Source organism: Eublepharis macularius, chromosome 3, assembly GCF_028583425.1.
Source record: "Eublepharis macularius isolate TG4126 chromosome 3, MPM_Emac_v1.0, whole genome shotgun sequence".
NCBI classification, from domain to species: domain Eukaryota; kingdom Metazoa; phylum Chordata; class Lepidosauria; order Squamata; family Eublepharidae; genus Eublepharis; species Eublepharis macularius.
The window spans coordinates 178,546,633-178,787,327 of record NC_072792.1 but is presented as its reverse complement, the minus strand read 5'-3'; the positions used below and the strand labels follow the sequence as shown (position 1 = coordinate 178,787,327).

General features: G+C 45.9%; 5 protein-coding genes across 9 annotated transcripts; 2 read left to right on the top strand and 3 right to left on the bottom strand.

Annotated features, from left to right (window-relative positions):
* The first annotated feature begins 45,220 nt into the window (after positions 1-45,220).
* AQP11 (aquaporin 11) lies at positions 45,221-54,730 on the top strand. The gene is made up of 3 exons (XM_054973129.1): positions 45,221-46,768; positions 52,454-52,570; positions 53,193-54,730. Exons 1-3 carry the CDS (start codon positions 46,174-46,176, stop codon positions 53,276-53,278), a joined length of 798 nt encoding a protein of 265 aa, XP_054829104.1. The 5' UTR covers positions 45,221-46,173; the 3' UTR covers positions 53,279-54,730.
* A 4,103-nt stretch (positions 54,731-58,833) lies between these two features.
* CLNS1A (chloride nucleotide-sensitive channel 1A) lies at positions 58,834-73,233 on the bottom strand. Of its 2 annotated transcripts, none has more exons than XM_054974316.1 (7): positions 73,053-73,233; positions 68,558-68,694; positions 65,025-65,138; positions 63,184-63,294; positions 61,703-61,876; positions 60,621-60,710; positions 58,834-59,397 (listed from the first exon to the last, which is right to left on the bottom strand). In XM_054974316.1, the coding sequence occupies exons 1-6, from the start codon at positions 73,169-73,171 to the stop codon at positions 60,643-60,645; spliced, it is 723 nt and encodes a 240-aa protein (XP_054830291.1). In that variant the 5' UTR covers positions 73,172-73,233; the 3' UTR covers positions 58,834-59,397; positions 60,621-60,642. The 2 variants fall into 2 exon arrangements, with proteins under 2 accessions (XP_054830291.1, XP_054830292.1); XM_054974317.1 differs by having other exon boundaries at positions 65,025-65,135.
* Positions 73,234-83,255: 10,022 nt separating this feature from the next.
* On the bottom strand, positions 83,256-151,143 carry RSF1 (remodeling and spacing factor 1). Of its 3 annotated transcripts, none has more exons than XM_054974838.1 (16): positions 150,954-151,143; positions 123,718-123,809; positions 123,240-123,332; positions 120,466-120,671; positions 115,911-116,062; positions 112,561-114,203; positions 111,727-111,939; positions 109,820-109,924; positions 102,862-102,941; positions 98,304-98,358; positions 97,592-97,701; positions 94,204-94,271; positions 92,868-93,075; positions 88,602-88,825; positions 86,934-87,128; positions 83,256-84,216 (listed from the first exon to the last, which is right to left on the bottom strand). In XM_054974838.1, exons 1-16 carry the CDS (start codon positions 151,141-151,143, stop codon positions 83,666-83,668), a joined length of 4,185 nt encoding a protein of 1,394 aa, XP_054830813.1. In that variant the 3' UTR covers positions 83,256-83,665. The 3 variants fall into 3 exon arrangements, with proteins under 3 accessions (XP_054830813.1, XP_054830814.1, XP_054830815.1); XM_054974839.1 differs by having other exon boundaries at positions 86,934-87,125; XM_054974840.1 differs by lacking the exon at positions 111,727-111,939.
* A 430-nt stretch (positions 151,144-151,573) lies between these two features.
* AAMDC (adipogenesis associated Mth938 domain containing) lies at positions 151,574-170,825 on the top strand. 2 transcript variants are annotated; one of them, XM_054974618.1, is made up of 4 exons: positions 151,574-151,648; positions 162,954-163,107; positions 169,591-169,686; positions 170,604-170,825. In XM_054974618.1, exons 2-4 carry the CDS (start codon positions 162,976-162,978, stop codon positions 170,742-170,744), a joined length of 369 nt encoding a protein of 122 aa, XP_054830593.1. In that variant the 5' UTR covers positions 151,574-151,648; positions 162,954-162,975; the 3' UTR covers positions 170,745-170,825. The 2 variants fall into 2 exon arrangements, with proteins under 2 accessions (XP_054830593.1, XP_054830592.1); XM_054974617.1 differs by lacking the exon at positions 151,574-151,648 and adding an exon at positions 155,082-155,170.
* Positions 170,826-180,459: 9,634 nt separating this feature from the next.
* Positions 180,460-240,473, bottom strand: INTS4 (integrator complex subunit 4). The gene is made up of 23 exons (XM_054974628.1): positions 240,386-240,473; positions 233,849-234,046; positions 231,797-231,914; positions 230,292-230,398; positions 227,259-227,444; positions 226,592-226,642; positions 225,527-225,615; positions 225,132-225,252; positions 221,775-221,846; positions 220,318-220,492; positions 218,910-219,115; positions 217,667-217,809; positions 215,682-215,797; positions 214,233-214,366; positions 204,991-205,148; positions 203,822-203,915; positions 195,144-195,224; positions 193,008-193,138; positions 190,930-190,989; positions 189,208-189,367; positions 184,652-184,795; positions 183,272-183,392; positions 180,460-180,705 (listed from the first exon to the last, which is right to left on the bottom strand). The coding sequence occupies exons 1-23, from the start codon at positions 240,440-240,442 to the stop codon at positions 180,512-180,514; spliced, it is 2,916 nt and encodes a 971-aa protein (XP_054830603.1). The 5' UTR covers positions 240,443-240,473; the 3' UTR covers positions 180,460-180,511.
* Positions 240,474-240,695: the final 222 nt, after the last annotated feature.

Sequence of the window (240,695 nt, the reverse complement as noted above, 5' to 3'; positions counted from 1 at the left end):
GTCCTAGAGTGCTTACCTCATACACCACTAGTAATCCTTTTCTTTAAAACATTTCTGATTTATTTAGTTCATGTATACTCTAATTTTTCTCCCTGAACCTCTGCCCAAGACCCTTGAGAGTCAGTCTGAGTAGGCAATGCCGACCTTGACAGTCTGCTTTAGAGCTAAACTACAAGAGACGAATTACACAAACACACACGTGAAGGGAGTCACAGTGTTCGCGGGGAATCTGAGTTTTAAAAGACAGATTGGAAAGCTTTGTCAATTTCCCCTCTCTACAGAGCCAACAAAGATGGCTCCTCAGGGGGTTTGTTAATTTCCTCTTTGCCTTCCAGAAGGGGAGGTGAAACTGATAGAGCCTTTGGGAGGCAAAGAGGAAATTAGCAAACCCTCTGAGGAGCCATCTTAGCTGGCTCTGTAGAGAGGAGAAATCGATAGAGCCTTCCAATCTGTCTTTTAAAACTCGGCTTCCCGGCTAACATTGCAACTCCCTTCACGTGCGGGTCCTCGTGCAATTCGTCTTTTGTAGTTTAGCTCTCAGTATAAGGCTGGTTCATGGGGAACCAAAGTGGCTTATGTGATTTTCTTGTCCTCCATTTTATCCCCACAACAGCCCTGTGAGGTAGGTTAGGCTGAGTGTGTATGACTGGCTAAAGGTCCCTCAGCAAGATTCCGTGGCAGGGTGAGGATTCGAACCTGGGTCTCTGTGTTCTGATACGCTATCCACTATACCACACTGGTTTTCTTTTTGTTCATGAAAGAACTTTTTTTTAAATTCACTTAATTTATAGATCTGCCTCCCCCCCCCCCCCACCAACAGCTTACATTATTTTCCTGTCCTCCATTTTATCAGAGTAGCCCCATTTGGTAGTTTAGGCTGAGAGTGTGTGACTGGCCCAAGGTCACCCAGAAAGATTCTATGGCAGAGTGAGGATTCGAACTGGGGTGTCCCAGATTCTAGTCCAACATTAACCACTACACCACACTGTCTGTGAAGAACTTCTGCTTAACAAACAGCGTATGTCCGCAATAGACAGCAGAGGCCTGATGAAATCCATCATTCAGACTATCAGTAGAAATTTATGTTTTGGTGGGCAAAGTGTAGCCTAAACTTCCACCATCAAGAACTTTTATCAGATTGATGAACTGGGAACGTGGGTGGAAAATAAACCAAGTTGCCAATGTGAGAATTTTTAGAAGCTGGAACTGGAATGCTGAATAAAATAATAACAACCATAATTATCCACCAAGTGCTGTTATGCAAATTATACACCAGCTTGCAAAGGGTGGAATCTTGTTGACTTCAATTGACTAAGTCGGGGTGTTATTTCTGTTCATAATATTTTTCCTTTTTAATCTCATCTTGCATAACACTTTCTCCCACACCCTATTGTGTACAGCAATCCACAGACTGAATGCTAGAGAAAGCAACGAGTGCACTTCAAGTCACTGATTAATTAAAGCCTCACATACAGAAGAGGATGCTCGCGGTGTGCCTGCATGATTTACAGCTCTGGGCCTCCATCTTTCCAGTTATCCCACATTTCTGCATTTGGGAATAGATCATCCAATTAGGCCCACTTCAGAGACGTAGCAAAATTACCCTCTCACAAATGAGGCTGCCTGTTATATCTCTGCACGAGTCACTATTCTGGGCTCTCCACTTTGCAGTCAGAAAGCACACGTGAACTCACAAAGCTGCCTTACACTCAATCAGACCATTGGCCCATCAAAGTCAATATTGTCTACTCTGACTGGCAGTGTCTCTCCAGGGCCTCAGACAGAGGTCTTTCACCTACTGCCAGGCCCTTTTTATCTGGAGATACTGGGGCTTGAACCTGGAACCTTCTGCATGGCAAGTGCACAAGCAAAGCGAAGAGGCTCCTTTGAGATCGGGTCATTCTTATCTCTTTCCCGTTATAAGGGTCAAACCAGGGGATATACTGGCACCTGTGTGTTTGTGTTAGGGTTGCCAGCCTCCAGGTAGTGGCTGGAGATCTCTCCCGGAATTACAACTGGTCTCCAGGCCACAGAGATCACTTCACCAGGAGAAAATGGCTACTTTGGGGGGTGGACTCTATGGAATTATGCCATGCCAAGGTCTTTTCCCTCCCCAAACCTCACTTTCTCCAGGTTTCTCCAGGTTTCACCCCCTAGATCTCCAGGAATTTCCCAACTTGGAGCTGGCAACTTTAGTTTGTGTGACTGTACCTTTTCTCTGGAAAAGTCAATAATACTGGGAAAACTGGAAGGCAGTAGGAAAAAAGGAAGACCTAAAACGAGATGGCTTGGCTCAGTAAAAGAAGCCACATCCTCCAGTTTGCAGGATCTGAGCAAGTCTGTTAATGATAGGACGTTTCAGAGATTTTTCAGTCATAGAGTCGCCATAGACTGAAAGCGACTTGATGGCACATAAACACACACACCTTTACCTGGTGAAAGCAGGAGTCTAATTTCCATTGAAAAGAATATGCAAGCAAGAAAAGAGCTAGTGGTCCCCAGCCCTAAGGAAGCCCGCCTCGCTTCAACCAGGGCCAGGGCCTTTTCAGTCCTGGCCCCAGCCTGGTGGAACGCTCTGTCAATGGAAACCCGAGCCCAGCGGGACATATTATCGTTCCGCTGGGCCTGTAAGACAGAGCTGTTCCGCCAGGCGTTTGGTGATTGAAGGGGGCGGTGCCATGTCGGCCTCCCACCTTTGGGGTGGGGAAGGTTCTCCCCACCACTGCACCTTGTTAATTTGTTTTATTATTTGTATATTGATTTTAGTTTTTGTTTTTATCGATTTTAACTGTTCACCACCCAGAGCCCCTGGGGATGGGTGGTATATAAATTGAAAAAAATAAATAAAAAAAAATAAAAATAAAATAAAATAAAAGCTGACCCCCTCCGCTTCCTACCTCACTGTGGTTCACACCAAGCACAGTTTTCCCTAGCCTAGCTCACTTCCCTCTCCAAAGAACCTGCTTTCTCCTTCCACCCCTCTAAGAAGGCTCACATGTACCAGATAGGGTTGCCAAGCTCCAGGTAGAGCCTGGAATTCTGGAATTACAACTGATCTCCAGATTACAGGGATCCGTTCCCTTGGAGAAAATGGCAAGTTCGGAGGGCAAACTCTATCATATTCCATATATTCTGGGTGAAATTCCTTCTCAAATTTCCCTCCTCCACAGGAACTGCCTTCATATCTCCAGAAATTTTCCTGGATGGAGGCAGCCCTAACACTAGACATGCTGAAGATTTGCAAAGAAACAACCGGAGGTATACACTAGAGTAATCACAGTCATTCTCCTTCTATAAACAAGAATAATTTTATTGTGTTTTAAATGTAAAGTGCACAGTGCTCAAGTGCATAATATTAATCAATACATGTTCAATAAATATAATATACCATAAATACTACATCACAATGTACAAAAATATCCCATCTATATACAATATCATTGGTTTATATAGAAGTCCAACCGGTATAGAGCTTCCAAGGAAAACCACAAGGTAAGTAGTAATTCACATTGAATATATCAGAGTTCTGTTGTTTGAAGTTTTCCATGTTGGTCTTTTGGAATGGAATAAGGACCTCCCGAGATGACCCGGTCCAAAATGTACACGTAGATCAACTGTATTCCATAGCAGAGCCTGACGGGCTTTGCTAGCATATTTTCCTCCCGTTTCACTCAAGGCTTTTTCAAAGGCTCATATTACATAGGCCAAATGCTATAAAAATAAATTATAGTAAAGCATATCATTAGCTAAACAAATAGATTCTCTATTTCCATTATACTTCACAATGGCCAGTAAAACAGAACAATCAATTAAGTTCCCTACTTACACTAGACATGGTAACTACCATCACATCTTCTTGGGTTTAAGAGCGGAGTGTGCCTCTAACACAATTCACAGGGGGAAAGGTACCACGGCCGGCCATCCAAAATTTGAGAAACACTGGTACAGTATATAACGTTCAGCGTTGTCCACGCATCTGACAAAGTAGACTCTTGCCTTCAGCTGCTCCTGTGTATATAAATCTGTCAGCCTTTAAGTTGCCTAAGGACGCTGGGCTCTTTTTTTCTTGCTACAGACCGAAGGAGTTCTTCTTCTGGAATTTAAACAACTGCAGTAGCACTAGCTCTAAACACAATATATTATAAAACTGGGGAGACCAGAGACGCTGCCTGTGATTTATCACCTGCTGTTCCTCTACTTCCCATAAAAATATGGTGTATTTCAGAGATACACTGACTAACGAGGGCTTAAATTGGCTGTGTAATTGATGGGTAGAGAGGCCACAAATTCTGGACGACAGTGATGATATCTGGAGTAAGGGTGGGCATACCCCAGTTCTCTGGAGGAGTACGGGGGATGGAGAGTGGACCGTCTGGCAGAGCCAACATCAGGATTTCGTGTGTGCCAAATGCCATCAAGTTGCAGCCGACTCATGGTAATCCCATAGGGTTTTCAAAGCAAGAGTGGTTTGCCTCTCTGTGCGTAGTAGTGACCCTGGACTTCATCTGTAGTCTCTCTTCCAAGTTCTAACCAGGGCTGACCCTGCATAGCTTCTGAGATCGGATGAGATCAGACTAGCCTGGGCTATCCAGGTCAGCGTTTCAAGATTTTAGGGGGACACTTAATGTGCAACAGGCAGGAGGGCATAGAAAGCAAGAGAACTTCCCAGATGCTTCCCAGATGCTCCAGGCAAGGAAGCCAAGCAACCTAGTAACTGTTTTTTAAAAACTGGGCCATTCTCTTCCCATTTTTATCCCACCATTCTTTCAAAGAGCTCAGGGTAACAAGATGGTTTCCTCTCTTACTTCGTAGTCACAATGATCTTGCAAAGTAGGATAAGCTGACAGGGAGAGACTGGCCGAAGGTCACCCAATGAGCTTCATGGCAGAATGGGAAATTGAACCCAGGTCTTTAAAGGCCTAGACTGACACTTGAACCACTATACAACACTTCCTCTAACTTTCCCATGGCAAGGCTGGGAGCTGTGTCAGGTCTTGTCTGGCTGTGCCCCGTGTTCTCTGACATTATTGATGGGCCCCCATTAGACCCCAAGATTTCTACCACAACTGTTCTTGCCCCACCAGCTTCTGGGGTCAGCTTGTGTGTGCATGTAGAGTGCCCTCAAGGCAGAGTTGACTTATGGCGACCCCTGGTGGGGTTTTCACGGCAAAAGATTAACAGATGCTCTCATTGCCCTCTTGAAGGGCTGCCACCCTAAGTTTGTCTGCCTTTCCTATAATTCTTGATATTTCAAGAATGGGGTAAATAAAAGGGTTCCTTACAGCTTGCCCTCATTATATATAGGTTTGTATGATGCTAGGAGATCGTAGTTTTACTCAGGGCTTTTGTTCTGAGAAAAGAGGTGGTGGAACTCAGTGGTGGAACTCAGGACTGCACAATGATGTCACTTTGGGTCAGCTGGAACAAGGGGGGGAGTTTTTTAAATCGCCCTTGGCGAAAATGGTCATATGGCCGGTGTCCCTGCCCCCCGATCTCCAGACAAAGGGGAGTTTAGATTGCCCTCCAGCCATGTGACCATTTTCAAGAGGTGCCGGAACTCCGTTCCACCACGTTCCAGCTGAAAAAAAGCCCTGGTTTTACTTAGCAGTTCTCCCGTCAGGGTTTTTGTGTTCTTTCCCCATTTTTCTCCTTTGTTTCTTTTTAAGAAATCCCACCTGCCCAACTTGCACAAACACTTATTTCACCGTAACCGCTTTTCTGATGCTGAACAAAATGTGTCCAGCTGCACATTAGAATGAACTGTGTTGCACCCCCTCCAGGTGTCACATCCTCAAAGCATCTCTCAGGTAAGTGACATGCTTTCTTTAACAGAATGTTTCCCTGGCTTCTATGGACCATTTAGTTCTCTCTTTTCTGTGCCCCAGTTTTGATACTTTCTCCTGCCTTGGCCATGGTTCTGTTGCAATTTCTTATATATGAACAGGGCTTTTTTTCAGCGGGAATGTGGTGGAATGGAATTCCTGCACCTCTTGAAAATGGTCACATGTCTGGTGGCCCCACCCCCGATCTCCAGACAGAGGAGAGTTTAGATTGCCCTCCACACCACTAAGTGTCCCACTTTGAGTGGTGAACAAAGTCAGTGTTATAATTATTCCCACAATACAGCTGGGGACCTGGGGCTGAGAGAAGTCGCCAACCCAAGGTCACTTGCTGAGCTCTCGGCAGTAGTAGGATTCGAACCAGCAGAGTGCTGATTTGCATCCCAGCCACTTAACCACTGTGCTACAGCAGCTCCTACAATAATAAATGTGCTCATATATGACTCTTCTAAACAGATCAGTACCCCACTCAGAGTGGTGAACAAAGTCAGTGTTATTAATATCCCCACAATATAATCCAGCTGGGGAGCTGGGGCTGAGAGGAGGGGCTTGCCTAGGGCCACCTGCAGAGCTCATGGCAGTAGCGGAATTCAAACCAGCAGAGAGCTGATTTGCAGCCCAACCACTTAACCACTATGCTACAGCAACTTGATCCATCATGGTCAGTATTATCAATATCTGCTCAGACTGGTAATGGCTCTCCAAGGTCTCAGGTAGAAGTCCTTTGCATCACCTGTGACCTGATCCTTTTTTTAACTGGAGACACCGGGGACTGAACCTGGGACCTTCTGCATGCCAAGCAGATGCTGTGCCACTGAGCCACAGCCCCTCCATTCACATACCCTATTGTGTGTGTTTAATATATACTTGGTCTCTTGAGCGAAGGGACCTCCTACTAACCCCTACCTATATGTGCAACCATATGAGTTCATAATCTTACAGTGCAACCCTAGACAGCTGCAGCTTTCTAAGTCCATAGACCTAGAAAAGCATAGCTCTGCTTAGGATTGTTCTGTTACTCAAGATTTTTGGTGGTCCCAAGATGGATGCAAATCCTGACCGCCCCCCTTTATTAGCTTCTAGGGAGGTTTCCAGGGTCTACCTGGAGGTTGGCAACCCTGGCCTGTAAGTGGAGGGGTGATACCTCAAAGGTCAAGGGGTACAGCTTAGTGGTACAGAGCCATGTTGATGAATGAACAGGTAGAATATGATGAACAGGGTTCAAAGCTAATAGCAAAAGCTGTCCAAGCTAGTTGAAAATATCCTGCCCTTTTTAATATATTTCAAGCTGGAGAGTTAATCACAAACCTGTTTAGCACAGGGTAGTCATGTTTTCAAAGTCTCGTGAGATCCTGAATGTGCGCTCTGGTTTCGAAAATCAGATTTGTTGGAGGGCCACCGGTATTCTAGTGAAAATAAAAATTGACCACACAAGGCTGAAGTTGGTGTGCCCTTGTGCACATCACATCAGTTCTTTAAATTCCACCCAGTCCAACAAAGACAGAGTTGCGTGACTTGGTGTAAAATCATTCTCTGTGTACGTTTGGCATTTTCTTTTAATGTCCACACCCACAAAGGAGACCAACTAGCAACTGTAGGAAGACGTATGTCTACTCGAGACAAGGATTAAGGAGAGTACATCAGTGGGAACTTGAAAGGGCAGGAAGGAAAACATTAAGCGCTACTGCAAGGCGCAAGAATGCCAATATACCTTCAAAAGAGGAGTCAGGTCTTAGCTAATTGGAAAACAGATGAGATGGGGTTATAGATGCTTCAGGTCCTATAATGTCACAAATGCCACTCTTCTGCCAGCAATGGCCTTTTTGCATATTATAGTTGCCAATCAAGATCCTCCCCCTTTACATAAAAGGACACAGAGATGTAAAGCAGATTTTGAAAAAAGACCTGCTTTAAAAAAATATAAAACCTGCCTTTATCATGTGTCATTGGGGCCAAAGACACGGCTACCTCTCTGAACGATTCTGTTGCTTGTCAGGTTTTAAGGATTCTTGCTTAAGTATCAACCATTCATCTGCTTTTCAGTCGAAACTGCCTCTTACAACAGGTTACAAGGAGAAAAAATATCCAGTAAAAATGACATCGAGAATCTCAGCTGGGTTGGATTCAGAAAAGGTAGAGGGAATAGATACCTGGTTCTTCTTCCAGACTGGGGGTTAAAGTTGGAGGAGAGGGGAGGATTTCCAGCCACGATGGAAATGCTGACCTGATGAAGAGTTCTGAGGAACGTGAAAGCTTGCAAGCTTCTTTTGTCATATTTGGGGCAGTCCAAATAAAAGATAAGTTACATAACATTTTGTTTTGATCGATCGATCGATTTTTGTGCACCAGTGTGGTTTATCTACTTTCTCTGTTCATTTTGAGAAATTACAAATTTAGCCATCTAAGATGATCTGAGATGTGTCTGTGCTTATAACAATTTCTTGCCGTCCAGCTTCTAGAGAATATTGCCCAGTTTGGCTTCCACTGATATGCATATAGTGGACTGCCTGTATTAATCTGTAGCTTTGTTACTATCAGGACTGCCAGGTTTCCCCTCTGCCCTTGGCTTTTTAAGGTCTTTTATATTCTCAGACAGGCAGTGTTTGGGTTAGTGGTGTTAAAGAGAAGAACAAACGTTCAGTACATCAAATCTAAGGACTTTTTCTCAATCACTGAGAGATTCTCTTGGAAGGATACGGTCTTTGCTTAACATCTTTATATTTATCTCTGAAGTTGACAGAAACGTATATGAATTGATAATTTTGTATCTTGAGTAATTAATAATATTTATTGCACTGAGCACTTTGAAATATAAGAAGATTTTTGTGATCTAATGTTTACTGATTAGTTTCAATAGTCCCAAGTGTTGTTTTTGTTAGTGGTTCCATTGTCTCTTGGGAACGCCTCTCTGTTTAGTACACAATGTTCAGGTGAAGGCCGGAGTTCTCTTGGAATTAAAGCTGATCTCCAGACTCCAAAGATCGGTTCCCCTGGAGAAAATAATAATACCTGCGCTCACATACCACTCTTCTAGATGGATTAGTGCCCCGCTCAGAGTGATGAGCAAAGTCAGTGTTATTATTATCCACACAATACAGCTGGGGAGCTGGGGCGGAGAGGGGTGGCTTACCCAAGGCCACCTACTGAGCTCGTGGCAGTCATGAGAGTCAAACCAGCAGACTGCTGGTTTGCAATCCGTACACTGAACCACCATGCTACAGCATGGCCGCTTTAGAAGGCGGAATCTATGACATCACATCTCTGCTGTACTTCCTCTTCTCCCCAGGCTCCACCCTTGCCAGGCTCCGCCCAATATCTCCAGAAATCTCCCAACCCTGAGCTGGCAGCCCTAACAAATGCAGTTTTACTTGCAACACCATGTAAACTATTTAGATGCGTGAGACACATTGGTACAAGCTGAAGACCAAATGGCTGTCATGTCCTGAAACCTTGGTGGTGGAGAATGCCCTGAAGTCACAGTTGACTTACGGCGACCCCTGGTGGGGTTTTCATGGCAAGAGACTAACAGAGGTGGTTTGCCATTGCCTGCCTCTGCAGCCCTGGTCTTCATTGGAGGTCTCCCATCCAATTACTAGCCAAGGCCGACCCTGCTTAGCTTCTGAAATCTGACAAGATCAGGCTCACCTGGGCTACCCAGGAGAGGATCCTGAAACCTTACCCCTCTTTTAAAAATATATATTCAGCCAGATTAATGCAAGGTATCGTTTCTATTTTTTTTTTGGAATAGTTTATTGGAAAAGCCTGAGTTGTGGTTTTCGGTAGTACAGAACCTATGAAAACAAATCCAAACACAGATTCTACACAGGATACAGAGAAGGAGCCTTAACAGTTTGGCCTGAAGCATCACTCCCTCCTTTTGCGTCCATCCTGATGAAGAGTTCTGCATAACTCAGAAACTGGCTCGCTTGTTCTGTGTTATTTTGCTTGAATTGATACTGGTTTTAGTTTAAACTTGTTGCGATTTTAATGCTTGTTATAAAATTGTAAGGTATATTATGATTGTTGTATTATAATCAGGGCTCATTTCGAGGGGGAACACACTGGAACGCAGTTCCGGCAGTTCGCCAAAGAGGTCACATGTCAGATGGCCCCGCCCACCTGACAGCCATTTTGGGCCCATTTTGGCCTGGATTGGGGCTGAAACGGCCTGGATCGGGTCTCTGACTGGTGGTGGATCACTCTCCCACTCATAAGCGGCCTGATCTTGACCATTTTGGGCCCCTTTTCAGCCATTTTCAGCTCCTTTGCCATTTTGGGCCCAATTTCGGCCCTGAATGGCCAGAATAGGCGATGTCAGGGGGTGTGGCATATGCAAATCAGTTATACTAATAACACACTTCTGGTAATGGTAAGAGGCGTGGCATATGCTAATGAGTTATGCTAATGAGTTCCTCCTGCTCTTTTGCAACGAAATGACCCCTGATTATAATCCTAATGCTGTCAATGTCAATTGCTAAGGCTGCAACAAGCTATCGCGATAAAGTTGATGATGATTTTGGTTAGTCTTAATCAAAAGTTAAGTCTGCCCTGCCTGCTATCTTACCTCTGCAGGAAATCATTTGCAGCCTGTCAAGAGGTGTTCTCTTCCAGACAAAAGCCATTCAGGAGACACCAGGGGCCTCTTTGGGAATTCGGTGATGCCTCCTGCACCCTAGGAACGCTCTGGCTTTCTTGCATAACTCCGGTCAGGGAGAAAACCGCAATCGAGGAAACAATGGACTGACCCCTTGTGGCATATCGGCAAGGGAAGCTGGGAATAGCTGTGCTTAAGTGATACATCAACCTTTCTCAGCAGGGAGAAATCTCTGGGCCCAGCTTCTATCGGCCCGGGGGCTATGTAGGGGTTGTCATAAAAGATTTCCTCCTGGGTAGCACTGGAGGAAGGGAATCAAAAAGAGTCCAGTAGCACCTTTAAGACTAACCAATTTTATTGTAGCATAAGCTTTCGAGAATCACAGTTCTCTTTGTCAGATGCATGGAGGGCCAAAAGAAACTGGTCAGATATAGAGGAGGAGAGGGGAGGGTGGGGTAGATGCAAACATCTCCTTCTGATATGCAGATGCAAACAGCTCCTTCTGATATGGAGATCAGTTTGCTTCTGTAAAGGTTCAGAGGAGTTAGCCATGTTAGTCTCTAGTAGCAAAATCAAAAAGAGTCCAGCAGCACCTCCAAGACCAACCAATTCCACTGCGGCACAAGCCTTCGAGAACCTTTACAGAAGCAAACTGATCTCCATATCAGAAGGAGCTGTTTGCATCTACCCCGCCCTCCCCTCTCCTCCTCTATATCTGACCAGTTTCTTTTGGCCCTCCATGCATCTGACGAAGAGAACTGTGATTCTCGAAAGCTTATGCTACAATAAAATTGGTTAGTCTTAAAGGTGCTACTGGACTCTTTTTGATTTTGCTACTACAGACTAACATGGCTAACTCCTCTGGATCGAGGAGGGGAATGGCATGGATATTTGGAGGCAGCGGGTACGAGCTGGGAACTCCAGTGGGTGCCCAAGGAACGGCTGGAAATAGCAATGTCTGGTGCACAAGAAGCAAAGAAGAGAAGAAGACCCTTCCCTATGGGGGTAGCAAGAATCAGTTGGATAGGATAGTAAAGGCAGCGCCTTTCTTGTCTCCTAAAGTGTCTCCTATTGAGCTAAACAGGGCGCTATCTTCCCTCTTCTCTCTCCTCTCTCTGCTACACTCTCTCTACTATGTACTTAGATAGACAGCATCTGTCTCTGACTCTCCCTTTTACTATCATATATGTGGTTCCTAAATGAAGTATTTTAACCTTTAATCTGTCAACAGGAACAACGTCTCTTCCTCTGCCAACCTCTGGACATGAGACGAGTAAGCTGAGGATGTTTAATCTCTCCTTCAACACTGCAGTCTTTGGAGAGTACCTGTGAGGCCAAACCCCAATATTCTTGTACAAAGAAATCTGAAATCTGGGCTGCATCAGTGGACAGTTCGCTCTTTTCGTGCTGTAGTGTGGAAGCAGCACAAGGAAACTTCATTTGTAACTTTTGCTTTCATCAAGAGGAAGCTATTATGGGGGTCTGAAGTTGTACGGTATAACCTCTTTCTATCGGGTAAGACCAATCAAAGATTTTGAAAAGAAATGGGAAATGTACACTTCTTATTATAAATAAAGATGGGATATAAGTGATACAGTTTAATTCTGATATGTTTTGATTTGTGGAATTATGGAAATTATGGAAATAGGACCAGAGGAGTTAGCCATGTTAGTCTGTAGTAGCAAAATCAAAAAGAGTCCAGTAGCACCTTTAAGACTAACCAATTTTATTGTAGCATAAGCTTTCGAGAATCACAGTTCTCATGCATCTGACGAAGAGAACTGAGAATCATGCATCTGACGAAGAGAACTGTGTTTCTCGAAAGCTTATGCTACAATAAAATTGGTTAGTCTTAAAGGTGCTACTGGACTCTTTTTGATTATGGAAATAGTAATTGTCTTAAATTCATGATCTAGAGTCAATTAAACAGATATATATGTCATATAATCAATTCGTTTAGTGAAATTGGCACTAATAAACTTAATATGATAAGATAATTTATATACAATTAGTTTTAAGTGTAAGACAACATTATTATATCTTTTGAAAATATTTTAATAATAAATAATAATAACATTCAATTTATATACCACCTTTCAGGATGACTTAACACCCACTCAGCATGGTTTACAAAGTACGTCATTATTTTGAAATGTTTGTTCTTTTTCGAATCAGTAATTATGAAGTAACTCGTAATAGTGATGATAAATAATTTTTTATTTTAATTTAATGTGATTATATAATTTAATATTCTTTGTGTGTGTGGTGCCCTTAAGTCATAACTGACTTATGGCGACCCCTGGTGGGGTTTTCACGGCAAGGGACTATCAGAGGTGGTTTGCCATTGCCTGCCTCTGCAACCCTGGTCTTCATTGGAGGTCTCCCATCTAATTACTAACCAAGGCTGACCCTGCTTAGCTTCTAAGATCTGACAAGATCAGGCTCACCTGGGCTATCCAGGTCAGGGCAGTTCAATATTCTACATACCTGAAAAATGTTATATAATTGCTCCACTTTAATAGTCCTTGTAATAATCCTTGTAATGTGTATCTATGTTTTCCCCCTTTTTTGCAAACTTAAACCTTTTGTTCCCTTTCTCTTTTTATCTGTGCCCCTTATTGTTTAAAAAATAAAAATATTTACCAAAAAAATGGATATTATGGTGTTTGATGTTAGAATCATAGAATCATAGGTCTGGAAGGGATCTCTAGGGTCATCTAGTCCAACCCTCTGCACAATGCAGGAAATTCACAAATACACCCCCCCCCCACACACACACACCCAGTGACCCTTACTCCATGCCCAGATGAGTTGTGCAGTATAACCTCTTCCTATTGGGTAATTTGGTGAGGTGATCCTAAAAAGAGTTACACCTTTCTATGCCCATGGATAGGGTAACTCTGTTAGGATTATATTATAAAATCCCTTGCATTCCCTCATCAGGGAAAAAAAATCTTGCATATTAAGCACAAATTGAATACTTTTACCCTGCAAGACCATTTCTTTATAAATAAATTGGCCTATCTAGCCCAGCCATGCAAGCGATAGCAGCTCTTTGACAAAGATCTATCTCGGTCCGGCTGACCAGAAGCCTTTTCATTGCCTCTGCTAGGGTCTGCATGTCAATAAAACACAATGGTCTGTCCCCTTTAGTGGATTCTGGATTGTAGTTGCAACATTCTTTTGTCCGGAGGTAGGAAGGAGATGCTGCGGGTTACGGAAAGGAAGAGGGAAGGAATGCCGGAGCTTCCCACCCCCCCCCCCATGTTCCATCTGGAACGTCTCTGAATTCTGAGTTGTTAGCATTTTTGCTAACACATAATTAGCATATGGCACTCATTGCCACAAGCTGGAGTAACAGTGACCGCGAGTATAAATAGTATTTAAAGGAATGACATAACTATAGAGAGGAGTAGTCTGCTGGAGACAGCCAGAGAACAGCCTCTTATTTTCTGAGACAGTATTCCTTGCCACATATTTGGGATTCACAGGAGGTTGATATTACCCCCTTGCTTTGGTTAGAACCATTCTGAGATATCTTGGCTAAGTGACCCCTGCTGACGGAGAGAATGCTGAGATAAGGAGTTCACTGTCCTGACTTAACATGGATTTCTCTCTCTCTCTCTCTCTCTCTCTCTCTCTCTCTCTCTCTCTCCCCCTCCCTCCCTTCCTTCCTGTTCTGATTCAGCATGAACATCTCCTTCCCTTCCTTCCTTCCATCTATCCATCTATTTTTAGCTACTTTAGTGATACTGCTCCTTGACTTCCTTCCTTCCTTCCTTCCATCCATCCATCCTTCCTTCCATCTTTAGCTACTTTAATAATACTGCTCCTTGACTTCCTTCCTTCCTTCCTTCCATCCATCCATCCATCCATCCATCCATCCATCCATCCATCCATCCATCCATCCATCCATCCATCCATCCATCCATCCATCCATCCATCCATCTATCTTTAGCTACTTTAATAATACTGCTCCTTGACTTCCTTCCTTCCTTCCTTCCATCCATCCATCCATCCATCCATCCATCCATCCATCCATCCATCCATCCATCCATCCATCTATCTTTAGCTACTTTAATAATACTGCTCCTTGACTTACTTACTTACTTACTTCCATCCATCCATCCATCCATCCATCTATCTTTAGCTACTTTAATAATACTGCTCCTTGACTTCCTTCCTTCCTTCCTTTTGTATTTGAGATTTGCTACAACCTCAAAGATACAGATTTCCAGTTTCCCAGTACACAAAACAGGAACACCTGTGGCAGGTTGGGCAAAGTATTTTGAATATTTATTGCCTGGGAATGCCCTCCTCTACTGAAAGTTTGCAGTGCAGCGTTTTTCTAACAGGAGAGTTCCTTTTAGAGATTCCTACTTTCCCCATCAAAAAGACTCCTTTTGATCGCAAAATGGCTTTGCAACGGGATACCCCTGAGAACAGAGAACTGAACCGAGGAGGAGACCAAGCTCAGTCTACTATAAAAATTGGAATGCTTCACTGGGTGTTCTGTTTCCTTGAAGGGGACGGACAGGCGCTTTGCACTCTTCCGAAGCAAAATGCTCACTTCCCACTTATCTCTGGATTTTATTTCATGGAGTCTCCTCTGCCATGGCATGCCATGAGTATCGAATAGATATGAGTGCAACCGAATATTATGCAATGAAAAACGACACCTCTCCGGAGGTTAGGAAAGGTAAATTGCCCCAGGCGAGAGATGGACAAGCGCTAAAGATAATAGAAGCATTGCTTCCCGTGACTTATAACCACACGTGTGTGTGTGTGTGTGTGTTCAGCTGTTGTTTCTAAAATAAACAAGTTCTGAAACATTACGGGCGCTTGGGATTGGAGATGAGCCCTAACTGACAGGGCAAAGTAGAAGAAAGAATGTGCGTCATTTCTAACTCCCTGTTCCATAGTTGTTTGGAGGGATAGATCTTCCCGTGGTTCAGAGAACCAAATGAAGAAAGAATGCATAGGTATATTTTTGAAAGCAATGCAAGAAGTAAACCTATAAAAGAACGTAGGAGGTGCCCAGTTACATCACACCAGCGGTCCACCAATTTCAGCATCCTATTTTGTATTGACCAACTAGTCGCCACAGGACATATAGGCCTTTTTTCGTTTCTCCCTGCTAATTCATGATGAGATGAATTAGAGGTTCAGTCAGATGGGGGGCACACCAAAGTAACAAATACCGGATCCGCTTAGCTTCCCTTAATAACCTCTTAACGCTTATCACACCTGGTTGTAGGGTTGCCAGCTAACAATCCCCAGGAAAGTTTGGGGGGCAGAGGCTCACCATAACAGCATCCCCTGACATCAGGGCTTTTTTTCAGCAGGAACACGGGGGAACGGAGTTCCGGAACCTCTTGAAAATGGTCACATGGCTGGAGGCCCCGCCTCCTGATCTCCAGATGGAGGGGAGTTGAGATTGCCCTTCGTGCCACTTGGCGGCACGGAGGGCAATCTAAACTCCCCTCTGTCTGGAGATCAGGGGGCAGGGCCACCAGCCATGTGACCATTTTCTCCGAGGGCAACCTACTGAGTTCCCCCACCTCTTTTCCCAGAAAAAAAGCCCTGCCTGACATTATGACATTATTTCCAGCCACATAACTGGAAGTGGCATCACAGAATTCTACTTTTCAGTGAATGCTAGAGCATCGTGATGCTACTTCCAGTTAGGTGGCCGGAAGTGATGTCATAACATCACAGGATGCAGCTCCAGCCCCCACAATAATCATAAAACAACAAGGCAGAGCAGTCTGCAATTGGAGGTAAATGATCCAAGAATCATACAACAAAGCGAAATATAATGAAAGTCAGTAAATATGCAATTGCATATATTAAACACAGTAGTCATACAATAAGATCAAGCTAGTAGGCTAGAAAGCGGTGACGATGAAACGTAAAGGTGCAGGCACGCCGCTCCTGAAAAATGAAAAGAGTCCAAACAGTGAAAAGTCCACTCAGATAATTCCACGAAGTAATCAGTCAAGTGGGTTCATCTATCGAAATAGGCTTGGAAATTCACAGTATGTGAAATGTCTCTCTCCTTCTTCAGCATACATATGCAATGTGAGGAGAAATGTGGGCGTGTGTACTCCCCCGCCCAACAACCGGGGCCGGCAGTTGCCAGTTGTTTCATGCGCACGCACCTCCTCAGGGGAGGAATCCAACGTCACCAATGCAGTTAAACAGCCAATAAACCTCCCGGTAATTAACACAAGAAAGAATCAGAGCGGTTTACAAAGTGTGTTATTATTATCCCCAGAACAAACACCCTGTGAGGTGGGTAGGGCTGAGAGAGCTCTGAGAAGCTGCGACTGACCGAGGGTTGCCAGCTCCAAGTTGGGAAATTCCTGGAGATCTAGAGTGTGAAACCTGGAGAAAGTGGGGGTTTGGGGAGGGAAAGGACCTTGGCATGGCATAATTCCATAGAGTCCACTCCCCCCCAAAGTAGTCATTTTCTCCAGGTGAACTGATCTCTGTGGCCTGGAGACCAGTTGCAATTCCAAGAGATCTCCAGCCACTACCTGGAGGCTGGCAACCCTAGACTGACCCAAGGTCACCCATCTGGCTTCAAGCGGAGGAGTGTGGAATCAAACCTGGCTTTCCAGATTAGAGTCCTGCCGCTCGTAACAACTACACCAAACTGGTTCCCCTCCACTACTCACTGGAGTGAGGGTGAACAATAGAGAGAGGGGCAGGAGCAGCCCTGCCCTGGCAAATGGCTACCATGTTCAGAGAGAGAGCACGTGCTTGGAACACAGAGGGCCCTAGGTGAAGTTGCTGAATCTCCAGTTAAAAGAGTGTACTTAGCTGGTGCTGAAGAGATCATTCTCTGCTTGAGATTGACTAACAGTCAATTTGGATGGCCCAGCTGTCCGAGAGCCAAACTACAAGTGACGTCTTACACAGGTTGGACACTAGTCGGCTTCCCTCAAGTTTTGATGGGAAATGTAGGCGCCCTGGTTTTACAGCTTGGCTCTCCATTACAGCTGCAAGACCAGGATGCCTACATTTCCCATCAAAACTTGAGGGAAGCCGACTAGTGTCCAACCTGTGTAAGACGTCACTTTTAGTTTGGCTCTGACTTGGGGTACAGCAGTTTCACGTGTTCATTTAAAGACCTATATGGCTTAGGATCTACGTATTTGAAGGACCTCCTACAACTTTATAGAACTACCGGCCACTGCTGTCTTCTTCAGAGGCTCTGCTTTGGATCCCCTTCTTTCTGAGATTAGGTGGGTAGCAACCCAGAAGAAGGCCTTCTCAGTACTGGCACCAAAATAGGGTTGCCAGCTCCAGGTGGGGAAATTCCTGGATATTTGGGGGGGGGTGGAGCCTGGAAAGGGCGAGTTTGGGGGAAGGAAGGGTCCTCAGCTGGTTATAATACCATAGAGTCCGCAATCCAAAGCAGCCATTTTCTCCAGAGGAATTGCTCTCTGTTGGCTGGAGATCAGTTGCAATTCTGGGTCTCCAGCCGCCCCCTGGAGACTGGCAACCCCCAAAACTCTGGACCTTTCCCCGTCTCCTTCTGTTGCTATCTTCTCCCAGTAGGTAAAGACTTTTTTGTTTCCTCAGTGAATCCTCCACCCTCCTCAATGTTTTTAACTGTTTTTATTTTTTGTGTTTGTAACTTGTTTTAATTATGCATATATCTATGAGACCGTCTCTTCCCATATATTCCCCAGAGGACACTCCAATCAGGGGACAAACAGCTGTTGGTGGTCCCTGGCTCCAAGGAGGCCTGCTTAGCCTCGACTAGAGCCAGGGCCTTTTCAGTGCTGGCTCCCACCTAGTAGAACGCTCTGTCTACTGAAATCAGGGCCTGGCAGGACCTACTATTCTTCCGCCAGGCCTGCAAGACAGAGTTGTTCCACCTGGCATATGGCTGAGGGTGGGCCTCCGCCAGCCTGAAAAAAAGGGTGTGTAAAATCTTAACCCTCCCTGTGAAGGCTGTCCACCATCCTGTTTTAAATGTGTATTAATAGAAATACACTGCTGTTTTAATGATGTTTTAATGTAGATGGATTTTTATTGTATTTTAATATGTTGTTATCCGCCCTGAGCCCACTCACAGGGAGGGCGGAATAGAAATTTTAAATAAATAAATAAATAAATAAATAAATCTGTTGTTTTTAATAGCTTTCGAGGTGAGATTTTAATTTGTATGATTTAAATTTGTTAGCCCCCTTGGTGGCCCTGTGGTTACAGAAAGACAGGGTAAAAATCTTGTTGATAAATGAATAAATATCTAAAAGTTACATGTCTCCAATGTCCTTCACGATTTCCCAAGGAAGATTCCATAGCCTCCTTTGTTGGAACTCTAAATCGTTGAATTGTTTTCAGATACATTCAGCCTTAGACCTATTTCCCTAAGGGAAATAGATTACTTTATATATCTTTGGGTGCCTTTTTTTTTTGCATTTTTCAGGGTGTAGGGCAAAGCATCTTTCAGATGTGTTGGTAAATGTTGTTCCTGCTGGGAGAATTAAAAATGCTTTGCTAAGACATTCTTGCAAGTATTTTATTGTTAGATCTCTCAGGTGCAATGGGGATGAAAAATTACTCTCTCCTAGAGCTATTCCCACATCTGCACCGGATTGCCAACTCTGGCTTTTTAAAAAACCTGATGCTTGGGCAGTAAGGTTTTCATCCTCCAGGTGGTAGCTGGAGATCTCTTGGGATACAACTATCTTCCAGAAATAAATTCCCTGGAGTAAATGGCAGCTTCAAAAGGCGGATTTTATGCCAACATTTCCCTGCTGAGCTCCATCCGCAAAGTTTGCCCTTCTTGTGCACGACCCTCAACACTCCCAACTCAGAGTTGGCAGGCCTAAAACCCATAATAGCAAATCAGAGCACTTTGGCGGGATGCATGCTGTAAAATGAGATGACGATCAGTTTCAAATGCATCCCTGCTTTCTGTAAGTAGAAAGCTAGCACAGCAGGGGAAAAGCTAAACTAGAACTTTCTCCTTATTGGTCTAGTTTTCTACTTGCAAGGAGGGTTTTTTTCCCCATAGTGGTGGGTGTGGAAATTGTTGGGATTGCAGCAAGTGTTTCCATTTCAGTCACGAAAGAGTTAAACTGTTTGTGTTACTTACTTAATTAGTAAACTTACTTTGCATGTAACCATTAGGGCTTTGAGTAAAGATTCCCGCTATAGAAAGGGGAGTCTCTATGAATAATGAAGTAGAATTAGGATTTCCTATTGGGTAACTTGTTAATGGGGGGGGGGCAATTAAGTGATGCTATATACTGACGTTTTATTGCTTTGTTCACTCTTTCACTCTATTGTGTACCATGTCTATCTAATCTTATCTAGCAAGATGTAGTCTATTAGCAATTTATTATTTTCTTCCAAAGTAACCTAATTTCTATCCTCTTAGTAAAGTATTTTTACAGAGCTACACTGGAGTCTGTGTCAACTCTCATTACTTCCAATGCGCAATTCTGCATAATCTCTGCTATTTTTCCTACAGAAATTACTTCAGAGTTGCCCAAGGCACTGTCTTGATTTGCTAACCCAAATTATCTAAGTCAGACTAAAGCGGGGGGGTGGGGGTCCTCAACTCCGGTCTGTATTGTACATTTTATATTTATTGATTATTGTTTATATATGATTATCTTTTATGTTTTTTATGTTGACTATTGTAGCCTGCTTGCATGGAGGATGGATTAAAAATCCAATAAATTTACTAAACTAAACAAATTTGGGCATATTGTATGGATCTACACAGGCAGAAGGGTGCAGCGGGAATGTGGTGGTAAAATGTGCTATGGCAGTCCAGCAGGTGGGGGGAGTCCCAGATTTAATTGATCCCCCTACATTTTTAAAAGGTGCTGCAGGTAGAAAACTAGCAACTCAGGACAAAGGCTGTGCTAGTCTTCTATTGGCAGGGACTTTTTGGCATGCTTAATCACATAATACAAGATAGGTGAGCTGAGACGTCCCTGTCCTCCCTGAATATGCCTGATCCCTTTTTAAAGCCACCGGTGCTAGTGGCCATGAGTTCCATAAGAGAATTATGCATGACTTGAAGAAGTACTTTTTTTTGTCTGTCTTGAATTTGCAACTCATTCAAAACCATGTCAATAAAACAATCAGCCATTACTCTCCCTGCATATTGAAAGGGACACTTTGTCTTGTCATTCTATCTTAAAAAAAAAAAAAAAAGCTCCAGTATTTCCATTTGCATGTCAAAAACGCCAGGCTGAAATTCCAATACAATATAATCCTTAGTGCCGCAAAACAGATTCCCAGGAAAGACTCAGACAATGGTAGGAACAGCTTTTCATGGGATCAGACAGCATGAATGGCCAAACTAGACAAGCAGAATATTAAAGGATGCAAGCGTCTGCTTCTTTCATCTATGCTAAGACGCCGTTTGATAAGGGCCAAGAGAAAGGTGAGAACTGGACAATATGCAACATCAGAGAGAGAAGTATGTCATTATTAATAGTTGAACTGCCACATAATTATGTTAAAATTTGCAGGTGAACAAAGAGGAAATGTATAGAGGCTGTGATCCCATGCAAACTCTGTGGAGTCTTTTTTTTTTTTACAGAAACGTATAAGGTTGCCAAACTCCAGATGGAGCCTGGCAATTTCCCAGAATTACAACTTAACTCCAGGCTACAGAGATTAGTTCCCCTGGAGGAAATGCCAGCTGTGGAGGGTGGAGACTATGGCATTATACCTTACTGATGTCCCTTCTCCAAACCCTGCATTCCCCACCCAGGGCTGGGCCGCCCATTGAGGCCGGGCTGGCAGCCACCTCGGGCACTAAGGCGCCAGGGGGGGCACCAGCCCAGGGGTGGGTGCGTGCCACGGAGCTCAATTGCCCCATGCTGCTGCGCCTGGCCAGGAACACGTGCTGGCGGCGGCAGCCTCCCACCCCTCCCTCCCAGTTGCTCTGCGCTGTCGCTGCCCCCACCGCTGGCACACAGCTGCGGGCCAGGCACAGCAGGTGGCTGGGGCGGCGTGCGGAACATCTGAGCCCGAGGGCTGGGAGGATGCATACTGCCGCACGCTGCCCTGGCCACCTGCTGCACCTGGCCTGCAGCTGCTGCGCCCAGCCAGGAGCACGTGCTGGCAGCGGCAGCGTGGGGCAGCTGAGCGGGCAGCCTCCCGTTCAGTTGCTCTGCAGGCCAGGTGCAGCCGGTGGCCAGGGCAGCCTGCTGCGCCTGGCGCGCAGAGCAACTGAATGGGAGGGCTGGAAGGCCTCCCTCGTGCACGCACCCAGCCCTGCGTGATGATGTCACACACAGTGACATCATCAGGCAATCCAGCGCGCACAGCAGCAGCCCTTAAGCTGCCTCAGGAGCCAGCAACGCTGGTGCCGGCCCTGTCCCCACCCCCTACCCCCAAATCTCCAGGAATTTGCCAACCTGGAGCTGGCAACCTTAATTGAGATCAGCAGTCTAATTGGTCTATATCAAGTCCAAAACAAATAGGCAGGATATTCATTTTTACTTTTCACCACATGGTGTGGATAACTTTAACTTTATTTTTAGAATGTCCTATTAAGCCAATCACCAAAATTGTAGTCAGGTTTAAGATCAGCAGTGTTCTCTTAGAAGGTTTTATGTGATATGTTACTTATATATTTAGGTGATTTCTATACTGCCTCTCCAGAATTCTGCTCCAGGTGGCTTACAATTAAAAGAATAAGTTACAAGTACAGAAATAGATGGATAGCCATGTTGGTCTGCAGTCGAAAAGTGAAATCTGGGTCCAATAGCACCTTAAAGACCAACTGGATTTCCAAGGAACGAGCTTTCGAGAGTCAAAGCTCCCTTCGTCTCGAAAGTTCGTATCTTGGAAATCTAACTGGTCTTGAAGGTGTTATTAGACCCACGTATAGAAACAAGCTGTGAAAACAAGTTCAGGGATGTAAAAATAGTATAAAACAGTCCAACAGATCCAAGACCAGCCGGGCCATATTAACCCATGGCCAGGCCCCTAGGCTTTCAGGTATTTTGGGCCCCCTCTGGCACGTCAATCTTTCACCCCACTACAGCTGACAGCCTGACCCTGGTATGGGAGGTATTAGACCACAGTACATAGCCCTATATCTATTGTGAGGGCCTCCTGAAGAATTCTATTAATATATACTTATGAGAATATAGGTAAAAGGTAAAGGTGCAAGCACCCTGTGCAATCACTGAGTCATTACTGACCCATGGGGGGACGTCACATCACGACGTTTTCTTGGCAGACTTTTTACGGGGTGGTTTGCCATTGCCTTCCCCAGTCATCTACACTTTACCCCCAGGAAACTGGGTACTCATTTTACCAATCTCGGAAGGATGGAAGGCTAAGTCAACCTTGAGCTGGCTACCTGAACCCAACTTCTGCCAGGATCGAACTCAGGTCGTGAGCAGAGCTTGGGCTGCAGCACTGCAGCTTACCACTCTGCGCCACGGGGCTCTATACTTATGAGAGTATATATACGGATAAATATGTACGTACACGTATTGCTACAGCAGAGCATAAAGTGCCTTTTACCGCTGGAGCCCTAGGGCGCAGGTAACAGTGCTTCAGCAAAAAAAAATAAATTGATGGGCCCCTAGTCCCTGCAGGGCCCGTAGGCTTCTGCCTAATCAGCCTTATGAATAATACGGCCCAGCAGACCAGAAGTAAAACACAGCGTTAGATCTGGGAAGACTGTGGGAGAGAGGCCCATATGGTTCCTTATTGTTCTTTTAGGGGTCTCAAGCCACCATAAAGAAGCCCCCCCCCCCATAGCAGAGGAAGAAGGGAGCTACCTCTCGGAGATGTCATGTCTGAAGAAGGGAGCTCTGATTCTTGAAAGCTTATACCCTGAAAATCGTGTTGGTCTCTAAGGAACTACTGGACTCCAGTCCTGCAGACCAACATGGCTACCCACCTAAAACTAACCTCTGGAAGGAGGTGATCCCTAAGATATTTAAAACTTTACCAGTAACTGCAGCTGGAGTTCAGGTCAGAAGCTTCAAAACACAGTTCAGCTAGGGTTGCCAATTCTGAACTGGGAAATACCAAAAGATTTGGGGTGGTAGAACCTAAGAGGGCAAGTTTTGGGGAGGGGACAGAGCTCTGCGGGTGCAATGTCATAGAGTCTGGCTTCTGAAGCTGCCATTTTCTCCAGGGGAACTGATCTCTGTAGGCCAGAGGGTTGCCAATCCCCTGCTCCCACCCTTCACCCCTGCTTACCTGGCCAGCAGGGGGGGGGACGCACCTCCTGGGTGTGCTCCTGGGCCCAAATCCAGGCCAAATCACCCTGCATAAGGCCCGAATCAGCCTGGATTGGGCCACTGCAGAGCGCAGCAGCGCTCCCATGCTCCACAGTGGTCCGATCTGAGCAGAATCAAACCCATTTTGGCCTGGATTGGGCCTGAATTGACCCAAATCAGGCCTGAATCGGGCCGATGCAGAGTGCGGGAGCACTCCCGCACTCTGCAGCAGCCGGATTCAGGCCCCTGTGGATTACAGAAGTGTTCCCAGGGTGGCCTGTGGCCTGCATGATGATGACACTTCCCAGAAGTAACGTCATCCCACAGGCCAGGAGTGCGCGCGCAAACAGTGGAGAAAAGGTGCTGGGCCTCCCACCTCCCGCCCAGTGGGTGGAAGTACCCGGCAACTCTACCAGAGAGCAATTGTAATTTGGGTAGATCTCCAAGCCCCACATGGAGGCTGGCAATCCTAGTTCAATGGTGCCAATGGATCTAGGATCTACCTATGGATCTACCCAGACGGATTCAGCTCTCATGAGTCACCTGTAAGCGAACACGTATAAGATGCCCTGTCTGGTTAGGCCCTGGTCGGCACTCGAGGAAACGAGGACAGAAAGCCAGATGCAAGAAGCACCTGCTTGTTTGGGCCCATCCCCGTTTGAGGGAACTAAGCAGGCAGCAATCTGTGTGTTGCTTTCCTCACCGCGCTTGACTCAGCGGTGAGTCACCCAAAGTGTGATTAACACTACGGCTGGGAAGGAACATTTTCTGTCAGCAAGGTCCGCTATTTTTACAAGAGGTGGAAGAATTTCTTATGGCCACCTTCCTGTCAAAATTGTCAGCCGCTCGCTGTGGGCCTTACATAACCAAGCTGTTATTTGAAGTGTTATTTGAAGTAGAGAACGACAGAGTGGGCCGACTTGGGAGCATATAAGTTTGTCTGAGAGTCAGAGGCAGTTTGATTTGTTCCTTTGTTTACCGGCAAAAGCCTCTTACGGAGAATTTAATAGGCCTCAAATGAATGACTGTTGTTTGACAGTTGTCAGATTGTTGTTGGTATACTGCCATTTTTTTTTTAAACGGCACCGTGGAATGTTTATGAACTCAGCTACCACAATCGTGGGCAACAATGGAGTACAACTCGTCTCCTATCAGTCGTCTTTGTCTCATTCTCTTGCTCTAGTCATTGTGGGTTTGGTCAACCAGTGTCTCGATAGAATTAATGTGAGGAGCAGACTGGTTAGTGGCTTGGCAGTTAGCCATTCTTCATTAAGCCAGGAGCTTAACTTGATCCAAAGAGCAGCATACATATAAACACCCATGAATTGGTTGAATTAGCCAAGCAGGCAAGAGCAAGAGAGAGTGCGTCAGTTTGTTTTGCTGGGAAGCAGGGTAAGATGTTCTGGGCTCTCATATCCCATATTTTAAGGGGTTTTTTTCGTTCAGGCCGCAAATTGCAATTTACCTACTCTGCTGTCCTGTCCATTGGAAGTTCTAGGGTTGCCAACCTCCAGGTAGTGGCTAGAGATCTGGAGAAAATGGTTGCCTTGGAATTTATTTATTTATTTATTTATTTATTTATTTATTTATTTATTTATTTATTTATTTATTTATTTATTTATTTATTTATTTATTTATTTATTAATTAGACTTTTATTCCGCCCTCCCCGCAAGCAGGCTCAGGGCAGATTACATCAGATGAAAAGCATCTATACATTTACATCACAAAAGCAATAAAACAGTTTAAAAATTCAAACATTCAAGCAACCAACACTACAATGCAATTAAAAGCTAATAAACAAGACAGCAGCTGGAGATCTCCCGGAATTACGACTGGTCTCCAGGTCACAGAGATCAGTTCACCTGGAGAAAATGGCTACTTTTGGGGGTGTGTGGACTCTATGGAATTATGCCAAGCCAAGGTCCTTTCCCTCTCCGAACCCCACTTTCTCCAGGTTTCTCCAGATTTCACCCCCTAGATCTCCAGGAATTTCCCAACTTGAAGCTGGCGACCCTACTGTCTGGGCTGGTGGAGGCCCAGCCAACTTCAACCATATGCCTAGTGGAACATCTTCATTTTACAGGCCCGGTGGAAAGATACTAAATCCTGCCAGGCCCTGGTCTCGTTAGACAGAGAGTTCCACCAGGTTGGAGCCAGGACTGAAAAGGCCCTGGCTCTGGTCGAGGTCAGGCAAGCCTCCCTGGGGCCAGGGACCCAGGGAATGTGTACCCCATGGCAATTTACCCAGCCGAGGTCTCTCCTCTCCCCAAACTCTGCCCTCTTCAGACTCCAGTCCCCAAATCTCCAGAAATTTCCCTAACTGTAACTAGCAACCCTAATTGGAACTGAATTCCTTCCATAAAAGGAGTGAACGGGAAGTATCCTGTACCTAATTTTATAACCCACTTTTTCTCCCTCGTGGGGACCCAGCGTGGCTTATTGCGTCATTTCTCCCTCCTTCACCTTGTCCTCACAATAAACACTGTGTGAGGTGGGCTAGGTTGAGAGACTGATGGGCCCAGGGTCACCTGGTGAGCTCTTGTGGCAGAATGGAGATTCAAACCTACTTGTCCCAGGTCCTAGTTCATCACTTGAACCATTATGCCCCACTGTTTCTCGGTATGAATGTCCCTTGCCACAAAGTTTGCAACTAAGAAATAGTCGTTTAATTGAACTAAGGACATGTTTCTGTTCATTGTTTAGAGAGATGAAACTCTGCTTAGTTGTTCTTCCTCGCGCATGGCCACCATTTTTGAATTGATTGCCTTATGGTGTTGTAAGAGTTTGCATTGTATATTTGTATATTTCCGGTGGATCCTGTAGCCGCCCCCAATGAGGTCTTCTGATGAAGCATCAGGTACCGTCGCCAGCCCTGCATGTCGGGCAGACGGGCAGCGTCTTTTGGGACATCCCAGCTTTGTCAGCACCGCCTGCAAGAAGAGAACAACAAAGAAATAAGATTATACTGTAAAAAGGACTTCATATTGACTTACCTTTCATCACTGAGATTGACCTGGTGGACTTCTTTTTGCATTGTACAGACCATACGGTTTGCTTAAGAGTAACGGTTATCAGACAGTGACTTGCATTGAGTAAATACATATTTCAGTTGGACTTTAGTATGTTAATGCCTATGGGATAGGGTTGCCAGGCCCCCTCAATCTCCCAGCGGGGGATTGGGGCCTGGCTCTTACGGTGCTCCCGCAAGCCAGAAACACTACATTGTCTCTGGCTCTTACATCTGCTCATCCTCCAATGTGATATATGCCCTCATGTGCCAACAATGTCCATCTGCTCTGTACATTGGACAAACCAGCCAACCTCTGCGCAAAAGAATAAATGGACACAAATCTGACATTAAAAATGGCAACATCCAGAAACCAGTGGGAGAACACTTCAATCTACCAGGACATTCCATCAAGGACTTAAAGGTCACTGTAGTTCAACAGAAACCTTTCAAAAACAGAATCCAACGGGAAGCTGCTGAATTGGAATTCATATGTAAATTTGACTCAGGCTGGAACTGAATAGGGACTATGAATGGTTATCTCATTATCAGCAGTAACTGACTTCCTTAACAGAAGCAAACTGATCTCCATATCAGAAGCTACTGTTTGCATCTACTCCGCCCTCCCCTCTCCACCTATATATCTGACCAGTTTCTTCTTGCCCTCCATGCATCTGACGAAGAGAACTGTGATTCTCGAAAGCTTATGCTACAATAAAGTTGGTTAGTCTTAAAGGTGCTACTGGACTCTTTTTGATTTTGCTACTACAGACTAACACGGCTAACTCCTCTGCATCTACAAGCAGCACCTGAAATGCTCTGCAGCACCTGAAACGGGCCTGTTTTGGTGTGGATCGGGCCTGTTTTGAGCCACTGTGGAGTGTGGGAGCACTCCTGCGCTCTGCAGTGGCCAAAAACGGGCCCAATCTGCGCAAAAATGGGCCCTATCCTCACCCGTTTTGGCACGTATTGGGCCCATTTTGGGCCACTGCGGAGCGTAGGAGAGCTCCTGCGCTCCGCAGCAGCCCCAATCCGGGCCAAAACAGATCGCAGGGGAGCATGCATGGAAGGTGTGCCCCCACTGGCCAGGTATGTGGGGGCAGGGGTCTGGGATATATGATTATTGGTTAATGATAGAGAGTAAATTGCACATTCATTCATTAATTTAGCATGATTTTTTCCTTCATGTGTGGTTTTCTACTTTTTTTGCTTTGTTAGTTGTTCTACACAACAGAGTTTTGTACTCAAGGAAGTCCACTTCAATTAATCTGTGAGTTTTATTCCTGACTTGGCCTTGTAGAATCCACACTAGCATAGGTTATATACCCAGGTCCTGTTTACAAAAGTGAAGTTCCATTCAGATATAACACAGAACTGAGATTTACTTTAACTATAGCTGGTGTATTATGTGAACACAGACTACTCTGCCAAAGATGTGGGATGGAAAATTTCCTAGTGCTTTTTTTCCTGTGGAAATGTTTCCATCTATATTCGTCATTTTATAAAACTAATAACAATGAATGGATTGTTAAAGTATTAGACAAGGTTGGCAGTTTCGAAATTGTAATTAATGATTTTCTCCCCGAGGTAATTATCTCTAGGAATTGCATGGCAGAGTACATGCATGTTTTATTGATTTGAAAACTGGGGGAGAACTACAAATATATATAAAATCCGTTTATAAAAATCAGGTTATGAATTCAGCTGACTGGTTGCTCAGGTCAAAAAAAAAAGAAGCTAAAATTGTCATCTGTCTTCTCTCACAAGGACGGAGCTTGTTTTCTGGCGATAGCTGCCAGCACACAGTACCAGTATCTCTTTCCACAGTACCAGAACCACTTTGGGCCAGTAGGCTTGCGCCCCCAAGGTGGCTAACATAATGAATACCAGCAAATTACACTACACAAGGATGTTGTAATCATCAAATGCGAGTGATGCTACAGAGAGGGGGCCATAAAGTCATCTTGGCCTCTATATGAACAAACTTGAGCCTGCCCCTCCATCCCTCTTCCCTCTCCCGCCCCCGTGTATTAGAGGCCGGGGGTTGCTGTTGGTGAAGACCGCCGCCTTGGTGACTGCACTCTGTAATTTTATGATTGTATGTTTTTAATCCGGAGGAGTTAGCCGTGTTAGTCTGCTGTAGCAAAATAGTAAAGAGTCCAGTAGCACCAGGGCTCATTTCAAGGGGGAATGCGCAGGGACACAGTTCCGGCAGTTCCCCAAAGAGGTCACATGTCAGGTGGCCCTGCCCACCTGACTCTCAGCCATCTTGGGCCTGTTTCAGCCTGGATTGGGGCCAAAACGGCCCGGATCGGGCCTCTGACAGGTGGTGAATCACTCTCCCACTCAGCAGCAGCCTGATCCTGACCATTTTGGGCCCCTTTTTGGCCATTTTCAGCCCCTTTTTGCCATTTTGGGCCCAATTTCGGCCCTGAATGGCCAGGATTGGGTCCAAAACAGCCAGGATAGGTGATGTCAGGAGTGTGGCACATGCAAACCAGTTATGCTAATGACACATTTCTGGTGATGTCAAGGGGCGTGGCATATGCTAATGAGTTGTGCTAATGAGTTCCTCTAGCTCTTTTTCTACAAAATGACCCGAGTAGCACCTTTAAGACTAACCAACTTTATTGTGGCATAAGCTTTCGAGAGCCACAGCTCTCTTCAGCAGATGCCTCTGACAAAGAGAGCTGTGGCTCTCAAAAACTTATGCTACTATAAAGTTGGTTAGTCTGAAAGGTGCAACTGGACTTTTTACTATGTTTTTAATGTTGATTTTAAATTGTAATTTATACTTGATGTTGTTGAGTTTAGTTAAGGATGGCTGGACCAGTCAGACACCCCTTCCTTTCTTTATTAACAGAGTGCTCCTCCTAAGCTTCAGCATGGCAGCGTGGCCTAAACTAATATTTACCACACTATCTTACAAATTGCACACAGAGGTCCTCTCCTTTGAGTTAAAGAACCAATAATGGTCTATTTATTTAGAGAAGTACATTAACGTAAGTATAGTGGAGAGAGAGAGTGACTAATTAATCTAGCTAACTAGGTTGGTTTCAGATTGATAACAGGCCATCTGCTTCATTTTGTCCCAGGAGATACCATGCTGCTCCTCCTGGTGCATGCAGAAAAAGGAAGAAGAGAGAAAAAGGAAGGAGAGAAAAAGGAAGGAAATTCCCTAGAACTACATTCTACCAATCAGAGAAAGTGGGTGATAATAGAGTAGGCAGGAAGGAGATTGATACTAGTCTTTCTGTCTGTCTGACTCTATGGTTCTTGTCCCCCTTGTTTTGTTTGTAATCTTGAACGTCTGAGCCAGAGACATCGCCAGTCCTTTTTTCTAACAGATGTAACATGCCCTGAGCCCATTCGTGGGAAAAGCGGGATATAAATCAAAACGCAAATATAAACAGAGTTGCCATGAAATTAAGGCGCCCCGCCGTGCCATAAAGTACACTGATTAAATAATACATAAATCAGGTTTCTTCCAACTTGGCACCTGTGGGACCATGGTGCCCAACAATACTTCCCCCCTGACGCCTGGTGAGCATGTTAGAAAGTGGGTGCAGTTGTCTCCATGGTTGCAAAAGCAACCATAGCCGCTGGAGGATCAAGAGAACTGGAAAGCACTCAGGCTTGCGGTTCCATTCTCCTTTCAGGCTCTCCTTTTTCTTTCTACTTTTCTCCTCCCAGGGCTTCCCTTCATTTCTTTTTTATTCCTGACCGTCAATTCTTTTGCAAAGCAAGGAGGGAGGCAATGTGTTTAGCTCCGCCTCCCGTGGAAACCATTTGGAGTTTGACGGCATGTCCTGCAGATGCCATTTTGAGATATAGTTCCCCACCCCCTCTCCAAATTCCAAAGGTGCCCATGGGATCAAAATAGCTGGGGACCCCTGACATAAGTAATAGAGCACTATCTACTGTTTGGGTTGGGGGGGGTGCTGTACCCAGTAACAAAGTTCTTCTGGGACTTCTCATTCCAATGCAATTATTCTTTGACTTATTCTAAATTATTATGGAATAGATGTAGTTCCACTTCACAGTTCAGCAGCTGCCAGAAGTTCTATCGCTGTTGCTTCGTATACAGAGTTGAAGGGAGATGTAATTTTTATTTCAGCTCCACATTCAATTTTTATGCTGTTCCGTTCCTACTGTACTTCTTTTTGCTTTGACGTGTTACTTGTCACTTCTTGAGAGCCAGAAACCCCACAGGCACACAAAAGAGCAATGAATATTATTTTCTAGTGAGTCTTGGGAATATTGCTGGCTTGAGGAGAATGGTGGGATTAAAGAGCTCTGGTAGTTAAACAGTTCGATATGATTGATATCTTGGAGTTTGGCACATTGAAACGTTCAGCATTTTGAAAGCATTTTCAGACATTTCATCCGTCTGGGTTTGTTTACCAGCTCTGATAAGTTTGCAACTCCTAATTATTAAAATGTATTTATTCTTACTTGAGGCATGAAAGACACACGGTCTGGTTCGTGCATTCCTCCTCCATCACATGCCAGCAGCAAAATGATTTATTTATGTATTTATTTATTTTTTCATTGGACTTATAGCCCGCTCTCCCCGCAAGTGGGCTCAGAGCAGGTAAGAACAAGTAATAAAAATCACATTTAATCATATTTAAAACATGGTGACTTGCACTTCTAGCTTTCAGTGGTGCACGTGGGAATTCACAACCTCCCACCCTAAACAGACAGTTGCGTACCTCCTCTTATGGTTTCAGACACAAACTGGAATCAGCTGGGGTGAGAAAGGAAGGCATGGCTCTGCATGTGCGAACCTGCTGGTAACTATCTGGTAAATTATAAATGGGCCATCCGCTTACCAAATTAATAGAGTTTAGGGTAGGGGTTGCCAACCTGCAGGTGGTGGCTGGAAATCTCCTGGAAATACAACTGATCTTCAAGTCATAGAGATCAGTCCCCCTGGAGAAAATGGCAGCTTTGGAAGGTGAACTCTATGGCATTATGCCCCACTGAGGTCCCTCCCCTCCCCAAACCCTGCCCTCTCCAGGCTCCACCCCACAAATCTCCGGGAATGTTCCAACTTGGAGCTGGCAACCCTAGTTTAGGATACTCTCATCAAGATGTCCTGGGGACACCCTGGAGAACACCCATATGATCCCCTACTTGGTGGATCCCCAGAGGATGTAATCGTTCAAGATTGTTTCAGGTGGGTAGCCGTGTTGGTCTGAAGTAGAAGAGCAAGATTTGGGTCCAGTAGCACCTTAAGGGACCAACAAGATGTCCAGGGTCTTTTGAGAATCAAAGCTCCCTTCGGATTAGGGTTGCCATCCTCCAGGCAGTAGCTGGAGATCTCCTGGAATTACAACTGATCTCCAGGCCATAGAGATCAGTCCCCATGGAGAAAATGGCTGCTTGGAGAGTGGACCCTGTGGCATTATAACCTACTGAGGTCCCTCCCCTCTCCAAAACCTCCTTCCCCAGGTATTACTCCCCAAATCTCCAGGAATTTCTCAACCTGGAGCTGGCAACCCTACTTCAGATACTTGGTTCAAGAAGATAATTCAAGAAAAGGAACAGGAAGGTGGACTACTCTGTATAGCATCTATAGTCTGTCTGCCTTCTGTATCATCTTGCTCTGATTACTTTGTAACCTGCCTGTGTCATTCTGCTTTGGGGCATCATTAATATACCATGTCTAAGACTTGTGCTTTGTTTTTCAGATTTGTGTTATCCTAGTCCTATTATTCTTATGACTTATGCCCTGTCATATGCATGGAGTATCAGTGAGAAAGGCAGGCTATAAATAATGTAAAGAAAGAAAATAAAGAAATGGGCGAGCAATGCATACACACACCATGCGCACAAGGACCAAGGGGCTGTCGCATGCACAAACATTCCAAAGAGCCCTGGGAAACGGAGGGAAGGAAACATGGCAGACAAGGAGTGACCGAGGACAGCAAGAGCTACTGTGCTGTCCTCTTTCGTTCACCCGTATGCCAATTTGAGGCCTCATACCTGCTCTCGGGGGGGGGGCATGGATTGGGTGGAAGGGGGATAATAAATAAATAGTATGTTGGCCCCAGAAACCTAATTAAAGGATTCCATGTTTGGGCAATTAGCAAAGTTTATCGTTTAGCAGTGGAACCGTGATTATAGGCAGTTGTGAGCTGGTTCTGCTAGCTGGTGTGTGTGTGTGTGTGTGTGTGTGCGCGCGCGTGCACGTGCGCGCGCGTGTGTGCAGGAGAGAAAATAACAAAGCAAACACTTGCTTATATTTAGAAAGGAAATAAGAGTTATTTATCGTAGGAACTCCATACTCTGATAGGAAAGGAGGAGAGACAGATCCTATCTACTTATCTAGTCTAAGGATGCACATGGATGCTAGGACAAGTCTTGCATCCATGGTTCCAAGATGGAGGGAGGAGGAATAGAGATGGTGCCTCGAACAAAGCCAAGAAGAGAGGAGAGGAGAGGAGAGGAGAGGAGAGGAGAGGAGAGGAGAGGAGAGGAGAGGAGGAGGATGTCACGTGGAGGAAGTCCTGGGAGTAGCAATCTACATACCAAAGGGATAGTCAAGAGCAGTAGACAGGATGCCCTGACCTCTCTGGGCATGCCCCTCTGAAACCTGATGAAAGGGACAGCGCCGAGTCCTCCTCTTCCAACAGGGGCACCAGGTGATGGAGGGCCATGTGACCCAGAAACCGTGGTAACTGCTCAATTGTCCCCACTCTTGACCCTGCACATGGGTTTATTGGTAAGCACAATCTATATGTGACCTTATTAAGCTGTCTACATGGAGTTCGGCATGTGGAAAATCCCAGGCTCTGTCCCCACCATCTCCAGTTAAAAGGACCAGGTAGCAGGTGATGCGAAAGACCTCCACCTGAGACCTTGGACAGCTGCAGCCAGTTGGAATAGACAGGACTGACGTTGATGGACCAATGATCTGATTCCGCTTCATATATTCATGTGGCCCACGCAACCTTCTTTTGACTGGCAGCAGCTCTGTCCCAGCTCCCCTTTCCTGAGATTCTTTAGATGGAGGATGCAGGAATTGAATTTGGGACTTCCTGCATAGCCAAGCATGTCCTCCATCATTTATGGCCCCCTCTCCTCATCAGGCTAGGATAGCAGCTAAGCACCACGTTTAAATTAATAAATCCAGAGTTGGAAAATAGGTCTCTGAAGCCTAACGGCCACTTTTTTGCCCGTAATTATCGTACATCGCATTTTCAGTTTTCAGAATGGATATGACAAAGAGCGCAATGCATTATGATACAACAACAGCAACAAAAACCCTTTGCCCTTCATTTGGTCCATTCTTTTCAAAGGTATGTTTTTGAAACAAAGTCAGGATTAGGTGGAAGCTGTTCGGACACCTTCGTCTTCCCTCCATTCTTAGAAGGAACGATTCAGAAGCAGAAAACAATGACACCAGTCCATCAGTAACATGGACACAGCTCCCTCTAATAGTATCCAATCTTAATTCCATCATGGAAATAAAAGTAAGGACAATAAAAAAGAAGGGGGGAAACACAACTGAAGAAGGGTAGCCAAAGAGACTGGAACCCCTTCTGCACGGGGTAAGTTTCTCCGGTTCAGTTCCCATACAGCAGCAGGGCTTTTTTGTGACCATCTGCACTTGATTTGCTGCCACAAGTTGTCACTCTGGCTCCGATGGGGCTTTTCTGCCGCTTTCCTGAGAGTGCTTATCCCCGACTTTTAAAAAAAATCCATTTTGCAGTCAGTTGTTCCCTCGTGCACACACTTTATTCCACTTTTTGGTGTTCCACCCTCTTCCGCCTCCCCCCGTCCCGCCCCCTACCAATCCATTTAATTGTGATTAGCTACTCTTATCTATCCAGCCACTCCCTCTCCCCTCCTTTCCATCCTTCCCCCCCTCCCCTCTTTCCTCTCCTGTTTATTTTTTTTTTTTAAATTAAGTCCAGCACAGGATCGACGAATCTCTGGTTTGAAAGCACACAGGCGGAAGTTCCCTTTTTATTTTATTTTTTGCTTTGGCACAGGTGGGAATATTGTATGGGGGCTAAATATCTGGGTATCAGCAATAAAGATTTTTAAATTGAGTTTTAGATTCTCTTTTTATGCCGTGGTGGAGAAAAAGATGCTTGGGGGCAACAGAGAAAGAGGCAGGAACACAGCTTTGCCAGCAATGCATCACTGCTCCCATGAGATGATCATTTCAAAATAAAATTTCTTTTATTTATTTATTTGTTTGTTTATTTGTTTGTTTGTTTCAATGTCTATTCCGCCCTCCCCACACCAGCAGGCTCAGGGCAGATTACACTTCATAAACGTTTCAATAAAAGTTACATTTCGAAAAGGTTAAAACCACAAATGGATACAATATAAATATGTAAAATTACAGAACATTTCCTTGTTTGCGCTAGTGAATCAAGCACATGCAGGACGGCCAATCACAAGTGGAGTTCCTTAAAAGGAAAAAGAGGAGTACAGCCAAATCAGCAAATCAGGATCAACAAAGGAAGAGGTTGAGGGATGGAGAGGCTGAAATCCAGGAAAAAGGTCGACCCAATGCTCAGGTGCATGGACAAAAAAGAAAAAGAAAGGGCTGGTGCTGTAACACAAATGACGGCACCAGTGACAACAACACAAGCATTCATGATCCCAACTCATCTTGGCATGGTGCGGGCTAAAAGAAAAACAGAGCCGTGCTGAACAAACATGAGAGGTGCGAACAGCCACATACAAGCCAATTCTATGCCTTTCGGCTTGACTTGAAGAGTTATGTCTTCGGTGCAGAAGGTGCTTGGGACAAAAAAAGTTAATTCAATATAACTCCAAATGTGACACAAATAAATAAAACACCATTATATAATTGAATTCAAGGGTTGAATTAAATTATATGATGATGTTTTATTCATTTGCATCACATTTGGAGTTATATTTAATCCCCCTTTTTTTGTTCCAACCCCAGATCTGATTAGCTTCAGAGAAGCTGGTGTGTCATTTATCCTATGTACCCTCTTTTAACCTTGAAAAGCACACCAGTGCGTAAGCCCCGTTCATATGCTTTTTAATTGAATACTTAGCGGTTTGTGTGTTTTTAACTTAGCCGGACAGACCAGGAATTCAACTAACTAATAGCTATCAACCAAGTCTTTGAACAGAACTCACTTAGTTGGTAGCAATCCATGGGGTGGCGGAGGCTAGGATAGCTAACAGGCTTTGAGAAAAATGTCCTGTCCCTTTAACGCTGGCTTAAAGGGATGATATTTACCAGATAATTTTATTCAACTGCTCTAACTACCCATTTCCATGTATTAAGCCTCTGTTAAAGAGACAGAACATTTTGCTTCAGGCCTGTGGGTTCCCCTATCAGAGCAAAGAAACTGCAACAATAGGAATCCGGTTGTTGGATCAGCTTGTCGGTGGCCAGATTGGCTTAGCACAGTACAGAAGCAGAAAGAGGTTATCTTTATGAAAGGAGCTGCTTTGAAAATGCTCTAAGAATGCTTTCAAGTTAAACAAAAGTCTCTTTTCACCTTTTGCATTCAGAGACAGAAATGGAAATAGACAGGCTGAATCTGCTGCTTTTAGAACAAAAAGAAACCAGAGGTTGGGACAGGCTTTGTGTTCGTACATGCAGAGAGGGATCAAATAAAACCACACGGGCAGTCCGGCAGCAAAGCACTGGACAAAGAAACATATATGTTGTTGGGAAGATTTTCCAGCTGTGCATACATTAAGCTGTAGGGAAGAAGGGGCTGTATGTGGGGTTGGTGTCGGACTGCAGAAAGCAACAGAACCGGTTCATTGCAAGGAGATAACAAATATCACCTGCTGAGCCCAAGCACCGTTTCTCTGAAGTCAGCACCAAATGATATCATTCCTAGTCCATAGATACAATCTTACGAGGCATGAAAAAAAAAACTATTTTGTGAAATGACATAAACAGACCATATCATGGTGATGGGCTTGCAGCTTGGGGTGGGTTGCCCTGGAATTTTTTATTTTATTATTTTCATTCTGGACATGTAAAATAGAACCCATCCTCCACCCTCTCCCAGATCTTGGGCGCTGGTTAAACTGTGGTTAATGGAATACCTAAAAATCCTGGCTTTAGAAGTGGCGATCCTAGCTCTCTAATTCCCCATTTTAAAACAAGACCTCTCCCCAGGGCTTTTTTTCAGCAGGAACACGGTGGAATGGAGTTCCGGCACCTCTTGAAAATGGTCACATGGCCGGTGGCCCCGCCCCCTAATCTCCAGACAGAGGGGAGTTTACATTGCCCTCTGTGCCGCTCCAGCGGTGAGGAGGGCAATCTAAACTCCCTTCTGTCTGGAGATCAGGGGGCAGGGCCACCAGCCATGTGACCATTTTCACCAAGGACGATTTAAACTTTAAAAAACTCCCTCCTTGTTCCAGCTGATTCAAAGTGATGTCATTGTGCAGTCCTGAGTTCCACCACTGAGTTCCACCACCTCTTTTCCCAGAAAAAAAGCCCTGCCTCTCCCTGTGCTTAAAAAATTGGAGTGCAAGAAGGAAATTCAGCCTAGTTTTCTCCTTGCATGCTATGCTTCTGTAGGGGCGGGGAGAGGTTAGCATTCAAACATGGAGCTCCACATTTGCAACCAGAATGATACAGTCCTGAAAGCCTTTCACCTTTTTTCTGCTGAACATATAAACTGGACTTAAGATAAAAGCAAAGCAATCGTCACGTTAAAGCCAGAGATTAGCATAACGTACTGATGGGAGCCAGCAATTTAAGGCTCCTCCTTTTATAACACATTCAGATCAGGCAACTTTCATGTAGTGACTGCATCCTTTGGTTCCAAAGACCTTTTTAAGGAGACAGGAAAGATGTTGCTCACACTGTGACCAACATTTAATCTTGGTACATTATTTAATCTTCGGTGCCCTCTAGTGGGAAAGGGTTTGCATAGCTTTGGAACCCTACAGGGTGAAGTAGGGTTGCCAGCTCCTAGGTCTGGAAATTCCTGGAGATTTGGGGGTGGAGCCTGGAAAGGGCAGGGTTTAGGGAGAGGAGGGACTTCAGCTGGCTATAATGCCATAGAGCCCACCTTCCAAAGCATACTTTCTCCAGGGGAACGGGTCACCTGGAGACCAGTTGCAATTCCGGGAGATCTCCAGCCACCACCTGGAAGCTGGCAACCCTATGACTAATTATTGTTGCTGGCTCTTTCATTGATTTTAATTTGCACAGCTACTAAGGGTTGTGTCAATGCTATTTGCATGTTTGTGCTGGCAATTTTGATACTTGTTGCTGCTGTTTTTATTAGCTGACTCAGCACCCTTGAGACCAAAGTGTTTTCAGTAAATAAATAAATACTGCATATCAGCCTGCTGCTAAAAGTATAGGAGCAGTCAAAAAGTTGGTAAGCCAATACTCTTCTGGGTCAAAAATGACTGACTGCATTCAAATGACTGCCTTGTGCGGATTCATCCCGCAGTACAATCTGCCTTGTTTTAGATATCTAAACACAATGCCTAGGACTGCCAGACTCCAGGTCTTCTGCCAATTTTTGAAAAAGAGCAGCCATGCTGGGCAAGAAGTTTTTTAAAAACCCTTTTTCCTCACACCTTTATGGGATGTGTATCCCCCAACGAAGCTGCTATTTACCCTACCAGTGAAAATATTCAAGCACAGTTAGATTCCCTTTTTATTCCTCATGGATCAAATAGCAGCTTGGAAGGAAGATTTAAACGTGGAAAACAGCACTGAGGGAAAGGATTCAGCCCTTCTCCCCGAGTGCTGAAGTCCTGATCTAAATTGGGCCTTCTATTGTTTTTTGTAAAAATCAAAATATCTGGTCACAGACAGTCTCATCAGATCTGGACCTTAGAAGAGCAAGAGTCCAGTAGCACTTTGGAGACCCTTGGAAGCTCATACCCTGGAAATCTAGTTGGTCTCTATGGTGCTCCTGGACTTGAATCTTGCTCTTCTACTAGAGACCAGCTACCCAGCTGAATCTATCTTCATGGAAGGCCCTTAGAAGGAATGTCTGCCCTCACCCTACAGTTGCCAGCCTCTGGGTGATGGCCGGAGATCTCCCAGAATTACAACTGATCTCCAGGCAGTGGAAAAGAGCAAGAGTCCAGTAGCACCTATAAGACTAACAAAATTTGAGGTAGGGAATGAGCTTTTGTGAGCCACAGCTCACTCCTTCAGATAGTGAGCTATGGCTCACAAAAGAAGGGAGCTGTGGCTGTGGCCATAGAGATCCTCTGTGGCATTATAGCCAGCTGAAGTCCTTCTCCTCTCAAACCCCACCCTCTCCAGGCTGCACCCCCCAAATCTCCAGGAATTTCCCAACCAGGAGCTGGCAACCCTAATTAGACACCATTAAAAGCTTGAAGGCTAGTGTCTAAAATTCTCATCGGCAAAATGGTTGCAGAGAAAGACTTCCCTAAATTGAGGCGCCAATACAGGAAAGGCCATGTTTCTGATAAGCTTGCTTCTGGGAACATACAGCGCAAGGCCTTTCATGAGCTTAAGAACTGGGCATGTTTACATGAGAGTAAGCACCCAAGACTTTCTACTTACTTGTTTTCAAGAGCGCATCCGGCTGCTGCGGAGTGCAGAAGCGCTGCCACGCCCCGCAGAAGCCCAATTCGGGGCAAATTGAGCCCTATGGGCCTCTGAGATGCACAGGAGCACACCATACTGCCCAGGGGCACACTCTGGGAGGTGCATTCGCCCCCCTGCTGGCCAGGTAAGCGGGGGGGGGGGGTGAAGGGTGGAAATGAGGGATCCTTTGCCCCCAGCGGGGGACTGGCATCCCTAAATGATTTACTGAGAGGATTGCCAACTAGGGTTACCAACTCCAGGCTGGGAAATCCCTGGAGAGTTTGGGGGTGGAGCCTGGAGAGGATGAAGGGGGGATGCCTCAGTAGGATATAATGCCAGAGTCCACCCTCCAATGTAGCTATTTTCTCCATGGGAACTGATCTCTGTAGTTTGGAATTAGTGATCAGTTATAATTGTGGGGGAATCTCCAGGGCCCACCTGGACGTTGGCAACCCTAGCTGCCATGCAGGGCATCTGTTATGGTTGCCAGCCTCCAGGTGGTGGCTGGAGATCTCCCGGAATTACAACAGAGATCAATCCCTCTGGAGAAAATGGCTGCTTTGGAGGGAAGACTCTATAGCATCATACCATTCTGAGGCCCCTCCTCTCCAGGAATTTCCCAGTCTGGACCTGGCAACCCTAGCATTTGTGTCCCTAATAACCTGTATAATGGGCAGAAATAAAATCGGTGAAGAGCTTTCCATTTGCATGCCTTGCTAAATGGCTGCCTGTGGGGTTAAGGGAGGAACTGACGTTGCATGGGGTTGCCAACAACCTGGAGGAAATATGTCCTGCCGCTTTCATGGGATGGGTTTTATGGGATTTTATTTCCCAAATTACGTTATTTAACTTGGTACCACGAAAAGATTCAACATCCCATTTCCTCACATAAGGCTTGGATAAAAAGACATTTCCCCCCCTGAAGGTTATTGCCAACCCTGAAGTCTCAGCGCCTTGTCAATCCTCTCTCCCCCACCCCCCTCTTTCTAATGGTGAGGTCTCCAGTATGCACGAATACATTAACGGACGCTCCCACGAGACCTTTCAGAGGGGAGTCTTGTTGAGACTCCCACTTGGCCGCCGAGCGAAGCCAATTTCGATTGGCCTCGTCCCACCCACCACGTGACCGGCTCTAACGCTTGCGGGCCCAGCGCGCGCTGGGGGGCAGAAAATTCAAAAGTCAACCGCCGCATTTCAGAACGCCGGCCGCGTGGACAGGGCTTTATTGCGCCTGCGCATTCTGACTCTGGGCGCCTATTTCTGTGATTGGGATCTGAGGGGAGGAAACCTCAGCGAGGGATGGGTGGCAGAATAGGATTGGGGGAGAAAACATGAAATTTCCCTTTCCAGCAACCTGGAGGGGCTTCTCCTCAAAAGGGGGCTTGTTTCCCTTCTGGCAACAGTAGTAAGGTTAACCCTGGAGGAAAGGAAGAGCTTTATTGCCCACTCCCATCCCGCTGAGGTCCTATGACAAGAAACAAAGACATTTTAAATTATATCTTCACCGCATAACTCCTTGGTCCCCCTTTATCTTTGATAAATGAGTGGACAATTAAAGATAGTAATAATAGTGGTTTGGAGCCCTTCACAAAAGAACTGAGCTGCCTAAAAGAGAGTTAGGGATACTTTGATTCCACCTGAGAAGAAATAGAAAAATACTAGGAATTATAATAATAGAAAGTTCTTGGGAAGGAGGATTGCAAGTTCTTGAGAAGGAGGGAGTTGGCTCCGCTTATAGAGAAAATAATTGACCTGTCTGATAAAGAAGAAAGGTTAGCCTTCTCAGGAGATATTTTGACCATCTATCTGAAAGTGGGGAGGGAATTAAAAAGTGGGGTAATTTGGTCATAGGAAAAAACAGGGAATCCTTCAATTCCCTTACTCCAACCCCTTGAGAAGACTGATATTTTGACCCTTTTATTAGTGTGGCCTCCATGACAAGAGGGAGTAGATTGATTATGAAACAATAGGGGATTCTTTTCATCCCCCCCCCCCAATAAAGTAGCCTTTGATTCTTTGGCAAAAGGGAGCAATTCTGCCTGTCCTACTGAGACTGGGATGTATATGGAAAAGCTATCATCCTCTGGAACAAACTAATGGTCCTTGAATTCCTTAATAACAGGATGAAATTTGACCTCTAACAATAGAGACATGGATGCAACGCAGAAGATTGGACCCAGCTTCTGCCGATAGGAGAGATCTTTTGGGTTCCCTTAAAAAGCAAGCAGTGGTGCAGAAGATAATTCGACTGCAAGAGAAGCCAAGCAACACAAGTGGATCTTCTTGGACTGGAGTCAAATACTTGATTATCGGGATGCAGTAGAACTGCAGCATGCAACATGGACTCCCCCTGGCTATTGCTTCAGCTAGAGGCTATTATTATCCTTTTGACTACTTGGGGCAGGAACCAGACCCGCATGTATGTGAATTATCTGGAAGCACGGCTCTTCCTGTTGGAGATGTTAGCCACTTTGCAGCTGTGTGCCTGCTCTGGTGTGCTGCGCATGATGACCGATGTGGAGCCCAAGCCTCATTTCTACCTTGCACACACATATTCGTTCTACATGCTCCATTTCTACTTGACTTTGGCAGAGAACACTTGTAATCCTGCCTGGACCCTGCTGTATATTTTGCGTAAGGGCATCTCGGTGAGACTGGGGGAGCTGAAGATCGCAGCTCAGTTCATCGGGGCTTTTCTAGCCACGATTCTCTTCTCTGGTGTCTGGTCAGCCGGGATCCATGGTTCTTCCTTTCAGTCTGAAGACTGTGACAACCACATACAAACAGATTTACGCAGGGCCTTCTTGATAGAGCTTGTGGTCTCTGCCGCAATCCAGTTGACTGTAATGCAGATACAATCACAAGAGCTACGTGTCAGAGTCAATGTGCTTGCTGTTACCATGACATCCTTGGCATATTCAGGTTTGTTATCTGTCTTCCCCTCATTGTTGGCAATGTTATATATGAAGCAATGACTGCTCAAACGCCCATCACTGGGCATGAAATGTGGCAACAGAAGGAGCTGTGCCTGAGTAGGTGAGCTACTCCAGCCCCAACTTTCCTTCCTGCCTCAGTTTGCCTTCACAAATGACTTTGGGCTACTTTACTTTCTCTTGCCTCGTCACATCCTGCATTGTCATTCATTCTTGACCTTTTGTTTCCAGGAGTGGGCTTGTCAGTCCCTGGCAGGTAGATCCCTCAGCCCTTCTGCAGTGAACACACATTTGGTTCCATTAGAAAAGCTTTATTCAGGACTCTTATGGTTCAGGTCTGATCTCCTTCATGGAGCATTGGTTAGAAGTGAGGAATCAAAACAGAGAGATAGTAATATACTTGAACATTCCCGCACTCCAGCAACGGTTTGTTTTTGGTGCGCATGGTTACACGGGTCCTGTGAGAACCCTTTATAGTTATGATTAAACAATCAGTACATTCTCAGCATCTAGCAAATTAGCAACACTGGCAACTAGACACTCAAGGTCATGTCTAACTGAGAGATGCATACTTCTCAGAGATAAGGTGGGAGGCTCCTGTCTGAGCCTGAAAAAGCAGTAATTGCAATATGGAGAGAACATGGTTAACATGGCTAAAGGAGAGAACATAACAGGTTAGCATGAAGGCATTATAACTGCAGTATAGTGTGGCATAAGTGGCATAATAAACAAACAAACATGGCATGGCTATACACAGACATGATAGGGCTTAACACAAGGTGGGTTGGAATAGATCTGTAATGAGAGTGCAGATTAGAGTCACACCTGCTGATGTCATAAAGATTCTGTTTCTAGGAGAAAGAGGAGCATTTGGGGGCTGTCTCCCAGGTGAACTCTGACTGCATAACCCAGGCTAGCCTCAATTTGGAATTTAAGCAGGGTTGGCCTTGTTTAGTAATTGGATGGAAGCCCACTCAGGAAGGCCAATGTTGCTATGTAGAGGCAGGCAATGGCAAACCATCTCTGTTAAGTCTCTTTCCTTGAAAACCCCAGCAGGGCTTACGATCAGTCAGCTAGGACTTGAAGGCATCTACCACCAGATGAAAGATCGTGGGCTTCTTGGAACACAATCAGTGATGTTCCTTCCCTTTTAGGTTTCAGATGGCACCTCTCACCTGTGTCAGTAAAGTTGGTTCAAGAAGAGAAGGCAAACAAGCTCTAAAACGGATACATTTTTAGAAGGTTATAATAAGCAAAACAGAACATAAAAACAAGTTATGTTACATGGAGGGCACGGTAACTTAGGGACAAAACATATGTTTTTCATGCCAGAGATCTAATGTTCAATCATCAGTTAAAGGATCTAAGACAGAAAGTATTACTGAAAACTTTCCTACGCCCAAGAACCCAGAGAACCACTTTCAGTAGACAATGCTTAATTTAATGGCATATCAGTTATTATTTATTGTTGTTGTTTATAGTCCACATTTCTTACTGAGATAAAGGACAGATTATATACTACAAGTGAGTACAATATAATCAATAACTAGAACATTCAATAACTAAGACATTCACAACAAAAATACAATATGATCAACAGTTGAGACATTCAATGAAAACCAGAATACAATAGAGTATGGTAGCCATAAATTTGAAAGCTAGCAGAAACCTGACCTCATAGATGAAACCTTTCTGAATTAAAGCATAAAATGACATCTTTAGCAAGGTTGAACTACACCAGCAGATGGTACCCAACAGCCTAGTGTACAGTCCCTGTCCGTGACCAAGATAACTTTTTGAGCTGTTTCCTTTGACACAGCCCTATAATCCGGGTAGAATGCCCTCCTGAATAATTCAGTTTTGCATAGTCTGCAGAAAGCCACGAAAGTGGGAGCTTTCCTGACCTCTTCAGGCAGGCCGGCCCAGGCTGGGACTACCACAGAGAAAGCGCGTGTAAAGGCAGTTGTTGATTTAGCCCAATGCAGATAAACCAATAGTCTGACTTTGTATAAAGCAGTGTCAGGTGTTCTATGAGTGTAACAAATGGTTACTCCGAGCCTGAATTGTAGATTTTTATGCCACAAATATAACAAGGACACTACCCAATGTCTGTCCAGAATGTAGGCATTTTAGGCCAAATCTGTGAACAAGAAACAATCGGATACCTAAGTCTGCAGGATACTTGAATCTTTTGTGGCGCACAGATTTCTTCAGACACACGCCCTTTTTAAATCTGGTATGGCCATTCCCAAGTTTATATTTGGGCCTTTTACTACGGCTGAATTTAGCCACTTGCAAGCGGTAACTGCTGTGGGGGGAAAGGACTGTTATAGCAAACCTTGTACTTAAAGGCACGTCATGCCAGCGATTTGCTGTGGCCCTAATACTGCAAGGTTCTCAGTGGTAGTTGGCCTTACATTGCTAGCAGGTGTCATTTTCTCCCCCAAGAGTTCTTGAAAATCAGAGGAAGGGGCATTTATTCCTGTCCTCTGGGACAGAAATAATTTGGCAGGCCGCCTTTTGCAAAGGCCAACCGGCTAGAATCTGTGTCCACGATTTCTGAAAGAATATTATTATAGTCCCCCTTTCTCACGGAGATCCAAGGCAGATTTACAACACAGTAAACGAATACAGTTAATCGCTTGGTCATTCATAGAGCAAAATACGAAACGATCAACAGGGGCTGTAACTGAAAAAGATGGATGCGTTGACAGTCTTGGGGGATGAGCCCGGTTCACGGCTCCCTCTTGCGTATCTCGCAGGCTCTGCTACGGTAGGCAAGCCTTTGCAGAATCGGTACCATCGCCTCACGCTCAAAGGCTAGGGCGCGATGAGGAACAGACCGGTTCCAGACCTGCCGGCCGAGCCTCGTCCTGGGGCCCGGGGCAAACCATTGCTCTTCTCCGGGAAGATCCAACCTCTCCCCAGCCCCGCAGAGGGTCCGATTCTTTCCCGCAGGCCCGACTCCCGGCGCCTGCGGAGTTATTCGCGCCGGTTTGTCCCGCCCCTCCCGGAGGAGCCGTCCAGCCTCCGAGGGAGCCGTCTTGCGCGCGCAGCACCGCCGCCAGCCCGCCCGGAGGCTGCATTTTCAGCCGGCTGCTCCCGGATCTCAGTTCGGCCGCGGCGATCGGGGCAGCCAGCTGAGCTCAGTCCTCTGTCGGCGGGCTGGGCTTGGCGTTGCAATCCGCCAGAGAAAACTGACTGGCGTGTTCGCAGCCTGGTCAGCCGCAGACAACGGAGAGGTGAAATCGTGCTTGCATTGAATAGGACCCGCTGGCCAGTAGAAGTTGAGCGGAATCGGAGGAAATCCAATAGCAAGTTTGAGACCCTTGGAAGTTGCGCTTGAGTCGGGGAAGGGGAGTGGGAAAGCAGGGATCATCAGGCAGGGAAGGAGCGGTTCACTTCCAATGGGAGTGAGTGCCAGCTCTCCTTCACCTTGGGCTCTGCACCTGTGAAATGTAGCATTCCAACCAGAGGAAAGGGATACAACTGTAACTGTTTGTGGGGTGGCTGTGCAGGGATCGGGAGCTCAGATCACTTGTAACTGTAAGAAGCAGGACACTCCGCAGGAGGAAAGGGGACCTGAAAAGTCCAAGTGGGGGAAGTTTAAGCAGGCACAAAAGAGGTGGTGCAAGTCTTGGGGGAGGACAAATCAGGTTGGCAGCAGGAAATCTGAAGAGGACACTATAATCTTAATAGAGCTAAGGGAGAGCTGACAGCCCCCCTCAGGTTAAAGGTCAAGGGACTTGCTGTCTCCCATATGATGTGTGCTGACATCATAGATGATACTGGGCAGGTGGAGGGGAGCTGAGATTCCCCTAAGAATATCAAGGGGGCAGGAGGAGCTGTCAGGCCCTCCGAATACTGTCAGGATCAAAAGAAGACTCCGCTAGCATGTGGAGAAAGCTAATAGGGTAGAGCGCCAAGGCCTTCTTAAGGGACCAGGAGAAAAACCTAACCAAGTAGAGAGAGAGAACACTTTGTCAATTCCTGCCGCAGGAATCCCAAATCTTTTGGCCATGGATGCTTATGAAGCCTGTATCTCACTGCTTGTGATGGCGGGTACTGTGATGCTCACAGCATGGTGCAGGCAACAGGCCCACCAATTTATACACCGTAACCCACAAATGTACTGCTTTTTCCTGGAGCTAAGTGGTGCTTTCCAGATCTGTGCCTGTACCCATGAGCTTCGCCTGCTCGCTGATTTGCCACCCAAGCCTCAGATGGCACTTGCCCTTACTTACATTTTCACTACTTTGCATGGCTTCTCATTGCCTGGCAGCATCAACAACCCTTCCAGCAGCTTTCAGCTTCTCTGCAGCAACAGGATCACGGTCAAGACCTGGTGGCTACAGACTTCAGCTCAGTTCATCGGCGCCATACTGGCTGACATTTACATCAGGTTGATCTGGATATTCGGGATCATACCAGGGCATTCAAGGGCACTAGGAGAGAACTGCAGCGATCCGATGCAAACTACCGTAGCCAGTGCTTTTATTCTGGAACTCCTCTTCTCCTTCTTGCTCCATCTGACCTTGCTGAAGTTTGAATCAATGAATCACAAGGCAAAAATCCATCTTGTTGCTTTGCTGATCACTACTTTGGTATATGAAGGTTTGTTTTCCTTTTTTCCTTCCTTGTCTTAGTCTACAAACCAGGTTTCAATGATTTTTAACTGTAATTTTGTTACTCAGTCGCTTGTCTACTGTTTTTCCAGTCTAGACTTTACTGTAGCTAAAAATGCATCCCCGGCAGAGGCCTTGACTAAATGTGTTTTGTGGGCAGGCGGCCCTACTATCAGCAGTGGTTGTTGAAAATAAATAGTACAACTTGATCAAAAGGGGATAACTTCCAGGCAAGAGGGTAGACAGTCGGACCCTAACCAGGCCTATTTCCGTCGATGACAGCCCCATTGTCATTATTTTTATTTTAGTTGCACATTAAGATTCAAGTACGAAAGGGGAAACAGCAGAAGACGTATCTTGGTTGAATCTGGTTAAAAGATGTCCAATTTGCAGGCTCATTTAGCTCTTCAGAAGTAGGGCATTTTAACATCTGAAATGTCCTGAGACAAAACCTTGGAAACATCAGGCTAAGCTGGTTTATAAACTTAAAACTAGCATACTTTCTCAACTTCTTTAGACTGGGCGTTGCCAAATGAAAGCTCCCTAGGACATGGTGGACGTTTCTTGTATCAGCACATTGAGGTTCAGTGAAAGATCCCTGAGCACTACAGAACAGCAGGATTTGAGTCCAGTGGCATCTTAGAGACCAAGAAGATTTGCAGGGCATAAGCTTTCAAGAGTCAAAGCTCCCTTCTTCAGATAGGAAGCTTTGACTCTCAAAAACTTATACTCTGCAAATAGGGTTGGTCTAAGGTGCCACTGGTCTCAAATCCTACTGTTCTACTGGAAATGACCTACCTGAAACTATCTTTGCAGAGCACTGCAGTATTTCCTACTGGTTTATTTTCAGTGTTAACCTTGTTCTCCTCCTGGAAAGTAAAAAGTGGAAATTTGGTGTTCAATTTTCATGCGTTTGAAGGCAAGAATTGTGAATCTTGGATAGACTACTCCATTCTTGCAAAAAATATTTACAGACGTGTCCTTGTGGGAACTTTCCACAAATCCAGCTCAGCATTTTAGTGTTCAACAGGAAGCATAAGCAATAATAGAAAAGGTGCCAAATTGCTCAACAGTTTAAGAAGATTACAGTTCAGACTATACAAGAGTGGGGGCTTTCTCTGTGATAGTATCGGTACTGGGGAGTAGCATGTTGGAGGACGTACCTAGATTTTGGAAAGTGTAAGGCCTCTCTTTCCGTGTGCCTTCTCAAATAAAAAGTTACATATGGTGAAAAGTTACATATAGTGAGCTGTGCTATTCTGAAAATTCTGTTGCAGATAGTTTACTGTTTATTTGGTGTGTAAGTTTGTCATTGTTCTATTGTCGGGGGGGGACGAATTGTGGCTGAGTTTGGTAGTGAACCATTATTTTCTTTTAGCTAGCTTTAAAAGTTTGCAATATTGTCTATGACAATATGATAATTCGTAGACTAATTGGACCTTATACTAAGGGTCTTAAAAAGTAATTATTTAGATTTATTTTAAAATAGGGGACACTGAGGCTCACAGAGATGTAAACTTGCTCATGGGCAAGGCAAATAAGTGTGCAGAGGACAGCAGCTTAGGTACTAGCACATTCTTACCATTCTACTTCAGCAAAAATCCAGATTCTGTGCATATTAATACTTAGAAATGAGTATCATTAATTTCAGTGGGACTCCCAAGAACCTGTGCACATGACTGCAGCCTTGAAAGTTACTCAAAACACAGTTATCATAAGGATTATTATCAAGGCAGCTATTGCTACCAATGCCACACGTAATTTTGTTGAGGATTACAAGGATGGTCCAGGAGCTCTGACACTCAGCAGCAAACATTTATTCATTGGACCATAACAAAGATTAATTGGAAGAACAGGCAAGCAAGAGGGCCTGCCCGAGCAATCACTTTCACATATGAATGGAAAAGAGAAAGTAAAACTTCAGCTCTGGAACCTTAAATACTATGGCACTGAAGTCACAGGTCAGCCCAGATTGTTTTTCACTAATTGCAAAACATTGCTGAGAAGCTAAGTGTCCTAAAATCACACATGAGGCAGATCGGCAGATGTTGTTGAGGAGAGCTGTGTAGAACTTCCACATTCAGCCAAGAAGGCTAGGTCAGTGACGGAGGCTGAGGTTCCAAGTCAATTATTGTGAAGTCAAAAGCATTGCCATTCAAATTCATCTCTACTGTAAGGACTCACACTTTAAATGAAAAAGCTCTGTTTTTCATACAAGTTTTGGATGATACCAAAGCTAGAGCTCTGGGGAGAGGACCCTCCAGGGATGAACTGGATTCACTGAGTGGTTAACAGCTGCTGTTGGTTTGAAGAGAAAAGCCAAATGTGTAAGTAATATTTGTAAAGGTTTATGCTTTCCCTGTGCAGACTCAGACTTTTTGAGACAGACGGAGAGCCATATAGAGGAGAGCAATGAGGCTTCTGCCGGTGAAGTAAAAGAAAAGGTCAACTGTTACTTTAAGGCAATAAGAAGAGCAACCATATAGGGAACATAGCTTAGAGCTCCCCCTTGTAGTTCTCCCTCAAGATCCAAATTGCCTGGAGTCAAGACTGCAGATTTTCTCCCTGAGATTATACCGTCTAGGCTGTTATTTTTGCAGGCAGAAACTGGAGCAAGTCACTGGAAATTCCTTATATCACACCAAGAGGACTGCAAATATGGAAAGACTGACACTGAAGTTTCTGAGAATTTGATGCTAATCCCTATTGTTTTAGCCTGTTTGATATGGCTGAGTAAACATTTAAGTAGTTTCTTCCCTATAACATGAATGAGTTAACATAAGGTGTATTTGAGTGCTTATTTGTTGCTGTGAGAGCGCATTAAAAACGCTATGGTGGTTTTTAAAAGGTGTTTAGATGTTTAAATCCATGGTTACTCTTGTAGGAATGAGCTCATGGTCCATGCCACTAAGCTGGTTTTTCCTCTCTAACTTGCATTTACAGATGAAAAATTTCCTAATTGTTTTCAATCATTAGCTGTGCAGGGTGGCCAGTTCAATTAAGGCAAGGAGAAACTGTCCCTTAATGACCACGGGTAATGGGGAATTGTAGTTCCATGTCTGTAGGCTTTTGGGAATCTCAGTACATTTCACTAATCATCCATTTAAATTTCATGCTGTATTTCAACTTTGACAGCCGTATTGAGATGCTTGAAAACAGTAACAGACTGCAGCAAAGTTACTGTTGTTCGGGTAAGTATGGAAAGTTGCCAAGCTAGCTGCAGTAACAAAGGATTGGAGGTTTTTTTACAGATGATAAACTTTTGTGACATCCCCCCCCCCCCGCTATGAAAATGGAACTAAAGTGTTCAAATGGTGATCCTCAGTTTCAAGGCAGGAATTCATAGACTGATATCCTTCCAAATGTCTTGAGAAAATATTAAATTTTTAAATATCCCTCGGCAGTCCCCCCCCCCCCGCCCCATTCTGAATTCTCTTACCTTTTGGAAGATTTTCCTAATGTTTACCTCCCTGTCATGTTAGAAAAAGTCAGTTGTTTAGACCGCCAAAACTGATGACCTGTACTTGAACATGGTTCCAGTAATATAAAATATATAAAGTTTCATTAAAGACAGCAGTTAGTTCAGAAGGGGTATTTGGGAACTTCAGTTATCCCACTGTTAGTGTCTATGGGCATGTGTTGAGCACTCATTTGTGCCTTTTCCTCATTCAGCTCAAAAGCTCCTGGAATGCTGAAAAAATATCAATACTAAGCAATTACCACCTCCTTACCATACACCAGCAATTGTGTTGTCTGAGCTTTCACTATAGTTGAAGCCCTTTAATTCCCTCCAGTATCTAGCTTTCCACCCACTCGTTATTAGCTTTCGTATTTTGGTGTTCATATAAAGTCTATTGGAGGATAATACCAATTTATTCTTGTCCTTGGTAGATAGAAAGAGGGTTCCATCTCCTTTCTGTACTTAAAGTACTTTGTAAACCTTCCCATGTATTCCGAAAACAGCCCCATGTGCTAAAACCTGCCCAGCGGTGTAACAACTGTCCCACCTACTATTTAAAGCTGGATCAATTAACAACATTTTATTTGCTAGGTTCTGTACATCTCTATTATGGTAAAAGTAGGGTACCAATGATTTAAACAGTATATTACTAAACCATTTGTATAGATAAAGTGATCGCAAGTGCCAAATGCATAGTTTGTTTTCTTTAGCATGAAGCCTGTTGAGACTAAATGAGATTTTAAAATTCATGATAATGTTTTTCTCATGATAGTGTTTGTGACAAAAGAAAGATGGCCACAACTTGTATATTACAAAACTGTCTTTAGGCTAAGCCAGTCTGAGACTGATTATCACAAGAAGGCAAAATTTCATTGTCTAAGTTCATTATAGGCTTTGATTTGTTTTGTTACTTAGAGCTGAATGTTACAACTCCCCCTGTGAGGAGTCTTGCTTTTCTAGTAGAGCAAAACTCCTGCAGCAATACACCTCACTTAGCACAAGGCAGTGGTAGGATCCAACCCGTAGTATTTATAATAGTGTTTCACATGTTTGATCTCAGCAATTTTTCTAGCAGTCTTATAAGGAAGACTACCTGGCTAAGCAGCCTGAATAGCCCTGTTTAGCCTGAGCTTGTCAGAGCTTGGAAGCTAAACAGGGTCAGCCATGGTTAGTATTTCGATGGAAGAGCACCAAGTCACGGGTTGGTACGCAGAAGGCAGCAACAGCAAACCATCTCCGCTCATCTAACCACTTTTGCTTATCTCTTGCCTTGAAAGCCCCATGAGGGCTCGCCATAGGTTGGTTGCAATGTGAAAGCTGCTGCTGCTGCTGATTACCTGGTTCATAGCTTACACTCTTAACCACTAACAGTATATTGAACGTACCATATGAATCAACGTGGGTCAGTCTGAAGCTTTTAACTTCGGCCTAGGAGTCTTGATGCCAAATCCCTGATACATTGGACTGCCTTGGGCAAGGCACTGCTGCTCAGACTCAGTTTCTCATTAGTAAAATGGGAAATAGCCACGCTGTACCTGAGAGGGGCACATGAGAGGATGTGTGGAGTATTTTCGCCTTATGTTCCTTCTGTTGTTATTAATCTCCGTGTAGAGTGCTGAATGTCACAAGAAGCAAACGCTGCAGTTCCGAGAGCGTCAGCAGCAATTCACCTTCACCTTTGGAATCTGTGCCCTTTGGGAATTTGTTCAGAGCAGCTTCTGCATACAAAATATATCGATCCAATACTGACGTGCTGGTTTAGTTTTCATGGCAGTAGCAGCAGTGAAACCCTGCCTGCTGAATGGCGTGTGCGTGCAGGGGCAGTGGAATCCAGCATAATTCAAAAAGCCAGTGAATTCTAGGAAGGAAGGAAAAAGCAGGATGGTAACATTTACTTTACAGAGCTGTCTTTGGAAGAGCCACAGCATCTACAGCTAACTAAGCCACATCTACTGCAGAAGCATGGCTTGCCACCTCCTGGTAGCGGTGGTGGTTTTTCCTTAGAAAATGAGCAGGCATATAGAACAAATGTGAATTTACCTGAATAACTATTCCACACTAGGTACAGCAAGAGAGCATAAGTGGCCCAATTGTAGCATGGCTGCCACATGGTACAGGCAGCAGCAGGCAAGCGTGGACATGAGCAGAGTGGGGGGTGGATAATCTGAGTTTCAAAAAGACAGAGGAGAAAAACGATGTGTTTGTTTTTTCCAGGAGGGCATCTCACAGGAGCCGTATTTAATCCAGCTCTGGCGTTCTCTTTGCACTTGAGATGTTTTCTTGACAAATTCTGGAACTACACACTGGTGTACTGGGTAGCACCCTGCTTAGGTAAGTTTGTGTTTATATTAGAGCAAAGTGCATCAACCCCTCTGAACTTGAGGAACATGGGGTAAATAGCTTTACCTTAGAAACTCCCATTTTTTATCAGTTACATTGGTAAGGGTTTCTTTTAAAGATCAAATGGCTGAACCGTCACCCTGTTTTCCTTTATAACTGAGTGTATTTGGTTGGCCTCCAGAACTTGTGAGCTTCAGCAAAGAAATCAACATTCCATGGCTAGATGAATAAAGGGGAATGATGTCTATAATTTATAGACATTTTGCAGATTATTAGGATTCCCCCCTCCAAGCTGATGAAGGACCTTTCGTTGCTTTCCATTCTTGGTATACAGCTGTAATACGCACAGGAGCAGGATGCAAACTACTGAGGCTTACAGTGCAATCCTATGGAGAGTTACTCCAGTCTAAGGCCATTGGCTTCAATGGGCTTAGACTGGTGTAACTCTGCATAGGATTGCAATGTTAGTCTAAAACATCTCTATATACCAAGAAGGAAGACTAATACCACCATCACAGCATGCTGCCACGCAGGCCGTTAGAGGCAGCTTTATCACCTTGCTCAGTCTTCAGATCCTGCCTTTAAAACCTGTTTTTTACTTATATCATTTCAGGGTCTGTACTGGTGGCTGTTTTATGGGATGAAGTAATTCCTTATCTACGCAACCATTTTAATGCTCAAGAGACTCAGCAAAACTGATGCAGCTATATTCTACACAGACAGAAGGCTGGACATTAATATCACTTCAGCGATATTCAGGCTGGTGTTTTGGGAATATAATTTTAGGATTTCACAGAATGGCATTGGTTTGTGCCCCAAAAGGACAGACTTGGTTTTCTGAGCTGAGTCATGTATTTCTAACCTCACAAGCAGAGCTTCAAGAAGCATTTGTTGACCTCAGACTAGATGTCCCATTTTTGGGCCCGTCTTTCAAATCAGTATAAAAAAAGAGAAGTCTTCTGATTGGCTGATATTGGCCAGCAGTTTTCAGCATAACACAGCTGTCTTGTGCTAGCAAAGAACTTGCCTCTCATCACTTGCCTGCACCTTCCTAGGGTCCATCCCTCAGATTCAGGTTTACATCTATAGCTACAGACATGCCCTTCAGAGGGGAATAGGATGACTGGCAAAGTGAGCTCTTGATAGATGTTTGCCATTGACAGACGGTTAGTGCCAGAAAGGGGAAACTGGGTGGAAGATATTTTACTAACAAACATAGTTATTTCTGGGTGTGTAACTGTGAAATTCTTATAAATGCCACCAAGACTTTAAAAGTCCCCCCCCTGACTTGTAAGCAACACATTTTCCTTTTGGTGCACTGTTAAGGTGCCTGCCATGGTGAGCAACCAGCGCTGGTCCTGGATAACACTCACTGACAGACGTTTGGAATACTCGGTATGCTTCATGAATGTTAGGTGGCACATTTAAAAATTATTGGTCATACAGCTCATTATGTGTCACCTCAGAATCAGCAGAAAAACACTAAAGACGCCATGCACAAAACAGGACAGGCTGAATAACAGATTTTGAGTAAGTTCATAGGTCAACTCCTAAGACTGTGTTAATGACCTTACACAAAAGAAGTATTTTTAAGTATAACAAAAATACATCTGAAGAAGTCTGTACTTCTCAAATGATATCCACTTATTTTACAGAAACTATTAAGTGGTTGCACAAACAGCTGGTATTTTTGTACTTCAGCAAGGACCTTTGAAAAAGGTTCTTGAACATGATGTAAGGCAGCAAGCACTAGGGTTTTTTATTATTATTAATACCATGGAGGTGTATGTGCCAATCCTTCATTAATATGCAAACATTTGCTTTCAGCAATCTTCTGTCCTTGCTCTCCATGAGTTATTTGACTATAGTCATGAGACATGCTTCTCCCCACGCAACTGAAGTCAATGCTAAGCTTTAGGAACCTGCAGGTGAGATTCATGTCCAGAACTGTTCAACAGCTGGCTTCTTTGCAGGCCACAAAAAGTACTTTAAAAACAGTAAGATTTCCCCCAAACTGGCTCGATAAGTCAGCTGCTATTTCAAAAAGAATGTTTTGTTGAATCACCAAGTCATTGTTAAATGCAACTTAAAATCTTTGGTGGGAGGAAGAGCAGGGTTTCTTTTTAAAAGTAAATAATGTGAAGAACTGAACTTTGCATCAAGCCGGTCTCCTTCAGCTCCAGTGAGCATCTTGTGCACGTGAGTCTCAGCAAGAGGGGCAGAGTCCACGAGGCAGTAGTGACGGTTCACCTATTCATTGCTTCTCCGTTTTTTAGGGAAAACTTTAAACCTGCTGCTTCAGGAACTCATTCAGCAAGCGTGCCATCCAAATTCTAATTCAGTGAGGCAGCCCGGAGCCTGTGCAGCCCTAAAAGAAGAGCCAAGTACATCCCTCATCCTCAGCACTAAAACTGGCAGGCTAGGAAATGCCCCAAGCCCCATTCCAGAGACCGTAGCACAGCCATTTTAATTATGTGCATAGGTGAAACACTGGATGAAAATGAACTGAGCCTTAGAATGCACCTGCTCCTGACTTACACAATTAGTGGATTTCCCCCCCTGAATGTAAGCAGTCTGTTGATATTTTTTCGAACCATTAGTATATGCTCACACAGACAAGTTTTTTCCTGTCAGATTGTCTTCCCATGCTTCAGTTTAGGGCAAAGTGGCATTCCTATAGTTTTACACGCAGCAGGAGACAGATCTGCTTGTGGTGGCAGTGCTGGTCATGTCAAGGAGACACTCACTGATTCAGGGAGTGATCTCTGACCAGTTTAAAAGAACAACTCCTACAAAGTGAACCTTATTTAATGAAAACGGGGGGGGGGGATTCTAGTTTTTAAAATGCAAATTATGACAAGCCAGCTGAAAAGGGCAAAAGGAAACTGCCATGCTATGCATAATGGGAAGATCAGAATTATCTTACCTTATCCCTGCTTGATTACACACGAAACAAGACTTTGCAAATGGACTACTTGCTCTAGGAGCAAGCTGGGCTGGATCCACATTACCTCAGCGCGTCCCGGTGTTGCACTAAATGTTCGCTAAACACCCGGAAGTATAGCGTCTTTCAAGTGCGATTTCTGAATCGCGCCAGAAAGACGCTATACTTCCGGGTGTTTAGCGAACATTTAGTGCAACACCGGGACGCGCCGAGGTAATGTGGATTCAGCCCTGGATGCCGCAGAATTTGAGATATACAATTTGCACAGCTAGGACTGACGTGCTGAGTTCCCTGAGAGAAAGCCTGCAAGGAAGTTCAGTGCACAAGGAAGAGGGGAGCGTTTGGTTCACAATCTTGATTCCCCACTGTTTATAACATTTCTACAAGGCTAAAATGAGGGGTGGGGGGGAACAGCGCAGAAGACAGTTCTGCAAAAAAAAATTGGAAGCAAGAACATGGAGGAAACATCCTTGCCTCCCACTTGTGGAGCTGGGGTGAGGGAAGAAGAGGAAGAGGAAAGACCATGTGAGGTCTTGATTACATAGCTTGCTAGCTGTTCCAGGTAGCCACATTGGTCCCATTCCCGAAAGGGAAAAAATGATGTTTCAGGCCCTGTCGTTGAGGCCTTTTGTCTGCCATTTAGAACGTACTGCAGAGACCCCTCTGCAACACGTATTGTCAACCAGAAAGAAATGCCGTCTTCCTTCCAAGTCTTGCCTCTTCCTACCTTGTGGTGAGAATTAGCTCACTTGAAAGGTAATCAGTTGCAGCCAGCTAGCAAATGCAGAGAGAGAGGATAAAAAAGCCTTCCTCCTTCAAGGAGACACGGTGAGCATCAGAGGTGGGGGAAGGGGTGGCATAAGACGTTTTTAAGTTACCATTAGTAAAAGGTGAACAAGCATCTTTTGTCTACAGGAATGTCTGCAATGCTGTATCTTTGGATCCAGTTTTTAAAAATCAAGTTTTTAAATCACGTTTTCTAAGGTAGGCCCAGTTGGAGAGCATGTAATATAGCAAACCTTGCTGAAATTAAGTGGGTTTGGGCCCGGTCACTGCCAGGATAAGAGAACAGAGAGCTTTAAGGAAAAGAAACAAATGTGTGTATGTCCCAGTATTTTTTATACACAAGCGGAGGACCTACTAGGACTTACAGAAGGTTTCTAAGAGCAGAACCACAAGTGACAAAAGGCACAGGTTGGACACTTGTCAGCTTCCCTCAAGTTTTGATGGGAAATGTAGGCATCCTGGTCTCGCAGCTTCGCTCTCTGACTGCTGTCCAATAGACTTTTCAACTGTCACTTGTCCAACATTCCGCCAAGCTGCCTACATTTCCCATCAAAACTTGAGGGAAGCTGACAAGTGTCCAACCTGTGCCTTTTGTCACTTGTAGTTCTGCTCTCATTTCCCTATGCTTCCCCGCCCCCTTCTCCGGCAGCCCCATAACCTCTCCTCTTTTCCTGCCTCCTTCTCCCCCACCCCCCTCCAGCCAGCCGACTTTTATCTTTCCCCCATCCAATTTTCCTTCCTTCCATACCCGGACAGCCACTCCCTGAGAAAAGTTTGGCTGAGTTGTACAGCACCAGCTTCGGGGCCAGACTGCTGCGTGGTGGGGAACCTGCAAGGAAATGCAAGGAGCGCCTCACTTGCCTCTTTATCTGCCTCCCCACACTGTTTCCTCTTGCAACCCCCATATCCTCTCCCCATCCCTGCTTCCTTTCTTCTTCCCACCCACCCACCCACCTTGTATCTGCCCCCCCATCATTATCTGCCCCCCAGTATTTATTTGCTTCATCGATATCCTGCCTTTCCCCATAATGGGGACCCAAAGCAGTTTACATCATTCTCCTTTCCTCCATTTACCCTCACAACCCTGTGAGGTAGGTTTGGCCGAGTGGCCCAAGGGCACCAAGGCAGACTGGGTATTTGAACCTGGGTATCCCAGATCCTAGTCTGAAACTCTAACCACTACACTTAAAAAAAAATTACCTACTTGTATTCTGGAATCTTACTGGTGGTCAACGAAAATGAACCCTCCATGCCCTTACTGTAACTAAAAGGTTTATATTACAGCACAGGAGAAACAGATACTCACCTCCTATAATGCAATGGATAGAAGGCCTTACAACTTTATCTGTACTTGAATGTATGGCATACAGACAACTGCAGATGGACTTATTTTTAGATAACTGGAAACTTTTTATGGATGCTTATGTGGTGGCTGCTGCTGAACAGTATGCAGCTAGGAATGGGGGAGTCATGGAATTTGCTGCCAGTCCAGGCCCCAGTGAGCCCTCCCCCTCAAAAGGCCAACACTGCCATGGAGAGGGCCCCTCCCCCTCCCAGACAGAAACTAAGACTTCGACTGGCAATACTATTGTGATTGTCTAGCAATGGCCACAGGCCTTTTTTTCATAACGCTATAGGTGCTGCATCCAGGGCTCATTTTGAGGGGGAACGTGCAGGAATTCGGTTCTGGCAGTTCCCCGAAGAGGTCACGTCAGGTGGCCCCACCCACCTGACTCTTGGCCATTTTGGCCTGGATTGGGCAGAAATGGTCTGGATTGGGCTTCTGATGGGTGGTAGATCACTCTCCTGCTCAGCAGTGGCCTGATCCTGACCATTTTGGGCCCCTTTTTGGGTCCAATTTCAGCCCTGAATGGCCAGGATTGAATCCAAAACAGCCAGGGATGGGGCATATGCAAATCAGTTATGCTAATGACACTTCTGGTGATGTCAAGGGTCGTTGCATATGCCAATATGTTATGCTAACAAGTTCCTCCAGCTCTTTTTCTATGAAATGACCCCTGGCTACTTCTATTATTTTGGGTTTTTAACCCCCCCCCCAGTGTATTTTTTAAAATTTCAGATTCTTCTGCAAGCTTGTGGCTTTTCTCAGGTTTGTAGATCTGTTTGGTATGTTCATGGCTCCAGTCTCTACATTTAAGTATCCACAGCTTTAGCCATGATAAGAATTAGACATATTGATCCATATATTCCAGTCTCTGTCCCCTAAAACTCAAGAGCACATGTTCTATCTAGCATTACCGGGGAAATCTTTTGAGGATACAGACAGAACATAAGCCTTGAAAAGGTTGCAGATGTTCCTCTGCACCATCAGTTTCCAAGCAGCCATCTATAGTGCCGGGGTGGACTTGCTTTCTGCTTGAGCACGGCGGAGGCAATTGCAAGAAAGCCCCCTTCTTCCACTGCTCTGGCAGGTCAGTGATATGCCAGAAAGAAGAATGAATCAAATCCTGTGGGGAAAAGGAACCCTCGCAGGTGAAGAATATTGCAACAACCAGACAAGTAGTAAGGTTTTTAAAAAAAGATTTATTGAACCGCATTGTTTTTTATTTGTAACAAAGACACGAGATTGTCATCCCTGGCACAGAATAGATGGAGACTCTAAGCCAAAGGGACCAATAAAGCCAGATCATTCAATGGGGAAAGCTAAGGCTTTGGAAAGGAATCACGAAGTATTTGGATCTGCAACCCCAACATACCGTATGGATCTAGCTAGATCACTGCAGTGTTTCTGTCCCCCTGAAAAAGCAGGCACAAAAATATGAGGGAAATTCTAGGACAATCTAGAACTCTGCTCTAAATACAACTTTATTCCTCAATCCCAAGCACTCTCATAAAGGCTGTGCGCTACCCAGCCGCAATTAACCTCCCGTTCAGACCCAAGGTCCTATAATCTTCTTGAAGTTAAGAAAAGCAAGCAACCCCACAATATTGAACGCCATTTTTTTTATAAGCACATCTCTAAAAGCATTTACAGTCCTAATTTCCACATTTAGGCCATTAATATAGAAGGGACTAGTCCTGTGGAAATGTCTTCAAGCTTGAAGTGCAGGAAAGCTGCAAGAAGGATCTGAAACGTACAAGAAAGGAAGAAGTTCAGGTGGATGGATCTGGTTTGCCTGATGCAAAAGCTTGCAAGAGCCTACCGGCAGCCACACAGCATGTGCCATGCACCAGGGACCTGTCGCCATGGATCTGAGACAGAACTTGCTCTCCAGCAGGCGCTAATCCCTCCCGAATTCTGCAGGAAGGAACCTCAAATACCAGGCTCAGCTACACAAATCTACGGTTTGTGATGTTTGGCCCGGCAGACTTTGGGATGCACCCATTTGAAATATATCATTGTTTATAGTATGACGTTAAAACCTATTTGGCAAGAAGCCACAAAATGTAGAAAAAAGGATCAGCACAGGAACACAGCCAGAGGCTGAGAGAGGAACCACACTGAATGCAGAACTAATTTAAATCCGTACCAAGTTTCCCGCAGCATCTTGCCATTCATAAAATACTGCAGGATGCCCCTTGTCAGTCAACAAGCACTGCTTTGAAAACATGGAAGCAGTGTGCTGCCATATATGCTTGGCACACACATTTACCTGAAGCAGAAGCATGGCAGCACATTGTGCCGATGGCTGCAGGAGGGGGTGTCTCCCTCCACTTGAAAGGAATGGGATGCAGGACAGCGGCCAGAATGTAAGTACAGCCACCATCAGCACCTTTTTACAAGAGAGTGCATAATACAAAACTGATGGAAGCAAATACATAATGCAGGGAGTTGTGGGAAAGACAGGCCCATTGACAGTGGGTTGGATCTTAAGTCTCTTGTTCATATGTGGGGCACTTCCACCAATTCCTACACACACACTGCAGGCTACATGTTGTCCCACACTTTACTCAAGAGTCTACCAGTCCTCGGGAACTGTATTTCAAGGAGTACAACAGGCTTCAGTGGGATAGGGAATGTTAGCAAGATTCATTCCACAGCATCCAACGCAATGTTTTAACAGGCGGGTGAGAACCTTGGTGTGTGCTTGTGAAATAGGGCAGTCTCTGGAATCTGAATGCAGTCACACTAGACCCCGTGTGCTGTACAGATATAAACCACCGGAAGATTGTCCCAGTTCCGATTATATGTATTTTTCAAAAGTATATTGTAGCCATTCGAGCAGAGGATGGATTTTAAAAAAATCCACAAATACTGGTTATTTTTCAGTTACAAAAAGTTAATGAACTGCAAGGCTCGGGGGAAGATAAACTACTTTAGACGAGGGACAGAAAATTAGGAATGTAAACCTTATAGCTGCACACATCCTCTTCAGTGATCAACATCCGCATCTTCAAACTGCCCAGCAACCGCTGGTGACGCATCCACCTCCATTCCATCTAGAAGCCAAAACAAAAAGAAGTGGGAAAACTTGCAGGCCACAGAGGAACTCGTGCCCCCTGCTGGCAAGAGTTTGTCAGTGTACAGGCCAAACTGTGGAGCAGGACCAGCCACACAGGAATGTCCACAGACCAAACCAAGCCGTTCAAAGCACACACAGAAGAAACTATGAAGTACCTGCACACCAAATAATGCCCTCCCCTCCCAATAAGATAATCCACTCTTCTAAAATTCCATGTGATCTCATCTTGGGGACTCCAAGCAAATACTCTTAAAACATTTTTAAAAAAAACCTTAAAAAGCCGCTGGCAAAAGAAGCTTGGATTCTGGAGACCAGGAAGAGGAAGCCAGCTCTTTAACCAGAGTTAAGCATCTTGTTCATCACAGCTATGGGTGCACACTATGCAGCCTATGAGAGTCGTGTTGCATGGCTCACAAGTGGACAACAGAGTTAGCGTTCTCCTTGGTGGGGTGTTTCCGGAGGTGGGAGATCAGAATGCTAAAGGATGGTGTTCACTTCCACTGCATTCCAGGAACATGGCAAAATCGGTGTGTGTGTGTGTGTGTGTACAGAACTCCACTTGCCATTGTCATTCTGAACTCCCTGCCCTGCAAATTTGCCTGTTGAATCCCAGGTGTTTGCAATACTTTGGGATGCAACAGAGAAATGTCTTGTTTGCAATGGCTTCCAAATGCAGAACAATTTTCTGTTGCATCCCAGGGCTGGCAAATGCAGGTCTCTGCTATCACAGGACAGCTATTTAGCTCCAGTTAAGAACCCATACTGCCCACGTGTTTGTTTTAAAGTTGTGTACCTTGGTCAAGAGGGTTTTCTTGGCAGGACAGTCTTTCATAAACATCCTGTACATTCTTAGCACCCAAAATTAGATTACTGGCTACAATACGTTCACCTCAACAGCAGGGTTCAGGAAAGAGAACGCATACTTAAATCCCAAAGTCAACACACAGCAACGCAAGACTTAATCCTCACCTTCAAAATCTCTGACGGAATCTTCCGTCCGTACACCGGCCATGTGGTACTGAGTGCTTATCGACTGTGCCAGCATGCCCTCCAATCTCTCCAGGGTAGCCTGACCTTCAGCAGTTAAACGAGACAGGCCTTCTTCATACGTGTAGAATGATGGGATGTCACCTTGACCCCTCTCTGCAGAAAAAGAAAGTCCTTAGCTGGCACCCCATGGCAGCAATGTCACACAGAACAGCTTAATTCAGATGGCTCTTGTCTGCACTTGCTGACTGGCAGAGTCTTGGGGACTTTGGACTTCTCTATCCAGCCTACCGCACAGTTAGAAAGCACACGGCTGAGCCGTTTAAGGCTGGAATGGTATGTGTTACTATTGAGATGTGATCCATCTCACTCAGAGCCAGAAAACATAAATACAGTTTAAGAACACAGCATTTAAGTGCAGCATTCTGCAATTCCACATCCTGTACCAAGAAAAACAGGATTCTAGCAACCTGCATACATCAGCTTCCTTGCATAACTGACCCGGTTCACCTGACTGCCCTCTCTGTAAATTCCTTCAACACTGAAATCATCAGCATAAAATTTGGAACGCGTGTTTAAGACAAGAATTCTAGGTTCCAAGTTCAAACACCAAATTGACACCAGATTGACCACACAAGGCATCACAATAACTAACTCGGTCGTTTCAAAAGCAGCTTATGACCAGGCACCAACTTCTGCTGTCCGAGTGGTCAGTGGTCGCCTCTGAGTATGCCCAAAATAGTTCTTTGGATCCTGGCCAGGAGAAAGGAGACGTGCCATTTCCTTACATAACTTTCTAGCTGCCAGGATTCAAAGGCACCGAGCAGGTATGAACTGAACACGAGACACAGATCAAAGCATGTTTCATCAATAAACTCTCTACGGGTGCAAACGTCTATACACTTCTGAGATATATCAGATGTGTGAAGTCTATATGGTTCAACCACTGGATTATTCACCCTGCCATCAAAGCTCGGTATAAGGATCCATCCAGGATCCACATAGTCCAGCATCTCATATCCAGCAAATGCTGCTGGAGCTCCATGGACACAGCATAATACAATACCTATGTGCTGTCCGCCCCCCACCCCAAATACACTGTCTCTAATCAGAGAGGATTCATATGGCTTGCTGTGGCTGATTATTTATCAAAAGATCCACCTATGAATTTATCTAATTCCAAAGCCCAGAAAACACCGTAAAAACATTCTCTCCCACAGAGCCTTCAAAGATGCATAATCAATAAGTAACAAGCATATATTTCTTTTGAAGATCTGGTTATGCTGGATTGTTTGCTATAAAGTTTGTAAACTGCTAAGAGCTGTAGGAAATCAAGCAGGTTAAAATTAACTGATAAAGGACTGCAGCAAAGATCATTTTGACTCTTGTTCCCCACTGGGAGGGGCACAACGCAGCCGGTTCCTCTAGCCCCCCGACAGGCCAAGGGTAAACGTTCCACTAACCGTGGGCCTCCACGTCGTATTCATCGCAGTCGTAGTTGTTGTCAGAGTCTTCATCTTCAGGATCAGGATGCAGGGCTTGGCATTCACACATTGCGGAGAACATGGCTTCCACTGGTTAAAACACAAGTGCAGAGGGTTGGTTGGTGCTCAGCAATGGACCAAAGTAGTAGTACATGGGGCTGCCTTCTATCAGCCAGTGCGCTCTTGCCAGCTCTTCCTCCCAAGCATTCAGTCAACACACAGAAGGGGTTGTGTGTAAAGGGCTACTGAGTCAGAGCACTGGTTCATTAAGCCCTCCAACTACTTGCTCAGACTGGCAGGAGTTGTCCGGGGTCTCAGCCTTTCCCAGCCAGTCTTTAGTAGGAGATACCAAGGACTGAACCCAGGGCCCTTCTGCACACAAAAGCATGTAGTATGGGGTCACCACAATGAGAAGATATTGTGCAGCCCCTAGGACACTGCCCAAGATGCACATTTCAATGAACATAGAAGATCTGCCCCAGAAAGAGTAACTTCAAGATTTGCTGAGATGGATTAAGATCTTATTGGAACAGTATTAATAGCATGCCTTCTTTAGGGATAAAGAACAGCGCCTGCCCCCACAGGCCACGTTCAAAGCCATCTCGGCCAAGAACTCGGCGGCAGCAGGCCTCACCCTCTGAAGGCACGGCAGCAAATGGCGAGAGACTATTTTGAGGGTGGCAAGAGATCATGACCCTAAGCTAAGCTCAGAAGCTGTACAGGGCATTCAGTGTCAATACCTCGATGCAGGACATGGGCAACACAGATTCTGAGAAGTCTCTCAGTTCCGCTACTCAGAGTCAATGGCCTTGCTAGTATCTGAGATTGAAGACATCCAATAACACCCTAAGGGAGTAGCAAAGGGAGTACTTGCTTCTCTGTCTTACTAGGGTTGCAGTGAGAAACAAAAAACACAGTTCTGAATAAAAAACTTAATTTTCCTCATTGACCAGATTAGTAGGGCAAAAAGACGCCAAAAAGATGCCACCTAGGTGCTGTCCAGTTCTCTTGACTACATAGTTATGCCCCATGACGTAGTCAAGGGTTAGACAGTGCAACTGGTACTCAACTCAACCAAGGCACACTTAATAACTTCTTACTTACAGGCACAGGTTGCATTTACAGTATATGGCCAAAGACTGTTAGAATCCATTACATAACTCATAAATAACATAATTAAACAACAGATCTTATGGTACTTACCAATAAAAAAAACTCATCCCACTTAAGCCCATATTTTCTTGGCTGCCAAGGCAAACCAGAACACCCTATGAAATGAGCAAGTCAGTATCCAAGAGAAGGAAACTGGCATCTTTGCTTTTGAGTAAAAATTTAAGCTTTTCAAGAGGACTGCAAGAAATTCTGTTTTAGGAGGCAAGACAGAATACAACGACAAATCCTCCAGAACTGCAGTTGCATGTGATACACAAACATGAGGAAAATGGTTTCTGGGAGTAGCGACCAGTAAGCAGAATTGTTGGCATGGTTTGGAACCAGACAGATGTAAACATTATTCTGATATTGTGATGGATAATAATATGATAGGGTGTTTTGGAGATCTTTCATTTATAGGGTCACCATTGGTCAGAGGCAACTTGACGGCACATCATACGCACACAAAATAATAGGATGCTCTGACGTTGTCCCTTTTAATCAATTTGGAGCTGAAGATTGATGGTCTATCTGTGACAGCACCACACTTGAAGACCTAGTCCAAAATACTGGTACTGGCCATGGGGACACCCTGGGTATCATCCAATATGGAGTAGCAGTGGAGAATACTGTTGTGGCAAGCAGCATCTTCACAAGTTCCTACTTACAGGCTGATTTGTCGCTGGGTACAAATCTGAACTCTGAAATCGGCTCTAGCTCGTCATCGCTGTCTTCTTCGTCCTGTTCCCCTTCACCCATGGGAGACTCTTTTGATTCTTCTACTAAGAAATATAGCGCTTGGTCACAAAAACTGGATTTTTTGGCTAACATCTAACGGGTTTACATGTACAATTGGGGGATGAAACACAGGAGACAGCTTGAACAAAACCCGCTTTTAATCAAGAAGTGATAGCTAAAATCTCATTGACGCTACTTCAGACAGAAGTTACAAACCAATGTTGTGTAATGGTTAAGGTGTAGAACCGTAAAGCTTGCTGGGTGATCTTGGGCCAGTCAATCCAGTATGATGTAGTGGCTAAAGTGAGCAATCCAGGTTTGATTCCCCGCTCTGCCATGGAAGCTTGCTGGGTGACCATGGGCCAGTCACATAATCTCAGACTAAGTGACCACACAGGGTTGTTGTGAGGAAAAATAGAGGAGTAGAGAACGGTGTAAGCCACTTTGGGTTCCCCATCGGGGAAAAAGACAGGATATGAACAAAGTTTTAAAAAATCCCCGCCTAACCTACCTTGCAGGTTTGTTGAGAGAATAAAATAGAGGTAGGAAAGACTGCGCGTACTGCCCTGAGCCCCTGGGTGGATGGGCAGGATAAAAATGTGATACACAGAATTGGAAAACTCTTAAAATCAAGTCGTATTTGAATTACACATGCTATTTTTCTACAGAAAACTGGAAATATTACTGAGCGGTTTGTGGGACCTTCTTGGCTCTTGTCCCTTCAGTTTCAAAGGAAATTTCACTGTTGTCTTTTTAAGAGCAAGTTTCTAGGCTTTATGGTTGTAAAGATATGCTTGAAAGTGGTTAAGTAACGTATTTGTGACCATGACCCTTTCCAGCAGTAAAACCTGGAAACTTGGCTCTTAAAAAGACATGAAACTAAAGGCACAATTAGACAGCAGGCAAGAAAACTGTTACTGGGTGTATTTCTTAAGGTTAAGAAGCAGCTGGGGGGGGGGGTGCGGGATTGATTTGAATAAAGTTACACCACAGGAAGGAGGAGACATTAACTATTCCCCTCCTGTTCTTGTTTCCCACAGACATCTCCTCCCCTCTGCTGTACTTAACACTGATAGGGGGGAAAAATGGATGACTACAATGGGGTGTGTGTGTCTTTTTTCCCTGCTGGGGCAAACATACACAGCAATGCGTGTGTGTGTGTGTGTGTGCGTGTGTGTGTGAGAGAGAGAGAAATATCTGCTCTCCCTATCGCTGCTTTATAATCATACAAAAACTATGACCAAAGATCTCCCAGCCTTGTCCAGTCTCCAGTTCTGGATACGGAAACTAATGTCCTGACTTCCTGTTCCTTCTGCACCTGTGCGCATACCTGCAGCAAATGAGCCATTCCCCAGCCACAGTTCTGGGCGACTCAGAGACTCCCAAGCGCTCTGGAAGCCCGCCTTATTCTCCACCGAAACGGAGGCCCGGAGAGTTCCTTCGCTGCATCCACACAGTTGTAAACTCCAGGCTTTGCCAGGATGGCAAGAGGTCAGCTAAGGAGGCTGTCCCTCTTTTTACCAGCAACGCCCATGCTTGCCAGCCAGGACACGATGATCTCACACAGCGGTTTATTCTAGAACCAGGTTGTCATGGTGCACAGCGGGAACCAAGTTCTTTCCAGAATCCCCTACAACAGCCACCTTCAGGTGTTCCCTGCAGTTCCCCTTCTGGATGTGGATGGCATGGATCTGTGGGGATAACCTATTGTGCCAGCTGTGATTTTACTTTATATTTAGGGTTTACCGTCTTTTTAACAAACAGAACATCAAATAGTGCCTCCCTCCCACAAACTCACTCTCTCCCCTGAACAGCGAACAGAGACAGACAGAAGAACATTTGAAAAGGAGAATGAAACATTTAAAACAAACAAAGCCAAAAAGGAGTTGTGAAGGTGGAACTTATCCAAGCAGTCACAAAAAAGTACAACATCAAGCTTCATTAAAGGTCTAAAAATTCAGCCCAAATGCCACTGAATTTCATGCCTGCATTCTATCTACGAGATGCTACTCCCCCCCCCACCCTTTACTGCTATAGCCCGTTATTCTTCTGTCCAGGTTTCCATCTGTGGCTTTCCAACACTGGAAGGAGGAGGTGTTTGCCACCACCAGCAGCCCTTAAAATTAATGTTCCTTGCCTGAGATTTTCAAAGTGGCAGACAGAGGGTCTCCTAGCAGGCCAGAGAGCTGAAAATTAAACAGCTGAGTCCGGGACAAAGTCAGTCTATGTACCTCTCACTAGAGCAGCGCAGTGACAGGGAATATCCAAAACATACATGACAGCATTCCTCCAGGGGTACTGGATGCCCAGCCGTCATTATGGGCTGTGAAACCCAGTCTATGTAACTTGCCTGGGGCCTAGGAAGTTCTCAGGATGACTTTATTATCCTTTTTAATAAGTTGCAGTGCCAGATCTGCTTTGTGGCTTTAGGAACAGAACTCTACTGTGCTGCTTGCATTTGCTTCTGCATTTCATCTGAGCAGAAGCTTGCTAAACACATGTTCCAGTTATGAGCAGAGGGAAGGAGCGGGCCTATGATTTGAATGGAACACTCAATAGGATGCAACCTAGAGCAGTGGATGGGACTCAGGGAAGGGCAGGTACCTCTTTCCTTGGAACGGCAGAGCAAAAGCCACACGCACACCATATGCTTGGACTAAAAGCTACACTAGGGATCTAAAGGACTCAAAAAGAGCATTCTAGTCCCACCAAAAAGACTGCCTAGACAAGCCATAAAGGGCCCGCAAGACCTGATAATGGCAGGAGAATTAATGTGAGGAATGAGAGGTGCTGTACCCTAGTGGTAAAGTGGTTGAAATGCAACTCAGCACTCTGCTAGTTCAAATCCCACTACTGCCACGAGCTCTGCAGGTGGCCTTGCATAATCCATTCCTCTCAGTGCCAGCTCCCCAGCTGTAATGTGGGGACTTCATACACTGCTCTGAGCAGGCACTAATCTGTTGAGAAGAGTGGTATATAAGCACACTGTTGTTATTATTCTGAATGTTGCAAAGAGCATCAACAGATGCCTTCAGCCTCCTCGGACCATTTCTTGAATTCCACCAACTATTTGCTCAACCTCTCTACTTTCAGTAATTGAGAGTTCTACAGGAAACTACAGCCCCAATGTAACTTACCTGCTTCTTTGTAAGGGCTTAATATTCTACACTTTAAAAGTGCTGGGGCATAATTCAGATGCTCGGAGGTAAAGGCACGTCTCCTTCCTCTTAGTTGAATTCATGTCCTCGATTAGGCCATACCAAGGACATCGGGGTAGTAATGCAGATGAGGTCACCTCACTTCCCCCTCCCTCCCCTGGGCTAACCTTGTGAGGTGGACTAGGCTGACATCCAGTGCCTTGTACAAAACCACCCAACAAACTTTGTGCTTAAGCAAGGATTTGAATCCAGACCTCCCCTCTAGCGGAATGATTCTCTCTGACAGGGCAAAAGCAACAGCTTACCTTCAAATTTTGCATTCACCATGACATACAAATGCTCCCATGGATAGGCATTCAGGTCCCTGGAGATGGCATGTAAGCTTATAGTGGGGTAGTCCAATGAGAAGCCAAGGCCAGAATTCTCGATCCATGACAGGCGACTGGGGAAAAAATGTATGAGTACGTTTTTGTTATGAGCACACATTGTGTCATAATATCCCCCGTCCCAATCAAGTCATGGAACTGGCTACCCATCTCCTATTAAGAGCAAGAGGAATGGAGAATTAAGGTGCTGAGTCATTCCAACCCTGCAGTCCTAAGAAATCTTTACTTACCTACTGTGTTGACCCTTCAGGTCTTCACGAAAGCCCCAGCTTGATTTATCTACGTAATTTCTAGCCGGGTTTTAGAACACTGGATGCAAGACACACGCTGAATACAATTAATTTAAATAAATAAAAGTACTTAAGATACTTTGGGACAGAGGCCATGGCTCAGAGCATCTGCTCGACATGCAAGTGGTCCCAGATTCAATTCCTGGCACCTCCAATTAAAGACCCCAGATTGCAGGTAATGAGAAAGTCCTCTAACATGAGACCTTGGAGACCAGCTGCCAGTCCGATTAGACAAGACCAGTCTTGATAGGCCAAGCGTCTGACTAGGGATAATGCAACGTCGTGTGTGTGTTTGATGCTGCACTCTTAAAAATTTATAACAACTTTAAGGTTTTGGCTCTGAAAAATCTTTCCAACTGCAGGGCCAGAATAACACGGTTATGAAGATCAGACTTACTGGGCCCAGAACTGTACTGATATATGCCTGGTCCTGGGATCAGAATGATCAATTAAGCATGCGCACACCCTGCATATCTTTGTATCGGTGCATCTCTGCATTTATATCCCTGGCCCTAAACACTAGCCAGTTTAAAACTAGTAACACAGCCCCATATAAGAGCCTAGACCTCAGTGAGCTACCTTGGCAATACCATTTCAAACTGCAAAGAAGGAATATCTTAGTATGGAGGAATGCTTCGTCGTGTGCCCGCAGAATAAAACTGCACAGTCCAGACACTGTGCCACATCCTTCGAGAGGCCAAGACCTAAACACATCTCATGCCTGATGCAGAAGATTCCTCCATAATCCTTACAATACTGCAGACCACTGGAAGAAACCCATTTGCACAAGGGAGAGCCGCCAGGGACCTTCCAGGTCATACAGTCAAGCCAACTGTTGCAAGGACAAAGGGCCAACACTTTCATATACTTTTAACATTTTTTAATTTGCTTAGAACAGGGGTCCTCAAACTACGGCCCGCGGGCCACACGCGGCCCACCAAGGCCATCTATCCGGCCCGCCGGGTGTTTTTGCCAGGTGCGCAGAGAAGCCTCCCAGACTACAAAACCCGCAATGCTTTTCAGCAAGGCGCCCACCGGCCGGGCCAAGGGAGCGCTGCGCGGCCTGTTGGGAGTCGTAGTCCGGCGTCGGGTTCCCTAACAGTTCGTCCAGCTGCTTCGCTGGCGGTGGGCTCGTTGGCGGCGGCTGCATGTTCCCGCTCTGCCTCAGCCGGGCTGCGCTTCCCTCTCCACCCGCCTGCCTGCCCTTCCCTCCACCAGTCCGCGAGAGCGCAGGCAGGAGCCCAGGTGGAGGGCCACGCAGGTGGGAGCCCTTTGGGGTGGGGGCCGCTGCGGACCCGCCGTGGGGAGGGGTGGATTGTTATAGTTTGAGGACCCCTGCTCTATAGTATCCATTGTACTGAATGTATATGTATTGGTACTTTGTATAATTCTTTATATTTTTATACCATTGACCATGTTTGCAAACACATGCCATCCATTGGTTATTTTCCTATTCTAAATCAATTTTTTCAGTAAATGTCTTCATACGCTTTTCCCTTCTAGATGCATTTGTTCATAGGTTTTTTTTTAAAACTATAGTCCGGCCCTCCAACGGTCTGAGGGACAGTGAACTGGCCCCCCGTTTAAAAAGTTTGAGGACCCCTGGCTTAGAACAACTATATCCTACCTTCTCTCTTTAGGCTTAAGGCATGATATCTGTGCCTTGTTTCACAACCCCCCTCCCCGCTTTCTGTAGAATGACAAACCTGCTTTGCTCCTGCTTTTAACAGCTGCCTGTCAGGCAGAAATAAGAGAGGGGGGGGGCTTTCTACAGCAGAAAAAGATTCACCAGCTGAAGCTGCTAGACAGCTGTTAAAAGCCCCTGCCAAAGAAAAGACGAAAGGTGGCAGCCCAACCCCCCCCATCCCACTCCTGCAGCTCCCAAGGGTTTTTTCCTTCAAAGGATGGGGAGGGCTCATATAAGATTCCTCTAAAACCAGGAATTCTTTTTTTGGATAATTGGGACAATCTAAATATCCCATCTGTTAGAAGGGATTTAATAACTATACTATTTCATGCAGCTAAATCCTCACTCGCTTCATTTTGGAAGTCACAATCAGTTCCTACAATTAACACCTGGTTCAACAAGATATGGGATTTTCTAATAATGGAAAAAATAACAGAAAAGCTATACCTACAGAAAAACCCCACTGGTACTTCGAATTTTTATGTTAAGTGGGAGCCTTTCCTCGAATTTCTTTCTAAAAATGATCTACTTTTGACAAAGCTACCTTACCAAGAAGTTATTGGTGGGGTTTGTGGTGACCTTTTGTACAGATTGTTATATTACTATTAATATCTCTACTGTTAAGATTGTTCTGTTTAGTCGAAGGCTTTCACGGCCGGAGAACGATGGTTGTTGAGGGTTTTCCGGGCTGTATAGCTGTGGTCTTGGCATTGTAGTTCCTGACGTTTCGCCAGCAGCTGTGGCTGGCATCTTCAGAGGTGTAGCACCAAAAGACAGAGATCTCTCAGTGTCACACCTCTGAAGATGCCAGCCACAGCTGCTGGCGAAACGTCAGGAACTACAATGCCAAGACCACGGCAATACAGCCCGGAAAACCCTCAACAACCATTGTTCTGTTTGTTACATATTTAAAATAAGTATTAATGGTTTCTTGTATTGATACTGACAAACTTGTATCCATCTTTGGTTTTAATTTGAGTATATTGTTGTTTAGTTTGATGATAGCTGTTAATGTTATTAAAATTATTAAAATTAAAAAGAAAAAGAAAAGGATGGGGAGGGAGAGTTCTGATCTCCAGCCTGTCCCATTCACACCTTCACAGCATCCTTTCATCACAAACTTCCACCTCTGCACCTTCCACACACACACTCTTCCTCCTTACTCAGCCTCAACCACCTCACACACACATCACAGGCCATGGGCGGGATGGGCACAGCACATTCCCAACCTTGCTCTCCAGCTCTCCACCACAGTCACCTCCAGCATCATGCCAAATGCCCCCCTCCCAAATTTTCAACGGGTCTATCAAGCTGCACCCCTCCTCTCCAGCACAGGCTTCAGCAAAGCTGGCCCTGCCTGAACCTCTGAAGATGCTTTCTTGTATCCGAACAGCAGGATTGGAGTCCAGCAGCAGCTTTTCCGGGAATGGGCTTTTGAGAGTCCAGACTCCCTTCTACAGATATCTTTTATTTGTGGAAGAGAACTCTGACTCACAACAGCTCATGCTGGAAAAATGCTGTTCAGCTTTCAAGTGCCAGGCGGCCTTCATCTTGCAAATATGGCCACCCCCCTGGCGTTACACCTTGGAAAGTCTGAGCTGCCCTCCTGCAGTGGGGGGGGGGGTCTTCTGGAATAACCAGCCCAAGTCTCACTTCTCTTCAGTGTCCGTCATCTTCTTTGGGGCGCCCACCCTCCTATAGTTGCCAATTTCCAGGTAGTGGCTGAAGACCTCTCAAAATTACAACTGATCTCCAGGCTACAGTTCCCCTGGAGAAAATGACTGCTTTAAGAAGGTGGACTCCAGTTTCGGAATGGAAAATTTCTCGAGATTTGGGGAAGGGGGTGGCGGAGCATGGAGGGCATGGCTTAGGGCGTAGCTTCTGGAGGGACCTCTTAGAGGCAGAATGCCATAGAGTTCACCATCCAAAGCTGCCATTTTCTGCAGGGGAACTAATCACTGTAGCCTAGAGACTAGTTGTAATTCAGGGAGATTTCTAGCCTCCACCTGGAGGATGGCATCCCTTACCCCAAGACATTATACCTTGCGGAGGCCCCTCCCCTCTTCAAACTCCGGCCTCCCCAGGCTCCACCCTTCAAATCTCCAGGAATTTCCCAACCCAGAGTTGGCAACCCTACGCCCTCCCCGCCTGGCCTCCATAGTGTAGAGTTGCCTCTGCACCAGGAGGCTCTCTCCGTCCCCCTCCCAAAAGAATGCAAGGAAACAGCCCCCAAAGGCCCCTCGAGTCCAGCCCTCGGAGGCTCTGAGCGGTACACTGCCTCTGTCCCTGGAGGCTCCACCAGAGCCCTGAAGAAGCCTCTCCACACACACACACACAGCGCGTTGAAATCTTCCCCCCCCCCGGGGATGGCCTCGCCGCGGCACCTGGTGGCAGCGAGTTCCACCGACAAAGCGCTTTCCCCACCCCTCCCAGTCACCTCTCGGCGATGTAGAGGCTCCCGGTGCCCAGGCCCTTCCCGCCCAGCACGGCCTCGGTGTCGGGCTGCCGCAGCCGGACCCCTTCGCCGGGCGGCGGGATCCGCTTCAGGAGGCTCATGGCGGGCGGAGAGCGCCAAAGATCCCCGCGGCTGCCTCTGGGCCGCCGCAACCGGAAGACGCGGCGGAAGAGCCCCCTTTTCCTGCCCCCCATTACCATAGAGATGCCGAGGCCTCCCCGCGGCTCTATTGTCACGACTGGTGACGCCATCACAACGCGACCACCCCGCCGCCATATTTAATCTAGACCCGCAATAGAGGAAGAGACGTGAAGTTGCCAACCTCCAGCTGGGGCCTGGAGAGCTCCTGGGATTACCGCTGACTTCCGGGCTACAACGATTAGTTCCTCTGGAGGGGTGCACTATGGCAGGATAACCTGCTGAGGCCCAAGCCTCCCATTAAGCCCGCTTTCCCCAGGCTCCACCCCTAAATCTCCTGGTTATTTCCCAACCGGGAGTTGGCAAGCTTACGTGCGCCATAGTCATTGGGAGGGGAAAGACCCCCCCCCCCGCTCCTTTCCAGCTCCCTCATCCTAGGCTTGGCAAGTCGAGAACCCTACAACATCCCATTAGCACGGGAGTCCAGTGACACCTCGTGACCCCACCCCACACCTATGGCGCTTGCATTTCCAGTTGTCAAGGATCTCAACTCCCAATATCTTACACTGAAATAAAAGTCTTTTAAGCATCTTGACTTCTTTGCCAAATGAAATGGACTCTTGGGAAGGGTCGCACCCAGCCTGGATTGTGCACTCCACCTCTTTCAGGACTTTTGCAACTAATTGCATCTACTCCCCCCTCCCCTCACCACCTATATATATCTAGCCAGTTTCTTCATGTTCTCCATGCATCTGATGAAGAGAACTGTGGTTCTCGGAAGCTTATGCTACAGTAAATTTGGTTAGTCTTAAAGGTGCTACCAGACTCTTTACTACTTTGCTACTACCGACTAACTCCTCTGGACATACAAAACCTGTGTCAAATATCTCAAATGACTCTTGTTTACCGTTTTTCTTTCAGTGGTGAGGGTCACACTTTTTAGATTAATTAAGCGGTTCAACTGGTGTATGTCTCTGTCCCGTGCCAGATAACTACGTGCATTTTAGCTCTTGGTGGACACGTATACTGTGAAACTTTGCATTTCCTCTTGCTGCACCACCACCTGCTGCCACCTGCTCCAAATACGGAACACATCTTAGCTCCTCCCAGTTCCTTACCACTTGCACATTTTGTTGAGTATGTCAGTTCTCACATCTTCCATGATAAAAACGACAAAGCAAAGGCGCTATCTAGCGCGTTTTTAGCCCATCCGCCAAGGAGTTTATGTCAGAGTAGATGGATACACCCCCGCTCCATTTTATCCTCACAACAACTCTGTGTGATAGTACAGAGAATGACTAACCTGAGGTCACCTAACAAGCTTCTGTGGCACCATGGGGATTCGAACCTGGACCTCCCCATTACTAATGCCACACTCTAACCACTACATCACATGGGCTTCTCCAACACGTGCCGTGTACTGCGACTTATTTAAATGGGTTTTTTATTATGACAATTTACATGTCATATTTATACGAAAGAAATGACAGTAGATATTATAAACAAACAAAAAAAACATTATGAAAGAAAAAGTTACACAATTAGGCCTCCAAGCTATAAAAAGGGCGCAGGCCTAGCTTATACACAAAGAGCTCTGACCAGACCGTAGTGAGACGACATTGAACATTTTCATTAACAAAAATATTGGCACCAGCCGTAACATTTTTTTTAAACTTCATTTACAAGGAATACAGTATTTAAACAGTCATGTACTGCAAAGCTAAAAACACCAGCCATTAGTCAACTGCAGTTAGCCCCTTGGGAGTGCCGAAGGGCACTAGGCCTCTCCATTCAAAGTTAAAATGCATCATGTTTTCCATGCAAGCAGAGTTTACTGGTGTGGGAGGGAGGGGGAACCAAAGAAGTGAAAAAAGTAACCCCAATTTTATGTACAACGATGAAGACACTTCCAGTTTCCCCCCCAAAAGCTCTGTGGACCACTTCATGGACAAACATCGTCTTTTCCATGGAAATCACCTTCGCTTATTTGTGTCCCATCACATCTAAAACACAAATTCTGGCACCACTGCACAGATTCCAAAATACATTATTAGGTTCCCAGCCTGGCTACTTGGAAACAAAAAGAGATGTGTTCTGTTTCTTATATGAAGGTGATCCCCTATGTAAAACAGCATTCGGTATGAAGCAAGCCCTAAATGAACACACACAGCACATAAAATCCATAAAGCCATTGCCTTCAAATTGTAGCCAACTCATGATTTCATCATCATCATCATCATCATCATCATTTAAGCAAGACTGCAAGTTTCAGGGCGCAAGTTTCACCAGGTTTGTTTCAACAGGGAGTAACTGCAGTTTTCCAGCTTACCAATGCTATCGTTTTTAAAAAGGAACTAACCATGGGAGAAGATAAACATGCAAAAATTTGGGGTGTGCCTCCAGTTTGGGTGATCTCACAAGTAGAATACAAGAGGTGCCCATGCTACCTCCCCATTTGCAAAAAGATGGATCATTGCTTGACCCCTCCAGGGCACTGTTACAGAGCAGAGTCTTCTGAGAAAAGTCTTGGTGAATTGTATGTCCAAGGAGAGATTTTTGCTTAAAAGAGGTGCATATTGGGGAGAGGGTTGGGGAAGACAGAAACTATCTGCTGGTGAAGGCGCGAGGCAGAGGGTTAAGGTTAACACACAAAAACCAATTCTGTCAGCCACTCTTTCAAAAAGGAAGTATCTCAGGCTCCTCAAAGTCGACCAAACACCTCCAAAGCAAACCAGCCTCTGACCTTTTAGGGTTTAGTTTTAAAAAACAGGGAGCACATCATAGGAACGCTCTTCTTAGTGTGGTTAAAACACTGTCAGACACATCACAAGGTGGATATCTGGGGGTGTGGAGGGGAAGCAGTCCCAAGGGAGTGGCATCATGTATGGCTACTTATGAAAACCCTATTGAAACCGAAGCAGAGCAGCAATGGGATGGATCTCATGCTCTCAATTTGGCACTCCCCTCCGGCACATCGAGCTTTCCCTCTCTCAAGCATCTTGCGCTGACAGCTGAAGGACAAGTGTCCAAGTTAAGGGAATGGATCTGTGAGCTCCAAACATCCCACTGCCTAATAATAATATATAGTAACCGTTACCCAGCAAGTTGATTTAACGATCTGTGTTTCTGAGGTGAGAATTCTGTACAAGAGTTTCTCAGCAGCACAGCTCTCAATGAGAGGGACCCCAAAGTCATGTTTGTTCAGAAACTGGCTATTCTCAGCCCAGGGCGACTTCTCGCCACAGGAGCACGGCATGCTGCAGAGGATCTGCTGTGAAACACACAGCGTGAAAGCCCGTAAGCTGATTTGTGTTTCCCATCCAACCCAACCACCCCAGCACAAAAGACCATTACAACGCAAGTTAGGGACAGAAGTACCACGGCAGTGTGCGCAGCAGAAAGACACTTAAAGGATGTGCGAAGTTTGAATTTAGTAGGAAACGGGAACACAGAAAAGGTAGCTCTTGCTCTTCCATCATGTCAGGCTTTGAGAGGTAAGTATTATTCAATAAGAAGCATTTTCTTCCGGCTGGTAAATGGCAGTTAACCCCACCCATTTCAGCACAATGACATTACTCATATCGGGCGGCTTGGTATGCTTTGGCAGACTAACCCAACAGGAGCGTAACAGACTCAGGGAGCCCCACCCATTCTTGTCTAAAACCCCTTTTATCCTGACCACAGAGCCAGTCTCTTTGCAAAACTGTATTCTCAGACATGCACATGGGTCCCTTTGCACGCCAGTATGGGAAGAGGGCAAAACATCAAGCTGCAAGGCCTCTCAGGAATGGCACCATTTGAGAGTTTCAAAATCGACTCGTAACCAAGCTCCCTCACCTGATCGTGGTAAAAGCTTCCCGTGAATTTGTCCTGGACCGGTCTGGAAGAACCAGCCCAATAGATACCGACTGGAATACAGGGAAGTAACAGCGACCATGACTATACATAAAGTGCGGGTCAAGTGCCTGCCACACAGAGAGAGCGTAAAATCTCACTCGTGGTCTTGATTTCAGCATGCTGGATTGTGGCCTGTGGCGCTCCGCTTTTATTGAGGCTCTCTTGCAAGAACCTCGTTCTCACCGTCTCTAGGATCTCTAGAGCAGAACCCTGGGCCCCTCTATCCGGTCGCCATGCACACACATCTCCAATAACTGACCGTAAAGGAAGTGCTTTCTAAAAGATTAGTTGGCAGGGAGCAAGACATCACAGCTTGGGTCCCCGGACTTATTCTGCTCACTCCCAGAGCTTTTCTCGAGCGCCAGGAGCCATCTGCCGAGAAGGCAGGTGTCAGCAGAAAGCATCTTACACAAGACTTAGCAGAACGGATCCACAGCATCCTGTAGCCTTGGATATGAGGAACTGGGTGGGAGGGAGAGGGGATGGCTGTGGACTGCAACAGACCCTGGCTGTGCAGGCAAGAAGTGATTGCCAAGCAGGAGGGCAGTTTCCGTCATCTGAGTAGAGAAGCTGAATACCTGGGGAGGAGGTTGGGGGGGAACTTCAGAGACACAAATCAGGAGAACGTTTAGACTAGCAACTGAGGTGGATTTCATTCTGCTTCTATGAAGAATGGAGAAAACCCCAGGTTTGCTTCTAAACGCTAAGCCAGGACGAGAAGAAAATGACACCTTATACTATCCAGTAGATCAAGACGGGGGAAAAAAGGAAACTCTGAAGCTGACCAAGAGACTTAAGAAGACAGCCTTATTCAGCAACTCCATCTCCCAGCAAACTCAAAACAACTAAAAAGCCAAATGCCCAGCACAGCCCAACTGTGTCATTTTATGCCACATCATCTCAAAGCCACGTGCTCTCTAGCGGAAATCCAATCTCTACATGTTCTAACCCAGCCAAAGCCCCTTTTCCACAAGTTAAATGCAATTGAAAGTGATGCTATGCTGTCAGCTTAAGTATGGGATAGATGTTTAAATCTCCCAGATTGTCTGAGAGCCAGACAGGAGGAGCAAAATATTGGCTGGCAATACTGGCCACGTACAAGTGGAAAGAAGCAAAGAAATGTTCTGCAAATTACACCGGATTTGGGCCTGGGCTACTTTCAGAGCGCACATGGTGGGTCACGGTTGTGAACATTTCCTCCACATCCAAAAAAACCCCTCCCCTCCATGTACGAATGAGCACACATGGGAGAAAAGTTTTAGCATCACCTCCTTTTTGTGCTCAGTCTACTGCACACAAAGGCACTTTTTTCTGTGGGGAAGCCTGAAAAAAAATACAACTTCCCACTTAAGTGCAGCAGTCCTGAATCCAGCCTCTATCAACTTGAAAAGTCACAATTCACGGTGTCCTCCAATGTACCTTAAAAGAAAAACACCCAAATACAACCAGCGAAACATCGCTTGATTCCCAGCCACCGAGTCGCATCCTGCTCGTCTTTCCAAGGAGATTTAAAGCAAAAAAAGTAGAGAAGTCAGTCGCTGTTTCTTTGGCTGATTCTCATTGCTAGAAAGTGAAATTGTCTCATTCTGCTCATTCCTTAGATTAGGTTTCTATTTCCAATTCTCCTGCATGAAGGAGTTAAGCTACGAATCCTACAAGGACACAAAAGCGAATACACCTGTAATTCAAGCTGCATGTTTTGTGAGCCTAGCTTCAAAGAAATACCTTGCATTATTGGCAGCTAGGAAGGGAGAAGAGTTTTGAACTGACAATGCAACAACAAAAAGTTGGGATGCAGCCCTGTGAGCATTAACTAGGGAGCAAGTCCCAAGTGAACTTGGTGGGCCTTACTTCTGAGTAAACATGAAAAGGATCGGGCTTAGATGCGCCTGCTCCTCTTAGCGGACTGAAGGCAAACTTTCTCGTGTTACATTTGGGGGGGAAATTAGCTAGGACTGCGCAGTCGGAACAGAACGATTTCCAAAAATGTAAATAAGGTACATGTCACTTTAGACCGTGGGGTTTTGTTCCTCTTTCAGTGGCTATTGCTGCATGAATCATCAGTCCCTCGTCTCGATGTTTACAAGTGGATCCGACTTTGGAAAAACGTTCTGAAAGCTGCGACGGATGTCATATTATGGACTCGCTTTTGGTTTTGTCTCCACGCAAAGGGCAGCTGAGCAAGTAGGGCTGAGGCAGACCTCAAGCTAAGAAGATACACAGGTGTGCAGAGAAGACCTTAAAATGCAGCATTATTTCATGCCCCACCTCCACCCCACTGAGCTTGGGCTGACACTGTGGCAGGTTAGTCCCCCTCCACAAACACCAAATGCAGGGAAAAGAGAAAAAAAAAACTTTTCCCTTACAGGAGCTCACAGCAGCCTGGTGAGGACAGTTTCTGTTGGGAAAATGTGGTAAGGGGGAGACCTAAACCCCCAGTAAAAAAACTGGGGGCCCTGCCATTGGCTTTTAAAACAAAGATACATATCGAGGGGAGGAATCATAAACCCCTGCTTGGCCCCTAGGAGTCTTTCGCCTACAAATGTCCACTAAAGCAGCAAAGCACTGCGCTATTTTTGTAACCGAACCCTGTGAAATTCCACCTTCCAGCTCATTCGGCTCCCAAATCAGAGCGATTGTGAGAGTGTCTAGCTTGCCTTCTTTTGTCGATCCAACGAGCGTAGCTGTCTCCCTCTTCTATCAGACCAGAAACACAATGGCTCTCTCCACGGAGCTATTACTAAACTCACAGCACAGGAGGCCAAAATCAGCCACAAGGAACTCCCTTTTTGCAGTTTAATTCCCCCCTGCAATCCAAGTCCCCTCCCTTTATCTTTTGTTCAAATGCAACTGTCGTTTCCTTAACTCAGTGCTCCAGCAGCTACCCAGCACTCATTCATTCATTCATCCATCCCTATTATTAAATGTACTGTTACTATTACTTTCTTTCATTCATTCATTCATTCATTCATTCATTCATTCATTCATTCATTCATTCATTCATTCATTCCCATTTCAGTGCTTGCCTTAGTAGACACCTAAAAGTCACACCAAAAAGGCAGCCACATCTTCTGCTCCGATTCAAGAGAAGATCTCGTCATCCGCAGCAGTTTTAAGCGGTTGCGTGATCAGATGCCATCTTGCTCACAGGAAACACTTAATGACGCAAAGGGCACAATCCCACTATAAGAACCAGTTGTCTAGAATTTGAAGGGAGCAAACTTTGGGAGAAAAGGAAGAGAGTAAGGCCCAACACACCCCTCAGCTTGAAATCAGAATCTCAAAAGCGAAGAGGAAAGGTGCAGAGGAGTCATGCGCTGTTTGGTGCAAAGAGGGCTTGATTCTAGGCGGTCCCAAGTTCTACTGAAGGAAGCGTCAAGCAAAATGGAACCACAGGCGAAGATCAGACCTATGCCTTAATGCTAGGATGGCCATATTCCATAAGGGCTTTTTTTTTAAAAAAAAAAGAGCAATACCTTTCAGAAGCCTTGGCACAAGAATTAACTGTACTTTGTGCAATGGCTAGACGAAGAAGCCAGCACTCTTCTGTGGCCCGAGTTATCATTGCCTCCGACACAACCTCAGCTACCGCTGGTGGGATGCCTGCAACCTTCCTGGCTGGCATCAGCAACTACCGCAAGCTTACGGAGGGCTTAGGGGGCTGAAAGGAGGTTACGGGCACAATCTGCCCTCGCTAACGATCTGAAATGATGTGGTGTTGCTGCACAAAGGGCACACCAAGAAGGTCTCCCAAAGAGGAGCTGCTTGAGAAACCTTTAGTTTTTAAGACGCTCCCAGCACGGAAATAAATTTTATACTGGTGAGGAGTAGTCGGGGGACACTTCGCATGGGCAGAGAAAACTCACTTTGGCCCCTGGCCGTTCACCAACTTACGGCTCATCAGTTGCTTCTTTTGTGTGAGAATGCCAATTGAAGTATTCTGTATCTTTCTCCTCCACCAGCAAGAAGAGCAATGGAGTCTTCTCCTTATGGGGCCCTCTCAGCCACCGAGGGAAAGGGCTCTCTACACGCCCACGCCCACCTACATGAACAGCAGTAGAGACTTTCAGAGCCTCCCCCTACACCTTACCTGATCAACAGCAAGGCAAGATGCAAGAACTGGGAGTGACTGGGTGGGCTGCAGTTCACACTGGGAAGCAAGGGGTTAAAGAGCCCTTTGTCAGGGCAATGGGTGGCGCTAACACTGCAGGGCCTCTCTTCCTGGCTCAGAATACAGCCCCTGTTCAAAAGCAGAGCAACCAGGTTTTGCTTCTTTTCAAAGTTGGGTCAGAAAACCTTTATCAGCTTTTCAGCTTCGCCTATGCTGTCAAGCATCCACGTCTTCTCGACAGTAATACATGAAGTCGCTCTTCAGGTGGGCTCATGGCTTGCAATGGAGGGCAGAGATAAACTTAGGACCTGCTCTTTGGCAAACTGAAAGGACATGAACACCACACATCACTTTAGCGGAAGGGGAAAAAAAGACAGCGTTTTAAAAGGTCTACCTACTTGTGGCTTTTCACGGTCCTATTATTTAAGATACCTGCAAACACAGACCCAGGAGTTAGCCGTGTTAGTCTGCAGTAGCAAAATAGTGAAGAGTCCAGTAGCATCTTTAAGTGCTACTGTTGGTTAGTCTTAAAAGTGCTACTGGACTCTCTACTCTGCTACTACTCTCTACAGGTATAGGATAGCCAGGGTGGGTGTGGGGTGGGCTTTGCTTCTTGTGCATATGCAAAATACTGCTTAAGGAAAACTAGTTCTCTTTAGGCCTGAGGGTACTGGAACTTTAAAACGGAGGATACGTAAGTCGATGAAACACAGAAGAATGCTATGAATTGAGAATTTCCTACTACGCTAACATGGGAGGTGTAGAGGGGTTAAGGGACGAGAGGAGCTAAGAACAGACTTGGGGAGGAACCCCAAGGTTTCCTAGAGAGGTATTTTGTACAGGCCTACGGCCAGACTAAATCACAATTAAAAACAGAAGTGCTTCACTACGGACAAACGTCTAAAAACAGAACGCATTAGGACTGGGGTGGGGGCGGGGGAATGAAAATTCTGATCTAAATGCCAGCAGCAAGTCTGATGCCACCGTTGCCAGCAACGGACCCTGCACCAGAATAAAGCCCAAAGGAAAATTAAGAGACGCAGATGTGGCCATTTCCGATTTCAAAGCTGTTTAGGCTATATACGTCAACACAATGTACAAAGAAAGGGGGGGGGGAAACCAGACCAGGCTCTGCAGGAGATCTGAAGTCCAAACCCCGTCCTCAATCACCTGCCCTTTACGGACCAGAGAGGACGGGACAGGAGCCCCCACCTGTCTACAAGAGCAGGGAAACCTTAAGCAAAGTGCTTTCTCCCAGAAACTGCCCCTCTTAAAAAGCAGGCGGTCACATGACAATTATTAAAATGCGTGCTATACCCATAGGAAGTGGCCCACCCGCTAACAAATATGCTCAAAACAGGGCACCCAGGCAGGTATTTGACGTCACTCACCCTCACAGAGAGACGCGCATGCGCAAAGGGGGAGAACTCCAAGAAGGAAAACTGCTTCATTGACAAACTTCAATTTGAAGTAGGTAACTACGGGCGTGCAGGCGGGGGGAACGGCATTCAGCTGCGTCTGGTCAAAGTATCTGCTGTGAATCTCGATTCCAAACATCGTGATATCCCCCTCCCGACGGACAGCATACAGGAAGCCCAGACACAGTCACAGAAAGAAGAGCCTGGTTTATAAACTCACCGCTAGCGTGGTGTCAAAAGCTCATTACAGTACACTTCTTACTGTACAAAAAAAAAAACCCTTTTAAAACATGTTTATTTGGGGAATTGCGAATTAAAAGAAATGAGAGCTTTTCTTCGGCGCTTCCTCCACTTCTCTCCAGCGTGGGTAAAATCCTCAGGATCGATCGAGGATGCTTTTCATAAAGGCGATTACTAAAATGAACTATGGCAAGTTAACCTACAAGTCACAAAATGCAACAAGTAAAGATATTAATTATCCCCCCCTTTAAAACTGCATGTTATATTGTAATCTAAGTTGTGAACATTTAAATATAATATATATCTCATATGAAAAAGATGTAGCACAAGTGCTTTTTTGCACCCCCACCCTCTCCCCCGCCCCCCAATTCAAATTTTGGGCCCTGACCAACTTGGAATGCTTTTTCCCAACCGCCCTAATTTTCTTCCCAGACATTTCTGTGCACTCATGAAATAGAAAGTCAAAAAAATATACAAATCTCTCGTTTACTACAAGGTCTCTGGTGTGGATGAAGTCGCTCAAGACCATGGATCTGGATGAAGAAGTGGGGAAGAAGCAAATCAGAGGAGGGAATTTACAGTAATTGTCTTCAAAAAAGTTGCAAAAAGACCGGTCACTTCACGGGGAAATGGGTGGCTGGGGTGGGGCCGAAACTGCAGGACTGGTGAAAGTCTGACTGCTAAAAAGTGATACTGTAGTGGAGAGTTTTCTAGGAAAAATAAAACACCTTTTAATCACTGGCCCGCTGGTATGAGCTACCGTGGAATAAATTAGCACAAAAATGGAAGTCTTATAACTGTTCACTGTTACAGACATAATCAACAAGGTCAGTCACTCGCAAAAGTTCATCCTCGTCCTCCTCCGGCCCTACCGCCTCCTGGCCCCCACTTGTCCCATTGGGTGCTAAGCTGGCATGGGCTGTGCTGTCTTTGGGGGCGGGATTCTTCTCGCCAGGCTTGCCAATCAAGTTCTCGATAGTTTTCCCAGGGCTCTGCCCATTGGTGGAAGGCAAATCCACCAGACTGTAGTCCAACGGGCTTTCGACTTTCCCAACGTTATCAAAGTCATCCTCCTCGTCGCTTTCTATCCGGTAGCAGGGCTTCTTGGTGGTGTCTGGGGGAGGGTGGGGTGTCAACGGCTGGCCAGGCATTGCCAGCTTGCCCGCATCAACGTCGCCGCCATTGTCTTCGTCATCCGTTTCGATCCGATTCAGCCGCTTCCGGATGGGCCGCCCGTCCTCTTCTTCGGAGTACTCGTCCGTACTGTGGCTGCGCTTCTGGACTGACCTCTTGGACGCCTTGGCTGGCTGGTCATCTTCGGAGTTCTTTGCCAGGTAGCTCTCTGGAACAAACAGTAGACTTAAAGCCATTAACATCATCTGCAGACAAGCGATGGCTATAACTGTGTTGCTTCCCCCCACCTTACACACAAGGACACACGTACTCCGGAACCAGCTGCTCAGAACCAGAAGAAAAATGGCAACGAATAGTCAGCAGTCAAAGCGGGCTGCTAAAACCACCCGCCGTACTTCTGTAGCAAACGACACGAGAGGAGAGCTCAGAATTATGACCAAAGCATAGATCCTGGCGGTCTGTTCCACTGACGGCTTAAGGAGCCTCCCCTGACACTGACATTCTTACATGGGAATCCCATTCCCCCAGTGGGGGCGGGGGATCCCCTGCTTTCACCCTTCGCCCCGAGCCAGAGGGTGAACGGTGCAGGAACGGGCCTCCTGGGCACGGTCCCGTTTGAGTCCCAAATAGGTTTGCTGTGAAGCACACGCACATTCTTGCACGTGTGCGATGACATCACTGGAAGTGATGTCACCAGAAATGACATCATTGAGTGGCTGTGGGAGGAAGAAGGAGGTAGAGCCAGGTCTTCCCCCATTCCTGCTAGGAAGGTAAGGGTACCTGGCAACCTTACGCTAACACCCCCACCTCCACCCCCACCCCCCACACCGTATGCAGAAACCCCACGTTTGCATTGGAGGGAGTGGGATTAAAAAAAATCAAGTTCACAAAATGCATGACATGGATTGCCTTGGAAATCTATTCAACCACCCTGCGAGGCTGGCCATGAGTTTAGCTCCCGTTTCACAGATCAAGCACTGAGGCTGAGAGCTTCTGGCTGGACCCAAGCCACCCCACTCACTTTGTGGCCACGGAGAAGTTTAAACCGTGGATTCACAACTTCTCAAAAGACATTTGGCTGAACGCATGATGAAGCTGCCCTCTACTGAATCAGAGCATCAGTCTGTAATGTGTGAAGATGCTTTAGGCTGATCCTGCACTGGGCAGGGGGTTGGACTAGATGGTCTGTATGGCCCCTTCAAACTCTATGATTCTAAGTATCGGAAGAAGGGAGCTTTGGCTCTCAGAAGTTTATACCCTGAAAATCTTGTTGGTCTCGAAAGTGCTGCTGGACCCAAATCCTACTGCTCTATGGCAGAACAACATGGCTATCTACTTGAAACTCTCTGTGTGTGTAAATTAAAAGAAACTACAGTAAGAAAAAACCCAGGACAGCAAGAATGGAGCATGCTTGCTGGTCTGCAAGGAGACGCCGAATACGAAAGCACTTAAGCCTCTAGATTTTTTTTTAATGGGAGGGGGACAAAAGAGGGGGAAATTGGCTTAATTGAGCCTCTAATACAGGATCCTGGATGGGGGAGGAATTAAAAGTCATGGGATGTGAATCCCAAAGCATTTAAGGGCTCTGTGCACTGTGAAACTAAAGGAATAGCAGGGTAGGGGAGAAAGAAAATAGATCAGTTAGGATTACAGGAAAAAGCACTTCCTCCGACTGTACTTAATCACACTGCCTCAAGGACCTTTTCAGTTGGGAAGGAAAGGGCATCCCCTAAGCTTGCGCCACCTTAACAGTGGGGGGTATCTGAGAATTACAGTCAAGGATGCATTCTATCCAGTGTGTATCCACCAACTACAACTTCTCACTTTCCTAAACTCTCACACACAGCATGGGATAGAAAGGTAAAAAAGATACCCCTCTCTGTTGCTACTATCAGCAGCTCCCTGCTCCTCTTGCCCCAACACAGTTAGTGCTACGAGGAAATGGTGTTCAGCTACTGAGACTGCCTAGGCATCCAGGGAGCTTCTCACTTAGTTCTGGAAATCAGCCATCTTTGCAAACAAATTTGTACTATCCATCTATCTGGTACACAAACCGCCGTGCACAATCCTCCTGTTTGCCTACTGCTATTTATTGAGAACATTTCCATGTCACATCTCCAGGATGCCTGCTCAAGGTGGCTTTCTTGATTTATTAACTTTTGCACAACAGCTTAAGCGAATCCCAACACAAGATGCCTTTAAGATACAAAGGTTCTTAGGAGCTCCGCAAGGGAGAAAAAAACTGCTCCGAGAAAGCTATAGAAAGCAAGAGCAAAGAAGAGACCAGTGGCACTTTGCATTTGCAGCTATTCACAACCCTTAGAAGATAAGCTATTATGCCTGCTGAGCATTCTCCAAAGTCAGCCCCCGCGGTCAAATCTTGAGGCAACAAAGCCAATTTGGCAAGCCTGCAGGGTCTGGTTAAGAGAAAAAGATTGTGGCTTTCCCACCAGACAGAGCTGGGCCTTCCAACTGCTGCTCAACTGTAAGATCAGCTGCAGCCCTAAGCTAGTTAAGCAGGTTTCCAATTTATTATTAGGGCACCGTAATAATTCTGTGCTGCTTGCTACATCACCTGAAAAGATCGGTTCAATTCCCTCAAGTTGGCTAACAGATGAGGTTTGAACTCTCTCTCACACCCATCCAAATATATTAAAAGGGCAGCAGTTTGTTAAACAGGCACTCAAAAAAACCCCTACTGTCAAACCTACTCCATCTAACTATAATTTCAGACAGCATGGCGTTCACTGGGAACCACAAGAAAGCATGGATTTAGGAAGAACTACGGAGTAAATGAAAGATCACCAACATACTCGACTGCACTTTATGTTCTCTGGGGGTTTTTTCAGTGAGCTCGTGCTCGTTCTCTCTCTCTCTCACTGGGTAAAGCTCTACTGTGTACATGCACAAGGCAACATATTTTACCTTCACTATCCGAACTGGAAAGTCTGCGCTTGTGAACTCTTCTCAGCTCCTTTCCGTAGCGGAAGCTTTTCTGAGAGCCGTCGCTTTCAGAATCCTCCTTATAGTTGACTTGTCTCTTCTGATTCCGCCGAGATCTTCTCCGTCTGGTTTCCAGGTAATCTTCATCGCTGTATTCTGAAGAAGCCTCACTCTCTGCTTGGTGGTGAAGGGGCAGGGAAAGGAGAAATGAAGAGAAAGAACCATGCAAGTTTAATCTATGTAATGGAAACTCCTGCTACATGGACAACACCTCTGTTCAGACAAAGTCTTCTCCCAAAAGAGAAACACAGCCCTCGTCTGTCGTGGGGTTACATTCAAGGGAAGTTTTGTCTTCTCAATTCTTTCCCATCGGAGAATAACTCTCTTCTGATACAGACTGCCTGCTGAGGAGGTGGGGGCCCTCAATCCAGCCCACAGGACCTGCCTGCCTGACTTTAGCACGGCATCAGGTTCCCAAAGAACTTTAGTTCCCACCATGAGAAAAAAAAAATGACTTGCCCAGAGTCAAATGGGCTTGTTGATGACAACTTCCTCCAATCGCCAGGTTGCAGTTCTGTGATTCTAAGAGGTTTGCTGGGAAGAGGGGTGAAATTCCCCAATCAAATGCACAATACATAAAAGACGCAGCCTCTGCTATCCGTGCTGTTATGCAGTGGTACGTACCTGACAGGCCATCCTGATGAAATTTCACATTGTGAGCCCGTGCCGAGCACAGTCTGGCTGGGCGTCTGCCAGGAAGGTTAGGCAGCTAAGACTGTGCGAGTGGGTTTACGTTCAACGAGGCAAGCCCCACAAGACACTGTGGGTATGAAGCCTGTGACTTAAAGGGGAGCCTAGACATTTTCATCTTCCAGGAGACGGGAAACCCAGCCCCACTAGAAACAATTCACAGCCAAGAAACTGCCAACCACGTGTGTTTATTTATCTTCCTTTATTCATAGTCTGCCTTTCTCGCCAAGACTCAAGGCAGATCACAACATTAGTAAAACAATGCAATGGTGAGAAACAGTATAAGGTAATAATAGCATGAACAATGCAGTAATTGGATTACAAATACTAAAATACAAGTAAGTGCAAACAAAAGCATACATACAGCAAGAGTGCAATAAACGACAATCTTGTTCCCTTTGTTGGGAGTGCCAACATGATCAATGCCTTCTACTGCAGCCCTATTCCCTTTCTGAAAATACTCTCCTGAACAATTCTGTTCCACACATTCTGCAGGGGGAAAGAGATGTGGGAGCCACATGCTAGCGAGCGAGTCTTTCACCGAATCAGATCTAACCAGTTGGCCTAGAAATAGCTACTTACAGACATTAGCTTCAATTTTCCTAACAGCAGCAACATAATAACAAAAAAAGAAGTCCAGGTATCAATAGCAGATCAGGTTTAGTTTTAATTCAGAGGATCAGCAAGGGAAGAATCCAGCCACCCAGCCCTGCAACTGGCCAGGAGGCAAAGAGGAAACTGTGGTATTAGCAGCGACAGGGCCGGTGAGCAGGCTGACTTTACTATCCCCTCACCGCAGACAGCTGGTTTTTCAGAAAAACGAGAGCTGCCGATCGGGAGACTTATTCTGAACGCTAAGCACTTTGGCTCAGCCACAAGTGGTCGGAAGGTTCAACTTACCAGAGTCCCCGCTTACATTATCCTCAGAGTCCTCCTCTTCGTCGTCTTCGGAATATCTTTTCTTGACCGTTTTCCTCCGCAGCCGCCGGCTTTGCCTCATGGGCCTGGAGTAGTGCCGCCTGGGCCTGGGCCTGCAAAAGTCTGCGTCGCTTTCGTCGTTGGAGGGCTGATCCTCTTCGCTTTCGTCGAGGTTGTCGTCCGACACGACGAACTCGTCCTGAGATCTGCAAGGGCAGAAGGTCAGTGGGGAAGAGCCTCAAAAACAGCATTTAAACAAAAAGTACCATTTGACGTGGTCAGAATAAGCAGATCACCTAGCCCCGCTCCCTTCTCAAACTACATCCATCATGGGCACTCTGTGAGAGAGGGTATGAGAGATGGCACAGCCCCTTCCACTGATCCTCTTCCATCAATTTGTATTAGCTGGAGTTTTTCTTTTGGAAATGGTAGAATCCTACTCTATAAAAGGCAAGCCATATTGACGACGACTCACTTTTTATCCTCCAGCAGACACATTACTGACAACTCTGGCCTCGAGGCCACTACAAAGTGCCCACTTGCCTCCAGGAGGGGGCCTGCTGAACCTACAGCCTAAGCCCTCCTTCCTGCGCCTCCCCTCAGCGCCCTCCCACTTTGGCCTCCAGGCCACTGCGGAGTGCCCACGTGACACCAGGAGGGGGCTCGTCAAATCAGTTTTCTAGAGCCCACTGTATTTTTTTCACACAACAGGCATTGTTGCTAGTATAAATAGAATAAACAAAGCCTTAGTTGCTTGGAGGGCAAGCTCCCTTTATAACTCGATAAGGGTAATGTATCTTTCTGGCCCTCTGCTAGTTTGTCTCCTCTGTCTGGCTGATACCGCCCAGAGCCCCTGGGGATGGGCGGTATATAAATTGAAAAAATAAAAATAAAAATAAAATACAGAGAGAGTTCCAAGTGAGATTCAATCTGGCAATCCCCCGGATCACAGCTCATTCTCTTAGTCACTAGCGGTATCCATTACAGAATTCCCGAGCCAAAGATATACACAGAACTAACTGGTTTGGGTTGTTACAGTGATTTCCCAGAGCAGGAATACAAATCGAGCATTCTTGGGAAACTGCGAACTCCCCTTCCCTAAATACTCTGTGCTTTTTTCGAAGTTCAGTTGTGTGGCGGATCAGCCCCACTGATCCATGGTCGCTGCTGTCCTGCCCTCTAAAGGGCCTGGGCACTCTCCCAGCTTTTCCAACTCTCCGGAGGGGATTTCCTCTCCCTCTTTCAGCACACCACTGCCACCACCTGGCTTTTGTCAGAATTACCCGGTGAGAGTCCCAGGAGGACTCCCAGCCCATCTCCTTTGGCTTGTCGTCTGGTCTCCGCAGGGGCTGCTTACTGCACTTGCACACCACTGGGGGAGTAGCAACCCCTTCCTTTCTCTCAGTTAGATTCTGCCTTTAAGTCTTTTCTTCTTGCCCCCTCTGGATAGATTGCTGCCACCAGGAATTACATTCCAAAATAATTTAAATTTCCCCCAAACGCCAGGCTCCTTCGTGGGACTATGTGGCCCTGAGGATAGGAATGGGATATATAGGAATAACAAATATTCTGGGATAAAAAAAAAATAAACTTTTATTTTTATAAGAAGCGTATGGGTTTCACTATAGTACTTAAGCTTGATGGTTTCAAAGAGTTGTTACTTGTTCTTAAAGTTACTTTACTTAGGCAGAGTCACTCAGATCTTCATAAACTCTCAGGTGCACGCACCGTTTGCCTGCTTTTGATAGAATGAATGGGTTCCTCTCAGACACACAGAGCTCAGGTTTCCACACAGGTTATATTTCAGAAATTCATAGATACTCTTAGGCTGCAACACAGCTTGTGTCTCTTGTCCCGACTCAATATTTCTCTCAGAAATGCTTGGACTTTCTCAGGCTGCACACGGCTTGCCTGCTTTCTCCAGACGGAATCTTTTTTCTTCTCTCAGTTACTGAAATAGCAGTTCACGCTGCCCATTCTCAAACATCAGCCAATCATCTCCTTCATTCATCCCTCTCTTTCACCCCCACTCTTCATCTGTACCACACCAAGCATTTAAAGACACACACACACACACACACACACACACACACACACTTACTTAAAATCATTACACCATCCCTCGTCTCCTGGCACCCATTTTAAATAACGTGTTCAAACAGTGGAGGCCTTGGTTGTACAGAGGACAGCTACCAGCATTTAAAAATTATAAAGAATGGATTAAAAAGAAAATGTATACATGCATACTTTCAGCACATAAGACTGAGCAAGGGATCCAAAAGAAGGCTGACCCTCGCTCTATGCATGCCCTAGCAGCTCTTATTCTAAGGCAGGCTCTTTCACTTAGAGGTTACACCATTCTAAAGGCTTCCCTTTACCTTGGGGTTTGTTCAGGCCTGCAGCCCTTTGTTCCCTCCACGTGGCAATGGCCACCCTCCCTAGGTGTGCAGGTGTGAGAGCTCTTTTTGCCCAGATGGAATCAGAAGAGACCTTCTCTTCCATGCCAAAGTTTGCCCACACCTTTACGAGTCAAAGGAGTCTTTCCTGAAGTTTCCAGGAACAGACTTTCTAGCATCTTAAGCCTCCCAAATATCTCTCCCCTGCTAGGTGTTTGTTTCTAGCAGGAGGTGTGAGCTGACCACCCCACTGTCTTCAGCCAAGGAAGCCATTACTATTTCCACGTCTGGCTGGGTAATAGCCAGAGAACCATTATCTGACCTTCCTCCCGCCTTTTCTCTGCTAAGACAGAAACTTTTAAAAACCTAAAGGCAAGGCTTTTGGTACAGTCCGAACTTCCAAGGTAAAACATATTTCTCCACAGGGTGTTTACCAGCAATACAGCATGGCATTTCTCCTTTCCAATCGGATCCTTGCAAGGGAAGCTCACAGAGTGCTTCCAGCTAATCACCTTTTGAGACAAGCTGCAGAGAGCTGCCGTTCTCCTTCACTCCCTCTTTTGTGGGAGTGGAACCTTTTTTCCCCTTCTGCAAGTAGTGGCTGAGGGCAACTTGTTAAACGACCTGTAGAATCAGAACCCTTGGTCCAATTTGCTTGAAATTTGAAGGTCTTTTAGCACACGGGCAGCCATAGCTCCACTGAAATTTTGGTGTCACTTGGTTGAAAAGCAGTCATTCTAGCACCCCCTACCCACCCCCAAAGAAGTTCTATATAGGGAATAACTGCAAAGCTGCCGTTCTCCTTCCTCACTTTGTGAAACAAATGACAAACTGGAAACAAATGAGTTTCCAGTGGAAAGGTTAAAAAATATTGTCAGTCACTGTGAGAGTAGTAAAATGAACGCAGTGTTGTTGTTGTTTTTAAATGCCAGTAGCCAGCACCATTCCCCCCTCCCCTCCCCGACAGGAATAAGAGGAAAGATCTGTGCCCGTGCTGAGAGGCATCTATTTTGGGGGTCTGTCAAATCAAACTCCTTGTTTCAATGCATTTGAAAATTGGGAGGTTTTTAGATTAGAAGACTTCAGTGAGAATTTGGTGCCCTTATCTTTCAAAACAGCTGTCCCAGACCCTTGAATACAATCCCCATTGAAAGTAATGGTCCCAAAGCAGTGGGACCTGAAAAACCACACATATTTTAATCCTGAACCATCAACACCCTATATGAACGTAAGAAATTATGGAAAAAATCCCCACCCCAGAACCTGCTATAGGAAAGTATAATGAATTTTTTCTTGGGATACCCCTCTATTAACCACTATGCCCTACCATCGCCCTATGCTCAAGGCTGCTATCATAACTGGGGAATTGCAGGCACAAAAGATTTTTTTCCAGACTTTTAGTGAGAGCAAAAACCTGCTTTCCCTTTTCCCAACTATCAACTTAGGCTGAATATTCAGTAATATGTTGATGTAGGGGGAGGGGTCCAATGCAACCCCGCATGACTACTGAGTGGGCCCTGCAAATTTTAAAAACACCTACAACAAACTGCACTGTGTGGAAAACTTAGGCTTTAGGGATCCATATTAAAAAAAAAAACTCGCATCTTGAAAACCAACATGTCAGGGAAGACTAGAACCTGTTTTGCTCATATATCAGACTTCTACAGGCAGGGGACCAGGGGAGGGGAGAGATACATTCAAATGTGATCTTCAATTGGAAATGTTACAATTCAGGAAGGATTGATGCATGAGCTTAAACTGCAGGTGGGGGACGCAGAGGTGGCCCAGCCAGAGCCGAGTACTTTTAAATTCCTATCGATTTCAATAGCAGAGCGCAACATAGACTCCTTACCCCTCGCTGATCCTGAACTCATCCTCGCTCTCTTCCTCATCCAGGTTGCTGTCGCTGTCTAGGTCGTTCAGTCGCCGTCGTTTCTTGCGGCGAGCGGCAGCAGCCCTCGGAGGTCGCTTGCTTTCCTTTCTTTCTTCCTCCAAGATGGTGGAAATGTCCTTGCCACGATGCCCCGTGATGTTGGACATGTCTTTACCTCGGCCACCGCCTTGATCAGAAGAGATGGCGACAAAGAATTTCAGATCCAGAGGAGTTAGCCGTGTTAGTCTGTAGTTGCAATATAGTAGAGTCCAGTAGCACCTTTAAGACTAACCACCTTATTTGTAGCATAAGCTTTCGAGAGCCACAGCTCCCTTCGTCAGATGCATCTCACCAACTTTATTGTAGCGTAAGCTTTCGAGAACCACAGCTCCCTTTGTCAGATGCATCTCACCAACTTTATTGTAGCGTAAGCTTTCGAGAACCACAACTCTCTTCGTCAGATGCATCTCACCAACTTTATTGTAGCGTAAGCTTTTGAGAACCACAACTCTCTTCGTCAGATGCATCTCACCAACTTTATTGTAGCGTAAGCTTTCGAGAACCACAACTCTCTTCGTCAGATGCATCTCATGATGCATCTGACGAAGAGAGCTGTGGTTTTCGAAAGCTTATGCTACAATTAAGTAGGTTAGTCTTAAAGGTGCTATTGGACTCTAAAGAATTACATCCCCATCTAACTTTGAACCCTGGGCTTCAGCCACTTCTGACCTCTCCCCGCTTCTAACCTCACCCCAAGGCAGCCTCTACATTACAAAGGGGAGAGGCCATGGCTCAGTAGAAGAACCTCTGCTCTGCATGCAGAAAGTTCCAGGTTCGATCCCCGGCATCTCCAGTTGACAGACAACAGGTGATGTGAAAGACCTCTACCTGAAACCCTGGAGAGCTGCTGCCAGTCTGAGTAGACGATACTGACCTTGATGGACTGAGGGTCTGATTCAGTATACAGCACCTTCATTAGTTCATGTGTTCGAAACTTTAAAATGAGCAGCCTTCCCTAAGCAAAGCCAGATGGGAGAATGGCCCCTAGGCCATTTTATTTTCTCGCTGATTCAGGCTGAGTGATGTGGACTGGCGCACACTCACAGAATCAAAGTAGGGTGCAAATCCACGTCTTCCCAGTCCACGTTCAGCTAGCTCTGATAGGCCAGATTCTGCGACAAGCAAATTCTATGCTTTTGTCTCCTGCACATGATGCAGAAAACGTAAAAGTCTGTTGAGTTGGAATGCTGGATGAGCCTCCACCTACTCAAGGCGACCCGTCCGTTTAGCTCCACAGCAACCCAATGAGACATACCTCCTCCGTCAGCCTCCTTGATGTCATCCTCGATCGCTTCATCAATCGCTTCATCAAATTCATCAAACCTACCCCCCGCAAAAAAGAGGGGAATTTTTAACCAGTTACAGTGGGCATTGCAATTCGAATATACTTCAAGGAACCATTCGGAGTTCTCAAGATGCAACCAGATCATTGACCAAATACTCTGCAAACTGCGATTTGCGTTTGGCTTTTATGTACAAGGGCAGGAGATGCTGCCCTCCCCCCCCCCCCCCACACGTCGACTCACTCTGCTTTCTACTTGAAGGTCTGTGAAGCGTTTTCAGCACTAAAAGCGCTATACAATGTCTAAGTATTATCAAACTATTATAAAAAGACCGAACAATGCATATCTTATTAGCTTTCCTATCAGTCCGGTCCAAAAGTACAGGGAACAATGTTTCATTCAAATGGTTTAAAACACTGATCTCTTGGCTCTCTTAATTTAACGGAAATATTTTGAACCTAAATTCCACATCCAGACTGAATTCTCCATTGGCAGTATGGAACTTTTTTTTTATTAAAGAGTTTTATGTAATAAAAAGGGGAAAAAACCATAAAGATACAATTACACACAAAAAAAACCCAGACAAACCAAAATCAGAGACCATATAAATAAAAAAGAAAATAAATATAAAGGATAAAGAAAAACTACATGAACGAAAAGGAAGCTTCCAGTTTTCTCTGCGACAAGTATTAGTATTTTCACATTTTCTCTTAACGCCGTGTTAAAAGCAAAGGCTCTCTTTTTTCTAATGTCCAACTTCCTTGGCCCATAAATCCACAAGCCATCCAATCACTATCGTCTGTTTCATGTCAAAGGTCTATAAGGGGAAATTTCCTGCCTCTTCCCTCCCACTGCTGCCCGCTGATCTCCATGAGGCGCTGCTCCTAAGGGATAAGAATGCAGACGGAATGGCCTGAAGCTATTTTATCTATTTGTCTTTCCAGCTCCTGGGACAACTGTCCACCATATAGGTCCCAGTTAATGTTCTCGGGCCTCCTTCCATTCAGACCACCTCACTGACGTGTTATTCTGCTCTATTGTCTCTCAACATTTTCATCAGGCTCCCAAGAACCTGTGAGCACACACAAGCAGGGCAAGCTGACCTTTGCAGATTTTCAGGTATGGAAATCCAGGCAGCGAACTACGCCCCTATGCTATTTCCTCCCCCCTTACCCTCTGCGAAGAGAACAGCCAGCTGCTCTCTGGATGCTTCCAGCAGCCGCCTGCCTTTTACACCGCCATGCAGAACAACAGGGAGGGGATTAAAACGTTGCTACAATTTGTCTGACTCATAGCTGAGGCAGAGAGAGGCTAAATGTCTTGTGTGTTTTTATCAGTTCAAGGTTTGCTTCCAAGCAGTTGAAACAGCATCCCCCATACACACACACACGCACACAGATGAACAATGGCAGATGCAACAAAAATACAGGCATTTCACAGTCCCACTGTTGAGCACAATACATTTCAAGCATCATTTTTTTACCGACAAGCTGTGACCCGTTCAAACTGCAACGCTTGCAGAACAGTTTAATCTCTCCTGGGAGGGCAGCCCGATACCTAGAGCGGGAAGGATTCTGCCGGGTCATCAAGTCTGCCTCATCTGTCAGGGACGTGACAACTCGCCTGTGAAACCCAGCCCGCTGCTTCTTGGTAACCATGACCGGTTTCTTGCACAAGGACGGGGCTATCAGCTCAATACGGTATCTGGAGTTAATGCCGGTTACGCCAGGCATCGCAGAAACAGCCTGGGGTTTGCCGCCGCACTGATTTTCAGATAGCTGTACTAGAAGGAGCTTTGACATGCACCGCCAACACAGACTTAGAAATGTAATTTTAAAGGAAACCCGGGAGATTAAGGGGTGAGCCACATTACGCGCATGTGTGTGTATCACAGCTCCGTGGGTTTATTCTTAATGAAAAGCCATCTCAGGAGGTTGGGATTTTAGCAGAGAGAGTGGCAGTGCGAAACAAATGCCTAACCCTTTCCCTGCCAGCTGTTTTCAGGCCAAAACTGCCCACCAAGCTGCTCCCCTCCAACCCGGGTTCCAGATGCCATGTTTATGCGGCTAAACATCGCTATTCCTCTATGCATCTCTCCAGGTTGCTTTTCATTATAAAGAAAACCAAAGCTGCTTTTCATTAAAAGATCCAGAGGAGTTAGCCGTGTTAGTCTGTAGTAGCAAAATCAAAAAGAGTCCGGTAGCACCTTTAAGACTAACCAACTTTATTGTAGCATAAGCTTTCGAGAATCAGTTCTCTTCATCAGATGCATCTGACGAAGAGAACTGTGATTCTCGAAAGCTTATGCTACAATAAAATTGGTTAGTCTTAAAGGTGCTACTGGACTCTTTTTGATTTCATTAAAAGGAATACTTCAGGGATTCGTTAAATGCTGGCTGGTAATGTGCAGTTTTGCTCCTGGAAAAAAAAGCCCAGCTCTCCAGTGCCATAATCCCATAATATTTAAAGTAAAAAAACCCACGTTTGTCACATGGCACGAAATCTCATTCAGCAAACTTGTGAGCAGATAGCAAAAGCACGGAGATTGCAGTTCTTCTACTGGGCCTCCAGTAATGGTAGATATCTCTAACCTTGCCAAAAAAATATGGGAGGTTGGAATGACCTCCTTCCTTCAGCCAAAGCAGGTACGGGCACACACAGGCTCTACCCTCATGCAGCCGGGGACTATCTCTAGTGATAGCATACAACACCAAGGACGAGGCCAAGGCTGGCTGGAGCCGATCCAGGCAAACCTCTTCCTCCCCTCTCCCTGTGATCGCTCCATTGGCGGATCAGCTGCCTCTGGTTCTCAAAAGCAATTGTGGGGGGAGACAGGGGGGAAAGGTGGGACAGGACTTCAATAAAGCCTGCCCTTTTGGAGCACAGCAAGCAATGTGGGAGGGTGGGTTGACAAAGCATCCTGTTTGGTATGCTGTGTGTTACCTCCCCATGAACACTTCTGTAGAAAGAAGCGGAGCCTCTCAGACTTCTTCTGTTGCCAAAGTGGGAATGGATTGTTCGATGGAAGCTCTTTGGAAATGCTGAAGCCCCATGAAAAGAGCTCCTCCTCCCCTTCCATTTTTAAATTGTTTTTCCCTCCTAGGTCTTCAACATTGGGTCAGAGGAAGATGGGGCTGAGACCACACACTTTGCTCAGTCAATTCCCCCCCCCCCCCCGCCCCACAGCACTTTGGAAACAAATGGCTGAATGGAATCAACCAATTTCCATTACCAAAGAAACTGGTCTTAGCTCTCTTGACTGAACTTTTTTTCCACCTTTAGTCTCAGCCAGGAAGGTGAGCTATTTTTTTTTATTGCAGGGGATGGGATTCCCCCCCCCCTCCACCGCCATTTGCTTACCTATAGCTTATGCACTTCCTCTGCCGAGTAGACCTCCTTTCAAGCAACTTTGCCTTTGTTTTTTTGGAATCTTTCTTCTTTTCGTCCAGGCCTTCGGGTATTTCTGGCTCCTGTTTCATTCAGACAAGCGTTAAGCACGGCACAGCTAACGTAAAAAGCTTCTCTCCGACATTAAGCGCAACCTTAACCCTTCCTCGCTTTAATTGAAAACAGCCAGTTGAGGAAAGACCTGCCCAGTCCAAGTCACCCAAGCATCTAGATGTTACAAAACCATTAAAAGAGAATTGAGCTAACACCAGAAACCACTGTCAAGACGTGGGTTTTAAGGACATTAAGGCTGGATTCCAAATATCCGTTTTGCTCAGACTCTGTGCTTTCCTTCAGCACAGCCATTATCGGCATCAAGAAATTTTTTTCCTGAAGCGGCTTACAAACTTTTTAAAAATTGGAAGTTATTAATTAAAATCCAGTGTTCAAAGCCAGCAACAGCATGAACGCGCAGCACGTAAACACGTAAACCACGGATCAGTGTAAAATAATGGTTTCCAGACCAAAAACTCACGTCTTGCATGCTCGAATCCAGTTAAGTTTCTAGCTCTTTCCGTTTCTGAGACCCTTGAGAGCATGATGAGATTTCATAAACTAGAGAGGCGGGAGAAGAGGAAACCCAAGCAGAAAGGAAAACGAGGCCACTAGGTCGAATTCAACTTACTTGTGGTGGAATGATGTTTTCGATACTAATCCCCACATACACAAGGCGTTCTTTCCTTTGGGCATGCAAAGGGAGAGAAAAAGATGGAGACAAGTTTACGAGGAAGTTCTTCCCAATACCCGTGGTTTCCTGGTAGCCATGCATTCCTCGACTCCCCTCCCCCTTTCTTTGTTATTTAGGATAAGCACCAGTTTACATTTATGTAGGTTTATGTACAATTTTTTTATTCCAGCCATCCTCTAGGGAGCTCAGAGCAGCATATGTAGCTCTCTCTTTGCTGCTTTATCCTCACAACAACCCTGCAAGGTAATCAGAGAGTAAGATAGCCACAAGATCACCCAGCAAGCTTCATAGCAGAGTAGGGTTCACTATGGCTACCCCCAAACCATAGCTCGCAATTGTGGTTACAACTGCTTTTGCAAAACATGGTTTGGGGCTAACCATGGTTAGTGAAAATCCCATTGCAGGTAGAATGCAAACCGTGGTTAGTTCATAAGAAAAATGAGAACGAGGAAAAAGCTTGTGGAAAGGAGAGACGAAAGGGGGAAGGAGCATGCAAGCTCAAGATAGGAGACTCCACTAGCCATACAGCCACTTCTGGTCACCTTATCATATTGAACAGATTGGGTGGGGCTCCTTTTGCATTCAGCCAAGCGATGCCATATTTGAAGTTAGGAAAGCTACTAAGAATATGGATGGCTATTAACTGCTGGATGTGTTTGCATGTAAAAACAGGGGTTTACAGGGCTTTTTTTCTGGGAAAAGAGGTGGTAGAACTCTGTGGGTTGCCAGCACAGGGGGCAACTCTTGGCAGGAGGTGGTGCCCCTGGTACCACATGTGCGCGCAAAGGGCACGCATGCTCCCAAGGCCAATGATGTCACTTTGGGTCAGCTGGAACAATGTGGGGTTTTTTTAAAGTTTAAATCACCCTTGGTGAAAATGGTCACATGGCTGGTGGCCCCGCCCCCTGATCTCCAGACAGAGGGGAGTTTAGATTACCCTCCGCACCGCTGGAGCGGCGCAGAGGACAATCTAATCTCCCCTCTGTCTGGAGATCAGGGGGCGGGGCCACCGGCCATGTGACCATTTTCAAGAGGTTCTGGAACTCCGTTCCACCGCGTTCCAGCTGAAAAAAAGCCCTGCGGGGTTTATACATATCACTATATCTAATTTTGAAGTCCCCCCCACAATAGATAAGAAAATGTGTACAACAGAGCCAGGCATGTCAGGCGAGCGTCCTGCCTGTTTGGAAATATCCCTAGGTATGCAGAAAAATCCCGCCTTCCACCTAAACTTCCAAACTGAAGCAAAACACACCCCGAAGAGGAGTTTCCTGGAGTCTGCACATGCGCCTGGAACACACTGCAAACCAATACGGCTGCAAACGCATTCAAAACGCCACCTGACTTTTCACAAGAGTTTTCGGTACTGTCAGCAGTTTCCCAACACATAAAGAGTTAGCTCAAACAAATCCGGCAGCACTAAAATCAGCAGTAAAAATTCTAAACCCAAACAGTAGTAGTAATGTAACAAAGCCTCCAAAGTGGTAAAAAACAAAACAGAACTAAAAAGAGTAAAAACAAAGCTACAGTTAAACTCCGTAACAGTATTGTATGTTTCCATACGCTCCAAATGTTTTTTCCACCAGAAGTTCAACATTCTCCATTTGTATGCCTAAGGCATCATTAATACCTTTGCACATGTGTAAAACCAGCATAAACAGCTTGGTCAAGCAACTGCGGTGCAAAAATTGAGGGGTAAAATTAAGAGGCTGAATTGTTGAGAAAACAGGGCTTAGACATAAATCTCGAAGGGTACAAGTTGTTGACATTTTTCAATGAAAATTAATTTCAGCAAAGGGGAGGCTCCTGACATCCAAACATGTAAAGGCGACCAATGAGGGGCCAATGCAACGCTGAAAAAGACAACCTCTGACACAGCAGTCAGCCCGTTCCTGCTCTTCTGCACTTTGGCTTCAAAATTTTCACTTTCTCACAAAAGAGCTTTCGAATGTGCTGTGATCCACCATCAGCCGGCCCTTTGATCTCCACTCTGCTACGGCCTTTCTGCACCAGGAAAACGGCCACCACGACTGGTTTTAAGAATGGCTACACAATGATCACGCTGCAGTGACTTCAGGACAACCTGTGCAAGATCTCTGTCCAGTATCCTTTTAGCCTGCCTTTTCTCCCAGGAACCAAGGGCCGTATACATGGTTATTTCCTCCTCCATTTTATCACAAGCACCCCACAAGATACGTGAGGTTGAAAGAGTGATTGGCCCCAGAATACCCAGCAAGCTTCATGTCAGAGCGAGGATTCGAACCCAATGTCACCCAGATTCTAGTTTGAAGCACTAACCAATACATCTTGCTAACTCACCAGAGCACCAAGCCAAGGAAGTTCCTTTTAAAAAAAATAAACAGCCTAGTATGATTTTAGCCGCACAAGAACGAAAAAGCATAAAGATGATCCTATTAATACACACATCCTACTAACTGCAATAAAAAATCCAGAAGTTATTTGCTTGCTGACCTGCAAGACCGAAATATAGAATGCAAAATACACACAGTGATATTTCCCAAACAATGAAATTGTACTCTCTTGTTTACAGCTTCCATTCTACATTTTGAGTCTTGCCGATTAGCGGGTGTGCCTGGGCACCCTCTCTGTACCGTTATCACTCCAGTCTTGGCCCATCTACACTGGTTTTCTATCCATTTCTAGGCACCATTTAAGGTGCTGGTGATGACCTTCAGAGCCCAACGTGGCTTCGGACCAGCATACCTGAAGGAATGCCTATTCCCTTACGAACCTACCAGATTTCTACAGTCATCTTCCGAGGCTCTGCTTCGGGTGCCTCTGCCTTCTGAGATGAGGCAGGTGGCACATCTCGAGGGAGGGGCGTCCTGGTTGTGGCACCAAAACTTTGGAACCCTGTCCCCAGAAAGACTCCCCTGTCCCGTTCTGTTGCCATCTTCCGCCAACAGTTGAAGACTTTTTTTGTCTTGTCTGGTGTTCTCTCAGTGACCTCTGCTTCCTGCTGTTTTTTATTGTTGTTTTTATGTGTGCTTATTTGATTGTATTGCATGTGTATTTTAACTTGGCTTTAGTTGTTGGAACCATGTGGTTTTCCCCCTTTATTTTAATGGCTTTTAAGATGTGTTTGTTTTTAATCAGTTAGCCCCCTTGGCGGCCTAGATGAGGGCAGAAAAGTGGGGCACAAATTCTGTAAATAAATAAATACATGAATCAAGAGGTGGCTAGATCGCTGGCTTCCACGCAACCAAGGTTTATCACTGGCCAGACACCCATCTAGTTCCTACAACTGCACCATTTCCCCCACAAAAATTCCCCCAAAGTTGCTGCTCCTCCATCAACCTTTAATGTATAGCTGGTCAACTATCGTATTCTTGGGGCCACTGTAGACCTCAAGTGCTCCTCTGAGACTGGAATAATCCAACCCCCACACCCTTGCCCAATGCTCAATGATGTCACAGACCATTTTTAAAAGAGTTCTTCAGCAACAGAGAATGTGCCCGTGGATGGTAAGCATGGTAAGCATTCTCTCCAGAGGCAGAATGTTAGCGAAATATAAAGGCGGATTTCATTGCTTATGACTATGATTTGGAAGGGCATCCAAGATGCTTTAATGGCTGCCCACCCGCCTGTCTTACAGCGGCACAATGCTAAGTCCCTGCTGAACAGGCCACGGGGCGGATCCCACTCCCATCCCACCAGCCTACTGAGCGACGTTTACGTATTGGTGGTGGTGGAAAGTACCGTCAAGCCATAGCTGACCGATGGCCACCCCTGCTGGGATTTTCAACCCAAGAGGCATTCAAAGGTTGTTTGCCACTGCCTGCCTCTGCTTAGCCATGCTGGTCTTCTTTGGAGGTCTACCATCGACTAAACAAGGCCGACCCTGCTTAGCTCCCTAGATCTGACAAGATCAGGCTTGCCTGGCCTATCCTGGTCGGGGTGTTTATATATTAAAACAGTGACACCCCACCTTTCCTTTGGGCTTCAGTTTGCAGCCTTGCTCCGGCTAAGAGTCACCTGGGAAAGCCGCTTAATTTGGCGGAAGGCTCCTCAGGCTGGAGGACAGCTACCTGCAGGACGGTTAGACTCACCTCAGCGCCAGCCACTGGACTTTGACCAACTCCCGGCTACGTTTTCATAACTAACCTCACCTTGACCGATACAAGGATCAAAACTTTCCTGCTTCAATATTCCTGCCGCCAGGCTTTCTGCCTTCAAGAGTTTACAGACATGGGTCAAAACTCGTGCTTATACCCTCCAAAGAGGCAAGATAGTCATTTGCTACTTTGCCGCGGAGGCCCTCTGGGTAACTTGAAATTTTATATAATGTGGCCTGTTAGTAACCGAAGCGTCTTGTCCAATTTCTTCCTCTCTATCCAGGGATCGGGAAATGTCTATAAAAGACGCGAGAACAGCTTAATCTAAATAAAGGCACAAGTCCACGTGCTCTGCCTCTCCTGTTTCGTGGGGCCACGGTGGCTACTAACACTCTGGCCAACGAAAGACGGGCGGGTACCTTCGCTCTGCACGTTCTTTCTTTTTCAAGACAACATCCAGGTCCTGCAGTTGTTCTTCTAGCTTTTCGCAGAGTAATTTCTAGGGGGGATAAATACACAGAACACAACGTTAGCGTAACCTTATGCAGCTGATTCCTTAATACGCACCCATTCCCCAAACCCCCGGACACAGGGGCCAGTGCTTCCAGAAGAGGCCTGCTCATCATCCGGGCGGCAAGCGATCAGACAAGAAAGGACGTCAGCGTCAAAATAAGGAAACACAAAACTCGAGTTTTGGAAAGCCGACATAGAATGTGGGAACAAGGCATTCCAGATATGCATTTCATTTCTACATCGTATGGCTGCATTCTTTCCAAAGTTATTCCTAAAGGTGGTCTTGCGGTTATAGTCCTTAGTTCTTAAGGTATAAGGTTGGGTCCTGCAGCTCTGCTCTGTTAATGGACACTCTTGCCTCTACGTGATGCAAGAGGCTCTTTGACGCCTCTCGGAGATGGTGTGCAAATAAAACAAAACAGGCAAGCCCCACCTGAACGATAATGGAACATGACTGCTGTCGCCTAGCAATTTAAAACGTTTCCATTCACACTACCTTCGCGCGCCCCGGTCCCCAATCCTTGTACGAATTTCTCCATTCTCCAATCTCAACTGTGTCTTAATCGTTACGTGAGCACCAACGTTAACTATGTTTAAGACTAACTAGAGGTCCTAATTAACCAGAATTTTAAAACAGATTAAAAGATCAGGAAACAAGCCAGATTTAGGCTGTAGTGGGGGTGGAATCTGAACCCCAGAAGGAAAGGAGCACGTGATCCCAAAGGCCACTCCGCATTTGCTTAAGCAATCGAGAACATTACACCTGCCTGGAAGCCTATACAGAACTGGGGAGACAGAGTTAGGTGTGCACACAGACACTAGAGGCTTTGGAACCCACAACAGCAGATCACGAGAGGGAGGACAGGAAGGGCTACATCCGTGCTTAGTTCTCGTGGCCCCTTCTAACATGTCCAGGGTAAGGCCGATTGCCCCAGGGCAGTTTGGCTGGGGATCCTGGCGGTGTTTTGCCATCTTCTGGGCATGGTGCTGGGGGGGTCACTGGAGTTGGGGGAGGGTAGTTGTGAATTCCCTGCATTGTGCAGGGGGTTGGACTAGATGACCCTGGAGGTCCTTCCAACCCTATGATCCTATGATTCTATAAATGGAAAAAATAACACTGTGAGCCGATAAGGAAGTTGGTAGAATGGTGAGGAGTCTAGACATGGTTATCCCTGGATACAAGATAGAAGAGATGGCAATGAAGGTCCATTTACAGTCTAAGTCAAAGGAGACGCTGAAATTTACAGAAGTAGTTAGGAATAGGAAGGCTAAGGAGGCAACAGAGCAATAGGGACACGATATCCACTCCAGACTGAAATTTTGACTAATGCTGGGATGAAACAAGAGGTCAAGGCGGCAGAGAGTAGTAATACTGAAAGACTTCATATACCTGCATCCTGAATGGATAGATATAAAGGCTGCCTATGAGAATCTTGGTACAAACTTGGTACAATCAATAATTGTGCTGAGGAACAGTCCGTCCCAGAATATACTAAGTGACTTTAAACCTAAAGACGTGCCATGGATGTGCTAGAAAACAAGCCACTTGGAAACGAAGACCGCAACAGGATTAAGTCCTGGTATGCTGAAAATTGCCCCCCAAATTTCAGCATATGCATGATTGCTATCAAAAGGAATATTTTGCAAGAGTGAAGAAGTTAGCTTCTTCAGTTCACAATCCATCTGGGAAATCCAGCAGTTCTCCCCAAAAACAAAAACTATCGCAAATACTCAAATACAAGTTATACCACAGATTAGAAAAGGTAAAGCAGCCAGTTCTCAACAAGGTAGTCAAGAAGGATAAGATAAACAGCTGCAAGGACAAATTCTGGTAAATAAAATGTGAAGTTTTCAACGAGGCAAACTGTGGAGAAATTTTAAAAGAGTAAACTACCAGCTACATCAGAAGTATTGAAAGCATCCGAGGAGATGGTATGACTGATATGAAAGACACAAAGAGGAATTCTGAACAAAAACAGGGAAGCAACAGAGAAACTGAACCATTCTCTACCACTTTCCATGGCAAATGCCGGTGGAATATTTGTCTGAATAACGGCAGAGGCCCCTTCCAAGTCCACGATTCTACCTGAAGAACAGAAAAAGGAGCATGGAATCACGGAATAGCAGTGATCATAATGAAAAACTCTCAGCTGCATATTTGTAATAACATGGAAAGGAGAGGATGTTAAGCAAACTTATAATTACTTTAGATCAGGACTGGGACAAAGAAGTCTCAGGTAACAGCAAAGCATGTTGGGGCAAAGGAGAAATGTCCGCCGTCTCCTTTTGAAAACATTAAGAGCCATCATTTATTCAGCGGATGACTCAGAACTGACAAAATAAATCGCCGGCCGTTCACTTAACTGCTCTAAGAACTCATATACGTAGTAATGTTTAAAGAAGCATTGGTCACCAGAGGACGGGAAGACAGCCAGAGTCCCCCCCTCTCCCCCCACCCCGAATCAAATGAGTGAATCTAGGGAAATCACAGTCCTGTTAGCCCCATTTTTGTCTAGGGCAACCTGGCGAAACACATTATTAAGATAAAAATGGCTAAGCGCACAGAAGAACAAGCCTTGCTGAGGAACCACCAACAAGGCTTCTGTTCAGGGAAGTCTCGCCTCACTAACCTTTTGCAATTCTTTGAGGGTCTCCGCACACATGCAGATGGGGATGATTCCCGTGGGCACTGTACACTGGGATTTTCAAAAAAAGCTTTTGACAAAGTCCCTCACCAAAGGAAACTTAGCAGTCATGGGATAAGAGGACAGGTCCTCTTACAGATCAGAAACTGGTTAAAAGGAAGGAAGAAGAAAGGAGGAATAAACACAGAGTTTTCATAATGGAAGGAAGTCTCTTGAAGAGCTGCCCTCTTCACAAACTGGAGAGACGACTAAGGTCGCCGAGCATGAAGATGATAGCATGGGTACTCTAGGATCGTAAAATCCCTAAACAATGTAGAGAGATAAAATACAGCTCTGCCTAGAACGGATAACCAAACGGTGGCGTGGCAGCTTACGATTCAACTTCAAAACATGCAAAGGGATCCTTCATTAGGTTTCCTTCTCTCCCAAATCCCCTAAATATTTATTTGTATATATTAAAGTAAAGAATCTGAGCTAGCTGTGACTTCAGGCTCAACATGTTATGAACTGTGTATGTCGAGCGAGCAAAGACTGTTCTCCGGTTCTCTGAACAGAAATTTAGGGGTGACCCCCAATGACTCCAAGGAGCAGAAGGCTTGGGTCAGCCAAAGCAAGTGCCGTGTCCTGCGATAAATAAATAAATGTTTAGAATTCATAGTACCAAGTTGGCAGGAAGGCTAACTGGTGTACATGGCTTTCTGCAAAGTGGCTGGAGAAGATATTAAAAGGTTAAGGGCATGTCCTAGTCTCTCCCCCACCAACTAAAGACCAGAATAAAAATTATGTAAATTTACTCTACTCTAGGTTACAGAATTTTTCCAGTGTTGGATTTGGATTACATAGGAGCAAAATTTCAAATGGTTTGACAGAAGCTGAGCTTTCATTTGAAAAAGATTCCAGCTCTGACATGCAGCAAAGATAGACGTTACATGTATGGGCAGAGCCCAGAAAAATCTCAGAAGCCAGTGACATGGGTAAATAAGAACCTGGGGCTGGGGGCTAAAATGCTCAGCGTAGGCTCCTCGTTCATCCTGTGACTAACAGATGTAGCATGAAAAATCCCCACCGAGTGAGAATAAGCAATTTTGTGTATTTCTGGATGCAGTTTAATTCATGAACAGTGGGAGATTTGCAAGCACCTTCACTGTTGCTGTACAGAGAAGCAGGTCTTGAGGCCTTCACCTGCAAGGCCTTGGCCATGCTCAAGGCTACAAACAATGTATGTTCTTGAATGGATAGTGAAGAACGAACAGATTGGACCAAAGAGAAGGAAAGGAAGGAGAATGCTGGGAGAGATGAACATAGAAGACATGCGCCATGTCACATCTCCCCCTCCTCTGGCTCCGCTTGTTTGCCTGCGGGGAGAGGCCAAATACTGCCAAGCAAAGAACTGCTTCCCCCTCCCGGTCCCTCTGGTGAGTCCGGCTTCCTCCAGTGTCCCCCGTCGCCTGACATGTCAAGACAGCAAGGGGTGGGACAGCGGCATCAGATCGAGCCTGTGCCCCTTTCGGACAGCAGCTATGCAGTACAGGAAGGAGTGCGGTGGGCCGGCAAGCAGGAGAACTGGCTCGTGGGACCAGGGCTTCCAGCCACACGCAGGACACCGAACTTGGATTTCTCTCCCACTTTTTATTTATTTATGTATATAAGAACATAAGAAGAGCCCTGCTGGATCAGACGGGTGGTCCATTCAGACGAGCATCCCTGTTTCACACACAATGGCCGACCAACTGCCCTGCAGGACAAAGGAGGAGGACACAGAGGCCAGGGCCTTCTCCTGATGTTGCCTCCTGGCACTGAGATACAGAGGAGTCTGGAGCACACACACACACACAGAGCGTGGTCAAGCGAAAGAACCACGGCTGCTTCCACACTGGGGTGGCTCCCCACAGCGCTCTTGTTATTCACAGCAGCGATGGAGGGTTTGCACTGGGGTATTCTTTGCGGTATCGCTTCATGCTCACCCCTCCTCCATCCTTGCCACCAGAGTGCTTTTTGCTGGCTTAAAAAATCAGTAGTAGGTATATTGCTACAGTAATACACTTACTGCTACAACAGCTGTTTAATGTTTGATACTCTGAATTGGGTTTTAGAGAGCCAGTTTGGTGTAGCGGTTAAGAGCGGCAGGACTCTAATCTGGAGAGCCGGGTTTGATTCCCCACTCCTCCGCTTGAAGCCAGCTGGGTGACCTTGGGTCAGTCACAGCTCTCTCAGAGCCCTCTCAGTCCCACCCACCTCACAGGGTGATTGTTGTTGTGGGGATAATAACGGCATACTTTGTAAACCGCTCTGAGTGGATGTTAAGTCACCCTGAAGGGCGGTATATAAATCAAATATTATTATTATGTATAGGCTGGTTTTATAATGAGATTTGATTGTATTTATGTATATTTAATATTGCTGTAACCTGTCCTTAGCCTGCTTGCGGGGAGGGAGGGCTATAAATTGAACATATAAACAAACAAACAAATAAGCCAGTAAAAAGCCTACTGGTGATGGGTAGAGGTAGCAGTGGACACAAGGGGTACAGGGAGAAAATGGTGGTGGATGGGGGGCGGGGGTCAGAACTCCACATTTCCCATCCATATAGTGATCAAACTAGCTTTGAGTATGATCGCCCTGTAATAATAATAATAATAATAACATTTGATTTATATACCGCCCTTCAGGACAACTTAATGCCCACTCAGAGCAGTTTACAAAGTGTTATTATTACCCCACAACAATCACCCTGTGAGGTGGGTGGGGCTAAGAGAGCTCAAGAGAACTGTGACTTGCCCAAGGTCACCCAGCTGGCTTTGTGGAGGAGTGGGGAATCAAACCCGGCTCTCCAGATTAGAGTCCCGTGCTCTTAACCACTACACCAAACTGGCTCTTTGGTTTGGTTTGGTAACCAATCATACCAAACTTGGAAGGTGAACAATGCACAACGATTCGCTACAAAACCATTTTTTTAAAAAGCTGCAGTTTGGGGGGGGGGGGGTTGGAGGAAGGGGATACACAGATAAGAATCCATGTGGAAGCAGCCAGAGCATGAAACCAATATGGAGGGCTGTCCATATACCACATATTTCACATGAGCCCAGATTTCTGTTTCCTGAGAATATGAGCTTTCAAGAGACACTTGAAGGTTGCGTGAGCGTTGCCTCTGAAATCTCAGAAAACATAGAAGTGGCTGAAGAAGATAGTCAAGTGCCTATGGGTGGGCCATCCATGCCCTTGCAGCCTTTCACACCACTTGTCACTTGCCCATATTCCTACATAAAGGAGAGACCTAATCGCCACCTTATTGGTAGCCACAAAGAGCGCGATAGCTACTCTTTGGAAATCGAAGGCAACCCCCTCAGTTGACAACTGGCGTACCAAAATTTGGGACCATTTTATATCAGAAAAATTATACGATAAAATGTATCAAGTAGAACACTTCCCTAGAACAACCAGTTTTATAGAGAAATGGTTTCCTTTTTTGAATACATTGAAAGTAACAGCTCTTTACTTGGCCTAAAAAATGTTCACATATATGTAAATGTATAAGTCATATGTAAGTTCCACAGTATGATGGACTTATTAAGTACTCTCTCCCAGTATTTGATCAGATATAATCCCTTATACTACAATAAGCTGTATTTTGTTTAATTGTTATTAGTATTAAACTTCTTGTATTTGTAAATTTTTGTGTTTGTTACTTGTTACTACTTCTTATATGTTTGTAAACTTTTGTGTTTACAGTTTTGTAGTTTACAGTTGCATTTTCCAGTTTTAGTTTTAATAACATTTATTTTTTTAAAAAGGAAGCACGTTGGCTTAACTTGTTTGAATGTGGAACGGAGCTTCTCTTGGTGCAGAGCCAAGGCTGCCCAGACGCAATTATCTTTTAATTCAAAAGTTGTAAGTATCCATCGGCCTTACGAGTTTGTTTATTTTTATTTCATTTCTACTCCACCATTCTCCCCAATGGCGACCCAAAGTGGCTTACATCGTTCTCCTCTCGTCTCTTTTATACTCACAACAACCCTGTAAGGTTGGTTAAGCTGACAGTGTGTGACTGACCCAGGAGCACCCATCAAGTGTCCTTGGCAGAATGGGGATTCGAATCCGGGTCTCCCAGATCCTAGTTTAACATTTTAACCACTGCACCACACCAGAGTTTGGATATCAGTGGGGAGTTGGAAAGGGGAAGACAGTAAAGGTTTTTTTCCCAAAATAAAACAAAGCCTACATGTTGACAAGGAGGGCAGAACCACTCTCCGTCAGGAATTATCATCAGTGGTGGTCGGAGACATGCAGTGTGGTAGCCGCTGTCACAAGAGTCGCACAAGAGAATCTGTGGAAACATGGCAAGATGTTAGCATCTTTGCACCCAACACCAGGTATCACAAAAGTTTTCAAACAGTTGCATCAATATCCAGAAAACTTAGTCATAGAATGCAGACGCACAAAGCGGAAGAACTGTTGGGTTTCACTGGCACACACTTGTGAAGCACCTTGACTATCTTGAATTTATTTATTTTGAATATTTATATACTGACCAGTATCCTGACACAGTCAAGACCCAAGGAAACAACAATCAAAGGAATACAACAAAGGCCTGTTAAACCCATTCAATCTGGATTTGCCGCCAGCAAGCACAGGTAGAAAAAAACCATTTTGACTCTTCTTCTCGGGCCATGCTTGGAAATAGGATGTTGGTGCTTGAGCCTGCTCCAACAAGATGCGCTGGATCCTACCGCAGTATGGCGGATCTTTCTAAGAGTGCAATTTCACCCCATTCCCCTTCTTTAACTGCAGCCTTGTGCCCAAAGGGTTTTCTGCCTTGCAAGGCCTTTTCAGGGGGTCACAAAGGTCCACGGTGGAAAAAGAAAATTAGGAAAAGAGCAGCCAACACCAGCCCCACTTGAGACATCCGTAGGGGAGAATGAAGGCAAACATGTCCACATGGAAGAAGAGTGGTGAGGAATGCTGGCTCAAGTCAGGGATGGTACCAAGCAAACCAAGCTCTGCATTAACCAGTTTAAGACTCAAATCACAGTTTGTTCCCAGGCAGACATACAATCAGGAAGCCAATGCTTCAGAGAGGCTTGCCTGCTTCCTCCCACCCACCCCCTTTCTCAGCAGCCATCGGTTCATGCTTGTCACCAGAGCAGAACACACGGCAGAAGAAGTTGTCACCACTGTTTATCAAATTCAGGCGTTGCACTGAACCACAGTTAGCAGAGATCACGGTTTGCTTCTGATTCTGGTTTGCCAGCCAACTGCAAGCCACAGCTGTCTAATTCAAACGGTATGCCAAATTGCAGTGGATTTTCCATTAACCGTGGTTTATGCCTGGATCAAACCATTACCTTTTTTTTTAAAAAAAAACTCCTTAAGCATACTTTAAATAGTGGATTTGAAGCAGTTCTCACAGAAGCAAGCTTTATTTATTTATTTATCTACTGGGAAAAGGTTCTGAGAGCCAGTTTGGTGTAGTGGTTAACAGTGGCAGGACTCTAATCTGGAGAACCGGGTTTGATTCCTCACTCCTCCGCTTGAAGCCAGCTGGGTGACCTTGGGTCAGTCACAGCTCTTTCAGAGCTCTCTCAGCCCCACCCACCTCACAGGGTGATTGCTGTGAGGACAATAATAACGCATTTTGTAAACTGCTCTGCGTGGGCCTTAAGTTGTCCTGAAGTGCAGTACTACTACTACTACTACTACTACTTCTTCTTCATTTATCTCCTGGCTTTCTCCCCAGTGAGAACCCAAAGCAGCTTACATTGTTCTCCTCTCTTCCATTTTATCCTCACAACAACCTTGTGAGGTAGGTGAGGCTGAGAGTGTGTGACTGGCCCCAAGTCACCCAGCCAGCTTCCATGGCAGAGTGGGTGATGTAAACCTGTGCCTCCCAGATCCTAGTCCCACATTCTAACCATTACACCATGCTGCCTCTCTCTTTTTGACGTCCACTCCCCTGCTTCAGCCCACTGTGGCTAGGAGAGGGTGGGGAAAGGGTCTGAGAGGCCCTGGGAACAACATGGGGATTAGCATGCACACATGCACACACACACACAAAATCGCACTTAACACAATTACGAATCAAGTGTCGGGTTCCCCCCCATTTCGCCAATCCCAAAGCCAAGAACCTACCAGCTCCGGGTGATTGGGGAGGCCACACTTCTTACATGGCTCATCGTCCTCAGCTGGCGCCGGCTCTTCCTCTTCCTCCTCCTCCTCCCCCTCCCTCTCCTCCTCCTCAGAGTTTTCTTCACTCTCCGACTCCTCACTTTCATCACCGCTTGAGTATTTCCACCTGCCCCGAGTTCTAGTACCGGCCCACCGAACTTTACTTCGTTGCACAGCCTAGAAGTCCAGTGACAAGAAATAATCCTAATTGGCTCATTAATTTAAAATAAAAAATTAAAACCAGAAATGATTTTTGTTTAAAAAATCCCAAGCTATGAATTTTGCTTCCCAGGTCAGAGAATTTAGGATGAGCAGTCAGCTATTACATATTTGCATACTGCTTTTTGTCCATGCGGTTCAAAGTAGCAGCGACATTATTTAAAACGGCTCCCTAACTGGATGGATTTGCATAATTGATGGAGGGGGAAAGAAAATGAAGGTTCATTGTCCATCTTCTGTGCAGTCCCACATGGGCAGGCCTGCCGAACGGTGAGGTTTTGTAGCTTTAAAACCTATTAGGGGGCGCCTGTCTCTCCAGGGAGCACGCACGACATTTCCCGCCGAAACCGAGTGTGCTTCTGGGAGATGGCGCCCCTCACCCTCAGTTTCTCCTGAGCCGCTGGCCCAACAGGTAAGTCCTGAAGAGTATCAGCAGGGCAGAAGGGAGGGTATGTGTGCCTACCACAGAAGATGTCAATGAACAACAGTTACCGGTAAGTGCAACTCAGTTTTCCTTGGCCGGTATCGCCTTCTAACAGCCATCCCCACAAGAGTAAAGGAAACCTGACGATGTTTTACCTTGCTAGTCTTAGAATTCAACGCCTTCTCTTGCTTTTTCGAGCTCTCTTTCTTGTCCTGCTTTTGCACCGGGGCTGGTTTCTCTTCTTCTTCCTCGCTCCGTTTTTTTTCAGGCTTCTGATCTCGGGTCTCCACTATCTTGGGAGTGGGCTTTGATATCCGGGGAGACCTCCTCAAAATGCGGCCAATGCTGACCTCCTCCTCCTTTTCGCCCTCGACGTTCGGAGTCTTTGAGGGAGGGGGGTCAGTCTTCTTCCGACTGGAGATTCTGATGGTTAGCTTGATCCCATCTTTCTGCCTCTCGGAGGTTATTTCCCTGTTGTCCGTCAGGGAGCTTTCTTCTTCAGAAACCAGCTTATATTTACACTTGCTCTTCACAGGCTCTTTTTTAGTCTCTGAAGGTTCCTCGACAGAACTTTGGGCGTTGTCTAATTTCGCCGCCGCTCTGCCAGCAGCCTCGGCCTCCTTCTGCTCCTTCTGTCCTCCTTTTGTGTCAGGAAGAGCGCTTTGAGGATCAGAGCCCCCTTTTTCAGTAAGGGCTGGAGCGGGCGGTGGAGTCGCATCTGCTCTTGTTAAGTTGGGCTTCTCCCCCGGTTGATCTTTAGTTTTTAAACCCTCCTCACCTGATGGGCTAACCAGCTCCTTTGGGGAAGATGTCTTTATGGATTTATCACGATGTTCCTCTGGAGGTGACGCTCCATCTTTTGCTTTGACGGATTCTTCCGTTTTCTTGAGAGACCCATCAGCATTTGAAGGTGCTTCTGAGACAGACTCTGGTGTCTTGCTGTCAAGCAAGGCTGCCTTCCCCAGAGGACCAGTTTCCTCCTTTGAAGGCACTTTCTGAGAAACTTCAGGTATCCTCCCATCTACCTCCTTCCCTTTATGCAATATACTTCTCTCCACGTCACTCGTTCTTACTATTGTGCTAACCGTTTCTAGGACTTTCTCCCCAGTCACACCATTCTTCTCCTTTGCCAAGCTAACAGTGTCTTCCTTGGTGCTGGGAGAATGATCTAACCTGTTATTTGGCATGATTTTCTCACTACTAACCTCCCCGTTCACGAGGAATTTCCCATCGGTAATCGTAGGAACTCTCTTAAAAGTCTCTTCTTCTTGCTTCCCTTCCTCCTTTAAAACATCCTTGGTTGGCGTGATACATTTCCGCAAGGGACCTTTTAGCGGACTGTCGTAATCGTCGGTCAGCTTAATCTCCCGTTTTTTGAGTGGGATCTTTGCCTGCTGGTCATTTTTCAGTTTCTCACTTTCTTCCGCAGTTCTCTCTACAACCTCCTGGGGAGTTTTGACATTGACACAGAACCCGAGTCTCTCAGGCTCGTGAGCGGGTTTCTCCGCATTGCTATTCACGTCTTTCAAGTCTTTTGGCTCAAGCTTACTCTCCTTCACCTCTGCTTTAACAGGCTTCACGTTTTCTTTAAAGGAGTCACTTTCTTCTTTGGTAATCTGCGTTTCTCCATTGTTCTCCACGGGCTTCTCAAGCTTCACTATAACGGGCAGCTTTATGATCTCTTTCTCCTCCACCTTCTCTAATTTTATTGTATTCTCCCCTTCAGAAACTGCAGGAGGCAGAATTTGCTCTGACTGCTTTGGCAGTGCTTCTTTTATCTCCTTCGTTTCTTTGCTTTCTATTTTCAAAACAAAAAAGAAAAACAGTAAGTTTATGACGAAAGCTTTTCCTACTTTCCCAAATTCACATAGTTTGTAATTACACCCAGCACTCGTCAGTCTAATGCTAAACACTGTGTGAAAGAAAGAGCGCAGACTATGCTTTTATCAAGAGAACTTTTTAGTAAAACAAAACTGTAGGATACGCATCTACATGATAAACATGTATCTTTGTTTTACACCATTTCAACTGTCATGATTTCACCCAAAAGATAATCGAGAATTACAGTTCGCTGCAGTGCTGGGATATCAATATTGTACATCTCTAACCAGCTCCTTTGGTGAAGATGTCTTTATGGATTTATCAAGGTGTTCCTCTGGAGGTGACACTCCATCTTTTGCTTTGACGGATTCTTCCATTTTCTTGAGAGACCCATCAGCATTTGAAGGTGCTTCTGAGACAGCCTCTGGTGTCTTGCTGTCAAGCAAGGCTTCCTTCCCCAAAGGACTAGTTTCCTCCTTTGAAGGCACTTTCTGAGAAACTTCAGGTGTCTTCCCATCTACCTCCTTCCCTTTTTTAGTAAAACAAAACTGTAGGATACGCATCTACATGGTAAACATATATTTGTTTTACACCATTTCAACTGTCATGATTTCACCCAAAAGAATACCGAGAATTACAGTTTGTTGCCGTGCTGGGATATCTATGTTGTTCATCTCTAACTTATTCCTTCCCACAAGAACTACATTTCCCATGGTTCTCTAGGAAGCATTAAACCACTTTAAATCTGGAACAAAGAAGTGAAAGAGCCCAAAGATTGGAACAGACAGCTTCTCCAAAAAAAAAAAAAAAAAGCGCAGGGCCAGCCATACACCATCCTCTTGCAGATCATTAGGCAACCCAATCTACAGTGTGCCCAAAATATACACTAAGTGTAAAAAATAAAGAGTTTTCAGGGCAAGCAAAGGAACACACAACAAACCAACACACAAAATGCTGATGATTCTCCTCCCCCACCCCACCCCCAAAAAAGTTACTACAAATCTGATTTCGGGAAAATTTTCCTTCTCCGGTTCAGACCCTGAGAATAACTAAAGATCCAAAGAGAAGAAGCTATGAAAAAGCAACCATTCAAGTGGCATGCTTTTCCAGGCCAAAGTCACCCAGAAGACTGAAAAACTTGCTTATCCTACTAATACGGATTTATTTAACAAATGTTACCATCTATATCGCTCTTGCTTTACCCCTTCTTTGGTCTTCCAACATTCTGCGGTTTTGTGCCTTCAGAACTTCCTCGACCTTGACCCAAGACTCATCCCAGCTCCCAAGAACCATCCTGCTCTCTTATCCCCTGTTCTGGGCCGCTTCGTCTGCTTGTTATCTCTGTTCATGCTCTTTTGGGAGGAACGGCACAAGAGTTGGCTGGTTTTGCCCATTCGAAATTCACCCTCCCTCCCCTCCTTCTCACCTGCCATCTGCCTGACTAGGCAAGCACAACGTTCATTCCCTGAAGCAGTTTCTGACTAGTTTTCTAAGCCGTTTGGAGTGCTGGGCTCTTAAGCAGACAGTAACAAAACCTTTTCAAGCTGAGGAATTACCTTTAGGGTGCTTTGCTCCGTTCATGTAGATGAAAACTGAGTACGTTTCCCCCCACTGCTCCAAAGGATGTTTATTTTAAGGCGCACCCAAAACCCATTATTTGAGTAGGCAAGAAAAGTAGCGAGACCTTGGGCTGATGTTTCTTCCTCCTTTTTGGCCTCTTCGCCTTCGATGCTAGGGCTCTCTCGTGAAGAGCTATCCTGTTGCTGGTTTTTCAGCAGTGCAGGATCAATTTGTGCTTTCAGGAGCTCAAGAGTTTCGGCCAGTTCATTTCGACTTCTGGATGAAAAAAATAAGATGTGTGTCACACCACATAACCTGCCAATGTCTCGCATCTCCACAAATCTGTCTGTTTGTGCTCTCCTTTACTAGTGCTGATGGAAAAGGAATCATTGCAAAACCAAGAGGAGGATAAAAGATCATGTTGATGTCTGGGAAAGCTGCAGACTTTCACTGGGATGGGAGTCCCCCAAATGCCCCCTTCCCCTTAAAGCTTCATAATGGACTGTCACAGCTTTAGGGAGCCATTAGTGCTTTGGTGAACTCAGCAGCCAGTTTGCATCCTCCTCTCAGACCTATCTGCATGCCTAGCAACCACCCAACTTCCATATGCAACAGGACTGGAAGCAAAGGAATGTAAGCAGGCAAAGGTGAGCCCCAGAAATGACACCTCATCACTCAACTCAGCTACAAACCATCTTACGACCACATTTCAAGGCACACTTTTAAAATTCAATCAAACTTTTGCTGCCACATCAGCAACAGCCCGGCAGGATTGGCCACAGGCGTCTTTAAAAAGTAGTCTATGGGCCCAAATTGAGGTTCATGTATATAGAGACTAATGGGGAAAAAATGTTGGAAGGATTATAAACGGCATCTGAAAAGATTCTTCAACCCACCGTGTCCCCATAGCTGGCAGCACTCTACAGCGCCATAAGCACAGGCACTCTCACAAACCCATATTAAAATACTGCCAGCTGAAGCCACCTAAATAGAGGGCAGACCTATTAGTGGCTACTAGCTGTGGGGACTAAAGGGAGGCAGTACACATCTCTGGCCACCTGGATCCATGCTATGGCAACATCAAGACATTGTTTTTATTCATTTATGTCATTTATAGCCCACCTTTCTCACTGAGACTCAAGGCGGATTACACAGTGGGAGATTAGTACAGTCGATAGCAAGGGCATTTCCATAGGGTAAACAAATAAACATTTACAAAGATGTGGCGTTAGCAAGAATCCAATACAAAGTAGAAGAAATGCTGAAACAGAGCAGAAGCAATTCTAGCACAGGGAGCTCATAGGAGCACATATTCAAAGCAACAGATAGTACATAAGGCAACATAGTGGAGAAGTCTACTGTTCCTAACTCATTAGTGAAACATCTGAGACCCCCTCCCTATAATACAGCCCTCCTGTCTAAGTAAAAAGCCCTTTTAACTATTGTAATGCACTATACAGATGTCTCCCATCTAAGTTAACTAGGAGACTCCAAGTTGTGCGAAATGTTGCGGCTTGACAACAGGAGCATGAACATCACTCCCACTCTGCAGTCATTCCACTGGCTACCTATCAGTTACCATATTCAGTTCAAGGTATTGGTTATCATTTACAAAGCTCTTCACGGCCTGGGTCCAGCATACCTATGGGACCGCCTCCCTCCCTATGTCCCTCCACGGCAGCTTCGCTCATCCGAACAGGGTCTCCTACAGGTGCCACCCTGCACATGGTCGAAATCAGCAGCAGCCTGCACACGGGCTCTCTGTGTGGTGGCCCCTACCCTGTGGAACGGCCTGCCTGAAAAGATCAGGAGAGCCCCCCCCCCTCCTGGCTTTCCACAAATGATGCAAAACTGAATTATTCAAATAAGGCTTTTTATTCAGATAGGAGGGCGGTATTGTAGGGACGGGATCTCAGATGCTTTGCTAATGAGGGACTACCTGTTGCCTTAAGCATCTGCTCCTATGCGCTGCCTGTGCTTCAAGTATGATCCTACTGGGTATTTATATGTTGTCTAATGTCAGTCTCAGAATTGCTTCTGTTCTGTTTCAGCATTTCTTCAACTCTGTCTTGGATTCTTGCTAATGCTATGTCTTTGTAAACGTCTATTTATTTATCCTATGGCATCAGTTATGGAAATGTCCTTGATACTGACCGTACTAATCCCGCACCGTGTAATCTGCCTTGAGTCTCAGTAAGAAAGATGGACCACAAATAATATAAATAAGTAAATAAATAAAATTTCAGTGCCAGGAAGTGACTTCAGGGGAAGGCCTTGGCCTCTGTTGCTGGCCCACCAGAGTAACTAGAAGGCCATTGTGTGAGACTGGATCGAAGACGGGCCTGATCCAGCAGGGCTCTTCTGATGTTCTTCATAGCAGCACAATATACTCCATTCAAAGTAGTAGGCTAGAAATGCTTGCACATTGGAAGTATGTTCCGGGGATCTTTGAGTGATTCCGCACACGTTGGATAATGCACTTCCAATCCTCTTTAGAGATCATTTGGAACGGATTTTTTTGTGTGCGGAACAAAAAATCCACCTCAAACGACTGATAATGTGCACTGAAAGTGCATTATCCAACGTGTGCGGAATCAGCCTTTAAAATGCTACCTAGACACTTTGGAAGCCCTTCTCCGTGAGCACCATGCACACAGCTGGAATATATTTTAAAGTTATCCAGCCGTGTGGGACTTTCTCATAGACCGCACCCTCTCTTTCCAGGCCGGGCGCTACTAATGTTATGTTTTTTGTGAACGTGTATCTATTTACCCTATGTATCTATTTACCCTATTTACGTGTATCTATTTTACCCCACCTATGGCATTGTTTATGGAAATGTTCCTGATATTGACTATACTAATGTCACACTGTGTAATCTGCCTTGAGTCTCAGTGAGAAAGGCGGACTATAAATGACACAATAAATAACTAAATAAATAATGCACGTCATGGTCAGGATCCATATACCTGGCCCCTGCCCACGTGGCTGAGTAATTTAAACATTTTATTAGTCACAACGGAGTTGTGCACAGACAAGCAGCTCTCATGCAGTTACCGGTGAAAGGGACCCGGGTGACCCTCAAGTCTAAGGAAAGTCACTTTCATTTACAGCATACGTTCCAAGGAAATTTGCTCCCAGTGTGGTGCTGGCTTGCCACATTTAATATGGAACCATCTTGCACCATCCCCACCAGGTGTTATCTTATACCTGGACAGACCCTCAGCATTTCTGTTTTAGGTTCCAGTTCCAGTCATCTTCCTAGACTGAGAATAGGGGCCAGAGATCAGTGGCAAGAGATGTACTATAAAAGGTCCCGGGTTCCATTCCTGACATTGTCCTTTAAAAGAATTCCAGGTAGTAGCACGAGTAAAAAGTTAGGGAGACAGTTCTCGGCCTAACTGCTGTTTGTTATTTATTTAAATATTTATATCCCTCATTTCCTCATGGCTCAAGGAGGCTTACAAATTACAATTTAAAACATACAGGAGAAAATAAAACCTCAAATGGTCCACGTCCTCCCTAAAAAAATGCCTGCAATTGATACCCCATTAAAAGCCCAGGCCAATGAAACAGCCTTGAAGCACCCTTCAGAAAATGTGTAGAGATGGTGCTGCGTCACCTCTACAGGGAGCTGTTCCGCAGAGAAAGAAGTACAGCAAAGAGACATGGGGGCTCTGGCTGACACCTGGTGGGTTACTTTGTGAACAGCCAGTAGGTGGCCCTCTGAGGTTCACAGCTGGCACACAGGGACACACAGGTCAAGATGGTCCTTTAGATACGCTGGTCCGAGGCAGGGAAAGGCTTTACGACAGCACCCGGAATTGCACTCCAGAAACAAACTGGCACACAAGCAGCTGTTTCAGGACAGGATAGATATGTTCCCACAAGATAGCCCTTGACAGTAATTGGGCTGCTGCATTCTGAACTGGATGTCTTTTCCAAGGCTTTCTTCAAGGACACGGACGGCCCAACAAAGAGCGCATTACTGCAATCCAACTAAAAGGTTACAAAAGCTAGCCAGGAAGGCTGAATCTAAGAGTCTCTCTACACGAGACCTCTCACACGAGGACGCTTAAGTGAAGGGAGATGCAATGTTAGCCGGGAAGCATAGTTTAAAACGACAGAGGCAAAGGCTGTGTCAATTTCCCAGAGAGGGCTGCTCAGAGGGTTTGTTAATTTCCTCTTCTCCTCCAAGACTGTCAGTTTCACCTTCCCTTTGGGGAGGCAAAGAGGAAATTAACAAACCCTCTGAGCAGCCATCTTTGCCTGCGCCGAAGAGAGGTCAAATTGACAGGGGAAAGGGCCTCTCCCCTTATCTCTCTAATTAACTTCTTCTAGTTAGAAGCGACCTTGGAGCTTCCGACTGCCAGCTCTAGCTGTTTTTCCTGGACTCTGAGAAGGTGTATGTGTGTACTAATCATGTAGCCATAACTATAAAGGGTTCTCACAGAACCCGTGTAATCTTGCGCCCCAAAAACCTAGCCGTTGCTGGCGCGGAGGGGTTTTCAAGTATATCATAGCCTCTATGTTTTGATTCCTCACTCCTACCAATGCTCTGTGATGGGAGTGCAGACCTGAACTGTGAAATCCTGAATAAAGCCTTTTCTATTGGTGTTCACTGGAGAGGGACTGAGGGATCTACCTGCCAGGAACTGACATAACTGTAAACGACATACCTGACAATGCACTTCCACGAAGACCCGTCTTGATCGTCCTGCTCTTCCACATACATCCTAACATTATGCTCTTGATCCAGCTGGTACCAGTAAGTCAAGCCGTCCTTGTCTCTGCCCAGGGGCTGAAGGCGCATTGCATCCGCATCTTCCTCGTTGATGACGTTCTTAAATTTCAGATTGTCGTCAAACTGGCACTCGCAAAGGTACTAAGGGGGAGCCGGAAAAGGACAACAAGGTAAGCAATACCAAATGGGAGCTCTTTGTCTTCCCCACCCCACACACCAGCATAGATGAACTCTGAGGATGCGGCCTTATACTGAACCAGACCATCGGTCCATCTAGGTCAGTACTGGCTACCTAGAGTGGCAGCAGCTCTCCAGGGTCTCAGGCGGAGGACTTTCACATCACCTCCTGCCTGGTCCTTTTCACTGGAGATGCCAGGGTTGAAACTGGGATCTTCTGCATGCCAAGCAGAAGCTCTGCTGCTGAGCCACAGCCCCTTTCCATGACGGGAGGGCAGACCAAACTGCACAAGGCAGTACGTCCTGGTTATCTTAGCTCTGTTTAAGAGATTAGCATATGGGTCTGACAGGGTTTTTTTTTAAACCACTGTGCAAGCTTTTAAATAAAAATCTAGAGCAGGTACAAAAGCAAGCAGCTTTCAGCTTTCCTTCCATTAAAACGGACACTTCAGTGCCGTATTCTGCATCAGGCAGGGTGCTGCTGAGGCAGTTTTTTTAGGAGACGGATTCCTCTCAACCGTGGCTTTCATGAAGGTAAGATCCAGCTACACAGAGCCGTTTCAGAGCAGCTCTGCTTCCTTAATGGGCCTGTCTGCACAACACATGACTGGGCGACCGACCTCTGGCAAGCTAAGCGCATGTCGCTATTTCGCACAGGTAGCTGCCCAATTTGAAACAAGATGCCGCGCGAGTGCGAAGTCCCAGAGGTAAGACCTTCTGCTCCTTCGGTGTTTCGTTGAAACCAGGCATGAGATAATGTAAACGGAACACTCTAAACACTAGAATGTTCATTAGTTTTCCAGTATGTCGGCAGACAGTGTAAGGTCGTATGTATGAATTCCATCACGCGAGGAACAGCCTCAGAAACTGTACCTTCTCGTGAGTTGAAATGCAAGGAGAAGGAAGGTGGGCTGAGAAAGAAAGTATAATAATTCTTTTAAAAGGGGTATGTCATACATAGTATGACACTCTTAATATTCACTGGGTGGAAGGTGTTTACTGATATTATTTATTTATGTCATTTATAGTCTGCCTTTCTCCCACTGAGACTCAAGGCAGATTACATAGTGTGAGATTAGTACAGTCAATTTCAAGGACAGTTTAATAAACCATACCACAGGTAAATAAATGCAAGTTTACAAAGACAAAACATGAGCAAAGATTCACTACAGGGTTGAAGAAATGCTGACACAGAGCATAAGCAATTCTAGGGCTGACATCAGACAACGTGTAACTACCCAGAGCCCAATGTCCTCAGATCATATTCTGTGAGGCAATTCAAACCGGCTTATACAGTTCCTCATCCTTTTATCCTCACAACAAGGTAGTGACGATGATTGGCCTGAAATCACCCAGGAAGTAAGGATTTGAACTCAGACCTGCCTGATCGACACGACAGTCATGTGGCTCTCTATATGGGAACTACAAGTTACAAAATAAGATGTTAAAAAATTCACATATGGGTCTGGACTTTTGTAAGTGTATCTGCTTTCAGAGATGCAAAGGCCAGGGCTCATTTCAAAGGGGGGCGCGCAGGAGCGCAGTTCCGGCAGTTCCCCAAAGAGGTCACAGGTCAGGTGGCCCCGCCCACCTGACTCTTGGCCATTTGGGGCCCGTTTCGTCCTGGATTGGGGCCAAAATGGCCCGGATTGGGCCTCTGACAGGTGGTAGATCACTCTCTTGTTCAGCAGCAGCCCAATCCTGACCATTTTGGGCCCCTTTTTGGCCATTTTCAGCCCCTTTTTGCCACTTTGGGCCCAATTTCGGCCCTGAATGGCCAGGATTGGGTCCAAAGCAGCCAGGATAGGTGATGTCAGGGGCGTGTGGCATATGCAAATCAGTTATGCGAATGACACATTTCTGGTGATGGCAAGGGGCGTGGCATATGCTAATGAGTTATGCTAATGAGTTCCTCCAGCTCTTTTCCTACGAAATGACCCCTGGCTAAGGCATTTGCATTATACCCATGTTAGCAACATACAATTTATATAATCCTCCAAATCATAGTGAACAGAAGGCAGACATGGATTGGAGCAGGCTGAGGTGCATTCACATTTCTGTAAACAGATTAATTAAATATGGCTATACTGGACCCAAATTTTTTATGCTGGAACAAGTGTTCACAATTCACTGGTCCCCCTCCTCATGGGGAAGTCAGTAAGGCCAAGATAACAGGGCAAGGATGGTTTCCACTCCATTGGAAGAGCTGCATGTGAGAAATCACAGTTTGGAGGATCAGGAAAAAGTTGCTAAAAAGCGCCAAGTCCCCCTCCCACTCCCAGTATGCGGTGAGGTCCAGACAATGGTTTGCAAACCGGTTCCGACCACGAGCTGGAGGTTAGCACTAGCCACAGTTTTCCCCATTCAGACGCTATGGTGAGCTATAGTAAAGCAACTCAGGGGTCAAGCCAGGAACTGGTGTGAGAAGGAAAGAGAAAGGAGTACACACCTTCACAGTATGGTTGCACTGTGAAATCATTGAAGCCTATCCCAAGAAAGAGAGCAAACAGTACTGAAGAGCAGGGCATTTACCTTTAAAATTCCCAGCTTGCATTCAATGCTCATGTCGAGGTATCCTTTCTTCTCCATCTCCCATGCCCAGGTGCTGTTGAATTCTTGACACATCTGTAAGACAAGATAATTATGTGTTGACTGTTGAGGGATCCAACAAGGGCATAGAAGGGACTTGTGTACACTGAACATACTTCTGGGTGTACAAAAAGGTGCATGTATGCCATGCCCTAGAGACCGGGATAAATATGTTAGAAGCAAAATAGGATTCCTGTTACGGGTCAAGAAAGTTTGAAAATTCCTGATGTAAAAACAATTCTTGGTGGCAGCAAAGTAATTCGTAAAACACACTGGTAAAATCAAATGTGTCAAGATTAGGGGTACTTAATCTTTGTGATTAAGAGGGCAGATGAACACACACTAAAACTGGTCTAGCCACGATAGCAGGCATTTCCTAGTTATTGTACATAATCTGATAACAGATGCCAGAACAGCATACCTTGATCAAGTATTTTTCCCATCGGTCTGCTGTCACAGACTTCCCGATCTTTCGCATCAGTTTCAGATGAAGTTCTACCAGTTCTCTGGGAACTACAAATAGCAAGGAAAGGAGAAACATTACACACACATACACACACCTGGATTAAGTTCTAATGCTGGACATGAGTACCAATATAACACAATGTGAAACTTCTAAAACTAACCAGAACTAAATCTTGGGATAAAAAGGCACTGCAAAGGGAAAACAGTTAAGACAGGCATCTTTCAAAATTAGGATTTGATGTTTCCTAAAACGGAAGGGCTGGGGGCTGACATCAGATCAGAGGAAGGGAAGAAGGTAGACCAAGGAACACTGGTGGATGACTGTATAAATTTCAGGTGAACCGCTTATCACTCGATGGACTTTGTAGAAAGAATGCTGGATGGACTAGATAGATCAGGGGTCCACAACCTTTTTGAGACTGTGGATACATCTGGAATTCTGGCACATGATGGTGGGTGCGACCACAAAATGGCTGCCACAGGAGGCACAGCCATGCACACAGGGGAAGCCCAAGTGCAGGGGAGAAGAGGGGTAATTAAAAATACACCGGAAAAGAGGAAAGAGACAGAATAAAACATGGTGGTGGCAGCTGCCTCTGAAACAATATTATTTTCATCTCTATAGCCAACCAGATGTTCAAGAGCACATCAGAAGCCCTGCTAGACAAGAGCTCTACCTGGCCCCACCCACTTTCTAAAAATTCATTTGGTGGGTCCCAAGAAAGGTGCAGGTGAGTGCCACGGCACCCACAAGTGAAATGTTGGGAACCCCTGAGATGGATCAGCAAGGCACTTCTACCGTTCTTAAACAACAGTATAGTCCGTGGACTTCATAACAATTAGTTATCCCTCAACTTACAAGATCCACAGCACGCACCATCACTCTGTACACTGGGCCACATTAAAAAAGCAGATCCCGCAAGACCGGTCAGCCCAACTCTAAACCGGATGTCCTGCCACCCGCCCTTCTTGCACCAAGATGACATGAGACACCTTCCCATGCCTTACCTCTTAAGTTACACTTAATTATCAAATTTGCCCAGAGCTCCATTAACCCACCTTTGTCAACAGGTTCATTCTCTGCTCCCACGTCAACCAGAAATAAACTACAGAGGCAAGTGGCAAAAAGCAAAGCACCACCTACACTAAACTAAACCTGGGCTCTTCAGAGGCACTGGATCCAAACACAATTTGAGGATGGCAGCCAGGAGCAGAGCTGGGAAATCTAGTTGGTCTTTAAAGTGCAAATGGACCCAAATCTTGCTGCTTTACTACAGACTAGTACAGCTATCTACCTGAAACTCTCTCATGTATTCTTTGAATTCAGATTCTCCCCCCCCCCCCTCAAACCCAAATATTTTTAATGTTGCTGTCATATAGAGGATGGCATGGAGTTGTTTTCCGCTGCCCCAGAAAGGCGGACCAGAACCAACGAGTTGAAATTAAATCAAGAGTCTTTGGCTAAACAAAGAACTTCCTGACAGTTAGAGTGGTCCCTCAGTGGAACAGGTTTCCTTCGGAGGTGGAGGGCTCTCCTTCTGTGGAGGTTTTTAAAGCAGAGACTATGTGGCCACCTGACAGCAATGCTCATTCTGTGAACCTGAGCAGATCATGCGAGGGAGGGCAGGAAGGGTTGCATCAGTGCTTTACATGCCCAGGGTAGGGCCAATTGCAACCTTGGGGTCAAGTAGCAATTTCCCCCAGGCCAGTTTGGCTGGGGATCCTGATGGTGTTTCGCCATCTTCTGGGCATGGAGCAGGAGTCACGAGGTGTGTGTGTGTGTGGGGGGGGGGAGGTAGTTGTGGATTTCCTGCACTGTGCAGAGGGTTGGACTAGATGACCCTGGAGATCCCTTCCAGCCCTATGATTTTATGATTTCCTAAATACATTAATTTTCCAAACATTCTCAAGAATTGAAATGCTCCAGTCCTCATCCACCCAACCCCCTCCATTTTGGACAACTTTTTACTTAAAGTTACACTTGTATACGTTTATTCAGAATATATGTATTTTTTAGAAAATTCATCTTGCAATGCAACACTCTCCGGTGCAGCCCGATTTTTAAGTCGAATGCTTTGTTGTTAACTCCCCCTCCCTTCCATTTTGGAAAGCCCTGCATCAACTCCACCCTCTACTGGGAGGTGCACAGGTACATACTTGTTTCATGACATTAGCTCTTCCGTTCTCCCAAACCTCTCGCTTGGAAGCGGGCTGGAATGCTCCATGCTAACCTAATACCTAGTGTTTCAGTAAGCCGGTGGCTCGGGTGATCTTGTATCTGCTTGTCTGCGGGGAGGGGAAGGGGAGGCACAGGGGAACTGCTAGCCAAAGAACCAGGAAGGGGGCAGAAAGAAAAGGAATTTGCAGCCAGAGTTTAAAACTGGGTCACAGAATAAAAAGAGGGAGATGTTAAAGAGGCTATGCTGTGTGGGCAGAAAGAGGTCTGGAGAGGCCTGGGGAAGGGACGGGCTCGCTGGGCTTCCAGGCCCCCTGCCTGAGAGGAGGAGTGGAATGAAACGAGAGAAAGCCAGGCGAAGAGGGGCGGGAAACAGTGCCTGGCAGAGATGCCACAGCAGGAGGAGGCGGAGGGAAGAAGAGAAATGAGGTAAGGGAAGCGGCAGCGGCAGCACAGACAACGTTAAACAATCTTGTTTCCCAACAGCTACAGAGATCATTGCTATGCAGAGATATTCACTATGACCCAAGGGGGGAAATAGCCCAAAGAGGACCTTGGAAGGCATGATAAAAAGTCACTGACTTTCCCCCTTTTGAGGGAGAACAGGCTTTCTTTTCTTCAACTTGCCAGCCACCTCTCTGCAAATGTGCCTTCCGTAGCGCAGTTGGGAAAAACTAGTTTGCCATTCCCAGCGTGGCACCCGTGACCGCACTTCCCAGTGCCTGCTTGCTTCATGAGGATCATGGGTAAATCCAAAGGGTTTAAAGTGGAACAGAAAAAAACTGGGACATTCAGGTGGCCTGCCAGCGGCTGACAGACTGCTGGACTCATCCCGGGCAGGGGTGTCCCAGCTGTGCACCTCTGGCTCGGCCACAGCCGCCGACTTCCTTACGTATCTGGGCCTGGAGGTGCGCTCCTTGCAGCTGTGGAAGCTGAAACCACACAGAGCCGAACCCGACTTTCCTCGACCTCCTTGATGCGTCCGCAAGGGGAGCTGCCTGAGACAGTTCCCGTGGCCACTACCCCTTGCTACCCTCCCCGCCGTACCACCTATTTAGGAGACGGAGCACCTCGCGCTCCTTCCCTCATTCTCTAAGCCCCATTAAACTCTGTGGGGCATTCTGTGCTGCATTTAAGGGTGCCAGGAGGACAAGGAGGTAAAGGTGCACGGACTCACTGGTGGTGGTGGTGGCAGCGGCATTCCAACACTCATGAAGCTGCCTTAAACTGGATCAGACCATTGGTCTACCAAGGTCAGTCCTGTCTACTCTAACTGGGCAATGGCTCTCCAGGGTCTCCAGCTGAGGTCTTTCACAGCACTTGTTACCCGGTCCTTTTAACCTGAGAAGTCAGGAATGAATCTCGGCCCCTCTGCATGCCAAACAGCTGCTCCGTCACTGAGCCACAGCCCCTCCTCAAAGGCAGTGGCAGAGGCCACCCCCCCCAAATCCCTCTGAATCCGCTGCCTCGCCTTCTTGTAGAGCTAGCCATGGCTGCCTCCACCACAGGAGGAGCCTCCCAACATTTTGTGATTGTCTTCTCTCCTGCAATAGCCATTTTGCAGTGGTACCACCAACCCTATCTGAAAATTCAGAAAGTGCCCATGGGCTAAACAAGATTCAGAAGTCCTGGTCCAAACACAGCACAATCCTAAACCACCTGTCAAAATCCATCGACTCCAATGGACTTGGAAGGCTGCAATCTCTGCTTAAGACTGCTCTCTTTTGGTGATACAGGCCTAAAATTCAGGCAGTTTTCCTTAAAAGAATTGAAGGAAGAAAATACTCTGGAATGGGAGCTGCAGAGCTCAAAAATTCTCACTTTAAGTTTTTTAAAAAATGACTTTCTATAGCACCTATGAATGTTACTCTTCTGTTTTAAGCACAGTTGAACAGTACGGTAAGTTCCATTTCTAATCCTTCAACATGACTATTACATACCCAGCTTATTTTCTTCTACAGTATTAATAATAATAACATTTGATTTATATACCACCCTTCAGGACAACTTAACGTCCACTCAAAGCAGTTTACAAAGTATGTTATTATTATCCCCACAACAAACACCCTGTGAGGTAGGCAGGGCTGAGAGAGCTTCAGAGAGCTGTGACCAGCCCAAGGTCACCCAGCTGGCTTCAAGTGGAGGAGTGGGGAATCAAACCCGGCTCTCCAGATTAGAGTCCAGCGCTCTTAACCACTACACCAAACTGGCTCTCAGCTTTGTTCCCAGCACAATTATTTCAACATTAGTTCACATATATCCACATTGTTTGGAGGTGTTTTGAGTCCCCATTCTGCCATGGAAGCCTCCAGGGTGCCCTTGGGCCATTCACACACTCTGAGGCTAACCTACCTCACAGGGTTGTAATAAGGATAAACATGGAGGAGAGGACAATATATAAGCCACTTTGGGTCCACGCTAGGGAGAAAGGTGGGGTATAAAATGGAGTAAATAAATCAGTTCTTCAGTGGACACCCAGAAATAGACTTGGGTGCAGAGATTAGTGGGTATATAATCTCTGCTAGTGGGAAAAGGCTACACCGAGATGAGTAGTTGTTTTAGGGAAGGTTTTGAACCTCTTCGCTTCTGTTACTTCAGAATTTTAGATCTTCCCTTGCTTTACATGCAATTAATGGAGATCAGAGTCCATACAGTTCAGCGCCGCCTGAAGAAGTGAGCTCTGACTCACAAAAACTTACACTAATAAACCTGACTAGTCTTCAAGACGCCACTTGATTTCTGTTCTACTTTGTAGCAACAGACTAAACAAAGCGACTCGTTCGAAATTATTGCCTGTTCCGATTGGCAACGGGTCTCAGGAATTGCTAGCAGAGAAAAAGGCCTTTCCCAATATCTGCTAATTGAAATCCCTTTAAATGGAAGTGCTGGGGGATTGAACCTGGGACCTTCTGCCTGGAAGGCAGACACGGCACCGCTGAGCACTGCCCCCTCTTCAGAACTTGCTAACAAAAAGGGTCCACTAAACCAAAGGATTTCTGTCATCACATCTAGTTCGGCCCTGATGCACGGCAAGATGGACGAAGACAGGAGGGAAATTAATCAAGAATTCAGACACAGGGCAACTTTACTGTCAAGCATTAAGTCAGGCTTCCTTCTCCAAAGGCTTCTGTGCCTTGCTAGAGGTGGGCTCGTACAACGTGAAGCTATGTCCTGGGGCACCCATGCCAACTCCTCAATGTGCAGATCAGGCGTCGAATTGCATCAACTGCACAACAGACTTGCAGCAAACTCAGAGTGAAAACCTACAGCCCCGAACCAGACACTTGTCAGTATTTGCAAGAAGTACAACTATGGGACACTTGCTTTAAATCAAGCCTACTGCAATAAGCATTCAGAGAGGCTTTATTTTCTACTTTAAAAAAATAGCCCATCCCGGTCATCAAGAAACGCAGCTCCTCTGCACTGGTGTGGACATGGTTCCCCAGACTCTAAACCACGGTTAAGTAATCCAAAGGCTCACAGGATCCCTCCCCCTTTCTATTGCCATCTAAATCCCACCCACCCCACCCTGGTCTTTTCACAGGTTTACCCATATTACAGCATCACAACTGCACCAAAGCTACCAACAACCATGGTTACATGGAACCAGGGTTTACGTCAGTTTCAGATCCTGACTTAAATTAAACCATGGTCTGGGGGTGATCGCTATGCAGACATAGCACTACACCACAGCTAATGCTGTTTTGTCCCCACTTGCCACGGATGACTGAGTGTAGCTGTATAAACCTCTCTGCCGCTTCGGCAAAAACAGCCCTTTAAAATTGGGCCACCCAGTAGCCTCTGCAACGCATGCAGTAGTCTCGAAAAGGAGGCTGCATCAGTTCACCAGCCAACAAGTAGCAAAACACAAGGAGGAAGAAGTCTTTCATATATACTGAGCTGTGGATGATTCATCCTGGCGCATCTAGAGATGCTTATCTCCTGAGGGAAAGCGCTTCTAACTTGAAAGAGGATTAATCTTCCAGAACTTTTGCACCTTTTCGCTTTTGCTTCCTGATGTGTAGAGCATAAAAAAACAATGACATCATTGTGGGCAAGAGATCTGAAGGTCCTCCCGACTTGCAAGCTGTCTAACTCTTAATGGGTTTATCGTGAGCACGGTAACAACCTGTCTGGAGGAAGGAGTCGAAGAACAAAGGGAAAAAACGACACTCGGGAGAGAAGCTTGGATCCTGTCCTCCTTTCTCCATTTGCTGAAGGCGTTTCCGGTGGAGGGAAGGGGAGGGAATATTTGACTGTCAACAATTCCCTCCTCCCACGGCAGCTTGCCCCACCACACAGCATCCAGAGGTCCCCTGTAGGAAACGTCCCCTTCACCTAGAGCAGCTATGCTCACGCACAACATTCAGCTTGCTGTTTTCGGCGGAGGGTACAGAGTGGCAACACACCGGCAGGTTCACAAGGTTTTCTCAAATGGAGCAGAATGCTGCAGGCATGAGGACGAGGCAGGTCTCCTAGGGCCTCAGAATGGAGGACAGAGCAGTTTGTGTGAGCTGTGCTTCAAATGTCAACCAAGCCGTGAAGGGGATGATGTAACCTTGAATAGTTTCCAGGGCCCAAATCATGCATGTATTTTAAAGCGCTTCAGTTATCACTAGAGCATCTTTCCCTGTTACAAAATAGAGTCCACGAACACCATTAAGACTAACCAACCTTATCTTATTATGTAATTGAGTAAGCATATTTCAGACACTTTATACCCTGGTGCACCACCAGAGGGCACAGTCATGGAGGGAAAACTAGGCAAGGCACCATGGTGCCATGGTGGGAAGCCCAGGCCAGGAGCAGGATGGGAGCAGGTGGCAATGCCCACTCCCACCTTCACCCAGCTGGAATTAGGAGTGGAGCGGATGGCAATGCCCACCCCCACCTTAGCCCAGCTGGTACTAGGAGCAGAGCAGATGGCAATGCCCATCCCCCACCTTAACCCAGCTGGTATAAGGAACGGAGCAGGTGGCAATGCCCACCCCCCGCATTAACGCAGCTGGTATTAATAGTGGAGTAGGTGGCAATGCCCTCCCCCTGTCTTAATCCAGATGGTATTAGGAGAAGAACAGATGGCAATGCACACCGCACACCTTAACCCAGCTGGAATTAGAAGTGGAGCAGATAGAATTTCTCCTCCCACCTTAACACAGCTGTTATTAGGAGTGGAGCAGGTGGCAATGCCACCCCCAACCTTAATCCAGCTGGTACTAGGAGCGGAGCAGGTGGTAATGCCCACCCCCCCTTCACCCAGTTGGGATCAGAAGCAGAGCAAGTGGCTTTGCCCACCCACTGCCTTAACACAGCAGGTATTAGGAGCGGAGCAGGTGGCAATGCCCACCCCCCCACACCTTAACCCAACTGGAATCAGGAGCACAGCAGGTGATAATACCCACCTTCCCTTCACCCAGCTGGTATTAGCATCAGAGCAGGAGGCAATGTCCTCACCCTGCCTTAACCCAGCTGGTATTAAGAGTGGAGCAGGTGGAATTTCCCCTCCCATATTAACACAGCTGCTATTAAGAGCAGAGCAGATGGCAATGCCCCCCCCCGCCTTAATGCAGCTGGCATTAGGAGCATCCCCCACCTTAACCCAGCTGGTATTAGTGGTGGAGCAGATGGCAATGCCCACCTCACATCTTCTTCTGACTGGGATCAGGCGCAGAACAGGAAGTATTTCCCTTCTTCCCTTCACCCAGCCGGAATAAGGAGCAGAGCAAGTGGCAATGCCCGCACCCCCTTCACCCAGCTGGGATCAGGAGCAGAACAGGTAGTAAAGCCCGCCACCCACCTTCACCTGTCAGGATCAGACGTGGAGGCAATGCCTGTTCCTCCCCTAACCAAGCGGGGAGAAGGTGGCAAACCCAACCCCCCCCTTCACCCAGCTATAATCAGTGGTGGAGGAGGAGCGAATTCCTGGCTGCCCGCCCTCCCCTTTCTACAGCCCGTAGTATTTTTTTCCTACAACGGGCTTTGTTGCTAGTAGTAGTATAAGCTTTCAAGAACCACAGCTCTCTTTGTCAGATGCAGAAGAGACGCATCTGATGAAGAGAGCTGTGGTTCTCGAAAGCTTATGCTACAATAAAGTTGGTTAGTCTTAAAGGTGCTACTGGACTCTTTACTATTTAGCAACTACTGACTAACACAGCTAACTCCTCTAGATCTATTTCCCGGGTACAGTTCACAAGCTATAATATCCCTACTTTCTACAAATTTTAGTTGTTTATTTACATCATTTATAGTCCACCTTTCACTGAGACTCAAGGCGAAATACACAGTGAAATCTGATACAATCAACAGCTAGAACATTCAGTAAACAATACAGTAGAGACCGCAGACATTCGAAAACAAGCAAAAATCCAACACAGCTGAAACAAAACACAAACAGTTTGACATTATTATAATAAAACAGCCAGTGCACAGCGGTATAGTCTACAGTTCCTATTCCTTTATCAAAGCATAACTTTGAACCATTTCCTTACAGCACAGCCCTACTTCTTGTGTATGAAAGCCCTCCTGAATAATTTGGTTTTGCATAGTTTGCGGCAAGCCAGGAGAACGGGAGCTTTCCTGACCCCTTCAGAGACGTCACTGCATAAGGTGAGGGCCACAACAGAGAATAGGCAACTGATTTTGCCCAAATGCCTGCTTGCCAACCCCATCGCTCACTGCACTCATGATATTCAATGGCAGTTTGAATACTGAATGAGCAGTCCTGTCTCCGGCCAAAACAGCTGGATGAAGAAATGTCGTAACTTGCCTTGCTCTCCAAGGGGGACCAAAAACGGTTTACATCGTTCTTCCTTTTTACCCTCACAACAACCTTGTGAGGTGGGTCTGGCTGAAAATGTGTGACTGGCCCAAGGCCATCCAGCAGGCTTCCATGGGGATTCGAACCTGGGTCTCCTTGATTCTGGCCCAACATTCTAACCACCACACAACATGGGTTCCAGTAACCCTATTTCTTTTGTAAAGGAGGGGTTATTGTTCACCCTCTGTCTCTGTTGTCTTCCTCCCAAAAGTGGACCCAAAGCATCTTTTCTACTCTATTTTATCCCCATAACAATCCTGTGAGGTAGGTCTGGTTGAGTGTTCACTGGACAAGGGTCACCCAGACAGCTTCTGTGGCACAGTGTGGATTGGAACCTGGGTTTCCCAGAGCCTAGTCCAATGCTCTAACCACTACACCACACAAGCTCTGATGGGTCCGGAAAGTTGTTAAACCTCCTTTGCTTTGTAACAGAGGGGATATTTTCCACCCTCCCTACTTATGCTGCCTGCACTTTCCTGGCTTCTCAAGAGTAAAGCGTTGCTTCCATTGCACATAGCAGAGGGATGCCCTGGAGCTAATCCAGTTCCCTTCATTTTGGGGCACAGCAAGTCCTATGATCATCCTGAAGTTGGTAGCCAATCTTGAGTCTCACAGCTTTATTTTCTTATGAGTTATGCAGACAGGAGAGAGGGGCTGTGGCTCAGTGGTAGAGCATCTGTTTGGCATGCAGAAGGTCCCAGGTTCAACCCTCGGCATCGTAGGTAAAAGTTCAGTGGGGGGCTTTCTTCACTATGTTTTGGTTTGCCCTTTATACTCGGAGCCCAGGAACAGATTTCTAGCTAAGACATTAGAGACTTTTAACTTCTTTTTTCAGATTCTGACAAATTCGTGTTTACGTTGCCTGATGTGGATCCTTATGTCTCGTACAGGACGGCACTTTTTGCTTCAGCCGCCAGGAAAATCAGAGCAAGGGTGGCTTTCAAGAAAGCAGTCAGATGAAATGATGTGTAACTTGAGAGTCTGAATGAGGATTTTTAGAGATGGTTGTTATATTTGAAATTTTTAAAATTTTAGGGCTTTAAATATGCTTTAATTTGTAAAGGCCTTTGGCCATAGACGATCGATCAATCAATCAATCAATCAATCTTTCTATCAGTGACATGCAGCAAGTGATGTCAAAGACTACTACCCAAGACACTAGAGACCTGCTGCTAGTCTGAATAGACAATACTGATTTTGATGGACCATGGGCAGCTTATTCATAGAACTGGAAGGGACCTCCGGGGTCATCTAGTCCAACCCCCTGCACAATGCGGGAAATTCACAACGACCTCCCCCCACCCCACCCCCAGAGACCCCTGGCTCTGTGCCCAAAAGATGGCAAAACACCTTCAGGATCCCCAGCCAAACTGGCCTGGGGGAATTTGCTTCCTGACCCCAAAGTGGCAATCGGCCTTACCCTGGGCATAAGGGGCCACAAGAACTAAGCACTGATGTAGCCCTTCCTGCCCTCCCTCTCATGATCTGCCTAGGTTATACTGATCTGATCACTATAAAGCAGCTTCAGGTATTCAGAGAACCTAAGATTCCACTGGAAGTAGCACCAGGGAGGGGAAAATGTTCTGGTGACAATCTGGCCCCGCAAGGTCCAATTACCTTAATTTGTGGTGCTGCAACAGCCACAATCATCCTGACGCTGGTGGCCAAGGCTGAGACCTGCAACTTTATTTTCTGACTAGAAACAAAGCCCGTTGTGGGGAAAAATACAACAGGCTCTAGAAAGGGGAGGGCGGGCAGGCAGGCATTGCCTCTTCCTCCGTGGCTGATCCCAGCCAGGTGAAGGGGGGGCAGGCGCTGCGCCTCCTGCTCCACTTCTGATCCTGGCTGGGTGAACGTGTGTGGGGGGGTGTCACTGCCACTTCTTCTGCTCCTGATCCTGGCCAGGTGAAGGCGTCAGGCAGGGACTGCCACCTGCTACACACCTGATCCTAGTAGGGTGAAGGGAGAAGGGCACTAACTCCTGCTCCACGCCTGATTCCAGCTGGGTGAAAGAGGGGGCAGTGCCTCATGTTCTGCTCATGATCCCCGACAGTGAAGGCAGGGGCGGGCACTGTCACCAGCTCCACTCCTGATCTCGACCGGGTGAAGAGGGTGGGCCGGCACTGCCAACTGCTCCACTCCTGATCACAGCTGGGAGAAGGGAGGAGTGGGCATTGCCTCTTGCTCCACACTTGATCCCAGCCGGGTGAAGGCGGGGTGGGCATTGCCATCTGCTCCGCACCTGATTCTGGCAGGGTGAAAGGGGGCAGGCATTGCTGCCTGCTCCGCACCTGATCCTGGCCGGGTGAAGTGGTCGGGCATTCCACCTGCTCCACACCTGATCCTGGCCAGGTGAAGGCGGGGGGGGGGGAGCGGGCATTGCCACCTGCTCCGCTCCTAATTCCAGCGGGACGAGGAGGGGGCAGGCATTGCCACCTGCTCTGTGCCTGATTCCAGTGGGTTGAAGGGGGGCAGGCATTGCCGCCCAATCCACACTTGGGTGAAGGGGGGGGCGGGCATTGCCACCTGCTCCCCTCCTGATCCCAGCCTGGGCTTCCCTCCACGGGAGTCAACTGGAACACACTCTTTTATGTAGTAGGATGAGTTATGCCTCCCACAGATGTAGGGACAGAGGCTTGTTGTTGTTGTTGTTGTTGTTATACATTAATTGAACTTTAAACGTCACCTCTCCAACTAGATTGAGAACTCGGTATTTTCTTTAGAAATCTCAATAGCCCAACAGTCACACAACATTTATTCCAAGAAAGTGCAAAGGTAAATATACACAGCAAATCCTGAATGTGCGCCCCAAAGTATAGCTATCATAAGGCTCAAAACTACCAATTAAATTCAATACATTTAAGTAGAAAACAAGAGAATTGGTGCTCAGAGGTCGTGCATGTATGACATCTACAGAAGATTCAGTTAATCCACGTGGATTTGGGCACCGCTGCTCACATGCCAACTGTACTATTCCTCCAAAGCAGCAGGACGTTCTGCCCTTTGGTTAGTTGTTTTGATTATTAGAAGATCAAAGCTGCACGGCTACCATTCCACTATAGCACTGGAGTGCGAAGAAAAGTCCGTGAGCCCGATTCACAGGAAAAATCCAAGGTGGAGAACACTTATTTGTTTCTGAAAAGCTTTAAGGGAGTCTGCCAAGCAAGCCTACCTATTTCATAGTCGTACGTAACATTAAGCTGATGGGCAAGCTTAAAAACTCCACTAATACTTTCATTCACGGCGCTTAATTAATGTTTACACTGACTCCAAAGCGATTGGCAAAGCAAAACAGAAGCAAGGGGCGGAAGGCTTTCTTCCAAAAAACCGATACTGCGTGCAGACCTTTCCTCTCCTGCAGAGCGGTTCCCCTCCCCGATGCACGCATGTCAGCATTTAAATACAGTGCTGCCCCCATACTGCACTCGGAGGATCTGCTGAGGAAAAGTATACGTTTTGTATGCTTTGTACACAATCCACTAGCTCCCAATTTGCGGTGTCGCTTCTAAAAGAAAACAAAGTCACTGAAAAAGACGGGTCGCTCACTTCAGAGCCAGAAGCATGTCTGTAGATCGTGAGCGTCAGCAAGCAGAAAAGATTAGCTTTATCGGGTACATTTTTATCTTGCCCTCCCACCAAGGAGCTCCCGGAAGCAAACTTTAGTCCCCTCTCCCATATTTTACCATCAAAAAACCCTGTGTGAGACAGGTTAGGTTGAGATAGAGTGACTGGTCCAAGGCCACCCAGCAAACTTCATGGCTGATTGGGGATTTGAACCTGCATCTCCAAATTTCCCAGGCCAACACTCTCACCACTACACCACAGGGGCTCTTCCCAACTTTAAGCTTCTTGGATGCAGAAATCTATCTATTCTTCGGGTCAAGCAGTTCAGGGAAGCATCGCGTACACCGATGTATAAGGGTTATTAACAAAAGCAACAAGAGAAGCAAGGGTATGGGCTCTATAATCCAGCTGGTCGGGAGCCAGATTTAAAGTCTCCAGGTTCCAGGTAACTGGGAACACGTGTACGAGTGGCTCAGCAACTTCCAAGGCTGTGTCCTAGAACTGCCTCCCCACCCCCTCCTCCAGCAACCCCACCCCACCCCACGAAGTTAATGCTGGGCTTTCTTGTGAACATAACCCTCTGCTTCCCCCTTGAGCCAAAAAAGCTTTCTTCATTGGCAGAAACTCTGCTGGCAGCAACATCTCCCGTTTCCCCCTCTGCCATTCTGTCCACGTGGCTCCTGCAGACCGACAGCATCAGCTTTTCAAGGGCCCTGGGGCTGCAAAAACAGGGGAAGGTCCACATCCACCCCTGCGCGCATGGTTCCTAGAACACAATTTCATGTTTGACCTGCAGTATAAAGTAGGTGTTACTTCGCACAGTGAAAATTAAGCTCACAATACGGAACCGCAGTAACTCCTGAGTGAAGAACACAAATGAAAAACAGAGGCCGATGCTGCCCCTCCTTTAACACACAAAGAGGCAGCAATAAGAGTCCTTTGACAGTAATATAGTTATCATTAAGGGACTGCAATAGAATGGATCACGTGCCTTCAGGCGGCATTAATGTTCGAGGTGCATTTTAACAGCTTCAAACTGTCTTGTCATCGAGACACTTTGAAATACATACTTTTTTTTGTTGTTGTTTTCTAAGTTACTCCTCCGCAGAGTCTTGGGCTCCAAGTGTGCCAGTACTGGCTTACACCATTTGGACCCCCCCCCCCTTCCTTTTCTGTTAGGCTTAACACTCCATCACTCCCAATTTATTCAGCTCAGCACTCGAGATTCTTTGCTCCCTTTCATGCTTGCAGGAAAAACGGCTTTTGCTACTCCGGTGGTTAGAAAAAGAGGCCCAGTTCTCACAGAGGTGGGCAGGTGAGTGCATCGGGGCTGTATCACGTTAGAATGCAGGTGGAAGCTCACAGGACAGAAGGTTCGTGTGTCCAAAAAAAGCCTCTACAAAGAAGCCTGCATCATGCAGAAGGTCCCAAGTTCAAGCCCCCGTATCTCCAGTTACAAGGATCAAGTAATAACAACAACAACAACAACATTTGATTTATATACCGGCCTTCAGGACAACTTAATGTCCACTCAGAGCAGTTTACAAAGTATGTCATTATTATCCCCACAACAAAACACCCTGTGAAGTGGGTGGGGCTGAGAGAGCTCCAGAGAGCTGTGACTAGCCCAAGGTCACCCAGCTGGCTTCAAGTGGAGGAGTGGGGAATCAAACCCGGCTCTCCAGATTAGAGTCCCACACTCTTAACCACTACACCAAACTGGCTCTCCACATAAGCAATGTGGAAGACCTCCACCTAAGACCCTCGACAGCCACTGCCTGTCTGAGTAGACAATATTGACCTTGCTGGACTGAGGGTCTGATTCAGTATAAGGAAGTTTCACGTGGATTCATGCGTGTGTTCAAGCGCTCTAGTCATGCTTTCACCCCTTGTGCTAATTTTCTGTGTGCGGGGAACTGCACCGGCAAGAGAAGCACTCGATGATTTGAGCCCCTACCTGACCTCTGAAGGGTGACAGCCCAGATACAGGTCTTCCCGTCCCCGAGAGAACAGGGAGCGAGAGACCTTGGCCGCGTGCCGACATCGCAGAGGGTTGCTTGCAGTGGGCACAAACATGGCTTGCTACCATGCTCACACGCCCGCTCCCTTCATGCAGAGTGCAAGTGAAGGCCTTTCCTGAGTCTGGACGCCTTAGAGAAAAACACTAATTTACTAGTGATTTCTTAAATTAAAAAAAAAAACCTTTGTTGATTTAATATGAGGCTGTTCTCTTCTCTCAAGAGCTGTAGCAAAGCATTAAACTGGGGGCAGGATCCAAAATGTGCTAGGAAAAGTGAGGGGGGAAAAGAGATAAATGGCTATTGATCCAAATTTATTTATTTATTTATTTATTTATTTATTTATTTATTTATTTATTTATTTATTTATTTATTTATTTATTTATTTATTTATTTATTTATTTATCATTTTAGATTTTTATTCCGCCCTCCCCGCAAGTGGGCTCAGGGCAGATCACATCATTTAAAAGCCACAATAAATACTACATTTCCATAAAAACAATTTAAAACATTTACATTCAAACAATTTAGACAATTTGAAACATTTAAATTCAACCGACGTGGAGGGACTCTGAACAAATCTCTTTACCTGTTTGTAGTCTTAGCATTCACAGCAACCTTTAGAAAATATTCATTTATAGTGCACCTTTCTCACTAAGACTCAAGGCAAATCAACACAATCAACAACTAGGCTATTCAATGAACAATATAAAGGGGCGTGGGTTGCAAAAATAAGCATAAATCTGAATACATAGATGAAACACTGCTGAAACAAGTAATTAATCATCACATAGTTTAACAACGCAGAAATTATAGCAGCATATCTACATCAACAGACAATACCCAGTAGTATAGTTTACAGTCCCTGATCCTTTACCAAAGGATCTCTCTGACCCATGTCTTACAGGACAGCCCTGTTATCTGAGTAAAAGGGGCATCCAGAATAATTCAGTTTTACATAGTTTCTGGAAAATCAAGAGAATGAAAGCATTCCTTACCTCCTCAGAAAGCCCATTCCATAAGTAGAGACCACCACAGCCGAAGGCACTGCTGAGATGAGCAAAGCTGCCGTGGCAGAGTATATAGAGACAGAGATATTCCCTGTAGATATGAGGGGGCCAAGGCCATAAAGGGCTTTGTATGTGATAGTCAAAACCTTGAATGGAGCCCAATAACTGATGGGTAGCCAATGGAACAACAATCTTGGCTTAAATTTATTTAAATTCTCCCAAATGTCTTTATTTCATTGAAATAAGAGATGGTGAAATTTAAAATTGTGTTGGTGTTTTGCCTCTTCAATTATCATTAGTGATATATTCCTTTTCCTGTTTTAAAAGGTTCTGGGTGTTTAAGTCAACCCGACCATTATGCCTCTCAAATGTGAGAGGAAGTCAAGGCACTGATGTGCAATCAATATTCTGCACGTGCTCAGAAGTCTGCATTCTTTCACACAGCCAAAATGCAGCAAGGAGACCTAAAATTAATTTTTAAAAAAATCAGACTGAGATTGGGCATGTTTTTCCTGCCCCCACCCCCCATCCCAGCAAACAGAGGAAGCAATTAGTCTTATAGGTGCTATGGGACTCTTGCTCATTTCTACTGCTACAAACAGACTAACATGGCTATCCATCTTGTGCTATTAAGATGAAAGAGAAAAAGCAAATAAGGAAAAGAGAAAAGCCATAAAGGAGGAAAGGGTACAGAATATATACAAATGGTTTCAGTCAGTAAAGGATTAACTGGCTCAGGACAAAAACTGTGTGTACATATTCCCTTATATCTCTGCAAAGAAAAGGGCTAGGGGCTTAAGTTTTCTTTTAATTAAAGCTGAAAATTCACAGAGTATTGCCACCCCATGTGCCTCCCTATAAACAGGATCCCTGGGGCCTCCAACTCTCACCATATTATTACTTCACTGAAGGTGAACTAGGCCTCGTTTGCAAAACTTGAATTAGGCTGGGTCCCCTTGCAAAGGAAGAGAAGGAGAAGCAGGAGGCAGAGCAGGTGAAAAAGTAGCCACACTGCAGCTCTACTAGCTCCTGGACAGGCACTCTATTCCTCTCCTCTGCCTTGCATTACCACTGTAGACAGGCACCAGAGACAGAGAGTTAGCTGCTTGGATGAGCGGACACCCAGAAATTGTCCAGCCCCCAACTGCCTATAAGCGGTACAAATGCTGTTAATTTTATTTTTGAAGGCTTTTCCTATTCTGCCATCAATTTAAACTTATAAATAGTTACAATTCCCCTAGTGACCTCAGGTGAACTAAAAATGTTAAAAGGTTGGACTTCTGCAATTTTAGAAACAGTTTTCCTAAAGCAGGAGTGGCAGACTATGAGCTACACAACAAGGGACGGCCTCTTAAACCAACTGAACCCACCCCCCCTCTCCACCTTATAACGCTGCCTCAGAACTGAGAATTCACAAGAATCTCTTGTATAATGTGGGAGGCAGAGTAAGGGGAAAACTTATTGCATGTCATCCACTTACAGCAACATTAAACTTCTCCAAACAATCAGAATGGGATTTACTAGTATTATCTAAAAAAATTTATACTCACTTCATAAGCAACGCTCTCAATAAGTATACCAGAAAAGAGATTTTTTTTTTAAAAAAAATCTTACTATTGGAATGTTTGACTAGCCCAGAGAGCCAGTGGGGGCTGGAGTGTTTAGACTGTCAGAGGAGGATCAAATTCTCGCTCTGCCAGGGATGTCTCGTGGGTAACTACTAGGGATCCCAGGTGCCCACTGGTGCCAGGCAATCTACCTGCATGCTCACCGGTCAGGAAGTTTGGGGCTGCGTCCAGAGATTGCCCACCACCAGCAGGCACCCTGAGAACATGCGCGGCGCACGGGCTCCCAGTGGATATGAAAACATCACTTCTGGATGTGACATCATTGCAACAGCCGCGGGAGTGCTCCTGTGCTTGTTCGGGGCCAATTCTCAAAGAATCGGCCCCATTTGGAGCACAGGAGCGCTTCAGCGGCCGACATGACGTCACGTCCAGAAGTGACATCATCATGTTAGCGCTGGGAGTGCACACACAAAAAACACACTCCCGGTGAGTGCCGCCCCCCCCCCCAGGCAGGCATAGGGACCTGGAAACTCTATGGCTAGCCCTGGGCCAGTCACACACACTCAGCCTCACAGGGCTGCTGTGAGGATAATATGAAAGAAGAACACTGTATAGCATTCTGGGTCCCCACTCTGAAGAAAAGGGGGGGAGTATAAATGAAGTAAATAAATAATAAATAAGATGTACACCAGGACCTAGATCCAAAGTTGCCTAGGCTAACACAAACGGTTTGTGTTCCCAGCCCAGTAGAAACTGGGACGTCTGTCCTTTGACGGGCTGACTTTATGTTGCCTGACAAATTGCTTCTGAAAGTCCCTTAGCTTCAAGAGCAATTTGCCATGTGGCATAGGTAAACACTGTTGGGAAAAAGCGAGTCTGAAATATCCCTTTAAAAAGGTAAAGGTATTTCCCTGTGCAAGCACCGAGTCACTACTGACCCATGGGGGGACGTCGCATCACAACGTTTTCTTGGCAGACTTTTTGTTACGGGGTGGTTTGCCATTGCCTTCCCCAGTCATCTACACTTTACCCCCAGGAAACTGGGTACTCATTTTACCAACCTCAGAAGGATGGAAGGCTGAGTCAACCTTGAGCCTGCTACCTGAACCCAGCTTCTGCCAGGATCGAACTCAGGTCGTGAGCAGAGCTTGGGCTGCAGTACTGCAGCTTACCACTCTGCGCCACAGGGCTCCTGAAATATCTCGTAGGCTCACAGAATTACTTCCACTTTTTTTGGACCCTGGCCTAGGAGCTTTATGGAGGAAAAAACAAAGACTGATCATTTCATGAATTTATTGGATGCTGTGCTTCAGTTGCCAAGACGACATCAGAAGCATTATTCATGATGACAGACAATACAGGAAGCGAAAGTACAGATTTCTGTCCTGCTTTTCCATAGGCCGGAAGAGTGCTCACCAAAATCAGCACAGCCTAAAATGACTACAAGAAATTAAGACAACTGTAGCAGCCAATGAAAGGACTGTGCACTGAAAATTGGATCTGGCCCTCCCTCCATTACAAAAGAGAGTGTTTCTATTACCAGTGCATGCAACACTGTAAACAAAAGACAGGCCCCTGACTTGAAGAGCTTGCAATCTAAATTTAGGCTGGATTTAGGAGCAAAAGGGAGGAAGCAGCAAGGTAACAAAGATACTTCCATGATCCAGCACAGACATAATGGAGTATTGATCTTTCTCCCTTACAGAACCCACACCATTCCCAGCGCTCTCTACGCGGAGCTCTTTAAAACTGGAAAAGCTGACAAAACACCACAGGACAAAGCTGCTGGGGGGGTGGGGGTAGGGGGAAACGAAAGAGGTGTTCTGCACATTTAGCATTCAGGCTCCACACAGTGAACACACTTTCCTGAATGCGGCCAGACCACATGAAAATGCTCGGGCCAGCAAGGGTAATCTGTGGGAACAGATTTCCTTCCAGTAGCATATCCCCCCTCCTTTTTTGCCACAGGCCATAACAAAGTTCAAAATACAGAATGCTCCAGTCAAGTTAAACGTGTAACAAACGCTGGAATGACAGAAGCCATAAATGTGCAATAGCAAAGCATCAAGAAGTTTACAATCTACAGTCGCGTGGCCTTCCGAAGCCTCTTGCGGCCTTCTGCAGATACCAATGCAAAACTGCGGCGCCCTTATTACTTCCTTCTAGGTGGGCTCCTATGACAGTTAAAGGATGTTGCATGGGCAAAAGACCCCTCCCCTCCAGCACCTCTGGGATGCAGGCCTAACTGTTCTGCATTGGGTACACCCACCAAACTGATGGTCTGCCTTACAAGAGTGATTGGTGCAATTTTACAGCACACAACACCCCAGTCATCTTTTGCATCGTGGTTCTAATGCTTAGAAAATGCTGAACGGTTAAATTGTCACCATCTCTTACAACAAACACAAGCAGAATAAAACCATCACCTACATTAAAGCGATGGCTTCGTTTTAAATATTTACCGCGCGCAGTTTGCAACCTGTACCACATAAGCAAGCGGCAGCGTTCGAGTTAGTAAACCAGCACGCTGTAAAAGGTCTAATTCAAAAGATGCTTACTTTTGCCTTTGGGGCTTCTGCCGGAATGATTTCTTGAAACAACACGAGCCTACAAGAACGGGTCTACTGGAGGGTGAAACTCGCACAATGCAGTAGTATTTGGGGCACGGGGAGTACCATAGGGAGCCTTACAGGTTATCTAGTAAGTCAATGCCCCTATGACTTAGTAGCATAGACTAACAGTTTACTTACAAACACAATTCAAAGTGTTGGCTCTTACCTTTAAAGCCCTCAATTGCCTACAAGTGAAGATCACGAAGGACTGCTTGCACACTAACTTTCTTTAGTTGATGCCTTGCCCCAATAACCCCACCAGAAGTGAGTGCCCAGATACCAGAAAAAAAGAGCATTTTCCATGGCATCACTCAGATTCTGGATGCATACTTTGTTTTTCTTTAAGCGATTAAGAACATTTTTAATTTGCCTAGGCCCCTGGCAACATCTGATTGTTTTTAAGGCCTGTTTCTACCATAATAGACTTGTGTGGAAATCGACTTGGAGGTCAAGATCAGCTAAAGAGGGTGTTTATAAATGTATGCAGTTTTCCCACCCCAAAATTAATCCATCACACAAAACTCTACGACTCTTCAAAGAAACTACCAAGACGACCGTCTGAACTGTGTCTAAGCCCCCCACTGTGCCCAAGATCGCACACTTCGTAATTTGGTGGGAGAGCAAAATCATGTGGGCCAGACTCTCAAGCACAGAACGCTGGATCAGTCATAATGGGGAAACAGTTACCAGGCTCAATTCAAAGTATTGGCTATCACATACAAAACTCTTCACGGCCTTGTTCAGGCACATCTTACGGGATCGCCTCTCTCCCTATGTTCCTCCAGGGCAGCTTTGCTCATCTGAACAGGGCCTTCTGCCACCCTACAAATGGGCAAAACCAACAGCTGCCCATACACGTGCATTCTCTGTGGTGGCCCCCACCGTATGGGATGGCCTACCTGAAGAGGTCAGGAAAGCTCCCCTTCTCCTGGCTCTCTGCAAACTATGCAAACTTTAATTACTCAAGAGGGCTTTTTTCCACAACTGTAGACTGTAGGAGGATGTACTGTAAGGAAGTGATCTCAGAGGGTTGCATTAGCAGAGGGATAGGGACCATAGACTTTACTTCTATGTGCTGCTGTTTGCTATCTGTTGCTTTTTGAATGATCCTACCAGCTAGTTCGAGGTTGTTTTATGTTTTTAATGTTTATATTTGCTTATGCTCTGTTTCAGCATTTCTCCAACTCTTGAGATTTCTGCTGGTTTTAAAGCCTTGTGCATTTATAGACCCCGTTACATTTTTACTGAAATGTCCTTGAGTGTACTGTACTATCTCACACTGTGTAATCAGCCTTGAGTCTCAGTGAAAAGGCGGACTATAAATAATGCAAATAAATGAATAACTATTGAAAGTGAAAAATAGAGGAACGGAAGGGAGCTGAGAAAGAAGCACAAAGAGGGAAACAACAACAGAGGACGGCAACAGGGACTGTGACGCAGATTTGTGGTACCCCACAAACAAAACAGACCACACCCTCTGAGCGGGAAAGTTAAGACAGACGATGCCATGGGGTGCTGGAAAAGGGGGTCCATAAAGAACATCCAAGTTAAAACTGTAAATAAAATCCTTTCCTGTGGTTCAATAATGCAGTTCTCCTGTGTCAGTGGAAAATGTAAGAGCAGATTTTACGTTGTGAACTCATGGCGGAATCTATTCTCAGCACTCAAATTTTCGTATTTTTTTACGTTTTGGGCTCCCACTTCAGGAGAATGTATCAGGAATCATTTCTTGTCCTAATGAAGAGCTCGGGCATTTATTCTATATAATAAATCCTGCCTCAGTACAAAAAATTGGCTTAATATAAGGGAATCTAGAATGCTGGATTTTCAACACTATGCACAACAGCTTTTGATGACAGAATAGTCAAGGAGTTGCCACATAAAGTACAGTAGGCAGCACACTTGCTTTAATGAATATACTTATTTTTTATTTTTATTTATTTTTTCAATTTATATACCGCCCATCCCCAGGGGCTCTGGGCGGTGAACAGTTAAAATCGATAAAAACAAAAACTAAAATCAATATACAAATAATAAAACAAATTAACAAGGTGCAGTGGTGGGGAGAACCTTCCCCACCCCAAAGGTGGGAGGCCGACATGGCACCGCCTCCTTCAATAACCAAACGCCTGGCGGAACAGCTCTGTCTTACAGGCCCGGCGGAACGATAATATGTCCCGCTGGGCCCGGGTTTCCATTGACAGAGCGTTCCACCAGGCTGGGGCCAGGACTGAAAAGGCCCTGGCCCTGGTTGAAGCGAGGCGGGCTTCCTTAGGGCCGGGGACCACAAGTAAATATTTATTCTCTGATCCAAAAACTGTGAGGGAGATGAAGCTACTTAGTGAGCTGGGACATATTCAGCTCTCATTCTTAACCACTGGACCCCCGAACACCCCAAAATGTAAAAAGTGAGTCAGGCAATACAAAACTGGAGAAACAGGAGTTTATTGTCATGTTGCGAGTGAGGGAATTGTGGCTCCGTGGTCATGTGTGTGCATCATCGGCAGAAGATCCTAAGCTCAACGTTTGGCATCTCCAGGAAACAAGCGTTGGGAAAGGCCTCTGCCAATCAGCATGGAGAATACTGACCTAGATGGCCCAACGGTCCGATGCAGTATTAAGTAGCTTCGTTGACTCATAAGAGGTGCGAACTTAATTCTCTCCGTCAAATGTCAGATAAAAGATAAAGATCCTAGAGTGCTTTTAGAAAGATGCCTCATTTCAGGCATATCTCCAGCAGGAATACCAGATTATTTATTAGCCAACTTTCTACTATATGGAACTCAAGGCATCTTACAACAATTGTTGTTGTTGTTGTTGTTGATTAATAGTCCGCCATTCTTGCTGAGATCCAAGGTGAATCTCATACTGCAAGTGGATACAATATAACTAATAGCTAGGACATTCAAAGAGCAAAAATACAGTATTATCAACAGTTAGGACGTTCAAAGAAAACAGATACAGGTACGGTAGCCACAAATTTGAAAACTAGCAGAAAGCCTAACTCAGAGATGAAAGCTTTCTGAATTAAAGCGTAAGTAATTAATACATATTTAGCAAAACTGAACTACCCAGTAGGAGCATATCAGTAGACAGTACCCAATAGCCTAGTCTACAGTCGCTGTCCCTTACCAAGGCGTCTCTTTGAGCTATTTCCTATGACACAGCCCCGTATGCATGCTCCAAAAGCCCTCCTGAATAATTCTGTCTTGCATAGTTTGCAAAAGCCAGGACAGTGGAAACTCTCCCGACTTCCTCAGGCAGGCCATTTCACAAGGCGGGGCCTACCACAGAGAAAATGCCTGTACAGGCAGGTGTTGATTTCGTCCAACTGAAGGGTGGTATCTGCAGCAGGCCCTGTTCAGATTAATGAATCTGCTATGGTGGAACATAAGGAGAGAGGCGGTTTTGCGGATATGAGGGGCCTAGGCCATGAAGGGCTTTGAACAATAATAATGATGATGATGTAATAGTCATGACCTTGAATTGAACCTGGTTAACTGCTGGGTGGCCAGTGGAGTGACTGCAGAATGGGGGCCATATGCATGCTCTGAAAGTAAACGAGCTGCAGCTGTTTGCACTAGCCGGAGTCTCCAAGTTGACTTTGAGGGGGGACCCATGTAAAGTGAATTACAGTAGTCTAGTCTTTACGATACTGTGGCATGAATCCAGGTGATCAGATCAGCCATACATACAAAGACATTAAAAACAAACCTACCAATAAGAAAGCTACCAACAAGTAGAAAGTAGATGCTGGTCTTAATAACACCATGTTCAGTTGCCTGCTAAAGATCGACAGGGAGGGGGCCAGGTGTACCTCCCAGAGGAGACTGTTCCATAACTGTGGGGCTGTCACTGAGAAGGCCCTCTCTCATGTACCTACCATACAATTTTTTTGATCGATCGGACAATCAGGAGGGCCTCTCCCTGTGATCTTAACTCCCAGGCAGGAAATATCAGGAAGAAGACAGTGTTTTGGATATCCTAGTCTCAAGCCACATAGGGACAAAGGACAAAACCAATACGTTTGGGAGCAGATCAGTAGCAGTGTAACTGCTGTAGTATCAGGGCCACATATTCCTGATAACTGAGTTACAGCCCAATCTTATGCAAGTTTACTTGGAACTGTCCCCCATGATAGTATCTCCCAGATTTGATAGGACTGCCACGTATGTACATTACAAATATATATTACTTTTATACCATTTTTAACTTACAAATCTTTAGACCCGCAGTTCCAACTTTCTTTGCAAATAGAAATTGTATGTCAGTAGCACTGGTGTGCTAAATAAAAATGACTCTGGTCCACTAGGACAAGCACAGCTAGGGGAACACAGACATATTCCGTTGCCTTTACCACTATCCGGGGGGGGGGGGGAATGCAAGAAAGTATGGGATTAAACAAGAAAGTGCATATCGGAGCAAAGCAAGGAAAAGCATAACTATTTATTGATTTAAGTCAAGTTCAACAAATGTACATCAAAAGAATACCACAACACTAGAAGTTATCTAACATACACATTCCCCAAGTATAATGCCAAGCACATATTTAGAAGTAACAAAAAGCTATTTACAATGTTGCTGAAAATTACAGTTGCAAGCAAACAACACTCAAGTAGTTAAAGAGCTGCTCTATGTCTTGAATTATTTTGATTACCCATGTTAAAAGCACCATCAACAAAGAAATTTGCCCTTGAGAATTTTCAGCCTTGTGATATTTGCAAACAAAATCTTAAAATGACCAAGTAGCATCCCTGTAAAGGAGCCCATTACTTTGGGGGGGGGGGGGAAGAAGAGGGTTAGTTCCTGTGCAAGCTATTTACTACCACTGAGTTTTAAAAAGTAGTCTTTTGTCTGAACAAATGACAAAGAGCTTAAAGAGAGGGGCAGTAAGTCTTCAGAACTACTTTCATCCTAAAATGAGCCTCTTTTCCTTACCCCAAGCCCTCTTAATCGACTTCCCCAAAAATGAAATTTATGTATTTTAGGGTCTGGATGACCCTAAAACCAAGTAAAAGTGTTGTTTAAAAGCAGGTTGGGGCCTTCTGTATACCAAATGCAACTAAGTTGAGATTCTCCAACAATAGGAGGCACCATATTCTACAGGGTTGAGACAGCACGCCTCTCTGCTGCCACCTCTGCTTATGAGCAGTGAACACAAGAAGAAACAGACTATGCCAATAATAATACAGAAAACAACACACACACACACACACACATTACTTCAATATGCATCCTTCATACACCTCTGAAAACGAAGAGCTTCTCACTTTGCTGCAGAATTCGAGAGGCTGTAAGCTTAGGACCAGGATTTTTAAAGTAGGGGAGGACACAGTCTACTAAAAAACATGGAAAATCTGTAGGCCACCACTATGATTCAAACATACAAAGCAAGAGTACATACACAGGATTTCTTCACAGTCAAGGCATGACTAATCTGGTCTCTTGTTTAGGAACATAATAAGGGCTACTCTAGATCACAGCTCCTAGTCCAGTCTACCTAGTCCAGCACCCTTTTCAAGAGTGCTCACCGTCTACCTTCTCACCCAATCCTACTTCAAGGAAAACAGCATGTAATTTACTCCCTCTCATCCTTCAAGAAGCCATTCTTCTTTGCTAGGGTTGCTCCCAATTCATCTTCCTAGAGCAGAGAGAAGAGAGCAAGGGATGTACATCAAGGGTCAGGAAGAAAGGAGCACTAAATTTTTTTCTGCCACTACAAACATCATCAAATGCAGTTTGCAGTCCAGAAGGGGAGGGAGCAAGGATAAAGATTCAAGACCCTTCCCACTTCTTCTGTGTGACGCAGATAAGGAGTGCATATGAACACACCCCCACAGGAGGGGGGGGGAAGACACACTAACCTCCCCAAAGGCAGATAAAGGGAGCCAGAGAAGAAAGAAGGCAACCAGTAGGCTGTACACATACGGAAGGCCTATTAAGAAAAACATTTGGGAGGAGGGCCGGGAGCAGGGGGAACCCTTCCCCACAAAGGAGCTCAAGTAAGAACATCGATGGAGAAAGACACCAGGAAGGACTTCCATGATAGAACACTGGGGTGGGGGTGGGAAGCAAGGAACAGGCTCCCCCCTCACACAACATAGTCACTAAAAAAATAAGATTTATTCTTTCCTATAAAGACACACACACACTTCTCTTTCACAAACACAAGATAATATGTAGGTTTCCTTCACACCCTGCAAAGGAAGAACAAGGGGAAGGGGCCCAGTTCCCCAGGCAACATGTGGGTCTGGACAGAAACCCACCAAGGCCACCCCAACAAGACCTTCCCCAGATCCACCCCCACTGGAGAGAGGATGTGTGCTTTTCATCTTCATCTTCCTCCCATGGAAACAAAAGCTACTGAACAACATACTTCTTACACCCTGGATCTTTTCTCTGGGGGATAGGCATGACACCTCCTCCTCAGTAAAAAGGGGAGGGGTGCCTGTCTAGGGGGTTTCTTGGATCTTTTCTCTCCTTCCCCTTCCACCAACTCCTATAGTCACCTCCTCAGGGCAGAGGCCTTTTGCTGCCCCTCTGGAGATGCACAAAAGAAAGCAACAGCCCCTTGCAAAGTGGAGGGGGATTGGCATTACTGTTGCCAACCTCCAGGTGGGGCCTGGTGTACTCCTGGAATTACAACTGATAACAGACATCAGTTGCCTTGGAGAAAATGGCAGCGTCAAAGGCTAGACTCTATGATATACCATAGAGTCTGGAAGAATGGAAGTCCCTCCCTGCCCCCAAATCTCCACGAATTTCCCAACGCAGCGTTGGCAACCCTAATAGAAGTAAACCTCCTCCCTCCCCATAAAGAAAGAGCCACTTTTCCGCTCAAATTGGGGGGGGCTCCATTTTGTGTGTGGGAGGGGGGTTGCAATGGGGGGAAGCCTCCTGCTGAGACATCCCTTTTACTGAAAAAGGGGAGTGGTCATGTGGTCCCCTTTTACTGAAAGGTGTCATGCAGTCCTTTTCCTGAGGATGGGTGTCATGTGGTCTCCTTTTTACTGAGGGGGGGTCAGTTGGTTCCCCCTTTCACTGAGGGGGGGATCATGTGGTCCTCCCTTTTCCTGAGGGGGTCATGTGGTTCCCCTTTTTTTTTTGAGGAGGGGTCATATGGTCCTCTTTTTCTGAGGAGGTGGGGTCATGTGGTCCTCCTTTTTTCTGAGGGAATCATATGGTTCTCCCTTTCACTGAGGGGGGTTATGTGGCCCCCTTTTTCTGAGGAAGGGTCGTGCGTGCCCCCCAAGGGTCTCCTGGGGGGGTCACTTTCTCTCCTGTGGGAATAAGCAGGGAAGGCCCAACTCTGTGGTGAGGGGGGGCGTCGCAGCCGCCGCCCCCTCCCCTCCCCTCCGAATTGCCGCCCCCTCCTGGGGGGGAGAGGAGGCCCTCCGGGTCCGCCGCCGGCCCCCGCGCTCGCTTACCCTGCTCGCCGGGCTCCTGCGGCGGCTGCAGGACGCGCTCCAGCTCCGGGAAGGGCAGCTCGGGCAGGTCGAGGAGGGCGCCGTACCTCTCCAGGAAGGAGCAGACGACGGCGAAGTTGGGCCACGAGCCGGGGCAGAGCGGGGCGGCGGAGGGAGGAGGGGATGGGGGAGCCGCCGCCGCAGCCGCCATCTTGGAACCTGAGAGGATGGATGGAGGAGGAGGAGGAGGGAGGGGGCGGGAGGAGGGGCCGGAAGACGGCGCGCCGGGCCGGAAGGGGGCGCTGCGGAGGAGCCCCCACAATGCAGCGCGGCGCCGAAGCCGAGCGAAGGGAGACGCCAGGAGGGAGCGCTGGGGAAGGTCTAGGAAGCCGCCTCTCTCTGGTTTCTGCCCTGATTGACACAGGAACCAAAATGAGGAAATGGACTAGGAGGCCAGGGGCGGGGATAGAACGGCGCCCGAGCCAATAGTAGCGGCGCCCGGGAAAGGTGTGCGCGCATCATAAAAGGGAGGCGGGGAGCGGATGGCTGTCGTCCAAAAGGGGCGTGGCTGGAAAAGAAGGAGGGGGTGTGGAATGTTTTTTTTAGGAGAGGCGGTGTGGCCAATGAGGGGGGGTGAGGGGGCGTGGCTGTCTCGGAGTGTGCGCGCGGGGCGGGGCAGGTGCGCGAGAGCCGCTCGCGCCTTCGCAGTTCGGCAGGTAAGAGCGTCGAGGAGGGGGACGGAGGGGGGTGCCTCAGCTGCGGTAGCGGCGAGCGCGTCGGAGTGGGAGCAGGGAAGGGAGGTCGCGGGTTCGATTCCACGCTCGGACCCCGAAAGTCGCCTAGCCTACCTTACAGGGTTACTGTGACATGATTAAAAAAGAGGCAGTATGGCGTTGCCAACCTCCAGGTGGTGGCTGAAGATCTCCCGGAATTACAACTGATCTGCAGGTTACAAAGATCAGCCAAAGGGGGACTCGATGGTCCCCTCCAAGGTTCCACCTCCGCAATCAGGCGGTTAATGCTTCAGACTGGCTATGGGTTCAAATCCGCCCTTGGGCTTTAGGCTTAGCATAGCCTAAGGAAATAGTGAAATAAAATGAAAGATCATTGGAAGAATGTAATAAAAATCCAGATAACTCAGTAATTGGGATTGGTTGGTGGTTTGATAGCTGAACTTGGAGGGTGGGGTTTGTTTATTTTTATTTTATCAAATGCATTACCAACCGATGTGAAGTAGGTTAGGCTAAGATTCTGAGACTGGCCCAAAGTCCCCGGGCAAGCTTCATGGTAGAACAGGAATTTGATCCTGGCTCTCCGAGATCTGACAGTAGCCGTTAACTACACTACACTCCATTTTTGAGACCCTGAATCTTGAACTGCTATGAACTTGCCCTTCTCAACCAGCAACAATTGAGCAACAACTGGGGGTTCAGGTGCTGCAAGACCCCAAGAAATTTTTGAAATGTGACCAATTACAGGGAAATTTTGAGGCCATATGAAACAGATATTAGAGCATATTCTAAGGTCAGTATTAAGGACTTCAACCCATTGGATTATGATTTTTTATTAAAATAGCCATATTTTAATAACAAATACTTTAAAAAAAACCTCCATCAATTTTGTTCAAAAATTCACGCATTTTAAAAAAAGTTGCTTCAGGGCCCCTCCAGGATTACAAGCCCTGAAGTTTAAGCTTCATTAGTTTTGTAGTAGATCCACCTCTGACACTGTGCTGGTGTTGGCTTTGTGCAGCTTCACATTCGTCCAGTATTGTCTTTTTGCTTGGCCTACCTTGCAGGGCTGTGAAGTAAAATAAAGGAGTACTAAGGGTGGAATAATAATAAGGCTGTCATTAGAAGGATGGTTCTTTTCTTTCCATCCCTTCCAGGGGAGCAAATATGGGAGCTGCCATGGTGTACTGATGGACTGGGGAGACTGAATTATTCATTTTTTTTTACCATCTACTATATTTTATTTTGAAAAACAAAATAGTAATAAAAAATGGTACAAAAGAGAACAACGACTTATATAACATACTTGTGTAAATCGAGGCTGAATTATTCAGAAGGACTTTTATACACCAGTAGGAGGGCCATATTGAAAGGAACTGTTTCTGAAAGACACTTGGGTAAAGGGTCAGGGACTGTAGGCTATGGTACTGTGTACTGTCTATTGCTGTAAGCATGTTCCTACTTGGAAATTTCCACATAGCTCAACATGCCATGTCTAATGGCTTATGCTTTATTTCCTCTCTGTACCAAATTTCCTCTTGTTTCAAATCCTTGCAAGCCAAACCTTTTTGCATTGATTATTGGAGGTCCTACCAATAATCAATGCAATGATTGCATTGATTTACGCTATGTAATCTGTCTTGAGTCTCAGTGAGAAAGGTGGACTATAAATTATGTAAGTAATTAAATAAATAAAAACTTTGAATTCCCACTCGGGCCCTGAAACTCGAATCACTCTTTAGCCTGCCTCTCATGACTTCAAACGGAAGGAAAAGAAGGACGGACTGAAAACCTAGACAAGTGTTGAGTGATGGGGCTGGCTTTTATGATGAAGTGCTCTCTCTTGCTCTCTCGCTCTCTTCTTTACACACCTCTGGGATTAAAATAAACTGTGCCTATTGCAAGTAGCATCCTAAACTAATCTATTGCACAGAGTGGTTATAAAATGGGGCTGCTGGGAAGAACATTGTATGCTGTGATTGGTATGACATGGCAACACATGCTCAGTCCTGTGTAAGGTTGCCAACTCTGGGTTTGGAAATTCTTAGAGATTTGGGGGTGGAGCCTGGAGAGGATGAGTTTTGGGAAGGAAGGTACCTCAGCGAGGTATAGTGCCATAGAGTCCACCTTCCAAAGCAGCCATTTTCTCCAAGAGGACTAATCTAGAGATTAGTTGTGGTTTTCTGAGGTTTCCAGGCGCCACCTGGAGATTGGCAACCCTAATGCAGCGCTTGTCTTACATCGTAATACTGTTTAGTATGTATTGCATTCATAAGTGTTTGAAACCTTTTGCGTCTGTGCAACACCCTTGCGAGCACCCATGAAAGACATCATTACGGATCTGCCGGATCAGGAGATAGAACATCTGTTTGGCTCATTGGTGGAACATCTGTTTGGCATGCAGAAGGTTCAACCCCCAGGTTCAATCCCTGTGAAAGACCTCACCTAAAACCCTCCAGTATAAATCAACTTCAGTATAAAGCAACTTCATGTGCCACACATGCAAGATCTTGAAATCAGGTTTCTCAAACTCATCATGCTTTTGGGCTGTTTAAAAATTCTTTTTTTTAAAAAACCCCTTTTAAATCCATATTCTTTTTGCTCAGAAAATGATCTTTCTGCTTTCATTCCTGTCGCTTTTTCAGTACACGTGTGTGTATGTGTGTGCGCTACTCGGGGCTTTTTTTTCTGGGAAAAGAGGTGGTGGATCTCAGTGAGTTGCCAGCACAGGGGGGCAACTCTTGGCAGGAGGTAGTGCCCCTGGTACCGCATGCACAAAGTGCGCACACACTCCCAGGACCATACAATGACATCACTTGGGGTCAGCTGGAACAAGGGGGTTGTTTTTAAAAGTTTAAATCGCCCTTGGCGAAAATGATCACATGGCTGGTGGCCCCGCCCCTTGATCTCTAGACAGAGGGGAGTTTAGATTGCCCTCCGTGCTGCTTGAGTGGCGCGGAGGGCAATCTAAACTCCCCTCTATCTGGAGATCGGGGCAGGGCCACCAGCCATGTGACCATTTTCAAGAGATGCCAGAACTGCGTTCCCGCTGAGAAAAAAAAGCCCTGGTGCTACTTCTTCTCTGCATGACATTTTGAAGAATTGCTTTTGTGTGCAACAGACACACCAGAGTATCACACCCTATACTGCATCCTGCCTAGGAATGTAAATGATTCTAGGTCTTTAATTTTGGTGGGAGGGAGACAGAATAAAAGTGCCCTTTTTTGTGCTGCAATGGTCAGTAATCGTTGGTGAGTGCAGCCCCCCCCCCCCCCGAACACCAGTTGCTTTGACATTTGAAACTGCAAACGGACATCCATTCCTGCCAAGTTGGGGAAAGAGTAATTTACTGTTGGCTGCTGAGGTTTGCGCCGGAATGAGGTTGCAAGGTTAGCGTTGCGTTATTTGATCCTTTCTGGAACTGTCAGCAGGGGTTCCTTACGGTTTTCCAGCAGGACGGGATAATCTGTTGATCCAGAGATTGCTTTTTGAAAGAGAGAGAAAGAAGTGGGTGTTTTAAATGTTTTCTTCTTAGACGATGACAGTAGTCCTCTCCTTGTGAAAGGCTTATTGCAAAAAAAACCCAAACGGGAACAATGTAAAGAACGGTAGCAGGAGGGTGTACGCATCTCAGCTTGAAATTCCAGGTGTATCGAAAGCAGAGCTTTGAACAATTCAAGCTGTTGAATTCCATGTTTTGAAAGTCACTGGAGGGGTGTGCTGTTTGCTGTTGAAAAGAAATCGCTCTTTTGGATTTAGGAACCGCAGAAGAACAATTGGTTTTCCGTGCTGAGCTGCTAGCGTTCTATGAAAGCAAAGCTCCGCTGAAATCAGCAAGGCTTGCTCCCAAACAATACGACGACAGCAAGACTCTGTATTTGGAAAAATGAGCCTTCCAGCTTTGCGCAGAACTCTTCTGTTAAGCATGTCTCTTTTGACACACAACAGAAATAGATTTGCAACCGAGGAGGGGAGTATGGGTTTGTTTTCATGTCAGCCTCTCTGTGTCTCTCAGCCTCGTGACTCTCTTTTCTCTACTCATTTGGTATTCCCCTCTTGGGTTTCCCTGCAGTCTGGTGAAGACAAATTACATCTGGGTGGATTGGGCCCACGCTGGGAGGGTTGAGGCGCTTTAATCTTTCCATCTGGAAATAATTTTGCTGCTCTTGTTATTACTGCTTCACTCGAAGAGTAAATAGTTATGAAAAAAACTGCCACAGGATACAGTTGTAGTAAGAGAGGCAGGGATGTGGGGGGCACCAGAGCAGCAACATAATGATGTCATTTCCAGGCTGAACCCAGATGTGATGTCTCATGCTCTAGGTTTTACTGTAGAGTTTCTGCTGAATCCTAGAGCGGCATGACTTCTGGGTTTGGCCAGGAAATGACATCACTACTGTATGTCACTGCACCATCCATTTTTAAAATTATTTTTACTTCTGCCAATCTACTGAGTGGCAGCAGCTTGGTGGCAACTTGTGGTGCGGGAGACGGCAAGCCAACTGATGACTGTTAATGTAGTTGTCTTCAAAGGACAAATTCACGAAGGATCGATCCATCAATTTGCCTCGCAGATTAAATAGAGCTTGCATGTCCAGAGGATAAATATCTTTGGTAGAGGGCAGCCACAGGGGGAGGCTTTGGTCTTTGAATCTTGCTTGTATGCCTCTCTAGGGGGTATCTGTTTGGACACTGTTCAGTAGGATGCTAGACTAGATGGGCTATTGGGCTGATCCAACAAGGTTCTTTTGGGGGGTTAACCACACTTACACCTCCCCTCAGCCCCATTTGAATTGGAGTCCTGTAGGGTTGCAGTTACCCTGACCTGGATAGCCCAGGTGAGCCCAATCTTGTCAGATCTCAGAAGCTAAGCAGGGTCAGCCTTGGTTAGTAATTGGATGGTTAGACCTCCGACAAAGACCAGGGCTGCAGAGGCAGGCAATGGCAAACCACCTCTTTTAGCCTCTTGCCATGAAAACCCCACCAGGGGTCATCCGAAGTCAGCTGTGACTTGAGGGCACACCCCACCACCACTGCTTCAATTAAGGCTGTTTGCAGACATTTTTTTTTCTTTGCTCTAAGACTGGACCACTGGTTTTTTTTAAGAACATATGCACAATGCCATCTTCCAATGGTCTCCTTTCCATGTTCTCAGCATTGCACGCTCCTTCTCAAACCTACTTTGCTACGATCTTTTCGGGAAGAACGTAGTCCATTAGCCCACTGTCTGGATGGGAAAGAGCGTGCTTTCGAAGGGCCCGTCCATACTGTCTACAGTTTCTTTCTGTCAGAGCCGTGACAGCCATTTCCTTCACTATGCCACTGCAGGACTTTTCATTTTTTTAAAAAAGGTCAGTAATCGCTATAGCCCTGTAGCAATTACTAATTTTTCTTTTAAAGCCCTCCAGTACACCAGTGGGGAAATGGTGGCTGACAGCGGGGAGTGCCCAGAAAACTCTGGTGTGGCTTCTCCGTCGCCAACGCAAATGCTTCTGTGTTGGCGCAGCAGTGAATGAATGCAAAGTGGAGAATCCTCGCCTTGTGGGTGCAGTTTATGTTCAAGCAGATGCTGCAGAAATCCAGTTGCAGATTTCCGGTGACCGTTTGGAGCAGCCCTCCCTCTGCCCTTCTGAACCGCTGCCGGCTCTGCTTTTCTAGTCTCTCCATTCCCTCCACTCCCACCTCCAGCTTTCTCAGGTTCCTTTTTTCTGTCCCTAGATTTATCTGCCTGCTCTCCCCCCCTTTCTGGGATCACAACAGTTCAGTCAATAGAAAACAGGAGTTGTTTCATTATCATCGCTACCACCACTAGTATAGATTTTAGACTGTCAAGAACCAGTGGCCGTGGCTGCTTTTTGTTTAAATCCGCAAAGGTTCCGATAAATTAACTGGCTTGGGGAGGTCATAGCCCCAAATCTTTTTACCGCTAGCCGATTTAAATCTCTGCTATTGGCACAGTAAATGCGTTTGCAATTCCAGGAGTTCTGTAAATGAGCTCATAAGCTTCCCCCCCCTCCTCTATTTAGAGGGCAGACATGCAGGACCCTGGTTTGGGGTTTAACCTTCCCCTCTCCTTCCGCTGTTCCGGCCTGAGGTGGTGTAGCAGAGCAGCCGGTTTACCCCATGCTCATTGGGAAGGCAGAGATCTTGAAGGACGTTGTACTCCACACCTTTGATGGAGTTCTTCTGACCCTTGTAGGATCAGTGATGCAAAACTGAACTATTCAAAAAGGCTTTTTGCTCAAATGGGAGGGCTGTATTATAGGGAAGATGCTTCGCTAATGAGTTAGGGACCATAGACTTCATCACTATATTGCCTTACATATTATCTGCTGCTTTAAATATGTACTCCTATGTACCACCAGTGCTCCATGTTGTCAAATGTCAGTCCTAGAATTGATTATGTTCTGCTTTCATTTTTTTCCCTGCTCTGTATTGGATTCTTGCGAATACTATGTCTTTTAAACTTGTATCTATTTACCCTATGGTATTGTTTATGAAATGTCCTCGATACTGTATCGAAATGTACTTGATACTGATTGTACGAATCTCATATTGTGTGATCCGCCTTGAGTCTCAGTGAGAAAGGCGGACTATAAATGACATAAATAAAATAAATTGGATCCAGCGCTGCTGCTAGAAAAGCACGTTAAGGCTGCTGTAAAAAATGTTTTCTGCCACCTCAGTCTACCCTGGAAGAGGGCTTCCTACCTCAACACCGCCAATCTGGCCACCGGGATCCATGCCACAATAACATCAAGACTTGACTACTGTAATGCATTATACATAGGTCACCCTCCTAAGCTAACTCCGAGACTCCAGTTGGTGCAGAGCAATTATTATCAGGAGCTAGGAGAAGAATGAATGTTATTCCCCGTTATGCAGTCCCTCCACTGGCTACTTATTAGTTACCAGGCCCAATTCAAGGTATTGGCTATCACATACAAAATCTTAATGGCCTTGGACTGTAGAGTTACCAGGCCCCCCACGGGGGTGTGGGAATCTCCCACTCCCAGCCTTCGCCCCCCCCCCCACCACCACCACTCACCTGGCTGGTGGTGGGGAAAGCACAGGAAATGGGTCTAGGAGGTCCAGAGCATAGAGGAGCTTGCTTCAGAGCTCGCTCTTGTCGCGCCAGGTATGACGTCATCACATGAGAGATGTGTTTGGTGTAGAGCCAGTCCGGTGTCGTGGTTAAGAGCGCGGGACTCTAATCTGAAGAACTGGGTTTGATTCCCCACTCCACTTGTAGCCCGCTGGGTGACCTTGGGTCAGTCACAGCTCTCTCAGAGCTCTCTCAGCCCCACCCACCTCACAGGGTGATCGTTGTTGTGGGGATAATGATAACATACTTTGTAAACCGCTCTGAGTGGGTATTAAGTCATCCTGAAGGGCGGTATATAAATCCAGGGCTGGATATAGGGTTGCCAGCGCCCAGGGCAACCCAAGTCCGGCGCTGCGTGATGACATCACTTCCGTGACATCATCACACGAGGAGCGTGCCGCCCGCACAGCTCGCCAGCTGCCCCTTCATGCCATCGAGTTGGCAGAGGCAGCATGGGGGGCTGGGAAGCCGCCCATGCCATTCGCCTGCCCCACAGGACAGCCCGCCCCCCTGTCCTGCGGGGCAGGTGAATGGTGTGGGCGGCTTCCCAGCCCCCTGTGCTGCCATTTACCTGCCCCACAGGACAGAGGGTGTGCAGCAAGCCGGCTGCCCCCTGTCTTGCAGGGCAGGTGAATGGCGTGGACGGCCTCCCAGCCCCCCGCGCTGCCGCCCCCGCACTCCCGGCAGCTGGCAGCTGCACCCAGTGCCCCCTCTTTGGCGGCGCCGGGGGCAGACTACCCCCCTGCCCCCCCATTGATCCAGCCCTGTATAAATCAAATATTATTATTATACCTATGTTCCACCAAGGCAACTTTGCTCATCTGAACGGGGCCTTCTCTGTGGTGGTTTCAGTCCAATCTCTAGAGTAGAACAGCAAGATTTGGGGCCAGTGACACTTTAGAGACCCACAAGATTTTCACAGTGTAAGCTTTTGAGAGTTAGGTGTCAGAAGAAGGGAGCAGTGACTCTCGAAAGCTTACACTCTGAAAATCTCATTGGTCTCCAAGGTGCCACCGGACTCAAATCCTACTGTTCTACTGCAGACCAACACAGCTACCTAACTAAGGGTGATTCCGCACACGTTGGATAATGCACTTTCAATGCACTTTAGCTATCGTTTGGAAGTGGGTTTTTTGTTCCACACTCGAAAAATTCAGTTCCAAATGATCTCTAAAGAGGATTGGAAGTGCGTTATCAGCCTAAATTATCCTCACCGGAGTTTTTCTGCACAAAGTCTTGTGCCTTCGGAAACAGACACAACCTTTTTTCCCCCCTGCACACTTGGTCTGATCCAGGCTTATGAACAACCACTCTTCGTAGCCCCGAGTACCCAGGCAAATTGCTTCCAGTTGTTCAGGCAGAGATGCACATACAAGTTTCCAAGAACAGCCCTCTGGAAGCCGGTCGAGCAAATAGATAATTGACAACTAGAGTTATGTCTGTTTTGTACATTTGTGCGGCAAGAAAAAGCGAACCCCACGATCTATGTATGCAGTGCCTTTTCGTTATATTTGCATAATGTCTGGGCCTAATTTTATTTTTTGTTGGCTCTGGGAGACTGAAGCCCTGAGTGCCTCCCCCTGAAATCTTATTCAGCCTGAATTTCAGAGACTTTGTTGGGCAAAGCCGCGAGCTGCCAAGCATGTCATCGAAACCATACGGTTTAGTCCAGTCTTTTTTTTTTTTAATGACATGATCAGGTATCAGGGCCCCCACAGGGGAGCTGGCTATGGGAAGGGGCCAGGGGCAAGCATCAGTAATTGAGGGCAGGCAAGGGTCGAGTCCCCTGGGCAACAAACAAAGGTCAGATGGGAAGGGACTGGAAGTGTAATTTAAGCGAGTTCTCCAAAATAGGAGCTTCTCTAGGCGAGATGCAGACAGTGCCGGCACCAGGGTTTCTGGCGGCGTGCGCACAGTGCGCGTGTGCGCATGCCACGGACTGCGCGATGACATCATCACGCAGCGCAAGCCAGGGGCATTCACCGGCAGATGGCTGGGGTGGCGGGCCGAGGCTGCTCCGTGCTCCGCACGCCACCCCAGCAGCGGCTCGTGGCTGCTGCGCCCATCTGGGGGCGTGTGGCGGCAGCACGGGGCTGGCTGGTTGCAGCAGCTGCGGGCCAGCCATGCCAGCTCCACGGTGCGCGCCTCTGCCCCCGACACCCCCTCCGGCACCTCTCCAGTGCCCTCGCGCCTGAGGCCACCACCTACCTGGCCTCTATGGGTGCGCCGGCCCTGGATGCAGAGCAACTCAAGATGCTGCATGCCAGAGATCGTGGAGCTAATTAGTACATATAGGGACCAAGAGAAGAGATGCCAGAGTGGGGTTACCTGCCCACTGCGCTGGAGGGCTAAATCTTTCTCCTGCCCTGAAAGAGTGACACTTTTTATGAATCAAAATCCCTTTTCGATGTCATGTCTGAGCTCCATCCATATCAAACAACAAAAGGAAAGTGGTCTCTAACACAGCAAGTATACACGGAGGACCCCATTCAAAGACACAGTCCTAAGAGATCACTGTATATAAAGTATCATTTTAAAATGTCAGTGAAAGTGCAAAAAATTCCACCATATACTAATGGGAGTTTGCCTGCAGAGAAAAGGAAAGGAAGAAACCGGATCATCATATCGTTATGTTACAAAAACGGTGGAACTCACCACCGTTGTTTCTCCAGTGACAATTTATTGATAATCATTGGGACATTGTCTGATTGTGAATACTGATATTAGGCATTGGTTAAATAATTGTCAGAGAGCTTGGAATATTATTAAGAGCTATAATGTTTATTGGGATTTTTTGCACTTTCACTGACATATTAAATTTATACTTTATATACAGTGGTCTCTTAGGACTGTGTCTTTGAATGGGGTCCTCCGTGTATACTTGCTGAGCCCCATCCATGCCAATTTTAATGATCCTTTTGTGCCGAACCAATGTATCCTGCTGTAACTCGATGTCATTTTGCCAATGTCATAACTATTTCTTTCACAGGTGTTTATCTAATAAACTGCAGCAGCTTCCAGTGCTTCTGACCTTGTATGCTTCTCCCTCTCAGACTTTGCTATGTCTTGCTTCTTAGTGACTCAACTTGATATTGCAAATACGTGAAACGTTCTCACACAAGAAAAGCGCCAAAATCTTGTTTATGATTGGGGGGGGGGGGGGAGAGCAGACTTGAATGTGAAAAGAGAAGTCTCTCTCACGTGATGTCATTCCTATCGACTTTTACTCTTGCTGCTTAGATGCTTACCTTGCTTCTGAGTAGTCCTATGGACATATATATGGAAATGATTTCTGAATAAAAGCCATTTAACCAAGAATCTGTCTTGCTCCAATGGTCCAGGCATCTGTCTACCATATCCTGTCATTCATGGCCTGACATTCGGGGGCAAAGGGAACACCCCAGGCCACGATGCTCCAATCCAAGGCTCTGACACCCTTAAGTGAAACCAAGGGCTTCCAAACTGGCCCAGGAGACTGGGCCGTAAAGCAAAATACCTGGATTCATAAACAGAGGTGGTATGGGGCCAGTTTGTTGCTGTTGGACAGCTCTCCAATCCTCCAGTGGCCGAAATAACCACTGCTACAAACTCCCAAGTGGAACGGACCAGCTCTGCTTTTGTTTCTCTCATTACAGCTTTCATGGCCGCCTGGGGTGTATGGTGTTGTATTGAATTTGTATTCACGTGTTTTTCAAAAGTGGCTGTTCCTTTTCAAAATGTACTTGAAAAACAAATCTGCAACAAATTTGTAGCAATGTTTAGTGCCAAAAAAAGGAAAGATGCTTTGTTGCCCCAAGCTAGGTACACTCATTGCTTCCTCCGTAGCGTTGCTGCAGGGGGCATGGCTTAGATGCAACCGAGAAGGGTCAAGGGGGGCGCCCATTACTTCCTGCACCCCCAATGCCAGGGACCGATCCAAGACCCTGTAGTACATCAGTGTTCACAATTTTTGTTAGTCTTATAGGTGCTACTGGACGCTTGCTCTTTAAATTGTTTGTTAGTGTTTAAAATTGCTGCCTCGGTGACCCTATTTTGGGTGCTAGAGCATCCCAACGCAAACTGATGTGCCGTTCTCAGCTGTTCTGCCCGGAATCTTCCAGGAGGGCCTGATCCCGTCAAGGCTGCTCCTTGGCTGTAGTTTTCCTTTTTTACCATGCAGATCTGTTTTTTTTTTTAATCTTTCAGGCATTTTTCTCTCCGTTCGACAATGTCTTCTCCAGAAATCGCTTCCCTCTCTTGGGGGCGGATGACAGTGAAAGGGTGTTCTACGACATACAAGGACTGCAAAGTGTGGCCAGGAGGCAGCCGGACGTGGGACTGGAGGGAAACCGGAACAGACGTAAGCGTCTCCATCACCCTTCGCTCTTCAGGAGCCACTGTGGTCTCAGAATATTTATCTGTCATATTTTTATACCACCCTTCCTCTAAGGAGATCAGGGTGCCTTATATAATACACAGCCTACCTCCATTTTATTCTCACAACACTCCTGTGAGGTAGGTTGGACTTGAGCGTGTCCAACTGACTCAAGGTCACCCAGCAAGCTCTTATAGCGAGTGGGAATTCGAACCCAGGTCTCCCATATCCTAGTCTGACACTCTGGGCCAAGCTACAAGTGACGAATGACACAGGGTGGACCCTTGTCAGCTTCCCTCAAGTTTTGATGGGAAATGTAGGCATCCTGGTCTTGCAGCTTGGCTCTCCGACTGCTGTCCACTGGACTTTTCAGCTGTCACTTGTCCAACATTCCGCCAGGCTGCCTACATTTCCCATCAAAACTTGAGGGAAGCTGACAAGCGTCCAACCTGCGTCATTTGTCACTTGTGGTTTGGCCCTCAAACTGGTACACCACAGTAACTCTTGAAATATAATACTATAACTAATTTCTGTGCACCCTTTATAAGCATTTGTTTAATTCATTTATCCCCAATGGGGACCAAAAACGGTTTGCATAGTTCCTCTCGCCTCGATTTTTTTCCTCACAACAACCTTGTGAGGTAGGTGAGGATTCGAAACTAGTCTCCCAGATTTTAGTTCTGGAATTCAGATTCTAGACCAGGGCCAGGCCTTTTTCGGCCCTGCCACCCACCTGGTGGAACTCTCTGTCTTTGGAGACCCAAACCCAGTGGGACCTATTACTATTCCGCCGGGCTTGTAAGACAGATGTTCCGCCAGGCTTATGGGGTTGAGGCAGGCAGTTTCTCTAACCAGCCTTCCACCAGTAGGGAGGGGGGGACATGTTGCCCTCCCAATTTTGGGTTGTGATTGAGTGGATGGCCACCCTGCCCCATGCGCCCTGATGTTTACAGAAATGGGTATGCATTGAGTGCGCTGTACCATGATGTTTTAATATAACTGTAACTGCTGCCATTGTTTTTAGTTTACTGTCATGTTGTGCTCTGCTTTGAGCCCGCTTGCGGGGAGAGCAGGCAAAAAGTCCAATAAATAAATAATTTAACACTCTAACTACTACACTGTACTGCGTCCCTCTAAGGTATCTTTTCATTGCTTGAACTAGTTCATTCACCTTTCTGATGCTCAGTCTCTCCTGGGGCACAACCCATTTTTTTAATCGTTTATGGGTTTTATAATGGGTGATGGGTCAATTGAGGCTAGGATATGCTTGCCAACCTCCAGGAGGGGCCTGAAGATTTCCCAAAGTTACAGCCAGTCTCCAGGCAACATAAATCAGTTCCCTTAAAGGAAATGGCTTCTTGGGAGGGTGGGTTTTATAGTATTATATGCCCACAAACCCTGTCCTCCCCAGATTCCACCCTGAGATGTCTAGGAGTTTCCCATCCTGAAGTTGGCAACACTAAACTAGGACCTTGGGGAACTCCCCACCACTGGCTTTCCTAGCCCAGTTCCCCCCAACTTGATTGTGTTTGGTAGAGGACAAATTGGCAGGAGGCTCGAAATGACACATAGAAGAGAGCATCGTCTATCTGATGCAATTTGCAGCGAAAGCAGAAAAGAGACTCCCAGGGGCTTTTATTGTGAGCAGTCTGTCAGGGACGGCGCTAACTTACGGTTCTGCAGCTCTTCAAGCATCCGTATCCATTTCTGAATACAGCAGATGTATGAAATCTGGTTCCTACGCAGGGGTCGCCACCTCTATGAGAAGCCAATTTATGATGTCCAGGGAGGAAACGTTCCTCTGCTGGGCAGAGGGTGGCGATTTGAAATTCACGCCGCGGCAAGTTGGCACCTTTGCATCAGAGCTGGGTGATGGGAGAGAGGAATTCTTGGCCAAGAAAACGTCCATTCTGGCCTTGGCGTAAACGAGCAGATTTTGTGCCCTTTATACTGCTTCGCTAAGTCTGTGTTCAGAATCCTGATTTTAAAAAAAATGTTGAAAGGCTTGTAGGTTTCGGTCTGAGCTCATAAAGATTCGGAGTATCGCCGAGATTTGCAGAAGGAGAGGGGAAGTAGAAAGGAAAGAGAATGGACACGCTTGTGATCTCTGGTTATTACCTACAGGGTAATTCCAAGAGATGCCCTTAACTCTGCCTCCATTTGGAAATCCTTCTGCACTGAAGTCCCCCCTAAAAGACACCCATCTTCTGTGCTTTAAGCCACGCCCCCTCCTGTCCCTCTTAAGTCAATCCTTGTGTTTGCTTCGGACTCCACCTCATTTTCATTCACCTCCCTCCAGTCCATGAAAATCAAACTTTCGGTTTCTTTATTCCCTGACCCGCCTATAGCAAGAGATGCACCTCAGCTCGCCAGCTCCAGACAGAGGCTTTTTCTGCACAGGTGATTTTTGCCACGTTTGTCCCCGTACCTCTTTAGGTTTTCTTCCGAATTCCGGACAATTAACTCCCCCTTCAGACTTCAGTGTCTTGTTTCAAAGGTTCTCTTCTAAGTTCTCGAGTTTGGAAGAGAACCCTTGGAAAGCCGCATTGAAATCTGAAGGGGGAGTTCGTCGTCCAAAATTCGGAAGAAAACCCAAAGAGGTTTGGGGCCAAATGCCACAAAAATTGCGCATGCAAAAAAGGCCCTTGTCTGTGTAGCTTGAGGGTCTAGAGCAGGTTTGGTGTAGGGGTTAGCGCCTCAGACTAGGATCTTGGAAAACCAAGTTCAAATCCACGCTCTGCCATGGAAGCTCACTGGGTGACCTCGGGGCCAGTCGCCCACACAGTCTAACCTACTTTGCAGGGTGGTTGTGAGGATAAAATGCTGGAAAGGAGAATTATGTAAGCCACCTTAGGTCCCCAGTGGGGAGAAAGACAGGGTATCAATGAAGTAAGGTTGCTTGTTCCTCCTCAGTCTTGTCCCCACGAGCTGACACGTGACCTTCGTCCAGTCTCCCACTCTCTCAGCCTGGCCTACTTTGCAGGGCAGTTGTAAGGCTAAAATGGAGGAAGAGAGAATCACACACATAATAATCACTGTACTTATATACCGCTCCTCTAGACAGATTAGTGCCTCACTCAGAGCAGTGAATAAGTTAGTGTTATTATTATCTCCACAATACAGCTGGGGAGCTGGGGCTGAGAGGAGTGGCTTACCCAAGGCCACCTGCTGAGCAGTCATGGGATTCGAACCAGTTGAGTGCTGGTTCGCAGCCAAGCTACTTAACCACTGTGCTACAGCAGCTCCTTGGAGCTGGACTCCTTGGAGGAAGTGGAGCGGGGTGGGGGGAATGAGATATACACCTTGGTCATTGGTATTGCCTGTTCTGACTGCTGTTCCAGGCCGATTCGCACATTATGAAGTCCTTGTGTCTCTCACAGGTCTCGTTGAGCAGATGCGCACTGTTAGTTATATGTTGAATCTTCATTCCCAGGCGTGTGCTTGCCTCGTCTAGATTGGGATTCCTGTGGAGAGAAAGGGTTTAAGGGCTTAATCTCCCCCTCACCCCCAAGTTATCTGTCCCACTTGGAGAAACTGGTGGCTACATGGGAGTTTCTTCAGTACGGCAAATAGTGGCTCCCCCAGTCCATTTAGGTAGTGAAAACCGGGGGGGGGGAGGATTAAAGCTCCTCTCCCCACATGCCAGACGCCTGATCAAAATTGGGCCCACGTGTGCCTGGGAATTAATTTCTGAACGTGGGTCTCCTAGATTTTGTCTAGGAGACAAGGACATTGTAACATGTCAATTGGAGAAAGGTTTATTACCTGAGTGCCTTTTACACGAGATACTGAGGATTGGGGCCTTCTGGTGTGAGCCTGCCGTGCAGAAAAAGCAGGGCTTTTTTTCAGCGGGAACGCAGTGGAACAGAGTTCCGGCACCTCTTTAAAAAGGTCACATGGCCAGTGGCCCCGCCCCCTGATCTCCAGACAGGAGTTTAGATTGCCCTCCACGCCACTGGCAATTTAAACTTAAAAAAAACTCCCCCCTTGTTCCAGCTGACCCAGAGTGGTTAAGAGCAGTGGTTAAGAGCATGGGACTCTGATCTGGAGAACCGGGTTTGATTCCCCGCTCCTCCTCTTGAAGCCAGCTGGGTAACTTTGGGTCAGTCGCAGCTCTCTCAAGTTCTAAATTTTTCTTTATTTAAACTATAAACTATACACCATCACATAATAAACAATAAACATAGAGAATAAGAAAAACACACAGTTCTAAACATGACACACTAACAATACGTATATCTATATAATTAAAAGGAAAAGGGAAAAGAAAACAAAACAAAAAAAAACCCTAGATTACACTACAGGTTGAGTTCTGATTTTCTCCGCAGCAAGTATATATCATTTCTAGAGTCACACGTATTCTATGTTAGTCACAAAACCCCTCCTTTTTCTATTGTTCATGTTTCTTAATCCATAAATGCAGTCGCAGCTCTCTCAGAGCCCTCTCAGCCCCACCCACCTCACAGGGTGATTGTTGTGGGGATAATAATAACATACTTCCTAAACCGCTCTGAGTGGGTGTTAAGTTGTCCTGAAGGGCAGTATATAAATCGAATGTTGTTATCTTCAGCCCTGCGCTATTCTGGAGTTGGCGTCTTTCCCTTCACCATATGACATACTCTCATCCCTTTCACGTCTTGGCCATTGAAGTCCTCCGAACTGGGGTGGGGGGAGAGGATCCCGGTAGGTATCTGAATTCCCCATTGCCGCTAGAAAAGTAATCAAGTAAAAAAAAAATCTTTTGGGGCCCAACGCAGCTAACACTGCCTAGATCCAAGACACCTTGCTAGTTATTTTTAGTTTGGTTTCCTCCTGCCTTTTCTAAATAAGCAGAATTGCTTCTTCTGTTTTTTAATGCACTGACCTCCACGATATCAGGGTGAGTCTTTTGTGTTGCTTGAAATAAAATCTTTTTTTCAAAGCACTGTTGCTTCCAGATTGCTACATGCAGGCAAGCGGTACCTTTCTCAGGCCAATTATCCTAATTACAGCAAACCGTTTCTTCCCTTTTTGGAGTCCGTGTGACTACCATTAAATGACAGCGAGGAAGGGGGTTAGCTCCAGGGAAGATATTTTTTTCTCCTTTCTCCCCCCATCAGCTACAAAAACATTTAAATTGTTCCATGTGCTACATCTTTCAGAGTGTGTGTGTGTATGAAGTAGTTACCCTCTTATTTTCACAACCATCTGTGGCCCCACAAAAGCACAGTGGCAGAAAACAACCGCCACCTTTGAGACAAAGTTCTTGTGTTTTTGAGACAAGTGATCAGTTACTGCCTGCTCGCTCCTGGAATAAACCTTCCCATTTGCACATCAGCCTGAGAATGTAAGGTAGAAACTGGACTGTTATGCTTCTTTTGAAGAATTAAAAAATACCCCCAAACCCCATTCAAGACAGCTGCACCTTGTGCGCTAACTTCTTAATGCAAAAAGATAGCTGCCTCCAATGTCTTATTGTGCAAATGAATGACAAATTGCCATTTCAGGGCACACAAAAAACAAGCACAGAGGTTGAAGAAGACCACATTTTTTTTTAATTGTTGTGGGGATAATAGTGATAATAATAACATATTGTCGAAGGCTTTCACGGCCGGAGAACGATGGTTGTTGGGGGTTTTCCGGGCTGTATTGCCGTGGTCTTGGCATTGTAGTTCCTGACGTTTCGCCAGCAGCTGTGGCTGGCATCTTGCCAGCCACAGCTGCTGGCGAAACGTCAGGAACTACAATGCCAAGACCACGGCAATACAGCCCGGAAAACCCCCAACAACCATCAATAATAACATACTTTGTAAACTGCTCTGAGTGGGTGTTAAGTTGTGGGGAGATGGCTGTTCAGAGGGTTTGTTAATTTCCTCTTTGCCTCCTGAAGGCTCTGTCAGTTTCACCTCCCCTTCTAAGAGGCTAAGAGGAAATAAACCCTCTGAGCAGATATCTCCCTGAGTCTGTAGAGAGGGGAAATTGACAAAGCCTTCCGATCTCTCTTAAAACTCAGCTTCCTGGCTAACATTGCGACTCCCTTCATGTGCTCCTCCTTGTGTAATTTGTCTCTTGTAGCTTAGCTCTCAGAAACAAGGCATAGATGCAGAGGAGTTAGCCGTGTTAGTGTGTAGTAGCAAAATCAAAAAGAGTCCAGTAGCACCTTTAAGACTAACCAACTTTATTGTAGCATAAGCTTTCGAGAATCACAGTTCTCTTCGTCAGATGCATCAGAAAAAAGGCATACACACATAGCCCACCCTTGTATAGTAAATGCTGTAATACAATCGCCCAGCCGACACCACAGCTTTTGTGATTACATAAACTCGCGTTCAGTTGATCTGAAAATGTAGAAGGGGACTCCGGGCAGACTTTTGGAAAGGTGCCTGCTTAAGTAATATGCCAGAACCCTTCACCCCCCTCTAAAAATGACTAAAATGCAGGGAGGGATCAACATCTTTGGCTAACGTTGTCTTTTCCTTCTCAACGCAGCATTTCCCTGGTGTGCAGCCAGCAGATGTTGAAGAAGTTGTGCAGAAGGGTGCGAAAACTTTAGTGATTGGCCGTGGCATGAGCGAAGCCTTGCAGGTAGTTACGCTGGGGAAGATGAGCCGGGAGCCTGGAAACCAACATCACCAGGTTTTGTGGCCTCAAAATCTAGCTAACGGCTTTAGTCTCACACAGTGTTCTCATCTCCCCCTTCCTGAAGCAGCCCAAAATGCCTTCCCCAAATGCTCGTGGGGACAGGGGACTGCAGCGGGAAGGAGGAATTAGAGAAAATTACCCTTCCCCACATCCTGCGCTGGATAGCCCAAGTGAGCCTGATTTCATCAGATCTCAGAAGCTAAGCTGGCTCGGCCTTGATTAGTAATTGGATGGGAGACCTCCAATGAAGACCAGAGTTGTAGAGGCAGGCAATGGCAAACCACCTCTTAATTTGCTCTTTGCCTCCCCAAAGGTTCTGTCAATTATTAACAAACTCTCTGAGAAACGATCTTTGCCAGCTCTGTAGAGAAAGGTGAAACTCAAACGACGCTTCCCAGCTAACATTGCATCTCCATTCACTTGAGCATCCTCGTGTAATTCGTCTCGTGTAGTTTAGCTCTGAGAGGAGTGGCTTACCCAAGGCTACCTGCAGAGCTCATGGCAGTAGTACCGCACAAACATACCTAACTGCATACAACAATGTTCTCCACGTTCCTTCAGAGATAAATGGGTTGCTACAGGAGAGCAGCTCTTTTCTGGAACCCAGTCTCTGGGACTGTTTCCCTTGAAAGGTAGACCTGGCACCATTTCTGGGACAAAGCCCACCTTATTTTGCAGTACTTTTAAAAGTATGCAAGATCTCTTCCCCTTGTTTCTCTTTATGCTTTTAATTGCTGCTGCTAATCTAGGACCGGTTTCCTTTCAGTTTGTACTGCCGTAATTTTCATCTACCCTGTAGAGGGCTTCGTGCCAAGAAGTAACTAAATCCGTGTCCCTCCCGTTTACCCCTCCCTTTCAAGGTGCCATCCTCCACTGTGGACTACCTCAAGAAACACGGGATCGATGTGTTGGTTCTGCAGACAGAGAAGGCCGTGAAAGAGTACAATGCGTTGGCCACCCAAGGGGTTAAAGTGGGCGGCGTCTTCCATTCTACCTGCTAGAGCAAGAGGCACGGCCCTGCCTCTCGCCATCTTGTGCCTTTGGCTAAATAAAAAAGAGCCCGTTTGGGGATGGCTTCTGAATTTCTTTTCAAGCTCAAAATGAAAAAATGACATACATGCAAAAATACGAGGTGGTGTGAGTCATAGTATGGAGGACTTGCCCATAAAAATAGCAGAACTTAAGCCACTGGTCGTCTTTTTTTAAGCCCAGCTTCAAAGTTTGACTTTCCAAATTCATTACCAGGATTTTAGAATTTTGCCAATTTTTTGCATTTTATCATTTTTGCAGGAGAAAATGGGTGCCCAACATGGCGCCCGTGGGCACCATAGCACCTGCCTGCACGTTACTTATTTATTTTTATTTATTTCAAATTTGTATTCCGCCCTCCCCGCAAGCGGGCTCAGGGCGGATACCAACATATTAAAAATACAATTAAAATACAATTAAAAATTCATGTTCATTAAAAACAACACATTTAAAACTAGGTGGTGGACAGCCTTCACAGGGAGGGTTTTATACACCCCTTTTTTCCAGGCCGGCGGAAGCCCAGCCTCAGCCATATGCCTGGTGGAACAACTCTGTCTTGCAGGCCAGGCGAAAAGATAGTAAGTCCTGCCGGGCCCTGATTTCAGCAGACAGAGCGTTCCACCAGGTGGGAGCCAGGACCGAAAAGGCCCTGGCTCTAGTCAAGGCTAGGCGGGCCTCCTTGGAGCCAGGGACCACCAACAGCTGTTACCTGGCACCTGCTAAATTTTTTTCAGAAAATGAGTGGGGCTCTTGCCCAACTCGGCTTCTTCTTGGCTGTTGGAAATCTGTGCAGATTAAAAATGCTTTGGCAGCAGCTGCCACCACCATGTTGGTTTTATTCTCTTCTCTCCTCTTTACCAGTGTATTATTTAAATTACCTTTCTTCTGTACACTTGGACTACCTGTGTGTGTGTGTGTGTGTGTGTGTCGCCCTGCCTCCCATCGCAGTAGGATTTCCAGGCCGCAGCACCAAAGCCCTGAGAGGAATTAGCGGGTGTTAGGGGTGGGGCTGGTATCCTGCCATTGTGTCCGCTTGCTTAAATCACTTTTGGTAAAAAAAACAGAAGTGACATAGCAAACGTTCTAGCATATCACAAAAAAAATGCAGAATGCTAGAGCGTATGATATGTCACGTCCAAGTTTTACCAGAAGAGACATAAGTGTGCCAGCCCCACTCTGGCACACATTAGTTTTCCTTTCCCATTTTCTCTTACTTGTGCCTGAGGCACAGGTGGGCAACGAAAGGCAGTGTTGGGAGACATCCTGCTATAGAGCCAGGCCTGGCATCCATACGTGGCAGCCATTTTGTGATTGGTTCCACCCAGGGCTTTCTTTCTGGGAAAAGAGGTGGTGGAACTCATTGGGTTGCCCTCGGAGAAAATGGTCACATGGCTGGTGGCCCTGCCCCCTGATCTCCAGACAGAGGAGAGTTTAGATTGCCCTAAGCTCCCCTCTGTCTGGAGATCAGGGGGTGGGGCTACCAGCCATGTGACCATTTTCAAGAGGTTCCAGAACTCCGTTCCACTGCGTTCCTGCTGGAAAAAAGCCCTGGTTCCACCTCCCATGGCAGACATTTGAGATTCTGAAGTTGCCAACATATTCCTGGCAACGAGTGTGAGGTTTGGGGGGTGGGACGTGTGACATTGATGACATCACTATATCATTTCTTTTTTTGTCTTTTTTATTACAACTTTTATTTAAAAGAAGAAAAAAGACAATAGGAAGTGCATAAAGAATCTTAGAGTACAGAAAAATAAATTTAAGCTGCAACAAAAATATAAGCAAAATATATAACACAGTTAAATTTCATATTACTCCTCTCCCTCTCCTTAATTACCTATACCTGATATTTTATACTCAACAGTCTATATTCAATCATATACATCACATTTTATATTCAACATTTTTGAAATCTTGATTTTATAATTGATCTATAGCCATACTAACTATTCTTGGTTTTTCTTAATTTCCAGCTACGTAATCAAAGAACTAACTCAGTTTTTCGTAGAATTCCTGTGTTACTCTGTCGTGCATATAAGAAGTTAATTTAGCCACAGACATACTCATACAATTTATCCGTCCATTCAATCACATCTGGACAAGTTTCTGTCTTCCATTTTGTTGCATATTCAACTCTCGCGGCTGTCACCATGTACTTAAAAAGTTCGCCATGTGCTTTTGTGATATTAATAAGATATTTAATAACATATTTTTAGGATTCAGTTCAAAGTGAAACCTTAATGTCTTTTGCCTCTCTTAATGTATTTTTTTCCAATGTCTTCTCGCCTTCTTACGTGTCCACCACATATGATAAAACATTGCATGCCTGCATTGATATTTCCAACACTGCCCAGTATAGTCTTTACTACATCCCTTCTGAGTACAAACCCAAAGTGACGATGAGTAGCTCTAGGAATCCCTGCAATTGTATGGCAAAACTATAGTGATTCCTAGAGCTAGCTTTGTGCCCAGAAGTGGCATGCTAGCAACTTGCCAGAGTTTGCCCTAAGTGAGTTGCACCCACCACCCCGTGTCAGAATTCCAGAGGCGATCACAGGCTCAAAAAGGTTGGGGATCTCTGGATTAAAGGATTCCTGAGTCAGCGTTGGGCATTTAACTCCCAAGGGATGGCTGATCGCAGAAGGGGTAACTCCCTGCTCAGAGATCTGACCGGCTCTCTCTAAAGCAGTGAACTTGTGGATCTTTTCAGACTGCAGGCTGGCACGCCCACGGTTGAATTCTCTCTGAAATTCAATACGGAAAGTAAGATATCCGGCTAGGTGTTTACTCTAAAATACAAACCCTAGCTCTTTACTGGACATGCTAGTTTTCTCTCCCCCACCCTCGCCCCCCAATACAGAAGACTCTTTAGGAGGGCCGAATCCACACTTCCCTACCTTCCGGTTTTCTTGCGCATTTCTCGCGCTGGATTCTATCCCGCAATGTCCCAGTCTGTGTCCACATTCCCTTTCTTACTGAGTCAGCATCGCGCTATGCTTCGTTCACATCCCTGGGAGAAAAGCGGGATAAGGGGTGGGCCTAGATCCGCCGTCGCCAATGACGACATGACGGGGGTTTTTTTAATTTAATGAGAGATTTCCGCTATATCGATTTTCCGCTGTATTGCAAATACGTTTGATTCATAGAAAACCACGCTGCATCGCACGCTCAGGCCATGCGAGACCGAAGTAGCATTTTCTGCTGGTCAGAGAACCCCAGGAGAGGCCAATGGGTCACTGAAAAAGATTGCCGACATTGGTGGGACACAGGTGTTCGCGTGGCCAATTGCCACAGACTACTGTGTTACCGCTCAACTATATTTATAGGATAGCGATTTTTTGCTATACGGATAATTTTTAATTTAAAAAACCTGGAAAGAGTCAACCTTTGCAGCCACAGTCTGCTTATTGGAAATTACCTAGGCGGTCCTTCGGCAGTAAAACATTATTCACTGTAAAAAATATGGCAAACCCCCCCCCCCCGATGCCTCCACGGGCTTTTTACAACGCCACTTCCCAAACCGCTTGGGATTTGAAACGGGATTGCGCAATAGCGCTAGGAAAGCACCCTTAAAAAAAATAAACTGGACGGGGGTGCGGGCATGCCTAGGACAGAGTTGGGACCATAAGAATTGCTTGGCAAGGGGGGGATGGTATTCCGGAAAGGCAAGAAACAAGGAAGTAGGGGTGGTTAAGAGGGGGTGGTGTCTTTGTGAACCGCTTCTATTTGTTCACATCCATGGTGAGAACTGCACAAGAGAAGCGTTGGAAAGCATGACAAACTCGTCTGAGGTGCAGCGCAACAGATGCGAAAGAATGACGGGATTGAGGTGAGAGTATGTGAACAGCCCTCTGAGAAGCGCATAAATGGCGGGAAAATAGCAACAAACTTGAGCCGTGTGGATTCAGCCGTGGAGAGGAAAGCTTCGATGCAGGCTGCAATTAGCCTACGTCAGAGAGCTTTCCCAGGCTTGCAATCTGCTATGCTTAAAACCCCCAAATTTCCAAGACCGAAGGGAGGGGCTTGTAAGCAAAGATCCTGAACTATGTCCCCCTCCTCCCATTTTGGCGATGCAAGAATTCCTCAAATGGGTCAGCCCTGTATCCACCGCTGGCCCAAAGCCTCTTTTCTACAGGGAACTACTGCTTGGCACATGACTGCTCAGGAATATTTTATGGCCCTGGAGGCAGCAAGACATGCCCAACAGAAGACCACAAAACAGCTTCCTTTGTCCGTCGCACCCAGCAACAAGGAAAAGTGCCCGTCACATCAGCTGACATAAAGCCATTCTGGCAAACTCTGTTACAGCACAGAGCCAATTCTGGGCTCAGAGCCAGGAACGGCTGACCCTCCTAGCTCCTGCCAAACTAAGGCAGATCTTGCATATCTCTACGCAGCAGGGAGTGTAGAAGCCATTTGAAAGTAAAGTGACGGGAGGCTTGTTTACACTGGCAGGAGTCACGTTACACTTTTTCCTCCATGCTTTAAAAAAAGATAAGATATTGCATCTTTAGGTTATGCTTCCCAATGGTTTAACCATCTAGGTTGCAGCTCAGAAAAAATGATCTTGGAGCTCACGGCCCATAAAATCACACACGGCATCATTTGCCTGCAAGACAACAGTCAGCACAGTGTCGCAGTTAGTGTCAGAGCCAAGCTACAAGTGACGTCTTACACAGGTTGGACACTTGCCAGCTTACCTCAAGTTTTGATGGGAAATGTAGGCGTCCTGGTTTTACAGCTTGGCTCTCCATTACAGCTGCAAGACCAGGATGCCTACATTTCCCATCAAAACTTGAGGTAAGTTGACAAGTGTCCAACCTGTGTCAGGCGTCACTTGTAGCTTGGCTCTTAGATTAAGATCTGGGAGACCCAGGTTCGAATCACCACTTTGCTCTGGAAGCTTGTAGGGTGGCCCTCTCTTTCAGCCTGGCCCGCCTTGCAGGGGGGTTGTTTTGAGGATAAAATAGAGAATGGGAGAACAGTGTTGAAAGCTGCTTTGGGAAGAAAAGCAGGGTATAAATAAATGATGTGAGCCATAAAGACAACTGAAATTTTTTTTTTTCATTTTATAGTAGAAAATGTACAATTAAAAGGATATTTTCACGTGCAAATTTTTCTTAAGCTGTGTAATGAACAAAACTTGGAGTGGTTTTCTGTTCCAAATGTATGTCTAGTTTTTTTAAAAAATGTTGTCCGCCTTCATGCTATGTTTTGCTCAAGAGAACTTGCACAACTCCCAAAAAGGTAGTGAAGAGATTCCTTTGGGATACTGACAGGCCATGTTAATGTTGCCAACCTCCAGGTGTGGCCTGGAGCCTTGCTGCTTGCTCTCAATAATTTTGTTTTTCCTTCTCACATGTGCAATGTAGGAGGGAGGGACTGCATGAATGATTTAACCCTCCCCATCAGGTGTTCCACCACCACCCTGTTTTAATAGCTTAATTGCACTTGAAATCTATATCAGTTATTGCCTATGGGTTTTAGCCAAGTGAAGCTAAACAAATAGCTATACAGTGGTTGCTGCTATGTTGGTATTTATTACTATTACTATAATTGGTCGAGACTTTTATAATGTTTTTAATGAATTTTATGAATTTTGATAGACCCAGAGGAGTTAGCCATGTTAGTCTGTAGTTGCAAAATAGTAAAAAGTCCAGTAGCGCCTTTAAGACTAACCAACTTTATTGCAGCATAAGCTTTCGAGAACCACAGCTCTCTTCGTCAGAGGCATACATCTGTGGTTCTCGAAAGCTTATGCTACCATAAAGTTGATTAGTCTTAAAGGTGCTACTGGACTTTTTACTATGAATTTTTATGGATAACGTGTATATTTATTGTTGCTATTGTGTTTTAAATGATGCAATCCGCGCTGAGCCCGCTTGCGGGGAGGGCAGAATAGAAATCCAATGAAATAAATAAATAATAAACAAACTAGGGCTGCAGGCAGCATTGAGGCAGCCAAGAAATCTTACAGGCGTTGGTAGCGATTGAGCCAGCTTCCGTCCCGGTGCGGTCAGCAAGTTGTTCAAGACCAGCCTTTCCCCAAGCCCTGAGAAGGTGGGATAGAAGGGTTACAGCCCCCCACCCAAGCTGCTTTGGGTGGGGCTAGAAGAGATCAGCTGGGCTAATCTTGCACAGGCACTCCTGTCTAATCAGTTAACTCAGAGGCGAGTCCTGTTGCAAGCAAGAGACTCCCCGCTGCTCATGTTTCAGAGACTTTGAACAGGCTGGCACCACCTGTGACCTACGGAGTGGAATGCAACTCCCCAGGCTCCGCTGTCTGTGGCCAACCAGGTGTCTGAGAACCCCCTTTTTCTGCAGATCCAGGCATGCAGGAAACCAAGATGGGGAGGGGGCTTTAGCAAGATCCCCAGTAAGCTGCCCTATGAGGCTTGGGGAGGGGGGGGGGACCACATTTGGTTCAGTAAATCACAAATCAGGAGCCCCCTTTAAATGAAAAGGCTCTTTGTACAGCCGAGCTCTTGAGGGGGAAAGATCGGGCTTCTTCTAAAGCAGAGCGGTCAGTTACTGAAACAAACATCCGCCTCTCCTTCTCAGGCAGCGACAGCATCCAGCATGTTCAGTTTCGTTGAAGCGTTGGTCTTCATTTAAAGGGGAAAGGACTGGATTTTTGTTTGGTTGGTTTTGCTCTCTGGCTCCTGCCCCGCCTGTTATGGACAGAGGCAACGTACACGGCTCCGCCGCGGGGACTATTTGCACTAGTGGCAGGGCTAAAGGTGGCTTTTAAAACACGTTAGAATAGGCTTCCTCGGGAGGTGGTGGGCTTGCCTTCTTTGGAGGTTTTTAAGCAGAGGCTCGAAGGCCACCTGACAGCAATGCTGATTCTGTGAACCTGGGCAGATCATAAGAGGGAGAGCAGGAAGGGTTACATCTGTGCTTAGTTCTCGTGGCCCCTTCTTACATGCCCAGGGTAAGGCCGATCGCCACTTTGGGGTCAGGAAGCAATTTTCTCCAGGCCAGTTCGGCCAGGGATCCTGGAGGGGTTTTGCCATCTTCTGGGCATGGAGCAGAGGTCACTGGGCGTGTGGGGAGGGGAGGAAGTTGTGAATTTCCTGCATTGTGCAGGGGTTTTGGGGGGTGGAGCCTGGAGAGGGCAGGGTTTGGGGAGGGGAGCGGCCTCAATGAGTTATAATGCCATAGAGTTCACCCATCAAAGCAGCCATTTCCTCCAGGGGAACTGATCTCTTTAGCTTGGAGACCAGTTGCAATTCCGGGAGACCTCCAGCTACCACCTGGAGGCTGGCAACCCTACCCTTCTTACATGCCCAGGGTAATGTCGACCACCACTTTGGTCAGGAAGCAGTTTTCCCCAGGCGAGTTTGGCTCAGGGATCCTGATGATATTCGGGGCATGGAGCAGGGATCACTGGGAGACAAAGTGGGGGGGGGAGGGGAGGTAGTTTTGAATGTCCTGCATTGTGCAGGGGGCTGGACTAGATGACCCTGGAGGTACTTTCCAACCCTATGATTCTATGATGAACTATGAGGGTGCCAGTCCAACTCAGGGCAAGATGGCCAACTGGCTACAGGCACTTGGCCACACCCACAAGATCGCAGGGGAGAGCAACCAACTCAGCATTGCACTTCCTGCTTTTCACCATCGCAAAACGGAGGTTAAAAAGACCAGAAAACCAGAAAAGAGGCTTCCATGGCACAATGGGGGAATATGGTAGCCACAGGGGCCAGGGCAAAGAAAATGCAGGGAGAACTACTTTGTGGATGCTTCGTTGCCAAATTTGCCACCATGTGTAACAAGTCAGACTGTGCCTGGGCTGAAGCAGTAGAAAAAGAGAGAGAGTCCAGTAGCACCTATAAGACTAACAAAATTCGCGGTAGGGCATGAGCTTTTGTGAACCACAGTTCACTTCTTCAGATATAGCTAGAATGTGAGTCCATCTGTCCTTATCTCTTGGAGTGTGGAGTGATTGCAGAAGCTGAAAGCTCATACCTCACAAGTTTTGTTAGTCTTATAGGTACAACTGGACTCTTGCTCTTTTCTGCTGCTACAGACAAGCTAACACGGCTACCCATCTTGTGCCTGGACTGTGCTGCTTTAGATGACAGGGGAGGGCTCACATGGTAAAAAAAGTCACTTGCATGTAGAAATTCGGCACATCGGGGAGAAGGCAAGCCTCGAACCCTCCCCTGCTTGACACACTGCTTTTTTATGCGCCCAGATCTTTTTAGCAAGCAAAGTTCACACGAGCAGGGTGAAGTGGGACAACCACATCTGATTTACCAGCTCATGGAGAATGAGGACAGCAGCCCCTAGATCAATTTTTTGGCTGGGCAAAGGGCCCAGTGGGGAAGGTTTTTCCTGAAAATCCAAGTTGCCAGTTTGTTCTGGGCACAACAGAAGCCACAAAGTAGTTCAAATCCCACCTCTGCCTGCATTGCTGGGTGACGTTAGTGGAGAGGGCCAAACTTACAGCTCTGACCAGAGATAAAACATTGTCTACCTTTATGGTTAATTGGAAACCCCTTACTGACTTTCTGCGTGAGGCGAGAAAAAACGAACTGATGATTTATGGATTTTTAAGAAGATACATTTGGGAAAAATAAACAGAAGGGGGGGGGAAGTACTGAAAAGGTAAATGTTGAAGGTATCGAAACTACAAGTATAATGTTTGTAAATGTATGACAGGTGTACAGAAAAATGGAAAATGAAATATGTATTAGTTTTCTTTTTTTCCCCTTTTTGTTCTTCTCTTTCTCACTTTTTGTATTCCTTTTTCTTTCTTGTTTCTTTACCCTTTTTAGTGGGCTTTCAATCTTATCAATAAAATAAAAAGTATTCTTTAAACAAAAGTTTGCTGGGTGATCTTGGGCTAGTCACGTGCTCCCAGCCTATAAATTAAATGTTGGTCGGGTCCTTCATTGTGAAGAAAGGCAGGGAATAAACCAAAGAATAAATAAAATGCAACTGCCCACTGCACCGGGAAACTTCCTTTTGTAGGACGGGGTGCAGTGAACCGTGGAACTGTTGCTCCCCTGCTGGATCCAATGAAAGGCCCCAATTTGACTCCCAAAATGGGGCAAGGAAGCACTTCGCTACTACCTGGCTGTGTGTCACAACAGCCGTGTGCTCTCTCCCCCAGCTATGGGCTGGCTGTGGCTTCTATCAGCAGCGGTAACTGTAGGAGCGCGAGACGTTATTTGCATGGTGAAAGTTCTCGTAAACTCACAAACAAGAAACCTTCATACATTGGAACCAGCTTCATTAGGGAAAAGATAACAGAGGATTGGACAGCCAGCTGTCCAATATGATTAAATTCAGGGGCATCACCTTATGCACAAATCATCACTGTGGAGAGTGGCCATGGCTCAGCGGTAGAGTATTTGTTTGGCATGTAGAAGGTCCCAGGTTCAATCCCCGACACCTACAGTTAAAAGGATCAGGCAGTGGGTGATGTGAAAGACCTCCACGTGAGACCCTGGAGAGCAGCTGCTCGTAGAGTAGACAAGACTGACCTTGATGGACCGGCGGTCTGATTCCGTATAAGGCAGCTTCATGTGTGTTCATGAGCGTGTTCACTGTTAAGTAATCATGTCTAAATCGGTCTAGAGAAAAATACTCTTTTTAAAATTGGGGGAAATGTTTTTGCCTGACTTATCTGCAATGTGCACATGACCTGAAAGTCCAAACAGTTTCCATCCTTCCAGGTAAGCTCATCAATCTTTATTTTATTAAAAAAAGGTTCTTTCAAGATGCGCTTTCACCGTCTGGCTGGCTTCGGCATGATGTACACTTTGACGGGCTTGCTGAACGGAATAGTCCCTTCGATGCCGTTCTCGGACGGCGGGAGCAGCTCCGTGCCGTCTCCCCAGGTGCTGCGTGAGAGTCTCGCGGGAGTTTTGTTTCTATCAGAACTGTACGCCAAGAGCAGCCGCACTTCGATCTGACACGGCTCTGCGTGGGGAGAAGAGACAAAACGAAAACAGTCATCTTTGCCTCAGAGCCTTTTGTTCGTGGGAGAGAAACCAACAGCTCGGCCCTTCCTTCCGGAACTAACTTTGTCACCGACCGGTTGGATGGGTCTGAACTTTGCCAGTGTTCATCCCACCGCATCGCTCCAGACTGAAAAGGGCAAGCCAGGCTGAGGCTGGTTTGGCAAAAGGAGAGGAAGTGCCATCGGGGAGGGAGGGGAAAGCATTTCCACAGCAGTTTGGAAGGGCATTGGTCTCTGAGTGCCAGCAAATGTCAAAACGCTAACCCTTCCCTGGTTCATTCACACGGTCGACTGCACTGGACATTCACCGAAATCTAAGAAGCTGTTTAGCCTGCATTGTCCTTTTAAATTTAAAAAGTACCCTATGAGGACCTAGAGACAACCTAACACATCTTCCGCCCACTCTTCATCCCAGAAGCTCCAGGCGGAAAACGTGGTCCTCCTTTCCACCACCAACCTGTGAGGCACTCTACGAGAGAGCGAAACTAGGCTAAGGTGACCCAGTGAGCTCCATGGCCGAGCAGAGATTCAAATCTGGGCCTCCCGGGTCCTAGTCCCGCACTCTCCGCTACACCACACTCGTTTATGTGGCATAAGCCAGGGTTCAAAGAGGCAGCTACGGAAGTGAAAACAAAGTTCAAGGCTTAGAGACTGGCTCTGTTACTCGGATGAGAGCGGGCAGCTGGCGTGCTTCCTTTTGCAAGACCCAAATGCTACCTGCTCCTTTGACTCCCCCCCCACCCCCCGTTCTTCCTTTCATCTGTGCCAAGGGACCGTGCCAGAGCCTCTCTGAATGCCAGGCTCAGCTCTAGCAGGCAGGAATAAGAGTCCCTCGGGACAGTTGCGGAAGAAGAGGAGAGTCAACACCCCAACGAGAACAGGACCCCTCTTCCCGTTGGCGTAATCAGCCGCTCCCTGCAAGTTTTTAAAAGAAATCTCTCACTGTTTTTTTTTTAAATGCCGGGTTTTATTATACTGTTTTATAAGCTGTCTCAGCGGGTTCCCTAGAAGAGGCCGCATAAAAAAATCACAAATAAATAAAATAAAAGTTGTTGGGCTGCATCAAGTTTTATCGAACAGAACAAAACTTCCACATCTTTGCCCCTCCCCTCCCCCAGGCCTAAGCTTCCAAGGGTTTTGCGGCAAAGCTTCCCCTCTAGAATCAGAAATTTTTAAAGAATGAAGGGAGCTCTGAATCTTGAAATCTCGTATCTGGAAATCTAGTTGGTCTTTAAGGTGTTACTGGACCCGAATCTTGCTCTTAAAGAATGATCGTCAATGTTTATTTGGCAAGGTCTATTACGAGGCAATGGGGAGGGGGGGGAGCAAACAGTACAGGAGCAAATCATACAATGAACCAGTGTCGTGGTTCAGGTAGTCTTCTTTTTTTACATGTGTTCTAATTTAATCACTGGGCCCACGAGAAACAGCTCATAACCTAAAACCTGTCAAGATCTCTCTCCAGCATTTAATGCATGGTACTCTCTAGGAGACTGGCAGGTGTGCAAGGGATCTTTTTCTTCTTTCTTTGGCTTCTGAGCAATGCTTACTATGCTGGCTGGTGCTGTCGTAGAATCACAGAATCATAGAGTTGGAAGGGGCCATACAGACCATCTAGTCCAACCCCCTGCCCAGTGCAGGATCAGCCTAAAGCATCTCTGACCAATATTCATCCAGCCTCTTCTTGAAAACTGTCAGTGAGGGGGAGCTCACCACCTCCCTAGGCGGTGGTGATTCCACTTTTGAACTACTCGGACCGTGAAAAAATTCTTGCTAATATCCAGCCGGTACCTTTGTGCATGTAATTTAAGCCCATTGCTTCGGGTCCTGCCCTCTGCTGCCAACTTTGCCCTCCTCCAAATGACAGCCTTTCAAATACTTAAAGAGAGCAATCATGTCCCCCTTCAATCTCCTCTTCTCCAAACTAAACATTCCCAAGGCCCTCAGCCTTTCCTCGTAGGGCTCAGTCTCCAGACCCCTGATCATCCTCGTCGCTCTCCTCTGCACCCTCTCAATTTTGTCCACATCCTTTTTGAAGTGAGGCCTCCAGAACTGCACACAATACTCTAGGTGTAGCCTGACCAGGGCAGTATAGAGAGGAGCTATGACCTCCCGCGATTTCGATGCAATGGCCCCTTTGATACAACCCAAGACTGAGTTTGCCTTTTTTGCCACTGCATCACACTGACTGCTCATATTCAGTTTACAGTCCACTCTTACCCCAAGATCCCTTTCACATATACTACTGCCCAGAAGTGTATCCCCCATCCAGTATTTGTGCTTCCCATTTTTGTGGCCCAGATGTAATACTGTGCACTTGTCTCTGTTGAATTGCATCCTATTCACGGCTGCCCACTTCTCCAGAGTATTCAGGTCTTGTTGAATTTTCATCTTGTTCTTCCCACTACAGAGTAAAGCCAGAGAATATCCAAGGCTCTGGTTATTACTCAGGTGAAACCTACACTGTGATAACTTCCCTATACAGGACAAGAGACATATTGAACAGAGAGAAAGAGTCTCCTTTACCTGTCCAGGCAGTATGCGAGAGGTACACCTGAGTAATTAATCGGTGCCTTCCTGGTCCAGGATTTCGAAAGTCGGCAGGCTTAGGGTGGATCACTTGGGCTTGCCCATCAGGATATAATACCTAGAAGGGAAGGGAAGAAAAAGTAGTCCAGCAGTGCAACTGCTGAGCATCCAAGAATTAAGGTTGCAGAAGACAAAAGACCCAGGAGAATGGGGCCAGAACTTGGCGTTAGGGGGAAGAGAAGAAAAGGGTTCAGAAGAATTTATAGCCAGCCAGGGGGAACCAATGGGCTCCACAAATGGGTAGAGTTATGCATAATATAACTGTCAGCCTTCTTTTGGGATCCTCAAGAGTCTACAAGGACAGCAGAACATAGACCAAGGGGTCCACTCTGTGTTGGTTTTAGTCCCAGTCGCTCCCAGTTCTTGTCCCTGTCATTGACACAAGATAATTATCTACGTAACCCTGACCTGAATAGCCCAGATAAGCCTGATCCGTTCAGATCTCAGAAGCTAAGCAGGGTCAGCCTTGGTTAGTAATTGGATGGGAGACTTCCAAGGAAAACCAGGGTTGTAGAGGCAGGCAATGGCAAACCACCTCTGTCTCTTGCCTTGGAAACCCCACCAGGGGTCACCATAAGTCAACTCTGACTTGAGGGCACTCTCCACCACCCTCAATTACCTACACTGACTAGAAGCCGATATACTAAAAATGCCAACTTCTAGTCCACCCACCTTTTCAGGCCAAGGCAGTTAGCATATTTTTGGCAAATCCAGATTTAAAAACAAAACAGACAGTTGATCTTGGGACAACCTGCCCCCCTCAAAATTATCAACAATCCATTTTACACAACTAATTTCACAAACAGAAAGCTACTCTTTTTTAATTCATTGGAAAATCTACGCAGCAAATTCACAAAAGGCCTGTGAAATTCATCTTTAATTCAATAGGCTTGACTTAGCATTCTGTAAAGGGGGACCAGAAAGAAAGGCAGTAGTTTTAAGAAAACTCAGCTTTGGTGGCCAGGTTGGATCAGTCGAGCAGCACTGACATATTACACAAATATTGAACGAACGTATTTCGCAATCATTGCACGAACCCCTGGCCTCTAGTTTAAGGGCCTGTATCAGGGAAGACAGCCATTGACAGGCCTATCAAAATGGAACCTCCATGTTCAGAGACAGTTTAATACCAGTTGTTGGGAGAGGAGAAACAGGGAAAAGGTACATCTTTCATCAGGCTGTCACCTTCATATTCGCTTTACTTCATGTTCACCTTCATGTTCGCCCAGAACGAATGGACTGCTGGAGACTAAATGTTAGGAGGGTGGACTTGACGTCTCTTGGGCAAGCTTATCCTTACGTTCTTTGCACCATTACCTGAACTTTAACTGTGGTCTGAGGGTCCTGTACGTGTTCTAGAGTCGCGTCAACATCCAAAGCGACGACCAGCCCCGATGTGAATCGCAGTGGGTTGTCCGACTCTCCCGCTGGTTCAATAATGGTGGCTGTTGCTCGATGGATCTGCAGAAAGAAGAATATGACAGCCATCACCCTGAGGCAAAGCCGATGGTCTTTCTGAAATTATGTTTTTTGTTAAATGTTTCTGTTAAACAAGCAGAAATCTCAGCAGAAGCTCTAACCAAAAGGAGAAGGGCTGATCCTTCTACTGCAAGTAGTACCATAACACACAAACGCCACAGGATACTAGTGATTATTTGTTATGGAACAAAGGGCTTCTCAGGATTGGTCTATGCAAAATAGCAACAACAACATTTGATTTATATACCGCCCTTCAGGACAACTTAATGGCCACTCAGAGCGGTTTACAAAGTATGTCACTATTATCCCCACAACAAAACACCCTGTGAGGTGGATGGGGCTGAGAGAGCTCTGAGAGAGCTGTGACTGACCCAAGGTCACCCAGCTGGCATCAAGTGGAGGAGTGGGGAATCAAACCTGGTTCTCCACATTAAGAGTCCTGCACTCTTAACCACTACACCAAACTGAAGCAGAAATGTACAGTTGTGACGACCGAGAGTAATGGACCACTTAAGACAGCTCAGGAGAAGTGACTAGAGACGGGCATGAACTGGGAAAATACTGAACTGTGCAGTTCATGGTTTGTTGCGTTTCACAGAACACGAACTTTCATGAACTTGCCCCGGTTCGTGAACCGGTTTGGTTTGTGAAAATGTCATTTCCAGGGCAGCAGAAGGTCTGCAGAAAGCCCATCCCCCTCGTTGCCTAGGGAACTGATTGATTGGTGCCAGGCTGTCTGCAGTGACAAACTGAAAAATGAACCAAACGACGGCCTAAAGTTTGGGGCGTCAGAAATAAGCTCTGACGAACCACTGGTTTGCGAATCACAAACCGGTCCGGTTCGTAACAAACTTTGGTTCATATTTCGGTTCATATCCATCTCTAGAAGTGACATTTTTCAACGTTCCCCTACATGAGTAATTTCCAATATACGGAAAGCTAGCAGGAGGGAAAGCAGCACATGACAGGTTACATTTTAAACTTTTCACCGCAATGTACTACATTTTTTTAAAATTAGTGGCAAGTTTTGCATGAAGGAGCCCTGAAATGGGACCCACCCACCTCCCACTTGCAGTCTGATGAGGAACAACCCATTCTACCATCTCAGGATTCCACCTCCTCATGTCTAGATCAGGCCTCTGGGCTTTTTGTCAGAAGAAGAATCCATAAAATATAATACATGATCGTAACATATTAGAACTGTAATACAGATGAAAGTACTTCTCTTGATTGACTTTTGCAAGTAAAAGGATGAACTTCGCTTTTCACTAGCCCTTCAGAGTAGCTTGTAGTGCCATAATGAAATTTCAAGCCAAACTGTATGTTTGAATCACGTCAATTTAACCATGCACAAAATTCCATTTAGAACAGTCTCTTTCGAAGCCCCTCCCCTAAAGACCCTTATCCCCACTGCAATAAAGGTTAATGGAGCAAAACATAAAGCTTTTCATCATAAACTACTTTGGGGATAAGAGAAGATTTCCTTCCACTACAGGTACATTTTTTTAGCAATGAAAACCAGAAGTTGTTTGTACTTAACAAAATTTCTGCCCAAGCCAATAAAAAAAATGATTCTGTTCTTTTACTGAACTCATTCTTAATACCCTGTGGAACAGCTGGGTAAAGCAGACTCAAATAACTAAGTTATTAAAAAGACTTCATTGATCTTTTTTTGACAGCTTAAGTTGTTCGTTAGGGACTCCGCTCTTTTTCAATTATTAATTTAAAGGTAGAAACTCAGGATTTAAGATAAGAACAGCCAACTTCTGTTTGCTGAAGGCCTAAAGCATCCTTGGCCAAGCTGCTCAGAAACTGAATCCCCCACAGGGTATACTATATATACTACAAATGATATATAATGTTAGTGGATCAGGTTGTATATTATATGATGACTATGTAATATGGTGTTGTGTGCTGTGCCACATTGGTGGCATGGCACACAGTAGGGGTTTTATAATACATATTATATTGATAGTAGTATATTTGATAGAATATATGTTTAAAAAAGAAATAGAATATGTTTAAACTAAGATTTTTGTTATATATTATACTATATCATACTGGTCTGTTATACTGAGGGTTATAAGATGTATACTATATTGATAGTATAACTGATAGATGTATACTATATTGATAGTATATTTGATATATATGATAGAATATCTGGAAAAAAAATTAGAATGTGCTTAGAGTAAGGGATTTCATTAAGTAATAAGAGGGGTTAAGGGTTGGAAAGCTGTTGGAAGTCGATAGGGAGGGGGGAGGAAAAGGGTGGGGGATAGGGTTAATTAGATATTAAGTGATTGTATGTATTAAATTTGAATGGTATACTCACCAAAAAATTTTTTATAATAATAGAAACTGAATCCCCCACAGGAGGACAGGTTTTAGAACTAAAAATTCAGAGCTAGAAGAACTTTTGCTGGGGGATAACAAAGCAATTTCTAAAATGTATAAATTGTTCTTAAAATGGTATATAGAAGATGAGACAGTGAAAGTTCAAATGGTAAAGTGGGCGATAAATTGTAATAATGAAATTATGATGGAAGCTTGGGAGCAATTGTGGAAAAATACATTAAAAATTTCAACTTGTTCCAGTATTAAAGAAAATGGCTATAAAATGATATATAGATGGTATTTAACACCGAAGAAGTTAGCCATTGCGAACAAACAGCTATCTAACAAGTGTTGGAAATGTAAGGAGCATGAAGGTTCTCTATTTCATATGTGGTGGACTTGTGGCAAGGCTAGAGACTTTTGGTCTAAAATATGTGCTGAAATGTCTTCAATACTTCAATATAATGTTGTTAAGAATCCAGAAATGTTATTATTATCCTTGCATTTAGAGGACGTTAATAGAAAAGACAGAGTACTATTGTATTATATGATAACAGCGGCAAGAACGTTATATGCACAATATTGGAAGAGAGAAGAAATACCTGAAATTGAAGAATGGACACAAAAATTGTTGTACATGGCGGAAATGGACAAATTAACAAGAATACTGAGGGATCAAGATCCAAAGGGATACTTTGAGGATTGGGGGAAATTGAGAATATATTTAGAGAAAAAACGGGATGTTAAAGGACAATTATGGTCTTTTGAAAGTTATTAAATAAGATAAGATATAGTTTAGATCTTTACCAGTAATAAAAAAGTGACAACTAGGATTTAGAAATAAGATTAGAAAACGGGGGGTTGGAGTGCTGTTGGAAGTCAACGCAGAAAAGGGGGAGGGGAGGGGTTGGGAAGCATATAACCATGGGAAACGAAGGAAAATGTAACTGTTATAATCTTAATTGTATGTTAACCCATCCAATAAAAATTATATTAAAAAAAAAAGAAACTGAATCCCCCACCATGCTGTAACTGTGGCTGAGATAGAGGTCTGGCCCCACAGTGGGAAGAAGTCAGTATCTTGTTGTGTTGTTGAGCCAGAAGAGATGATTTGTGACCTGCAGACACAGAGCAAAGCACAACTTTTGACTCAAGATGCCCAGAAAGAACTGACAAGGTTTTTATGCAGGCTTCCATCTGGCTTAGGAAGGAGTGGGGAGTAGGGATGTGCATTTCGGGTTTTTAACCTAATTCGGGCCCGACTTGGAAAGATTCAGGATTCCCGAACTGGCCCCAGCATGGCTGAGCCGATTCGGGAATCCCAAAGCAAAGATTTCCGAAGCGATTTGTATCACTTCGGAAAGCGTCAGGGTGGGAAGCCAGAAATCAACACTTTTCTTGCCACTCGCGAACGGCAAGAAATGTGTTGCTTTCAAACTTCCTGTCCCACCGCTTTTTTCACCTGATGGGAGGGGGGAGAAGAGGGTTCCCTCGACTTGCCGCTTTGGGATTTGGGATTCGGGTTATCCCAAAAGATTCGGGAAACCCAAATCTTTTTCAGGTGCACACCCCTAGTGGGGAGGGCCAGTTTGGTGTAGTGGTTAAGAGCGCGGGACTCTAATCTGGCGAACCGGGTTTGATTCCTCACTCCTCCACTTGAAGCCAGCTGGATGACCTTGGGTCAGTCGCAGCTTCTAGGAGCTCTCTCAGCCCCACCCACCTCACAGGGCGTTTTGTTGTGGGGATAATAACATACTTTGTAAACTTCTCTGAGCGGCATTAAGTTGTCCTGAAGGGCAGTATATAAATTGAATGTTGTTGTTGTTATTGTTCAGGATGGAAGATCTTTCCCTGATCCAGATCTTAGTTCCTTCTACATCAAGATCCAGGCCTGAGTCACCAATACAGTACATTCTTTGCACGCAAAAGGTTTCAGGGGAAAGGAACAGTGAGAAAGAGTCTGTGTCGGAGATCTCAAAGACCCACTACACGTGAAAGTAGACAAAACTAGCCTCAACAGCCCAATGGTATAAAGTGGTTTTGGATAAGGTACTAACCTTCTCTGGGAGTGGGAGGCGAAGGAAGCTACTCTGCCGCAACACCGTCTGAAGGATCTTGACGACCTCGGAAGATTTGGAGGTGACCAGCCGGGGCATCAGGTCTAAGAGCTTGTCCACAAAACTGTCTTGCATATGAGGGAGCTCAGCAATAAAACACCTGTGAAGCAGTGAGAGACCCCCACAAGGAGGAGCATCAGGCTTCGCACACGAACATGCCAGTGCTGAGCTCCCCACCTTCGCCAAAGGTGAAGGAAAAGACAGAGTGAATTCAGAACAGCAACAACCAAAACGCACAAAAAGCTTTCAATGAATCGACTAAAGACGGCGTCACAAGTCAAAATTATCTAACAAGGAAGAAGCTTGAAGATTACCTATTTGCTGTTCAGCCTCCCTTTTCCTCGAGAAAGAGAACCCAAGCATGTTTGTAAACAGATCTAGCACAGAGCCGGACGGGAATGTTAAAACTATCCTAGAGCAGACCGAGCCAATCAGTCTCTGCAGAGCTACCAGAGGTGCAGGGCCTTTTGGGTTGAGTCCTGGACAACAACAGGCCACTTGGCTAATGCTTACTCCTGAGCTGTCCCAATAGGGGAGGGTTTTGAGTCCTTCCTTTTTTACCAGACTCCACCCTCTTCAACCACATTACAACACACCTAATGGCATCAGCTCAAGAAGGGAAGGGGTTCAGGGCTCCATCTCCGGCCGCTGCAGAAGATCAAGAGCCATTCTAGCCACAACTGCAGGTCTACCTCACCTCTGCCTTCCAAGACACTGCTGATCAGCTGTTGGGGCCCCTTACACAGTGTCCTCTCCCTGCTTCCTGCAGCAACCACCAGACAGACAGAGAAGTCCTTGTCCCTGGGCGCTGTGAACATCTCTCCAGGGCACCAGACCACCAAGAACCCTCCCAGTAAGTTAAAGGGTCAATCGGCCCTCGAACTAGTTGACAGCACTTTTAAGCAGAAGAGCAAGCGACCACCAACTGTGTACGCAGCACAAAATTATGCATCAACCCATGCTAGGTTCTGCAAACGGCATCAAACTCACACAAATTAAACTAACTGATAAACCATCCCTCCCTGCCCCGGGACCTGCTGCTGGCTGCCCTCTGTTTATGTATAGTCAAAGAGGAAGACTTAAAATGAGATGGCTTGACTCAAAAGAAGAAGCCACCTCCTCCAATTTGCAAGATCTGCATTTTGGAGGTCCTTCATCCATAGGGTTGCCATAGGTCAGCAGCAACTTGATGGCACATAGGAGAGGCAAATTTGGGATTGGCAAAGGGGGGGGATAGCTTGATCAAATCAAACTGGGGGCCTCTGCCTGTCACCACATTTGCCCAGAAGGAAGCCTCTCAGCCTCCTGCTTGACCAAGCAGGCCCCAGGGGTTTGTGGCTCAGCAACAGGGGGCCTACTCACAAGAAGACCTACACCCAAGAACAACCACCACCATAAAGAAAACCCTGCACTTTTTAAATTTTAAAAAGCAAACTGTATTTCGAATGATAATATTCACCATCACTCGGTGACCTTGGGCCACTCACTCTCTCTCAGTCTGCCCTACTTCACTGGGTTGTTGTGAGGCTGAAATGGAGGAGGGGATAATGATGTTGTGAGCTATCTGGGGTCCCCACTGGAGAGAAAAGCGGATACATGCATGAATAAAAGACAATCCGTTTAACAAAAGAACCTGAGTGAGTTTGAAGGGAAAAAGCATACCTCTGGAAAGAGTCCACTTCTTGTAAAAATTTCTCACACATTCCAAAAAGAGGTTCTACCCTGGTAACAAGGATAAAATCGCCATTATATTTGCAACGCCTTTTAAAAGTTGACCATTTGCTTCCATCTACGGGACCGTCTCTCCCCATATATTCCCTGGAGGACACTCGGATCAGCGGACAAACAGCTGTTGGTGGTCCCTGGCCGCAAGGAGGCCCGCCTAGCCTCGACTAGAGCCAGGGCCTTTTCAGTCTTGGCTCTCACCTGGTGGAATGCTCTGCCTGCTGAGATCAGGGCCCGGAAGGATTTACTATCCTTCCGCCGGGCCCACAAGACAGAGTTGTTCCGCCAGGCATATAACTGAGGCTGGGCCTCCGCCTGCCTGGAAAAAAGGGGTGTATTAAATCTTAACCCTCCCTGTGAAGGCTGCCCACCATCCTGTTTTAAAGGTGTATGGATTTTATTGTATTTTAATATGTTGTTTTTATTGTATTTTGTATTTTAATATGTTGTTATCTGCCCTGAGCCCACTCGCGGGGAGGGCGGAATAGAAATTTGAAATAAATAAAATAAATAAATTGTAGTCATGCAGGCAGATATTTGGGATCAAAATTCAAGCTAGCAAGTGGCACGGTCTGAGCCAATTGGTCAGAGCAGAGAAGTCCAAGGTGGCCTCCAGCCTACCTTTCAGGGCTGTTGTGAGGGTTGGCGTGGCAAAAGCAAAACGTGAAAGGCACTACATAAATTTAAATGATGAGGACCACTTTCTTACAGATCATAAAGCGAACCCGCACCTCAGCCTTAAAAGATAAAACGCAAACAAAAAAGCTTTCCGTTATATAAAACTTTTGTCCACCAAGTCCTCTGCGTCTTTCCCTCCCAGCCTGTTCGATTGTCTGTTATTTCAAGGGTTTCTGAGGGCCACCACAGGTGAGTTCCCAGATGACGATTCCCTCTGGCCCTGGCTCAGCCGCCCAAGCCAAGCATTATAGGAAACCAACTCTCATGTGATCTGCCTAGATCCACGCACCCCAAAGACCTCCAGGGCCTCTGGGATTTTGTCCCCCTAGTCCCCACCCCTCCGTAACCCTGGCTGCTTCAGGGGGCTGCCAACGTATCCGTCCTCATCACTGCAGTTCCTCCAGATGTCGTGTGTGCACGTGCAACATAACCGCTCTTGCCCTCTACTCCTGGCACACCCATGTGTAGCTTGAGAAGAATGAACTGAACGTAAGAAAACGACTTTACACTCCATCCAGCCCGGCACCGTCTGACTCTCCGAGGTCTCCGTCAGCGGTTCCTCAGTGGAACAGGCTTCTTTGGGAGCTGGTGGGCCCTCCTTCATTGGAGGTATTTCAAAAGGGGCTAGAGGGCCACCTGACAGCAGCAGTGATTCTATGACTCAATATGACTGTACGCAAATCGGGAGAGGGAGGGCAGGAAGGGATGAGCCAGTGTTCGGCTCTTGTTCTATTTATTATTTATTTATTTATATCTTATTTGTATTCCGCCCTCCCCGCAAGCAGGCTCAGGGCGGATAACAACATTAAGAACATTTAAAACGTTCCATATTAAAACATTTAAAAGCATCGTACAAAAATATCATTAAAAAAATAGCAGCACTCTTTTTCCTGATGGCGGCAAGACAATCAATAACAAATAATACAACAGTACAATTGAATATAGCAATGGCCCTGTCTTATGGGCCTGGGGTAATATCAATTGCCACTTTGGGGTCAGGAAGGAATTTTCCTCCGGGTCAGATCGGTTGGGGATCCTGGAGGTTTTTTCCCCTTCCTCTGGCATAAAACAGGAGTCACGGAGTGGGGGTGAGAGGGGATAGCTGCGAATTTCCTGTGTTGGGCAGAGGGTTGGACTAGATGACCCTTGGGGAGTCCCTTACGGCTCTATGTTTCTATTTTTCAATCCCCGCGCCACTTCTGCTCCACTGATGGCACCAAGCTAGAGGTTTCTCAGGGCAAACAAGCGCTTTCCGGACCTCATACACAGCAGCCTTTAACTGATCTACTCTTTCCTGCCAGTCCAGCTGCCACCCAGGGCCCAGGCGTAACCCTTACCCTCTCGAAGTCCGTGCCGTCACGATCAGCTGCAGTGCTTTCGCCTGCAGCCTCATGTGGTGGATGATGACCACCTGCCTGTGCTCCACGCCGCTGTACATGAACTCCATCTTGTAGGTTTCTTCCATGATCTAGACAAGAAGCAGCACGTTCTTAAGGCGGGAGGACTGAGCCGCTGGTCTAAGAGTCGGGTTTTAAAATCCAAAGGGCCTTTTAAAGATCCTTTATGGCAAAACCCCCCAAAACAACCCTTACGTGACTAGCCCGACACACAAAAACAAGCTGCCACTGCAATGCTCCATCAGCACATATAAAGCTTCTGGGGGGGAAAAATCAGAAGATTTAAATGCATGGACTCGGATCCAGAGACAGAGCGTCACTCTAGTCCGTTCCACTACCCGAAGCTCTCGTTCCTCCAGTGGGTGGAGCTTTCCCAAAAGATGCAAGAGAGACTTGTGTCAGGGGAAGGTTTCTTAATAACAACAAGAACAACATTCAATTTATATACCGCCCTTCAGGATGACTTAATGCCCACTTGGAGCGGTTTACAAAGTACGTTATAATTATCCCCACAACAAACACCCTGTGAGGTGGATGGGGCTGAGAGAGCTCTGAGAGAGCTGTGACTGACCAAAGGTCACCCAGCTGGCTTCAAGTGGAGGAGTGGGGAATCAAACTGGAGAAAAGCACCTCCTCTAATGGAACACACCTACAGGATCCCACCCATGTCCTCCCACCTGCCTTTTAAGCCAATAGGACAAACAAATAATTAAAGGCCACAGAAATCTCACCGCTGGCAAAGAAAAGCTACCGGTGTTTGCTGCTCTTAGAACATTCCCATAAAACAAATTCAAGCGGCAGTTTAAGAGATTAGGCATGAGAATTGTTCAAAAAAGAGGTAGGGGCGAAAATACAGTGGGTACTTTGGAGACCTGGATGGCCCAGGCTAGTCCAATCTTGCCAGATCTCAGAAGCTAAGCGGTCAGCCCTGGTTGGTAGTTGTATGGGAGATCACCAAGAAAGTCAAGGGTTGCTACGTAGAGGCAGGCAATGCCAACCCGCCTCTGAACATCCCTTCTTTGAAAAGCCTACAGGGCTGCCCTAAGTCAGTGGTGACTTGATGCCATCTTTCCACCAACACCACACTGCATCTTACCCTTGGGCTTTCAGAAGCAGCCATTTCAGGTAACGTCCAGCAGAAGTGTGTGTTCCATGAGCGCACACACAGAATCCAAATTTTGTGCCCAGGCTAACCCAATGCCCCAACTTGGATACATGATTCATGACTGTTGCTTTGCATAATTTATTTTGGGCTTTGTAAATTCAGGGAGGAGGGGAAGGAAGTACACAGCCTACAGATCCCATACCCTCTTAGCCATTGGAAAAAGATTATTCAGATACCTCTCTGGCTTCTGACAACCCGCCGTTTCCTACATACTTTTCTCCCATTGACCGTGGTGCTTTCCGACAATGCCAGAAGCCTTCCGTTGATGCACGGGAAGCACCACCATTACTGGAATGGATCTACAGAAGCCATCTCAGGATCTTTGCAACTGTTAAAGAGTTTGTCACTAGCTGACTTATCAAGGTGAATTATGCTGGCTTTCTGAACTCTTGCAGAATTACAGCACGCACACACACACACACACAAAGCCCTGACCCTGTGTCTCTGCACTGCGGGGCAAAAGGGATACACAAGTCTTCCTGATGGAACACAAGTTCAGCATTGGAAGAATAAACCTGCAACAGCGGCCCTCACATTACAGGCTCCTAGGACAGCCACTGCAATCTGATTTATTTGGAAGCTTCAATTGCATTTTCAGGGGTCTCTAGGAATAGGGTGTCCAGGACACATGCTTCTAAGAGACACTGAGAAGAGCATCACTGCCATGCCTGAATCCCCTGGGAATAAGGACGCATTCAATATACCAGCTCAGAAATCCCCATATTCCCTTCCTCCACTTAGGAATTCCTTTATGGGATGCTCCAGAATTATTTCTTCCTTCCTTCTTAACTTCGAGCTCTGTGAACATCCACAGGCCAGCTGCACGTTCTGGAGGAAAAGCTGCCTAGCTAAGAGAGGTCTGCCTCTCCAAAATACCCGCCTTGGTCCCCCACCCCACTTCACTGTCTTACCTGTTTTGCCGCAGCAGAAGCCAGAGCGTTCTGTTTCAAGTACAGCGGGGCGGCCACGTTCCACAGCTTCTCCTGGAGAGCCTGCAAGAGACGCCCCAACACCTTTGCAGCACGGTTCAGGTAAAACAGAAATGAATTCATCCGCTGGGCCCGTGGGAGCAAAGGGTGCAAAGAAAAGGTGGGCCCCTTTTGTCTTCCGCTGCTGTGTTGGGGAGTGTCACGTGACGCTTTACACAAACCAGTTGCCAGGATGATTCAAGACTCTCTATTTGAAGCACACTTGGTTGGGAATGCCAAGGCAGGATTTGCAAGACACTACATGGTGCAACCCCCCCGCTTCGCCAAACGATGTCCTTAAGGCCAAGATAATCTGCCTGAATTTACAAGAGATAGAACATTTCCCGCAGACCTATCCAAGGGGACGAACTACCACACTCTGAACTTAGGGAGAGGCAAAAGAGACCTTTCAAAGAATAGCATTGAAGGTCATGGCTCCAAGCCAGAATGCCACCTTTTTAAAATTCTTTGCCGCTTCACTGGACAGGCAATCAACAAGTCCTGCTTTGGGGATCAGGAGGGCTGAACTGACAAGTTATCCTAAGAACAACTACTCTCACTGGGAGCTCTCCCAGGTCCTGAAACATCCCAGCCCAACACTTATATTCGTTTTCTGCTTTACGGTCCTCAGCAATGCACCCTCTCTGCTTACCACCCTACTCATCCTGTCTGATCACCTAGAACCAAATTTTACTCTCCAAAGGTGATCCAAAAAATGGCTTATTTACAACTGTAACTCTCCTCCTTGCTACAAAGGGATCCGAGCTCTGTATTTCAGGTTCAGAATAAAGCAGTTAAGTGGAGGATGTACATCTATTGCACAATGCTGAGTTCAATATCTGGAGAAATTGCAGGAGGGGTGGGGAAGAAGTGAACCTACACAGGAGAAACATTTCAGCTAAAAAGAAAGAAAACCACCCTTGCCACAACTCAGCACCCAGAAGGGCTCTGATGCCCATCCAGAGCTCTCTGGAAACCTGAGCTACACCATTTTCTTCAACGGCAAGGAAAACAGAGTTGCGCTTACCGTAACTACTGTTCATTGACGTCTTCTGTGCAGACACACATGGGGACTGCGCCTGCGCAGGCCTGCCGACCGGATTTTTCTTTTTAGCAAACGTCCACTAGGGGGCGCACGTCCGACCCAATGCGCATGCGCGGCCGTTTCCCGCCCGAGCGACATTGGGCGACGTCGCCCCCTTTCCCCTCAGTTTCTCCTTTGCCGCCGAATGCCTTCACATTATCTGGAAGAACACAGCGGGGTAGGAGGGAGGGTTGTGTGTCTGCACAGAAGACGTCAATGAACAGTAGTTACGGTAAGCGCAACTCTGTTTTCACTGTCCGTCTTCTGTGCAGCCCCACATGGGAGACTCACAAGCCACTTACCCAGGAGGCGGGCATGTGTTCTCACCGAAAAAGAGACTGAAGCACAGCATTACCAACAGCAGCCTCTTTCCTTTCCCACACATCTAGTGCGTAATGTTTAGCGAACGTGTCAGAAGACGACCACGTTGCAGCCCTGCAGATGTCATGCAAGGGCACGCCCCTAAGGAAGGCCGCAGAGGCAGCTTGCGCTCTGGTGGAATGAGCTTTTACTTCCAAGGGGCAAGGTAACTTAGCATGCGAGTAGCAGGCTCTAACAGTTTGAGTGACCCAACGGGAAATTGACTGGGCTGTAGCAGCCTTTCCCTTCCTGGGCCCATAATAGCACACAAACAGTTGTTTGGCACTCCTAAACTGTGATGTACGTTGGAGGTAAAATAAAATAGCCCTTCTCACATCCAAGGAATGTAAAGCCCTCTCAGAGTTATCAGAAGGGTCAGGAAAAAAGATAGGTAGGACAATGTCCTGTGAGGTGTGAAATTGAGTGGACACTTTGGGTCTAAAACAAAGGTCAGGTCTCAGCACCACCTTATTCTGATGGACCTTCAAAAAGGGAGGGTCCCACCTCAGAGCAGCCAACTCGCTAACCCTGCGTGCAGATGTAATGGCAATCAGGAAGGCCGTTTTACAGGACAACCATTTTAAATCACAGGTGGCCAGTGGTTCGAAGGGTGATTTCATAAGCCCCGCCAGCACTACTTGCAGTGACCATTGGGGAACAATTTCCTTGACTTGCGGAAACATATTATACAACCCTTTCAAAAAAGACTTCGACAAACTGTGGGAGAACACCGTCTTCCCATCTATTTTAGGGTGGAAGGCTGAAATGGCAGCCAAATAGACTTTAATAGAGGAATTAGAGAGTCCCCCATCCTTTAGGGACAGGAGGAACTCAAAAATAAAAGACAACTGGCAATCCCAAACATTAACTGCGGTGTCAGCAGCCCAGGCCTCAAAACGCTTCCATTTAGCTGCGTATGACCTGCGAGTGGTGTCCCTACGGGCATTCAGCAAAATTTCAGCTACCCTGTCAGACATCCCCTCCGTCCCCGAATGTGCCAAGCAGTGAGGTTGAGTTTGGGTAGGTCGTGATACCAAACCCCTTTGTCGGACAGAAGGTCCGGGTTCAGTGGGAACCGATAATATGACCCCTGCGAAAGCTGCATGACATGTTGGAACCATGCTTGTCTGGGCCAGAAGGGGGCCACCAGAATTAAGTGCGGCCCATCCCTCTGGATTTTGCTGACGACCCGAGACAGCAGTGGGAACGGAGGGAAGGCATAAAACAGGTGCCCTGTCCAGCGTATCTGGAACGCGTCCCCCAGGGAGCGGTGACCTAGCCCTCCCCTGGAACAGAATTGCGGAGCCTTCTTGTTGGCCTCTGCCGCAAAGAGGTCTACGTCCGGGAACCCCCAGTCCAAAAAGATGGCGTTCAGGTAATTGTCTGCTACGGTCCATTCGTAGCTGTCGAATCGCATCCGACTCAGTTTGTCTGCGATGACATTGGTGGTGCCGGGAATATGGACCGCCCGAAGGAACACGCCTCTGTCCACGGCCCAGTTCCAGATCCGAACGGCCTCGTCGCAGAGGGCCTTGGATGTAGTGCCCCCTTGTTTGTTCAGGTAGAACATCGTGGTGCAATTGTCTGTGAGCACCTGAACCGCTTTCCGCTGCAGCGTGTCTGTGAATGCGATAAGGGCATAACGGACCGCTCTCAATTCTAGCAGGTTAATATGATCTCTCCTTTCCTGCTCTGACCAAATCCCATGTGCCCTCAGGGCACCACACTGGGCTCCCCATCCTACTGTGGAGGCATCAGTCGAGATTGTGATCTCGGTCTGGATGGACCCAAACGCAACACCCCCAAGGAGGTTAGTCTCATCCAGCCACCATCGTAAGGCCCGGATAATCCCTCTGGGGATGGAATAACGTTTATTCTGGGACTCGTGTTCAAAATCATGAACCGACAGGAACCACAGCTGGAGAGGTCGCATGTGCAACCGGGCCATAGGGGTGACAGCTGTAGAAGAGGCCATAAGGCCCAGGAGCCTCTGGATCGCAGTCACAGATTGGAACCTGCACTTGGAAAAAAGGTTCACCATCCTGCCAATTCTTAACGCACGCTCCCTGGGGAGAAAACCTCTGTTTACGCCACCATCCAATTCCATACCGATAAACAGTATTCTCTTGGACGGGGTAAGGTTAGACTTTTGCAAATTAACCAAAAGCCCTAACTTGGAGCAGGTGAACATAACAGTATGGATCTGGGCCAGGAGTGCACTAGCAGAAGGAGCTGCTAAGAGCCAATCGTCAAGGTAGGGATAGATGGTGCAACCCTGTTCCCTCAAATAAGCCACTACAACAGCCATACATTTGGAAAAAACTCGTGGGGCTGTTGAGAGGCCAAAAGGAAGCACCTGGTAATGGTAGGCCTTATTGTTACAAAGAAACCTAAGGTACTTCCAATGATCAGGATGGATGGCAATATGAAAGTATGCATCCTTGAGGTCCAGGACAGCGAACCACATGTCCTCGGGCATTAACTGGAGGACCGTGTTCAAGGTAAGCATCCTGAACCTCTTGACGAGAACGAATTTATTCAGTTCTCGCAGGTCCAAGATGGGTCGCACCCCTCCATCTTTCTTGTCTACCAGGAACATCCTGGAGTAAAAGCCTAAGGGGGGGTCCTGAGGGAGCACCTCCCGCACAGCCCCCTTCTCTAGCAGTGCCACAACCTCAGCCTGTAAGTTATCAGAAGAGGATTGTAATGAGTGGTCAGGAAGAGACAACACTGGGTAAACATCAAACTGAATTTTATATCCAACATTAATGATTTTAAGAACCCAACTATCGGATGTAATTTCTGCCCATGCAGAGGCAAACTGAACCAATCTGTTCCCTAACATGACAGACTGTTCAAATTCTAGTCAGAACTGCTTTGGCTGCGTTGCTGACTCTTTGGCATCGTGGGCTTGGGGACCGCGACGAGGGCGGTAGCTAGGTCTCCGGCGCTGAAAGGAACTTGCAGGCTGCTGGAATTGCCTGTAGGACCCATAACGGGGATACGGCTGGTATCGCTGTTGCCGACCACGATAGCCCTGTGAAGGGCGATACTGGAACCGATTTTCGGTGGATGGTCTGGTTGGGAGGATGCCGTAGGAATGGGCTGTCAGCCGATCTTTGCGTTTTTGGGAGAGGTAGTCATCCGTCTCGGATGAGAACAGGGATTGACCCTCAAAGGGCAGATTCTCAACTTTATTACGTGTCTCGACCGGCAACGCAGTCGTGCGGAGCCACGAGTGTCTGCGGAGGACGACGGAGGAAGCTAGCGCCCTCGCAGAGGTATCAACAGTGTCACGGCCCGCGTTTATTTGTTGCTGAGACAGCCGCAGGGCCTCATCGAGGATCACCTTCGCCAACACCCTCTGGTCTGCCGGCAGTTTCTCCATGAAGGCCGCCATACGGTTCCAGAGGAATATCTGGTACGCCCCCATGATGGCTGAATAGTTAGAGATTTTCAGCGTCAGGGCAGCAGAGGAGTATAATTTCTTGCCCAGGGAGTCCAGTTTCCTGCTCTCCTTGTCAATGGGCACCGCATAAGACCCCTGGCGTTGGCGGGTCTGCATTTCCTCTGTAATGAGGGAAGAAGGAGGCGGATGCGCAAAAAGATATGCACAACCGTCATCCCGCGTCTTGTATAGGGCCTCCAGCTTGCGGGACGTCGGGTACACAGAGGCCGGCTTCTCACAGATGTCGTGAATGATCTCCTCCAAGCCCTCGGTGAATGGGAAGGCAATAGTCAGAGGGTTGCCGGACTGGACATACTGTAGAATCTTGTCCTTTGGCTTAGGATCCACAGCAGATATCTCTATGTCGAGAGAACGGGCCATTCTGACCATCTGCTCAGAATAGAGCCTGTAGTCCTCCGAGGGTGACACACGACCAGTCCCAATGATGATGTCATCTGGCGACGGGTCAGATGGTGGGCTAGGACTCGGGCACTGATAAGGCTCTGCACGTTGGTAAGGTGAGACGCGTGTAGGAGAACCATAGTGGGAGAACTCACTCCGAGTGTCGCCCCAATACTCCCTGCCAAACGATGGAGAGCTGGCATACAGGGAGCCCTCTCTGTCGTAGCCACTCCGAGGAAGGTGGTAAGGCCGGTCCCCCCTCACCATATAGTCATCGGCACGCCACGTCTCGGCAGCCCGAGGTGGAGCGTCAGGTAGATCACCATCGCCATCAGTGGAGTGGTGCAACGGAGATGACAGGTGCGGTGATGGGGTCGAGGGCTTCTCCCAGAGGACCTCATCCGTCTGGACCGACGTCGATTGCTGGTGCTTAGATTTTTTCTTCGACTTCTTTCCGCCCTTGGAGGCTGAAGTCGGATCGGAGCCTCGGTTCTGGTCAATCGGAGCCGGCGACACAGACAACGGATCCGAAACCTTCGGATCCGATCGAGGGCCTGCCTTCGGGACACGACCAGTGCGAGCCGATTCAGTGGGCCTCGGAGCCGATGACATCGGAGTCGGGGTCGGATCCGACGGCTTGGGAACCGACCCAGCCGGGATGTTCGGATCTGATGAAGTCCTCGGCACCTTCGGAGCCGATGTGGCGGTCGGTTCCGACCTCGACGGGGACCTGGAACAGTGCTGCTTCCGAGTCGGATCTGACTGCGGAGTGGAGTGCTTGCGACCCGACGCGGAACTCGCAGCCTCCTTCGGATCCGGGGTCGTGGAGTGCTTGCGACCCGACGCGGAACTCGCAGCCTCCTTCGGATCCGGGGTCGGGTGTTGGGCTTGGCGGCGATCCGGCAAGCGGGAACGCGAAGTGGAAGCGGCCCTTCGGACAGATTTCGTCTCGGGGGGGTGTCAACCGTCCCACCAGCCGGTGGCGGCCCCCCCGGGGTACCCGGAGCCCCCGACGCCCGCATCGCCCTTCTCCACAGCAGGGCGTTCAGCCTATTCGCCCTCTCAGCCCTCGCCTTCGGGGTGAACCGTTGGCAGTGCTCACATTTCCCGACGATGTGCCCTTCTCCCAGGCACTCGAGGCACACAGAGTGACCGTCCGTCCTCGTCATCTTCGTGGAGCAGGTGGAACAGCGCTTAAAAAGCGACTTCTCAGACATCTTCACGATCAGAAAAAGTTTCCTCAGAAAAGCGGACAAATAGATCTTTACCGGTCGGCGGCAAAGAAGAAACTGAGGGGAAAGGGGGCGATGTTGCCCAATGTCGCTCGGGCGGGAAACGGCCGCGCATGCGCATTGGGTCGGACGTGCGCCCCCTAGTGGACGTTTGCTAAAAAGAAAAATCCGGTCGGCAGGCCTGCGCAGGCGCAGTCCCCATGTGGGGCTGCACAGAAGACGGACAGTGAATGTTACAGGAAGCAAGTCCACTGTGCAAGCGGAGCATCACCAAAGCATGCAGTACATCCCTGAACTGGGGTACTTTCTATTTCCATGCAGCAGCTAGATGGTTGTTAAAAAAAAATTAAAAGCTCCAGTCTGCCAAACACAAACAAATGATGAAGCCATGACTAATTTCCTCATAGATCCTGTGCCCAATTCACAGCGTGGGGGAAAGGAACCGAAGGGAGCTTGTTTGTTTTTGTTTGTTTTGCAGAGCCAGCAACGGCTACGACACCAGAAGCCACTGAACGGCTAGCTAACATGCCGAATCCTAATCCTGCTTGTCCAGTTTATCTCCTGAGAGCCTCCATCTTACTGTGCTGTCCTTAGGAGGTACAAATTGGCAATTTCTCACTTGGCAAATACATAGGGGCTCCTCCTTTTAAAGTTAAAGTCTAGCTTAATTGCTTCTGAAATGTTTACACATTATTCGCGCTTCACACCTACGGACAGCCTGCCTGAGGAGGTCAGGAGAGTCCCCACTCTTCTACCTTTCCGCAAACGATGGAAAATCAAATTATTCAAAGAAGTTTTTGTATTGTAGGGAGGGGTCTCAGTTGCTCCGCTAATGAGTTAGGGACCATAGACTTCACCACTATGTTGCCTTACGTACTATCTGTTGCTTTAAATATGTGCTCCTATGTCAGTCCTAGAATTGCTTATGTTCTGTTTCAGCATTTGTTCAACTCTGTATTGGATTCTTGCTAATGTTATGTCTTTGTAAACTCGTATTTATTTACCCTATGGCATTGTTCATGAAATTGTCCTAGATCCTGACTGTACACTCACACTGTGGAATCCGCATTGAGTCTCAGTGAGAAAGGCTGACAATAAATGACATAAATAAAATAAATAAAGGCCAGCTGCTGCACACCCACATCAAGGCTTAGGCTGACCTTCCCCTACCCTGAGGTAAAACTTCTCCTCTTTAAGCCTATGAAGCTGTATACTGGACTGGGAAGCCTGGTTGATGTGTAGCGTCAACTTTCTTTCTTGTCCCACCCTTACCCAGCCAAGTCTTAGTAGGGAACAGATCAGGGGTTTGCGTTTCCCTTTAGTAGAAATTGGCACACAAGGCTCGGGAAGGTTCAAAAGGTAACAGAAGATTTATTTACAGAAGGTTAACATCAAAAGGCAGGTAGGCAGATGTTTGAACTGACGTAACAAAGGTTTTTATACAGCAACTTCACTGGTGTGAGGCACAAAACACTTGGTTTAACACTAGGTTGCTGGCGTCTTTCAGAGGTTGACACTGCTTCACAAATGTTTCCCTTTCAAAGCAGAGACACAGCATGTCTTTCCCTCCTCTCCAGACTTAAGGGTGCTCCACTGAGACAAACCCTTGCTAGATACTGGGCAGGCGTTATAGTTATGAGCTATAACCCTGTTCCTGGCACTGAAGGGGAGACTCCTTTCGACCCGCTTCCTTGGCCCACTATAAGTCCCAGATCTCTCAAGTCTCAGCAGGAGTTAGTGCTGGTTTTCCCCACTTTAGTCCAAGGCCTAACAGTGCTTCACAAACATTATTTCCTCTCACAGAGGATTTTCTGGCTGACCCTCTCTGGTCAAAAGCCAGGCTCCCACTCCCCTTCACTCTCTTGTTTTCTCTCCCCCTCCAACTCCAACTGCCAGCTCCCCCAACATTCCATCCCCAACTGCCATTTCAGGCTAGCCACATGGGGAGGGGGAAGGAAACGTGTCAATCATAGCTCACTGACTGGAAACCTCAGCCTCGGAAGCGGAGTCCGTCACACTAGCACTCGCTGGAACATGTGTGCTTTGGAACAAGCACCGGCAAATGCGGTAAAACGGCATCAAGAGTAAGGCATACCTTAATGAGCAGCAGCTGACATCGGAGATAGGCTGCTGAGAAGTCGGCCATCCCAGCTAACTCGGATTGGAGCTCTCCAAACCTCTGAAGGTCCCTTGAACAAAAGAGAGGAAAAAAGAAACCGGTTTGTTACTGAGAGACGGTCAACTCAAGCTGTCTTTGTGGGTTATCATATCAACCCATGACTTTACTTGATCTCTGATTTGCTTATACAGCCCCAGTGCTGAACCAGGGACTGAAGTCATCTGAAAAAATATCAACAACCCCAGAAAGATTAGGGGGAAATCTCCTGTTGTGGGATTCATACTAGGCTTTGAGCACATCGCAATGCTACAGGAACACAACTGAAGGGCAAACAGATACTGTGTACAGAATTTTTCCGTATCATTAGCTCTACACCCTTTAAAAGTAGAATTTACTGAGGCTACCAGATAAAATGTATAGCAATACAAACCCATTCTTCCAGGCTGGCTATCAGAGGTTTTCTGGAAAACAGCCTTGCCTGGGAAATCATGTTCAGGTAAAAACAGAAGTTATGCTGTATTGTTCATTCTTATTTTGCTACAAGACAGCTACACAAGGCATTTGAGCAGAAGGGGGGAGGAGAAAATCATCTCCTGCGAGTGGTTTCCAAGGCAGGGCGGAGACTAGAAGATGCCTCTCCCCTTCACTGATCTACATTTTCATTCTCTGGGCCACCATGAACATTTATAGCATTTCAAAGGGCGAGTTCCTCTACCCTGGGTCTCTGAGTCAGGAGGGGGGCACATCAGCAACATACTTATCGTCACATGCATATGCAGCTTAACCTTTTCTTTTCCAATACGGGCAAGATAATTATATCTATTTATTTACTTTATTTACACCCTGCCTTTCCCCGCAATGGGGACCCAAAGAAGCTTATGGCCTTCTCCTCTCCTCCATTTTATCCTCACAACAACCCTGTGAGGCAGGTTAGGCTGAGAAGGTGCGACTGGCCCAAGGTCCTTCTGCAGAGGAGGGCAGATTTGAACCTGGGTCTCCCGGTTTCTCATCTGACACTCTGGCCACCCCACCACATTGGCTCTCAAGAGGAGAAAAGCCAGGGAAATGGAAACGGCACGGAAAGAACAGCAGGAGATGTTCGAAGGCGGAGCGTGGAGGGCGGGGTCTCGAGTTCGGAACCTTACCGAATAGTGAACTCGAGCAGCTCCTGAGTGCCTTGTGGGTCCAAATGCTGAAGGTTGAAAACTCTCTCCAGGCTCTGCTGTAGGAACTCCTGCGAGGGATCTTCCGGGAGAGCGTGACTGGCGGACACGGGCGAGGACGCCAACTTTTTCCCTGGCAACTGAGCAAAAGGGGAGGGATACATGGGTGCCAAAGGACGCGATGGGCATTTCCACCTTGAAACGCTCCCGCTGCTGTCCGTGCCTCTGGAACTCGGGGGGGCCGTTTCCTCCAGCCCCCTCCCGCTAGAAATGCATGCCAATATTTATTTATTTATTTATAGTCCGCCTTTCTTGCTGAGACTCAAGGCAGATTCCATAGTGTGAAATTAGCACAGCTGATATCAAGGGCATTTCAATAAACAATGCCATAGGGTAAATAAATGCAAGTTTACAAAGACAGAACATTAGCAAAAATCCAATACAGAGTTGAAGAATTCTAGTAGAAATGGAGCAGAAGCAATTCTAGGACTGACATTAGACAACACAGAACTACCCAGTAGGGTCAGACTTAAAGCAACAGACGGCACATAGGAGCACATACTTAGAGCAAAAGAAAGGACGTAAGGCAGCACAGTGGTGGTCTATGGTTTCTATCTCATTAGCGAAGCATCTCTTTGAGATTCCCTCCCTACAACACAGACCTCCTATCTGTGTAAAAAGCCCTTTTGAATAACTTGGTTTTGCCTCCACCTATTGTTCTGAAAGCACTGCTAAAGAGAAACTACGATCTGGAGTACAGACAGTCAAACACACCCCTTAAGTAGAAGCTCACCAATATAAAAGGATTGGCAACCAAATCCCTGGCAGAACAATGTAAAGTCATTGGGCGCATCTCTCTGTTCACTCCTTTCTAACACTATTCTCTTAGTAGATGAGGATAAAAATAAAAAATCTGATTTCTCGAGGATGTTTTAGAGCAAATCTGGAGAGCCGGGAATATCAAGCAATCTCTGACTAGGACTCTGGCACTCAAGAGGTCATCTGACTTCCAGATCAACATTTCCTAAAGCTGGCGCCAGCGTTGGAACCGGCAAATCCTGGCCATGACATACACAAACACACAGGAGCTGAGAGTTGGCTTGCAAAGTCCCACAATTCGCAGACCTCTACTAGACCTTGAACTTTAAACCAGGAGACAGAGGTACCCCAAAAGGACGATTTGGAAATTTCAGTCCACCACCCAAAACCTCCCTCTCCAGGAATTTCTAAATAGTAAAGAGTAGAGTAAGCACCTTTAAGACTAGCCAACTTTATTGTAGCGTAAGGTTTTGAGAACCACAGCTCTCTTCGTCAGATGCATCTGATGAAGAGAACTGTGGTTCTCGGAAGCTTATTCTACAATAAAGTTGGCTAGTCTTAAAAATGCTACTGGACTCTTTGCTATTTTGTGACTACAGACTAACACGGCTAACTCCTCTGGATCTAGGACCAGGAATCTCTACGTTCTCAGGGGCAGGCTGTTTTTCCTCCCCACCCCTCCCATGGTGTTTTCCTCCGCCTGACTCTCACCTACTCTTTAAATTCCACCTCTCCTAGAGCATGCTCAAGTCCTTACTAGGCTGACGTTTTTGTTTCAATTATTTATATTTTTTCTGCATGCCTGGGAAACCCCAAATTGGGAGAGACTCCCTACCTGGTTGGCAAATGGCCTGATTTTGCATCTTTCATCAACCACACAGGCTACAGCCACTGAGAGCCAGTCTAGTGGCTAGAGTGATGGACTAGGATATGAGAGACTCAAGTCCAATTCCCAACTCTGCCAAGAATACGCACGGGGTGATCTTGGGCCAGTCACAAACACTCAGCCTAACCTACTTCACAAGGTTTGTTGTGAAGGGGGAAAAATTAGGAGAGGAGAATCGTTTAAGCCGATTTGGCTCCCCATTGGGGGAGAAAGGCAGGGTATAAGTGAAGTAAACATTTAAAAATTAAATTAAATTAAAATGTAAAGCTCTTAAACAGACCAGGCTATTTGGACCTAGACTGGAAGCCTACACTTCTCCATTTGTACCTTTTGCTTCAAGATCAGGCCAGGAAGAGTGAAAACAAGGGGGCAGTATCCTGTCCTAGGCTGGAGGAAGTTCTTCCAACAGACAAAACCTTCCTCCAGCTTAAGGGTCTCTTCCGTTGGAGGAAAATCTCCTCCTCAGGGTGGGGGAAGTTTGCTGAATGGAGTGGTAGGATACAGGGCAGAGATTAATCATCACACGTTTCCAAGGGATGATAAAGAATGGTGATTACTCTGCATAAAAACTCTTGTTGGAAAAAATTGACACAATAAATTAGATTAGGGGGGAAAAAATCAAGGGAGTGCACATGCTTTTCGTGCTGTTTGGAATCCGTTTTTATCTTTTGCCAACCAGCACTCAACTCTTCATCCTCCATTTAATAGTAGAATCTTATAGAAAGATGTGACAGAAAGCTTATAGAATGCTGGCTTCAAGCAGAGGAGTGGGGGAAGCCGGGTTTGATTCCCCACTCCTCCGCTTGAAGCCAGCTGGGTGACCTTGGGTCAGTCACAGCTCTCTCAGAGCTCTCTCAGCCTCACCCACCTCACAGGGTGATTGTTGTGGGGCTAATAACAACATACTTTGTAAACTGGTCTCTGAATGTGGCATTAAGTTGTCCTGAAGGGCAGTATATAAATTGAATGTTGTTGTTGATGTTGTTATAGGCAACAAAGCTTCAAAATCATCTTGTTAAAACTGTAAAACTATATAGCAATCATTTAAAACTTTTTTCACTTTGTACTTCTTTTGGGTCTTTCCCCTTTGTTTGTTATGCTTTCTTAACATGTATTTGTTGTGTGCCCTGACCTGGATAGCCCAGGCAAACCCCAATCTCGTCAGATTTCAAAAGCTAAGCAGGGTCAGCTTTGGATAATAATTGGATGGGAGACCACCAAAAACCAAGGTTGCTACACAGAGGAAGGCAATGACAAACTACCTCTGTCGACTTCCGGTTTGGGATTCATGGAGGTCTAACGCAGCTCCATTTGCGGAGCTGACCGGACTGCCGTTTTAACCGGCCGGAGGGGTGAAAATAACCCGCAGCCGACTGCTCTCAGGCGGGGAGCAGGCAAAGAACGCTCAAGACCCTAGGGTGAGCTAGATCTCGGACGAGGGGGGGCTCTACTCAATGAGTCTCCCCCCTGATCCTTGAGGTCCCACCTTGCGACGGGTCGGCTATAATCTCTGCGGCAGTTTTGGGGCCAATTCGGCTGGCATAAGACCTACATACCCAAGCTTCGATCGGAGAGGGAAGTTGAGAGGAGGATTCAAGATCGAAACAGCGATTACAACCCGAGAAAGCTGAAGAGAAGGTAAAGATCGCTATCTCTTGAAACGGGACAGATTGATAAAAACGGAGAGGAAAGAGATTTTTAAACTGCAACAGATTAGTGAAAAGGAGGTGAAGACTCGGCAGGAGTTGTATTTTAAAAGAGACTAAGTTTAAAGAAGTTATTACAAAAATCGGACTATTGTTTTGAATACCTGTGGTTTTGGAGCTGTGGGAAAAAGACACCATCGCGAGACCTGCTGTGGGAAGACGGGAGACAGGAAGTGCGTAATAACAATAGAGTGGCTGGAGAGAAGCGGCCCTTGCCGAAGGACAGGAAGTAGGGAATCGCCATTTTTGAAAGGGGAAGGGTCGCGACTTCAGCGGAAGAGGAAGTAGGCCATTTTGGATTACAACAACATAGAGAAACCATAGAGAAAAGACGCCCGACATTTTGGATATTTAAAAATCTAATTTTGGCAAAGATTGGGACATTTGAAAAAAAGGAAAACGTTTAATTATACGCCACGGAGCTAAGGAAGAGAGCAGATTCGTGGGAGCGAGCTAAAGCAAGCCCCACGATGTCGAAAAAAGAGTGGCAATCGGCAATAGAAAATCTGGACAAAAAACTTGTAGACATGATGAAAGAACTTAAGGACACGAAATTGGAGCTTATTAAGGAGGTTAAAGAAGTTACACAGACAGTAAAGTCGGAGCTGTCAGAAGTGAAAAAAGGCGTGGAAACGATTAGTAGTGAATTACAAGGAACGCAGCAGAGAGTCAAAACAGTAGAAGACGCGATGGAGAACTTAATAGATACGCAACAAACAGAGATGAGACTGGTGAAGGGGAGGATGTCAGTTGCAGAAACTAAACACATGGAGAAGCAGCTTCGTTTTCGTGGACTGCCAGAAGTGGAAGGGAAGTCAGCGCAAGAACAGATGACTGAGGTGTTGGCTGAATACCTGGGGAAGGAGGAGGAGGAAATTGTGGCTATCCTAGATGTGGCGTACCGTGTGAACTCGAGAATTGCAACCCAGAGGAAATTACCAAGGGATGTGATTGTGCAGTTTACAACTAGAAATATGAAAGAGAGGATTGTGACAAAACAATTCCAAGACCCATTGGAGATTGATGGCAAGACGATTATCATAATGAAGGAACTGCCCAGATCAGTGTTATTGGACAGGAAAAAATATAAAGTGCTAATTCAGACTTTGAAGGACATGAATATCAGGTACAGATGGGAATTACCGGAAGGAGTGTCCTTTGAGTTTGGAGGGGCAAAAAAACGCATCAGATCTGAGCGGGAGATGGAGAGATTTATTAAGGACAATGAAAAAGACTTACCAACAAAACCATGAATATGGAGTGTAAAGTATTATCTTGGAATGTAAATGGACTAAACTCACCGAATAAGAGGAAAAATATTTTTCATTGGCTACTAAAACAAAAATGTGATATTGTTTGTTTGCAGGAGACCCATATCAGAAAACAGGATGTAAAATATTTAAAATCTGGAAAATTGGGCAAAGAATTTGTAGCGGCCTCCAACAAGAAAAAAAGAGGAGTGGTGTTGTACATAAAAGAGGAGCTGCAGCCAAAATTTGTTATGAGAGATGTAGAAGCTAGATTTGTAGCAGTGGAATGCAATTGGAACTTAAAGAGAGTGTTGGTAGTCGGACTTTATGCACCTAACGGTGCAAAGGAAAGCTTCTTTGATGATTTAAGGAAGCACTTAGACGATCTTGTATATGACCAGATAATTCTTGCTGGAGACTTCAATGGAGTGACAGATTTGGAACTAGACAAAAAGATTACAACAGCACAAAAGAAAAGAGGACTATTGCCAAAGCTTTTTTTTGAGTTGATTCAACAAGAGACTCTCGAAGACGTATGGAGGAGAGAATATCCTAAAACCAGACAGTTTACTTTTTATTCTGCAAGGCATTTTACATTATCAAGAATTGATATGATCTGGGCCTCAAAAGACTTAGCGTTATGGACTAAGGAGGTAGAGATAATGCCGATGGTAGGCTCAGATCACAACCCAATTATGTGGAAATTTGGAAAAAGGAGAAAAAGGAAAGCCTGGAGAATAAATGAGGACTTGTTACAGGAAAGTGAGAATATGGAAATATTGAGAAGAGAGACAAAGTTTTTCATACAATACAACGTGAATAAAGAAGTACCAACCAGCAAAGTTTGGGACGCGTATAAGGCGGTTGTAAGGGGCATACTAATGGACTTAAATGGCAGAGCAAGGAAAAAGAAAGAGGAGAAAAGACAAGAGATTGAGGAGAAAATAAAAGCCAAAGAAGCACAGTTAAAAAAGAGACCAGGAAAAAAGAAAATATACCAGGAAATCAAAATTCTTCAAGAACAGTTAACAGCAATGAGTAATAAAGAATTGGAGTGGAACCTTAAAAGACTGAATCAAAAAGCGTTTGAGGGCGCTAATAAACCTGGGAAATATTTGGCATGGCAATTGAAGAAGAAAAGGGAAAAGAAAATAATAAATAAAATCTGTGAAGAAAATAAAACGTACTTGGAGCAGACTACCATTAGTAGAGCCTTTTATAAATTCTATGCTAAGCTGTATAATAAAAAAGAAGTAAACAAAGAATCAATAGCATCATATTTGGAGAAAACCAAACTTCCAGAAATCTCGGAAGCTTGGAGAAATAAGTTGAACAGTGAAGTAACTGATGAGGAAATAAGTAAGGCAATACAATCCGCAAATCTAGGAAAGGCGCCAGGGCCAGATGGACTTACGGCTAAATTTTATAAGACAATGGCCAATGAACTGGCACCATTCCTAAAAGAGGTGATGAATGGAGTTTTTAGGGATCAAAGGATGCCAGACACTTGGAGTGAAGCGAATATATCATTGATCCCAAAAGAGGGCCAAGATCTGACTAACGTGAAAAATTACAGACCTATATCATTACTTAACAACGATTATAAAATTTTTGCGAAGATATTGGCGGAGAGACTGAAGGGGTGGCTCTCAGAAGTCATAGAGGAGGAACAAGCAGGCTTTTTGCCAGACAGACAAATAAGAGACAATTTAAGGACAGTGATCAATGCTATTGAATACTATGACAAGCGTTGTGATAAAGAGGTTGGTTTCTTCTTTGTGGACGCTGAAAAAGCGTTTGACAATTTAAACTGGGACTTTATGTTTGCCACTATGGAAAAGCTACAACTGGGAGAAAGATTCATCAGAGCAATTAAAGAAATCTACAGAGACCAGACTGCAGCAATTGTAGTGAATGATGAACTGACTAAGAAATTGACGATTAGTAAAGGAACAAGACAAGGTTGCCCGTTATCTCCATTGTTGTTCATTTTAGTATTGGAGATTCTGATGATACAAATACGACAAGATGAGGAAATACGAGGAATAAAAATAAAGGACTATTCATATAAGGTCAGAGCATTTGCAGATGACATAATGTTAATTGTAGAAGATCCATTGGAGAACATGCCAAAAGTGATAGATAAGATCAAGGAGTTTGGAGACTTGGCAGGTTTTTTTATTAACAAAAAGAAGTCAAAGATATTATGCAAAAACATGACTAAGCAGAAACAACAACTGTTAATGGAAACAACGGATTGTGAAGTAACTAGTAAGGTGAAATACCTGGGAGTTGAGCTGACTGCAAAAAATATAGATTTGTTCAAGAATAATTATGAAAAATTATGGACTCAGATAGAGAGAGACTTGATCAAATGGAATAGATTGAACTTGTCATGGTTGGGTAGGATTGCAGCAGTTAAGATGAATGTGCTACCAAGAGTAATGTTTTTGCTACAGACAATACCAATCATCAGAGACTCTAAACAATTTGAAAAATGGCAGAGGAAAATATCAGATTTTGTTTGGGCAGGCAAGAAGCCCCGAGTGAAAGTGAAAGTTTTACAAGATGCAAAGGAAAGAGGCGGAATGCAACTGCCCAACCTGAGACTTTATCATGATGCAATCTGCCTAGTTTGGTTAAAAGAGTGGATGACACTAAAGAATAAGAAACTATTAGCCCTAGAGGGATATAAAAACATTTTTGGATGGCACGCATACCTATGGCATGACAAAGTAAAGGTCAACTCGATGTTCCTGCATCATTTTGTAAGGAGAAGTTTATATACAATCTGGAAGAAGTACAGAATTTACCTACAAGAAGGAACTCCCTTGTGGGTGGTTCCGTATGAGGTGATAGACCCGAGAGCTGTTGATAATGAACAACAATGTTTAACATACAAAGATATAACTAAAATTGAAGTATCTAAACTTAGAATAAAGACGCAAGAGGAACTATCACCTAACTATGATTGGTTCCAGTATAGACAGATTAGAGACTTATACAACTCGGACTCTGCAAAAGGGGGCATACGAACAGAGAACTCGGAACTAGAGCAGACCCTTTTTAAAGAAGACAAGAAAAGAATATCTAAGGTATACCAAGTACTGTTGAAATGGTATACTGAGGATGAGATTGTTAAAACACAGATGGTGAAATGGGCTATAAATTTCAATAAAGAAATAACAATGGAGGCATGGGAATACTTGTGGAAAACTACAATGAAGATAACGACATGTACTAATATTAAAGAGAACATCTACAAAATGATTTATCGTTGGTACATGACACCAAAGAAGATTGCGCTAGGGAACTTGAACACTTCTAATAAATGCTGGAAATGTAGGAAGCATGAGGGCTCCCTCTATCACATGTGGTGGTCGTGTGAGGTAGCTAGGCAGTTCTGGGGGGAAATAATAAGAGAAATGAGTGAAATTTTACAGTTTCAAATAAATAAGAACCCAGAACTCCTGCTGCTAAACTTGGGAATGGAGGGAATTCCAGCCCATCATAGGACGTTGATATTTTATATGACTGCAGCAGCTAGACTTTTGTATGCGCAGAAATGGAAAGTACAAGAAGTGCCAACTATTGAAGATTGGATCTACAAATTGCTGTATATGGCTGAAATGGACAAGATGACAAGAAAACTGAGAGATCTGGACTCAGGGCAGTTTAACACAGACTGGGAGAAGCTGAAACAACATCTGGAGAAGAAATGGGAGGTGGGAGGAAAACTGTGGCAGTTTGAGAACTACTGAAGTATAATAAAAGTATAAAAGAGAGGGGTGACTTTACCGGGGGAGGAAGAGAAATGTGAATTTATAAGCAGTCAGATTAATTGATTGAGATATATAAAGATATGTAAAGATTAATTGATAGAATATTGATAGAGAATAATCAATGATAAGGTTTAAATATGAGGATTGAGTAATTAACAATATTTTCTTTTTTTGATAAGATTTATATGCACCAAACTGAATGCATAGAAGAGTTAAACTGATTGATTATGTGATGAGTTATATAGAATTACCATAAAAAGATGAAATGAGTAACATATAGAGAACAAATCAAATTGTTTGATTTAAAGGTGGGAAATTTTTATGGTTTATGATATACAGGTTTATGATATATAGAAATATTCAAAATTGGAAAATGGGATAAATTGTTTATCTAAAGACGTACAGTTTGGGTGTATAATAAGTAAAGGAGTTAAAGATGTACTGCTTAATATAATGGAGAATGTATATTTGTTTTAGACAGAGGAATTTAATAGAAGTAAGGGAAAAGGGACAGAGGGTGGGAAAGCTGTTGGAAGTCAACAAAAGGGGGGGAAAGGGAGGGGGTTAGAAATGAAAAATTAGGGGAAAATTGAATGTAATGTAAAAATAATAATGCTCTAACCCAATAAAAATTTTTCTAAAAAAAAAAAAAACAAACTACCTCTGTCAGTCTCTTGCCTTGCAAACCCCAGCCGATGTCTATGGCACAGTGGCACTTTCCACCACCACATTTGATGTATAACTGAGTATTAAAATATTTTTTTAAAATTAAAAGACTTACTCTCAGAGGAGGTACAAGGTGTGAAAGACTGTCCCGAAGGTAGGCGTAGTGCCTGAAGGTGTGGTCCGAGAAGAGGGCTGGCATCGTTGGGCATGATTTGGCAGCGTTGAAAATGAGAACCAAGACTGCAATATCTGAGCAGTTTCAGGAAAACAAGGATCCCCCCTAAGTGACTAGAAAGGGTTTGTAAAAATCCCGTCAGAGAGTACAAATCATAGCTTGTTGCAAAATACAAGTCCCCTAACAGTGAAGTGATATCAGTACCAAGGGATTACTCAGGGCATGCCTACACTACAGTATAATTGTCACAGTGCTTCTTATTCCCTCCGCAGAATCCTGGCAATTGAGAGCGCGGAATGTCAAGGACACTCATCCGTTTCCCGCAAGGTTCCACAGGAAGTGTAGTGAGAAAGAACCCCTGCCACAGAGAAGAGGGAGAGACTCCCTCTTCTCCCTGGCAGAGACTCTTTCTCTAGGCATCTTGTCTAGTCCGCTCGGCTCCCTCTTGCCACCACCAGCTCCCTTGCTCCCCTAAAAGCACTCCGCACTCAGAGGAAGCTGAGCGTGTGATTGTGCTCGCAGTGGTCTGAGGGAGCTGATAGCAGTGATAGGATCCTTGTTATTCTCGCCCATGCCAGTGCACTCGGCTAGGCTCCCCCTTCCTGCTGAGTGCATTTAGGGGAACAAGGGGAGCACAATGGCAGAGGCAAGAGGGACAAGGGGACTATCGCCACTGCCAGATCCCTCTGACTGCTGCCAGCGCAACTGGCTCCCTCTCTCCGGCACCCGCATGCTCAGCTTCCTCTGGCTGCGGAGTGCTTTCAGGAGAGAAAGGGAAGCTGGTGGCGACGAAAGGGGCGAGAGGGAGCCGAACGGACTAGACGAGATGCCTAGAGAAAGAATCTCTGCCAGGGAGAAGAGGGATTCTCCCCCCTCTTCTCCTTGGCAGAACGAAGTCCTTTCTCACTACATTTCCCATGGAACCTTGTGGGAAACTGACGAGTGTCCTCCACGCGTCAGGAGTCTCGTCTGTTTTGTCTCTTAGAGAGGATCTCCACCGCTCTCACAAAACCGACACTTCTTGGGGCACTTGGTAAAAGCTACAGCCGTTAAAAGTTATAAAAACTTCCTCAAAATGTACCCTTTTGCTTTTTTTGCATGCCATTCACTCACACAGAGAAAGGTAGAAGGGAACGTTCGCCAGCAACCTTTGCCAGCTGAGGCTTGGACCAGGAGCAAGTGTGTCCGTACCTGGCAGCCCGAGGCCTCGGCTTCTGTTAAGGAATAAACCGATAAATTACTGCAGGATCTGGGCCCTGCTACTTCTCAGGAGCAGAGGAAGTTCAAGGAGGGCATGTAAGTGACAATCCCGAAAGCAGCTCTGGGTGACAAACCCAAGTCCGTGATATTTTTTTAGAAAGCCGGACATTGAAAAACAGAAAAAGATACAAGCTGGGTCGTCCATATCAGGTTCTGGGGTATCAAAGAACGGGTGGGTACCCAACAGGTCTGGAACAAGTGGGAGCACCAGGGTGGGATGTCGGCCTCCCAGGAACTTCAAGCACCTGCAAAGAAAGAGATTAACAACAGTGAGCTTCTGAAACCAGCAGAAGGCTTCTCACTCCCGATAACCCAAAAACAAAAGAGCTGGGAATAAATCCGGCATGGTCCAGTGAGTGTGATGATGACAGCAACCAATACTGCAGCATTTCTAGAGCTAAAAGGCCAGGCACTCCATCAGTTCCTTAGACAGGAGATGACAACTGAGACAAGAGCAACTGTGTAAATGCATTATTAGAAATAATTTTAAATAGTAAAAATCCGCCAAGACGATTTTAAGCCAGGCTTTTTAATGCTCTCAAAGCCATTACTGCCTTAACCATTGTTTAAACGGTGCCTCGGTTGTCAAAACTGGAACTGCACAAAAATGGAAAACTCCAGTATCGCCTACAATGGAGGAATGGTGGATAAAAGTTTTGGAGTTTGTATCAATGGCAAAACTTACTTCTCTGATTAAAGACATCATCTACATTTTTGGCTGAATGGAAACAGCTTATTGACTTTTTACATGAAATAGATAATAATGACTTGATGATATCTGGATTTATGGATTAAGAATCACGAAATGATAGAAAAAAAGAGGGCTCTTATGTTTAACATAGAATGAGTGAGACTCTGAAAACGATATATATTTGTCGCGGAGAAAACTGGAACTCAACTTGAAGTTTAGTTTTCCTTTCCCCCCCTATCTTCCTAAGTTGTATTTTCATTTTTTTTTAATTATTAGTTGCTTTTCCTGTTTATTTTCCTGTTTATATGTAACTGTTAATTTGTTTTTTTAGATTGTTGAGTTTTTTCTTATCTTTTATGCTTACTGTTTATTGTTTAAATAAAAAATTTACAATCAAAGCCATCATTGCCTTAATGATGCTGAGAACTGCTGTAGCATAGCAGTTAAGCGGCTGGGCTGGGAATCGCCACTCTGCTAGTTCGACTCCCGCTACTGCCATAAGCTCAGCAGGTGGCCTTGGGTAAGCCACTCCTCTCAGCCCCAGCTCCCCAGCTGCATTGTGGGGATAGTAATAACACTGACTTTGTTCACTGCTCTGAGTGGGGCACTGATCTGTCCAAAAGGGTGGTATATAAACACACTGCTATTATTGTTGTTGTTGTTGTTGTTGTTAAATGTGAAGATCTGATGCAAGCAGTGAACAGTAAGCCACTAGAGGTGTGTCTCAGCCTATGCAACATCTCTGAACAGTAAGTCATTTCACTGCAATATTTAGCTGCGCTGACAAGACTTGATAGGAAAAATTAAAATTCAGGAAGCCAACTGGATTATCTTTTCCTGGCTATGGTTAAATATTGTTGTTAAATATTGTTCCAGTTTTCCATGAGGCCAACAGCAGCTGTTTCTACCGGTCATTTATCAGAACCACGGGCTTTCCGAAACCAGACCAGAATTCTAAGATCATTATTAGAAGCAAAAAAGAATTCACCATAGTTTATTTGCAAATTTGGAACAATGGATCCCCCATAGCTGAATCGGGACATAGGATTTTTCTCACATTATAAATGCTAATTTTCTGCACTTCGCACCTAGACTCTATTTATTGTAGCTAGCATACCCCTCCCATCCACTGCCTGGATTATAAGGACCCCTTCCTTTTCCCGCTCCTTGTATCTGACAAAGGGAACTCTGACTCTCGAAAACTTATACCCTGAAAATCTAGTCAGTCTTTAACGGGCTCCTGGGCTCAAATCTAGCCCTCATTAATATCAACTTTAAAACCTTTAGCTATCCAAATAGGCCCAAATATAAACAAGCCCATACAAATTAATTTCTTGCAACAAAAGCATTCTGGAATCAGGACCTCGAAACTGTTTTAAATCATTATGATTCTTACTGGGGCAGGGGACACATCAATACTTACTTCCAGATGGACTCCCTATCGGTGGGATACTTAGTGAGGTTTTTCAGGAGCTCCACCAGGGCAAGGTGGATGCTTTCTTTTGTCGAAACATTGGTGCAACAGAGCAGCTCGTGGAGCGCCTCTCGTATATCCCGGGAAGAATCCTAAGGCAAGATGCACAAAAAAGGATGTTTGTGTCTGCTAAGATGATTGATTCCTGAACCAGTCGATTACAGAACCCTTTTGGGGTGCTTGCAGGCTGTGCATGAAAGGGAGTGGAGAACTGATTCACATAAAGGAGGAAAGGGACTGATACCATGTCAAAGACAAACACTGTTCTCTTTGGATAATCTTACAAACCAGGGAGGAGATGCGGAGGAGATACGTCCCTGGATCCTCAAATACCATGATCGCTGTGTTGCCTTTGCGGATCCCTTTCTCCTTGCATGCCAATTCTCTCCTGTCTTAGAATTATAGCCGCTGCAGCTTACTGGGACTTCCAAATCAGACAGCTATAGCTGCTGCCAACCTTCCAACCATGGTTTGCAAGCCACTTCTGACCATTGTTTCAAACTATGGTTTGGAAGTTAGCGCTAACCGTGGCTTGCCCAGTTTGGAAAGGACAGCTAACTACAGTTAGAGCACTCCAAAAATGTAGAAAGCAAGGTTGAAGGAGGGAGAGTGTAAGCTTGTGCCATGTTCTGAACTCCTGTGTACAAATCAAAGTAGGGAAGGGAGTCACAGACTAGGTAGCCAAAAAGGGAAAGCATCAAAGCCTACAGTGAGAATCTTTGGCACAACCAGGGCTAATTTCGAGGGGGAACACACAGGAATGCAGTTCCAGCAGTTCCCCAAAGAGGTCACGTCAGGTGGCCCCACCCACCTGACTCTCGGCCATTTTGGGCCCGTTTCGGCCTGGATTGGGGTCGAAACGGCCTGGATCGGGCCTCTGACGGGTGGTGGATCACTCTCCCGCTCATCAGCAGCCCGATCCTGACCATTTGGGGCCCTTTTCAGCCCCTCTTTGCCATTTTGGGCCCAATTTCGGCCCTGAATGGCCAGAATTGGATCCAAAACAGCCAGAATAGGTGATGTCAGGGGGTGTGGCATATGCAAATCAGTTATACGAATGACACACTTCTGGCGATAGCAAGAGGCGTGGCATATGCTAATGAGTTATGCTAATGAGTTCCGCCAGCTCTTTTTTATGAAAGGACCCCTGGGCACGACCACCAGCGAAGCCCTTCCCAGAGGGAACGCTTGCCTCCAAGACCCCGAGCAGAGTGTCCAGCTGGTCTTCTCGGAGAGTGATGTTGTTGGAAATCTTCCTCATGGTGTGGATCGACTGCAGCCGAACTTCTTCGATCTCGTCGTTGAACATGTCAACCAGAAAGTCGAGGCATTTCTCCGCAAAAGAGGACGAAGACTGGGCTAGCATGCAGAGGGCTTCGACCGCAGCAATCCGGACCTCTGGAAACAGCACAGGCAAACACACAACATCAAGAAACGAAGCTGACACACAAAGGTGGGGAGGGGGGAGAAAATCAATTTGGGCCACAGGCGGGCTAGCTCAAGTCATTTTCTAACCTAAAGCAAATACGCGCAACCGTGTCGCAATGTAAATTGCCACTGCATCTTGGGGGATTGAATCCTTCCCCACAAGTATCCTGGTTCCATACAAGTGAATGGAGAGAAGAGGAAGAGACAGATCCAATGCTGTAATGTCCCCCATGTCTCAGGCTATGCTGTCCTGGGCGGACAAGGGGACTGTGTTGCCGTTATGCCCCCACACTCTGTCCTGGAGCTATCTGTGCTTACTGGATAGAGCCATTTCTGGCGCAAATTTTTAAGCAGGGGAAAGATCAAGTTTTTGGGACACAAGGCTGTTAAAGGCAGGGGGGAGACCTCTTGATTGTATAAGTTGAGTACAAAAACAATTATTTAGTTGGGGCTTGGCAGCCAATATAGTAACAAGGGAGGGCAACTTTTAAAGGGGACAGCTGAGATCTTAAGGGTGCATATGTTTATTTATTTATTCAATTTGTAATATATTTTATTTGAAAAGCAAATTTTAAAAAAAACATGAGAAAATATTTAAAAGAATTTTATAACCGTTATATAAATTAATGATAACTATAAATAACAGAATCTATAAACTACAAAATATATCTCCCTTCCATCTCCTTATATTACAATATATTATATTAAATTACAAATTCGATAACTAATTCATTTTGCTGATAATTGTTCTTAGTCTTTCTTAACTTTCAGCTACACAATAAAACCTTTCCATTTTTTCTGAAATTCTAGGCTTGGTCTATTGTGTATATAAGATGTTAATTTTGTCACGTGATGCATATTCATAGAGTTTATTTGTCCATTCTGTTCAATCAGGATTCTGTCTTCCATTTTGTTGCATAAACTATTCCTGCTGCTTTCGCCATATATTTTAAAAGTTCACTATGTGTTTCTATAATATTACTAGGTAAAATTTTGGGTCCAACGCAAAGCGACTCTTTAACACCTTTTCCTTCTCTTTGTGTTTTTGTGTGTTTATTTTTGAAGTGATTTAAAAGTGACATTAGATAAAAGGCAGTAGGTCCACTTCAGGTCTTGGAAGAAGGGATCCAGTAAAAGTATTAAAGTACATTGGCAGGAGGGCCTCCACATACCGTACATCTCGTCTTCCAGGCCATGAACAAAGGCTCCACATGCGCCTGATTCAATTAAGTTCACAGCCCCCGTGTCTATTTCTTCTTTGGGAGCGTCGTCCCCCCATTTTCTGCCGCTTGAAAACTCCCCGGAGCTATAAAGCTCTTTGGCTCGTTCGTGGGCTGTGCGCTTCCTCTGTAGACATAACAGATCGCATGCCAATCATGGTTTGGGAATACAAGGCATTCTTTTCTTTCAAGTAGTGACTTTAATATGTTAGCCTTGGCTAGACAACAGAACGGCAATGCTCTCTGACCGACAATTTTCATTTCACAATCTGTCAAGTTTTTCGCTCGTAATTTTTCTTCCAAGGCACTCAGGGAGATTCTGTTCTACACAGTTCTACAGTTCCTATTAACTAAAAGGCAGCATGGTGTAGCGGTTAGAGTGACTGGTTAGGATTTGGGAGACTCCCAAGTTTGAAGCCCCACTCAGACACTCAGCCTAACCTACCTCACAGGGCTGGTGTACTGATGAAATGGTGAAGGGGAGAAGGGTGTATGCTGCTCTGGGTCACCACTGGAAAGAAAGGCATGGCATAAATTTCAGTGGCACAAGAACAGGAGGATTTGAGTCCAATGGCACCTTTGAGATCAACAAGAATATCAGGGTACAAGCTTTAGAGAGTCACAGCTCCCTTCTTCAGATACAGGGAGAAGTGGAGATCCTTGAGCCTTTATATCCCAGCCAAGAGCTGGATGCCATGTTGATCTCTAAGGTGTCACTGGTGTCAAAGCCTCCTGTTCTACTGCAGATCCACAAAGCTACCTACCTAAACTACACTCGCACAAGAGAAATATTTGATGGATTATGCTCTCTGCCTCCTTCTTCCCAACACCTTCTCCCTTCCTTCACCAGTTGCTTGGAACAGCTGCCAAAGGCTTACAAATATTCTAAATTCTATCTTATAGGCTTATATTATATTAAATTCTATCTTATAGGCTTATCGGCCATGAAAGCCTTCGACAATATAAGCCTTCGACAATTTAAATTCTATCTATTTATGTGGAAAATTTGTATGCCGTTTCTCCAAAGGACCTGCTGTAAGCTGCTTACAAAACACGATCGAGTCATAAAGCATAAAATTCATACGGTGCATTTCTCCTGTACTGAAAAAAGCAAAGGAATGTCTCCAAGCCCAAATGCTGTCAACTTAGGATGGGCCCTCTTTCCTGGAAGGGAGGCAGGATAACATTACTAGATTACAAAGGCTTCATGAAAGTAGCTGCCGGCTCAAGTTTCACTCGCTTCAAAGAACGTCAACGTCCAACTGCCCCCAGGCTCAGAAACCACTTGATAGCCGTTAAAAAGAAACATTGCTGTGCAACGTCTAGCTTGCCAGGATCAAGATTCACTCCTCCCCATTCATCTCCCCCTCACCCGCCCCCCCCAAAAACCCCCACACACATTTCCATACCCTGAGATCAGACATCAGCTTCTTGTCGAGAGTTTGTTCTAAGAAATGAGAACTGACTTGCTGCATGGATCCCTGGAGAAAGGACAGAAAGAAACAAGTTGGAAGCAAGGTGATTTGGAATATAGCACAGGTAAAGTGGACACCGAGCTCAGCATCCATCAGACCAAGGTTCCATCCAGCCCAGCACCCTCTTTCCAAAAGTGACCAGCCAGAGGCTTTGGGGAAGCCCATGAGCAGGGCATAGATGCAACAGCTCCACCCCCTCTTATTGCCTCCTTGCTTCACACTGAGTAGAATCATTGTGATCTTCAACCAGGATGAGTACAAAAGTCATCAAATGGTGCAACCATGAGGGCTAGAAACTTGAAGCAGCAGTAATCACAAAAGCTCTGTTTTCCAACCATCTGATGGTTTGGGGAGGGGCTGTGGCTCAGTGAAAGAGTCTCTGCTTTGCACGCACAAGGTCCCACGTTCAATCCCCAGCATCTCCAGTTAAAGGATCGGGCGGTAGGTGACGGGAAAGACTTCTGCCAGAGACCCAAGAAAGCTGCTGCCAGTCTGAGGAGACAATCCGGACCTTGATGGACCGACGGTCTGATTCAATAAAAGGCAACTTCAAGTGTGTCCGATTCCCAGACTGGTTGCCCGAACCCTGCAATCCGGTAAACCAGCACCTCTATTCATAAAGAATCTGGCAAGCCTATCTGTAATGGGCGGTGGTCGGCCAGCATGCTGCAGTTAAAACCGTTCTAGCAAAATAAACCAAACCCCAGCAGCTTCCAATGGTTTCCCGTCAGCTCAGCAGCAGTGAGCAAGTGGCAAGTCCAGTTTAATGGGGAGCTGTAACCGCAAAATATTTTGCCAGCTGTCGAAGAGTCTGCAGTTTGTCAACCCCTGCCCCCAACTGGCATTCCTGAGGCAGGGGAGATTTGCCATACCTCCTGGAAGTGTCAATCCTCAGGGTTTATTTTTATTTTTTTTAATGGAGAGCGATCTGACTGCTTTGGGGGAATCAGAGGTCCTTGTGAGAAAGGTACTAAGAACATCAGAAGAGCCCTGCTGGACCAGACCAGTGGTCCATCTAGGCCACCATCCCGTTTCACGCAGCCAACCAACCAGCTGCCCTGGGGAGGGGCAACAAACAGGACCTAAAGGCCAAGGCCTTCGCTTGGTACTGCCTCCTGGCACCGGGATTCAGAGGTCTACTGCCTAGTTGGCAGCTTCCCCTAAGAGAAGATTGAACAGGAAACCCTGGGATAGAAGATGGGGGGAAAGCTGCTTCATACCCAGTCAGATCACTCGTCCACTTAGCCCAAAAATCTGTTGGCCAGGGGCTGTCCACAGCTCTTCGTTTCCCAGCCCTAGTATTATTCATTTATTTTATTTATTTTTGTCCTTTATAGTCTGCCTTTCTCACGGAGACGCAAGGCAGATTACGCAGAGCAAGATTAGTATGGTCAATATCAAGGACACTGCCATAAACAATGCTCTAGGGTAAACAAACAGGAGTTTACAAAGACGTAGCATTAGCAAGAATGCAATCCAGAATTGAAAAAATGCTGAAACATAGCATAAGCAATTCTGGGACTGACATTAGACAACATGTTAGCTAAGATCTTTTAAATGGGAAATGCCAAAGACTGAATCTGGAACGTTCTGCATCCAAAGCAGGAGCTCCGGATCCAGGAGTCTTACAAAACGGCCGACACCTGCAATACAAGCAATAGCTCCAAATTTAAAACTACTGAAAATATTGTGTTAGACCCCTTCCTCACACTGAAAGGGCTATGAATGTGGAATATCATAAACTCCTTTTCCTCGTGTGCCCTAAGCACAAAACACTGCCTCGCCAGGCAGAAAAGATGCCAAACCCAGCTGGAGTTGGAAAATTATCAGGAGTGTCAGATTGACTAGCTGCCCCTCCACGCCCCGGAGAAGCATTTAAGTGACACAAAGAGGTCTTCCAAGAAGCTCCGGAGATTATCTCATCCACGCTCTTCCACAGTTCCCTCGCCCACCTTCCTAATCAGAGCTATTCAGGGACCTGATCGTTCTTCCCATCCGGTAACAGCAAGATCATCAAGCACTTTTCACACTTGTAGTCCACCGTATGAAGCCTCTCCCAACTCCATTGTCCACCTCCAGAGGCAGCCATCAAGCCACTTTGGGGGCAGAGAGACATCAGTCTGCCCCAGGGCACGTTTCGCTCTATAACTGGGCTGCCCTCAGCCATGTGCAGTGTGTGTGTTCCGGGACCCAGCCACACACCCTCAGATTATGTCTGAGCCCTCCCTTCTCTTTTGTGAAGTGCTGTTCCCACGGATCTTCCCTCTCTCCAGAACTGGTAAATATCATCCTACCCTGAATTGCTCTCCTTTTTTTCTCCCTGTTTTCTTAGCTAGCTCTGTGTGTATGCTGTGTGTGGTTCTCTGTACATTTGCCTTTTATTTCTCTGTTAATAAAAGAAACCTTTCCTGTTGAACATCTGTCTGATTATTTGAGAGTTCTCTAAGGGAACAATCCTGGTATACATTGGGGGAGATCCTAGTTACTCCCTATCGCTGTGTCTCCTTGACTGCTAATTCCCCCAACTCACAAGGAGACCCCCCCCCCCCCAATTAGGGTAACAATTGGGGAGACAAAATAAAGTCTTAGCCTTATACTCATTGGGTGCTGCACTGGAATATTTTACTGCTATTGTTTAAAGCGCCTAACAATAAGACACTGTAAATAGTATTAGACAGGAGTCCTGCCAGCAGGCTTATAAGCTAAGAAGACAACAGTTTAAACAGCTGGGGAGGGGGGCTGGATATTTGGGAAGGGGCGATGGGGAGAACAAGGACGAGTTTCAGGGGAAAGCAGCAGCCAGAGAGAAAAGAGGGAAGCATGAAAGAGACGTAATCCGAGGCTCAGCTAATAAACAAAAAGGATCAGCAGAGCAGACACAAGAAGAGAGCAAACAAAGAAAAAAAGACAGAACAAAACGTGTTTTGAAAAACCAACAAACAGCCCACTGAATCCGCTTGAAGGAGGAAGCAGACCTATCAATCAGGTAGAAATACACAGGCTTGTTTTTTTAATTTTTATGTTCATAAATGCCAGAAGCTTTTAAAAACAGTTGGAGGCTTAAAAAAATGGTGAAATGGCACAAGCACTCTGTGTGGCAGGCTCCCTATGGTAGGTTTCTAATAGCTTCCCCTCCAACGTTCAGAGAAAGGTTCACCAAGCCATATTACAGAAGGAACCCAGAGATAAAATCAGAGGGACTGTGATGAAGATCCTCTTGTGTTCCACCGTCAACTGTAGACGCATCGTGCCCCACCCCTCCTCTTCCTAACTCGGAAAAACAGAACTTACCAACAGCTTAGCAGCTTGAACCCTCACCACCCACGAGCCATCGCTGACCATGTGGCAAATCTTCCCAAATGCATCATCTACTAGGCGGATTTCTTCATTAGACGAGGGGATTGGAACAATGCTGAAGGAATGGGACATAGAAGCGCATCAGGCATGCTGTTGTATAAACATATTGTTGCCATTTTTTTCACAGTTGCCAGACTGATGGAAAACAGAAGATTCTTTGTTCAACCTGAAGATCTTTTTAAACAGAGGAAGTGAAGGAAGGACAACATTGCTAGCATGGTCACCTTTCCTCTCATACAGCTTTCCAAACCACTGGTCCAGTAAAAAAGGCAACTCATCCTTTATCCACACACCTTAGTTACTTTAATGAACTTGGATTCCAAACGTACCTTTCTGGATAAAGCTGACTGAGGACCCAGGTCAGCTGAACCGCGGCGCTCCGGACCTGTTCGTAATCATCCGTTAAGAGTTTACAGGCCTGAAACAAAGGTTCCAGCCAGACATTAACCATTTATATCCCACTCGTTCAGTTTATTGCAAACAAGAAACTCAGTATAGCAGATTTACAAACATACAAACATAAAATATATGTCCCACTTTTCTCCCTGATTGGTGACCCGAAAAGGCTTTTCATATTGTTCCCCCTTCCACTTTATCCTCACAACAAGCATCTTGGGAGAATAGGTTAGGCTGAGAGATAGTGACAGGCCCAAAGTCACCCGGCAGGCTTCCATGAATTAGTTAAGGATTCCAGATCATTGCACGTCCTAATCCAACACTCTAACCGGTCACTTCGATCAGCTAATAAGCAGTTGCTGATGGTCCCTGGCCCCAGGGAGGTCTGCCTGGCCTCTACCAGAGCCAGGGCCTTTTCAGTCCTGGCTCCGACCTGGTGGAACTCTCTGTCTGAGGACACTAGGACCCAGCAGGATTTGTTATTGTTCCGCCGGGCCTGCAAGACGGAGATGTTCCGCCAGGCATTTGGGGGGGCTAGGCTGTCCTCTCGCCGGCCATACCACTGAAGACCATCCACCACCCATGCAGGAGCTCATAAAGTGTGACACAGGTCATTATGTAAGAGCCAAGCCCTGCGCCTAAAATGCTGGATTTTAATATTTATACCCACCATCTGAGAAATGTTATTGCACATGGAATAATGTTTTAAATGTTTATTTATAATGTTTTTATTGTTTTAAACTGTATGTTACAAATTGTATGTTGTTACACCGCCCTGAGCCCGTCCGACGGGGAGGGCGGTCTAGAAATGTAATAAATAAATAAAATTACACCATACTAGCCCTAATATGCCTCTTTAAGAAGTAACTTCTACAACTCTTTATATAGAGTCACAAGGGATATCATTGGGATAAAACGATTTAATTGCCAGAATATCACCCGAAGACCCACTCAGATGCAACGCCTCCTTTCTGCTATGTTTCTAACACTCTAATTACCTGGCTATAAATTGTCTGTTGCAGCTTCAATCCCCTTTCGTGCAACTGGAGCTAAAATAAATACAGGAAAAAATAAATACAAAAAAAATATTTCAAACTGTTATTACAGTACCTCAATTTTTCCCCTCACTAAAATATTTCAGCTGCAAATTCTACAAAAAATTTAGATGTTAAATTACACAGCAAGCAAAGACGATTTTACAAGATGATAAAACAATGATTTTCACCTTCTGTGCAAACTCTATTATAATAATAATAATAATAATAATAATAATAATAATAATAATAATGACAACATTCGCTTTATATACAACCCTTCAGGGCAACTTAACACCCACTCAGAGTGGTTTACAAAGTATGTTATTATTATCCTCATGACAATCACCCTGTGAGGTGGGTGGGGCTGAGAGAGCTCCGAGAGAGCTTTGACTGTCCCAAGGTCATCCAGTTGGCTTCAAGCGGAGGAGTGGGGAATCAAACTCAGTTTTCTAGATTACAGTCCTGCCACTTTTACCCCCTACACCAAACCGGCTATGCAAACTCTGTCCTGGAAACTGCCCATCACTGCAATCTGAACAAGTGATTCACTGTAAAGCCGGCCCCTTTCCTAAAACAGAATCGCTTCTGCCCAGATTATCAACCACTACCAGCCACCATCCACCCCTACCATTGCTTTGATAGCTGCAGTCCTAACTCGAGGGTCCTGGTCGCTGAAATGGTCCCCTATGATCTTCTGGACGTCTTTGGCAGGCTGGGCTTCTGCTTCTTTCGAGGCACCTTTTTCCACGGTCCCAAGGCAGCCGATCAGCAGGAGGCATTTGTTCCGTACTCCATGGGAGGAATCAGTCAGATGCTGAAGAACGAACACGGATAACCGGTAAGAACAACAGATGGTCATCAATACTTCGTGTCAGAACCTCAGTTATCAAACGGAGACGGTCAGGGCAGGGTTTGCATGTGTGAAACAGTCACACTAAAGTGTATTGTTTTGATGCAGCGGCTCTATGCTCTCCACCGGTAGCTGCCACCGTGCCAGAAACTGACCGGCTAAATTCTGCCTCTCTCAGTCACACAAACAGCCCTCATTCTGTTAAATGTACCGCTAAATATAGTCTGGCTCAACTGAGATTTGGTGCACCACCCTCCCATTTTGGTTTCTGCAGCCGGCTCAGGGCTGCAACTACTTTTAGGAAAGATTCCAATCAGACTGCCTTTGTAGGCTAGCCCTGCTGGACTCTATCTAGGAAGCTCCTGTTTAATGGTTTAGGGCAGCCTGCCATGGCCGTGGGATAACAATGTAGCAGCCACAAATAAAGGAAGCAGAGAAAGACTCAAAGGTACAAAATGTACAATTTGGGGGCAGCATGCAAGGCGGTTGACTGTCGATTTTTATAACCACAGCCATTTCTATAGCTGAAATTTATTATAGACCCTATGGAAAACATTTCTGGATTCTCATTTTTGCTCAATTTGTGTCCATTCCCATTGCAGCCACTGACAATTTTAGCCAACGGTGTTGTAAATGTTTATGTTGGTTTCCGTAGGACAGGCCAACTACTCAAAAGTAGATGCCGCTTGCAAAACCACAAAAGAAGTATTTCCTTTAGGTAGGACTCCGACCTTATAAATTCTTACTATTAATGGGAGGCTGGAGGTCAATTTTAAACTGGTTTGGCTGCATGAGTTAAAGCCCAAGTTTGCTTTCTATTCAGCCATTTTGATTTTGGCACGTTAGGAAATTAAGACTTCAGAACCTCAGCTGACACAAGGCTACCCCACTGTGACGGATTCAGCTTCAGAGGCTGAGATTTCCAGTCAGTGAGCTATGATTGACATGCCCCCCCTCCCCAATGTGGCTAGCCTGAAATGGCAGTTGGGGATGGAATGTTGGAGAAGCTGCCAGTTGGGGTTGGAGAGAAAACAAGAGAGTGGAAGGGAGTGGGAGCCTGGCTTTTGACCAGAGAGGGTCAGCCAGATAATCCTCTGTGAGAGGAAATAATGTTTGTGAAACACTTTTAGTCCTAGGACTAAAGTGGGGAAAACCAGCACTAACTCCTGCTGAGACTTGATAGATCTGGGAATTATAGAGGGCCAAGGAAGGGGGTCGAAAGGAGTCTCCCCTTCCGTGCCAGGAACAGGGTTATAGCTCATAACTATAATGCCTGCCCAGTATCTAGCAAGGGTTTGTCTCAGGGCCAAGCTACACATGACGAATGGCACTTGAACGGCAAGTGTATTTCTCCCTGTTCACTTGCCCTCCACTCAATCCACTTGCCGTTCAAGTGTCATTCGTCATGTGTAGCTTGGCCCTCATTCGTCATGTGTAGCTTGGCCCTCAGTGGAGCACCCTTAAGTCTGGAGAGGAGGGAAAGTCGTGCTGTGTTTGTGTTTGAGTATATAAAGTGTAACATCTGTGAAGCAGTGTCAACCTCTGAAAGAAGCCAGCAACCTAGTGTTAAACCAAGTGTTTTGTGCCTCACACCAGTGAAGTTCCTGTACAAAAACCTTTCGGTTTCTTCAGTTCAAACACCTCTCTGCCTGCCTTTTGACTTTAACCTTCCGTAAATAAACCTTCTGTTACCTTTTGAACCTCCCCAAGCCTTGTGTGCCAATTTCTACTAACGGGAAACGTAAACCCCTGATCTGTTCCCTACTAAGACTTGGCTGGGTAACCATTTTTAACCATTTTTAATATTTCCTAAGGGTGGGACAAGAAGGAAAGTTGAAGCTACACATCAACCACGCTACCAGAAGCTTCCCAGCCCAGTATACAGCTTCATAAGCTTAAAGAGGAGAAGTTTTACCTCAGGGTAGGGGAAGGTCAGCCTAAGCCTGAGTTGGATGTGGGTTTGTGGCACCCACCTAACTCCTCCCTCTCATCTTTGGGACAGTAAAGATAGCTAAAGTCCGAATGAAGACAGAACAAGTGACATACAACGCACTCGCTTTGCCTGCAAGAAGCCTACAAGTTCAATTCCTGGCATCTCCAGCTTCAAGGATATCAGAGAGATGGTTCTGGGAAAGATCTTTCTCCGCCCAAGACGTGGAAGAGCCACGGCCAGTCAGAGTAGAGGATACTGAGTAAAACACACCCATGGATTGACTCGATACAAGGCAATGTTGTGTGACAGGAGGTTTATTACATTGTGAGGATCTGCAGTTCCTGCTATATCTGAAAGAGGGATCCAATTGCCAAGCTTTCGCTGAGCTCAAGAAATTGAGTAATCTCTCGAGAGGAGATTTATGAATACGCATCAATGGCTAAACTGACGACCTATCTACATAACAGACCGATAGCCAAATCTTGAGGGGAAATGGAAGGACCTCTTTGATTACTTAGAAATTAACTGATATAGAAGTTTGCATAACTAAAACTAACCAAGAAGAGGGAAGAAGGGGAGGGAAGAATTATTATGCATCTATGCTTAGGTATGATAAATTGAGACCGTTTTTGTTTACTAAGTCAATGTAAGTTGAAACGTACTGCTTAACTCTCAAAACGATTCTATACGTATTGTTTATATAGGATTGTACAAGTCTCAGCTTAATTTCCAATCTAGTACCTGTATAATCCTTTATTATTACGCATTTCTTACTTTCATATCTTTTCTTTTTTAAATAAAATCTTTATTGAAAAAAAAAGAAACCGAGTATTCATTTGGCTTTTAAGTCTTTTTAATTGGCCGGCAGCCTCGATTACCTTGCAGGCGACATCCACCAGGCGCGCCCTTACCACCGGGCTCTCTTGAAGCTTCATCCCGATCAACAGCAGAGTATCCAGCAGCTGAGCGAGAACCTGGTGGGACTCTGAAAATAAAAACACCGTTGCCGTTGGCAGTCACGAAGGCCAAAATTTTTAAAAGGGAGGGGGAGAAAAAGAAGTGCAAGGAATAGAAACACGAAAGAAAGGCAACCCTGTTCTCCAGTAATCTTCTAAGCAAGACGCCCCACAACAGCCCGCTAAAAGCCACCAAGCACTGAGTTGCTTTGTTTGGAACGGGACAGCCGAGTGGCAAAAACATGCAAGAATTAAAGCTGCTTCCACATGGAATGCAAAAAGGGGTCCCTACGGTGGCGGCAGCAGCAAGCAGCATGTAAGCAGTGGAAATGGTGTCTACATATCCACCTGCGTCCTTGCTGCTCGATAATCCCCTCTCCTCCCCCTTCCCCTATGTCATTTATTTATTTAATGTATAGTTTGCCCTCCCTCCGCATGGGCTCAGAGCAGATTAACAGCATGCAGATATATAAATACAGCAATCGATCTATATAGAAGGCAAACCGTGTTGCTGACGATGCACTTTTTATTTTGGTGCACCCGCGCAGGAGCACCTGGATAAAAAGTGTGCCGTGGCCAATGCGGCCTCCAGAGGGCGCCACTGCGGCAGGACAGCCCGCCCCTCCAGAGGGAGCCATGGCGGCAGGAAGCCCAGCATTCCTGGGTTTTCTAGGGCCCTTTAAAAAAAACAGGGTCTATTGCTAGTAAAACATATTGAGACTGCACACCTTGCACCCCACATCCGACATCCTTAAGATCCACGGGGCATAGTGGCACTGATGCCCCTCCATGGCCCAGAAATCTCCCTCTTCTCTTCCCCCATCCCAGCTGAGCCATAGCGTAAACCAGGGATCCCCAAGCTTTTTGAGCCTGTTGGCACTTCTGGAATTCTGACATAGCATGGCAGGCACAGTCACAAAATGGCTGCCGCAAGAGCTGGAGCCAGCCACAAAAGGGATGCCGTGGCTTACCATAACTCACACCGCAAAGAGCCTCATCTTGTGGTGGCAGCTGCTGCGAAAGCAATGTTTTTAAAAATCTGCACAGCCAATCAAATCTTCACTGACCAATCAGAAGCCTTACTAGGCAGAAGCCTCACCTGGCCTTTCTCACTTTCTCAAAGCACTTGGCAGGCACCAGAAAAGGTATCAGTAGATCCCGTGGCAATCCTGGGCACCATGTTGGGGATGCCCTATGGCAAAGCTACACCTTCTACTGGACATCTTTTAATTGAAAATGCCCTTATCCCAGGGTCCCATGCAACGTCTTCTCTGTCCCTTCTTGCATCCAAAACAGAGGCACCCTCTCACCAGTGCCCTTCCCTGCTTTGTATTTTACTTGAAATCAGAACAATACAAAACCCTAACTAAGTCCTACAAGGATTCTAATCCTGCATCAGGGTTGGTGTTAAAAAAACAGTCACATACTCTCATTTTGAAGGGTGTTAACAGCGTCATCCAGAATGCAGTCAGGGGAAAACCCAGGCGTCTTGGACAGCAAGCCGAGCAAGGAAGCAACCTTCAGTCTGACAGAAGCGTCATTCTCCTAGGGCAACAAACGGAGAGAGCTATAATGCCCATATCCTCACTCATCCCCTACCCTACACCACCTGGGTGTTCAGGGCAGATTATTTACTTGGCATTTCTTTTTCCTTTTTTTAAAATAATTTATTAAATTTTCAACAACAAAAAACAAAAAAATACACAATAACCTTCAACAACTCACAGAGTGCAATACTGCTATTAAATTTTCACAACAAAGCAGGTAATAATGATATATATCAAATGTTGTTATATATTTCTAAGTTCAAAACAAATATATTTATCGACATCGCCTTAACTATACAATACTTAAATATACAGATTCAAATTTCTGGGTTAATAATCGTATAGTAAGGTAATCTTGTAATTAAAAGATCATTTCTAGTAAGAAAGTCCAAAAACGGGTAACATTTCTCATAAAAATTTGTTGATTTAAAGGGATCTACTGATAGCTGCATCCTTTCCAAAATTTTTTCCATGATAAGTTGTTCCCAAACCTTTGAATACCATAGATCAAGAATTGGAGGAACACTTGGCATTTCTGACATGGTATTTATTTTAAAACAGAAGTTCAAAAGAAACATGACCTTGAGTCTTCTTTTCTTATCAAGTCCTTTAGCAGGTCCCAGTCACTTTCCTGTCTGGCTCATTGCAACTCTCCAAAGCCTACCCCCGTTAGAGCCACCTCGGAAGTCAGACGCTGACCTCAAATCTCTTTCTGCAGGTCCTCCATCTATACCATACTATGTGTCTACATCATATGGGCCTCTTCTCACAACCAGTTCAGTTCACAGTGCCCAGCCCATGGCAAAGGAATCTCACGCATCTAGCCCCATCAACTGAATTCAGCCACTTATGGCTTTTCGATTTGCAATGTGTAAGACAAATCTGGGATGAATTTAGCCAGTGACAGAGGAAGTAGCCAACCCACCTCACTGTGAGATGAAGCAGGTTCACATTGAGCTTTTTCCTGCAGCCACCACATACGGAAACAGCTGTGATAACGATGTATTGTCGAAGGCTTTCACGGCCGGAGAACGATGGTTGTTGTGGGTTTTCCGGGCTGTATTGCCATGGTCTTGGCATTGTAGTTCCTGATGTTTCGCCAGCAGCTGTGGCTGGCATCTTCAGAGGTGTAGCACCAAAAGACAGAGATCTCTCAGTATCACAGTGTGGAAAAGATGTTGGCAGGTCATTTATATCGACTCAGGAGGGTTGGGGTTGGGCTGAGTCATCCTGTAAGAGCTTCCCAGGGTGTGGAATGCTAATGGCGGGAGGCTTCACTGTATCCTGAGGAGGTTCTTTTGCATATGGATTGCTGCTGGCGAAACGTCAGGAACTACAATGCCAAGACCACGGCAATACAGCCCGGAAAACCCACAACAACCAGCTGTGATAACGTTGTTGCCCCTTCTGGCAGGTTTCCTTAGAGCCTGATTGGACCTCAGCTGTAGGGAAATGCCGGTGTGGTGCAGCGGATAGACCATCAAGCTAGGACTAGAAAGACCTGAGTTCAAAACCCAAGTCATCTAGCTCAGTGGAAGGCCTTTGATCGATCACTTTCTCTTATCAGCGCCGTGAGACACATTAAGGGTATAGTAACGTGTGCCATCCAGTCGCAACTGACTCACAGCAACCCCATGAAGTGGAAACTTCGAGGCAAGAGATGAGCAGAGGCGGTTTGCTATTGTTTCCCTCTACGTAGCCGCCCCAGGGCTACCTAAGCTGCATCAAGACAGATTAGGTGTGACAATAAAATGCAACGGGGGCGAATTATATCCACTGCTGCGAGCACTGCAGGGGAAAGCTGGGATACAAATTAGATTTGATAGGCAGGTTTATTTCCATCCATGCGCCCTTTTCCTGCTCATGATTTGGGGGCAAATGGGTTCTTTCACCGGCCGGCCTTACAGAACTTGTGCCAAGCCCTTTCCGTACCTTATAAAAATGCTCCAGCAAGATCCGGACCACTCCTTCCACACTCTCCGCCTCGACCGGCTTCCTGGCAAACTGCAGCAGGTACTGCAGCGCATCGGCGGGCAGGGTAGCTTTGCAGAGATCCACGTGGAGGGCTGCGGACTTGCTGGGCTTTGTCAGGCGGAGTTTCTTGGCTGTGATTTCTTCATGCTGCTGCGACTGAAACGCCAACACAATGTTAGGCTGCGTTCACACAAACGTAAGGCAAGCAATGGCGCTGGGGGGGGGGGAGGTGTAACGGACTCTTTTATCCGCACCTTACTAAAGAGCCTACCATCTCAAAAGAAAGATTTATCTTTGACTCTTGGATAGCTTTCAGCAATTAGTAAAGCCTGTCAAACAGGGCTGTTCTTTAAACAGTTTCGGTTTATCAGGACATTATTTATATAGGGTCCTTTTTGCAATACGCTTTCCTAGAGTTTATTTTTTTTCTTCTATTGAAATTTTGCTACTACAGACGAACACGACTAACTCCTCTTATCTTTGCATTGTATTCTATGGGAATCTTAACGCATTTAATAGATAATAATAATAACATTTGATTTATATACCGCCCTTCAGCCAGTTTGGTGTAGTGGTTAAGAATGCAGGACTCTAATCTGGAGAGCCAGGTTTGATTCCCCACTCCTCCACTTGAAGCCAGCTGGGTGATCTTGGGTCAGTCACCGCTTCTTGGAGCTGTCAGCCCCATCCACCTCACAGGGTGTTTGTTGTTGTGGGGATAATAATAACATACTTTGTAAACTGCTCTGAGTGGACGTAAACTGCTTTGAGTGAGCATTAAGTTGTCCTGAATAATAACAACAACAACATTTGATTTATATACTGCCCTTCAGGATGACTTAACACCCACTCAGAGCAGTTTAAAAAGTATGTCATTATTATCCCCACAACAAAACACCCTGTGAGGTGGGTGGGGCTGAGAAAGCTTGGAGAGAGCTGTGACTGACCCAAGGTCACCCAGCTGGCTTCAAGTGGAGGAATCAAACCCAGTTCTCTAGATTAGAGTCCCGTGCTCTTAACCACTACACCGAACTAGATGAAGGGCAGTATATAAATCAAATGTTGTTGTTGTTGTTGTTGTTGTTGTTATTATTATCATCATCTATTAAATGCATTAAGATTCCCATAGAATACAATGCAAAGATAAGAGGAGTTAGTCATGTTAGTCTGTAGTAGCAAAATAGAAAAGAGTCCAGTAGCACCTTCAAGACTAACAAACTTTACTGTAGCATAAGCTTTCGAGAACCACAGCTCTCTTCATCAGATGCATGCAAAGATAAGATTCTCATGAGATTTCTTCGAATCAGAACTCTAACATACTATCTGAATTTGCATGTTTTATAGGTTACCTTAGGCAAATATCTAAGATCTTTTTCATGTGATAGCACAAACAAACTATGATTGGTTTGATGCTTCATTAGGTATTCATAATTTCTATTGTATAACCTTCTAGTAACACAAAAGCCCTGTGGTGCAGAGTGGTAAGCTGCAGTACTGCAGCCCAAACTCTGCTCACGACCCGAGTTCGATCCCAGAAGAAGCCGGGTTCAGATAGCCGGCTCAAGGTTGACTCAGTCTTCCAGTCTTTCTTCTTGGTAAAATGAGTGCCCAGTTTCCTGGGGGTAAAGTGTAGATGACTGGGGAAGGCAATGGCAAACCACCCTGTAAAAAGTCTGCCAAGAAAACGTCGTGATGCGGTCCCCTGCATGGGTCAGTAATGACTTGGTGCTTGCACAGGGAACTACCTTTTACTTAACCTTCTAATCAGCCAAAAACAACGTTATATCCAACTTGCAAAACAAAACTATAAATCTGTGAGAAATGACAGAAAGAGTTAAGCTGGTAGATCACTATTGGTCTATTCTCTAATAGAAGAACATCAATCTAGATAGAGTTCCCTATTTTTAATTAGCTGTCAAAGATGAAAGCACACCTGTTTTGGTTACCTACCATTCTGAAAAAACACAGTTCATGAAAAGTTTAGAAGTTCACCTAGAATACAAGTGTATTGCTTTATACTGCTTAGTACTGCTTAGAGCTGTGTGCTTTAATCTATATTACTGCAACAGAGGAGTCTGCTCAAAGATTACTCAGGAGTAGATTTCATGTTATGGCACACCATATTTTGCAAGAAGTGTCACCTGCCTCCTGAATCAAGGCAAGCTTCAAGAGAGGCTTGCCTTGATTCAGAGGAAAAACAAGAGGAAGAGGAAAACAAGGATAATATATGATATGGCAGCTGCATTTTACATTAGCAACACAGATCTTCAAAAGGGGCTCTCAAAAGAAAGTTCCAAAACATGATGGGATACCAAACAGCAGCTGGCATGGCTCAAAATGGCTAAGAACAAGCTGTGATCTGGGAGGTCCCTAGTCCAAATCTTGCCTCTACCACAAATACACATAGGGTAAGGGTGCTGCACCCTCAACCGCTGCTGTCACCCCATCCGTGATAGGGAAGTGGTAACAGCAGGCTACCTGGGAAGGTTGCTGTAAATATTACAAGTAGCATGAAACACTTTGAACATTAAAAGTGCTACAGAAACACTGTCTATAAAAAAACTGCAAGGTTGATGGCTGGCTGCAGACCCAACCCAAATCCCTCTAAAATGGTGCGGGGAGACACACAGATTTAGAACACAGCATGGGCAAACTGTGAGAGCTCAAACTTTCTTCCATGGGCACTTTTCTCCCCAAAACCAATTCACCCCCAGCTGCTGCCTTTCAAAGGGCTTGAAAGGCAACAGCTGGGGGTGAATTGGTTTTGGGGGGGCAAAGTACACGTGGCTACCGGCCTAACCTCATTTATTCTCAGCAGTGGCCTACCTCTGAAGATAATGCCAAGTCTGTCTTATTCTGATGGGCTTTGGGAGGGCGACTAAGGATCAAAGGCAGTGGAGGGTGGGAGTGGATTACAGAGGAGACAATAACTTGCTGAATTGAGATGGTTGATGGTTTTCATTGCTTCATTGCCTGACTGGACTGGGCAGGCTTTTGCTGCCTTGAGCCACTGCCGTCAGATGAAAATGTAAGATAGAAATATTTTAAATTGTTTAATTTAAAATGATACTCAGCTCACACAGCTGTCATAAACATTACAAAAGCAAAACATGCAGCTCTTTGAAATACATGAAAACCGCTCTACAGTATTAAGCATTACTATTTCCCTGCTAGAGATGGGCATGAAACAAAATACTAATCAAAGTCCATCACGAACCAGGCCGTTCTTTGGTTTGTGAACCGGTGGTTCGGTCGGAGCGCATTGCTGATGAACCACAACAATTTTTAGGCCAGTTCATTTGGTTTGTTTTTCGGTTCATCACTGCAGAAAGCCTGGTGCAGATCAGTCAGTTTCCTAGGCAATGGGGGGGAGGCTTTCTGCAGACCTTCTGCTGCCCCGGAAGTGTCGTATTCATGAACCAAACAAACTGGTTTGCTAACTGGGCAAATTCATGCCAGTCCAAGGTTCGTGAAACGCAAAGAACCACAAACTGCAACAAACCACCATTTCCCCAGTTCATACCCATCTCTATTCCCTACCCATCCCAGCTACTGCTCCATTAGCTGCTACGTGGGCAGATCAAATTAAGTCAGTGCCACTTTTCCTCCAGTTTAGTAATACCTATTTAGTACATTTTTATTCTATCCTCCCTCCAAGGAGCTCATACTTGATTCATTTCTCCTTAGAGTTGCCAACTCTGGCTTGGGGAATTCCTGGAGATTTGGGAACAGGGCCTGGGAAGGGAGCTCAGAAGAAATGTGATGTCACTGTAGGACTTCAATTTCTCTTAGACTCTATGGTATACCATAGGGTCCACTGTCCAAAACTACCATTTCCTCCTGGGGAACAGATTTCTTTAGTCTGGAGAACAGATGTAATTCTGGAAAATCTCTAGGCCCCACTTGGAGGCTGGCACATTTTATTTCCTCACGCTCTTTCTGCTGCTAAAATTTAGTTACACTTTAAAGATGAACGTTCTATTCCAGCACAAGGTTTCGTGGACTAGAATTCACTCACTTCTTCAGATGAAATTAGTAGACAGACATCTTACATAAGAGACAGGGGGGAAATTATTTTGCATGATTGCATTTCATGGTCCCTTGACACACACGCAATGGAGGGGTTAACCAGCTTAGCATTTCCCTCTGTATTTTTTTCTACTATATTTTATTTTTAAAACAGATTAAAGGGTACAGAAAAAAGGACGAAAGGGCGGGGGCAAAAGTTACAACAAAAAGAAAATTGCCAGTGGAAAAACTGTGAAATTATGAGGCACACTAAAAGAAAAACATCCTATGAAATATTTTCTCTTTTGAGAGAGAAACACTTATTTTTACAAAGCATTTCACTCAATCCAAAAGCACAGCATAAAAAAACCTTAGGACTTTGCCAATATTTCCAATAGGAAAATAGGGAAATTTGGGGGAGAACTGGAAAAAGAACCCTCTTATGCTGTAGTCTTTTACAATATTTTCACGATTCTTAAAAAGAGGTAAATAATTTTGGCAACACACTGTGGTATCATCTACAGCCTCTTTCCTTTTACAATGAGTCTTCCTGAACTATTCTGTTACAGTAAAGCCCTATTACCTTTATAGAAAAGCTATCTTGCACAACTCTGTTTTACATTATTGGTAGAATGAGCCCTCCTGACCTCTTCAATCAGGCTGACCCACAAGGTGGGAGCCACAACACAGAAAACACGCATACAGACAGTTATCGATCTTTACACTGAGTCCGATTATTGGTGCTGCCAAAATCCATCTTGTCTTTCACACAACCTACTAGCTAGAGTTGCCAACCTCCAGATGCAGCCTGGAGATCTCCAGGAATTACAACTCATATCCAGGCTACAGAGATCAGTTCCTCTAGAGGAAATAGTAAAGAGTGCAGTAGCACCTTTAAGGCTAACCAACTTTATTGTAGCATAAGCTTTTGAGAATTACAGCTCTCTTCGTCAGATGCATGCTTTGGAAGGTGGACTCTAGGCATTATACCTGGCTGAGGTCCCTCCCTTCTCATAACCCCACCCTCTCAATCTCAAGAAAACCCAGGGTTGTCAAGCCTACCTACTACCTTTTAACTGGAGATACTGTGGGATGATGAACCTGGGACCTTCTGCAACCCCACCAGAAGGCCACCCACCTTTGACTGGGATATAAAGGCTCAGGAATCTCCATTCCTACTTGTGTCTGGAGCTCTGGCTCTTGAAAGCCAGAAACGCTTGTTGGTCTCTAAGGTGCCACTGGACTCAAATCCTGCTGTTCTACCACTGAGCCACCCCATATGAAGGAGCAAACTCTAGTTTATGACAGTTTATGCTGGGATAAATTTTAATCTTCAAGAAGCTGCAAGAGTTCCCTGCATTGGGTTAGGCTGAGAGACAGTCCCAAATCCACCCACCAAGCTTCATGCAGGCTGTTGTAACCTAGTGGTTATGGTTGAGATGCAAATCAGCACTCTGCTGGTTTGACTCCCACTCCTGCCATGAGCTGAGCAGGTGGCCTTGGGTAAGCCACTCCTCTCAGCCCAACTCCTTGGGCTGTATTGTGGGGATAATAACAACACTGACTTTGTTCATCTCTCTTGAGTGTGGCACTAATCTGTCTGGAAGAGTGGTATACAAGCACATATTGTTGTTGTTGTTATTATTAAACAGCCTTGTTGGCTGCTGTAGCATAATGGTTAAGTGGTCTCAGCACTCTGCTGGTTTGAATCCCTTGACTGCCATGAGATCAGTAGGTGGCCTTGAGTAAGCCACTCCTCTCAGCACCAGCTCCCCAACTGTATTGTGCAGGTGATAATAAGCTGATTTTGTTCACTGCTCTGAGTGGGGCACTGATCTGTCCAGAAGAGCAGTATATACGTGCCATTTTTTATTATTGTTGTTGGTTATTGTAGAAAAGAGTCCAGTAGCACCTTTAAGACTAACCAACTTTACTGTAGCATAAGCTTACAAGAATCACAGTTCTCTTTGTCAGATGCATGGAGGGTAAGAAGAAATTGGTCAGAAATTGATTATTGTGTATCTTGGACTCTGCTTAGAAATAGAGAAGTATAGCTGTTTTTTTTTAAAGAGCAACTATAGCCATGTAACCCTCAGAGAGCCCCTCCTGCTTGGAAAGAAGCAAGCAGCACTCCTGGAATTTGCACTAGCCGCCTGTGTGCTTGCAGCATACCAACGCTGGCAAGGCTGCCAACTCTGACTTGGGAAATTCCTGGAGATTTGGGGGTGGAGCTTAGGGAAGGTGGTTTTGAGGGAAAGGAGGGACTTCAGCCGGGTATAATGCGCCAGAGTCCACCCTGCAAAACAGCCATTTCCTCCAGGGGAACGGATCTCTGTGTAGCCTGTGGTTGTCATTCCAGGAGATCTCCAGCCACCACCTGGAGATTGGCAGCCCAAAACGAAACCTCCCCCCCACCTCCCCAGCACTGAACTGCGGCCTCCCGCCCTTTCCCCAGCCACAGCCGCCTCTTCCTCCTTCCCGCGTTACCTGGACAACCACTTTGGAGAATTCCTCATAGACTCGCTTCTTCAGGTGCGCCGCCATGTTGGAAGGACGCGAAAGCTCTCCAGGTTCCTTTTCGTAAATGCCTCTGAGCCCTCGCGGCCACCGTAGGCGCCGGTTCGCCAAGTGTACACCAAAGAGGTAGGCCTTTTTTTCCCCCTTCCTCAACCCAGATGTTACTTCAGGTTCCCAATTGCCTTTTTTCCCTTGGTCCGGTCCTTCATATGCGGGGCGAAAGTAGAGGACCTAAATAGGGGTCCGTGTAAAATTGAAAAATAATTGAAACGGGGACAAA

Bases quoted from the DNA above. Each gene is read 5' to 3' on its own strand.
- AQP11 (XM_054973129.1), top strand. From the start codon at position 46,174: ATGGATGCTTATGAAGCCTGTATCTCACTGCTTGTGATGGCGGGTACT. The intron at 46,769-52,453 runs GTTTGTTTTCCT...TGTTTTTTCCAG, and splicing joins CACTACTTTGGTATATGAAG to GAGGGCATCTCACAGGAGCC. The intron at 52,571-53,192 runs GTAAGTTTGTGT...ATATCATTTCAG, and splicing joins CTGGGTAGCACCCTGCTTAG to GGTCTGTACTGGTGGCTGTT.
- CLNS1A (XM_054974316.1), bottom strand. From the start codon at position 73,171: ATGAGCCTCCTGAAGCGGATCCCGCCGCCCGGCGAAGGGGTCCGGCTG. The intron at 63,295-65,024 runs GTAAGTAGGAAC...TGTTTTAACCAG, and splicing joins ACCCAGCGACAAATCAGCCT to TGGAAGCCATGTTCTCCGCA. The intron at 60,711-61,702 runs GTGAGGATTAAG...TTTGGCTTCTAG, and splicing joins TTCCGTCAGAGATTTTGAAG to ATGGAATGGAGGTGGATGCG.
- RSF1 (XM_054974838.1), bottom strand. From the start codon at position 151,143: ATGGCGGCTGCGGCGGCGGCTCCCCCATCCCCTCCTCCCTCCGCCGCC. The intron at 116,063-120,465 runs GTATGTCGTTTA...TTTTTCATCCAG, and splicing joins TCGTGGAAGTGCATTGTCAG to AAGTCGAAATGAACTGGCCG. The intron at 97,702-98,303 runs GTAAGTTGAATT...TGAATGAAACAG, and splicing joins AAAACATCATTCCACCACAA to GAGCCAGAAATACCCGAAGG.
- AAMDC (XM_054974618.1), top strand. From the start codon at position 162,976: ATGTCTTCTCCAGAAATCGCTTCCCTCTCTTGGGGGCGGATGACAGTG. The intron at 163,108-169,590 runs GTAAGCGTCTCC...TTCTCAACGCAG, and splicing joins GGAGGGAAACCGGAACAGAC to CATTTCCCTGGTGTGCAGCC. The intron at 169,687-170,603 runs GTAGTTACGCTG...CTCCCTTTCAAG, and splicing joins GCATGAGCGAAGCCTTGCAG to GTGCCATCCTCCACTGTGGA.
- INTS4 (XM_054974628.1), bottom strand. From the start codon at position 240,442: ATGGCGGCGCACCTGAAGAAGCGAGTCTATGAGGAATTCTCCAAAGTG. The intron at 203,916-204,990 runs GTAAGGTTCCGA...CTTTTGTTCAAG, and splicing joins CTGCTCGAGTTCACTATTCG to GGACCTTCAGAGGTTTGGAG. The intron at 184,796-189,207 runs GTTAGTACCTTA...TTCTTTCTGCAG, and splicing joins GCCTCCCACTCCCAGAGAAG to ATCCATCGAGCAACAGCCAC.